Below are 232,500 nucleotides of genomic sequence, written 5' to 3'. Positions count from 1 at the left end.
CTAATGATACAATAGACCTCTTCACTTTAGGCCAATTGTCAAAGTTTTTCAACATTTTAGACCTATTGTATTTCACTTGAGCATAAAATGCTTTGTTTTAGTTCTATTGTGAATAGTGCGTCTTCTCATGCGCAATTTTTCAACAAAGAAACATTTATAGTTTAGGTTGTTTTCGTTCCTTCGACTTTTTAACTGCTTTTTCTTCTCTTTCAGTCTTTTCGTTTCACTTCCTTACTTCCTTAAAAAAAGCTTCTTTCTTTATCTTTGAAAGAAGAGGAAGGATCATTGGAAGCTTTGTTTGAAAACATAAAATTATTGGCAATGTGCCAAATAAATAAGAAAATTAAAGTACCAAACAAGTAAAACGAAAGAAGGTATATATAGAAGAATGAAATGAAAAGAAAGAGCGAAAGAAGAGAAATAAATGATGATGTAAGGAATAAAGAAAACTAAGACAGAAACAAGAATGAAGAATAAAAATAATTAGACGAGAAAGGAAGAAAGGAGGAACGAAAAACAAACGAAATAAACTAACGAGCAAAAACAACCTTTTAAAAAAACACTCCTTGATATGCTGTTGTTTCAGTTTAAGAATTGTCACTCAATCGATCAGGGCATAAACCAAAGCGCGTGCTTTTTGTATCCATTTACAGATTAGTAACGCCTTATTGGGCACTTGCATTAAGTTAGAAAAACATTATCATAGCAGTTTCTTCTTAACGTATCTGAGGCAATATCTTTAGAACAAACTTAGTGAATGCAACTCTTCTAGCTTTTCTATGTGACATCTCTACGAAGGAAGAATGATGTTTATAATTATTTTGTTTTGTTTTTCGTTCCTACTTTCTTCAGTTCTTTTTTCCTTTTTTCCTTTCTCGTCTGATCTAATTATTTTTTATTTGCGAAGTTTTGTTAGAACAGTTATTTACTCGGTGACTTCTTAAATAATCAATTTGGATGTGCATCGTAGAAAAATTAGCAAAAGACGAAATTTGGAGCAATTCCGATGGAGTCTTGAAGAACATTCGGCCAGTTTTGTCATCCAAATGAGCCGTTAAATATGAATAAAAAGTAGATTGATCGCCGTAGCAATGTTCTTGTATGTAAACAATAGATGTCGAAAATTCGCTCCAATAAATAATCCGTAATTTACAGACTTGAATGAAGACAAATTAAATAGCATTTCTAAACCAATTTCTATAAAATATTTGCTTAGTTCACAGTGTAAATAAAGTGTTTTATGTAAAAACTTCAGCCAACAAACCGATTGTATTAAAGCGCCGTGACCCTTGAAGGTCACGATAAGTAGTAACGCATAACGCAATGCTTTTCGTTAGCCAAAAAGAATGATTCCTGAAATAAAGCACTCGGCCTGACTTTTAAATTAAAAACAAAATCCAGGATTCGTTTTTCAGAAGACTTAGCTAATAGCCCGTCGAAGTCGAAGTCGTCTTTCGTAAAATTGAAGTCAACAAAAATAACTCAACAAAATAACAAAGAACTAAACGAAGTAGGTGTTAAAAGGAAAATAAAAGGACGACTTGTCATCTTACCAGCTAAATTGAGTATTTAAAATATGAAATTTAGCGAAATACTTTGAAACCTTCGAATGTCAACAAGTATGAGGACACAGGAAGCCCAATCTCTGGAACGTCAACTAGTATCCACGAGTTCGCCATAGGGCGGTTTGATTTATTCTATATGTCTTTTCTCTTTTTACTTTTTTTAGCTTAAATATTTTTGCATTTCACTCGATCGATCAGGGCATAAACCAAAGCGCGTGCTTTTTTGACCCATTTACAGATTAGTAACGCCTTATTGGGCGCTTGCATTAAGTTAGAAAAACATTATCTTAGCAGTTGCTTCTTAACGTGTCTGAGGCAACACCTTTAGAACAAACTTAGTCAATGCAACTCTTCTAGCTTTTCTATGTAACATCTCTACGAAGGAAGAATGATCTTTATAATTATTTTGTTTTGTTTTTCGTTCCTACTTTCTTCAGTTCTTTTTTCCTTTTTCCCTTTCTCGTCTGATCTAATTACCTTTTCTCTTCTGTAAAAAGAAGGGTGAACGATTAAAAGTCGTTAATCGCCAACAGAAAATTCGATCAAAACTTCTTGTTTAAAATAAGCCTTTTCGAAGTTGAGGAGCGAGGGAAAATATTAAGAGCAAATGTTTTTTCAATAACGAGCAATAATGGTAAAAGGCACCAGAAAAAACTAGACCTTCGTATGAGTTTTTATTCCAATTTTCGTTTTGGGTTAACACTCAAAACCTTTTTTTAACAGTTAGAAAATGATGTACTAGAGTTCTTTCGTATCCTTTGTTTTTCATAGGCTCTGTTTTTCATATGGTAATTTGCATGAAAATTATCGAGTCCACTACTGAATAATGAAATAAGCAGTTTTTCTTGGCAATTTTTATTTCAATATCTAATTAGTATATTTCAATACGTATAATTGATTAAATTCAATTAAATGTAATGAACAGATAGAAACTGGTATCAAGATAAATAGTGTTTTCAGTGTTACACTAGCCACTGTCACTACTGATGTCAAAACCTTTGTCAGCAGCCATAGTCTTTAGGTATTTTCTGTGTGTCCTCGACGCTTTCCCTGCTTCGTCCATCATCTTTGTTGCCTGTTCCATAAGCTCATCTAGTTTTGTCTTTTTTCCCGACTTCCTGAATAAATATTAAAAGCCGGCAAAAGCAAGATCAGAGCAACATTTAGCTTAAATAAAACACATATGCGTACTATACTATACGGGGAGATGGCGCTGGAGATGATATGTCTTGAGCAGAGTATATTGTCTTAGATAATCATGATTTACATGCAACACGAACTAGAAGCTTTTATCCAAAACCAGACATACGGATCAGTGCATCACTGATTCACAGCAAAACATGACAACATGTGACAGTTATTTCCCAGTAAAAATAAGGTGACTTACGTAAATGTTTAGGACAAAGATTACCTCTTCTTTGATGGTTTTGGTTTTGTTAGAGCGGGTTGGGATTGCTTCTTTGGTTCCTAATAACACAACAAAAGCGGCATATTTAAATGCTTTTTACACAGAAACCTAAGCTAGTCTGATAATATACACACCTCATGACCCTCACTGGTATCCTTGGTGGGCTGCGCATTATCACTTTCGCTAGACATGTGAGACATGCCATCAAAACTGTCCACTAAAGGATCAGCCGCTTCTTGGTTCTTTGCATGTTGCATTTGAACTGCCATCTCCTCAGGACTGCAATCTGATGTCGCATATATATTAGTTGTCTCTCTAGTGACAATTTCTGGAGATTTCCTATGGAAAACAAATCTTTATTACTGGGTTGGTAAGAAATATTGTCGATTATCATGCCCTTCGTACTATTTCCTATACATTTATTATTTCATGCAAAAAAGACTTACTTTACTCTTCTGCCCAGGTTAGCAATACGACTACGAATTGGCTTCGTTTTCTTCTCATCTCCTATCCCTGCTTTATATTTAGAGAATACAGCTGGCGGAAGAAATTGCCCATTTCGGTACATGAAATTCAGTATCTCTTTCCAATTATTACCATGTTTTTCCACAGCTTTTCTATATAGATACAGTTCATCTTCTCCAATTGCATCCTTTCGAGCTCTAGTAGTGTTCCTAGTATTAGTTTCTGTTGTGAAAAAAGGTCACCAGTACGGGAAGCGTTTTGAGAAACTCACATGGATAACCCCATTTTTCTCCCATAAAACCTACCTTCCCGGTTGCTTTGCTGAGTTGAGTCCATGAGTCCAAGAGTTGAATCAACGATACAAAATACGAATTTGGAAATTATTTATACGAAATTAGAACACGTGAATTTAGCAAGTCCAGTTGGCAGTATTGATAACTTTCACATTCCATTTGCCATGTGTAAAATCATACACTGTTTAATTATTTCTGCTTGTCATAGAAGACAAAAAAAAAAAAAAAAAAAAAAAAAATCACAAGAAAGCATGTATTTTTTGATTTTCGGATTGGTTATTAAGGACATACAATCACAATCACAACGGAATATGTCACATGCAACAATATGAAGGTAGTGTTCAGTGACCTTCAACATGGACGACCTTCCATTTCCAGAATTTATAAATGTAATTCCTACAGCAATCGGTTTTTTTTTTGATCAGGATTCTTTATCAGTATGTCGAAAATGAATTGCTTATTCCTCAACTGCCCATGCAGCACGATTTAATAATTGGGATAATATCCTTTCTCAATGTGTTATCAATGCAGTCACACATCCCAATACAGTCAGTCATCAGAGCCCTTTTCCCAACAATTCATGGCCTAAGACAAGAAGTATGGCCTCGTTTAGCCGAAGACTCGACTCAATTTTGGACATTGACTGGAGAAACACCCATGAGCTTAGCCAGTATAATCAACCGAGTTGCACGAGATGTGGCAATGTGTATTCGTAATCCTAGGTAGCCAAGGCAAAGAATTAGAGAAACTAGACCACCTGTGCTTAGCTTGAGAGATCGGATTTTAATGCTATTCATTTGGCTTCGTTCATATATGACATTGTCTTCTCTAGGAATCATGTTTGGTGTAAGTGAGGCCACTGTAGCAGAGACTATACACACCGTCTTTTTGATAGTTCTGTCGCATTATGAGAGGCTTTATGTAAGATGGAATAGTCAACAATCTTGGAACAGTCTGCGCAATACCTTTCCTGACTTCCCAAATGTTGTTGGGATAATAGATGCCACTCCCATTTGCATTAATAGGCCACAAGGAAACTTACAGCGAATGTACTATAGGAGAGATCGTGGATTCCATTTCATAAACTGGCAGGTGATAATAGATTGTGATGAGGTTTTCAGGTATGCTCTAGCAGGATTCATGGGACACCTAACAGATTCTGCCAGTTTCCACATGATGCCTCAAATTGGATATAACTGCCCTCTTCGTCTTCCAAGAAACAGCTACATAATGGCTGACAGTGGATACCCAATGGGGTACCCACTTCTTGTACCATTTTCTAGGCGAGGTGGGAGAAGACTCAATGCAGCGATGCAAATATACAACCAGCTACTGTCTTGTTATCGAGTGCGGGTTGAACATAGAATTCATGATCTCAAGATATATCGATGCGTGTCCAGTCGTTTTCGACATAGGCGTTATAGACTGTGTGCAGTTACTAACTTAGTGATGGCCCTTACAAATAGAAGACGACGTCTTATTCATCAACTGAGAAATCTTTAATAGCTCAATTGGGTCGGATTGCCAAACTATCACATATTTGGTTAATCAATAATCAATAAAGATACTTTCCTAGTTTGTACAAATTCGACATGCATACAAATACAATACTAAGTCTGAATTACATAAATGCAAAATTTTGCCCTTTGTATTTCACATGCAAAAAACAAAGGATTCGAAAGAACTCTACTATGATAAAATGCTTGCTTGAAGCGGTATTTTCAATTGTACAAAGGTGTTTTGTTGCATTTGCGCTAGAATGGAGCTTTTTCAGGCTTTTCTATAGAAAATATATGAGAAATAAGCAAATGAAGGCCTAAACCTCATTTTCGATTCAAATTTTTGCTTTGGGTTAACACTTTGATTCCACTTCCATCGGTCATTTCCACTTCCAAACAAGTTAAACTTTCTGAAAAACAAGATTTTAGCCTTGTACAACAGCCTTTCTTCAAGAAAATAGTTTTTGGCGCTCACTGCTTGAATACGAAAAGGATTCTCTCTTAATCTAATTAAGAAATGTTGTCCACCACGATAAAGATCATATCTAGAAAAACGAATTTTTTCGAATACGGTCTTCAGAGTGGAACAATTTGAAAACACCGGCCAGCCGTATTAGCGTGGACGGAGAACATTTCGCATCCGAAATTTTTCGAATACGATGACTTCATGGTTGTCATGGGAACATGGCGGGAAAGCTAAAAATTCGCCGCGGGCTCAATTTCAGCTTTGATGCACATGCTCTGATGTGCAATGAAGCGTTTTTGCCGCCTCTGACCGGACTACTGTGGACGCGAAACATTTTATCCGTTTTCATGTGTGGATGGAAAACCTTTTTTTTCGGTTTCGGTGTGAAAGCTGCGGATTCAAATTCATCCGGCATAGTGTGGACGGGGCCTAAGGGGATCATTGATTGTAAATGGCCTGCTTTTTATCCATATGGTAATTGCCTAATGATACAATAGACCTCTTCACCTTAGGCCAAATGTCAAAGTTTTCAATTATTCCCAAGGGAGCAAAATAACAAAAGACACAGGCTATGGTTAAATAACAAAATAATGGCAATGACGATTTTAACCAAGGTGGCGACTATAACGTCATTATTTATGAAAAACTTCTCTATCATTTTTTTACCAGTTGGTAAATTTATTTAGGACCATACTTCCAGACATCGTGTGCTGAACCGTCGTATGGCATACGAATAATAAAAGAACACTGAATAAAACTATCGAGGAATTACAATTGTTTCGTACTGAATTAACTTTGTTGGGTTTTTAATTCAATTAATTAATACAGTTGGAATTCAAAGATATAAGTAAAATAATATAAGAAAGAGAGAAAGAAAGAAAGAAAGAAAGAAAGGAAGGAAGGAAGGAAGGAAGGAAGGAAGGAAGGAAGGAATAAAGAAAGAAAGAAAGAGATGAATCAATCAATCAATCAATCATTCTCCGGCAGAAATCTCTGGCGTAGCCGTAAATGCTTCGTATGACAACGATTTCTTTTTTATTCGTATTACATACTCTTGATTTAGGTTATTTTAACATCCATAACATGTTCCTGGATAAACAACATTGGATTTACTGGGTTTTTATTATTTGTAACAACAATATACATTCTTAAGGTCAGGTGGGAGACAACCTCCTGTATAGCCCTTTCCATCAGGACAGCTGTCCGTCTCGAACAAAAGTGTTCCTAGATGAAAACGAGGAGAATGACAAAAGCAAGGGATTCCGAGCTTTTCTGTAAAAAAAAAAAAAAAAAAAAAAAAAAAAAAAAGTGAATGATTCAAAATCGTTAATCTCCAAAAGAAAACTTCGATCAAAACTTCTTGTTAACAAGACCCTGTTGGAAGGGTGGACTGGGATACCTGTGGTGAAGGGTGTGGGTACGCAAGGGAGCAAGGCAGATGGGGAGGGGGGTGTCTTTATCCCATTGCCATTCCCGTCCTATTTCCATTGCAAGAAAGAGAGGACTTTGGTGACCATTCATAGGGTATTATTAGGCTTTATCATATCACAGGTATCCCAGTAATGAATAAGTGGACGTTTGGAATTGAGTCCATCAGCAATGCACAGTAGCAAGATATGATTTTTGTCGGCATCTATTTCACATGTTTGTTGTGGCGTCTCGAAGTAATGATAAACTAGACCTTGGTTGGGACGGTTTACTATTATTATATCAGAATCTAAAGGAGAAGTAAAAATAAGTTGCAAAATTTCGAACCACAGCGTTGAATAACTCAATCTGGAACTCCAATTCCAGTTCCGGGATCGGGATTTTGGCCTACGTAGTTGTGCAACCCCGTTTCAAAAGCATGCACATTCGCACGGCTTGCTTTCAATTTGCTTTTAATTTGTATGGGCTCGCATGAGAGCGAGTGAGCTTGAAATCGTAGCTGATCAAATATTAACAGATTTTTTCTGATGAATAATCCGCGCTTCGAAATCATCGCTCTCTTCTTGGCTTGAAATCCTTGTTTACGAAATTGATAAATGAATATTTCTAGTTCGGCTGTCTTGAATAACAGCGATTAACGAAATAGAGCATGCGTAGACATAAACCTGTGACACGTGATCTGCTACCTACGCCCTGGTACATGATAATTGATTGGACTATGGATGCGAGTCCCATAGCAGATGCCCGCAAAGGGCGCTTGGGTAAGTTCCTGAAGACCCCTGGATAACTATTTCGCAACTTTGTCATTTTGCCGAGAAGAAAAAAAAAAGAAAAAAAAAGGAAAAAAAGGAAAAGCATTTTACGACTGTGATGTCACAGGTATCCCAGTAATAAGCCTTACCGAAATCGAGAAAAGGGACTGGGCCCTAATTAATCTAATTAAGAAAGAATTAAGAAATGGTGTCCAACACAAAAAAAGATCATATTAGTAATATTAGTACTATTACCAAGTTTGAGCGTGTTTGGTTGAATACCTATTGCAAGTAGCAAGCTTTAAAAAGTCGTAAAAATACTGAAAGAATGCATGTATGGGGTTTGAGGACAGCTTCTCCTCCAAAAAACCATACGTTCTCCGATTTTGCGATCTTTCTAAAGCCTGCTATTCGATCAGTATTTGACCAAATATTCTCAAACTCGATAAACGTAATAGCTTTCGTGTGAGCTTTCATGTGATGGGGTTTTTCTTAATCTAATAAATATTTCTACACTTGTTCGCATTTGCTTTGCGCAATTCCATAAATGCTAACAGATCCTCTTTAGCTCGAGCGCAATGTCCTCTTTACTTTCTTTCCTTTTTTATGCAAGAATTAGAACAATATACTATAAGCGTTGATAAGTAATTCTACATTACCATCCTGAAGATTTTCTTGACTGGAATCCTCAAGAAGATCTGACTCATGATTCGCCGGCTTTGCATTTGCTATCATCACTGAAGCCAGTACAACAAACATGGCAAGACAAATGAAGCTACCTTGGGGCATTGTGGGAACTTGGTTTCTTCCAGATAGAGTGAAAAAAGAATTAACAACTGATTAATTGTACATCAAGGCAAGGCAAGGCAAGGCAAGGCAAGGCAAGGCAAGTAACAAATATTTTTGCTTACTCTTTCTCTTTCGCTGCTTTCTTGATTCTCTTCTGTTATCTCTGCTTGGTGGCGAGTGCTCAGTTGTGATTGAGATCCATGCCTAGCTAGCGCCTTTTATGTGCTTAACTTTAATTGTATTCACTCAATTAAAGGGATAATTGATTGTAAATGGCCTGCTTTTTATATTCATATTACTGGTAATTTCCAAATGATACAATAGACCTCTTCACCTTAGGCCAATTGTTCATTGCACATCTGAGCATGTGCATCGAAGCTGAAATTGAGCCCGCGGTGAATTTCTAGCTTTCCCGCCATGTTCCCATGACAATCATGACTTTTCGTATTCGAAAAATTTCGGGTACGAAATGTTCTCCATCCACGCTAATACGGCTAGTCGGCGTTTTCAAATTGTTCCGCTTTGGAGACCGTATTCGAAAGCAAATGCATATCTGAATGATCCTATTTTTAATTCTCGTCATCAAAGGGGATTCTAGTAAAGGAGATCTTCATGGTAATATAGATTTCAAATTACTTAACAACGCTTGTACCCTATTATCCTAATTGTTGCATAAGTAAAGAAAGAAAATAACGAGGAAATTCACGCCGAGCTAAAGAGAATCTGTTAGCCTTTATCGGAATTGAGCAAAACAAATGCAAACAAGTGTAGAAATATTAATTTATTTAAGAAAAAAAACACTGCATGAAAGCTCACACGAAAGCTATTAAGTTTATCGAGTTTGAGAATGTTTGGTCAAATACTGACTGATTAGCAGGCTTTAGAAAGATCGCAAAAATGAGAGAACGTATTGTTTTTTGGCGGAGAAGCTGTCCTCAAACCTCATACATTCTCATATTTTTACGACTTTTAAAAGCTTGCTACTCAGTAGATTTTTATCGAAACATGCTCAAACTTGGTAATAGTACTAATATTGATATTACTAATTGGATCTTTTCCCTCCTCAATTTCGGAGAGGCTAATTAAACAAGAAGTTTTGACCGATATTTTATTTTGACGACACACTCCTTTTTACAGAAGAGAAAAGAGCGACTGTGAGCTGCAGTTGTGGAGGTACGACTGGAACATACTGGTTCCATATCGGCAGCTGTCCTTCTAAATATGTGTATAGAGGAAAATGTGGAACCTTTTATGGAGTAGGTTGTTACTATGAATAAATCGTTGTAATACGAATTAAATAATACGATTTAAGAAGAAAATGGATATCAGAATAATAAAAGATAGATAGTTCGCAAGGACAGAGAGAAAGAGAGTTTAGGCTAAGTTTATTTACTAGTGAGTTTGATGCTACAAACGCTGAAGAAGAAAAATGTTTTTTCTTTTAATCATCTTTTTTTTTTTTTCAAAAAGAAAAAAAAAACAAAAAAATCTGAAAACATGCAAAAACCATGAAACAATCGCTTACTAACTTACTTACTTTTGAGGTTGAGAGGCTGAAATGAAAAAATGGAATAAGTAGGGGAGAGAGAAAAGGAAAAATGGAATAAGTAGGAGAGAGAGCGTGGCGTGACGGCACTAATAGCTGCTGCCTAGGAGACTAGTTTGGTGCTTAAATTTTCTTATTTATTTGGCACATTGCCTATGACTTCATGTTTTCAAACAAGGCATCAAATAACCCGTCTTCTTCTTTCACTGATAAAGAAAGCAGTTTTTTTTTAAGGAAGGAAGGAGGTGAAACGAAAAGACTGCAAGAGAAGAAAAAGCAGTCAAAAAATCGAAGGAACGAAAACAAAATTAACCTAAACTGTCAATGTTTGTTTGTTAAAAAACTGCGCACGAGAAAACGCACTATTCACAATAGAACTAAAGCAAAGCATTATATGGTCATGTGATCAGTGACAAGTGGCCTAAAATACTGAAAAACTTTGACATTTGGTCTAAGGTGAAGAGGTCTATTGCATCATTAGGCAATTACCATATGGATAAACAGCAGGCCATTTACAATCAATGATCCCCTTAGGCCCCGTCCACACTATGCCGGATGAATTTGAATCCGCAGCTTTCACACCGAAACCGAGAAAAAAGTTTTCCGTCCACACATGAAAACGGATAAAATGTTTCGCGTCCAAACTAGTCCGATCAGAGGCGGCAAAAACGCTTCATTGCACATCTGAGCATGTGCATCGAAGCTGAAATTGAGCCCGCGGTGAATTTTTAGCTTTCCCGCCATGTTCCCATGACAATCATGACGTCATAGTATTCAAAAAACGTTCGGGTACGAAATGTTTTCCGTCCACACTTATACGGCTAGCCGGCGTTTTCAAATTGTTCTGGAGACCGTATTCGAAAAAATTCGTTTTCGGAGAAGAATTGTTCCGGAGTCGCCCGGACTCGTGTGGACGGTAGGCCTAACCGAATAAATAAAAATTCGCATTCAAATTTATCCGGCATAATGTGGACGGGGCCTTAATTGATTGAATACAATTAAAGCTAAGCACATAAAAAGTGCAAGGCATGGATCTCAATCACAGCTGAGCACTTCTTAACAAGCAGAGATAACAGAAGAGAATCAAGAAAGCAGAGAAAAAGAAAGAGTAAGCAAAAATATTCGTAACTTGCGTGCCTTGCCTTTCCTTGCCTTACCTTTCCTTGCCTTGCCTTTTGATTTGATTTACAATTAATCAGTTCTAATTAGTTAAATCAATTCTATTTTTACTCTATCTTGAAGAAACCAAGTTCCCACAATGGCTCAAGGGAGCTTCCTTTGTCTTGCCATGTTCGTTGTATTGGCTTCAGTGATGGTAGCAAATGCATATCTGAATGATCCTATTTTTAATTCTCGTCTACTTTGTATAATAGGAGAATGCACAATATTTTAATATTAGTATTTAAGGCTCTGCACGGACTGGTTCCTGAATATATTTCTAAGTTATTTACACTACGTAATTGTAGCATTAATTTACGGGGTGATAACATTCTTATAGTACCTAGAGTAAACACCACTAGTTATGGTCTTCATTCCTTGGCTTATCAGGGTAGTAAGTTATGGAATTCTCTTCCAAACAACATGAGATTGTTGCACGAATTAAGTAAATTTAAATCGGAAATTTCCAAAGTCAAATTTGATATTGACTGTTGTACCTTTTGTAGAGGATAATTCTATTTTAATTTTATTTTACATATATACATATATTTATTTCATTGTTTACATCCATATTTTTATATTAGCATCATGTAATTTTAATTTTTAGTTTAGGTTATTCATAACTTGGAGATATTAGCATGTACTTGCTATCTTGTAATTCAAGTATAAATAAAGTTATTGTATTGTATTGTATTGTCATCAAAGGGGATTCTAGTAAAGGAGATCTTCATGGTAATATAGATTTCAAATTACTTAACAACGCTTGTACCCTATTATCGCTAATTATTGCATAAGTAAAGAAAGAAAATAACGAGGAAATTCACGCCGAGCTAAAGAGAATCTGTTAGCCTTTATCGGAATTGAGCAAAGCAAATGCGAACAAGTGTAGAAATATTAATTTATTTAAGAAAAAAAACACTACATGAAAGCTCACACGAAAGCTATTAAGTTTATCGAGTTTGAGAATGTTTGGTCAAATACTGACTGATTAGCAGGCTTAAGAAAGATCGCAAAAATGAGAGAACGTATTGTTTTTTGGCGGAGAAGCTGTCCTCAAACCTCATACATTCTCATATTTTTACGACTTTTAAAAGCTTGCTACTCAGTAGATTTTTATCGAAACATGCTCAAACTTGGTAATAGTACTAATATTGATATTACTAATTGGATCTTTTCCCTCCTCAATTTCGGAGAGGCTAATTAAACAAGAAGTTTTGACCGATATTTTATTTTGACGACACACTCCTTTTTACAGAAGAGAAAAGAGCGACTGTGAGCTGCAGTTGCGGAGGTACGACTGGAACATACTGGTTCCATATCGGCAGCTGTCCTTCTAAATATGTGTATAGAGGAAAATGTGGAACCTTTTATGGAGTAGGTTGTTACTATGAATAAATCGTTGTAATACGAATTAAATAATACGATTTAAGAAGAAAATGGATATCAGAATAATAAAAGATAGATAGTTCGCAAGGACAGAGAGAAAGAGAGTTAAGGCTAAGTTTATTTACTAGTGAGTTTGATGCTACAAACGCTGAAGAATAGAAATGTTTTTACTTTAAAAATTATCCTTTTTTTTCAAAAAGAAAAAAAAAAAAAGGGCTGAAAACATGCAAAAACCATGAAACAATCGCTTACTATCTTACTTACTTTTGGGTTGAGAGGCTGAAATGAAAGAAAAGGAAAAATGGAATAAGTAGGGGAGATAGCGTGGCGTGACGGCACTAATAGCTGCTGCCTAGGAGACTAGTTTGGTGCTTAAATTTTCTTATTTATTTGGCACATTGCCTATAACTTCATGTTTTCAAACAAGGCATCAAATAACCCGTCTTCTTCTTTCACTGATAAAGAAAGCAGTTTTTTTTTAAGGAAGGAAGGAGGTGAAACGAAAAGACTGCAAGAGAAGAAAATGCAGTCAAAAAAGCGAAGGAACGAAAACAAAATTAACCTAAACTGTCAATGTTTGTTTGTTAAAAAATTGCGCACGAGAAAACGCACTATTCACAATAGAACTAAAGCAAAGCATTATATGTTCATGTGATCAGTGACAAGTGGCCTAAAATACTGAAAAACTTTGATATTTGGTCTAAGGTGAAGAGGTCTATTGTATCATTAGGCAATTACCATATGGATAAAAAGCAGGCCATTTACAATCAATGATCCCCTTAGGCCCCGTCCACACTATGCCGGATGAATTTGAATCCGCAGCTTTCACACCGAAACCGAGAAAAAAGTTTTCCGTCCACACATGAAAACGGATAAAATGTTTCGCGTCCAAACTAGTCCGATCAGAGGCGGCAAAAATGCTTCATTGCACATCTGAGCATGTGCATCGAAGCTGAAATTGAGCCCGCGGTGAATTTTTAGCTTTCCCGCCATGTTCCCATGACAATCATGACGTCATAGTATTCAAAAAACATTCGGGTACGAAATGTTTTCCGTCCACACTTATACGGCTAGCCGGCGTTTTCAAATTGTTCTGGAGACCGTATTCGAAAAAATTCGTTTTCGGAGAAGAATTGTTCCGGAGTCGCCCGGACTCGTGTGGACGGTAGGCCTAACCGAATAAATAAAAATTCGCATTCAAATTTATCCGGCATAATGTGGACGGGGCCTTAATTGATTGAATACAATTAAAGCTAAGCACATAAAAAGCGCAAGGCATGGATCTCAATCACAGTTGAGCACTTGCCACCAAGCAGAGATAACAGAAGAGAATCAAGAAAGCAGAGAAAAAGAAAGAGTAAGCAAAAATATTCGTAACTTGCGTGCCTTGCCTTTCCTTGCCTTGCCTTACCTTTCCTTGCCTTGCCTTTTGATTTGATTTACAATTAATCAGTTCTAATCAGTTAAATCAATTCTATTTTTACTCTATCTTGAAGAAACCAAGTTCCCACAATGGCTCAAGGTAGTTTCCTTTGTCTTGCCATGTTTGTTGTACTGGCTTCAGTGATGGTAGCAAATGCATATCTGAATGATCCTATTTTTAATTCTCGTCATCAAAGGGATTCTAGTAAAGGAGATCTTCATGGTAATATAGATCTCAGATTACTTAACAACGCTTGTACCCTATTATCCTAAATATTGCATAAGTAAAGAAAGAAAATAACGAGGACATTACGCCCGAGCTAAAGAGAATCTGTTAGCCTTTATGGAATTGCGCAAAGCAAATGCGAACAAGTGTAGAAATATTACATTTCATTAAGAAAAAACCCATCACATGAAAGCTCACACGAAAGCTATTAAGTTTATCGAGTTTGAGAATGTTTGGTCAAATACTGATCGATTATATTAGCAGGCTTTAGAAAGATCGTAAAATCAGAGAATGCATAGTTTTTGGCGGAGAAGCTGTCCTCAAACCCCATGCATTCTCTTAATTTTACGATATTTAAAAGCTTGCTACTCAAATAGGTAAACTTGGTAATAGTACTAATATTACTAATATCATCCTTTTTGTGTTGGACATCATTTCTTAATTAGATTAACATTTTCCCTGGGGCCCAGTCCCTTCCTCGATTTTGGTTAGGCGTATTACTGGGATACCTATGGCACCACAGCCGTAACATTCCTTTTTATTTTTTTGTTTTTTGTTTTTTTTCTTCTCGGCAAAATGGCAAATTTGCGCAATCGTTACTCAGGGGTCTTCAGGAACTTACCCAAGCGACCTTTGCGGGCATCTGCTATAAAATTCACATTCATAGTGCAATCAATTATCATGTACCAGAGGTCAATCAATGTCACTATGTTGTCAAGTGATTATGAGAGGGCGGAGCTAGTAGATCACGCGTCACAAGTTTATGTCTACGCATGCTCTATTTCGTTAATCGCCGCAATTCAAAACAGCCAAACTAGAAATATTAATTTATCAATTTCGTAAACAAAGATTTCAGGCCGAGAAGATAGCGATTATTTCGAAGACATTATTTCTAAGAATTTTCAATGAACTTCATGGGCAAAAGTTTGTTTTGGTTAACTACTCATGATTCATCTACTCGAAAAGTATTTTCTGCACGAACAAGCGAAGATCGATGGGGAGAACAGAGTTCCAAGAGTCAGAATTACCATAAGCGATAGTAAACCATTTCATTCAGCATGACCTGTTATTCTCTTGAACTTGACAATACAGTCTTATAGGCTATTATTTATTTATATTAACTTTTTTGGCTTAAAGTCTACTCACAAAAGAACATGAGGTACATAGCAATATTTATTTTAAGATTCTATGTGATTTAAGAAGCAAAATAAATAATTTGGTACGCACATTCCAGGGTTTAATATGCTAGCCCAAACGTGACAAAACTTCAAGTTGCATTTTTTCATGATCAAGCAGTACTTTTTATACATCAAGTTGATTTTATTTACACCAAGACCCTTGTGTTCTATGTCTAGTCATTTGTTTCGCTTGTCTAGTCATTTGTTTTTGATATCAAGCGCAATGTTTAAGTTGACAAGCAGCCATCGCAATCAAAAGTCATTTAGGTCTTTGCGATTTGCATACAAAAGGGAACGCTAGAAGCACTCAGGAGAAGATTGATTTCGATCAGCTTGCGATCGATGAACGCGCTAGGCCTGGAAGCTAGTTGCAGGGCGGGAGGAGGGAGGGCGTTGAAACGGGCATGGGCACTACTCTGCCTGTCAACAATGGCGGACCGTTTGTGGTGGAAGTTCGACTGACAAGATGATCTTTCAAAGGTAAATTTAGGCTTGTGTATCTTTGTTTTTAGCCAATAAAACAATTTTATTGGTGTTAGAGAACACCCAAAACATGATAAGAGTTTTCATTACGAAGAATTCGCTAGTTTTTGTACTCAAAGAACCATTTTTCATGGTGTTTACGCTAGATTTTATATAGCAAATGCGGGCGCAGTTGCTAGTCTACATTTGAGATGTCAAAAAACCAATCTTGCTCAAATTTGCTCAGTCTGATTTTTTTCACATAAGTAGAACACTATATGAACATTTAAAAAAAAATATAAACTAGGTTTTGGAAAACATTGTAATAAAGCCAAAAATGCCCTGCGCCCGCCTTCGCAAGCTGATCGAAATCAATCTTCTCCTGAGTGCTTCTAGCGTTCCCTTTTGTATGCAAATCGCAAAGACCTAAATGACTTTTGATTGTGATGGCTGCTTGTCAACTTAAACATTGCGCTTGATATCAAAAACAAATGACTAGACAAGCGAAACAAATGACTAGACATAGAATACAAGGGTCTTGGTGTAATGAAAATCAACTTGATGTATAAAAAGTACTGCTTGATCATGAAAAAATGCAACTTGAAGTTTTGTCACGTTTGGACTAGCATAGTTTAATCAGTCTTTACCGTTCGAAGCGTTATGATCTCCTTCAATTTTTCTTCAAAAATTATAAAATGTAAAGCAATTAAGAGAGAGGTTTTGAGCAAATATTAGCCTGTATTTACGTTTTAAAGGAAGCATTTTGATTTTAAAGCGAGCCGTGCGAATGTGCATGCTTTTGAAACGGGGCTGTACAACAAGCTAATTACGTATGCCAAAATCTGGATCCCGGAACTGGAATTTGGAGTTCCAGATTGAGTTATTCAGGTATCCCAGTCCACCCAGCCAACAGGGTCTTGTTAACAAGAAGTTTTGATCGAAAATTTCTCTTTGTGATGAACGGTTTTTAACCATTCACCTTTTTTTTTTACAGAAGAGAAAAGATCGCCCTGCGAATGTGCTAAAAATGATCGGCAGGGAACATTCTGGTTCATGAAGGTCAGCTGTCCTGATGGATATGGCTATACAGGAGGTTGTATATTCCCAGGGGTATTCGCTAAGCTTGGATATTGTTGTTACAGATAAATAAAAACAGCAGTAAACCCAATGTTATTTATCCAGGACCATGTTATGGATGTTAAAGTAATATAAAGCAAGAGTATGTAATACGAATAAAAAAGAAATCGTTGTCATACGAATAATAAAAGAATACTGAATAAAACTATCGAGGAATTACAATTGTTTCGTACTGAATTAACTTTGGGGGTGGCACATTATTTTAGCAGAAGATTGTTGTTCTAAATATTGTTATTAAACGCATGCCATTTAATCGTTTCTAGTTAAAGTTATTTATTCCATTTTTTGGCTTTCTTTCTTCCTTCCTTCCTTCCTTCCTTCCTTCCTTCCTTCCTTCCTTCCTTCCTTCCTTTCTTCTATGAAATCCATTGGTCCAGTCCCTCCCGCCGTCCTCGGTCACCCCTCAGGCCAGGCACCTCAGCATTACACCTGTTTTTATTGCCATCAAAAAGAACAACTCATCGCGAATCCCAACAAAAGAATGTAAATCTCTCCTCACAAGGGCTTCCACTACAGGAAAGCCCGCGATCCCTACCCCTTAACATGGAATTCGACCACGTTTTAAAGATCGTTGGTGAATTCGGCCCACATCAGAAGCGATTATATTTTTTACTCTGTTTTTCAATCGTTCCTGCTTCAATACAACTTCTATTGCATGTGTTTGTGGCCGCTCAACCATCCTGGATCTGCCTGGATTCTCCTTCGAATAGCACATGTCCGAAGAACAGATCTCACTGCTTAGAGAGGCAATATACTACAAAATTCACATCCATTGTGACTGAGGTATTGGTTAACATAATAAGATTTTAAGATTAAATTTTGCACGCTCGCTGCCCGATCTACTGACATATGACTCTGTAATGACCTAAAATCAAAAAGTTATGTCTGTTATTATTTTACTATCATTATTATATTCACGTCAAGTTGAATACTTTATTCAAATTCTCTAACTGGATTTGTTTAGCGATGATTTATTTTAAAAATACGAAAAGCTAAATTAGCTTTTTATCATAATTATAACTCACAAAACGTGGACTGATTTATTCCGTCTACGTTACAATGATGTAATACTCGAACGGTGAAAGCGTAGCTAAAAGGAACTAATATTGCTATAAATTTTAATCTATTTCGGTTATATTTTCTGCCGATAAAATATTTTTGGTTTTCATAATTTAGATTATGTAAATATATGCAAAAGTAGTTCAAATCAGGTGAATAAAATAATTTGGATGAAAACATGAAAATATTTTCAAAAGAATAGTATATCCTTATTCAACAAATACAAATTAATATTTTCCCTTAAAATTCCATAGATTTATAATCTCCAAACAGATTCTTTCAAACTTTTGTGATATAAACTCAATAAGAATGAATAACTAAAGATCTTCATTTTGATTGGATTCAAATTACTGAATATTGCTGTATATTTTCTGAAAATCAGTCATAATCTTCACGAAACGATTTTTTGCTGCGATTCCCAGTCATACGCGACCAACTTGACCAACTTGAGTTTTATTTGATGTCAATCAAAAGGGTTTCTTGAAAATTTCATAGGATTCCAACTCCAAATTTCAAATGCTTGACTGCATCAGCGCTATCTGTATTGACTTACCTGATCTTGAAGATACTCAAATCATTTTATAAGTCATTACCAATAGCTTTGAAGTGAAGCGTTTGAGATTCAAAGCTGAAAATCTGTGACATTTTATGGGAAAATTTATATCCAGAGAAAGAAATCCACAGCAACAAGAAGCATGAGATAAGGGCACTAAACGGTGTTTGCAGCACGATTACAGGTGTTGTGTGAGGTGTAGTTGGTGGCTTGATTATCATATTAGATACCCTTTTTATTGACCTCCGCAAAACACCATTTTTAGTTTTTGATGAGGTCCTTTTAAGTTTGTCGCATGTGAGAATATTGAGAATCGCAGTAAGAGGTGAATACATGAGCTGTACTGTTCCTTAGAATCATAAATATAAACAATCCATATTTTTGAATCACATTCCATTATATCTGAGAGCTGCAGGCTTATATTTTGTTTTCCACTGCCATCAACAATCAAAAATGATCAGTATACCTTTAATATTTTTGACTGGCGGCAGTGAAACCAAATTGCAATGGGCAAATTGCAACTATAGAGTTTGCAGTGTTTATGAAAATAGCATCAAGCTAGTAGATATATTAATGATATATGCTTTTCTTTCAGTGGGACCTTACTTGTGAAGATGCATTCAAAGCAGACCTTGTTCAGTCTATAGTCATGGGAGGCACACTTGCAGGAGCAATGTTATTTGGTGCCCTTGCAGACAAATATGGGAGACGCAAAATCTGGTACATTACATTATCAGGACTGGTCACTTTTGGATTTGCTAGCTCTTTTTCACTGACTTACAAAATTTATTGTTTATTGAGATTTCTCACTGGAATGTGCGCTGGTGGTGAGATATTGACGGCTTTCGTGCTTGCAACAGAAATTATTGGACCAACTTATAGAGGTTTTGCTGGGACAATGGCTCAGTGTTTTTTTACATCAGGACTTTTGATATTACCAATTGTGGCTTACCTTATAAGAGAATGGAGGACACTGTCGGTAGTGCTTTCTCTTCCAGCTACTGTTTTTGTGCTTTTCTTCAGGTAAGCAAATGTGTGGAAAAATATATTAGCCATGTGGATATGTCAAAGATAAGACGAAGTCCTTCCCATTTATTCCTTCTTTCCTTCATTTATTCCTTCATTGTTTTGTTCTTTCATTCATACCTTCCTTTCCTTCCTTCCTTCCTTCTTTCTTTCATTCATCCATTTAATTTTTGCTTGTTTGTTTGTTTGTGTGTTCCTTTGTTTGATTCAATATGATTCATTCATTCATTCCTTTCTTTCCTCCTTCCTCCATTCATTAAATATTTAGGCATTTATCTATTCATTAATTCATTCATCAAATTATTTCAGTCCTTTTTTAAATCATTCATTTATTCCTTCATTCTTCCTTACATTCAATTGTTTACCATATATGAATCATTCTTCTATGTTCCCTCCCTCCCTCTCCACTCCATTCATCCCCTCCCTCACCAATCAACTATAGAACCTTCCATCCATCTATCCTTCCCAGCCCATCATTCATCCATCCATCCATGCCCATTCACTCACTGTCTCATCCAACAATCCTCACTTCTTTTATTTTTATAGTTTACATTTTTCACATTCACTCACTCACTCACTCCCTCCCTCCCTCCCTCCCTCCCTCCCTCCCTCATATTTTTTTCATTCATTTACCAAAAACTAAAACAGATTATTCTGATTCTCTCTTCTATCCACCTTTGTAAAACCATTTCAATCCCCTGTTTTCCCATAAAAGTATCAAAATATTGAATATTAAAAAATTGACCATTTGAATTTTGTTTTTTGTATATTCTTTTTTGTTTTGTATTAGATATGTACCAGAGTCTGCTCGGTGGCTGATGATAAGAGGAAGAGTATCAGAAGCCGAGGATATCTTACTAGATATTGCATTAAAGAATGGAATAGCAATTCCGAAAAGTCTTATTCAGGTCAACAGACCATTCCACATTGGCACAAGATATGGGTGTCTTGATCTCTTCTGCACGCGGAAGACTTTCAAAACAACTTTTGTTCTGATATTCTTATGGTACGTAATTTATGGAAATATGAGCATACTGCGCTGAATAATGTTGCCATGGAAATATGTCAGTTGCATCATTTATGCAAACACTTTTATGTAAGTAGCTATGGAAGCATGGGATTATGCTAAGTTGCTGTTGTCGGCTGGCTGTGAGGTATATATCACACAACTGCAATAAATAAAGCCTGTTTTGAAGGGAGTGGTATGCCCATGCAATTCTGTCCTGCAAAGGGGTATTATGTATAAAGCTGCTTGACGGTTTGCACCCTCTCAGACTATCAGTGCTCCTTATTACGGGTATTTAAAGCTAAAGCAACACTGAACAGATAGACTTAAGAAGGAGACATGGAGACCCTTAAAGGTTCGAACCGATTGAATCTTGCTATGAAGGTCACAGTACATTAATCAACTGATGAGCAACGCTTGCTCCCAGCTGCTTTATATGATGATTTTTCCCCACTGAGAATACCAATAAATGATTTTTCTTGTTTGGCTTCACCAGGTTTATCAACACTCTAGTATATTATGGTCTATCTCTTAACACTAAACACCTTGGTGGCGATATCTATATGAGCTTCTTCTTGTATAGTGTGATGGAGATACCTGCTTATCTTACATGCTTTTGCTTCATTAACTGGTGAGTAATCTAATGAGAATATAGCACAACAAGTTATTGTTCTTGACTATGAAATAACGTCAATGAAGCTTACAACTGGGTTCTCACAAGTGCGGATCAGTCCTGGGTCTTGATTTCCAGACTCAACATCACATGGGTCTCTGTCTTGATTCAAGTTTGTTTTTCGCTGGGTTCGATCAGTTTTCTTTCTTCCACAAAAAAATACCTAACAACAGCTAACAATATAGCTAAATTCCAATTCAATGAGTCATCACCAACAATTAACTTACAGTCTTTCTGAAGACTACCAAAGGTGGCTGTGCATTGGCGTCAAATCACTGCACACCATGCCACCCAGTTAGCTCCATTGGTAAAAGCGTCAGTCTGTTGTGCGGGAGGTCGTGGTTCAAGCCTCGGCCGGACCAACACTCAGGGTCTTAAAATAACTGAGGAGAAGGTGCTGCCTTTGTAATTATATCTACAAATGGTTAGACCTTCAAGTCTTCTAGGACAAGGACTTAAAACCATAGGCCCCGTCTGTCTTCACTAGATAACCCTGTATAAGGAGGATGTGATTAAGATCCACTGAAGACGCTGGTGAAGACCATCTTCAGTGCCAGTGCTAACCGGCTGCCTTATCAATTGGGTCACAAGGCCTGTTAGGCATCCAGCCGTCCACCCAGGAGTGGTAAATGCATTACTTGACTGAGCATCGCAGAGTTGGTAGTTCTCCCTGGATTTAAGGAATTTTCTCCGGGTTTTCCAGTTTAACTCACGCTGCAAAACCAAACAAGCTAATTTCCAACGATTCGAGTCAGCCATGCCGTGACTTATATCAGCCCAGAGGTTGTTTCAGGGTTCAATCTGTGAGTTAGTCGTTCCCTGACTTAGATCAGCCCAGCTGGTTGTTTCAGGGTTTGATCTGTGAGTTAGCCATGCCCTGACTTTGATCAGCCTAGAGGTTGTTTCAGTGTTCTATCTGTGAGTTAGCCATGCCCTGACTTAGATCAGCCCAGAGGTTGTTTCAGGGTTGAATCTGTAAGTTAGCCATGCCCTAACTTAGATCACCCCAGAGGTTGTTTCAGTGTTCTATCTGTGAGTTAGCCATGCCCTAACTTAGATCAGCCCAGAGGTTGTTTCAGGGTTTGATCTGTGAGAGTTAGCCATACCCTGACTTAGATCAGCCCAGAGGTTGTTTCAGGGTTCATTCTGTGAGTTAGCAATGCCCTGACTTAGATCAGCCCAGAGGTTGTTACTAGGTCCGATTTGTGAGTTGGCCATGCCCTGAATTGACCAAATTGAAGGTTTTCTCAAACACGACAGTATGTCAACATTTATGTTTTTGGTTGCAGGATTGGGCGTCGAAAAAGCGTCTGTTATTATATGCTGTTAGCTGGAGTCGCAAGCATAGGCTGCTTATTTGCACAAACTGGTAGGTGGCTCAAAGAATCCTTCATTTTTCTAACCATTACACGTTTGCCTCAATACAATCGTCTTACATATTATGAAAGAATTCAATTCCCATCAAAGTCATCCTTTTAGTTGTTTTTAATGGGGCACTTGGATGAAAAATGGATAAAAATTGGAAATGACTTTAAACTTAGCTAAACGTATCTATATGGCCCCAATAGTAGCCAAGCAACATATTTTCTTCACAGTAAAATGTGTCGGATAAAATTTATCAATTTTATGCAAGCATATAAATTGGAAGTAAATGACGTCATTTACTCAACCCTATTGTTCTTTTCTCTTTTAACCCCAAATTTCTCAATTGCAAGTGGCTCCCAGGCGAACATTTTCACTAATCTGGTTTACATAATCATAATTGAGTCATATTATCCACAAATACTTCAATTATTCGGAATTTGAAAAATTGGGGCGTTTTCATCCAAGTGCCCCTTTAATGGCATTTGCTAATTTTTTTTTTCTTCTCAGAAAAAACTGGTGTTAGTCAAACACTAACAGTTGTATTTGCGATGATTGGCAAGTTTGGTATCTCTGCTTCGTTTGCTGTTATATATATTTACTCGGCAGAGCTGCTTCCTACAGTCGTCAGGTATCTTTTCTTTTCTTCCACCGCCCATTCTTTATAACTAAAACCCCGTTCACATCAGACCTTTCAACATACTAAGAGTTGTTTAGTTTAACTAGTGGCCTTTCGAACCACGCGCACGGCTAACTAGTCCCGTTTCAAATCTAAACTATATCTCGGGGATGTAGTTTTAGATAAAGGTTCAAACGCTAGGACGAGGTTTTGCATTAGAATTCAAGACAGATCGAGAGCTGCAGGCCCGAGGTCTTGAATTCTAATGCAAAACCGAGCCCTTGCGTTTGAACTGGTTTAAAATATCAACTAAGCCCTTAATTCCATTGTTTCGATGCAAAACACGAAATACTAAATTATAATGAATTCAGAGGTAGATTACTTTTGTTTTGTCTTTTGTAAATAGAGTGCTTACAATATATCCGTGTAATTAAAAACCTATCCCGGGTTTATAATTCAGCTTCGCTCCCAACTGTTGATATCAATTCCGCCCCCAGCTTTAAGAATCTGGGTTTTCCGAAGAATTTAAGAACCTACATCAAACAATGGATTTAAGGTGTGGTTGATTTTCAATCCTGTTTAAAGATGGCGACAAGCAACGAAGGACGTGAGATAGAGAAACAGATAACTAAACAACTGGTTAGTTGGTGTGAACGGAATATAAGAATATAATCCATTATCCCAAAGTTTTCTGTCATGGTTTTGTCGTGGTAATAATATACACCGATTCGAAATATGGTGACCCGTTTGAATAACTATTGTTCTGTACTGTCTAGCGACTGACTAGCCTCGTGTTCTTGTGGAAACATAAAAGCGTTTTCACATGTATGACAGGGCTAGTCCGCAGTCCAGAACGATAGTTATTCAAATTGATGGCCATATTTCGATTCGGTGTAGGAGAAAACATTTTCCCATGAATATTCACCAACGAAAAGGGGTTTTACCGTGTCATTGCAAATGTCAGAACACAGGCTATTTTATTATAATTTCTTTTGTTCTTTCTATTTACTTAGAAATGTTGGGATGGGTGTGTGTTCGGTGTCATCAAGGATCGGAGGAATCTGTGCTCCATTTGTGGTTTATCTGGTAAGTGGCTTCTACTTTTCTTCTAATTGTCCTATTTTTTCTCTTATAGGGTACATAGTAACCACCCCTCATACTCACCACCCCTCCCCATGGTCCGATTCACCTCACTATAACCCCCTGTGTCATTTTTTCTCTTACAATGTACATACTAACCACCCCTTCCCATGTTCCGATTCACCTCACTATAACCCCCTGTGTCATTTTTTCTCTTACAGGGTACATACTCACCACCCCTCCCCATGGTCCGATTCACCTCACCTATAACCCCCTGTGTCATTTTTTTTCTCTTACAGGGTACATACTTACTTACCACCCCTCCCCATGGTCTGATTCATCTCACTATAACCCCCTGTTTCATCTTTTTCTCCTACAGGGTACATACTCACCACCCCTCCCCATGGTCGTATTTGGCATGTGTTCATTCAGCGCAGGCGTACTAAGCCTCATATTACCCGAGACATTAAACAAACCTTTACCAGAAACACTAGACGACAGTGGATACGAAGGCCTTAGAAACAACACCTTTGAACAGCTACAAATGAATCATCTAACTTATATTCGCGAGGAAGAAATATTTAAAGCCAATGAATCGGATTTTGATTACGACGACGAACTTGTCTCAGAGAAAACAACTTTTATCTGATAGAAGAGATTCACGAAATTATAATTGTCGAAACGTCGAGTAAACTTGTCGCCATAAATTTTATAATCAAATGTTTTAAAACGACGAAATGCTTAGAAGAGATATATTTAATAGAGTTTATCTCTGGGGAAGAATAGGCCCTCTAAGAAGATTTCCCCCAAGGACTGGAATACCGGCCTCCATTTTAGCTGATATGTTCAAAGGAGATCAAAGCGAGATCTTTTGACGCCATGTTGGATGATATGAAAAAATCTGGACTTGAACGCCATGTTGGATGATATTTAAAAAATCTGGACTTGGCCGCCATGTTGGATGAGTCAGTTGGATGCTATTTAAAAAATCTGGACTTGGCCGCCATGTTGGATGATATTTAAAAAATCTGGACTTGGCCGCCATGTTGGATGATATTAAAAAAATCTGGACTTGGCCGCCATGTTGGATGATATTTAAAAAATCTGGACTTGGCCGCCATGTTGGATGAGTCAGTTGGATGCTATTTAAAAAATCTGGACTTGGCCGCCATGTTGGATGATATTTAAAAAATCTGGACTTGGCCGCCATGTTGGAAAGTATCTGGACATAGTGGATAATATAGAAAAATCTTTCGTCGATTTGATCGCCATGTTGGATGATATAAAAAGTATTGATAGACCGCCATCTTGGAAAATATTATAAATTTATTGAGAGGGCCGTCATGTTGGATAATATTTATTACGATGATATATTGTTTCCTTAAAACAGTAGAATCGTTACTTGCAAGAATGTAGAATCCAGATTAAAGAGGGAAATTATGCCAGTTTGCTAACACTAAAAACAAATTGAAAACATAAAATAAAATACTAGAAGAATCAATGTTTTACTTCTTACTCTGAAGTAGTTGCTTGACAATAGGCTGTTTGCAGCACGATGGTGTCAAAAAACCTTTTGCAATAGATTGACACATGATTGTTACTGGATGGCAAAAAAATGGACTTCCTTTATTTAAAGATTTTTTGCTGGATTACTAATGTCGTATCCAAAACCTTTTCAAAAATACTTTATTCCCTTATAGATACTGGCACAACTTTTACAATACAAACACTTTGAACTTCAACGGACCTTCACTGGGACGCATGAATATTATACGCAAAATCGTGGCTAACCCTGAGCAACAGAGAAAACTGAAATAGCGCAGCGCACTGATTCTAAAAATAGCTTAAAGATTCGGACAAACATTGCATTCTGTTTAACCGCTACGAGGATTATACGAACCGATTTTATTATTTTTACTTAAAATTACAATAATAACCCATGTAAACTAAGATCAACTGCGATCGGCTGTGAAAAGTATCTGCTGAAAGTAAACTTGTAAGTTTGTTTGTCCGAATTTCGCCTTTGTCTTCGTTTTTATGACGTCACAACTGCGCTGCGCTGAATTAATATGTGCCTATTTCAAAAAACGTCGGTCGGTGACCTGAAATCTGAAATCAGAGACCGAGTAGCACGCTGCAAAATGTAATATATTCAGAGCCGAACCACGTAGTTTCCTATTACATTAGAATATGAAGCATTTCCTTAGAGTCAGGAATGTGATTTTTCGTATCTTAGCCAGAAAACATAAAAACACAAAAATTCGTTTTAGTTTAGATCGCCCATCTTAGATCTCCGCCCGACAACATTTTCTGAAACATGCCGTGTATTTTCTTACCTGATGGTCGTCTCGACTGGTGATACGCCTTAAATGACACAGCTTGACTCGACGTTTTTCCTTTGGTCTCAGCAGACTTTATTCTCTTTCTGTGCACACGACAAAAACAGCACAAGCAACAGCCAGAAAGAAAAATGAGAATAACGATTGCTATCGCAACCACGATGGATAGACGAGCATAGGATGACAGGGATTCCCACCACACGAGAAACGCTGTGAAAAAAAATCAGTAGATTTTATTAACTGCAATTTTCATAAACATGCGAACTCTGCGTCTGCGAGCTGCACACTGAAATTTGTTTTTCCTTGCCTTCAATCAAACATATAAAAGGTACCGACTGATATCGATGAGGTTTGAAATGTGTTTGCTGGAAACCAGTTTTTATGTGCATGGCAAATAAAAATTGCCACACACCGAAAATTGTCCGTGTGGACGAGACGACACATAAATGTGGCAATTATTTTGACGTCATCTGTGTCATCTAGTTCTTTTCTTTATTGACGCCATCTTGCTTTGTACCCTAGCCTTCATTTCATAGGCATCTCCGCTGTCCAAAATTATTACTGACGCAAAATGACAAATATTTGTTGATCGTCTACACGAGCAAACAAAAGTTGCCACGTGGGAATTGTTCGTGTAGACGGGGCTTTAGTCCCTTCACTCTTACATGTTTCTTCCAAAACCTCAATTTATACTCCCGGCCCTAAGATACTAATAACGGGTCTCCATTTCCATGTTTGTATTTTTTTCAATGAAAAATTTGATAAACTTAACTTACAGCATCCTTTTGTAGAGAGAGGGATAACGTGGTCAATGATAGGTGTTTTTGCGATGCTCACCATCTTTGTGCCATAGTAAAGCCATAACTTAAAATAAAATAGTAATTATTCTTAAAAATACACTTGTGAAATAAGTGTGGCTTATATTCATGCGTTCGAATATATATATATATATATATATATATATAAAATGTCAAGAAATTACGCTGGGCTTCAGTTGATAAAAGTCTTTGAATCTCAGGGTCTGATCCAAATGAGAACCAAACACGGAGCACTACGTGTTGTCAACGCTGACGTGACAGAATTCTATTGCTGGGTTTCAATCAGCTGATAAAATTCTTTGAATCTTATTATCTGCTCCAATAGCATGGCTAAACAATGACCACCATGTGCTGTCAGCCAGAAAGAATTCTATTGCTGGGTTTCAATCAGCTGATAAAATTCTTTGAATCTTATTATCTGCTCCAATAGCATGGCTAAACAATGACCACCATGTGCTGTCAGCCAGACAGAGTTCTATCGAAAAATTGACGAACATTTTAGAGTCAGGAAATGACGCCAAGTGATCATAAAACCCAGCAATAGCAAGATTCTTCCACTGATAGGGATTTCATCACAGCATGGGACTGAATTGTTCTAAATAAAGTCTGGAAATTATAAAATTGGTTTGGCAGAACCCTTCTGAAACCTACAGCACGGTGCATTCTGGTGTAGCTTGGGTGCAAACAACATCATAGAACAACACTTATGCCGTTTGGGTAGAGGGTGCTGGCTTCATACCTTTACTCTGATATGTTTGCTATCATCAGCTGAAAGCATTGAATTCAAGAACACTCCAATAGTGAAAGAGCTGTAGTTGTAATGGAATCCTGGAACTGCTGCACTACTGTTTGTAACTTCGTGTTGAGTCCAGTCTAAAACAGCATCGGTTGACTGAAAAAGAATGAGAACTAGTATTATTTATGTTAGGGTTACTGACGTAAAAGCCACTCCAAATTCTCCAATTATTCTCAAGCCCCATTTACACTGGCGATTTTTGCGGCGATATTTGCTGCGATTTTTGTGGCAATTTTCGGAAATATGAAATCTTTTGTCTCATCCTTCAAAAGAGACGTTTGTCTAGGAAAATCTTGGTATCCTGAAAAAAACTTTACAAGTAAATTCTTTACCATTATTTATTATGGACAACTGCAAAAAAATCGCCGCAAAAATCGCTAGTGTAAAAGGGGCTTCAGGAGTTCGCACTGCAATTTTTTTCTCGACAAAATCTTGATTTTCTTCTCTTAATTCAGTCATTCAGAAATCGTTTCATAAAACTGTGTTCTATTTTACTGAGCTATTTCTAAAGTCATTGAAACAAAATTTGAATTTTGCTTTTTAATTGTCTTTTTACATTTGTTTGGCTTCGACTAGACCCTAATTATACCAAAAACCATGAGTAAAATAATGATGCTTTTAAAAATACTGTTTCTATGAACCAGTTCAATTTTGTATATTTAATTAAGCCTTAATAGACATCACACTTATCAGCATATTTGAAGTTTAAACCTTCATAACTTAGAGACGCATCACTCAAATCAAGAAATATTTTACCATTCAACTATTTACTTCGTGTAGAATCAGATTAGTACTGAAATTATTGTCGAAGGGTTCATGAAATGCTAGTCTCATACTCATCTACTTCGTTGATACAAAAGATCGATTATCGCACCATATTCAAGCAAACCTTAAATTCAAAAGACGAAAATATAGCGCTTGAAAAATCCTCTTATTTCGGCTCAATAAGTCATTTCATTTCCGGAAAGACTCTTTCTATTGTTTCCCCCTGGGCCAATCAGAATACTAAAAAAGTCAGCCTCTCGTTCCTCGGTGCTGAACAAGAGGAACGTGGGCCCTGGGTTCGAATTTTTGTCGTTTCAAATTTCATTTTGTCCTCATCTTCCATTTTAACAGAAAGCGAAGCGAATTTACGTGCACATGTAATGTCTTGTCTGTAGATTTATAGTTTTGTAAAACATGATAAAAGTAAACATCTTCTGAAAGCTAAATATACGTAGTTTTCGAAAAACAATTTAAAAGTGTGTGTTTTGGAACACAAAAAAACGTTATTTGGTTTCTCCGAGGTTTTTGAGCGACAAAAATAGTTTGTTTAAGACGTCTTAGCTCTGAAACTTTGGATAATGATAAATCGGCACTCTAAGCGATCTGAAAATGGGGTCTAAGATCTCTCAACGGTTTTCTTCTATTGAAAAGAAATAGCCTATTTTGCAATCGTAACCATTGAAATCTCATGCCAGCATCCGGATATATCGATCGTACGCGTAATTTAAAATCTAAAAATTAAGATATTAAGAAATCTGACTGGAAACCTTAGTATCTCACTAAACCATGGTTTTCTTCTAGGTTTTTTGTTCTTTTCAATTCCAATTTCCCCTTTTCCGGCTCCATCAGCTTTTATGTCGTTTTTGGTGAATGATTCCGTGCAGCTCATCGTTTTTTTGATCGAGCATTCAGTCAGTCCATTACTGAGACCATTAAGAACATCACCAAAAACTCTAGCTACGTGACAAGTGTGGCATTTTGTCTGAACATACACATTGAGCACTTCACGAAATTCTTATATGAGCTATCAACGGCAAGGAACACTGACAAGTATAAATTCCATCGAAGTTTGTTTAATCAGCCTTAAATAATTACTTTATCTTACCGAGCTTTCGACCTACGTGGTCATCTTCAGGGTAACATATGGAACTCGTTACACAACCGTATAAGATAAACCATAGTTAATTGAGGGGAATGGTTAGGAATCCCTTTTGTTTACAGGTCTTTGTTCAATTTTTTCAAGCGTAACTGTGCACGGCAATCATTTGTTTTACCATTGTTTTACCATTGCTGGCAATGGCTGGGTGAACAGACCAAAATCTTTCTTTTGGCTGCTAGTTCAAAATACTTAAAGATTTATTTCTTACAACAATTCCATAAGTTTATGTTTACTTACTTTGCAATTTCGGATGAGCATAAATCCAACAATGTGCACGGTCAAGACCGGTTCAACATTAAAAGCGAACAAAGACCTGATAACAATAGGTTTTCTAACCATTCCCCTCTATTAACTAAGGATAAATTTCGCTATCAAAACAATGAGCGCGCGCCTCAATTATGATCTTACAAAAAGAGCGCGCGGTCAATCAGTCGTCTAGCAAACTTAAATAATTAGTGATGGTAGAATTCTACCACTGTCTCTGTTAAACCAAATGTTCTTTCTCTTTGCTATGTGGCAAGCCTACTCCCACTGCCTTTATTTGTGGGAAAGCATAGGCTCGCTGGAGATAAAAAGACAACAGCTCGAATAACATCAATATCTTTTCAAAGTTGTCGGTTGAATACTTTGTTTCCCTTTTCAATTTTAGTTTCCCTCTTCCGAGTCCATTTGCTTTTAAATCCTTTTTAGTGAATGATTCTGTACTACTTATCAAGTCGGTTCTTTAAGCACATCAAAAAAATCCCTAGATATCTGACAAGTATCACATTTGGTGAGAGTTATCAACTGCAAGGAGCATCCACAAAAATCAATTCCATCAAATTTTCAGGCTTTTCTCACTTGAACGACTCGAAATTAAGGAAAATATCGTTTGTGGCAAAGTTAAGGCTGCTGGCGATAAAAAGAAAATCGCTAACTACACAAGAAGAAGAACAAGTGTTTTGCCATTTAACAACATCACAGTAAGGAAAATATCGCTTGTGGCAAAGTAAAGGCTGCTGGCGATAAAAAGAAAACAGCTGAACTACACAAGAAGAAGAAACAAGAGTCTCGCCATTTAACAACATGAATATCTTTTTAAGCTTGTCATATTTGGATCCAGTGAATACATCTATTACAGATAATGCCACACTTGTCCAGTGTCCCATCAAGATACCACTAGCATCATGGGACTCGTCTTCGTTTGACGCAGCAGCTAAAGTCTCAACTCTCCTGGCCGTTACTGCCAACTTCATCACGATGCCATTCACCATATTTTTCAATGCTCTGATTATTTTCGTTGTTTGGAAGAATCCGTCTCTTCAAATTGAGCGGGTCATAGTTCTGGCTTATTTAGCCTTAGCTGACTTGTTGGTAGGACTGATTTGTCAACCTTTGTTCATAGCCAGAGGAGTATCCCAGCTAAAAAGAAACAACATTAGATGTGATATAAACACTGTTTATATTTTGTCTCACTTTCTTTTTGTGATCACTGCTTCTCTTCAGCTTGCGCTTGTCACATACGAGCGATATATAGCCATTATCCATCCATACCAATACCCAACACTAGTCACAGTCAAGAGACTCACTTATGCAACCATAGTAATCTGGTCTTTAAACATGATTGTATCAATACTGCTTTTTGCCCTTCTGGCTTTTGGCATAAACGTTTGGTATATCCATATTTTGTATATTACCTCAGGCATATTCTTAACCACTGTAATGGTTTACTGGTATGTTCGCATTTTTGTTGTCATAAGAAGGAAGAGAAGAATAGGTCAGCAGCAGCAAAATGTCAACATGAATAATGTACACACCCAATAAAACTACAAAGGAGCCATAACAGCTGCTCTCCTTCTTGGCTGCTTTTTGGTTTCTCTTATTCCATCGTTATGTACGTTTTTGTTGAAACAAGTGCTAGGGTCTGGTTTTTCAAATTCTGTATTTCTTTTCTTGCGTCCTTGGGTTTTGACATTTGTCCAGTTAGCTTCCTTTATTAACCCAATAATTTATGGTCTACGAGTAAGAGAATTAAGAGGAAAGTGTTTCCAAGTGTTAGGATTCGCCATTAACAGTGTCCCTTGGTAGATTATATGATTTCTTTTCTTTTCCTTGAAAGATACGTAGATACAAAACCAGATAGAGTGCACGAACTAAACCCGTGAAACAGATACTAACTTTTAGTACTAAATGGTGATAAATAAACTATAGAAAGCAAAGGATTCTGTATGAAATAGTACTAATTAGTACTAATTAATGTTCACGGATTTAGTGCGTGGATTGCAAGCATTCCCAAGAGAGGCAAAAGACAAAAACATTAACAATGGATGCTAATGAGAAATCGTTTGTTAAATGGCACCAATATGGCCGCGATTACGTAACGTGCAAACGAAGAATATAGTGAGTGCGGTTCATTGCTTCTAGATCTAGGCACTTATGTGAAACTAACTGTCGCTTTTTCTTATTTTTCTTGCTGTTTACACTTGTACAAATCGATCTATTTTATGTTTCGCTAGAATACGATTAGGAACGCATTTCGCTCGAAGACTCGCGTCTCGGTAAATATTCACCGATATTCACTTCGCCTTCGGCGAATAATTGTTAAGTATTACGAACAATGAGTTTTTAAAAATAAGTTGTTGAAAATGTAATAATAAGATTTAAATAAATATATATATATATATGTAACAATGTAAAAAAAAGTATTCTATCATCAGCACAACTTATCAGTTGAAATTGCACAAATTTCGCCCTCAGCTGCCTGCATTATACCTACGAATGCTGCGTGCCTCAGTAATTATCTATTAAATATTACTTGTAAATAATGAAAAAAGCCACAGTAAATAAAAAAAAAAGTTAGATGTATTCATTGCTATTGTCACCTAATTTAATGTTCAATTCGAAAAGACAAATAAAAATGAAATTAAAAAAGAAATAAAAAAATAATAAAAAAAAAGGAAAGACGGCGATGCTTTTAAAATGCCGTATACCCGAAAACAAGATTCGCGATTCGATTGGTCAATCGTTTTCCCTGAAATCCCCTGGACGACACTACACAGGAAAATATCTTTTGTAGGAAAGAAACTGCTAAGGATAAAAAGGAAACCTAAGGCCCCGTCCACACGTATCCGGAAATTTTCGAAAACGGTCTCCAGAGTGGAAATTTTCGAATACGCTCCGAATAGGGATACGTGTGAGCGGTCGTATCCGCAAATCTTCGAGTACGATGAAGTAAACACGATTTTACGTATGCTCAATATGAAAAACTATCCGTCAAAGGGACTAGACACTAGCGTGCATCAGGGCGGATCATGTGGTCATACTTGTGGACAGTGAAAACCATTCGAATACGCTGCGTAAGGACGCGAACATTTTCGTTTCCGCAAAAATAAATTTGCGGATACAAACATTTCCAAATACGTGTGGACGGGGCCTAACTACACAAGGAAAAAAAAAAAAAAACGATTTGTGTTCATTCAAGCAATTTAAAAAAAAAGTTTCTTAAATTAATTAATAATTCATTTGAGACAAAAATACAAGTTTTGGTACTTTTGACTTGAAGCTCATTAAGTCAAATCAAAATTCATGTGGGGTGAATAAATTATAACTGTGAGTGACGTTAAAGCCACTCTTTTACCTTGACAACGGTAGTTATAGCAACAGGATCCCTACAGCGCTGGATTATTATAGAAACCGTAGCTTGAGAAGTAGAAATGTTAGTACTGCATGACACGTGTGTGCAGTTATTGGATATGCCACAGTTACTCGGCATTTTCTTCTCTTTGCAATTCTCTTCTTCAAACAGGTCTTGTAACAAATCATCTATTGGCTTGGTAGCTGGAATAATAATGAGATTAAAGAAGGTGATTCGTTAACAATAAATAACGAGTACGAAGATGAAGAAAAGGAGAAAGAACAGGACACCATTCGAAGCCGAAGGAGAAGAACGACAACAGCAACAAGAAATACTAAAAAGACAACAAGAAAAACAACGAAGAAAAAGGACTAGAGTAAAGAAAAGAAGAAGTACCATCTATTCTTATTGATATTCACTGTTTTGTTACGACCGATAAATCATTTCAAGTTGTCTCATTTGATTCAACTTTGAGCAAGGAGCCATAAGGGGCCACACGGGAAGTTAATTCTAGCCTTTCCGAGGTTGAGGAAAAGACTAGGTGGAGTTTAAATTGCAGTGCATTGTGGGATTGTTGTAGTGGGCATATTTCCAAGATGACTTTATTTTGGTCCACTCAAACCGTCCCACTATGTACTGCAATGCTACTCGACCCAGCTTTTTCCTCGACCCTGGAATTGCAAATATCGGCTACTGTTCTAGTACCCAGAGCTCCTCAACTGCATTCATTCGGGAAGGAATGAAACCTATAGGGGCTCAAAACTGTCTTTAACTTAACTCTCATTATGTCATTATGTCATATGATTGGCAGAACCAAAAAACCAAACTTTTGGAGCTCTTCTGAAGATGCATCGATTGCTTTGTAAAGGCCGGTTTAGACGGTACGATTTTTGCCGACAACTATCGCATACAACACGCTCGCGTCTGTCTTAGGCGAGTTGTAGGCTTGATTTACACGCTACGACTCGAGTTGTAGAAATGCGCGAGCGCCGTTGTATACGATAGTTGTAGGCGAATATCGTACAGTCTAAACCGACCTTAATATTTCACTTAATTTGATCTCTAGACAGTATTTGCTGAAACCTCTTTTACTTCTTAACTATGTGCTACAAACTATATCTTGGGTGTCTACAGGAAATAATTAAATAGTTGGCAAAGTTTATCCATAACGCTGTTTTGAAGTATTTCATTACTCTTTGTAAGATTTCACTTAATTTAAATTCTAGACCGAGTATTTGCTGAAATATTTGCTACTACCTAGCTATATGCTAAAAACCATACCTTGGGTGTCTACAGAAAAGAATAAGTAGTTGACGAAGCTTATCCATAACGCTGTTTTGAGGCATTTCATTGCTTAAAACTCCAGCAAAACTTGTTAATCGGCTGACTAAAGCCTTGGTTTAAGCTTTGAGAATTGATTTGCAAGTCTAATATTTTGTTAATAACAGCAATTTTCACGTTTTCGCTAGCTAATGTGCAACAAATTTTCACATGATTTCTTTTATCAAATTCAGAATAGCCCGATTATGTGTTTTGTTTATTTACCAAAGCAGAAGACTAGCGTGCATCTCGAAGTCATGTGGGTAGTAAAGAACTTTTTTTCATGATTTGTACAAACAAACCGCGGGCAAACGCAAGTACAAGCAAGGGAATTTTTTTAGGAAGAAATCTGATTAAAGTGCTTGCGTTGAGCTAATTGTTTAACAACTTGCATTTGTGCTCTTATCGTTAGTTTAAAATTAGAGGTTTAAATACAACGTCTAAAACAGGCTCTCTTCTTTAGGTTTAAGGAGCAAATCCTTAAGCTTAAAGAAGAGAGACCTTCTATTGTGAATCAACACAGTGTCGTTTACTATTACAAATGTGATCTGTGTGATGCGGATTATGTGGGCTACACAACGAGACATTTACACGAGAGGGTAGAGGAACACAAGGTGCTATGTCATCTATTGGAAAACACGCCCGAGAACATGGTCTCTTGAGAGACAGCCAATTCAGTTTTGAATAAGTGCAAAGACAGATTTGACTGTCTCATTAATGAGATGTTGCTGATCAAACAACTCAAACCTTGTTTGAATGTACGATCAGATTCCATACGTGCCAAACGTTTTGTCTGATTTTATCTATTTTTATATTTATTGTTATTATTTCTATATACATTCTACTTTTCTAGTTGCAGGACGACAACGTGGGCGACAACGTGGGCGACAACGTGGGCGAAATTGAAGTGCTTCAAACTTCTACTGTATTATTATTTCGTGTTTACCTAGTATTTTACTCAATAAGAATCCCCGTCTTAGAGTGAAATAACGTCTTTTGGGAGCGCTTTACTTCATAACGAAAATCAGTAGAGATAAGCTTATGGCGTAGCCGTTCTCTTAAGTACGTAAAAATAGGACATTTCACGTCTTCCTTTCTGCATAAGACGGCAATGATGCACAGTATTTCGTACATTCCAAAGAGTATCTATTGGATAGCGCAATTAGTGCTATTGTATGTTTGCCGTCGTCGTCGTCGTTGCCGTCCTGCAACTTAAGGGCCCTAATGACGTTGTGCAACTCGAAACGTCGTCACATTTTAAACATGTTTTTATCGTTCAATTTTATTTAAAAAATGTTTAAATAAGAAGTTACTTATCATAAACACACTTTGTTTTGAAAAGTTCGCTTGAGCTGATAATTATTAAAGAATCCAAAACGTTTTAAAATTTTGCAAACATTGTTGACTCAGGAGTTTCGAGTTGCACACCGGAATACTTTTTTTAAGTCGAAGTGAAGTATATTTTTTTATTTTGTCCGGTCCGGTATCCTAAAAAATCGTGCGTTCTGATTGGCTGTTTGAGTGGGCGGTATTTCGTAAGTATCTGCCCTGCGCTCGCGGTCCGGTATCCTTTGCCGCTAAACAACAAAACAATTACAAAAACAAGTAATATCTATATCTATATCTATATGGAAAAAAATAAATAAGTTATTTACCGTCCTATAGTTGGTCCGGATGGGGAAAAACTGTGCCCTCGGCCTTGATAACGTATATTCAAGACCTCGGGCACAGTTTTTTCCTATTCGTACCTCCTGGCCGGTAAATGACATATATGTTATAGTAACTCACATCAAAATGCAGGCAAAAAAACATTAGTTGCATTTAATAGGTGTCAGCTTTCTTTGCTTTTCAATCTAGTAATTGCGCGTGCATGTTTACTTCTGAGAACGTTGACATAAATTATGTTAAAGTTTATAATAGAACCTTGTAGCAAGTTCTTAAAGCCATTTCAGTGCTGTTTAGTTGGGCTAGTGCACGTTCGAAAGACATATTCCCTCGAATTTCTACAAAGTTTTAATGAACTCATTAATAATAAATGAGGAAAACACAATACAAAACTTTTATCTCGAAAATCTTAGTGAAACAAAAAAGAACTAACCTAGACGTTTGCTAAAGGGGCACTTGGATGAAAACGCCCCGTTTTTTGAAATAATTCAAATATTTGAGGATAATATGATTCAATTACTATTATGAAAGCTATATTAACGAAAGATTTGCTTTGGAACCACTTGCAGTAAGGAAACTTTGGTTTAAAACCTAAAAGAACAATAGGGTTGAGTAAATGACTTCATTTACTCATAACTTCGATGCTGAAAAAACATTTATATCTACAACGTTTGACTATGAAGAAAATATGTGTCTTGGCTACTATTAGGGCCATATGAATAAGTTTAACCAAGATCCAAGTCGTTTCTAATTTTCATCCAAGTGCATGCCTCTTTAGTGGCCGTGTTGTATACGATATATTATATATCGTATACGACACGGCCACTCATACAGGATAACGCTCACAACATCACTACATGACTGAAAAACGTCTTGTGTTATGCATTTTTAAAATTACGACATGCCTTAACATTGAAATGGCTTCCCATAAGAATGGTTATCATACGAGTGGGAAGCGTACGGTACTGTCTTACAGCACGTGCAAGGTACGACATGGCGTAACATTTCTGCGTACAATAAAGCAGTTTTCCTATGACTGTGAAAAGCTCACGGCACGAACACGGCAAGGTATACGCCAGACAAATCACATTGCAGGAGAATCTCTTCTGTATCTAATCAATTGCCCGAAACACGGCACAATCAAGTTACGGACAAAGTGACGCTAAGGTCAAGGCATTGTCAAACTAATCACACTGCGCCAGAAAAAAAATCCGCTAATTAAAATCCTAGAAACATAACGGTCATAGCAAGGCATGCTTACGGCACTGAACTTTTCACAGTCATACGAAAACTGCTCTAGATTCCACCACGCGTAACCTCGCATTCAAGTAGTTGTAATAAATTTATGCTGATTAAACAAAGGTTTTTTTATTCTCATGAGGATAAATATGGCCGCCGTGTGATTAAGTCCCATAACTAATTATCTTGCAATTTTCAATGGTATGTTTAATTATACTTTATATTTCATTTAACTATATTTTCATGAGAAACGGGACTTCGTCTTGGTGTACACTTGTACAACCAAAATATTATAGTTTCAATCATTTATGGCATGCTGCAGAAGTTCGTCACGTGGCTCATGGTCGACATTCGTGAAATTGTAACTTCCCATCTTAAAAGGCAATAGTAGGATTCGACAGCACTTAAGGCATCCTTTGCAGCAATGACCACAGCTGCAGTTATCTTCATTAGCAGCCCTACAGCATTTCTCTATTAATGCCTGCCAAATGACCTTGAGAACAGCAACTACAAAAAGAGATTTATGTGATCATGATATCAGCGTGACACACACCAAGCAACTAAAAATATACCTATCAGTTCAACATGACAATGCAAATGGCAGTTGTATTTATTTAGTATACGATGATCTCTTCGACACACACCAACCTTAGATTTAATGACAAAGCTATACTCGCCATTTAGCCAATATGCCATGACTGACTTACCTACTTTATCAATACAATGATCTACGATAAGATATCTATACTCACCTGTCACTATACTAATAACAACAACATTGATGATGATCATCATGATAGACACGCCCACTTTATCAATACGATGATCTACACTAAGATATCTATACTCACCTGTCACTATACCAATAACAACAACATTGATGATGATCACGATAGACACGCCCACTTTATCAATACGATGATCTACGATAAGATATCCATACTCACCTGTCACTATACTAATAACAACAACATTGATGATGATCACGATAGACACGCCCACTTTATCAATACGATGATCTACACTAAGATATCCATACTCACCTGTCACTATACCAATGACAGCAACATTGATAATGATCATCATGATAGACACGAACAGGTTGTCGTTATGCTTGTTGATAACTGGTGACATTTTGTCATTGTCTGATGCCTTGAGCATCACACCAATTCCAAGGTTTAAAAATATCGCCATCAGAGCCACCGACTGCAGAATATTCTCAAACTTGTTAGTGATGGGACGTTTATAGGCATAAAGAATAGCAAATACAGCAGATATGATGGCGCCAAGTTCAATCTGTGTGCGGCTGTGTTCACCAATCAGCGTCAGACCGGAAATGAGAATCAGCTTCCTGATCATCTCCAAACCTTCCCAGTACCAACAATTCGAATCATAGTTCTCGCTGAATAAACGAAGACCAGATTTGAATGGGGATTCTGTTGGAGGAGGTACGGGTGTGTTTGAGGACTCGGCCACTGCTGGCAAATCGATTTCTTCGTTGTTTTCGTTAGCCACCCCTGACGACGGCTTGTGAATATATTTCCACACGAGAAACAGAATTACCACAGGAAACCCAATCGGATAAATAAGGAAAGCTATGGCAATACGTGAGAAAATGTTGTGTTCGGGAGAACCACACTGGACAGAGAGGTCGCTTCTGAGATAAGAAACACAATACGCGTGCTCTTCTTCGAAGCACAGCTGTACACAGTTTACGGAAAGAACTTGAATAATACTTGTACAGGTCTTTGGATACGTAGCAAACAGAAAGACACAGATGTTACGAATGCATGAACTCTTGGTTTTGGCCACCGAATGGTCGATATAAGCCGGCTCATCGATTGGATTTTGTTGGTCGATTGGATTTTGTTGGTCGATTTGATTTCGTTTCTTTCTCTTGAGTATTGCAATTCTTATCATAAGATAGATAAGAAAGAAGGTGACAACGATGATGTTCAAAGCAACAACAATGACAAACTGCTGCAGTACGTTAAAGGATAACCGAGAAGTAATACAGCTGAGAGGAGCTATCTGTAGGATGTTTAGTTGTATGAAGTGAAGAATCTTCTGCATCCAAACAACCGAGGATGGCCAGGCTATGTTAGAGAAAGCAGAATATACTCCTGCCATTACCTGGAAAGCGAAATTTGAATGATATAAACAATCTGAAATCATGGGGACTTTTAGTATATTTATGGAATTGAACCTTTAGTCTTATAAAGGAACTATTTACACACATTTCCTAAACTTGTTTCGCAATTTGTTTTTTCAAATTGCGCTGTAGGTTACACGCTCCATGCTCCATGCAATTTCTGTCGCATGTTGTTAATTTTTTATTGTTCTGCAAATCCTTGGAATATAATGATACCACTTCTCAAGATTACTGTTAGTTTTGGCAACTTCCATTTCCATTCCCTGTGCACCCACCCCTGCAAGATCCTCCCTGGTTACGCCTCTGACAAAAGTCCTTCAAGGGAAAATATCAGCCTCTTCTGAGGATGGTTGAGCCACTTTTTGAAGATATTTCTCAATAGACCCTTTTCGAGTTCCAAATTACCGCTGTGTTTCTTGATTACAGACTCATTTACTCAGGCTAGCCTCGAATCAGTGTCTAATTACTCGCAAATACCAACGGTCAGGAAAGTATGCTCAACTTCAACAATACAAACACTTTGAAACTTGACGGACCTTGACTGGAAAACGTGAATATTTTCCACAAAATCCGAGGCTTAGCCTGAGTAAATGAGTCTGTAATCAAGAAACACAGCAGTAATTTGGAACTCGAAAAGGGTCTATTGTGGAATACTTTAGCCCGTCTACGGGACAAATGTAACCCTTTGGGGGAATTGAAAGCTCAGTATTATAGAGAGTAAACCAGCTAGCGTCTAATGAGGAGACGGTTCCATGATATAGTTCTTTTCGTTGTGTCCTCTATTGGTAAGATAATTTCATTTTCTTCGACTAGAAGTTCATGGAAACTTAAATGAAGTTATTCATTCCAAACGAAAATTCATAAAGAGATTGAAAAGTGTATCACTATAACGCAGCTCCGTAATATTCAGTTATGCAAAATAGGATACCATATTAGGAATTTTAAGCTTGATTCAAGATGGCGGCGTCTCAGAGGATCCTCCGCGTTTCAACCCCCTCATGATTCCCTGTTCCTGTAAAGGTGGCTAGATTGAAATGATAACTTCTACTTGCCTGATAAAAGCCAACGACAATCTTAAAACAAGATAATATCTTGTCTGCAATGGTTCGATTTTTTTCCTTCTTTAGCCTCTTTCTGTCTCCCCATAAAAGAGCGAGAAGGACGCCAACAAAAAGGACGATCACTATAGCAACCTGAAACCCTGCCCACAATCTGGATGGACAGCGGATACATCTGTAATTTAAATAATACTTCAAAAGTTAGAAACGGTTACGAAATGGAGCCAGTGAGGAAACATTAACTTGAGCAAATGGTCATTTTTCAATTGCAACATCATATTCCCTAAGGATCGATCCAAGATCAGAAAGCCCTGAAAATGATAAATATATGTAAATGAAAAAACTACTGAATGTTTGATGACACCTACACACAAAGAAACCATCAATCTAACAAACCTGTTCATCTTGTTGTAATAGTCTTGTTCACAAAGTGCGCACAGCGGACCTTGGTAACCATTTTGGCAACTAGAGTTCAGGCCTCCTAAACAGGAGTCACGTGGACACTTGTGGGGACTAGGTAGAGTTCCTTCGTATTTCCATGTTCCTTCTGCAAACTCAGGGCTCTCAACCATGAGATTTGCGATAAACTTGCGGTAGTTTATTTCAAAAGTGCTATTTTCCCATCTCCAGAAAAAACCTGTCGACAGACTAGCGTAGTCATTTTTGCATTTATAGCCCTTACTTGGGCAGGGTAAACACCTTCCAAACCGGTCAAACCTGTAGAAGTTTGGTAAGCACTTGCAAGCTCTGTATCCAGCCTTCTCGCTTGTTTGTGTCCCTGAATCGGAAACAAAGAGCATGCATTGGTGAAACGTTTCTTGCTTTTGTACCAGGTCTGACTGATGTACAATTAAAACGTTTCGGATGGTTTAGCGTGGTATATTCTATTATTTACCACGGTATGGCATCAACAGTTGGTCAAAAGGTTATGCACTCACGAGGCGTAGATAAGCAAATAACTAGTTTTGGCAAACCGTTAAAGTCATATAATGGTAAATAAGAGGTAAATAAGTTTGAAAAAAAAAGTTTCAAGTGCGCGCTCCGTGAGTGACCTATTCGTAATTTGACATAATTTATTGGCGTGTCTTCTTATTTACTACGGCTCTCGACCAATCAGAAAACGAGAAAATGTGGTAAAACTACATATACACTGTGGTGTTTACCTTGTGGACAGGCTCTCGACCAATCAGAAAACGAGAAAATGTGGTAAAACTACATATACACTTTGGTGTTTACCTTGGACAGGCTCTCGACCAACCAGAAAACGAGAAAATGTGGTAAAACTACATATACGCTGTGGTGTTTACCTTGTGGACAGACTCTCGACCAATGAGAAAACGAGAAAATGTGGTAAACCTACATATACACACTGGTATTTACCTTGTGGACAGGCCTGACACGATAGTGGTGTAGTTGCCGGTGTGTTGTTTGGGTGTACGAAAGTTCCCATAGTGCATTCCTTACATTTTGTTTCTCCAATCTCGTCTTGATAGAATCCACCTAAATAATGAGAAATGATTGTGAACGCCACAAACAACGAAACTGCTGGTATACAATGGATCACTAACATAAGATCTGACTGGATGCTTCAAATTAAGCAATTTGTATAGGAAATCGAACGATCTTTTGGTACAATTCGGAATTTATTTATACGAGTGATATTTTGAAAGTTTTCAAAATTGGACGAGGTTTTAGGCTTTAGGTTTTCTCTTGAAAAGTGGGTAGGGGGGCTCGACGGGCCTCCTAGGGTCAAAAATGAGACCTCGCGTACCTTTTAGGGTCTCTGGCTGACTCCCGGCTGACTCCGTACCTTTTAGGGTCAGATTTGTTCGTTTTGAAAAATATCAAACGTCATACGAGAATATAATGGTTGGAAACGTTGTCATTTAAATGTGCTCGTACCTTTTAGGGTCTGAAATCAGCATCTCAGTTAATTTATGCGAACCTTTTAGGGTCATTTTCAAAACCGTCCGTCGCGCCCCCCTACCCACTTTTCAAGAGAGTCCCCCCCGGGTTTGCTTCCGGCACCCCATATACATAATTCAAGATGGTCGCAGTCAGTAAAAGGATCTATAGCAAACGTGTAGCATTTGTAACTGACATACTTAAAATTGTCTCGGAGTAACTTACCAGCTGAGCATGTTATACATCCCCTGTGATCACTGACATCGCTATTACCGAACGTGCCAGCCTTGCAAAAACTACAATAATAATTGCTTTCTGAATGCAATGTGCACGTGAACCCTGATGTTGAGAGGGTTTGGGCGATCGAGTTAGGCAATCGTTTAATCACTCCTAACGAATGTGGAGTACATGCGCTGTTAAGAAAATAATAGTATATACATATTTTTGGCTCAGGTTCACTGAAGGAAAGCAGGGCTTCTAAAGAATAGTCCCCTTCACAGTTCCCTGCGCCATATTGAAAGGTAGCTGTTCCTTTGCATCGAAGCCAAATGAACGATAAGTTTGCAATGATAGAGACCTTTATTTAACACCTTGAACAATTGTTCACATATCATTGCAAGCTCACCGTTCGTCTTGCTTCGAAACAAAGGCACGGCTACCTTTTAAGATGATAAAAGGAACTGTGAAATGATATGTATAAAGTGATCAAAGATCGAGACTTAGTGTAGATTGGAGCTAGCCTGAAGAGTAGTCATTCTTCTGAAAGTAATTCACTTGAATTTTAAGTTATGTTTTGCGAGTGAATCAGATATATACCAAAATTATTATCTAATATCAAATGACTCACATTTTCCCATTTTGTATTCGTGGAAGATCTGCAAGGTCTTTGCAATCGAGATTTCTAAAGCAAGAAAACATCAGTGTATATGCAATTGAGAACTTTCAGTAACCAAAATAAACTGAAAGTGGGTCGTCATAAATTACGAAATACTCAAAAAATAGATATTCTACGATTGGGTTTCTATTGATTGTAAATCGGTGTTGATAGCAAAATTTTTTGCGCATGATATCTTTTGTTTGAATCAGTGTATTATACGGCTACTTAATCCTGTCAAACGTTAAAGATGAGCAAAGAAATAACACGCAGAATAAGCAGACCCAGTATAACTTCTACGCAGATGTTCTTGCTTAGTTTCACACAACATTTTCCCTTCGTGGGGAAGAAAACGTTGCGTGACAGACACTAAGAACGACTGCGTAGTAGACTATATAACCAGTTGCCATTGATTACATTCCTACGAGATTGTTTTGCTCACAGAAATGCTCGCGCATGCCACTAATGATTAGCGCTAGCTAATATTTTATATAGCCATTGACTTTTACTGTCCATTTAGTTGCATTTTTCTCTGAAACTTTCCGTATTTGTTATTAACTCACCAATAACTCACCATTAAAGTCTACCAAAACCAAAGTAAGCGCGCTCAGGAAATGCATAGGATATTTAGCCGTTTTTCCCCCAGGGCGGTGTAGAAGGGAAAGGGTTTGTACGCAGTCTTTCTATATAAAATTTATCGAGTTCCTCACTCGTTTTGCCTTCAAGAATGCGCGCGCTTCGCGTTTATAAAATTGTAAGACGCAGCAATGCAGCACGTCTATAATATCAATGAATGCCACTTGATAGCTAACCTGACTTACATCGTTATTTCATTTCCAAGATCCTTTACGTAGTCATCGTTGATATGATTGATGAAGTTTGAGAATAAGTATCTGGAAAAATAAGGTGTAGGATTCAACAACAACAACAACCTCAACAACAATCACAGAAGCAAGCCCTGCCTCTGCCTACTATAGCAAAGACGATGCATTGTTTTAGTCTATTCCCTTCCATGCCTCTGCTCACTATAGCAAAGACGATGCAGTGTTTTAGTCTATTCCCTTCCCTGCCTCTGCCTACTATAACAAAGACGATGAAGTGTTTTAGTCTATTCCTTTCCCTGCCTCTGCCTACTATAGCAAAGACGATGCAGTGTTTTAGTCTATTCTATTCCATTCCCTGCCTCAACTCACTATAGCAGCAGCAGTAAGGGGGATTCGCGGTCACTGTTCGGAATACGCCGGGGATTATCTGCCCCCACGTAACGGCGGCCCCCTCGGGAATTATCTGAGCCAACTCTACGGACTTTTAGGCAAATATCCGATTTGTCCACCTTACCCGTACCAAACCCGTAGGCAGTAAGGGGGACTCGCGATCACCATTCGGAATCGCCCGGGAATTACCCGTGTTTATACACTAGCGTCCCCCGCGGGAATTACCCGTATTCTGTTATATGTTGCGCGAATGTTAAGATATTTGTCTTATATATGCATGAATGTTAGAAGAGTGTATGGATTGTCAGTGCCTCGACAACCATGTTTCGACTACCTTTTCTACTGGTAGGCACAAAGTAGTATTTTTTTGTGTCCTCTGCGCTGGTAGCAAGCACCAGAAATGTCCATAGGGAAGTAGGTGGAGGCGAAATGCCTCTCCATGGTAGCAGGGGCCCCAAGAAATGCTATTTCAAAGAGTGTCTCAGAATGTTAACAATAAGGTTAAATCTTTGTGAGTGTATGGATTGTCAGTGGACAACCATGTTTCGACTACCTTTTTTTGTGTTCCAAAAGATGGGAGAGGAACGATCCGTTCCCCTATCGACGCCGTGGTAGTTGTGCCAAAGTCGCTACGTAGCCCGGTAGGCGAACTTCCCGTATTGTCTTTTGCGCTCGGTAGAGACCTTCCAAGATTTCCAAAAGTATTTGTATTGTCCGCTGTTTTCCCAGCATGTATGCAGCTATACCCGTAGCTATGTACAAATACATGCTATATCTGTGGACAAACAGGTATCTACCATATGGATCCATAGTGTTTGTCCATGGATCCATAGGTGTCTAGACACAAAAAACATGTGTCCACAGATATATATGGCCACGCCAAAGATACTATCCGAAGAGGAGATCGCAGACCTTTTGGAAGACCGAAAGAATGGTATGGGGCTGCAGAAGGTAGCTAGGAAATACGGTATAGGAATACCCAAAATACGCAGGATAGAAAAAGAAAATGGCGTAGAGGTTGCAATACCCGAAAAGCCACCAACCACGGATCTGCAGAAACATTTCCTGGAAGTGCAGGATTCTTTTGCTATTGTCCTCGACAACCTACGGAAAGCAAAGGAAGAATTGCTGCTGCGAATAGGCGATCTGGAGAAACAGCTGCCAACCAGCAATTTGGAAAGCCTATCCAGCGAGGCAGAGGATTTGTCCGAAGAAGTAGAGGAGATATCCACGAAAATAGACTGGCAGATAGCTGGGAATGTGCTATTCACCGTCTTGGGTATTGGAGCGCTTGTCTGGGCCGCCAGACAAGAACCCAAAGTTGTATACAAATATATTCCAGAGCCTATACGACCAAAGTCTAAGATTCCGGAGATGGAGTAGTGCAAAGAGTTCCAAATTCCTATCTTTGCAAAGAGTCCAAAAAGATCTAGGTTCTTATTTTTATTTATTATTATTAGATTATGCAAGCGCCCTTAAAAGGGGTCTTTATTTTTATTTATTATTATTCATTATCCTTAATAATAATAAATAAAAATAAGAATGGGATTCGAGACTCTTTGCACAAACCCTACTTTACTATTTTAAGCCGCCTACTAATCATTACGGGCTTTCCTTGCCGCCTCATTGCCGGCATGCCAAGCTTCGAAGCGATCTAAGTACTCCTTAAAACCGCCTTGGCCTTCATACAAACACTGCCAAATATGTTGACCGCTCCTTTGACAGCCGCAGCGATCGCAGGGCGCCTCCCAATATTCCCTATCTTCCCACCTTACGCCTTCTACGAGGTCAAACTCCGCAAAGCGCTGGTCGATTTCCTTCTTCCGGCGCGTTAACTTCCTTTGGGTTTCCTTTGGGCAACATCGTGCGGCAACGTCGCCGTGCTCCTCGCAAGCCACGCTCAGCAGGTCGTAATTGCCGCGGCACCGATGTCGATGCCATTCGTCGTTCTTGTCCTCCTCACAGCGCTCACAGATGTTCTTTAGGCAAACGCGGTTATCCACGTGGTAATCCAACATTTGCGCGCTGCTAAAGAGTCGATTACACTCCTTACAACGCCTTTCGCGTGCCTTCTTAGCGCACACCTTTTTTTCAACGTGGTATCTTAACATTTGCTTGCTGCTGAACTCCTTGTTGCAGTGCACGCACTCCATATATAATAAGGATTTAATAACCCTTATATGGGATACCGCATAAAGTCCTTAATGGACTCTTTTGCCCCGGATACTATTTCAAAGAGTGTCTCAGAATGTTGACGTTTAGGTTAAATCTTTGTTAAGGATGCCTGGAAACTATTTCAAAGAGTGTCTCAGAATGTTGACGTTTAGGTTAAATCTTTGTTAAGACGTGCCCTTCAAAGGGGTTCTTATTTTTATTTATTATTATTAAATATCCTTAATTATTCTTAATAATAATAAATAAAAATAAGAATGGGATTTGAGACTCTTTGCACAAACCCTACTTTACTATTTTAAGCCGCCTACTAACCATTACGGGCTTTCCATATATACTTAACAAAGATTTAACCTTATTGTTAACATTCTGAAACACTTTTTTGAATAGCACATCCTTAACAAAGATTTAACCTTATTGTTAACATTCTGAGACACTCTTTGAAATAGTTTCCAGGCATCCTTAACAAAGATTTAACCTTATTGTTAACATTCTACAGGGGATATCGCATAAGTCCTGCACGCTTTCTTTTGCCCAGCCGGCCATCGTCAAGAGCGCGCTGTTAACATTCTACGGGGGTATCGCATGAAGTCGTTCGGTTACGTACAGGGAGTTAGGCTGTGAATTAAGAGGGGAGGCGATTCACCTCTACCTTAAGTTCGCTAAGCTTTACCTTGTATTTATCGCGAACATGCGCCTTAATAGCATCCTTTGGTAGCTTAGAACTAAATCCCGGGTTCGGATATAAACACGGCATGCGGCTGTGCGTTAGCAGGGGCGCCCTGTCTTAGGGCCCTTCCTAACTCATCCAAGCCGCTCTTCTTTCGAAAGGGGTTCCTATCCTGCAACCTCCTTTGGAAGGGGTCTCTGTTATTCTTGTTGTTTTGTTATTGTTAATCCCTAACAAACAGCAAGAAAAATAAAGTCGTATTTTCGAACTCTTTGCACAAACCAAGACATCTATCGACATCCCTAGAAATATGGATCTACATCTTTTGGAATATGGATCGACATCCCTAGAAATATGGATCGACATCTTTTGGGACATAGATCGACATCTTTTGGAACATCTTTTGGAATATGGATCGACGAGGCTGCAAGGAAAGCCCGTAGAAGTTAAAAAGGACCTAAGATAGTAAGATAGGGTTTGTGCAAAGAGTCTCAAATCCCATTCTTATTTTTATTTATTATTATTAAGAATAATTAAGGATATTTAATAATAATAAATAAAAATAAGAACCCCTTTGAAGGGCACGTCTTAACAAAGATTTAACCTAAACGTCAACATTCTGAGACACTCTTTGAAATAGTTTCCAGGCATCCTTAACAAAGATTTAACCTAAACGTCAACATTCTGAGACACTCTTTGAAATAGTATCCGGGGCAAAAGAGTCCATTAAGGACTTTATGCGGTATCCCATATAAGGGTTATTAAATCCTTATTATATATGGAGTGCGTGCACTGCAACAAGGAGTTCAGCAGCAAGCAAATGTTAAGATACCACGTTGAAAAAAAGGTGTGCGCTAAGAAGGCACGCGAAAGGCGTTGTAAGGAGTGTAATCGACTCTTTAGCAGCGCGCAAATGTTGGATTACCACGTGGATAACCGCGTTTGCCTAAAGAACATCTGTGAGCGCTGTGAGGAGGACAAGAACGACGAATGGCATCGACATCGGTGCCGCGGCAATTACGACCTGCTGAGCGTGGCTTGCGAGGAGCACGGCGACGTTGCCGCACGATGTTGCCCAAAGGAAACCCAAAGGAAGTTAACGCGCCGGAAGAAGGAAATCGACCAGCGCTTTGCGGAGTTTGACCTCGTAGAAGGCGTAAGGTGGGAAGATAGGGAATATTGGGAGGCGCCCTGCGATCGCTGCGGCTGTCAAAGGAGCGGTCAACATATTTGGCAGTGTTTGTATGAAGGCCAAGGCGGTTTTAAGGAGTACTTAGATCGCTTCGAAGCTTGGCATGCCGGCAATGAGGCGGCAAGGAAAGCCCGTAATGATTAGTAGGCGGCTTAAAATAGTAAAGTAGGGTTTGTGCAAAGAGTCTCGAATCCCATTCTTATTTTTATTTATTATTATTAAGGATAATGAATAATAATAAATAAAAATAAAGACCCCTTTTAAGGGCGCTTGCATAATCTAATAATAATAAATAAAAATAAGAACCTAGATCTTTTTGGACTCTTTGCAAAGATAGGAATTTGGAACTCTTTGCACTACTCCATCTCCGGAATCTTAGACTTTGGTCGTATAGGCTCTGGAATATATTTGTATACAACTTTGGGTTCTTGTCTGGCGGCCCAGACAAGCGCTCCAATACCCAAGACGGTGAATAGCACATTCCCAGCTATCTGCCAGTCTATTTTCGTGGATATCTCCTCTACTTCTTCGGACAAATCCTCTGCCTCGCTGGATAGGCTTTCCAAATTGCTGGTTGGCAGCTGTTTCTCCAGATCGCCTATTCGCAGCAGCAATTCTTCCTTTGCTTTCCGTAGGTTGTCGAGGACAATAGCAAAAGAATCCTGCACTTCCAGGAAATGTTTCTGCAGATCCGTGGTTGGTGGCTTTTCGGGTATTGCAACCTCTACGCCATTTTCTTTTTCTATCCTGCGTATTTTGGGTATTCCTATACCGTATTTCCTAGCTACCTTCTGCAGCCCCATACCATTCTTTCGGTCTTCCAAAAGGTCTGCGATCTCCTCTTCGGATAGTATCTTTGGCGTGGCCATATATATCTGTGGACACATGTTTTTTGTGTCTAGACACCTATGGATCCATGGACAAACACTATGGATCCATATGGTAGATACCTGTTTGTCCACAGATATAGCATGTATTTGTACATAGCTACGGGTATAGCTGCATACATGCTGGGAAAACAGCGGACAATACAAATACTTTTGGAAATCTTGGAAGGTCTCTACCGAGCGCAAAAGACAATACGGGAAGTTCGCCTACCGGGCTACGTAGCGACTTTGGCACAACTACCACGGCGTCGATAGGGGAACGGATCGTTCCTCTCCCATCTTTTGGAACACAAAAAAAGGTAGTCGAAACATGGTTGTCCACTGACAATCCATACACTCACAAAGATTTAACCTTATTGTTAACATTCTGAGACACTCTTTGAAATAGCATTTCTTGGGGCCCCTGCTACCATGGAGAGGCATTTCGCCTCCACCTACTTCCCTATGGACATTTCTGGTGCTTGCTACCAGCGCAGAGGACACAAAAAAATACTACTTTGTGCCTACCAGTAGAAAAGGTAGTCGAAACATGGTTGTCGAGGCACTGACAATCCATACACTCTTCTAACATTCATGCATATATAAGACAAATATCTTAACATTCGCGCAACATATAACAGAACACGGGTAATTCCCGCGGGGGACGCTAGTGTATAAACACGGGTAATTCCCGGGCGATTCCGAATGGTGATCGCGAGTCCCCCTTACTGCCTACGGGTTTGGTACGGGTAAGGTGGACAAATCGGATATTTGCCTAAAAGTCCGTAGAGTTGGCTCAGATAATTCCCGAGGGGGCCGCCGTTACGTGGGGGCAGATAATCCCCGGCGTATTCCGAACAGTGACCGCGAATCCCCCTTACTGCTGTTATAGCAAAGACGATGCAGTGTTTTACAGTCAAACAAGCTTACGCGTTGACCCCCAGATTCGATTAATGAAATCATTATTCAATTATTCCTTTTATACGTACGAAACGGAATATTGCAATATTCAAATGAAAATTCAGTTCGATATTCGACTCGTGATGAAGAAGATAAATCATCTAAATTACAGATACCTTCGAGCAGAAGTCGCTCTCTTATTTTCATAAACATAGACACTAGGTTTTGTAATTTCCATGTCTCAATTACTTGGAGGATATTATCAGTAATTTTGTAGGGAACGCTCCCGCCTTGAGCGAAATGGAGACACAGTTCCATGTCGTCGATAATGTTGAAGTTTTTTCTGTACTCCCCAACTAGAACTTTTCAGTTGTCGCGAAATTGCTTTATTGGACAATCCGGTATTGCCGAGATGAACAATTTCCTGTCGAATAACATCAGGTAAAGGCTTGCCCGGCACATAAACACGGCCAAGAATATTTCTGGCCGCCATGTTTTCTTGGCCTTCCGGCTGTGTTAGCACTGGTTAACCAATCAAAATGTATATATTGAATTTGAAGTTGATTGGAATTTTCATATCTTCGTTTTCGACTTTGTAAATTTCAACTGAATAATGAAATCAAATTTCGAAAACTCAATTCATTAAGGTGGCTGCCTACTTTTGAACGTTCGATTTGAGCCCACGATGTGCGCGCGGTCAAAAACCGCTGAAAAATCTACAAGATTTTATTGAAGGACCATACGCGTTTTGAGCTTCAACAGGGCAAAACCCTCAAATTTTGCACCGGACTCTCTATTTTTTAATAGTTCATTCGAAAAAACTTCTAAAAATCTATGTTATATCAACATTTTAGAAAAAGTTTAAGTCAGCAACACATGAAAAAATTGATTTTTGTAGTGATTTTTTTTCGACTTTATGAGATTTTTTAAGAGCGCCGATACTACAAATTATGGCAAATCGATGTGTCTCTTTGTCTTTTTGTCGAAAATATCCATGAATAATTATAGAATGATTGACTAGCCTTCATTCATGCAATCATATAGTCTGCATATAACTATTATCTTATGAATCTTAATTTTTTTCTAATAACTTCCGGTGGCGCAATTTTTACTCCAAAAGCTCGAGCGTAGGCTTCCATTAAATGCTGATTATCTCTAAAACAAGCTCAGGACACCCTATTTTTCCTTTCAGATTTCGAATCAGTATTAAATTTCAATTCGGAAAATCGAAGTTTAAAAAAAAGCTTAAATCAATTTCCAAAAGTAGGCATTCACCTTAATCGACTCTAGGGGTCGACGCGTGAGCTTGTTTGACTGTAGTCTATTCACTTACATCGAAGTTTTGGTTTTTTTCATCCCTTTGAATGGCCGTCCTGTTAAATTGATGAATTTATTCTTATTTAAGAATCTGTAAAAAAGACATGTGTACATGTGATTGCAGGGTCAAATAAATGCGTTTTAAAAAATTCCTTCTCGGGAACTGGGTGCAGCGAATCACAGCGCCGTGTGAAAGACGTCAGTAAGGATTAGGCATGACGTGAGTTCATTAATATTACAAAACTTTAGCATCAAGTTTACCACTAACCGCTAGGGATAAGGTACAGAAACATCCCTGCAAACACGGAGAAAATAGCATCCCTATTTTAAATGCTTATGTCAACATGTGACGTAATTTACATGCGATTCTATTTGACTCCTCAGTTTCTATCCTCGGGGGACTAGCGTGAGTTCTTAGTCGTATAATGGTCGGATTTTGATCGGTTCTTGTTCGGTTATCTTGTCTTCATTTTTTGTACTTTAATCGACTTATACAACCGAGTGTACAAGCAAACGAGCTGAGACATGAGTGAACCAACCAACTGAAATAGATTTTGTGCTACAAGCACTCTTAGTACGACGTTCTTGATAGGCACCGCAAATCTCAAACTGCAGTTGTTGCTGGAAGAGCCGCCATATTGAATTTGATTCATGCCGATAGAGCAGGGGGGAATTTTGCGAACGCTGGCCAAAGAAATCGCGGGCTCCCACATAAAAGCGTCAGTTTGTTTACTTTTCGAAGGATTTGTAGTGAAAGGTGATTTTATTCAGATATTTTCCGTAGGAAACTTGTAGGAAATGGAGGATTTTCGCTGAAATTAAATCTGTGGCATTAGTTCTACCCTATGAAAGGTACAAAAGGACTTTTATCTCGCTGAATTTTTTTTTTTTAAACTTTGATCAAGTCACTGGTGGCTTTGATGGAACCCTTGCAGCACATGGTCTTGGCTCAAACAACTTCTAAAAAAAGAAATCAAAACTTTTTTGAAGGATTTCTTGAATTACATACTGATTAAGTACATCTAGCCTACCAAATGTCTTATGAATACGACGATGTTTGGATGTCCCAACGCTTATCAATGCATTTTACCTGGTCATGGAGACTAAGTTTGGCTAAGCCTTGAAAAACTCGAAGTTTGGTCACTTAAAAAGAAGGAGAAAGGTTAGTAACTGCATTGCTTTTGCAAATGATACTTTGATGTTCTTCAATGAATACATTTTGTTTGACATGTTTAAACAAATGTGTGGAAAAATTCATCAGAAAGATTCTAATCTTCGATTTTTTGACTCAATAACGAATTTTTTTGAAAGCAGTGTAGCTCAAAATCTAACCGATCCCTCCAATAAAATTCTTTCATTTTACTTTTCTTTACGTATTCAACCACTCATTTAACATGATTATAACATCAGAAAAATTCGGCCGGGCATGAAAATATTTTTTAAATTTACGTATGCACAAAAACTTCCGATTTACGAGAGGTTAAGAGTTACGGCGGCAGAACCTATAATTCTTGGTGCCCAGTTTTAATTATATATTAAAATTATCCTTTGAGGTCCTGTCCTTCGACCTCCATAAAACAGCTCTTTTTAAAGTTAATTTGTGAAGCTCCTTTTTTTCACGAAACATTTGTTAACTGTGATTTAGAACTTTGAGAAAGAAGCATAAACTTGTCGATCTTTTTTGCTCGAAATCTAGCCGAACCCTCCAAAATAAAATTCACGTCAATAGAGCCTTTATACACTGGAGAACCAAAATATTTTGAAATAAACTTTCTAAAAATTCGGGAAACCACATTTTTAGCTGATTGAAAACGCGTGACGAGAAACAATCTATAGCTGTCGTACGTAAACCCGAAACAACTATTTACGTATTCCAGGTAAGGAAAAATACTTCTGGTAGAATTTATGTTTTCTTCACAATGACGTTTACTGACAATGCATTTTTTCTCTGATAATTTTCTTGTACATGAAACAGCAAATAGCAGGAAAAAGGAAATAATTGTGGTTTTCGTAAGTGAATAAGGCGCCATCTTTGTTTACAAATTTAAAGTTTCCCGCTTACCAGAGGAAGCCCGCGCGCGATGAAAAACAAAAAGCGTACGCATGCGCAGACAAAATTCCCCCCTGCTTGCCGATAGTCTAAGTGCTAAGAATAATAGCGAGTATTCACATAACAATAGACATCCCATCATGCATTGATATACATATATTAGCGTGAACACTCCCTTTTGTCTCACTCTCATCTACAACGCCGAACAACTGGTTCTGACCTCCCCACCTCCCCCCCCCCCCCCCCCCCCTATATGACGCGTTGTAAAACGTTTCCCCTGGCACACGCGAGTATATTGCTGGCCACTCCTGTGAACAGCTACCCATTTTCTCGCATTTCCATATCTAAATATGTTATGCTAGCGTGTATTGTTAGCATGTGAATATATTACTACCTTGCCCCCGCGATCTGGTCATCTAGAACATTATAACTATTCACTTTTACTGGGTTTCAATCCTGGTGATCAATACTTACAGATAGTCAGGAGAGAGATTTGAAAATACTCCATCGGGTAAATGACGAATGTTGTTATTGAATAAGTACCTAAAGAAATAAAAATAAATTGAGTAAGAAAGATTAATAATACGAACGAACGAACGAACGAACGAACGAACGAACGAACGAACGAACGAACGAACGAACGAACGAACGAACGAACGAACGAACGAACGAACGAACGAACGAACGCGAAACTCTTCCGAAAACTGCGAATCAGTGAAACATTTGTCGTTCTATCTAAAACCCTGTTTTGATGCTTATATTTGATTAGTTATCTAGAACTTCTTTACAAAATCCTTATTAAGGCTTTAATATTTGTAATACACCGTTCTCATAAAATGGCTGAAAAGGGCAGGAAAACGAGGTCACCCAGTCATTAGTTCACAATATGTATCATAAAAGTACATTAGAATGAGTTTACAAGAGAAAAGTATAGAAATGTAACTCTTGTTTTGACCTGTATTCCAGCTATCCACCTTTATTCTGAATGAACAGCCTTGCTCAGCCTTGCAAGATGATTAGGTGACCTCGTTTTTGTGCGCTCGTAAGCCTTTATGAGAAGGGTGTATAGGAGGTGGCCTGAACAAAGGCAATAATAAATATAACGGTATGCAAGATAAGATGCGAAGATCACCGGATAGGGTAATGCAAATGCAATGGAATTGATGGCTTTTCGTTGACAAAAAGAGAGCCCTTTTGATCTGATTTGAAGAGTAGAAACCCCTCCCTCCCTCTCTCTCCAAAGTACTAGTCATCAAATTCGTTTACATATTATAATTTTCTAAATATAGGGCTAGTGATTGGGTTATCTTTAGCAGAGAAATTCTAATTTACCGTTTATATTGTTATTAATAAAATTTCTGGTATCCATCCTAACAAGAGCGATAAAATAGTTAAATACTAAGACCAAAAGCATTTACAGCATTTTACCAAATTTTGGATTATTGCTAACAACTTACAATGTCTTGAGGTTTGGTAAACCTGCAAAACTTTCACTGTGAACAAACTCGATTTCGTTGTCGTACAAATATCTAAACAAAAGAAGAAAAAACAAAGTTATACTTGCTATGGATAATGTACAGAAAATGAATGAGTGAAAATTGGAGAGCCTAACATTTCATCTAACAAGGGAGGGAGGGAGAGAGAGAGAGAGAGAGAGAGAGAGAGAGAGAGAGAGAGGCTGGTGACAAACATCTTCAGTGCCAGTGACACTTCAGGGCCCACAACAATTGGCGCAAGCTGTTGTGTTGTCTTTGCTCTCACGGGAAAAATCAAAATGGCGAAAAGAAGACGAGGAGGAGAAAGTATGTGTAATAATAGATATTCACTTACAAATTATTTGTGATCTGAGGTGTTTTTGGATTTTCGAGAAATCGAGGGGGGATTTCCTTGATTTTGTTGCTTGAAAGATCCCTTAAATAAAGGGGGGAAAAACATGTTTAAAGATTTGATTTTTAAAAGTATCCATGAGTCGACAAATTGTGCTAACCATATTTCCCACTACATGCTATTTATGACTAGTTCTTTAAATACTCAATCATGATTGGCTTATTTTTATAAAAGTTTGTTTGGTTGGCCTTTACTGTACTTTGGGTTCCAGAGAGATTTTTTTCGTGGATTTACTGTTTTTAAGCATGCTACTCCTATTTTCAAAATTACGCGACCGGCGCTGCTCACTACTGGTCTCGTTTTCTGTTTTGTCTGTTGTCAATCAAATACGGGAACGGCTTGCTCTTGCGAAATCCTTTCGTTGTAAATTCTGAAACGAAGCAATCTTGTCTTTCGTTCTGTTATATTCAAGCGGTTGAAACTTTAAGATCATTTTGGGCTTTTTTGCATGAAAATAAATTGTCCGAAGTTTGATTGACGGCACCTAAACCACAAGAAATACCTTTCAAGTGCTAACTACACAGGTCGCGTAAATTTAAAAATAGATTCGCCGCAAAGATTCGCTGATTCCGTGAAAAAAGCCCTTTGGGAGCCAGCGTACCTTTACTGTAACTCTTAAATCAATTACATTCCTATAGTTTTGTATAGAATTCGTACATCAGGTATAGTATTGTTTTTGTATATTGTTAAAACTTACAAAGTACGGATACTAATGTGTCTGCCTAAATCCTCAGGAATCACTGAAATTTGGTTGTTGCTGAGCAACCTAAATACATATACAAATCTATAAATTAAAACGATGAAATATAAAACACAAATGATATTAATCTTCTCAATCTTATTAACTATTTATGAATTTTTACACCAATGGTATGCATGCATTTAGGGTCACGTGTATATCCTGCTCGTACACACCTAATCCAAAACTCCAACCGTTTGCAGTGCGTGCATGAGCGCTAAGTATGGTTTTAATTTATTGAGGGGTTCACTGTGTCCCTGGCTTAGTGCCTGGGACGACAGGGCTGAAAAACATATGCGCACATGTCAAATTGTCCACAAAAGGAACGAAAACAAAAAAATGGCGCCTTAAAAACTTGGTTTGAGAAGAGCCAGTGGTCGCAATATACCTTCTCATTGAACCTTATTATCCAAACCTCAGTTAAAAAAACTGCAACCTCTGATCGCCAGGTAGCCACTTTGTTTTGATGGTCACGTGATCAAAATGTCCAGATATCTAAGAGAATTCGATCACGTGGTCCAAGCTAACACCAGGGTCTTCTCTGCGACGATGGCCATATTTGAATTGGAGTCGGCCGAGAGGACCCTGGGAACAAAGTTAGGTAAGCCTGACCGCTGACCGTTTTTTAACTCTGTTGGACGGTGACAAAAACCCACCTGCCTACTCCCCTGTGTAATGCACATATAAACTCGTTAAGTATCAGTCATGTTCAGAAAAACCTAGACATGGATTTGAACTTACAGGTTTTCTATTTGTTTGATTCCAGACTGCGTCAGCAAAGAGGTATCTACGATGTCATTTTTACGCAAAGTCCTATAAAGCACAATTAGTATTGTATGATGTCATGTTACGATTTTATGCATGTGTGCAATTCGCTTTTGAGTTAAGCTTAATTAATGAAACTTATATCGTTGGCGTGGGATCCCTGTGGTTTTAGACATTTTGGGCTACCTTTGTCAAGGGCCAGGTTTCTCAGCAAGATTCAAGACGAGTGACAATAGACCCTTTTTGAGTTCCAAATTACCGCTGTGTTTCTTGATCACAGACTCATTTGCTCAGGGTTAGCTTCGATTTTGTGAAGAATATTCATGTCTTCCAGTCAAGGTCCGTCAATTTTCAAAGTGTTTGTATTGTTGAAGTTGTGCATTCTTTACTTTACCGTTGGTATTTGTGAATATTTAGACACTGATTTGAGGCTAAGCCTGAGTAAATGAGTCTGTAATCAAAAAACACAGCGGTAGTTTGGAACTCGAAACTGGACTATTTTAAGTGTTCTTCGATAGAATATCTGCACTTTTGATTCATATTCTCGACATTTAAAGCTTTTTTTTAAAAAAAAACCAACAACAACAAAAATAAAAAACACCAAAAAGAGATCTTTGTTTACTTCCAAATAAGGTAAGCTTTGGCCAAATTTTGATAATAAGTCGATAGCCACACAAAGGACAATTTTATTTTGGAGAAAGTTTCATATATAATTTTTATAGCAGTACATCAAACTTACTGGTTTTTTTTGTGTGTGTGTACACTTTTAACTGAAATTTAACTCCTTTTTTTAAGTCTAGATCACTGTTTTCTGTTCACTAGGCGCTAAGCGATAGAAAAAACTCATAATCGAATTTCCGTGATCAAAGTCTTAAATTCTGAGATATTCTCGCTAAATAGTTGAGCTTGTGGGACATAGCAACGGTAACTAAGGTGAGTCGGAACCGCGAATTGATGGTATTCACAGCCGCCATGTTGGATGAATTACACGAAAGATTCGTCGGTCATTAGTAGCTTTTGCTATATCATCCAACATGGCTGCCGTGTTATTTTATTATTTTCGGAACGATTGAAAATAAGCAATTGATAGAACTATCTTGCATATATTTCTTCGCTACTGTTACTGTACTAAGCTCGTGCACTATAAATAGACACCAGAGTAAAACGTTTGCGCGTTTTCTAAAGATATAGAGGAAGTGCAAGTTACGTCATTGCCGCCATCTTAGTTGACGATGGCAATGCATTCCTCATAAGTTTCTCTTGTTAGATCAACCAAGATGGCGGCTGTTTCATTGTTATTCATATCTCAAGGGATTTTGAGTCACGTGGTTGCACACACTCTATAGAAGGGTTTAAGTGAAGAAGTATGTGTTCCTTTTCTCTGAGTATACAAAAAAAAAAAATTGCGAGAATACTTTTCTGAGACCAAGGTACTGTATTAATAAAAGATAATTTGAAAGAATTAGCCTGAAGTTCAGTTTCTAGTATTGACTCTAAATTTTGGCATTTTGGAAAGTCCATTTATCAGGCATGGTTGAAAGTCTTGCATACGCGGTTAGAGCATGCGCAGACGTTTTTTTCTTGTGTCCTGCATGTTATAATTTCTTTCTACTCCCAAATCAATGAATTCTGGAAATCCTGTTAGGTTAGGGAAGGAGGATAACTGATTCCCATCTAGACCTCTATAAAACAGTGAAAAATAAATCAGTAAATCCCTTGGGATTAAAAATGTTCGTGGTGGATTTGGCGGAACCACATAAGCGTTGCTTAAATTTTATAAAACTAGTTGAGTGTAGGGACCCGTCCGGCTTTCCCTCCCAGTCGCATGCCACGCCTCGTTTGGCCATAGGGGTCAGTTTTTAAAACACTTCAATTGAACGAGGGAAATGCAACCATTAGCCGAGCCGAACCAGGAACCTTCCGTAGACCGGTTATAGGGGGTTGAATTAGATTGCCCTTCTGGTCCAGCAAATCAGTAGATGGCCCTCCTGAACAGGTTAATGGTGGACACACGACCAGACCATAAATTTAGTCGAGCACAGGGTCGCCACACGACCAAACTACCTAAACACGGTCCAACACTACCAGACCATGAATTTAACTAAAGGTCGACACACGACCAGACCAACAAAGCATGTAATGCATTACGTGTTATACATAACCCTTAAAAATCTAACTAAGAATCTACTAGAGTGCAAGCAATTAATCCGTGAAACACTAATTACTAAATAGTACAAAATAGTGGTAGTTGAACAATAGAAAACGATAGAATTTGCATGAAATTGTGCTATTTAATATTGCTAAACATTGGAAAAAATTGCCCATACATTTGGAATATTTGCTCTTTTCGGTCTTTTTCCTCTCTTTCCAAAGCAAAAGGTTGTTCTTAAAAGTAAAATTATATCGGCACAAGTAAACTGCTTGACAAAACATCCTAAATGACCCGTAAATCTTCTGTTCTTTCGCTAACTAGTAGTTAGCATGTTTTCGAGGCTACGAAACCTAAGAAACCTTAAAGTGCACATGAACCCTTCGACAATACTTTCAGTACTGATTCTACACGAAGTAAATAGTTGAATGGTAAAATATTTCTTGATTTGAGTGATGCGTTTCTAAGTTATGAAGGTTTATACTTCCAATATGCTAATGAGTGTGACGTCTATTAAGGCTTAATCAAATATACAAAATCGAACTGGTTCATAGAAACAGTATTTAAAAAGCATCATTATTTTACTCATGGTTTACATGAAAGCTATTTACAATTTTTATTTTCAAAATGGCCAGCATTTAGTATTACTAGTTACAACAAAAACACTCAAATACCTTACCTGACGTCATCATCATTAACATATTGGAAGTATAAACCTTCATAACTTAAAGACGCATCACTCAAATCAAGAAATATTTTACCAATCAACTATTTACTTTATGCAGAATCAGTACTGAAAGTATTGTCGAAGGGTTCATGTGCACTTTAAGAGGCGAATGTATAGGCCAACAGATAGTATGAGCTTATAAAATCAGCAAAAATACGGTTCTAAATTTCAACAAATTCCTATGAATTATATACCAAAATGTTCAGGAAAGCCAGGGGTTTTCAAATCCACTTCTGTTTTTTTTTTTGACAGTTCCTGTTTCATATCAAGGAGAGACGATTTTCTATACTGCATAAGACTTTCGTACTTGTTAGTATCGTGTAACGTTCGTAATCAGATGACGTAAAACGACGCTTAAACGTTTAATTATCGATCTGCTAACATCTTAGTGAGCGAGTGAGTGAGCGAGTGACACACTTTCATATTCAGACCCCTCACAATAACTCGTTTCTACTCTTCGCGTATCCACGAGTTAAAAATGCCCACATTCTTAATAAAAATCCCACTTGAAAAATAATCCAACATTTCCCTTTTCTGCGATTCTCAATCCTCATTTGCTACAAATCATCACGTGGTGATATATCACTTGAGCTGTCTTGGCTCTATAAGAACAGTTTTTCAATCAGCTGCTTCAGGGAAAAATCCAAGAAAGGAAATTGGAAATTAGATTACAGACATTAATCAATAAATCATTTTATTTGCAGTTTTTTTTTTCTTTTTTCTTCTTCTTTGTTTTTGTTTTTGTTTGTTTTTGTTTTGTTTTTGTTTCTGTTTTTGTTTTTTTTATTTCACATGATTTTTTTTGTTTCTTTTTGGTTTCTTTTGCCTTACTTTGAGATTGTTATAGTATTTTTTTATTAGATTAGATTAGATTAGATATTAAATTTGTAATAATTCATTCTGAAAAGCCAAATTGGGATGAATCAATAATTGTATTGTATGTTGTATTTTATATATAGGTTATCAATCGGCTAAGCATCTGATACGGCTGTGTATTTTCACGTGTCACGGAGTATTTTGGCGAGCCTTTAGGCGAGTCGATAAGGTGTTTTATGATGCAATTCGGCAAAGAAATGCTCAAACTCTCTCTAAACTCTATCGTACCCAGCGCGAGCAGATGAGAAGTGCTGATACGGCCTCATATCAGGCATGGTCTTTTTTCATATCACGCACATTCTTTGCATAATTAAATGATAATGTGTCATAAAGCATCCAGACTTAAAGCGTGATTGCGCTGATTTACAAATATATATCAAAAATCTGAGCACCGCCATTCAACTCAAAAAGTACGGTGGTTTTCTTCAATAGAATTCAATCTAAACCATATAATACAGTCCGTGAATAGTTGAATTAACTGAATCCACTTCTGCTATTTACCTAGATAGTCATTATTTTGTGAAAAGATCCAAAAACCGTGTTTTTGAGACATAATTCGTATGCGCTCACATGAGGGGGCGTGAGCTTGAAATCGTAGCTGACGAAATGTTAACAGATTTTTTCTGATGTCTAGTAATATGTAATATAACTTACAGTTTAGCAAGACCACTAACGCCTTCAAAAGCCCCGTCTTCGATGTCAGAAGTCCAATTGTTAAGTTCCCTTAAAAATATCAGAAATGAAGCATTATTACTCTACTTGCGTTTGTGTTTAAGGGTTTCTCGGTGACAGTTTCCACTCAGAAAGTCCAAAAAGGGAAGTTGAAATTTTTACACAACTGCGTCTGAGTGCAGCGCAAACTACACACAAACAAATAGCTATTCCAAAACCTGTTGTCGGTTCGAGATCTGAAATGGACAATCTAAAAGGAATTTTTGTGCGTTTTCTGGCTAAAATACGAAAAATTCACATTTCTAAATCACAGGTAATATTAATTTGAATAGACATTTAATTTTTTCGGCTGTTAATATTGACCTAATTTACCATTTTCGACCACTTGTCATTCCCTTGAGCATCATTTCTTCAGATCTCCAACCGACAGCGTATTTTGAAATAGGTGTTATAAACCCCATAATGTCCCATGCAAAATACTTCCACACTTACAGCCAAAGTGATGTTTCATTTTTTGGACAACTGATTCCCCGAAATGCTCCTCTTTTCAAGGTCCTTATATTGTTTCCAGTTATCGTCCTGATGAGGACAGAATACCCATTAATCTTACATGGAGGAGATAATTAGGGGTGAAGCTTCTAGTGTCAATTGCAACTTTTTACTTATATTTGTCCTTTCATTCTTTTATATTTTCTTTTTTTTTTTCTTTCTTTCACATTTCATTTCCTTTCATATGTATTTCGATTCGTTCCAGTCGTTTTTGCTTCGTCGGTAAAAACGAAACTCAATATAACGCGCTATCATTGGCGTAATTACACCCTTTTTCAAAATTACGCGATTCTTCTTTTTGATTATGATTTGATGATGGCTTGTAATTAATATATCTCCCTTTCTATGTAGATAATATGATAAGGCACTTTACATCGAGTTAAGAATTCCAGATTGTTTTTTTTAATGCAACTTAAAAACACGAGAGGTTGTTAGTATGAGGTGTAGGCAGTGAGGGTGGTAACTACCACGGTTTCTTTACGTCCTCAGTGGTTTTTTAAAAATCCCTCCGATATTGGTTAATTATGATGAAGTATGGAAAAACGGGACCGCCATTTAAAGTGATCATCCGAGCCACTTAAAAGTCTAACCATTTGCAGGTGTAATTCAGTTTAAAAGCAGCACTTTCTCCTCAGTTATTTTAAGACACTGAGCGTTAGTCCGGCCGGGACTCGAACTAGGACCTGATGTTCAACCAACTTTGCCAACCGGGTGACGGGAAAACTGTTCAGAAAGTTTCTGTTGTTTTGTTCACCAATATGGCTGCCTTGTCACGTGAGTGAAAACGCTCTAGAGATTGTACTTGTATGATGAAAAGATTTTAGCTTAATTTGGCTGGTGTGAATACAATCTACACTAAAAATGCTGCTGATGACAGTACCAATAAGTTATAGCTTAAATACCAGTTTTAGCTTCTTGTCTATTATCTTTAATGATAAGTAATGATTGATACAACACTTACAACCATCTCAAATTGGTGAGTCCTGAAAACATATTTTCTCCAACATCTTCCAGCAAGCAGTTCGCCAAAGTTCTGTTGAATATCATAGCATTACTAGTTACGTTAGTAAATTTAAGATTAGATCAGCTCAGTTTAACTCACTTTTATAACTCATGAGAAATACTTAATAAGGTGCTGACACACGGTGCAACATCGCGCGCAACAAATTTCATCATGTGAACATGGCTACAACATTACCTGCAACATTTAACAATTTCCAGCCAATCAGCTTGCACCAAACTTATAACTGCTGACCAAATATCTTAACATAGCAGGCCGACTCAAGCGATGTTGCGTGATTTTGTTGCAATGTCTGTCACACCGATTCAAATTTGTTGCTTGCAATGTTGCGTGTAATGTTGCACCGTGTGTCAACATGCAACATGCAACATGCAACATGCAAAATGCAACATGAATCATTTCCTTTTTAGATCAGTATGATTCTATATCTTTTAGATAACTATCAAAGCCTAATATTATCGCAGTACTTACAATTGATTCACATTTTTAATGCTAGAAAATGTGCCAGAGACAAGTTTTCCTCCCAGTGGGTTCCATGACAAATCACTGCAATGAATAACTTTCACTTAATATATGCATATAATAAGCACATAAGGTTTATTTCACTACACTCCTACTAGACCTTAAAATAGTGGTGGCAAGATCAGATGTTTAAGATAGTAAATGTTGTTCACATGCTATTTAATTGAGCTTGGTCTTCTATCCAAGAACTCCTCGTCAATTAAAGCACCGAGACCTAAGTAAACCGGTAGATTGTCAAATAATAGGTTTGACATTAAGATTATACAAGTGACTTCCGAAAAGCCTTTACTTTTTGTTTCATTGAAACAGGAATAACTTACAGGACTCGTAGTCTGGTAAGACCATCGAACATTCCAAAAATAGTAGATGCGTTCAGGTTATTATTGTTTAGGAACCTGAAAACAAACAAACAAACAAACAAACAAACAAACAAACAAACAAACAAACAAACAAACAAACAAACAAACAAACAAACAAACAAACAAACAAACAAACAAACAAACAAACAAACAAACAAACAAACAAACGAATTTGCTCATCGTTAATCATGGGGCGAAAATTTAGAGTTCTTTATTTTATTCGTTCTTTTTGACTTTTTGACCAATCGGGGACAGGCACTATTTAAAAGCCTAGGAAAGACAGGAAAGTCAGAGGAGCTGGCGGGAAGAGGGTATCACATGGATCACAAATCAAAAATGATCAAAAATGATCATGAAGTAGCAAAAACCAGTATGGGAAGGGGAAAAAGTTATGGGAAGGGGAAGTAATGGGTGTCATAACAAAAGATAATATCTCTTTAGGAGCCGGAACGGTAAGCTTTTTCAATCCACTGCCAAACCCTGTCCCACCCCCTCGCCGGCGGTTTATAATATAACACTTTAAGAGAGACTAAAATTATCTTACAAGTTGATCACACTTTTTGGAAGATAAAACTTGTTTGATATTTTGTTGATCTTGAGGTTTCTGAAAAAGGAAGGAATCTCCATTGGCACCCTCTAACAACTCTACAAACAGGTAGTAATATCTAAAAATCGTATTACAGCTATTTCAACAAAGGTTGAATACTCTGTGGAATAGTCCATTTCAAGGCCGAAGTGCATTGTGGGTTATGAAAGACATTGTTTTAAGTAGTAATAATGATAAATATTTATTCTATTTTTAGTGTATTCCATCTGAAACAATATACTAACTACAAGTAGAGAGTTAATTGCTGTATATTTACTTTTTATTTCAAATTAACGAGACCCACAATGCCCTTTGGTCTTGGAATGCACTATTCAGTATGCAGCATTCAGTATTCAACCTTTTCTGAAATAGTTGTTAAAGAGGAAAAAAGAATAAGTGCTGTTTTGCGTGCGTGTGAAATATACCGTGAAAAGTACACTATAGATTTATGTAATAATATTGCTACTTACAGAGTAATGAGGTTCTTGAAGGATAGAAAAAAGTCCTGGGGAATTTCTTTGATGGTACCGTTGCAAAATGTTCTGCAATTGAAGTTCAATTATGACACTTGTTTCTTATGTTTTAGCTGCAAATATTTAAAAGAAATTTAAATTTTAAATTTTTTTATCTTTTCACGGTGTATTATTTACCATAATTTTTATCACTTATGGTAAGAAGGAGTTGTAGTCCCTCTCGTTCCCAGATCCTCCTCGGTTGTCGTTCCTCGGTTGCCGTTCCTCCTCGTCAGAGACTCTGGGAAACCCTACAAATTCTCGCAATTTGATTGGCTTTTAAAAAGAACAATAGATCTACTTTTTGATTGGATAATTGAAGACAAATAGAAGTTTTTGTTCGCCATTTGTAGATTTCACAAAGCCAAAGGCTTGTCCATGCCTGTCTTGGCTTGTCTTGGAAAGACTTCAAGCATGTGCCGTGTGGACGTGGTTGCAATATTCCTTGCTTCCGTTTGTAGGGTTTCCCAGAGCCTCTGACGTGGAACAACGACAACCGAGGAGGATCTGGGAACAAGAATGAAGTGTAGTATTCTCGTGCCCGGTTCCCCCTTATACAAAAATCGTAGGATCTGGATGACCCTGAAAAATCAGTAGTTAACTGACAATAGACCCTTTTCAAATTCCAATTACCACTGTGTTTCCTGATTACAGACTCATTTGCACAGGGTTAGCCTCGAGTTTGTGCAGAATATTCACGTGTTCCAGTCAAGGTCCATCGAGTTTCAAAGTGTTCGTATTGTTGAAGTTGTGTATTCTTTAGTACTTTACCATTGGTATTTGCGAGTAATTAGACACTGATACGAGGCTTACCCTGTGCAAATGAGTCTGTTATGAAGAAACACAGCAGTAATTTGGAATTCGCAACTGATCTATTGATCATTAAGACCTTCATATATGGTTTGCCCTCTCAAGGGTGTGAGAATGCTAAATAACTGGCTTACATATATATTGCGCTCTCTGGTACTTTCTCTGGCACGGTGTTGAGCCCAACACACATGACCTTGAGGTAGGGTCCAGTCCACTCACAGGAACAGTTTCCCACGGTTGGTTGAGGGCATGGGTGAGAGCCATTCGTATGCTTCATCGAACGTATCGATTGTTTTGCATCAAACGAGTCCAAACACGCAAATTGCAGAAGAAGAACAAATAACATGTGCTGGACCGTAGTCATCTTGAAAAATAACAAAATTAAAATAGTTTTCAATAAGAAATCTTTAATCGTCAAAATGGGAAGTTTTGAAAAAAGGAAAAGAAAAAAGAAAAAGAAGGAAAGAAAAAAGAAGTAAAGAAAGATATATTTCAAAAGTGTATATCAAGTGAAAAATTACATTTTCGACGCAATTTGGGCTCTCTCAAAAACAAACGAGTGCAATTTTTTTCTAAATTGAACGAGAAACTATATTATTACCTATTTATAGTATACATGAAAAATTTCCAACCAAATTAGAAAGCAAAAAGACGTGTTGGAAAAAAATGCACGAAACGAAGAACCAGTCATTTCTTTTGCGATGTTTTTTGTCAAAAATCGGTTTACAAAACAATAATTAATTTTCAAAAAAATTATATCAGGAAAAAAAAACCCAGAATAACAAAGATTGCTTTTGATCTTTAAAGAGTTAAAACATGTTTAGAGAAATCCTTTTTCATTTTTAAAACTTTAAATGTTTTGACATTTTTTGAGAAAACAAATCAAATATCCTCTTTTTCCAATTCCTAAACACTCAAAGGAATGTTGAATAAGCTGCTTTCTTTGTACAGAAGTATTATTTACTTCTTTACGGACAAAGTAGGCGAAAGCTTTTTCTTAAGTTTCGAAACCAAGTATCAACATCTCGCTTCAACTTTCGTGCCGGTAAAGTGACATTTCAATATCAAACAATTGTTGTCGTTCGCGGCCTTCCTGTGGTGACAAACCACGCTGCCCTCCCCTGGTATTTCATTTGAACTACAGTGCTGTCAGCCAATCAGAATTGAGTCAATTTTTCAGGTATATTATTAGCAATGCAAATTGTGAAGTGAACTGAAAAAGAATGTACGAAACCATATATTTCAGTATAAAGGCGATTTTCGAATGAAAAAAAACAACAACAACAAAAAACAAAAGCAAAAAAGGAAAAAGAAAAAAAGAAAAAAAGAACAGCAGTACTTTCCACAGCAGCATTTTTGTATAATAAATTAATTTCATTTGCATATTGATATTTCAAATGTTTATATCTTTGAAAAGAGAAGTCCACATACAAAAATACTGCAACCATACTACTACACCATTCACATATGTAATGATTTTGAAAAAAAAATTCTCAATATATACACTTTAAAAGAAAGAAAAGCTAGGGACCTCATCCAAATTTGTCAGCTAGCTATACGGAGGTAAACGGGCTACAAAACCAAATATTTGTTAAAAAGTAAAATTGGACAAAGCGACAAAAGCACTTCAGTATATAAAAACAATGCATTTATAATAAAACAAGTCAAAATTGGACAAGCTTACCACTCGTATGCTTTTGATGTATTTTGTTTGGGCAGGCTTTAAATCGAATATCAAAACTATTGCATGTATAGGCTTGCAAATAAGTAGTTTCAATTTGTAGGTGGTTGGATGAATAATGTTGACTTGCGTGTGGACTTTCTATTGTACACGTTCACTGCTGCTAAAGTTTTACTGATTTCTTTTCGAGTTCGCCTTTGCTCAGTCTTTGCCAAAATTGTACTTGTCTATACACACACTTGCAAGAACGTTATACGTACAAAAATAGAACATTAATCATTTAGTAAGATAGGAATTATATTAAAAAACAACAAAAGAAGATCACTGAAGCTAAACTTTTTCTTTTGTCTTTTAATGTATTCCTTTCTCACTAAATTACAAATGTTCTATTCTTGTATGACAACCTTCTTGCAAGTAGGTTTTCATCGCAGTTATTATACCCGTGAAACAAATCAAATTAGTTAGAACTTAACACCGCCAAAATATCGGCTAAATGCAAACTTAGTAAACATTTGTAAAATAAGCATAAATTAGTCATGAGTGACTTACTACGCAATCACACTCAGAATAAAACTTGATATGTTTTCGTTGTGAGATAATACGTTTTCATGTTTTGGATTTTGTTGCACGAGCATAATGACTGTGCTGTAATTTGCTGTAGTAAGGAATGTAGAGAGTTTTCACGTGTTGTCACAGCGGTCATTATGGGGTGCCAAAACAATACATTTTCTTCCCTCCGGGAATTTACCTCTATCAAGTTTTGGTTGAGTGGATGAATATTTTAACCCACAGCCAGGGTTGACTGGAGTTTTTAGGATTGAACCTAAAATTTCGGTTTTATTGATTAATTGAAAGGTTTGAACCAACATCTATCGAATGCATTTCTTTTTCGCAGGATAAATGTTTCTTAAAAACTTCCGTGGTGTGATGTAATATATGTATTTTTAGAAACACTTGAAGTCAATTTAAGGAAGCCTTCATAAGGGATAACACTGAATTATTTTTTTAGATTTCCAAAGCAAGCAAAGAGGTAAGTAATTTTAACCTATTGATTACTGGGAGCATTAATCATGGTCATTTTCAGCTTTGTTGTTTGGTGACTGCTGCCACTGTAGATTGGATCGTTCGATCGCCAAAAGAACACAACAGTGCTGAAAAACTCACAACAGTTTACTCATGAAAGGTATTAGTCTCGACTCTCGGAGCTAATAAGTGGTTGCTAATTTTTTTGCAAGTCATAATCATGACGATTCTAGGTTTAAATTACACAATCTTTATATAACGACTTTTGAAATAAAAAACTTTCCATATATCCTACTTCTACAGATTAGAATATTCTTCTAGGAAATCGAACAATCTCGAGTACAATTCGGAATTATAGGTGTGAGAGGGAGAGGATGTTTTGAAAGTTATTAAAATTGAGAACTTTCAAAACATCACGAGTATCTATAAATTCTGAATTGTACCAAAACATTGTGCGATTTTTTGTTTATAATACACTCGAGATCGGCAATCAATGTTTACCTGAATTAGCAAATCACGGATTAAGTATACCATCGCTCTTACTAGGGAATTAAAGTTATTCTATAATAGCGCAGCGCAACCGTGACGTCATAAAAACGAAGACAAAGGCAACAAGCCTATACCGCTTCGAAAGCGATGATGTTTCGGCCCGTTATCTATTTATTGTGTGGCATTGCTGAAAAGAATTTTGGTCTTGGCAGACGAGCGATCTCGCGGTACGCTTTCACGTTGCAAAGTGTTACGCAAATTTCGACGGAAACATTTGTTTTAAAATTCTCTTGGACGAAACACATCGTAATTAAGTTTTTTTGAGATTTTAGTGGTTCTTGCTTTGAAACATCGTAGTGTTTTGGGGAAAAACATATATGTACATATAACGTCTCGCCGAACGAACGAGAGACCCGACAATAGATATAAACAATGACTGAGTATCGCAGAGAGCAGAGTACTTGGTGTAAAATATTTTGGCACATGAGCATTACTGTACGCGCTATGTTGAATGTAGGATACTTTTTAAACCTTCATTCTGCTCTTTGACATTTATGGTAAATGTATTTAGCTCTTATGTCATAGCTTAAAGACAATGCGAAAGTCTCAATTCAAACGAAAAGATACAAGGCTTGTCTTTGACCTGTGCGCCGTCACCAATCTAATCAAAATTTACATCTTTTGGTGCCTCAAACATTTACATCTTTTGGTGCTTCAAAAATATTACCGAATCCAAGAAATAATACTTTAAATCAGAGTATTAATAAATGAAAACTGATGATTTCAGACTTCTATCTTTAAAGTTGTAAAGTACGCACTGTTTGTTTGTGGGACCTAGTTTAAATAATAGCTGATACCAAAAACATGTCCTCAGATGCGCACGAAGCTACAACATATCGGAAGCTTGCTTCACAAAATGTATATGCATCAACTGTTAGTTACATAGATAAACTCACAAGTTTTCTCATCTTATGCTCACAGGCAGCTGAGACTGGCAAGTTGCCTTGATTTGCCGCACAATCACAAAAGCTTTTGGATAACTTTTCAATAACTTACTTGGCGACTTGGACCTAGATACTAACTTAGGAATAAAATACGCATTGTCGTAGGGTTAATCAATAATATATTTTTTTCCAAAAAATTTGCGTCATGCGAAAAGGTATAATATAGTCTACACAGAGAAGATTCACCGCAACTCTTTGAAATACTCCGCATGGTGAAATGTTTTACATTTTCCCATTGCTTATGATGGAAACGGCATATGATTGGATTAGGTCCAAAACTCTGACAGCTAAATGACACGCACGGAGACTATTATGGGCCGGCAAACCAAGCGTAGTGACTGTTTCGGCCTGAGGGCCGAAACAAAAATCGGACAAACAAACTTACAAGTTTACTTTCAGAAGATAATTTTCACAGCCGAATATTCTACTGGCACCTGTTTAGCTGAATGTAACCTCGTCTCGTTCTGTAAATGACGTAATTATTAAAGTAAGATTATTTTCTGCTCACCTTAACCAGTTTCCAAGTCTGTTTTTTGGTCTTGATTTGTCCTAAATCTCCAGATTTTCAACTTCAATGAAAGACATCCGAGGTAAATTTCACCAAGCTTGATATTGTATTGGATTATCTGTAGTTATCTTTCGTTTGTTTTTAAGTTAAAGAGATTCAAAGCCTAATATATATATTTTTAGGCACTGCCTAAAAGCGGAGCTCCCGATACAAAAGTTACAGGTAGCCCAATTTGAACGAATCAGAAAGGTAAAAATTAGCCTGCGTCACATCCAGAATTTTATTCGTAAATACGGTATAATTCTCCTCTCTCCGGTAGACCGCGTAATCGATGCGTTGATATGAGCGAAGCGCTGATTGGCTGATTCAAACTAGCCTGCATATTTCGAATTCCTTCCGTCTCGAGTGAGTCCTCTATCCTTTTACGATGGCCAAAAAGGTCGAAAATCCTGCCTTTTCTGATAGAAAGAATTTGTCTTGAGCGTGAAATTCTGCTGAGGTATAGCTTAGGATCTCTTCGATCGTGCTGTGGTATTTTTTGTGTGAGATTTTTCTTGGATTTGAATTCTGATGGGATAGATCGAGCGGTGGTGGAATTTTGTTGCCTGCCTTCCCCTTCCTTCTCCTCTCTCTCACACACAAACATAGCTCACGCTAAACGCCAAAAACCGGCCCTAAAACGCATCGGACGAAGTAATGACACTCAAATTTCATGAGGCGAATGACTAAACTTTATTTTGACGGCATTTAATTCTTAGGAAGATTTTAGAAGATGTATTTTTGAGAAGCTGAAATCACTCGATAATTCAAAGTTATATTAACGGGGGAACTTCATAAGAGACCACAGGGAGCCCACACATCCGAAACCACAGATACTTCGGATGGTAAGCCTGTGCTTTAAAAAACGTAAGATAACTACAGACAATCCAACACAATATCAGGTTTAGTAAAATTTACCTTGGATGTCTTTCATTGAAATCGAAATTTCGAAGTTTTCCTAACTTTTTATGGACAAATGAACACGGCCTATAAAGACAGATAGGAAAACTGCTTAAGAAAAGGTGAGCAAAACAAAAGCTCAGTACTTTTACTACTTTCACATGACTATGTTAGGTTATCCATATTAAGAGTTTAGGTATTTATAAGAACCTATTTTTACCGCAATGAAATTAGGAAAATAAATAATTTGGTAGGAAATTGGCTGGAGATCATAACAGTCACCAAATGTGTCATCAGCTAAAAAATTGTTTTCTGATCCTAATTCTTCATTAAAATATTTTTATTCCTTGACTACCTTTCGATAAGCTTGAAAACTTAAGCTGTAAATACTAGATTTTGAGATTCGATTTAAATTCGTTAATGTAATCAACCATTAGCATTAGTCATTGATTTGTCAATTCGTAGAGAAAAATACTTGTCCAAAAAAAAAATATATATATATATATATATACGATTGTTTGATTATAAACACACACCTGAATTCTTGAAGAACGCTTTTTGATCTTTGATTTTTGTAATTTGTTTTGTAATTTGTATAACTTGTCCTATAGCGATTTTTATAGAGCATTTGTGAGAAGTTTTGCTTTAACATCAAGCGGGATTCCTGTGTTGTGTACACGGACGCCCGGACGGAAGTAACTCGATGGTTTACCATTTTTTTCTTAAGTATGGTGCTCCGCGCGGGAGCTCCGCTAAAACTATCGGCTTTGGAAAATTTTGTAGAAAAATCTTCCAAGAACAGAACTAGCCCCTGGGTGTGGTGATGAGTTGTGTACAAAATTCCTAAGCATGGGAGAGTATACTCGCGCAAAAAAAAAAGCAATAAACAATAAAACAAAAACAACAACAACAACCACCAAAAAAAAAAAAAAAAACCAAAAATAAAACAACAACAACAAAAAAACAACAACAACAACAACAAAAAAAAAACAAAAAAAAAAAAAAAAAAAAAAAAAAAACTAACAAACAACTAACAAACAAACTAAACAATGTAGTGCATTTCGACTTTTCGAATTTTTTGACATGGTTTTTATTATGGGAGAAATTATCTTCATCTCGAATAAAAACATATTTTTCCCCCGATCTTATTTCTACGTTTCAGTTTCATTCAAATTGTTCTCCCTGTGACTTCCGCATCGGAATCTCCGCTTTTAGGCAGTGCCTAAATATATACATATTATCATATGACCCGTATCTGCCCGGACGCGCGCTCTTAGTAAAACCTTCGGGAAAATGTCGTGAGCAGGGCCGTAAGGGGTCGTACAGATCCCTACGGCCATGCTCAAAATCTGCGACCGTTTTGATATAATTTGCAACTTTTAAAATATCTTTTTTACTTAGGGTCATATGATAATATCTTATTGACTGAGTTAGGTCGGGCCGTACGGGAAATTATCATATGACCCGTACGGCCCTGCTCGCGCGCTCTAATAAAACCATTGGAAAAAGTCACGTGATGGGGGCCGGACGGGTTGACGTAAGCGGGCCGGAAAAACCCGTCCGGCCCTGCTGTAATCCGCGCGCTCTCTTTTTTTTAATTATTTTATTTTCGTGAGGGTCATATGATAAAATGCTTATTGACTGAGTTTGGTCGGGCCGTACGGGAAAATATTTGGCTCTCGGTCATTTGTACGGACCTCGCTGCGCTCGGTCCGTACGGCATCACCTCGAGCCAAATATTTTCCCGTACGGCCCTCCCACTCAGTCAATAAGTACATAATATTTGGCTCTCGGTCATTTGTACGGGCCTCGCTGCGCGCGGTCCGTACGACATCACCTCGAGCCAAATATTTTTCCATACGGGCCGACCTAACTCAGTCAATAAGTACGTATTAAATATCTTTATATTTCCTGATTTTGACTTGAATATTCACATAAACAAGAACTCACACACAATCGATATTGCTATCCTCATTTGAAATCGAAAAACATGAAAAGAAAAAAGAATAAAAAAAGAGATGGGTTTGCAATAAATACATCTTGATTTTGACTTAAATATCACATAAACCAGAACGCAAGCATGAAGTAGAAAGTAAATTACTAAATAAATGGTTTAAACAAATATAATATAAACAAATATTTCAAATGGCTTAGTGAAATAATAAAACATTTTAAGCCATTTGAAATATTTTTTAATTTTAAACCATTCGAAACAGTTTTATATTTAAAACCATTTTAAATACTTCCAACCACTGAGGGCTATTATACTTTTGTTTTAATCACTTTTTACCAGCTAGAATGAATTCTCTCATCAAAGGAATATGGCTTACATGTACAGCCGCAGCGTTACTTCTCGAGATGAATGTTGCATGGAGTCAAGGAGATGCAGGGTGGTATAATATTCCAAATCCACTCATAGAAAATGTCCACTTTAAAAACCAGTCTTCGGCTATCTGCGGGGGTATGTTGCTTAACAGCGTTTTTCATAATTCTGCGACCTACCCACTTCCGCTTTTGGCATTGCAGAGCATTTTAGGGCCGCTTTAGCGGACAAAATATTAGTTTTGCAGCAACACGGGACCACACCCATATTACAGCTTGGGCTACCTGTGGTTTAGATGAAAGAACTAGAATAAAATCCCTTTGCTTTTGAGAATTAAATTTTTTCTTGTGCAAAACTACTGTGTTCGTCCTGCCATCTAACATGGCTTCCGTTACGTGATGGTTCAAAACCTCTATAGATACAATCTTTGTATTATGTCCCCCACAACCGCACCAAAATGCACTGCAATGCCAACTTGACCCAGGTTTTTACTCAACTTCGGAATGTCATGGAATTTTTTTCTAGAAAACAAACTCTCTCCCCTCCTATATATGGAAAATATATTTTATCTCAATTGTGATTACAATACTGGAAATATATTTTTCTCTCTTGCTTGATCTGTTGGTTCACTTGTTATGGTCGCTCCACTGTTTTTTCCGCGCGATACCATGCAACTTCAAATCGCAAATACGCAAACGCAAACAATCCAATGCGATTTTTTTTAGGGGTTTCAAAGAAAATGATATAGATGCAATACTTTCTCACTTCTGATTGGTTGAGAGCAGTGCTGTTTCCCTGAAACACCAGTGCAAAAATGTGAAACAACAGTGCAAATATGTGCAACACATTTTAGTAATTGGTCGAAAAGACAAAATAAATTCTAACTAGCCAATCAGATCACAGCAGTTGTCATAGCAACAGAACAGCCTTCCCTCTCTGGAAGTTCTCAGAAAATTCAAGATGGCGGATTTTCATCTTAAAAATGGATTCAAAAATGCTAAAAAGTCAAGCTTCATCAATTGAAAACCAGCAAAAAAGATTAAGAATGGCAAAAGGAGGACTCGCTGCTTGTCATTTGTGAATTAAGAAGAAAAGAAAACATTAGTTGGGCCACTTTACAGTTGTTCAAGGTCACTTGACGCGAAAGTTGAAGCGAAGACGTTGAAACTTGATGTTGAAACTTCAAAATCTTTCGCTACATACTTATATATAATACTTCTGTACAAATAAAGCAGCTCATTCAACTTTCTTAGGAATTGAAAAAAAAAAAAAAGGATTTGATGATTTATGTAAGTTTTGCAGAATTTCTTCGCAATATGCTTACTTGTTTTCTCAAAAATTGTCAAATATTTGAAGTCTTGAAGATGAAAAAAATGATTTCTAAAAAAACATGTTTTTACTTTTTAAAGATCAAAAGTAATCTTTATTATTCATATTTCTTTCCTGTTTTGTAAATAAAATATTGTTTTGTAAACCAATTTTTGACAAAAACAAACGAGTTCTTCGCTTCGTACATTTTTTTCAACACGTCTTTCTCTATCTAATTTTGGTTCGAAATTTTTGTATCTATATTATTAACAAGAAATCGCATGGTATTCTCACCCTATCGAGCTCGTGCAATTTTGCTCAAAGTACATAAAATTTGAAGAAAATCTGTATGAGCATTTTCGAGAAATTTCATATTAAAGTCTTAAGTAGTGTTTAAAAAAACGACTAGGAGTGTTTTATCAGCTACAAAACCACGAGTCGTAGCCGAGTGCTTTTATACCTGATAAAACACGATCTACGAGTTTTTTGAACTGCTTATAACACTCCTGAACAATTTATAAGATTTTGGTTCAACTGGAGCAACCATGAAGAGGACTTTATCGGGTATAAAGGTCCATATGCACGTGACGTGTATGGTGGCTCCAATTGGACCATAAGCTTATTAATTATTAATGAGTGTTTTAAAGTAAAAAAGATTTGCAAAAACAAAACATGTTAGTAACTTGGTGGAAAACTCAGCATTTTCTCAGTTTTGAGTTCCTAATTTTATCTAAAGAAGTTGGTAAATCACTTTGGAATATTGGGTAAAAATTGTATAATATTATTTCAAAATATTAGGTCGACTTAACTTAGCTATGAGCCGTATTTTTGGACTATTGTGTTATGTTACATCGGCTCGTAATTTCAAATCTACTCGATGATTTTTTAAAAACAATTTATCAACACTGACTACAATATCTAGGCAACAAGATGTCAAAATTTCATTTTCATTGAATCATTTTAAAGCTTTCAAACTTTAATCTGCATCGAGAACTGTACAGGACGGCGATTCTCTTTAGCCCTTGTTTATTTGATCTTACATCGCTATTGTCCTCTTTTATCGCATTTATCCTCCAATATCTCAAAAGTAATTTAAAAACCTAGGTCACAAAATGGAGAAAATAGGCCGCAATGAAGTAAACGCGCCAACGCTTAACAGCAATCTTATATTAATTCCGATTTCAGTAAAAACATGCTCATTCGAAAATTTCATGTTTTTCTTGAAACCCCTAAAACATATTTTTAGCATTGGATTGTTTGCGTCCGCGTATTTGCGATTTGAAGTTGCATGGTATCGCGCGGATAAAACCCATTGGAGCCACCTTAAAGGGGCATTTGGATGAAAACGCCCCAAGTCCGAATAATTTAAGTGTTTGTAGTTAATTTGACTCGATTATGTTTATGTAAACCAGATTAGTGAAAATTTTCGTCTGGCAGCCACTTGCAGTTAAGACATTTTGGGTTAAAAAAGAAAAGAACAATAGGGTTGAGTAAATGACGTCATTAACTCACATTTCATATGCTAAATAAAACTGATGATTTTTATCCAACACATTTTACTGTGAAGAAAGTATGTTGCTTGGCTACTATTTGTTACTTGAACTAACTTTAAAGTCATTTCCAATTTTTATCCATTTTCATCCAAGTGCCCCTTTAATTGGTCTTCAACTACTTCCGCAATTAGCTCAACAACTATTCCCACATTATTGACCCGCGCTTAATATAGATTTATTGACTTTCTATTTGTAGGAGAGTCATTTTTGGAGATACTCAATATCACATTAACTCCACGAAAGGTGGACGATTGTTCCCAGATAGTGACCATGGAAGTGGCAATGATACTTTGTAAGTTGAAACTATTCACAGTCATTGTGAATATTATGATGAATACCCTAGGGAATTGTAATATGCAAATAGAGTATACATCAAGGGAAGCGTGGTCCCTCTCTGCTACTTCATTCAAATTGACGGGAAGATAGAGTACAGACGTCTTTCATTGGATTAGCGATCCTGCTTGCTCGCCCATTTCTTGGAAGGTCAAGAACAGGTTCCTCTTTGGTTACCGACAGGAGATGTAAGGCAGGCAGTTCTTCCTGTTGCTGATCCGGGGAGAGAAGTCCTAATGTTGGTCAAAATGCCAGGGCAGAACGCTCCACAACTTGCTCAAGAGGTTAACGATAGTAATCTTATTCATATTCATCTTGTGACCAAGTTCTGGTCTAGTTAGATTCTTGTTGAAAGGCCATCTTGTTATTTCATTCTTTTGAGTTAAAAAGTTTTTTCCGTATTGTTTAGTTTTATTAGTTTGCACTCTTAAAGTTCTGTGGTTCGCTGAGCGTTTAAATGAAGTGTTTTCATGCTCTGCGGATTGTTTAGCGTTTCAATTAAGTGTAAAATGAGCGTTTCAAAGAAATGTTCTAAAGTTCTGTAGTTTTATGGGCGTTTCATTGAAATGCATTAAATAATCGGCGTGGTAAAACTGACCGGCGGAGGGGCATTACAATAGTCATTGTCCCGTAGCCAGACGGAATGCACGAGCCGAGAATGGCAACCACCAGCTAAGAAAGGAAGGAAGGTTTAATCTAACTCTTTTATTTTAATGATGTGGATTCAATGCCAATTGCTAAATCAGTTGATTATGTTTTTATTTCGTATGTGATTACGGGATAAATGATTTTGTTTGATCATGGATATCGTCTTTCCTATTAGCATTAATTTATCTTTTAGTGTAGAAGACTCCTTTTGGCTACCCTATTCTACCCTATGAACTGTATTGTTATTAATTAGGTATGAGGCATCCACTCTGGCCTGGAACAATACCCAGGGAACCCAGAGTGTTAAGTTTTTATCCCGCTTGCTCGCGAAGGAGGCGGGTGGGTCGCCGTCTGTACTCTTCCCGTTAATTTGAATGAAGTGGCACCAGAGGGAGTACGCTTCCATTTATATATACTCTATTTGCATATTACAATTCCCTAGGGTGTTCATCATAATATTCACAATGACTGAATACTTTATACTCGAAACATTCATCGCGCAAGCCTACTCCCCCTGGACGGAAACCCCTCCCACAATTATCCACAAACACTTTTTCCTAACTTGAATAGTATACTATTCTTGGCTTTCATAAGTGACATCATCGAAAAACTAAAATCACTGTATTCACTGTTTTCACTGTTTGTCAAATATTTTGTTCATACTGTTTTTAAATTAGTACATGAAAGGTAACTTTATTGAGGATTTTCACAGCAACCATGTTGGATTCGTCATTTAATAGTTTCTTTTTGTTATATCATCCAACATGGCCGCCAAGTCTTTTCTTATTTCATTCTCTTGGAAATTTAGGCCCCGTCCACACGTATCCGTATTTTTTGCGGATACGAAAATATTCGCGTCAACACGCAGCGTATTCGAATGGTTTTCCAATCGTTTTCACTGTCCACACGTATCCGGAAATTTTTTGATCCGCCCTGATGCACGCTAGTGCCTAGTCCCTTTGATGGATAGTTCCTCTTATTGGGCATGCGCAAAATCGTGTTTACGTCAGCGTTTTCGAAAATTTGCGGATACGACCGTCCACACGTATTCGTATTCGGAGCGTATTCGAAAATTTCCACTCTGCGGACCGTTTTCGAAAATTCCCGGATACGGATACAAAAATTTCCGGATACGTGTGGACGGGGCCTTAAATTTACTACTACCAAGCTATATTTCCACAGGTTAAGTAAAATCGTGCTCAATGGATTTGTCTATAATAGAAAAACTATTTATCTCAAAGCTTTTGCTGATATGTTTAGAATATAGTGCATTAAAGCAAAAAAATTCTGTATTTTCAAACTCATACGTTGAAAATGATCCGTCTTGTTTGGAGATAACGATCTTTAGTGGCTGTGGTAAATCTCGCATACGATTAACAAAACTATAAACATTCCATACATATTTTAGGTGTTTCGATCGATTTTCGATTTAGCGATTTCGTTATTTTGACCGTAATATAACTACCATTTCTTCTGCAGCAGAAGATCTTTTGATCTTTGGATGTTTTTTAAGTGGAGAGTTGGATGGAGTCCATATAGGCCAAACAAGCATTAGCGATGCATGCCATCTGTTTGGCTTTCGATGTCCCTTGCTAAAAGGAAGTAAGTATTAAATTTCAGACTCTGAAAGACTGATTTTTATTATAATAATATGATCGTCCAAAACTCTCGATTGGGTTTGGTCTGCTACTTGATTTTTCTTTTAAAACCACTTTGAAAAAAAAAAAAAAAAAGGGGGAAAAGAAAGAAAGAAAAGAACCAATCAGCGCGCGAGAAATTTATTGTAAAAAATATTTTTGATGGTCTAATAGTATACATAAAAAAATTTACTTAATTCTGTTTGGCTGACAGCATTGTAGTTCAAATGAAATAAGAGTGGAAACATCTGTTATACCTACAGTGTAACACTCTGTAATACCAAGGCAGATTTTCAGGATTATGATTGGCTAAAGATAACAATAGAAATTGAATTAGCCAATCAGATTAAAGCAGTTGACATAGCAACAGAACAGCCTTCCTCCTCTGGAAGTTCTCAGAAAATTCAAGCCGGATAGCGCATTTATCTTAAAAATGGATTCAAAATGCTAAGAAAGTCAAGCTCCATCAGTTTAAAACCAGCAGGAAAGGTTGAGAATTGCAAAAAGAGGACTCGATGCTCGTTATTTGGAAATTAAGAAGGAAAGAAAACATCAGTTGGGCCATTTTACAGCTGTTAAAGTCACTTGATTGGCACGAAAGTTGAAGCGAGAGATGTTGATACTTCAGTGTTGAAACTTAAACAAGAGCTTTCGCCTACTTTGTCCGTAAAGAGGTAAATAATACTTCTGTACAAAGAAAGCAACTTATTCAACTTTCCTTTGAGTGTTTAGGAATTGAAAAAAAAATTGATGATTTACGAAGTTTTGCAGAATTTATTCGCGATATGTTACTTTTTGTTTTCTCAAATATTTGAAGTGTTAAAGATGAAAAATGATTTCCAAGCACGTTTTAACTTTTTAAAGATCAAAAGTAATCTTTGTTATTCTTACTACTTTCCTCAGTGTTTTGTAAATAAAATATTGTTTTGTAAACCGATTTTTGACAATAAATAAAATAATCGCAAAACAAACGAGTTATTCGGTCGTGATTTTTTTAAAACACGTCTTTTTGCTATCTAATTGGTTGAAAATATTTCATGTATACTATTAATAGTTATTAGTAAAAATACGCAGGTGATTATGAAAATCTCGCCCGCTGATTGGTCAAGAAAATCACACTATCACACGATAATCAATTCGAGCGAAAATCTAAAATGGCAGTAAGCCGCTTTGTTGCTGTTACCGGGAAAAAAATGCCTTTTATCTTCTTTTTTTTATAGAAAGAATCACCTGTGTATTTATACTAAAACAATCATTTGCCTCAGGCTCGGTGATTATTAGGGAATATTGATCTCGCCGCTCGAAGACTCGCGTCTCGGTAAATATTCCTCGATAATCACATAATTGTTAGATAATATAGTTTCTCTTACAAATTTCTCGCGCGTTGATTGGTTATTTTTTATCATCAATAAGAGGACAGAAAGATAAAGCTGACGTCAACACTACTTTGACAATGTGATGACGCAATATATCGTCAATAAGAGGACAGACACGAATTATACGAATTTTTGAGTATTTGGACGCTTTAATGCATGTATCATACATGTATTTTACCAACAAAAGCAAAACTTTCGTTATCATCGAATGGATAAATCACTTAATCCCCTATCTGCTCTTGAGATTTTACCCCTCGCTGAATGTTGCTAAAATTGCACGATTTTGTACATCATCTGGTATGAATCAATCACGAGAGAGACATGTCATTTTCTAGCCAATTATATTAAGGAATCCATTTGAGTGTTGAGCTCGCCACTTCTTGCGGAAAAAAACAGCCATGGCTCAAAAACAATTTTCTGAAGAACGATCATGAGGAGCTTAGCTTAGTTCAGGAAAGCGGCACCCCGTTGTGTTGGTACAAATTATGTCCCTACTAAAACAAAGAACTATGAAACCTGAGTATTTGAGTTGGTTAGATGTCTATTTATTTAATCCAAGATGGCGTCATAAGTAGCAACACCTTGGTGGAGTGATACTGAACCACAGATTAGATAAGATTACAATAGAAAAGTTTCCTAAATTTTGTTTACGAAATATAACTAATAAACAAAATAACGATGTATAACAATTATAAATAGTATAATAATACCTTATGATCTTATACTGTAAACTACTAAAATGAGTCTGTTCTTGCTTCAAATATCATGAAATAGAAACTAATCAAACAGAACCGAACCGATACTATCAAAATTCGATAGCAAACCTAAATTTTCAGTAAACTTCAAATTTTTCCCTAAACAGTCAAATACACCATTAGACAGTTCTTTTCGCTCACATACAGCCTCATGTCAGTCTTTAGCGTGTGACTTATTCTTAGGCAGAATGGCAGACCGCCCCAGTTTATCGCCGAGTTCGAATTCAGGCAAAACATTGCCCCAGAACACAACAAACAAACAGGCAGAATGGCAGACCGCCCCAGCTTATTCGCCGAGTAGAGGCAAAACATTGCCCCAGAACACAACCAACAAACAGGCAGAATGGCAGACCGCCCCAGCTTATTCGCCGAGTAGAGGCAAAACATTGCCCCAGAACACAACAAACAAACAGGCAGAATGGCAGACCGCCCCAGCTTATTCGCCGAGTAGAGGCAAAACATTGCCCCAGAACACAACAAACAAACAGGCAGAATGGCAGACCGCCCCAGCTTATTCGCCGAGTAGAGGCAAAACATTGCCCCAGAACACAACAAACAAACAGGCAGAATGGCAGACCGCCCCAACTTATTCGCCGAGTTCAGGCAAACCATTGCCCCAGAACACAACCAACAAACAGGCAGAATGGCAGACCGCCCAAACTTATTCGCCGAATAGAGGCAAAAACTTTCCCCAGAGCACAGTTTTTTCGCAATTTGCGCATATCTTCATATATCCATGTGAAATTATTAAGTCGCCATTTTCCCGCCACTGACTACTTATCTTTATAACTTCGATGACTCAAAAGGGAAATCTCTCGAAAAATGCACTTTTCGTAAAACGAGAGACTTTATCGCCACAAAGATTACTCGATAAAGCGTACCACCTCTTTCTGGAATTGTATCGCTGGAGAGAACATCCTCCATGGCCGAAGTCTACTCGGAGCTTCCCTGTCGATTACTTCTAGGATTTGCCGCCAATACCATCGTCATCAAGAGTAAATAATTAAGGATAAAATTTCAACAGCTAGGGTCTGCCAAATTTCAATGACTGATTATTTTCAGAGGAAAAAGGAAAGTGTTCTAAGCCGGTACTTTGTACTACACCTCCGTTAACCACAAAACATACTGTCATAATAGATTAGTGTGACGTCATGGAGTCTCGCTGTGCAATCCTGAACTAAGCTAAGCTCCTCATGTTACCGTAAAAAGTCGTTAAAAAAACATTTGTTCTGAAATCAAACTTGCAATTACAAATCGCACTCCGCTACGCGGTCGTGCGATTACAAAATCACACGAGTTTGATTTCAGTCCAAATTGCACTCCACTCAGTTCAATTACCATTATTAATTGTTTGGTTGTAATTTTGAAGAGCTATATAAAATGAAGGAGCCAGTAAACAACCCCTGCGTTATGAATCAGGTGAGATATCTTGTATGATTCAATCTCGTAGCCAGAGCCTGCGTTTCTTCTGGCCTGCGGCGAAGAACGAGGGCTCTGGCATAATCCATTTCTTGGGAACAGGATTTCTTGGACTTCCGGTAAGAGTGCAAGCGTTCAAAGACTTGCCAAAAATTAAAAACATATGATCCCGATTTCTAATTTTTATTTTGGTGGTAAATAAACACAGGACTCTGTTTTAAAGCATGTTTTTCATTGATTATGTTTTACTTCCGGAAAATTGCGCATGCGCCAAAAATGGATTATGCCAGAGCCCTCGTTCTTCGCCGCAGGCCAGAAGAAACGCAGGCTCTGGCTACGAGATTGAATTCAATATTATTAAAAGGAGACTTTGGAAAGAACGGACTGACATTATCTATGGCTTTATTTATTTATTTGATTCAATATTTTTTTAACGTGAACATCTAATTTAACAATTTTAAAAACAGGCTAGTTTAAACAGAGTCCTGTACAAAATAAATATAATTACAAAGTAAATGAACACTACCTGAATTACAAGTCACATTATGATACAGTACAATAATAAATCAAAACACGACAATCCTTATGGTTATTTCTAGAGTTTAAAATTGCGCTTGGCCTTTGCCTTAAACTCTCCGAGATTGGAAGAGTTTCTTATATCTAACGGAAGTGGGTTGAAAGTGCGCGCTGTCATTTTTTCTTAATGCTTCAGGTGCCTTGCAACACCAAGAAAGAGCTAATACTGCTCGTTCAATGCCCAGTCAGCGCGTGCGTGTATTTCTAAACAACATTCATGCAGTTTATTACCTTCAATAGATCTCCTCGGCTCTGACGTAATGTTTTCCCATTTCAGATCACATGTCATTCCCTAGAGTATCATTTCTTTGTTTAACAGTTGCACATGAGAAGACACATAAATATGGATACAGCTCAAATTAAGAATCTTATTCTCAAGGGAATGACACGTGGTCTGAAATGGGAAAACATTACCCAACAATACCACTCTTCCCCTCCCCCACCACAAATGATGTTTTTTGATATCCTGTTATTATTGGCTTTAGGGTGAATACGTGCTGAAGTTGGTTTGCAAAAATCAAAATGACGACACCATATTCTGCGGAAAGTGGACGTTCACATGGGTGTGAAAGTCTTTATGACAAGAAAGAAGAACAAAGTTATATCGTTATTAAAGCAATGATGTTTCCGCTATTTTGTCATGCGCTTATTTTTTCACGCGTTTATTACGCGTACTTCGTCACAAACTACGTCATTATGACGTCATAGTGATGTAATTTGTGACGAAATGCGTGTAATAGAACACACATCCAAAACTCGAAAAACTACGATTTTGCTTTTATGGAATTTTATCTTTTCTTCATTGCGACGGCTTTTACTGTTTTCGCGCTTAAATAGCCCTAAAGTTTAACCATATATGGTCATGTGGCGGGAATTTTGAATTTCTTTAATTAGCTGTTACTTTACGTCATTTAATCTGATTTAGATGGGGCCTTCACCAGAAATCATAAAACTTAATAAAAAGTTTTTTTAGCTACCAGTTCTTTCGAAATTTTTTAAGCCGATGCCAAATTTGCACATAATTTATGACGTCACAATAGCTGTCACATTACATGAAACAGATCAGTCAATAGCTTATTAATCATATTACTTTCTTGCCAAGTTTTGTTAAAATGTATGCGTTCTACTTTTGTCAATGGCCTAAAACATTAAGTTTTGAGTGATGCGGGATCAAAAGCCATAGCAACGCGACCATCGTGAGAAATTGCCCTGAAATTGTTTGATTGTTCTTTCAGATAGAAAAATGATTCAACTCTTCGACATTTCTCGTTTCACTCGCTTAATTTTAACTTAGCATTTAATTCGCCTTTCTCGGAATTGAGGAGAGACTGGAATGAACAAGTGTAGAAATATTAATCTAATAAAAAAGCAAACCTCACCCCATGAAAGCTCTAGACACTCCAATAAACTGATTTAATTTATCTTATTTACAGCAATTGTTTGTTTGTCACGCTTTAAAATTAACGGAGGTGCTCTTTAAAGCGAATAAAGCTGTTTTAATACTTTAAAGTGTGACGTAATTCAAACAAAAAACGACTTCTGGGTCAAAATTAAAAATGACTTCTAGAGACATTTTTCTGTGTTTTTTTATGTCTTCATCGCAGGATTTTTCGTTCATACATCTAACTGTTGAAGATAGAAGAGAATAAATGTCTTTGGGGGGTAACCAATCGAAAAACTGCCCCAAATTGAAAGGTTTCTTAATTTGAATTTATACTATACCTGCTTTTATCTGTAAAATACTGATTATCAGTTTATTCCAAGTTATTTTTGCGTGTACAGATCATGATAAAACGTTTAAATTTAGGAAAAAATGTTTAAAATTTACTTTAAACGTCGTCGAGCTTCTATCTTTTTATGTTTTTTACCTCTTCATTTTAACTTTGGATACTAAACAAGGAATTGTCAACATTGTCTGATCATCCTTCAGCAAATTAAGTGGAGATTAAGAGAGAGAGAGAGAGAGAGAGAGAGAGAGAGAGAGAGAGAGAGAGAGAGAGAGAGAGAGAGAGAGAGCCGCCAGTCAAGAACATAAAATGATTGACGGCAGCGAAAAACCACATTTCAGCGTGCAGCTTGTAACTCAGTAAGCAACTCTAGTCACATAAAACGAGTCTTGTGAATGGAATGTCACGACAATAGCGATCTTCATAGTCTATATTAAAAAATTACCGTCGAAACAGGAAGTGCAAGCAAGCAGTTTCTTGGAAAAATCCCCTAGCACGAGGTAAGAGTTATATAGTATGATAATAAAGAAAGCTTAAAGTTTACTTTCCGTGGTTCTTGAAATCATTGAAACATCGACTTCAAAGTAGAACGCGATGAAGAAAAAATATGCTATTTTGATCTTATTCTTCGCAATAACATTTATATTACAAACTAACTTGGTTGACACCGAATACGGTAAGTCAGTTCAGTTATATAACGGAAGTTGGTGAGGTTTTGTATAGTCATGAGAATGAAATGACGGTTGGTGATTTACATATATGTAGGGCTCTTTCTATATATACACGAGGGGTGATTACAGTCATGAGAAAGATGGTTTGAATGAGGTGTAGATAGGCTCTGATGGGGGTCATCACATCCAGGGTTTCTTTACCTCATCAATATAGTTCTTTTACCTCCCTCTGATATTGGTTAGCAATGATGAAGTGTTAAGAGATGGGACGGCAATTGAAAGTGGTAATCCGAGCCACTATAGAAAATATAACTATTTATCTATATATTTACCCATTCTGCTTAAAAATTAAACTATGATTTCAATTGAATGCTTTTGAAGATAATGAGAGACAGCGCTGAAATCCTTCTGGTATTGAGAATTTAAAACAATGTTTTTGCTGACAGGGTTTCGTTTCAATACTGAATGTACTTTGAAATGTTATTATATCTTTTAAATGCAAAAAGAAGATGCCATATGACTTTACCATCTAGAATAATCATTAATTATGCTTTAGATTTGGGATCTAAAATAATGAATCAATTTAAGATACTATTATGTTTTCTTGAGGGCATGTGACTTTTAAGAAGAGTCACCGGATGGAATCACGCATACTAGCGCGTGACTTGTAAACAAATACTCGCGACATCTTTTGTGATAAAGGATATCAAAGGCACTCGCGATCAGCTATTGCAAATTTAGTAAACTTAATCTATTTAACAAAAAGAAAACGAAAACAAAAACAAAACAAAAACGATTTTAAATAATTCTTAATAGACCCCTTGCAGTGCGTTGGAATGAAACTCAATATGAAAGACATAACGATTAGTTTCCAATTGTCGGGAAATTGAAATTCTTTTGTTTTATAATTGTCCTCCAAATTAAACTTCTTTTGAGTGTCACCATTCCCAGTCAAATGGTGTTTTCTTTTTGCTTTTTTCTTTTCATTTAGCGAACTGTCAAAATCAACAGTTTTCATTCATCGATGACAAGTGCATAGTCACTAGAGCAGACGGTACCGAGATCGTCTGCCAAAAAGAAATTCTCAACACAAGCCTTAGAATAACTATCAAAGTCAAGAAGTGTGATGCTCCTATCGCTCTTGATGTCAGTATTGAGGCTTCAGGATATGAAGGGTTTGAACAGTTCACCTCAAGCCAGATGTCACGTGACATACGTCACTTGGGGGACCAGAACACCAAACTGAGGCTGAGAGTATCGTTAGACAATACTACAACGAGAATTGGACTCAAGGCAAGTCACCGTGTTACACTGTAACATTTGCTGATTGTGAAGTATCAACGTTAGTAACTACGAACGAACGAACGAAAGAACGAACGAACGAACGAACGAACGAACGAACGGACGGACGGACGGACGGACGGACGGACGGACGGAGGAACGAACGATTGATTATTACCGATATTCAACAGATTAATATGATCACTGGATATGTACGACATGGGGCATTCAACATCAGCTCATCAACTCCTCTTGTTTACGGCGGCTTGAAGCGCACTGTAAATGAATGCGCTCCTTCGATCAAAAGAGGAAATGGTAAGATCGATAAAAAGTTTATTCGGTCCTTCTCAGTGGTGCTCTAGGGAGGTTAGGGTGGAGTCAGGGGGAAGAGGGTGGAGTTGGACAATAGTCCCTTTCCCTAAAAACCTAAAATGCATGTTTTCTTTTTATACTTTTTTAGGATTTTTAAGAATTACTATCTAATGAAATTCCTATAAGAATTCTTACCGATAGCGTTATCTTCACATGAGAATACATCGCTTTTTAGTAATATAGACATTATATAGATATTTCATCTATGAATACATTCCGAGGTTTAGTAAAAGACTGGTACGAGATAGATTTGCAGTGCATTGTGGGGCTATTTTAGTCCCACAATACGCTGCAATGCCAACTCGACCCAGCTTTTTCTCGACCTTGGAATAGTTAATACTAAAATAAAAACATGGCGGCCATGTTGGATCAATAACAAAGGGACATGTCAAATCCTTTGCTAAATTCATCCAACATGGCGGCTATCGAAAACAGAAATACTCCAGGTTCGAGTTCTCTGTTGCTCAGGGTTAGCCTCGAATGTGTGCAGAATATTCACGTATTCCAGTGAAGGTCCGTGGAATTTCAAAGTGTTTGTATTGTTGAAGTTGTGCATTCTTTACTTTACCGTTGGTATTTGTGAATATTAGTATACTGAAATAAGGCTAACCCTAAGTAAATGAGTCTGTAATAGTCCAGTTTCGAGTTTCAAATTACCGCTGTGTTTCTTCAGTTACAGACTCATTTACTCAGGCGTAGCCTCGAATCAGTGTCTAATTACTCGCACATACCAACGGTAAAGTAAAGAATGCACAACTTCAACAATACAAACACTTTGAAACTTGACGGACCTTGACTGGAACACGTGAATATTCTTCACAAAATCGAGGCTAACCCTGAGTAAATGAGTCTGTAATCAAGAAACACAGCGGTAATTTGGAACTCAAAAAGGGTCTATCAATTACGAGTTATATCATATATATTATATTTTTCAGATATTCTTAGCGGCGGAGAGATAGCAGGGGTAGTTGTAGGATGTATGATTGGATTTGTCCTGTTGTGCGTCCTATGCTTCTGGCTTGTTTCGTTCTCTATCTCAGGAATTTTTTGTAATGAACTTGATGGCGGTGTTTAAGGCCTTAAAAAATGGTCCAATCTGTTAATCGAGTCAAACTAGATTTTCTTGATTTTGGTGTTGGGTAATTATAACTTTCCTTAGTACAACTAAACTATGGATTAAACGCTACTCAATTTTGGTCAGCGGTACGCCGAAATGATTGAATTTGATTGGCTGAAAACATTAAGCCATTACCAGCAATGTTACAGGTCGTGAAACTAGGTATAGTTGGAGGCACATTCTATTTCATGTCATCACAAGCCTACAGCAAACTTAACTTCAGGTAAAAGAGCCTTTATGATAGCTCTTACCTGATAGGAATAAGATTGCAACATCGTTAATTAGCCTCAAGAATCTTTTAATATATATTTTTTCAAATTAGTATCATTTTAACTATCATATTTATGACATTTATGACATTATGACTATGTTTTTTATCAATATTATTAGTTTATGTAAATAGGATGTAGTTTCAATATTTTAGATTTTATATTGTAAATTTTTTGTAGTACACAAGGCCCCTCTGGATACCAGCCAAGTTGCGGATTGGGCTAAAGTTTTCCTAACTTTAAATAAAGTTTACCTAACTTTAAATAAAGTTTACCTTAATTACTTTACCGGCGGGTCTTTAGTCAATTAAAGGTAATATGAAGACACGTCTACGACACGAGTGAAAAACGTCTGCGCATGCTCTGAATCCGTATGCAAATTAGTCAAAACATAAGTAAACTTGACTTTCAAACATGCCTGATAAATTGGACTTCACAAAATGCCAAAACTAAGTGTCCATGCTTGAAACTTAAGGCTAATTCTTTCATATTGTGTTTGTTAATACAGTAACTTGGTCTGACAAAAGTATACTCTCGAACTTTTTTGTATACTTGGAGGAAACAAACATTTATCTTCTCACTCAAATTCTTCAAAATTCTTTAGAAAATGTGTTGTAGTGCACGCATGCCCAAACGTTTTTCTCTAGTGTCCACGTCTACACTATATAAAAATGGAAAGCTTTGACTCTAGTCGATCAATTATAAGTCGATAATATAGATATTAGATAGACAGGTATATATGATATAAATGGTTACTTTTCTGCTTAGATTAGACGCTGACAGGCATCCCAGCCACTTTTTAGACAAATTTGATAGGAAATGTAGGCTGTGCAAGTTCTAAATATAGGAAAATATAGGATTTTTTCCCAAAAATATATGCACTTTATAGGAGCTAAGATAGCTTTTCGGTGGCGTAACCAGGGATCGGGAGGGTGCACAGGCAATGATTTGCAGAACTAAAAAGCCATAAAAAAATAAATAAATAAAAAAAAAAAAAAAAAAAAAAAAAAAAGACAGAACCAAAAAATAAAAAAAAAGGGCCATTTTATTTCCTTCGCCAAATTAACAGTGTAAAATATAAATGAATCACTCAGCAGTTGTCCTATTTATAGGAAATATAGGAGGTTTTCTTTAAATATAGGCTCTTTATAGGATTCAATACAAATTATAGGAAATATAGGATATATAGGAGGCCTGGGATGCCTGCGCTGTGCATATATAAATTTGTATGACTATGTACCCGACGACCTTCCTGCAATTAGGTGTATATAGGATTGGCGTTTTTTTTCTATTTTGTATATTTATCTACGGTTTATGTTTTATTGTAGTTTAATACTTAAAGTGCATATGACACGAAAACAATTTAATGTTAAAAATGTGTATTTTATTGGCATTAATAAGAATATCACGGTTAAATTTGTTTCAAAAACGTATTTCTCTAGGAATTCAAGAATATTTAGCACGAGTTGTGACGTCATTTTGTTTACAAGTCTCCAGATATAGTTGCAAATACACGAAATATGTTTGAATGTAGAATCTTAATTTCAGGTAGTACACTTTTCAGTTTCCCAACATTTGGAGAGTACTACGTAAGCTATCAAATGAAGTTGAATAAAATATGCCTTTTGTTGTTATTTTATACGATTTACAATTTATATTTTGTGCATTACTACTGAATCTAGAGTACGTGTCAACAAAATGACGTCACAAATTGGGCTTAATTTTCTCACATATCTCAAGAAATAAGCTTTTGAAACACATTTTATTACGATATATTTATTACGACTAACAAACTATACATTTTAAACGATGAAATGTTTTCGTGTCATATACACTTTAAGGCGAGTTTAATCACTTTTTCGTGTTACCCTCTTTATATAAAGTCTTTACTTACTTACTATCGTATCAGAACGAAACCACTTAACCCGTGCGGAAAAAGATATTAGACCAAGGCTCGTTCACACTAGGTCCATCTTAGATCGATCCGAGATCTATCCGAACACAGTTTTCGAGAGCGTTCACACTATAAACGACCATAAAAACGTACAAAAGAAAAAAAAGAAAGAAAAAAAAAAATTAGCCAACCAAAACCGGGAGCCAAAATATCTAATAAATTATATTATATATTAAATATTTAAAAATATCGAAGTAAAAATCCCAAAATCATGTTTCCATAGCAGATGAACCATGACATAATCAACTTTGCTACGGCGCAGGTTCCTTTTGGTTTTACTAAACGCATCCCACATGGAAAGGAATGAGTATGCGGTCAAAGCCATCAGCGTCACAATCAAGATTTTTAAGTTTCCTTGTCATAGCAAGAGGTTAATCATCTACGGTCTAGGGGCCGACTAACCTCTCCCTTAGGCTTCGGCCGAGCTTCCTGATCAGTCTGTAAATCTTCGGATAGCGGTGTCGGGGCGGAATTCTCCGGCGTAGCCGTAAATGCTTCGCGCTGCCATACGACGGTTCAGCACTCGATGTCTGGAAGTATGGTCCTTTTTTATAAATCAATAAGTAAAAGTCCCAAAATTATGCTACAATGTTTCAAGTATTATGTTTATATATGCACAATAGATGTCTATTGACTGTCTATAGTGGAAGAGTCCCTCACAGTTAATGGAATGGAATGGTTGGGAAACTCCATAGAATAAAGCTATGGTTTTGCGTTTGAGGTTGAACCGTACCATCACGTGATACTAAGGGTGCACAATGGACCAAAGCAAGTATGGCTAAAAATACTCATTTCCTTATTATTTTCATGTATGAACAACTTGAAAGTGAAAACTTTCATACGATGACGAAAAACCATGTGGATAGATATTTCCGCTCAGATATAGTTAAATTACTAGATGATAAAAAAGAAAGCATTAAAAAGGGCAATTTCCTTTTCGATAAACAATATATAATATCGTATGGGATTAATTAACAAATAACTATTTTAGAATGATTTTTTTAGGAAAAAAATTCTATATTCCCTTCTCTGTGCACGGTCAACGTCATATAACGATGGATAAAGTCGAACAAAGACCTAGAATAGTAGGTTTCCTAACTATTCTGCTCCATTAAATATGGGTCCATTGACACGCATGTCTACATACAGTCAATCCAAAAAATGTTGTCGTCGACCAACTCAAGCCTACGCGACTGGACCGAAAGGAACTCTGGGTAGTAATTATTGAACCCGAGTTGACTCCATAATTTTATCTGACTAGTTATGCCTGGTTTACAGCACGAACCTTCGTAGGCGAGCGGGAAGTGTTGAAGGAGACGTTTTTTTAATGCCTTCATATTTTCGGAATTGTGAACTGAATCATAACTACTTTGTTTTTCTTTCCCTAAACCCAAAGACATGCATTTGATGGATTGTTTCTCGCCATTATTATCTTATTACTAGCGGGAACGATTAATTCAGAACGAATATTTAACCGCTTCAGTGGTTTTTACCCATATTCCTTTCGTTCCAGTCGCGTAGGCTTGAGCCGGACGACGACAATGTTTTTTGAATTGACTGTATACAAAATGCTTTAGACACTCACACTATTCAAAGAAACCAATATCTTATACAGTGTTCAATACACCTCTTCGGCTCTGACGTATTGTTTTCCCATTTCAGACCACATGTCATTCCTTAGAGTATCATATCTTTGTTTAAGGTTTGCGCTTGGTTGCACATGAGAAGCCCCATGAATATAGATACAGTTCTAACAAAGAATCTTATTCTCAAGGGAATGACACGTTGTCTGAAATGGGAAAGCATTACCCCAAGCCGAAGAGATCTATCAATTTCTTGATCAAGTTTTTAAGACCAGATCGGATATCATTCATTCTCCACACATAGAACAGTGGATTAATCACCGAATGAAATCCCGTTAAACTCTGCGCGACATGAACCGCGAAAACCTTGTTCTCCAAGTCAACTATCACGTTAACCGCAGCAACAACAACGACTGGAACGTAAGAAACAAGAGTCATCACCAAAACTATCAACATGTTATTCAAAGAGCGTCTATACTTAATAATATTGAAATCCGAAGTCCTTTGGTTTTCGGTACAGCCATTCGAGACTTTAGAAAGCTTCTTTAAAATCACATACGATCCCAAGTAGCAGAACGTAATCGTAGTTAGGATGGTAACTGCTGTTACTACACCAATATGTAACAAGATGTCGAAACTTCCAAACTGAAGTACTGTAAAAATGACCAAAACTATTCCTAACCATAACGAGAGGACTACCATTTTGACTCGTTTTGCGGTTACCATTGTCTTATATGCTGTCTTGGTGGCTACAGCAAGGTAGCGATCGATACTTATGACTGTTAGAGTAAACAAAGATATCGTTTCCAGAGAATAAGTGATACGAATGTTTACCAGATATATTATACAGAAGACAGACGTTGATTTTTTTAAAGCGGCGATACAATAAACAATGTACAATGGATGAGCAATTGCACCAATTAAGACATCATTGACAGTCAAACTTGCGAGCAAAATCCTTGAAGGAGAGCGTCGAAGAGATGGCGTCTTGATAATCGTTAAAGAGACGAGAAAATTGAAGATGGTTATCAAAATAGATGTAATAACGTAGAGGGTTATTAGAGGTATCTCAAAGTAGAGCTCAAATTCGTCCATTTTGATATCTTTTTCATAGCACTGGTTCAGTTGCGACATTATATGCGCAAACCAACGTCCTTCGCCCTTGTACAGCCTTTATTTTATTTTTGAAAGTATTACCGACAAAAGGTAACCGCTTAAACCACCGCTTCCAAAAAGGTTTAACAAATTCACCGTCTGTGGGCAACGTTTAAAGGGCTTCTAGATGGTACTAACACGATCTGAAACTTCAGCACTCAAAGGGCTTCCAAAGAAATATTTCTTGAATTCGACAGCACTCAAAGGGATTAAATGCGTGAAGCATGCACCAGCGCATCATAAAGATTTTTTGAATCCGGTAGCACTCGAAGGGCTTCTAAATAATCTACCGTAGGAAAACGTTTTGAATCCGACAGCTTTAACTATAATATAACACTTTATTGGATCAGAACAGCACTCAAATGGCTTCTCGATGCTGAGCAAGATTTTTTAAAAAGATACAGCATGCGAAGGGCTTCTCGATGGTGTGACCAAAATTTGATTCAGCACGCAAACCGCTTTTCAATGGTATGGCAAAAATTTCGTAAAGATTCGACACTCAAAAATATCGATGGTATGACCAGGATATTATTAAGTCTGATTCAGCACACTCAAAGGGCTTCTTGATGGAATGACCAAGACCTTATAAAGACTGATTCAGCACTGAAAGAGCTTTTCGATGGTATGGCAAAGATTTCGTAAAGATTCAGCACTCAAAGGGTTTTTCGATGTTATGACCAGGATATTATTAAGTTTGATTCAACACACTCAAAGGGCTTTTCCGGAACGATGTTATAAAAATATTGCATCAGGATTCAGTACTCATATGGCTTCTCGGTTGTAAAACCAATATTCTGTAAAGTTTCAGTAATCAAAGGTCGTGCTTCTCGATAATATGTGACCAAGCTAATAGTTCAGTATTCAAAGATTCAGCACTAAGGGCTTCCAGATGGTTCGGTCCAGTATTCTTCGAGTCTTCGAGAACAAAATATTTCATTCAGCACTCAAAGGGCTTCCTAATGAAGTGGTCGTCAAGTGCTACTCATCAAGACTGAACAAGAGCTTTTAAATCAGCATTCGAATGGCTTCCACTGACATTGCAAGCACATGATTTAATTTCGTTCAGCTCTGAAAGGGCTTTTATTTAACTATTCTACACTCTGAGGCCAGTTGATGTTTGCTGGATCTTATGCAAATAAAACCAATTTTTCATCGCTACTCGCTATTTCAAAATCTATTGCCTGTTACACTGTAATTGGATAATCGATGACAAATATCGACTTTTTTTCTTTCTTTTTTTTTGTTTTTGTTTTGTTTTTTGTTTTTGTTTTTTTGAGTATTTTTTTTAATGTATGGGGTATCAACTCATGTAAATAATCATATTTTTTGCTATTAAAAAAATGAACAACTAAAAAAATCGACTCAATCCAGCTGATAACGTCACTGCAAAACCTGGTGTTATGAAGCCTGTGAAAAATGAACATCAAAAAATAAAAGGAATGTCCGTCATTGTAATAAAAATAAAAAGCTCGTTTGTTATTGTGCTATTGTTATTGATTAAACCTCTTATTAGAAACGTTTTGTTTTTTTTCATTTGGTGGAAAAACATATTTTTTCAAGGGGAAAAGTGACACCTCAGTTGAACAAATTTTCTCGATTCTTATTGGCTAACATTTTCTCTCGATCAGATCTGCTGGAAACGTTGTGTCGTTTAGAAATATAATTTGCAGCAATAACCTGTTCGGCTTTTTTTGACCTATTTTTGAATTGATACCATTATCATTCGGCGAAAAAAGAAAAAAAATCACTGTCAAAATTAACAGAACTAAAGATTTTGCCATCCAGTGATTGATTATTGCTTACTATCAATCACGTGACTTTTTGGAGCTGACTGGGGGGCAAACAAGCGGTTGACTGAGGGGCAACTAGCGGATGTTAAGTCAAAGCATGTCAAAATAAGTCTTCAAACTATTGTATTTGACTATTTCTACGACATGAAACCAGAAAACAAGAGATCAAAACAACCTCCAAGATTCTAAAAGCCATTAAAAACACAGCTATTACCGGAAGTGACGTCTATTGATAGCAACCTATTAGTATACTCTTGTCAGTGGTATCTTTGTTACTCATACAATGAGAATGGGAGATATGGCGGTCAAGCTTAGCAGCTAAAGAGTGAAAACTGCGCTTGAAATAAAAGGGAGGAGTGGGAGGGGAAACGAGAAAACCTGCCAAGCACGATCGCAGAGTATGAGTAGAAGAACCACAGTACATCTCATCAGCTGGCTGACACTTTCCGGTAGTTATCTCGAAGAGTGATGTCAAGGAGGAGTGATCTCATTTATATTCGTACAGAGATACCGCTGACAATACTTAAAGGATTTTAAATAAACTTTATAAATTATGCATCCCATCTATCAAATCCAATTCCTATGGCGGACGCGCTTTCTCGACATCTGCGCCAAATTTGTAGTATTCAATTCCTGAGCACTTTAAAAGAGCAGAAACAGTAGAAACTTTTAAAGCTAAACCTAAGAGATTTTTATTTCAAAAAAATTAATTTTAGTTGATCATATATATATGCGTTGCTAGGCGCATTGAGGTTAGAAATATGCGTTTAGGCGCATTGAGGTTAGAAATGCGCCCGCTATAAGCACTATTTGTTATTATTATTATTATTATTAGCAGTAGCAGTAGCAGTAGCAGTAGCAGTAGCAGTAGCAGTAGCAGTAGCAGTAGCAGTAGCAGTAGCAGTAGCAGTAGCAGTAGCAGTAGCAGTAGCAGTAGCAGTAGCAATAGTAGTAGTAGTAGTAGTAGTAGTAGTAGTAGTAGTAGTAGTAGTAGTAGTAGTAGTAGTAGTAGTAGTAGTAGTAGTAGTAGTAGTAGTAGTAGTATATGTAATAGGACTCCATGCTGTCCAATTAAGAAATAATTGGACGAGGAAAATTCCGAGGACTGACAAAATTGGATGAGTATGCTTGTACGTATGCTTGCGTCTCGGTAAATATTCCCCGATATTCACTTCGCCTTCGGAGAATAATTGCTAATTATAGAGAAAAAAATGCATCACGAAATGGAACAATATAGATCTTATTAGAAATTTTAGGGTGAAATACAGGTGGATTTATTTTTTTCGAGTATTTTAGTTATGTTAATTATCATCCTAAAATTGCCCACTTTTTCTGCCTTTGTCGATCACTACTAGTTTTCTCAGATATAACTAGCTAAAAACTAGTGTGAGCTGCGTCGGTGTTTCTAATGAAACAGTAATGATGAAAAGGTAAATTATACACCGTGAAAAGATGAAAAAACTTACTGACGTATCGGACGCTAGTCCTTCGTCGGAGTAAAAGACCGACGAAGGACTAGCGTCCGATACGTCAGTAAGTTTTTTCATCTTTTCACGGTGTATAATTTACCTTTTCATCATTACTAGTTTTCTCATTGATTTAAAAATTTCATTCAGCTGGCTGATAGTAAGCATAGACATAGACATAGATTCATTTTTGGTACCTGAATGTATCAGATTCGTATCACCTTTTTTTAATCTTATACAAGTATTGAAGCTATTAAAGGTACAAGAAGAAACTTAACGAACTACGACTTTGACCTGAAAGACAGCTCTCCTATCACAAAATGTGTCCATTACCCTTTGACCTAACGAATTTCAAAGCCTAATTTCTTTAACCTCACAATGAACTATTAGAAACAAAAGATTTTGATATGGGTAAAATATGATCAAAGTTTAAGGCCCCGTCCACACGTATCCGGAAATTTTTGTATTCGCAAATTATTTTTTGCGGATACGAAAATGTTTGCGTCCACACGCAGCGTATTCGAATCGTTTTCACCGTCCACACGTATCCGTTTTCGTAAAATTTGCGGATACGAACACAAAAATTTGCGGACACGTGTGGACGCAACCCGTATCCGTAAAAAAAATAAATTTCGGGTACAAAAATTTGCGGATACATGTGTACGGGGCCCAAAGCCTAGGCAACGCCACAACAGCTAAATACTATTTTGATTTATCATTATAATAGATCGAGTCGACAATGAAAACTATTGCTTGTTTTGGCAAAACTCGACAGCTTTGCTAAGCGGGTGCGACATTACTGCTTGTCTTGGACGTCTATTAGCTACTAAAAATCACGGTGCCATGTTTCTGGGTGCTTATGGCCCCGGATACACGGGACAACCTTGTACGTTGTACGCAGCTACAAAATTTCATCAGTCAAAGTCCACACTTCAAACGTTCATGAACAACGGCGCGAACTGCTTCTACACAACTAGTAGAGACTTCAAGAAAAACGTTTGCGCATGCTTGCATTTCAGTTCGTTTTCCAAAAATGGAAGAGCGTTTTAATAGCGTGAAAGTAAGTGTTAATTTTCTCTGAACTTATCACTCATTAATAATTCATGAGGAAAACACAACAGAAATCGCGACCGTGAAGAGTGTTGTAAATCTGATACAAAACTGTGTTCATTTGCATAAACTTTAAGTTGGATTTTCTTGGCCAAATTCACTTTAATTTTGAAAATTTTAGTGAAACACAAAGGAACTAACCTAGACGTTTGATAAGTCATATACAGTATTTGTGTCCATGTTGTATCAGATATACAATCAATCGGCTACGCCTCGTGGTTGTATACAGTCAATTCAAAAAACGTTGTCGTCGACCGGCTCAAGCCTACGCGACTGGACCGAAAGAAATATGGGTAAAATGCACTGAAGCGGTTAAACATTCGTTCTGAATTAATTGTTCCCGCTAGTAGTAAAGATAATAATGGCGAGAAACAATTCAATCCGTCAAATGCATGTCTTCGGGTTTAGAGAAAGAAAAATAAAGTAGTTATGATTCAGTTCACAATTCCGAAAATATGAGGGCATTAAAAAAAACGTCTTCTTCAACACTTCCCGCACGCCTACGAAGGTTCGTGCTGTAAACCAGGCATAACTAGTCAGATAAAATTATGGAGTCAACTCGGCTTCAATGATTACTACCCAGAGTTCCTTTCGGTCCAGTCGCGTAGGCTTGAGTTGGTCGACGACAACGTTTTTTGAATTGACTGTATCTGATACAACACGGCCACTCATACTGTATATATTACACATACAAAACACATCGCGAGTATACTTCATGAGGGACCAACGTACTGTATGAGACAATCTGATTTGAAAATTAGCCCTTAAGTTTCAACAACTGAATCTAGGTTTTGGCATCAGTCGATGAGTCAGGCAAGTTTGAAAATCAAATTTGCATACTTTTACAATGACATAAACACCTTTTGGCATTTTGAAGACTGCGAGCATGCGCAGACGTTTTTCATTCGTGTCTACGATGCGTTGATTGACAGCTTTGTAGCAGGATCAAAATCTTCAAAGCGAGACATCCCTTGGAGAAATTTCGCCATCAACGCTGTGCGCATCATTTGCATTGTGTGTCAGGGTCTAAAGGTTACTATTTTAAGGGGTTACTAACAAAAAATAAATGCAATACAGCATCAGATCTCATTGACAAAAGGCTGCATTGGGACGTTGGTGTTGGTGGACGTAACAGTAGCAGCAGTCGGAGGAATCACTACGACAGAACCGCTAGACTTGGTTCTGCAACAACGACAGCAGCAGCAGCAACAGCATGTACCTAAGGTACCCAGGACAACCAATCCACCGCAAACCACCAGGAACTTTAGGAACGTGGATAGGGATTCCCACCAGCGTACGATCCCTGTGGAGGGAGGGTAAGAATTAATGGTGTACCACAACTGTTGAGAAGATGGCACTTGATTGAGCGAGAAATAAAAAGCAAGCAAGTATAAAAGCTGACAAGCGAGAAAGCGAGGAAACGAGAGAGCAAGGAAGTGAGGAAGCGAGAGAGCAAGGAAGCGAGAGAGCGAGGAAGCGAGAGAGCGAGGAAGGAAGGCAGGCAGGCAGGCAAGCAAGGAATTAAGTAAACAAACAAACTGATGCAAACAACCAAGTAAACTACAACGAAAACAAAAGAATAATCATTCCCGGTAAGCGATCAAGTTTTTTCTTACCACATTCCCAGGTCGATATGGGCAGGTCGCTTTCAGCTAGAGTTAAACTAGTAAGCGTCTCGAAACTTTCGAGAAGTTGCACTCCAGACAAGAGAATAATCTATCGATAAAAGGGGGAAATATTTTGAGAAGAGTTAACAATTGGGCTTTGTCGGTGAATAATGCATATAATATGTTATAGGTAAGTTGAACACCCTGGAATAAAAGGCAACTAGTGAGTAAACTAGTCTGAGCTGCGTCAATGTATGATACATATAAACGAGGGGTTATAGGTAAGCTGAACACCGTGGAATAAAAAGAGAACTAGCGAGTAAACTAGTTTAAGCTGCGTCGGTGCATAATGCAGAGAATGTGATGGGTTATAGTTAAGCTGAACACCGTGGAATAAAAAGAGAACTAGCGAGTAAACTAGTTTAAGCTGCGTCGGTGTATAATGCATATAATATGATGGGTTATAGGTAAGCTGAACACCGTGGAATAAAAAGAGAACTAGCGAGTAAACGAGTCTGAGCTGCGTCGGTGTATAATGCATATAATATGATGGGTTATAGGTAAGCTGAACACCGTGGAAGAGAACTAGCAAGTAAACTAGAGTGCAAACAATATAACCGTGAAACTTTAGTAATACTAAATAGCACAATTTCATGCAAATTCCATTGTTTTCTATTGTTTAATTAGCACTTTTTTTTAACTAACACTATTTAAAAAAAAAGAAAAACTAGCGAGTAAACATGCTAGAGCCGCGTCGGTGTATATTACCTTCAGCTTCAGGTTTGATCCAGTGTCTTGCAGTTGCACTTTCACATAGATCCCTGCCGATCCCAAGTTTCCAGGGGCGCTAAACGATAAACCAGGAACTGCAATCCTCTGGTCGGACTTGAAGTTCTGAGTCCATGAAACGCCAAGTGCTTCCACAGTTATATCAACAGTTGGCGGATCATCGCACTTGTTGATCTTGATTGTCAAGGTTAGATCTTTATTACCAAGGCTTTGATCTTCGCACTTGATTTCGCTGCAGTCAAAGGCGCTTACGTAGCATCCATCACCCAAGGCACGTGCTATATCAGGACATTCATCATTGTACGAGTCTATATAAGAAGCAGCCAATAATATGAGAAGATATTAGCAGTACAATGATTATGATTGGCATATGTATGCCATGAAATACAGTAAAAACCCGCGTATAAGAACCTAGGCTTTTTCAAGTTAGGGCCTAAACAGGTTCTTATATAAATGGTATTTAGTGTTAAATTAGGTTAACTAGGTTCTTAATTAGGTTCTTAACGTTTGTTCAAGAAATAAAATAAAGTTTCATCTTAAGTTGGATTTTTTTACAGTAACCATGTACAGTTATAGTGTTTATAGCATTATTGTGTACAGACTGTGTTATAAATATATTTTTGAAAAGATTGATTCTATTTCTTTCTTCTTTTTTAAAAATAAGAACCTGTTTTAGGATTTTAGCCTAAAATGGTTCTTATGTGAAGGGTGCTTAAAAATGAAATTTTAGCCTAACAGGTTCTTAAATTTTAGGTTCTTATACGCGGGTTTTTACTGTAACCGAACAACGTTTCAAACTAGTTGTTCTAGTTTGAATTCTTTTACGAGTCAATGTCTGTAACGGTCGAGAATCCTCGGACAGTTGAAAAAATCTAAATTGCTCATACTTTACCTAAATACCCTTTGTGGTGAGACATTTTCGAAAATACAATTTTAAGTCCTGGGCGCCTTTAATTTTTTGAGAAATCACTAAAAGTTGATTTTGGGATTCAGAAGTGCTTGGGCACCCTGTGTTGATCGGCGATCGTACAGCTTCGTGATATATTTGTACTGAGGGTTAATCGCAATTTACTATAATTTTCTTTACTTCAAAAAAAGGAGCTTTTGGTGGACGTCAATCAAGGCGTTTCCATGACATTTTATAGGCACGTGCCCTTATAGCTTTGTGCTTTCCGACAATCAATGGAAACGCCTTGTGATCGATGTCCACCAAAACCGTCTTTTTCGCTACAGAAACAATCGCTAGAGGGCGCGTGTGATTGAGAATGGCTGTAAATGAAGCATTTGGATTTTTAAAGCGAGCTATAAAATTCCCTTGCAAGTATGTTTATGATAACGATAGGTCATGATTCGAACTAGTTAATTGCCAATCAGAGTTCGCGTAAGAATTGAACCGGGCAAGGGTCCAATCAGATACCGCTTCTTAATTCGTGTCACGGGGAACAAGGATTCTGGTTTATGGCGCTGTTTTCCGCTTTCAAATCGTAAAATTAAGAGAGAACGTATGATCTTTGGCGGGGACGCTTTCCTCAAACCCCATACATTCTCTCTTATTTTTGCAGCTTTTAAAAACTTGTCACACCCATAGAAATTGATGGAAGAGCCGGAAGCTAAAAAACGAGAAAAAATGTGTGACATTTCCGTCTTGGTCAAAGAAACAGAAGCATAAACAGTCCAGTATTTATTCGAAATTTCAGTAATGCATCAACATCAAGCCTTATATCCACTCACTTGATAATGTTTATTCGCTTGAATTGTGATTCTGGAAATTTCGATATTTCTTATAATATATAAATAAAAGTCACGGGGCTTATAATATCGCGACAGGCGACAACACGTACATTATTTAACAAATATGTATAAAAAAATAGCATTTGAACGAAGACCAGCGATAGATATACTGAAAGTGTGAATTTAAGATTTTATAACTTCAATTTGAAAGTTAGAAATAGCGAAACTTGGCTAAAAATATTATTTTTATAAGAAAAATGTAAAAAAAGTCGATTGGAGCAGCCCATCATTGCCTCCCATTTATCTCAGAACTAGTCGGGTTAAAAATCTTATGTACAGTAAACTATTAAATTAGAGTGGTGCATATTATTCGAAACATTAAAAAAACATTTTGAACAGATTCTATTAATTTGCAAACACGAGTAATATTTAAGAAAAGATGCAAATTTTTCGTGTCTATATGTTATTATAAACATTTTGAATCGTCTGTTTTATTTTATAAAATATTAGAATCTTTCTATCAATTAAACTCAATCTTTGAATAAGATAACAGCAGTAAAGTTATGTTTTTTGCAGTGAATTCGCAGCCAAGACCACGTTGTATTTCACCAACAAAACATTATCTAAGTGTGGGCTGTCTGAACTGAGAAAGGCTTTATATAAACAATTAAAAGACAAGCTTCCCTTACAAATATATAAAGATATAACTAGCTAAAAACTAGTGTGAGCTGCGTCGGTGTTTCTAATGAAACAGTAATGATGAAAAGGTAAATTATACACCGTGAAAAGATGAAAAAACTTACTGACGTTTCGGACGCTAGTCCTTCGTCGGAGTAAAAGACTCCGACGAAGGACTAGCGTCCGAAACGTCAGTAAGTTTTTTCATCTTTTCACGGTGTATAATTTACCTTTTCATCATTACTGTTACAAATATATACTTCGTTTTGAAAAATGTTTCTTATCGAATGGACGACTCAACAGCAAAGATTATTATCGATAAATACAATTATAAATTATAAAATTCACAAGGAGTGAGAGAGAAAGCAGCTATGCGTTCAAGACAAAGCCGGCACCATCCACGCGACACAACATGATTAATGATCCGATTCTTGCTGAATTGATCGATTTTTTGGATAAAAACTGTCATTAGTTTACTTACCTGATTCGGCGTCTGCGAGAGTTAATGTGGCTCCTAGCAGTAAGACGAAAAAAACGATCCCAATTGCCATGTTTGTGGACTAAAAACCTCCCCTAAAAAACTGCACAAGCCCTCGAATTCTCAGAAATGATACGATGAATATTAATGAGGGATGACGTCATCCAGTAAACCGGAAACGCTTCGTTTATATACGACGTTTTCAATCCTAAAAGAAGTCCTAGGGCTATTGCATGCTACTTTTCAACTTTTCCTAAAAGGATCAATAGACAAGACTTGGCAGCAATGGAGGATATTCTCGACCATTTTTTATTTATTGGGGCCCTGAATTTTTCAATTAATCTGGAAGGGCCTCCCGAAAAAATTGAATGCTATCAGGTTGGGTTCTCGAAATGTTTTTGTATCACAGGTATTTTCTCCTCCACCCCCACCCCCCTGACTTAAATAATGAACGGTCCCTTATGTGAACAAGAAGTTAAAGATGAAAAGCACTTTCTTTTGAAATATCCCTCCTCATCAAACAAACGAAAAGAACTACGACAAAAATTTAACTAAAACAAACAATTTAACTCTTATGTGAAAACGATAAAAATTCCATTTTCTTGTCAACCTGAATAAAATAATCCAAAAACTTGTATCATAATACATATACGAATGTCAAGAAGCCAGAAGGGCTGGTTGCCACTGACAAAATAGATACAGTCAATTCAAAAAATGTTGTCGTCGACCAACTCAAGCCTACGCGACTGGACGGAAAGGAACTCTGGGTAGTAATCATTGAAGCCGAGTTGACTCCATAATTTTATCTGACTAGTTATGCCTGGTTTACAGCACGAACCTTCGTAGGCGAGCGGGAAGTGTTGAAGGATACGTTTTTTTAATGCCTTCATATTTTCGGAATTGTGAACTGAATCATAACTACTTTGTTTTTCTTTCCCAAACCCAAAGACATGCATTTGATGGATTGTTTCTCGCCATTATTATCTTATTACAAGCGGGAACGATTAATTCAGAACGAATATTTAACCGCTTCAGTGGTTTTTACCCATATTTCTTTCGGTCCAGTCGCGTAGGCTTGAGCCGGTCGACGACAATGTTTTTTGAATTGACTGTATATAGAAAGCTTGAATTACGACAAACTATCTAAAATACATCAATGTATTTTGATGAAATTAAGATAATTAGCACTGATTGTTCACCGAAGGCGAAGTGAATATCGGGGAATATTTACCGAGACGCGAGTCTTCAAGCGGCGAATTATTGTTTTAGCATATACCAACTTGTGTACAGAGTAACTTATTTTTATGTTATACAATAATTCAATAAAAGCAAACAAGCAGAAACTTTTAGTTTGCGTGACAATTAATTCACGCAAAACTTTTAGCAAAACTTTTAGGCCATACTTCGTTGCCTTTTTAGTATTGATAGGAATGGCATTTACTTTCATTTTTTCAATTTCCTCATCAGAAAATTGTAGCAAAACGATTGCCGGCAGATGCCATTTTGTTGCCGACTCAATATTCCGAGATTCAGAGGTCAATATCGTACAATATTCACCTCCAATTAACCAATGAGCGTGCGCGTTCTTAGGAAATACACAAGTTGGTATATGCTAATATATTTTATATTTTCTGAATATTTGGAAAAAACACCTATGGGCCTTTAGTATGCAGTGCCAAATAAATTATTGTTGTTGTTGTTGTTGTTGTTGTTGTTGTACATACGGGTATGAGTCGCTGGATAGGGTATGGTTTTTGGCCTTGTTGTTTTACACAGGGTATACATTTTAACGGATATATATCGTAAATTTTATGTTTTTGTGTGTACGTCTTGGATAGGGTACTATTTCATACAAACCGTAGTTTGGCAACAAAGCGCCTCATTATTTGGTCCTGATAAAAAGTTGATCAGATCCTTGACGGCTTTGTTATGAAACTCCTATAACACTGGGTAAGATGTGTGTCTTATATAGGGTATGCAATTTCTTGTATGTATCGAATAGGGTATGAATTTTTCACTCTGAATTGTCTTCAATAGGGTCAGGGTTTTATACCTCTGCTGGCGGCACACCCCTAGACAAAACAGGGTCGAAGTACTTCCCTCCCCCTCGGGTTAAAATCCACCGGATGACGTAACGTGAAAACGAAGGATATAGGGAAAAAATAGAAGGAAGAAAAAGAAGAAGAACCGATCAAACTACGGTCCACCCATGGCAAATATTCACAAATATATATCATATTACCCTTTAATCGTTCCACCTGTTTATTCAATAAAGTTAAAATAATAAAATAACATTGAAAATAATAACAATTGACGAGTTCGTGCCGAAGAAAAACCCAAGGTGAAAACGCTGTTTAGAAACTAAAGTCGAAAAAGTTCTATTTTTGGGCATGCAGTCTTACTTACCCGAACAGAAACAACCTCTGGGCTGATCAAAGTCAGAGCACGTTGGGCTAATTCACAGATAGAACCCTGAAACAACCTTTGGGTTGATGTAAGTCAGGGCACTCACTGTAATATAAGGCAAGAAGAAGAAAAACAATACGGAAACCAGGGTTGGAAATCATAATAGTCACATAATCACATATGTTTAATTGACATTTTGCATAGCAATAGTGGTAGTGTTAGCAGGTGCAAACATCGTAGCTGTCGGGGCTGGCGCTACAACTGCTCCTCTTCGAGTGTTTGGCTTCCTACAGCAGCAACAGTAGCAGGACACGATCAGTAGAATCACGAAACATATGACTCCAGCAATCAACAGGTACTGGAAGGTGGTACCGATGGACTTCCACCACCGTACAATACCTGACACAGAAAAAATACAGTTTTAAAGGTCCTATTACACTGTGCAATTTTCTCAGCAATGTGTCTCGCAATGCTTGAAAATGTAACCACACTCATTGGTACGTCAATACTACTCACCACACTCACAGATACGTCAATACTACTCACCACACTCATAGATATAGAGGATATTACATGGGCGCGCGGAGATACGAATTTTATCTTCGAGTGTTCAATTGAAATCTGACGAGTGAGCGCAGCGAACGAGTGAGATATCTAAATTTAACACGAGAAGATAAAATTCGTATCTCCAAGCGGCCATGTAATGTTCTGTTTATTATATAGATATCGATGAAACTTAAATAAAACAAAAGCTCAAAAATTCTTTATTAAAATACGTTACTATGTCAACAGCGATATCTTCACGTGTGAAAGATATGGTATCTTCCACTGGTGAAAGATATCAAGTTTTCGACACTAGAGAAAACCTGGTATTTCATCGATATCTGTATAATAAACGTCAATACTACTCACCACACTCATAGATATGTCAATACTACTCACCACACTCATAGATACGTCAATACTACTCACAACACTCATAGATACGTCAATACTACTCACCACACTCATAGATACGTCAATACTACTCACCACACTCAGAGGTTCCTATGGGCAAGTCACTGTTAGCAATGGTGTCGGTGGTAAACTTCTGGAAGTTTCCCAAAAATTCGATTCCAGTTAGGATTATGATCTGAAATGCAACCAAATGAGTATGAGTGTGAGTGTGAGTGGGAGCGTGAGCGTGAGCGTGAGCGTGAGTATGAGAAGTTGACGTAGCAGCAGCAGCAGCAGCAGCAGCAGCAGCGGCAGCAGCAGTAGAAGTAGTATAGAACAGGAGCATTTGATTATCATAAATGTTAAGCACCTTGAGCTGCAAGTTTGACCCAGTGTCTTCCACATCAACTTGAAGGTAGACCCCAGCAGAGATAAGCGAGCCAAGAGGCTTGATAGACAAACCTGGTACCGCAACCTTTTGGCTTGACTGGAAAGTCTTTCGCCAAGAAAATCCATGATGGTAATGTCAACAGTGACTGGCTCTTCGCATTTATTAATCTTCATAGTCAATGATAGCTCTTTGTCGCCCAAACTATTCTCTTGGCATTTTATCTCTGTACAGTCATCGTTGATGGAGCAACCTTTGCCCAAGGCTCGAGCAAAATCTGGGCAGTTGTTGTTGTACAGCGCTGCGAAAAACATGGCATTTATAATTGATTTTTAAATTCAGTGCCGTAAAATTTCTCCCTATTTATAAGTAAATGTAACTTAACAATAATAGAAAAAAATAAAATAAAATAAATAAGTAAATAAATAAAAGATATTAGTTTTCTAATAAATTTAAGGAAAATAAAGAATGTTTTGGTGACTGACGCAATCTTCAGATTCAAAAATACGATCTATCCATAAGTTGAATCTAGGCTACGTCCATAGTGATGCGTTTTCAAAACGCATACTTTCGATGCGGTTTGGCCTTGCGTTCATACTACAACGATCGAAAAATGCATACATTTGAAAACGCTCTACAGAGTGGAGACATTTGAAAACGGAGAGGCCTAGTGGTGTGGACAAGGAGGCTTTTGAAAACGCTGACGTCATTCACATGCACTTGTATTTCTGTCTTTCGCATGCGCTGATGCATCCATCATAGTACGACATTTCCGATCATATCTGCGTTTTTTTATGGTTTTAGTGTAGACGTGGCCTAAATGTCTTGAAAAACACTGACCATATATAGTTCTAAACAAAATTTTTTAGCAAAGCGAATTTTGGACAGATTTATTCTCGCTCGCTTCGCAAAACTAGGTCGTCAAACTAACTGAATTTTTCATATGTTGTCAAGTTGATTATCCTAGATTCTAACAGTGTATTTTATCCTAAGAATTTTTAAGTGTTGAGCCTATTATGGCCGAATATCAAACAGTACTACTTTTAGTTTTTGGCTTTTTTCTTTAAAATTGTCCAAAATTCGCTCTGAATTAGTCGTTAAGTAATACACTGTTACGTTTATCGTTATTTCCCCTATATTCATTATTCGTTTTGGTCTGAAGAAATACTTGGAAACGCTTTCAAAAAAGACAACTTTTGAGTCTGATTTTTGGAAAAATGACTCTTAGTTTGTTCTGCATTCATTTAATATTCAAAATTATTTCATTCTTTACAGAGAGGACAATGAATCGAGCTAAAACACTTGGAGGTCTTTTGCAACAACTTTTGTCCAATACATACTTTAAAATCTTTGAATTTTTTTTGATCACTCGCTGCATTACAAATCAATGCTCCATTACTGGGGGGTTGAAAAAGTAGAAAAAAAGTATCGAAGTGTTAACGATTCGAGTGTCCACACTGTCCAGACAATCAATTGAGACACTAGTTATACTGTTATGCAGAAATTTTGATGAACAAAATGCAAGTTTATGACTTCAGTGAATATAAAGACTAATGAAAACCGAATAAATGAATAACAGGCTTGAAAAAGTTCTGGATTACTAATCTCTATCATAAGATGCAAAGAGTTTTTTCTGAGGTAGTAATATAACCCGTTAGATTAAAATGTAATAGAAAAAAACACTCACAGAGGTCTGCAATAGCCAATGTTGGAAGCAAAGCAAAAAGAACAGCAAAAGGAGCAGAAAGGCCCATCGTTGATTTTAAGTTTGAACTAGTATAAAGCATAAGTCTATATAGACCCCCTTGTTCATCACCAGCTGTGATGCGAGCTAATTCTTGGAAACTCTGGAAAAAAATTCTGAGAAAAGCTTTGTTTGTTCTGGTTCACCACAGGTAGCCCAAGCTTGGTTTCTGTGGTGTTCTGTTATAAGGAAATGTATGGAGATTCATCACAAATTTCAATAAAATCATTGAAACGTGAAATAAGGCCTCGAAATTTTACCCGATCATTGAGAAATAGCACTTCTTTGGCTCTGCGTGGTTATTTTTTGAATTTAGCCCGTTTTAAGATTTTTTCCCCCACCAGTAAGAAATAAGAGAAGAGGGCCTCGAGTTTCCAACCTTCTCTTATTTCTTACTGGTGGGGAAAACATCTTAAAACTGGCTAAATTCAAAAAATAACCACGCAGAGCCAAAGAAATGCTACTTCTCAATGATCGGGTGAAATTTCGAGGCTTTATTTCACGTTTCAATGATTTTATTGAAATTTGTGATGAATCTCCATACATTTCTTTATAACAGGACACCACAGAAACCAAGCTTGGGCTACCTGTGGGTTCACGGGATTAAAAGGCATCGGTCAAATAATTAGAGGAGTTCGTAAAAAATTGCACATATTTGCATAAACTAGTACGTTCGGTAGACCTCGGTAGACCGTAGACTTTAGACCTACTAAACTTTTTCACGGATATATGGTTTGCACTATAGTATTTTCAGTTAGTGTTTGACTTCATTTGAAATTATTTCATTTCATTATCAAAAACTTGGAAATAAATATTTTTATTTTACTTCTGTTGCTGGACGAAGCCTAATTTTTAACAAACAAAAAAGCAAAGAAGTGCTATAGTATACTATATTTCAAATTATTTACAATCCATGAACAAAGTATTGCAAGGTTTGAATCAGCTTTAAATCTAGTTATCTAGCTAGTTAATCGCTAACCGGTTGGCTCAGTTGGACTTTCCTGTCTCTCCACACTCATCATTACTAACCAACATCGAAGAGACGTAAAAGAACCACTGAGGACGTAAAGAAACCCTGGCAGTGACCACTCTCAGTGTCTACACTTCATACTAACCATCTCTCATGCTTGTAAATTGCATAAAAGCAATCTGTCATTCATAACTCAATGTAAATAGAGGGTATTACATGGTCGCGCGGAGATACGAAATTTACCTTCGAGTGTTGAAAAGATCTCTCACGAGTGAGAGATTTTGTACACGAGAAGATAAATTTCGTATCTCCAAGCGCCCATGTAATATTCTGTTTATTATATAATTATCAATAAAATCAACTTAACAAGCTTTTTATGATTATAAAAAGTTTTTATTTATAAACTAATAGCTTAAATACACACGGTAACGTTATTTTCACGTGAAAATATCAGTTTTTCGAGGAGAAATATGGGTATTTTATGGATAATCATATGATAAACAATTATTATAAACCTCTTTGGGCATACTGTTTTCCAAATTCATACCAAATGTTTATTCACTATAGAATAAAAATCTTTGTTTGAGTTGTATTCATATTCATGTCCTCTTGTGCACGACCGAAGCGGAATGACTAACATGTCTGAAATGGGAAAACATTACACCTAGGCATAAGACGTCTATATGTTGATTGATTGGCTTGGAAATAAATGGTTACCAACAGGGTTCGTACAGGATCCACTGAGAGGATTTCCAAAACTTTCCAAAGCCCTTTGACTAAAATTTCCAAAACCACACACACAGCACAAAAATAAAGCCAAATTCATGGATCTGAAGCATAAATGACATCGCTCCAAGGGCGGATCCAGGGGGGGGGGGGGGGCAAAGGGTGGCTGAAACCCCCCCCCCCCCTTCAGCAGAAAAAAAACGATGCTTTTCTATATTGTTCTCCGTTGTGTTGATGGAAGAAACTCAATTAGCCCCCCCTAAAATTTTGGCTGGATCCGCCCTTGCGCTCTGGTGACCAAAATGCCAGCAGGTTCTGCAACAGGCAATGACTCACGCACACCACACGTACACTACTGCTGACAAAAAAACTTCATTGTTTACAACGAAAACAATTCTTACCAAGGTATAAGCTAGACAAGCTACACAAAATTCATAACTTTTCCATAGCCCAGTAGACCAAAAATCCATTTTCTAGAACTTTCAAAGTCCTGGAAAAATTCCATTATCAAAAACTTTCCAAGACTTTCCAAAACCCGTACAAGCCCTGCACCAAGTTACATCTATTACGAATTGTACCATTTTATTAAAATTTTTGTTTTTGTTTGTTTGTTTGTTTGTTTTGCTTATAATGGTGTATGGCATGCACTCAAATATTAGTTTAGAAAAGGTGTTGAGATATATAGTCCATATGGTAATCACTTTTCAAATTTACAGATTGCATATTTTGTTTCCATGGTAACACAGTTGACCTTGTTTTAATATACTTAAGGAGAAGATAAGAAATTTGAAAGAATGTTAAGTTTCCGAGCAAAATTTTCTGAACTTCTCTTTCCTTTTCTTTGATTCTTCCATATTTCTTTGTCGTCTTTCTTTTGACTAAGAAAAATAAAACAAAATAGGTAAAGTCCTAATAGAGGTTTCACACAATCACATGTTGATGACAGCAAGGGCGGATCCAGGGGGGGCAAAGGGCGGCTGAAGCCCCCCTTCAGCAGAAAAAAACGAAGGTTTTTTATATTGTTTTCCAATGTGCTGATGGAAGAAACTCAATTAGCCCCCCCTCCTAAAATTTTGGCTGGATCCGCCCTTGGACAGCAATGTTGGGAGCATGGGTGGCGTAGCTGTAAGAGTGCTTGCCCCTCATCAATGCAACCTGGGTTTGAGTCTCACCAGGCTCAGTGTTTTATGTGAGTAAAGTTGTTTGTTTGATTCTCTCCTTTGCTTCAAGGGTTTTCCTTCAGGTTCACTGGTTTTCCTCCCTCCACAAAATTCAACTCCTAAATTCCAATTCAATCATGGAATGAGGGCCACAGGTTTGTTAAAAAAGAAAATAAATCACTTTATTTAAGTGTCTAGTCATTCTAGTGCTTTTGCACTAATTGGGGACACTTTTCACTCACACGCACTACCACTACATTCAATATTCTATGCACACAACGCTCAACTCACATGTTGATTTTTACGGAGGGAGGAAACCGAAGAACCCGGAGAAAACCCTTGTAGCATAGGAGAGAACAATAGCTACTGCCTATCAAGTGCTACCCTCATAATAACAAGGACACTTTTTTCATGTTGGATGGTATGCACCATCTAATCAATCATTTTAAATGAGAAATAATTCAATTCTCTAGAGTAAAGGGATTCTATTGTTCTGCTATCCAACATGGCTGTCAGCGATGTTTAGATTGATTTTTATTATGGAATAAAAAAGAAAATAGTCACTAAGCAATACAAACATAAATAACAGGTGTATAGTGTCAAAACGACTGTTTTGAATGACTTCCAACTTCATACCTCTGCTTTTAGACAACGCTGTAGGTTGCGTTCAATGTCATTGCATTTTCCCAGGAACTTTCCAAACCTGTGCTATTGTATTTAAATAAGCAGAAAATATAATTATTTACTTTAGTTTACAAAAAACAGAAACAGAATCTTCACTTGCGTCCCATTTTTGCTATTACTGAAGTGAAATTCAAAGCTCTAAAATATAAAACTATAGGAATAGATGACTTGTACTAACAGGTCATGTGACCCCATCCCCCTTTAAACGAGCAAATGAGTCAAAATGAACTCCAGAAATAAAGAGTGCCTCAAATTTCGAAAGAGGGCAAAGTTTCAGCTCATAATGTTGACTATAGGAGAGATGACATTAAATATAAAATCAAATATTTTACAAGGATTTGTATGGGGAAAGTGTTGGCTGGTAAGCTTTTGCCGTCCAGCACATTTTTCGATAAAAATCTTTATAAAACATTCAATCTTATATCTAATGCCACTTCTTCTGTTTAGCTTATTATGAGCTGAAACTCCACCTCCCTACTAATGCCGAGATGCTCATTTCATTTCTGTTTTTTACTTTGACAAAACTGCTTGTCTTAAGAGAGGAAGGGTCACATGACCTGTTAGTGCAAGTCGTCTATTATAACCTAATAATATACTTAAACTAATTAGTTTAATACCAAGAGAATCAAGAGTATCGGGTCTTCTTCACCCTGATTCTCAACCCCCTGGTTTACAATCATTCTCAAGAGAATGAAATAACAAAAGACATGTGATATAACAAAAGAGACAAATGACGAATCTTTTGTTAAATTCATTCAACATGATGGCTGTGAAAACCATCGATTATTTTACCCTATAAAAAGATACAACATTGCTTATTTTCACTCCTAAGAGATACAGTGAACATGACCAATGCTTTTACCTTGATCCTCTCCCCCGCCCTTCCCCCACCACCACCCTTCCCATATTGCACTCATCGAGCAGAGTTTGTTGAGTTTCACGGGCTCGGCTTTGCATTAGAATTCAAGAATAAAACAATCAGCAAAATAACAATACATAGTTCAAATCAATTAAATAAAGTAAGGAATAAAAGACAAGCCACCAAAAAAATAAAAAAATAAAAAAATAAAAAAATTAAAAAAAAAAGAATATTAAATTGTTATGGACAGCAAGCTTGTTGCATAATGTTGATCGTTTTTCAAAGATGTTTTACACAATTACCTCATCGTGGCACTTGTTTAACATTTCAATAAGTTCCAGACATTTATTATGAAGATGTGGTGCTAGTAGGGGATGCATGTTTATCCAGGAGAGCAAGCTTCAGACCAGATATTGTTGTTCAAATCCACTCTAACTCGTCCGCCATCTTTGTTTGGTTCGAATGACTTCAGCTCGAGATGGGCTTCCTGTGGTAGATAATGCAAGCACAGGAAGCCCAATTATTTTGGGTGGATTTTCTTTTAAAAATCTTTGTATTTTATTTTTCTAATAAAGAATTTCTATCTACGGACGGCTAGAAGTTTTTGGTCTAACTTCACTTCCTATTCAAGCTAGAAAGTATCTGGTAGCCACTGTGGATCCTTCCTTCTGCAGCTAGGGAGGTCTTCGTTGAAACTACATAAATATATTTATTTATGACGGCCCAATAAGTTATTGGCTGGGTAATGTGCATGACGATTAAAGGAAAAACCCCAAAGACAAGAATATATTAAAGATTTTCGAATATTAAAAAAAAATATATAAATAAATAAAAATAAAAAATTACACCTTAACAACATGAAAAAGGCAATTTCCTTAATCACCTGTAATTCATTCGTTTCTTTTCTTGTTTTCCCTCTTTGTTGACCTGTTTTGTTTGTTTTCTTTTTTCTTTCTTCTTTCTTTCTTTCTACCTTTTTTCTTGTCCCCCCCCCCCCCCCCCCCCCCTTTTTAACTCGTGGATACGCGATGCGTAGAAACGAGTTATTGTGAGGGGTCTGAATATGCAAATGTGTCACTCACTCATTCGTTTATATCTTCTTTCTTGTTTCTTGTTTTATTTTACGTCAGTTGTAATTATCGGACTAAACCGGCTGAAATAACTCTGACCCCATTCAAATCCTTCAAGAGCTTAGGTGCTTTGAAATTTAGGATAGTGATGAATTCAATTTTGTGGAGGGAGGAAAAACAGAAAATCGATCCTGCGGAAAAAGATAACTCGAAAGAATTAAGGCGGAGAATATTCGTAATTTGAAGTTGCGCTTTCCTCTTTTCTTTAATTCTTTCTTTTTTTCTGCATCAAGTATCAGATAAAAAGAATGCACTATATTTCTAATCCGTGGGCGTTTCTTTCATACCCTTTTTGTTTGAATTTTTAAGAAGTAAAATGAAAAACAAGACCCTTTTTCCTAAATTCATGAGATCAGATATCCCTTAAGGGACTATGCAATAATTATCGGGAGGGGTGGGGGGTTCTAAAATTAAAAGGGGGGGGGGGGGGGGTCAAAAGATTAATTGGAGTGTAGGGTGGAGGGGGGGGGGGGGGGTTAGAAGCTAATTGCTTGAATATGAAGAGGGGAGGTTAAGAGTTTGCTGTTTCCCGTTTTATTTTTATTTCATCGGCAACTTTTATGTACTATATACAAAAATCGACGTCTTATTTTTTTTTAAGAAAAGGAATTTAATGCCTTTTTATGTTCGTTTACATAATATATACAGCATAAGTGGCCGTGTTGTATACAATATATCAACTCGAGGCGTAGCCGTAGCCGTAGGAAGGGGGGGGGGGGGGGGGGGGGGGGGAGGGTCACGCTAAACATAATCACGGAAAGTCAAAATGTAGCAGTCCACTCTAAACAGTGGAGACGTGAAAAACATTAAAGCTGGCCTAATCCAAAATCTAAGTACACAGAGGTACTATGTTTTAAATGTCAGCTAACATTTTACATCATTTTTGAGTAATACTATGAGGTTTTTAAGCATGACAATGCAATTTCTTATGATATGACAACACAGAAACCTAGCTAGGGCCATCTGTGACGCAATAAGTGAGCAAGTGTTTTTCTCATGTAAACTGAAGGCATGATTTGTTCGCCTGTAAGGAAGAGCCTATCGTTCTAGGATCATTAGCGTCCCATGCGAACAGGGCCTCAGATAAAGCAATAAGGAGTAATGCACTGGCCTTTTGAACAACATTGCGCACGACAGTATCCAAACATCCATATCTGTTAGTCGACTGGTATTGCAAATATTATGCGCCGAACATAAACACCTTACACTCGTTTCGCTGAGTCCACGAACGCCAAGATATTTCTTTTGCAGTTCTTCACTGATACGCTTGTGTGACCACTTAAACTTGATATCAAAATCCTTAATTTCTGCAGGATCAATAAACCTCTCCATTTTGTTCAGGGAGTCTGCCAAGCAAACTTCCGCCCGTCATAAAAAAAACAAAACAACAAAAAACCTGCTACGTTTAGACTTTCCCGTATGAGTGTAGCGTCAACCCCCTGAAATGTTCGTAAGCATGCTTTTTAAATGGGGACTGTAAGACTATGAAAAATGAAAATAAAAAAGCATTACAGTCTATTTCTTTTTTACGTCGATTTTTATATACAGTCAATTCGAAAAATGTTGTCGTCGACCAACTCAAGCCTACGCGACTGGACCGAAAGGAACTCTGGGTAGTAATCATTGAAGCCGAGTTGACTCCATAATTTTATCTGACTAGTTATGCCTGGTTTACAGCACGAATCTTCGTAGGCGAGCGGGAAGCGTCGAAGAAGACGTTTTTTTGATGCCTTCATATTTTCGGAATTGTGAACTGAATCACAACTACTTTGTTTTTCTTTCCTTAAACCTGAAGACATGCATTTGATGGATTGTTTCTCGCCATTATTATCTTATTACTAGCGGGAACAATTGGTTCAGAACGAATATTTAACCGCTTCAGTGGTTTTTACTCATATTTCTTTCGGTCCAGTCGCGTAGTCTTGAGCCGGTCAACGACAACGTTTCTTTTGAATTGACTGTATGGTACCTAAAAGTTGCCGGTAACATAAAAAAAAAACAACAAAAAACGAAAAACCGCAAACTCTAGTAGTATCGTAAATTTTTGTTAACGATATATCTTCTCTTTATCAAAGTTGAAAATATTTTTAAAAAATAAAGAAAAAAACAAATAATATAAATCAGAAAACTCATGAATTGTAAATTTCTATTTAAATGATATCTGATCTCGTGAATTTAGAAAAGAGGGTCTTGTTTTCCAATCTAATTTTTTTAAAAATTCAAACGAAAATGGTATGAACGAAACGCCCACGGATTATTTCTATATTAGCCAAGAGTTAAGAGTTAAGATCTAGTGAAAAATAAATAAAAATAGAAAAGTTTTTCTGTCACTAGATCAGTCTAAAATGGGTGTCATTTCAACAGAATTTGCTCAAATTGTACTAACTTCATACCCGAGAGTATTTGAATACTAATAGCTATATATTCTGTTTCCGAAGAAATTAATATTCACACCTATTGTTAAAACGACAACACAGGCTGCACGAGGTTTTTCAAGATATTTTCTATCACTTTTTTAACACTAGTGTTGAGAAACGTAAAATTAATTTTACATAAAAATTTTATAGGAGTAATAGGGATTAAAAATTCCGAAGTAAAATGCACAAATAATTCATTTAAAAATATATGTGGATAAAAGTATTATGGGACGACCGCTCTCGGTACGAGCTACGCGCGGGATCTTTATTCCACTTTCTCCGACTCTCTTCTTCTTCTCTCTTCTGACTTAAACTAATTACATGAGCTCTATCTATAATAACTTCATGACAGGTGTCACTCCACAATCAATGTGATATTATTGCTGAGTCTTGATTGGCTAAAGGAAATAGTAAATTCCTAAGTGTGATATTTTATTAAAGAGTAATACGAGTAAACATCTTACAATCAAACATAACTTAAACTAAAGCTAATATTTGAATATATGGCAAATGTGTAGAAAAGACTGTGAGGAATATTTCTATCATAAGATTTAAAAGAATAGTGCTAAAATAACTAATCAAAGGAGTAAAGAGTGTTTAGGGTGTAATCAGAGGTGTACACGCTAATGGGAGGAGCTAAGAGGTTTACTTGTGAATTCAATGCATACCATTATCTAAACTTGTGCGTGATGGTAGCCTTACTTAAATCTTATATCGATATTTTTAATAACTAATTGATCGTTCTTTATCTTGTTTTCATACGATAAGAAATAGTAATTAGAAAACTGATGTCTAGCTTAGTCTGTAAAAACATTTATTTTCTCTCTCATGACAAAAGCACTTTCAAACAGCCATCTATTCATTAAAAAAAAATAAAAATACAAAAATAAAAAGAATAAATAAATAAATAAAAAATAAATAAATAAATACAATATAAATAAATAAATAAATAAAAAAATCAAGCAAAATATAAAAAAATCTTTAAAGATTCCTTTGTAGAAGATGTCACATGCTAAGGAAGAGTTTACTGAGTTTGACGTAAATGTGTTGCCTAAGATACGTTAAGAAGCAACTGCTATGTAATTTTTGCGCTTTGGTTAAAAACAAGAGCATAACCAAGAGTGAATGCGTAAAGATATAAGTTTGGATCGTTTATTTATTTCGTTTTGTTTTTCGTTCGTCCTTTCGACTTCCTTTGTTCCTTTCTCGTCTCATTATTCTTATTTTTCATTCTTGTTTCTGTCTTAGTTTTCTTTATTCCTTACATCAGCCTGTCTTTCTCTTCTTTTGCATTTCCTTTTCATTTAACTTTAGTTCAATATATCTAAATTTCTTATTTATTTCGAACATTTTATGCTCAAAGGAATGACAAGTGGTCTTAAATGTGGAAAAAATAAAATAAAATAAAATAAAATAATAAATAAATAAAAAACAAAATTTCGCCTGAGGTTAAGTGTTTTATTGTATCATTGTATCATTAGACAATTACCAATAATATGGATAAAAAGCGCGCCATTTAGCAATTTTCGCCATTTTGTTTTTAGAGATCAAAACAATAAACGGAAAGACCACACGCGCGCGCGCAAGCTGATGACGCACGGGAGTGGGGAAGGCGAAATTTAAATAGCATCCGGTTACTAAAAATAGCCCAACAGGGAATTTAGATGGCGCGCGCGTTATAATTCTTCCTTCGTAGAAGATGTTACATAGAAAAGCTAGAATAGTTGCATTGACTGAGTTTGTTGTAAAGGTGTGTTGCCTCAGACACGTTAAGAATCAACTGCTATGATAATGTTTTCCTAACTTAATGCAAGTGCCCAATAAGGCGTTACTAATCTGTAAATGGATAAAAAAGCACGCGCTTGGGTTTATGCCTTGATCGATCGAGTGAAATGCAATTCTTAAACTGAAACAACAGCATATCAAGGAGTGTTTTTTTAAAAGGTTGTTTTTGCTCGTTTGTTTATTACTCGGGCTTCCGCAGGAACCCGAGTCTAAAAATGCAGGCCGTTCTTTTTCGTCGTATTTGGTCGCCAAAATGGGGGTCATGGTCCCAGGCGTTCCTAGCTGAGTCGCTGGGAACTGGGGATGAGAATCATAACCGCATGCTAATCAATGCTAATCTAAACCCTGCTTTCTTCGTTATAAAGTTGTTGCGTGAAGAAGCCTTTGGAAAGTGCTATGCCTTATATGATCATCCCACATACAAACGCACTCGCCATTCGTGGTAGGCCCACACTAAAAGATGTAGAGCTTTTTCGGAACGGGTCGGTTCACGAATCTTAGCTTGTAAGCTTATATTACTAGCCAACATGTAAGCTTAAATTACTAGCCAACATGTAAGCTTACTAGCCAAATTCACACTAGTTCTCACGAGGTAACAAATGAGCTATATTCGAGCACAAACCTCGAAAAGACTGCCAAAACTATGACTAGTGACTCAACAGAAAACTATGACGCTGAAATGATTATCTCAGATGTTGAAATAACAGAAAATCTCCTTGAGCAGAACCTCGAAGGTGAAGCAAACAACAACAAGCAAATCGCCATATTGGATAAAGAATATAGTAAGCGAAGCAACTTGAAAAGTAAACATTTAAGTTTAACTTTCTTGTTAAATATCCTGACTTATTTGTTTGTTTTTGCTGTATTCAATAGTCGTAAAATACGATTTGATTTTGCACAAATAACCATTTGTGTTTATATCGTACAAGCGATTGTGAACATTGGTTTGTATTACGTATGGAATTGCACATGCTTTAATAGTAGAAGACGTGGTAAATACTCTTGGTGTCTGTAACATACTAAAAAAAGTTACCCATTCTACAAATGTACATGAACATAATGATGTTTTAGTGTCAATAAAGGTACAAGAATTCAGATCTCGTTATGCAAAGTATGTATTTCATAATTGTCATGTTGAATGTGATAGTCATGGCTCTAGACGCGATCATGAACCGAGCAGAGTACCAGTGAACAGATTAAAACGTGTCTTTCAGAAAAAACAGAAAACTAAGGAGTTATGTATGCAGAAATTTCAGTAAAAACACTGCCTAAGTCATCGAAAGTTCATTGTCTTATTAAAAATATTTCAACGAAAAAGAGAAGTATACAGTACAAACCAGGTATCAGATTTGTACAAAAAATGAGAAGGAAACCAATATTCAGAACAGGAAAACTTAACTCTTCAATGAGATATGTTTACAATTCCAGTACAGATAAATATAGGGATAAATATCTCAAATACGGGTGGTTTTCGTGTAATTTCCCATATAGTGAGTATAAGGGTTTAGGTCATAAAAGCAACTGTGCAAATTACAAGTTTTTTAATGATATAGAGAAAAACCCAGGTCCTGTCACCCACCATGTTGATGCTAGTAAAACAGTAAGTGCAGCATATCGTCAAGGGGATGTTGTTATATTTGGAGAAAATGCCGGGCAACAATGTGTTGCCACGAGTTTATGTGCTTTAATTCATCACCAAATGAAAGGGATAACCAACTCTGATGACTTAAAACAAATCATGCATATTGGGGATCAATTGTATAGCAGTTTGTCACAACTTGCACAACAATCGTTTTTACTGCTAACAGAATTACCAGCAGTGCTTACAGTATTAGAGGAAAATTACCAGCTAGTATACAGCGAAAGTTACACTGGTGATGTTCATGGTGAGTCTACCATTGAAGGATATCAATATTGCATGGGCATGAAAAGAGCTTTTGAATCATTGCTAAATGAACAATACAGCTAATTTATTCTAACAGTTAGTTGTATTGCTGTCGGTATTATTTACTGTACTGATAATGGTTATTTTAAAGTGTTTGACTCTCATGCTAGAGATGTTTATGGTAAGAGTCAACCTCCAGGGACATGTATTATTAGATATATCATCTATAGAGAATTTAGTGGAATACTTAGGTTTATATGGATTCTGATTAAAAAAGCAGTTATCTCTCACGCTCTAATAGTAATTGGTTGACAGAATGCTGCAATTTTCGTAACACAAACGTACCGTGACTTCACACGCAAGAAGAAGCCCTAGTACACGATCATGGATCGTCTAGTTTTGTTTTGTTTTTCGTTCCTTTTTCTCGTGTAATTATTTCTATTTTTCATTCTTGTTTCTGTCTTAGTTTTCTTCATTCCTTACATCAGCTTTTCTTTCTCTTCTTTCGCTCTTTCTTTTCATTCTATTCTTTATATATCTTCTTTCGTTTTATTTGTTTGTTACTTCAATTTTTTTATTTATTTGGCACATTGCCAATAATTTCATGTTTTCAAACAAAGCTTCCAATAATCCTTCTTATTTTTTCACTGATAAAGAAAGAAGTTTTTTTAAGGAAGGAAAGAAGTGAAACGAAAAGAAAAGAGAAGAAAAAGCAGTCAAAAAAGCGAAGGCAAAAAAAAAAAAAAAAAAAAAATTATCCGAAACTGTCAATGTTTGTTTGTTGAAAAAATGCGCATGAGAAAACGCACATTTCACAATAGAACTAAAACAAGGCATTTTATGCTCATGTCAATGACAAGTGGTCTAAAGCACTTTGGTTTAAAGCGAAGAGGTCTATTGTCTCATTAGGAAATTACCAGTATTATGATTAAAAAGCCAAGCACATAAAAGACGCTAAGCATGGATCAATCTCAATCACAACAACTGAGCACTCGCCAGAGATAACAGAAGAGAATCAAGAAAGCAGCGAAAGAGAAAGAGTAAGAAAAAATATTCGTTACTTGCCTTGCCTTGCCTTGCCTTGCCTTGCCTTGCCTTGCCTTGCCTTGCCTTGCCTTGCCTTGCCTTGCCCTTGCCTTGCCTTGCCTTGCCTTATTTTTACTTTATCTTGAAGAAACCAAGTTCCCACAATGGCCCAAGGTAGCTTTCTTTGTCTTGCCATGTTTGTTGTACTGGCTTCAGTGATGATAGCAAATGCAAAGCTGGCAAAGCATGAGTCAGATCTTCATGAGGATTCCAGTCAAGAAAATCTTCAGCATGGTAATGTAGATTTTGAGTTACTTATCAACGCTCATAGTATATTGTTCTAATTTTTGTATAAAAAAGGAAAGAAAGTAACAAGGACAAGAGAAAAGGAAGGAAGGAAGGAAGGAAGGAAGGAAGGAAGGAAGGAAGGAAGGAAGGAAGGAAGGAAGGAAGGAAGCTTTGGGCTTGGCCTCCCTTTTTGCATAAGAGCTCTTCTTTTCCTGCTACGTTTCTTTCTTTTGATGAGAAAAAAACATTTCGACGCTGGAATTGTGGTCGCCATTAAGAGTGTGTCCGCTGACCAATCTACTGCGGTACAAAAATGGTTTGTTTTAAGATCGACCTAAAGTAAACAAGTTCCATTCCAAGTTTTGACCGACATTCTCTTTTGTTAATTAACGAATTTTGATCGTTCACCTTTCTTTTTACAGAAAAGAGAGGATCTCCCTGCTTATGCGCTGCAAGTCAGCATGGAACATTCTGGTTCTGGAGGTTCAGCTGTCCTGATGGATATGGCTATAGAGGAGGTTGTAGCTTCTTCATGGGATATTGTTGTTACAAATAATAAAAACACAGTAAACCCAATGTTGTTTATCCAGGAGCATGTTATGGATGTTAAAATAACCTAAATCAAGAGTATGTTAAACGAATTAGAAGAAATCGTTGTAATACGAATTAAATAATACGATTTAAGAACAAAATGGATATCAAAATAATAAAACTATCGAGGAATAACAATTGTTTTGTACTGAGTTAATTGTGTTGCATTTTTAAATAAATTATTTTTTGTTTAATATAGTTGGAATTTAAAAAAATCGGTGGTTCGCGAGAACATGTTCATTTACTAGTGAGTTTGATGCTACAAACGCTGAAGAAATAGAAATATATTTACTTTAAAAGAATGATCCTTTTTTTTAAAAAAAGAAAAATATATTAAGTGCTTAAAATATGCAAAAACCATGAAACAATCGCTTTCGTTTTACTAAAATATACATTTCTTACAACTAATATAACAAAGTAAAAAAGTACAATTTAGGATTTTAAAATATAATATGCTGGTTTTTGTGGTACAGAGGCCTAAAAGAAAGAAAGAGAAAATTGGAATAAACAGCAGGAAATAATGAAGAAAATACCAGCATAAATTATCGATTGAATGTAGGAATAATAATTTTATAAGGATTTTTAAGAAAAAAATGTGTTAGAGGGCAAGATGATGTGGTAATGTTGACACAACTGCTCTACGTAAAATGGTAGGGTCGGGTCCCTTGTTAGTGAATATGGTCAATTCCAAGAACCATAAATGGACAAGCAGCCAGACCATTTTTACGCGCATTTAAAGTACGTCTGATACAATACTATTGCAATCATTTACCTTAATTGTCACTCTCCTCGTCGTTTTCTCTGAACTCTACGTTTGCTCTCTTACGACCAGCTAGAAATGAAAGAAAGTAAAAGAGAATGGTGAATATCCTGTATACCTCGCTTAAGGTAATGCGATCGTGCGTGATCGATTCAAGGGAGAGACCGAACAATACAGTAGAGTAGAGTAGAGTAGAGTAGAGTAGAGTAGAGTAGAGTAGAGTAGAGTAGAGTAGAGTAGAGTAGAGTAGAGTAGAGTAGAGTAGAGTAGAGTAGAGTAGAGTAGAGTAGAGTAGAGTAGAGTAGAGTAGAGTAGAGTAGAGTAGAGTAGAGTAGAATAGAGTAGAGTAGAGTAGAGTAGAGTACAGTTTATTTAAGGAGAGGGTGACACAATTAACCCAGAGAGTTATCTAACACGTGGCCCGAACGAACTCTACTCACACATAGTACTGCTACATTTGTTTTATTATGTCATAACAAGACGCACTTTTGCCTAATATGAGGTTCACGTGACATATATATTAACCAATGATTGCATGGGGAACGTTATGTGCTTGATCGTGAAGAGCAAAATCATATTGCTTACTCTTTTTATACGCGTTCCATATTCTGACGGTTTTGTCCCAAGATGCTGAAATGTACTATAACAAGTCATACAGAAAATATGCGTTAACCCTTTTATTCTTCATCGCTATCTTTCATTCGCCTATCGATGTCGTCATCACCATCATTATATCATCGACAGGGCAGAAAAACGGTTTTTGGCCTTTCGCCATAAGGACAGCTTTACGTATTTAAGCTCAATATTTTGTAAACACGTTCTTTTGGAGCCAAATAGCAAAATATCAAATGCGACCAAAATTTATTGAATGCGTATTTGAGATATAAAGCCGTGTACTTTGGGAGAGGTGATATTTTGATCAGCAGAAAAACTGACATTTTCGTGGATACTAAGTAGATTTACTCTAATTCGACCAAATCTCGTCACAAGTTTCAATCAACAGTGACACAAATGAAACGCTTAAAAATTTGGAGTATTAAACTCAGTTAAATAAGAAAATCGTGAAAGTAGCGGGCTTTTCGTTTTTCTGGCTTGTCTATATCATCGTTATGAACGTCATCACCAACACCATCATCATTACCATCACCACCATCATCATCATATCATCATAAATATCATCACTATAATGACCTTCATCATTAAGGTCATCGTAATTACCACCATCATCGTCACGACAATCAGTATTTACTATTATTATTATCACCATCATCAACGATATTATCATCATTATCATAGTCGTTACCATCACTCATCGCCATCACAATCATGAGCACCACGTTTAAAAGAATATAAAAATTATGATCATCAGTTTCCAACACCACCTGACCCCTACCCCCACCGCCACTACCCCCACCGCCACTACCCCCACCGCCACTACCCCCACCACCACTACCCCCACCACCACTACCACCACCACCACCACTACCACCACCACCACCACCACTACCACTCCCACTCCCACCCCCACATCCACCACTACCACCATTATCACCAGACCACCACCACCACCACTAACACCACACCACCACCACCATCACAACCACCACCACCATCACCATCACCACCACCACCACCACCACTACTACCACTACCTCCACTACTACCACTACCAGCACCAGCACCACCAGCACCACCACTACCACCATTATCACCACCACCACTAACACCACACCACCACTACCACTACCACCACCACAACCAACACCACCACCACCACCAGCAACACACCGCCACCACGACTAACACCAACCGAGAAGTAAGTACCTGAGATCTTTCTGGAATATGAATGAGACAGCGAACACTATCGGTATGGCCGACGTTCTTCTGTACGATCTTACGAGCCTCTGGATCATACACTCTGTAATGAAATAAAACTAAAGTATGTCATTAACTGATTTATGTATACCAGGTGGTTTAAAACAACCAGTTATCTGGTCAATATTAACCTGATTACTTCCTGGACACCAGCTACTATACAGCCATTGACCTGGTCAATGCAAAGTGCCGACACGGCACCTAGAGCACTGAGTACAAGGTCACATGACATGCCATCAGCACTCTAAAATAAAACAATCCAAAAAATCGTAAGAAAAAGGAAGAAGAGGGGAAAAAAGAGAGACATTAAAAAGAATGAGAATAAAAAAAAAAAAGAAAGAGAGCAAAGAAGGAGAGGACAGGAGAGGAGAGAGGAGAGAGGAGAGATGAAGGCTAGACAAACTCTCTTTGACAAACACCTAATCTTACCCAAACACGAATTGTACCATCTTCGGATCCAGTGACCCATTTGCTCGAAATTGAGCTCCATTTGACCTAAAAACAGTAATAATAATAATAATAATAATAATAATAATAGTATTAATAATAATAATAATAATAATAATGATAATAATAATAATAACAGAATTAGGTTGAAGAAAAACAGGAAGAACTGAATAAATGAATCTAACTTTAAATCTGTAAGGGGTAGGCTTACTAGGTGCCCTTGTTTTTTTGTTTTTGTTTTCTTTGCGACTATATCTGTACACAAATACGTTGCTTAGCATACATGTCAACAGACAATACACATTCATGGCTGCGATTGATTTGACTTTTAGCTTTGGAGATTTTTGAGGGACAAAATCCATGAATGATTTTACTTCCAGAGGTGGTGGGTATAGCGGTTATCACCACCCTTCTTAATCGGCTCCAGACAAAAATCGTTTTCGAATGCGTCGAATACTCCAGTTTCGAGATCTCTGTTGCTCTGATGCAGATTCATTTAATCAGAGTTAGCCTCATTTGAGTGTCTAAATATTCACAAATTAAAAACGGTAAAGTAAAGAAATGAACACTTTGAAATTCCAAGGATCTTCAGTGGAACACGTGAAAATATATAGGGCAACCCAGAGGAAAAAAGAGTGTACTGTATTGATCTTATAGTCTTTGATTGCGAACCAGATATTTGTACCTGTGTTACTTCAGCCTCGTGTCCTTGAAGTATAGCTGATAATAACATTTCATTCCCTTTGTTAGAAAACTGACGGATATAGACGAGCTTGTCTGACGATGCGTAAGCAAACTCGTTCCTGAAAATGAAAATGAATGGATAATAAATAAATGAAATAACTTTGCAGTACTGACGAAGACGAAGACGAAGACAAGCAATACTCAAGGCTACTAACCTCTCAACACTGTAAGTCAAATCCATAATAATGCCATCAGATGCTAACTCCTCGCTTTCAGTAGACTTCAGTTCTGCCTTACGGAACACATCATGCAGCCTATGGCAAGAAAGAAGGATTATTGCGAGTTAGCCATCAAAGTTATTTAGATCAGCACAGAGTTGTTTCAGGGTTTGAACTGTGAGTTAGTCATGTCCCGACTTAGATCAGCCCAGAGGTTGTTTCAGGGTTTGATCTGTGAGTTAGCCGTGCCCTGACTTAGATCAGCCCAGAGGTTGTCTCAGGGTTTTATCTGTGAGTTAGCCGTGCCCTGACTTAGATCAGCCAAGAGGTCGTTTCAGGGTTCAATTGAATTGAAAGAACAACATCAGCATCAGTAATTAATCACCTTGCTTTTTCGAGGTCCCACAGAAGAATTCTCCTGTCCCAACCAGCGCTTATCTGGACAGTAAAAAAGTCTTATTGTTAGAAAAAACAAAACTTTCTGTAAATAAAAAAAAAAGTTATACAACAGTTTTAAGTTGCTTAACATGGGATATCCACGAGGCAATCGTGTATTCACGTTTATTATATAGACATGAGTGTTTGACTGGGAAATACGCTACTGGTATTTCTCATACGAACTACATCTGGGACATTATTAACATATTTTCCATATTCTCTTGTTTGCAATAAGTTTTTTTTGTGAATGTGTCTATATAATGAAAAGAAAGATGCGCTTACTCGTGAACTCTTTTCACCACTCGATAAACTTCATATTTTCGCACCCCCGTGTAATATCTTTAATATATTCCAGAGCCTTCAGGAGAGAAGGTGTACAAGAGATTACGAGTGACAAGTGGGATATACAGTTTTTGCGACATCACGTGACGGCAGCCATGTTAGATGACAGGAACAATACAATGCTTTTACATGAGAAAGAAATCAATTTTCAAGGTCGTTCTGCTATTCTAACCACAGGCAGCCCAAGCTGCATTATGGGCGTGGCCAGATGATGATGCAAAACCTCTATTCCATGAGGCAAGGCACGCATACGGCACCGACTTTTTCACAGTCATAAGAAAACTGCTCTATGCTTACCAAGTACGTGGTACCAAACCCGGCCTCCTTGCCCACCACAGCAAGCCCGGTGACATAACTGGTGTGTTCTGTGAAGACGTGTTTGCAGATAAAGCCGGCTACGCGATTAGTGACGGAGTCTTTGTCATCTTCTTTTTTTGGATTCTATGAAAATAAATAAAGCACGGAATTTCGCAGTGCCATCTTGAGCAATCATTCTCGTTCCCAGACATTACTTATTAGCCAAACAGTAGGTTCTATGAAAACCTAATGACCGGAAGCCAGAATATTGCGACAAGGTCGTCAGAGCGCATGCCCTATCTCAGGATCGCTGACTTTAATATGCCGGCTCAACCTTTCTAAAGGCTTGTTTACGTCTTTTATTTGCAAAAGTTTATATATTCGACAAATTGAAATAAAGTCTTAGACTTCGATTCAAGTTTCGAAGATATATAACCGTTCTTGTCGATTTGTCTTGCTTGTTTCTTTTGACCAATCAGAGTTCTTTGCTATGTTATTTTCAACACCCAATGAAATTCGATAGAATTTCAGGGTTTCCAACAGCCTAAGATTTTTGATATGAGGAGTATCTGGGTACGAGAATCTGGGTACGGATAAATTATACACCGTGTGAAAAGATTAAAAAAACTGACGTTTCGGACGCTAGTCCTTCGTCATTTACACCGACGAAGGACTAGCGTCCGAAACGTCAGTAGGTTTTTTCATCTTTTCACGGTGTCATAATTTACCTTTTTATCATTACTGTTTCATTAAAAACACCGACGCAGCTCACACTAGTTTTTAGCTAGTTATCTCTTCCGTTAAGTATGTCAACAAAGGTGTTAATCCCCACTCCTCGCAAAAAACAAACAAACAAACAAACAAAAACAAAAAAACGCATGCAACAAAGCTGTTTACTCCCCCTTCTTCAGAATGGGATAGTCATTTATCGGCAGGTGTTCCGAATTACACGTAACTCGATCTTACCTCATCCTCCGTTTGCTTGCCTAACGCCTTGTCCCCCAGTAATATAGCGTACTTAAAGATGAGGCTCTCATCTGCAGGGCGCATGTTCTGGAGGACTGCAACAGCTTTTTCATCAAAACCCCAGACGTCTGGGAAAAACAAATCAATGGACAAAGAAGAAATGTTCAGTAAGTCAGACAGACAGCCAGTGAGTCACTCATTTATTCATTCGTCCGTGCGTCCGTCCGTCCGTCCACAGCTCCATTCATCCATTAGTCCGTCCGTCCGTCCGTGCCTCCATTCATCCATCCATCCATCGATTCATCCATCCATCCAACCAACCAACCAACCAACCAACCAACCAACCAACCAACCAACCAACCAACCAACCAACCAACCAACCAACCAACCAACCAACCAACCAACCAACCAACCAACCAACCAACCAACCAACCAACCAACCAACCAACCATCCATCCATCCATCCATCCATCCATCCATCCATCCATCCATCCATCCATCCATCCATCCATCCTTCCGTCCGTGCGTCCGTCCGTCTGTCCATCCATCCATCCATACGTCCGTTCGTCCGTCCTTTCCTCCATCTATTATTCCTCCATCCATCCATCCATCCTTCCGTCCGTGCGTCCGTCTGTCCATCCATCCATCCATACGTCCGTTCGTCCGTCCTTTCCTCCATCTATTATTCATCCATCCATCCATCCATCCATCCTTCCGTCCGTGCGTCCGTCCGTCTGTCCATCCATCCATCCATACGTCCGTCCTTTCCTCCCTCCATTCATTCATCTATTCATTATTCATTCAGTCCTATCTACTTACAAATATTATGATCCTCGGATGCAACTACCAGTAGGTCAAGATTCTCGACGAAAACAGATCGTAACAAAGCTATATTACTGGTGTGATCTGCGGTGCTGGAAATCTAAACGTAAAAATAACAAATTGTCTAACAATAGCACAGGTAACCCATGTTGGGTAGCATAGGTGGTCCATGCTGCTAATGCGTCGACCTCTCACCAATAGAGGCTTTGCACAATCACGTGATGGCAGCCATGACAGGAGGCAGGAACAATTGAATCTGGTCTAATCTGATTTACACGAGAAAGAATTCCGTTTCCCAGGGGAAAAAGACTCTATTGCTTATGCCTTCTGTCATGGCTGTCATCACGTGAGGGTGCAAAACCTCTATTCTAGGTGTGTGTTTGGAAGCCCATTGTTCGCCTCTCAGCCAAGCTAGTATGCGAGCTATACGGGAGTATTTCTGGATTTCCTGATTTCGCAAAAACCAACATGTAAGATGAGCGTCGCGGGCATAGAATATTGAATGCAGTGGTGGGTAGTGTGTGTGAATGAAAAAGAATCACTAACTAGTGCGAAAGCGTTGAAATAACTAGATACTTTATTTATTAAAAATATAAAATTAGAGGGGAAAAAAAGTGCCTACACCACCTAACTTAATATTTTCAGTATTGATTCTACATAAAGTGAGTATTTGAATGGTAAAAGAATTTCATATGATTCGAGTGATACATCTTGAAGATATCAAAGTTTATATTTCCAATATGCTAAAGTAGTATAGGGAATGGGGGTTCCAGCGCAATCTCAACACGGGCAAGACCCGTGTCAAAAATCCACCTACGGACAATCCCCACTCCAAGTGTGGTTGGGGGCAACAGCGCAAATATGTTAGTCTATATATGGAGTGCGAAGAATGTAAGAGAACTTTTAAGAAAGAAGCGGATTTGAAAAAGCATTTGAAAATGAAGACGAAGTGTATGAGCAGTTATGATTGTGGATGTGGTAAGAAGTTTGAGACTAAGGTTAAATTGTTTTGGCATTGTCAGGACTGTGAGTACGACTACGACGACTTAAAAAGTGCTTGGTATTAGGTATAAAATATTTCCTATTATATAGATGGAATCCCAAAGCAACTTCAGCACGGTGTCAATACCCGGTAACGGTGAGATTGACGTTAGACAGTTTTGGCGTCAGTCAGAAAGGAAGGTTAAGAGGACTCTCCGAAAAGGTATAGAAGAATTAGGAGCCCTGAAAGCGAGCATAATGGTAGAAGTAAGTTTGTCAAAAGACGAGGTAATGACGACAGCAATGTTGCGATCAAAGTCGTTAGTGATATTAGAATCCACGAATCTGGATAGGTCACTCAGTGAAGCCTTAGAAGCAATAATGGAGTCGCTGTCTAACTACACGAAAGAAGGATCGGGTTGGACAGTAGAGGAGGTTGAAGGAATAGAGATAAGTATAGCCAGGTACGTACCCATACGAGGGGGGAGTTACGTACCGCTACCAACGTGGGTAGAAAGGAAGAAGGCTATTGTAAACGTGAAGAATGAAGACAATCGATGCTTTATGTGGGCAATCAGGTCTGCACTGTATCCAGCAGAGAAGGATCCCTGTAGGACAAGTAAGTATCCCACAGATGATTTAGAGTGGGATGGTGTGGAATTTCCCATGCAGTTGATAGACATCCCCATATTTGAGGAAATAAACGATCTAGCAATTAACGTTTACGGAGTCAGAGAGCAGACGATAGTACCGTTAGTTCTGTCAAAAAGTAAAGGAGAGCGCGTACATTTATTCTACCACGGCGGACACTACTCATGGGTTAAACACATTAGCAGACTATTCTACAGACATACTAAGCACAAAGGCAAAAAGTACTTCTGTGACTGCTGCTTGCTGTCATTTACATCCTTAAATACCCTAAAGAAACACGATGAGATCTGCCGCGGAGTCGAAGAAGTGGCGCAACGGATCCAGATGCCCACCAACAAAGAGCTTTCATACGCAGACCATCAAAAGCAGATGCAAGTGCCTTACGTGATATATGCAGACTTCGAAGCGTTGATAACTAAGGAAGAGCAGAAACGTGGCGCCACGAATAAGGTGGGATTACACGAGATTCTGCTCCTTTGGTTACATAGTAGTCAGATCAGATGGTAAGGCCAACCCTCCTGTGATTTACCGAGGTAAGAACGCAGCTAATGAGTTTCTAGAAGCATTGCGAGAAGAGGAGGAAGAGATAAGAGAACAATTAAGATGTCCAAAGAAGATGGAATTTACCAAAGAGAACCAGGAGGCTTTTAACAAGGCAAAAAAATGCTACATTTGCCAACATACGCTTCTTCAGTTTGGAAGACGAGCCAAGAAAGCGTGGGATGAAGATGGAAAGTATCTAGGAGAAGCTCATTTTAAATGCGGGAAGTATGCTAAGAAAGGTGAGAAGCCGGGAAAGCCCTCCACGCACTGCATTCACTGTCACAAAGCATTTGTTGAGGATTTCTATGTGGATAAGGTTAGGGATCACTGCCACATCACGGGTAAATACAGAGGAGCGGCTCATTGGAAATGCAATATAAACTTCAAAGTAAATCCAGACATGGAGATTCCGGTGTTCTTTCACAACCTCCGCGGTTACGACTCCCATTTGCTACTACAAGGAACAGACGGCTCCGACGTCAAATGCATACCCAACAACAAAGAGCGCTACATGTCCGTAACTGTGGGTAAGCTAAAGTTCTTAGATTCGCAGCAGTTTATGGCGGACTCCTTAGCAAACCTCGTAAAGTATAACACCAACTTTCCCATTTCCAGTCAATACGGCGCGGAAAGGAAAGGAGTCTACCCATACGAATACATGGATTCCTGGGATCGATTCAAAGAACCCCTACCACCCAAAGATCGCTTCTACAGCACCCTAAACGAGTCTGGTATAAAGGATGAGGAGTACCAGCATGCGTTGGACGTGTGGGAAAAGTACTCCTGTGAGAACATGGGTGACTACCACGACATCTACCTAAGGTCTGACGTAGTGCTGCTTGCAGATGTTTTCCAAAGCTTCAGAAAGATGGCTATGGAATATTACGGATTGGATCCCGCTAATTTCTACACGGCTCCTGGGCTCAGCTGGAGTGCTTTGTTAAAGAAAACAAATGCGCAGTTGGATCTCCTAACGGAGTACGACATGTATCGGTTTATGGAAGACGGTATTCGTGGCGGCGTATGCGGACCCAGCCGACGTTACGCCCGCGCAAACAACCCCTTAGTAGAGCACGACCCAGAGAAACCAACCACATACATTTACTACCTGGATGCGAATAACCTTTATGGTTGGGCAATGTCACAGTACCTACCTGTGAGAGACTTCGAATGGGATCCAGTGAAGCCGATAGACTTCTACATGCAGGTAGGAAAGGAGGAAGACAAGGGTTACGTCTTAGAAGTGGATCTGGAGTACCCAGAGCGCCTGCACGACGAACACAATGAGTTCCCCTTAGCACCAGAAGCGATAGAGATACCATTTAAGCAGCTAAGTCCGCTGCAAAAGCAAATGTGCCCTGGTTACAAACCGTACAGGAAACTAACTATGAACCTGATGGATAAGAAGAAGTATGTGGTACATTACCGCAACCTGCAGTTCTACGTGCGACACGGAATGCGCGTAGAGAAGATCCACAGAGTCCTAAAATTCACGCAGGAACCCTGGATGCGCCCCTACATTGACTTTAACACGCAAAAGCGTACCGCAGCGAAAAATGACTTCGAGAAAAATCTCTTCAAACTGATGAACAACAGCGTGTTCGGAAAGACAATGGAGAACATCCGCAAGCGCGTAAGCGTAAAAATAGTCAGCACCAAAGAGGAAGCAGAAGCATACGTGTCACAGCCAGGCTTCGTTAGATACGTAGAAATGCTGAACTTCTACGTGATTCACATGAAAAGGGCAAACCTCTTACTAAACAAGCCCGTTTACACAGGCTTTACGGTGCTGGATCTATCGAAGCTGCTTATGTACGAGTTCTACTACGATAAGCTTAAGCCAAAGTACGGAGACCGCTGTCGCCTCCTGTACACAGACACCGACTCCCTAATTCTAGAAGTGCAAACGGAAGACGTTTACAAAGACTGCCTCCCCGACATAGACGAGTACGACACCAGCGGTTACCCGAAGGAGCACTTCCTTTACTCTGCGAAGAATAAGAAGGTAATTGGGAAGATGAAAGACGAAATGTTAGGAAAACCCATAGTAGAGTACGTGGGTCTGAAACCAAAGATGTACAGCGTGCTAAAGTTAGACGGCGTAGAAAAGAAAGCTAAAGGCGTAAAAAAGTATGTGGTTAAGAAGGACATTACGCACGAGTCCTACCTCAACGTATTACGAACACGCAAGGAACAGCGGCATAAGATGAACAGCCTGCGCAGCTATGGTCATCAGATACATAACGTCACGCAGGAGAAGGTGTCACTGTCTGCATTTGACGGTAAGCGATGGATGTGTGATGACGGAGTGCATACGATAGCATTCGGACATCACACGATAAGCAGTTCTTCTTTGACGAACCCACGTGTGGGGCCATCGTGAAGATAATACAAGATGGGCTGACCCTTCTTAGCTATTACGCTTCGGATCTGGTAAGTTTCCAAAGACCAATTAGGATCCGTAGCTCTTTTGGATCCTCCTTCTAATTCACCCGGTCCGTAGAGATATCGTACCGCGACATTACCTAATCTCTTCTCCTGGGGGAAGACCGCCCTCGAACTTCTGACGTAGGACTTGTGTTCCACGTGTTTCTTTTTTATGGCATCTCTGGGTTTTATTCCCGTAGCCCTGGCCGCCTCGTTGTTCAAAGCCGCGACGACCTGGGGGAGCCTCTGAGTCCATTCCCTGTTGCGTTTGGATGGATCTTCCAGCTCTTTCCAATACTGGTACCCAAAGAGACGCTCGGCCAAGGTTTTATTAAATCTTTCGACGATGCTCTGACCTCTGTGGTACTCTGCTTTAGCTCTCCTAATCTTAGTGTCGTGGTCTTTCAGGGTCTTAGTAACCACGCCCATGAACTCTGTCCCCGCATCCACTTGCAGCAGCTTAGGCCATTTCAAGACGCGCTTATAAATCCTACCTAGGGCTTCTGCGACTTCCCCAGAATCCTTGCTGGTTATGGGTTCGGCGTCCTTGTATCTGCTTGCGATATCAACTACGGTCAAAGCGTATTTATAGGTCTTTCTTCTCACCTTATCGTGCGGCAAGAAAAGCAAATCCGCCTGATGAACTTCATTGGGGGTATTTACGGTGAAGCTGGGCCTGGGAATGTACTTAGGCACGGGAAGATAAACCTGCCAGAGGGTTTGTTTTTTCAACCAGTTCTTAGCCGTTTCGTCTGATACCCTGGCCGCGGTCGCGAGTTTCTTGATAGCTGACGCTCCTCTCCAATAGCCTTCCGGCCCATAGTAAATCCTTTTAAGTTTGTCCTCTACGCGACCCATTATATGAATTCCAAAACAAGATTGATCTTACGTCCGTTAAAATCCACCGTCTTTCCGTCCACTTTAATGGTAATGTTTATGCTTTCTACCAAATTAGATAAGTCATAGCTCAAAGAAATGGGAGTGTATTCTACTGGGTCAAATGGATTACCTTTGGGCAGAAACTTGGACATAAGAGAAGACTTTTCTCCATTGTTGTAACTATGGACCAAGTCGCAATAGACTTCATAAGAGGATGCGACTTTCCATTTCACATCATATGTACTGCCGCTATTTATCGTGGTACTAGTAAGGCCCAGGAGTTCTACCAATGAACTGTCCTTTAGATTGGCGCCCCCATTATTTTTCTTGAATTTCATTTCATGGGGTAATCCTGTGGTAAGAGTATATCCATGCTTTGCTAGCTCCTTAGCCAGTGTTATGGGGGTGTAATGGGAATCTGGTATTTTTGGTTTGGTGCCGGAAGTTCCGATGACAAAGCCATTAATTAAATTATACCAAGAATTGTACAAAGAGCAACTAACCAACCGAACCCTACAGGCTTTGATGGGAGGATTCAAATAAGTAGTAAAGTTATTCTTGTCGCTTTCCAAAAAGACGATCATTATATTAGATACGCCAAAGCCACGCCTCCGGCCAGCCCTGCGACTCCTACAAAGACCAATTCATTGTCTTTTCGTTTCTTAGAAGGCTGGTAGTAATTCTTGAACTGAGGCTTTTTCATTCTAAAGTCGGGGTGTGCTTGCGCATAAAGTTTGAAGGCGTAGTCTGTGTTTTCGAAGTTCTTATCCGCCTGCATTTTGTCTTGGTAGTTCTTGTCCAACCAATCCCTGTAAGCTTGTCTTTTTTCATTCCAAGCTGCAACGTCCCTTTGATATTTCTCCAGCGCTAAGTCGTGTCTCTTTCTTTCGGCGGCACCACTTTTGTCGCCTCTAACTAATCTATCCAAATATTGACCACCATAATTAGCCCCTGTAAATGCTAAAGCTGCAATGACTCCACCTGCGACTAAGCTAACCATTATACATTAGGCAGGTACTTTTCTTTCCGTAGGTAATCCTTTACCATGATAGCCCCGCCTACGGCAGCGGTCATCTTAGCAAAATTAGCGAAGCTCTTGCTTGGGTCTTCAGTAAAGTCTTCTTTGAGCACTTTCTTACCTACCCAACCAATACCCGCAACAATAGAAGTAATGATAGCTGCCTCTTCAACAGTTTTCAACAACGCGGTCGACATTATATTACAAAGCGAGAAGGAAAATCTAGGTCGCCGCGGGTGATAAATCTACTCCATTTCAGGGATCTTACTTTTTCTAACAGCCGGTTCCACAGGTGCGTGATATGTTGGCAGCACATGCACGGCCTCCCACTTTACTTTTGGCTTCGTTGCCCGCCATTGTAAGTAGAGGCTGCCTGCTGCTATAGCAACTCCTAACGCGCCAATGACGTACCCAGGATTAATAAAGGATTCCTCTTCTTTTTCTTCCGCCTTTTCTTCTTTTTTGGCTTTGTTCTTTTTATTCATCTCCGCGAGCTTCTTACCGGCAGCGACTCTGCCTGGAGATTTAACCTTGGTAATCTTGGTATCTTCTACGGGTGGTTGTTCTTCGGTGCCACTCATCTTATATTAAGGGACTTGAAGGACTTGACAACGACTTGACAACGACTTGACAATGACTTGACAACGACTTGACTAAGTACTTGAGGTGACTTGACTAAGTACTTACGAATGACTTAACTAGGTACTTGAGGCGACTTGATCAGGTACCTCAGTAAGTGCTGCCTGGAAGACCTTTTCGACTTCTCTATCCTTCTTGAAGTCCTTCCAAGATGTTCCGAAGGAACCTAGTACCTCCTTCAAGTCGACATGCTGAGCTACGTGAAGTGCCGCAGAGGCGACTGCCATTAACTTACCGCACTTCAAAGACAACCAGCCGCAGGTTATCTTAAGTTCTTGGGATATGACATAGTCATCTCTTATGTCCTTCCGCAGCTGCTCCACGTCGTCTATAGGCAGCGCAAGTCCAAGCAATTTAGTGGCAAGTCGGATAGCGGAGTCTGCTACGGCGTCCGTGGTCTTACTTGCGAGGGCAGCCTCGTACCTCTTATGGAACTTTTTGACTTCCTCTTCCGACAGCTTATTAACCTGCTCATGGGTAAGTTCCTTGCCTATCATTTCTTTGCACTTCCCAGATGACACAAGGATGTTAAGTTGTTCCTTGAGGTTACTTTCATCTAACTGTGTGGGGACTTCATCTATGAGCTGCTCAATGTCCATATATGTTAACGTCATACGGAAACCTCAAAGAGAAGATCATTTTGGAATGTTGGTGCGTTTTTAAATGCCGCATGTATTCGTGCAGCTGTTCCTTGGATATCTCACCGCCGTAGTCGCTTAAAATGGTTTCCAGGTCAGACTTACTGGGTGTATAAAATACTACGAGAGAGCCTATGTTTTCCCTAAAGGGTTTAGAGACACTGGTAAGCTGCTGGGAAAGCAACCAAACGCTAATATTGTCGTGTCTGCCGCTGAAAGCGAGCTTCACTAATTCGGAGGTGCGCTTTTTTACGTCGTCCCCGCAGGCAATGTCATCCAGTATGAGTAAAGTCTGTGTATCTTTAGGGAATTGCTTATGCCAGAACTTCAAATGGCTGGATAACTCGTTAGGGTCTAAAATATCTACAAAGAAGTCGTCATCTTTCACTCCTATACCCGTCCAGGTGCGGTTATTCACGTAGGTGGGACAAAGCAGCACTATGTAGTCAAAGCGGTATCTAAAGGGTCCTAATAGCTGCTCTACCACGAACTGGGTCTTTCCGCAGCCGGTGGGTCCTACTATCAGAGCATTGCAGGGAATATGATTCGGATCCATTATATATACAATGGACCCAGTGGACGCAGTAAGAAGGATTGCCGCCGACGCAAAGGATAAAAGAGACACCATAGAAATGCAAAGGGAAGAGATAGACCGGTTAAAAGAGCGCGTACAGGAATTGTACGATGAAATGTGTGGTCTGAAGCGTGCAGAACGGTTTGGCGCGCTTTTGACAATGGCGGGCTGGGCTAAGGAGTCCATTAAGGACTTCATTCGATATCCCCCATAGATATATGGACTGCATTACGTGCGAACTACCTGCTGACTGCATCATCGTTACCCCTCCGACGCCTCGTAAGAAATACAGCTGCTGTCACTGTAATAAGGTATTCTCTGAAGAAGACTTCGTTGGACATTGGTGTCCCGCGGATACTAAAGCACAAAGGACTTTAGACGACGTTCGAGAAGAGTAAGAGGTCGCAAAGAAGATCTTACTAAGCCCCAGCAAGAGGAATTAGCATAGGTCTTTCTTTTTTATTGTTATTTTGTTAAATGCTGCAAAGAGGTCTCAAGTAAGGGTCTATTTTTTATTGTTATTTTGTTAAGCCCCCCATTAAAAGATGAGGTATCATTCTTTCTCATCGTTGAAACCAGCAAAAAGATAATCATGTTAACCATTCTTCGATCGTGATGATTTAACAAAATAACAATAAAAAATAGACCCTTACTTGAGACCTCTTTGCAGCATTTAACAAAATAACAATAAAAAATAGACCCTTACTTGAGACCTCTTTGCAGCATTTAACAAAATAACAATAAAAAATAAGGTGTATATAATGGAGTGCATGCGATGTAATAAATCTTTCAGCAGTAAGCAGCGACTGCAATACCATCTTTCCAAGAAAGTCTGTCAGAAGACGATCAGCACTGTTTGCGGCGACTGCGGTAAGGAATTGTCCACCATACAGGCCCTACGATATCACCGCGAGCATAGAGTCTGCCTTAAAGGTCATTGCCGCCGATGCGATGAACCTCTCTTTGAAGAGAACTGGCATAAATACCGCTGCCGACGTTACCACCTCGAAGAAGTCGTCTGTGAAACCCACGGCGATTTAGCAGAGCGATGTTGCCCCCTTGAAACCAGCCGGGCTTTAGTGCAGCGTAAGAAAGAAATAGACCAAGATTTTGTCTGCTTTGACGACTATGAAGGCGTAAGATGGGAGAACCGAGAACACTGGGACGGCATCTGTGACAAATGTGGCTGTCAACGTAGCGAACAACATATTTGGTGTTGCCTGTACGAAGGTCCCAAGCCTTTAGACCATTACCTTGCAATACGAAAAGAATGGTCTAATATATGATGTTACCTTACGTCGCAGCGTTCGCAGGAGGAGCCTTGATTACGATATCGATTGATTTCATGTCGGAAAAAATGAGGTCCGACGTAGCAGACCAATACCTAGAAGCCCATGAGGATGACTAATCACACAATGGATTAGCCTCCGCCTTTCTTTCAACGTCGAACTTCCATCGGCCGTTGACTTTACCATAGCTACGTATGTGAGTGTACTCTTCGCCTTGCAGTACGTACCGTACGCAGTCAGGAGCCCATAAACTGTACTCTTGGCTGCCGTCTAAGAGGACCAACCTTAAACGGTTAATGTCCTCGAAGACGACGTAATTTTTTATTTTGTATGAAATGCCTTGTATTAATTCGCGCCAGTAAGTTTGTTCAACTATCATTATATTTATGAAATATCTTTCGGTGCGTTTGTAGCGTCTCCTGTGACTTGAAAGCCTTAACGCAGCCAGGACAAGGTATGCGAATGCCGTCGACGTAACGGTCGATTTCCCTGCAGATCAGATCGTAATCGTTGCAAACCATCGTAAGATAACCATTCATTTCATATTGCGTCAATACCGCTTTTTGTTTGTCGGACAATACGCCGTTACCCTTTGGCGTCTTCAGTTCCAGGCATAACCCATTGTATTTTTTATGGGAGTTAAGAATTAGGATGTCGGGTTGACCTGCCTGGTAGCCCTTTTGCCAGCACTTTATCCTTTTACTGGTGGTATCTTGCAATTCCCCGAGTCCAGGTGCTAATATCAGCGTAGGGTGAAACCGGCGTATCTTATCGATGACCTTCTTATGTAAGTCGAACTCATCCTCGATCTTGAAGGTCAACTTATTTGGACCATCCAACGAGTATTTCCCCTTCTTCCTTAACGTAGGTAGAACGTCTTCGAAGACCCAATCTTGGAACGACTCTGCCGTTGGCAGTTTGGAGCTGAATATCAATTGATACAAACCAGACTCCGTCACATACAGGGATTGCGGGTGCGAACCAGAAGGGAGGCGATTCACCTCCAACTCGTTAAGTCTCTTCTTATGCTTGTCCCGCACGTGGGCTTTAATAGCATCTTTGGTGTCTGCATAACCTAATGCCTTTGCTACCTCCTTTGCTTTAAAGTACAGCTCATCGCCTTGCACTATGCATTGCAGTTTAGTTTCGTTGTTTTCGAATACGCGGAGCATCGTATATATACCATATTTTTTACGAAAAACGAATTAAGGTAATTTGTTTGATTTGCAGCCAGTACGTCTTTTTCATTTCGACTGCTCCTTTGGTAAAATACAGCTTAACGTAATGGTCTCCGGGAAATTCTATGGTTGCCCATTGTTCTTGTTCAAAGGGAAAAAAGTGCTGCATATGTCGCTTTATGTCGCGCAGCCACACCTTAACATGACAAAAATCGAAATCCGTCGTGGGTTGACTTACCGCTGTGGTTTGACTTTGACTAAGGATGTTCGTTACTGGTGTCGTTAGCACGGAAATGTGTGGTATGGACACCGTAACAATAGTTGTTTCTAGCTTGTTTACGTGGGGATTGGAAACTTCCATTATACTTTAGTAGGCAACGCTCTTTAGCTGATTCATTTCTACGCTCAACTGGGCGTCAGACACCACGAAGATGTATGCGTTGATCTTGTCTGAGTCGCCTGCGCTAGCGTTTAAGTCACGCTTGATTTCCAGGGTAATACCGTCCTGGGTATTTACCAGACGCAATCCCTGCCCATGTAAATCCTCGTCGTTGGTGGTTCGCATGTCAATCCACAGTGCATACTTATTGGTAAAGAACTCACCGGGTGCAACTTGATCCCCAAACTTTCTTTTTATTTCCCTGTAGATGTCTGAGGGCTTCATTCCCTGCGAATACACCTTATTTGGAACTCCATTGATGCTAATCCCGACGTTGGTGATGCCGGGGTTATGAAAGGCTTCAGAGTCGCGCTTACCGGCTTCATAAGGCTTAATAAATACCAACATCAGCCCCGTAAGACTACGACGTGGTAAATTAATGCTCTGAGTAATTACCGCGTCTGTCTTATCCAGGAAACTAAAGGTTTTGTACATTACCGCGTGGTCGTACAAGAAAGCCTTTCCAGCACTGTATTCCATGCCAGCGCTACGTGCTAGATCTTCGGAGTGTATGGTTTCATACTGCAATTCCAGGTTGGTAATGGCGTATGGATGAATACTTCCCGACAACGCAGTGCTTAACCCGCCAATGATGTTAGTCATGTTGGCTAAGGTCACTTCAAACTGCAACTCACTCAACTGTCTAGGATAATAAACCCCGTGGCTGGTAATAGCCTCAAAGTCCAATGGTATTACGTATTTAGTACCATAGGCTGTCTTAATGGCCTTTGCATCTGCCACTGCGGTTTCTCCGCTGCTGTCAGTAGGTTGTGTCTTGGTGGGGGTCCTAATCTTACGTAAGATTGTGCTACCAATACCCTGCTCTATCTTTTGTGCCCTTTCGAATGCAGTCAACCACAGATCTTTGTAAGTGGTGTAAAGGTCATAGTTGTTTAAGTCTAAGAGGGATTCCCCGGCAAACTTTACGCGCATCTTAGAAACAATGTTGCGACCAAGGTTGTTAACGATAATCCTTTCATCTGCGACGGTAGGTTGCACCGTCAAATCAAACCTTAAAGCTAAGGTGCTAGGAACTAAGACTAGGTTATCTGTTAGTCGAGGCACACCTACGTACAGCGTTTCTCCAGGTCTAGCGCTGCTGGGGGTAAAGGTGACTCGGTGAAAGGTGCGTTCTGCTTTCAGTCCGCCAACCTGCTTAGGTAATATGTTGGGGTTTAACTTTGAGCTTATCATATATAATGGAAGTAAAAGGAACAGACCCCGACTTCGATCCCACCACTGAGGAAGGTCAGGCTGACATTAACGACGAAGAATACGACGAATGGACTAAAGGCGCGGAAACCGACCCCCTAATCTACAACATGGCTCTAGAAAACACGTACGGTAGTAGGTGGAAAAGCTTCAAGGCAGCCTTGAATCGCATGTGGCAATCAAAAAACCACGGCAGCCCCGTCCCTGAGTACTTGGAGCTTCAAAACATAGAGCAGCCTCAGGCCGCAGCGCGGGAAACCGTAGAGTGGACAACGCAAGAGCTAACGCAGCGCTATGTCCACTTTGACGCCGACGACGTAAGGCTCACGGAAAAAGGAAACAAAGTCCTCATAAGCGTCCAAGACTTGAGATTTCCTGACAAAGACCGCTGGACGAAACCGCAACCCCTTTTCGACGACAATGGTGAAGTTAGGGGTGACGTGGCAAGATTAAAAGGCTTCCAGCGTGCCACTAGAAGCATGTTAGAAAGGTTGGCAGCCTTGAATGAAAGGGTCGCACTAGAAAAACACGCCGAGGAACTACAAGAAACGTTGAAGGAAAAGGAAGCAAATTACGAAAGACAAATACGGCGGCTAACCGATGCTCACAAGAAAGAAATCGAGGGCAAGAACGAAGTCATACTGCAACTCAGGCGAGAAGCTGAAACGGCTTTAGACGAAAGAGACCGAGCCCGACACGCCTTCAATCTTGCTCTAAAAGACCTAGACATGAGCAAGGAAGAAGCTAAAAACTTACGTATCACCATAGCAGGCTCTTTAGAGGAACGGCGACAGTTGGTTGCCGAAAATAACACTAAAGAAGAGCAAATCCGGCAAATGAGACAGACCATCGAAGACCTGAAGGGGCAAATAGAGCGGCAGCAGGAAATAATTAATGACCAAACTCGTCCCGAAGAGGAAAGGGAGGCAGCACAAAGGGAATTAGAAGCCCTTCAGGAAAGAGTCGCGGAATTACAGGCGCAAAAGGACAACCTGGAAAAGGAGCTGGGGCTTACCACCAAGGAAAAGGTAAAAAGAGCTCTGGTGAAGTATGGTATTCCGCTGGCATTTGCGGTTGCTATTTCGAGCGTAGTAGGAGTCATCCTATCCACGCTTAAGGCTACGGGCGCGGGCGTAAAGAAATTAGGCAGTGGGCTGACGGACTTGGGAAAAAAGATGGCAGCCGGTCTTCCTGGGCTGCTGGGTAGCGTTCTTGGCCTGGCGCTTAGGGCCGGCGGCGAACTGTTAAAGTTCGTGGGGAATAACATTTGGATCTTGGTCGTAGCTATTGGAGTGGTACTCCTGAAGAAGATGAAGGGTTAATCTTATCCTTGTATGTTATGTCGGGCTTATCGTCGTCGGGCGCCCGAGGCGTCCTCGACTGGGGATAAGTAAAGATAGTATTCGCGCCGCCTTGATAATGCGGAACTAGCGGCAGCACGCTCATGGTGCTAATGGGCTTATGATTCCAAGTGGCATCCGTCGAAGGGGCATCAGTCGGGGCGGCATTTATCCGAACGCGACCCAGCTTCCCGGCATCGGCGCCCGACGTAATCTTATCACTGGGGCGAATCTGTAACTTCGCATATTGACAATTAGCTATCATGTGAAAAGTTACGGGCGTCAAATCTTCTGGGGTACTTCCGTTGGCCTCAAATGAGAAATGAACTGGGTTCCTATTGTTGTCTTTTTTTCTGTAAGGCTGTACTGGTCGGTTACTCTCATCAACGATCCTAAACCCAACATTACACGACCACCCCGTCGAAGTACTAATAGTACACATGATTAATCCCAGGCCTCCAACCTTTACCCACAGCCCGGTATCAAACCATTTATCATTCACGTAGTCCTTCTCCTCCAAGTAATGAAGGAACCAATCTTCCTTCGCATGTGGATTCATATACTTCAGCAAACATAGTTTGCTTCTAGAGACTAAGCACCGTAAGAGTGCTGATGCTCTTGTGATTATAAACGTAATCTCTTTGATCCTCTATGCTATTTACCGTGACCTTTCCCGTATCGTCTACGCGTATTTGCAGCTTTACCTTCCCGTGGCAATCGGCAACCATGTGTAAAGTCCAAACGGAATGATTTTCAAGGCTGCTGGGGTTGGGCTCTACGGAAAAATGCGCAGGCACCCTGTTGTTTGTCTTACTTCTCATAGGCTGCAGTACGCCATTGTCATCGCAGAACCTAAAGCCCACGTTGGCATGGCTGCTCGTGCCAATGCAAATACTACAAAGGATCAATTTCTTTCCTGAGTAATTCAAATTCACGGACATGCCCGTGACATCAACCCAAGATGCTTGGGTGTATTTTTTCTCGCCTGTGTAAGTCGTATAAACACAATCTACTCCAGTTACGTAGGGGTTATTCATCGCCATATATAATAGCTCAGACCAATGCTTGCAGCTGCTAAGCCGGCTTTTAGTAAGTCATGGTCATATTCCTCACGTATCGCAGGCAGGACCTTCTTCGATGGTTTCTTAACTACGGGTAGCTTCATTTCGTGTGACTTTTTTGGCTTCTCTACGAAGTGAGGAATGTTCCTAAGAGTGTCAGAGTTCACGTCGTTCACCCCAAACTTCATATCCTTAGTAGCTCGTTGAAGTTTGTTGTTGTATCCTACTACAGAACCAGTATTTATAGATAAATTACTAGGCATTAACCAACAACCCGGGGCTACTGCATAGTCCAACCTCGCCTTAGAATTTTGTATGGCTAGTTGGTAACGCTGTACGCCCTTGCTAATGTCACCCTCCAAGATTGAACTTTCGAATAGAATCAAAGCTTCGGCTCGCGTTTCTTCTGCGGCGCCAGTATTTCCGATTATGCTGGATCGGGTGTTTACCTGAGCTCCAAGGATAGAATACACGTAAGCTTCTATGCTGCGGTTTAAACGGGCAAGGCCGGCTCTAGTTAGTCCTTTACCTTCTGGGGGTATAAAGTTAAGATATTGCTTCGTTTGCTCGTCGTTGGTAATCTTAATAATCAGTGGATTAGCCCCTGCATACTTACCGCCCTCGTCTTTGAACAAAGGTCCGTCTCTAACTTCCTTAGTGGTCTTAGCGTTTGGTTCAAAGAAGGTGCTACTGTCGTGAGTTTCTTTGTGATACCCAGTGTTCCATCGTAGATTCAACGCATGAACTTCCTTATCACTTAGCACATGCCCACCAATCCCCCAATAAGCCCAAATATGTCCCAAACCATTGTTAGCACCGGTAGTGCATCTAAAATCCTTCCCTACAACACCGAACTCCTTACAAAGCCTGTTATAGGCTGGAACGTCGTATTTGTTATCTCTAGGATAAAACGCAGCATCTCCCGGTAATGCAGTAACGCCCATCTCATGTAGTATTCTCCTAACCGTGAAGTGAAAATGAAACATAAATATTGAATTCTTCATCAAGCTTGCGCTTACACCACAGCCGCTAGTGGCACACCAAACTGCAAAGTTTAGTTGCTGCGGCCAATAACGCATGTTAGGACCACTTAACCATTCATGAGATTCCTTAGCGGTGGTATGAACAATGGGTACGTTTTTGAAGATATCTCGCACCTTTAACGGAAAGGAATGCTTGTTAGAGATCCGCATGTTCAGCGTTAGGTCCAAGCTTGGGTGTTTATCAAATGAAACTGCGGGTATCGGATAAGTACTGGTACCCAGCAATAATTCCTTTGACCAACCTTGCACGGGCTTTGGATGTGTTGGTGTGGGTTTAACATAACCAGAATTCTTCAGTTGATTGTCTATCTGATCGACCAGCGTAGGTTTCAAATCCTCGTTGCTGTACATCCTAGAGCCGTTATAGTAAATACCATCGGGTCTTCTTTCGAACTTACTGGGGTCTGCATGTGGAAACATCTTCCTAAATGCTCTCCAATTCCAGTAATCCCGGTTGTCGTGATGTGGCTGCTCCTCAATATCATTCCCAAAAGCGTCGTACATTAGTATATATAATGGATGTTATACCATCAGCACCTAAGTTGTACCCAGATGTTCCCTATACTACACCTAATGAACTAAACGCCGAAAACTTTCGTCTGAATAAAGCGAACTTAATCTTAGCTTACTTGGAAGGGCAGGCAAAACACTACGAAAAAGTCCGAAAAAAGTATGCTAGAGCCCGAAGCATATTACATAAAATCGCGATAACTTCCGGCTCCATGTCCGTGGCGTTAACAGGCACCGGCGTTGCCACCTCACTTACCGGGCCTGGAATAGTCGTTGGCGTTCCTTTGGCCAGCGTTGGAGCCGTCTGCGGCATTGTTTCCGCTGTTACGACAGGCATTATGAAACAGTTGTCAAGCAAAATATCAAAACACGACACGACAATAGCTCTGTCAAGGGCTAAAGTAAATACGATCACTGACCTTGTCTCAAAGGCTTTGCGTGACAGAAAGATAGACGACGTAGAATTCTCGCTTATCTTAGCCGAAGAGGAAAAGTACGAGAAATTAAAGTCGGACATGAGGAATAAAAAAACAGTCGTAAAAGATCTTTCCGAGGAATCTCGCAAAAAGATCTACCAGGAGGCAAAAGAAGAGCTTCAAAGAAAGCTTGCTCAGTAAACATCTGCTTTGAAAAGAGCGTGACGGGATTTCGTTTACATATCGAACGACAGTCTGGAAATTACGCGTAATCTTATGCCATAAGATTTATACCATAATACACGGCATGACCTTATTTAGTAAATTATTACTCGTAATATAAATTATTTAGCGAATTATTACGCGTAATATAAATTATTTGCATGACCTTATTTGGCGAATTATTACGCGTAATTTCTCATCTTATGTCATAAGATTCACTATCTTCTTGGAATCCATCCTAAGAGGGGGTGGTTGGGGTCAATTTCGTGAAATATTTCGTAGATTACGTCAGGGTAATAAGGAATATCCTTATCCAGCCGACAAAACATCCACTCGGCTTTTGTCATATCAGAAACCTCGGGAATAGACTTACCGGTAATTTCAGACAAAAGATAGGGAATAGCTTTGTAATATTTCCCTAGTTTTAATTTTTTCAGCGTTTTCCGTAGACTTTGTGGGGTTGGCTCTTCTAAGTGGTCTATGATTTTCTTCTTTACTTGCTCGTCAAGATATACCGGTCGATAACCTTGGATATGACTCATCCAGTCCCTGAAGTATTTTATTCTTTTGTATGGCGTCTTCTTACGACCTCCGTTGGAATAATATTGCTCTTTGGTAGCACAAGGCACGGCATTACGAATATTCTTACCGCACTCGTAACACTGTGCTGACGTGTCGTCTTCTATTTGCATTTTCTTACCACAACAAATATACTTATTTGGTTTAGTAGACACAAACTTGGGTTTCAAGCACTTTACACAGAAATCATAAACAAACTCTTTACATTCTTCGCACTCCATATATAGACTAACATATTTGCGCTGTTGCCCCCAACCACACTTGGAGTGGGGATTGTCCGTAGGTGGATTTTTGACACGGGTCTTGCCCGTGTTGAGATTGCGCTGGAACCCCCATTCCCTATACTACTTGCTAATAAGTGTGATGTCATTATAGGCAAGATTAAATATACAAAACTTTTCTAGGGCAGCAAAATATTCTGTATATAACATCATTGTCTTACTCATGGTTTATAGAAAACTACTAACAATTTTTTTTTTTCATAGTAATCAATGTTGCAATTTAAAAACGATGAGAAGCAAACTCAAATTCCTATAATGACATCACTCTCGTTAACATATTGGAAGTATAAACCTTGAAATCTTCAAGATGCATCACTCAAATCATATGAAAATCTTTTACCACTCAAATATCCACTCCCTGTAAAATCAATACTGAAAATATTTAGTGAGGAGGTGTAGGCACTTTAATTAAAAAACAAATTAATTCGATTTAAAATTTGCTATTTCAAGAAGAACAAGTGTAACTTAGTACTCCGAGTGATCAGTCTCTGGAGTTGGGTACCCTGTGTCCTCACCTTGTTAATGTTATTGGAAAACGATGGCTTGTTCTTATAATTTGAGTTTATATCCCTGATATACGATTTGCCCGATCCTTTGATTGAATCAAATTTCTCTGCGATCTGAGCTGCTAGTCTTGCCTTGGCTTCGCTGTGGAGTAGTAGCTCCTTACTAGACGAAGAAAGATACAGAAAACAGAAGAAAAAATAAACTCTAGGGTGATCAACGATCATTTATTTATTTATTTGTTTATTCATGGACTCAGTCAGCCACCCCCCCCATCCCGACTTGTAGGAAGGTTGAAAGTTAGCGTTTGGAAAAAGAAAGAACCAACGTGGGTCTCAGTTGATAAAATGTATTCAGAAAATATATTGTATTCTATTGTCGTTCTATCTATTTCATTAGGTGTGTTTCATCGTATTTTTGTGAATACATAACATATATTACTTGCTACTTAGCTGATCCCTTGCAAGAGCACAGCACAACACGTGCAGAGCATGGGAAACATGGCGCGATACCTTACTTACCTGTACATGAAGTTATTTGATTGTAATCGCTCCCATTTTGCTACATTACCATCATCACCACCACTGAAGATCAAGATAGGGACTTTACGTGCTGAAGAAAGGAAATAAACTGAATGAGTCAATCGTTTAATCATTCATTCATTCCTTTCATTTTCTTCTCATTTTTTCTTTTTCTTTCTTTCTATCATCCTTCCTTCCCTTTGTTCGTGCGTTCGAACATTCGTTCGTTCGATCATACAAGTACTTACTTCCTACCTTTCTTCCTTCCTTCCTTCCCTCCCTCCCTCCTTCATTCGTTAGTTTGTTCGTTTGTTCGTTCAATCAATCAATTATACAAGTACTTACTGTATACTAGTGTGTCCACGGGACACTTGTTCTTGAGCGTGGTTAAACAACCAGATGAGTTGTACTTCCAGAAAATCAAGTTACGCCTACTATTTGTTCCTGATAAAAGAGGGGAAAAATCAGTTTTTTATTTGTCTGTCCTCTTATTGACGATAAGTTGCGTCATCGATTTTAGTAATCAAAACAACCAATGGAAAGAGCTCGTGCTCGCTGACGTCAGCTTATTCATCTGTCTCTTATTAAAAAAATAGCCAATCAACGCGTGAGAAATGAGATCTGAGTATGATCAACGAACAACGTTTGTACCCAAGCTAGAGCAGAAAGCGCCGCATGTTCAATCTCTTAAAAAAAACCCGAGTAAATGTTACAGCATGTCAATGAATACCTACCAATCACGTGACCCAGATCTGGTAAATAATGGAGAGAGACCAGTGGATACCTGGGGAAATTGAATTATTCTAACGTTTATATCGGACCTCTCTCCAAACTAGGCCTTTGATTTCAATTCCTGACCACTCGGCCTTACAAGTATTAGTTTAATAGTTGGTTACTTCTACTGATTCGCTGGTTTTTCTCCGATTTCTCTAGTTTTACATACTCTCTCCACAAATCCTAACACGCTAAATTTCAATTTATTTTCAAAGTTAACCGTGCACTGACTTAGATCAGCCCAGAGGTTGTTTTATGTTTCAATATGTGAGTTAGCCATGCCCTGACTTAGATCAGCCCAGAGGTTGTTTCAGGGTTCGATCTGTGAGTTAGCCATGCCCTGACTTAGATCAGCCCAGAGGTTATTTCAGGGTTGTATCTGTGAGTTAGCCATGCCCTGACTTAGATCAGCCCAGAGGTTGTTTTATGTTTCAATATGTGAGTTAGCCATGCCCTGACTTAGATCAGCCCAGAGGTTGTTTCAGGGTTCGATCTGTGAGTTAGCCATGCCCTGACTTAGATCAGCCCAGAGGTTATTTCAGGGTTGTATCTGTGAGTTAGCCATGCCCTGACTTAGATCAGCCAAGAGGTTGTTTCCCGGCTCAATCTGGTTACCTTTGCCCTGACTTTGACAACATTTTTAAGGTGAAGGTATTGGTATTTGTGAATTCGCAAAATAAACCAATAACAAAAAAATTGAATTTGACTTCCTGTTTCTAACTAACTTTCTCTTTAAAAAAAGTCATCTTTTGACTCCAGCCTTGATTTCTTAGATTTCTTGAAAATATTTTCTCACGTGCACTGCTTCTAGTGTGAATTTCAAGTGTTTCGCATTTTGTAACTTACCCATTGCTTTCCTCGTTTTGAAATGTACCAATAAAATCTGACACCTAAGAAGGGAGTATTCTAATTATTAATATCAATCCATTATCCGTCTCGCCCTTTCTCCCTCCTCCCTCCCATCAGGTTCAATTCCTGATCTCCAGACGTAAGTAGAGTTTGTTTAGTGTTTCCTCCAACTAAATTTATTTTGTCCCTCCATGAAACTCAACATGCAAGCTGTGTATAGGTTGTTTCAGGGTATCTAAAATAGCGATATTAGTTTGGTTTACGATAGCCCTTATAAAGGAAAGGTAACCTACATTATCACCAGACTTAGGGTCGTACATAGCAGCCTCTGCTGACCCCCCTGCGATCCAGATAGTCTTGATGGGACGAACATAACAGACATCAGTCACGGCAGAACTGGCAAGAAAAATAATGCATTAATTATAATCATAGCATTGAATTGGATGAAGGTGATGATGATGATGATGGAGGTGGTGGTGGTGATGATGATGGTATCAGTGATGCTAAAATGATGCAATGACAATATTGATGATGGTTATTGTGTATTTATGATAGTGATGGTGATGATGGTGCTGAAGATGACAGTTGTGAAGATTATGATGGTGATGGTGATGATGCTGATGATGATTAATGATTGATAATGGTGGGGGTAATGATGTTGATGATTTCAACAACATTTATGACTACATGTATAAGACGATGGTGATTACATAATGATGCTGATGATAATGTTTATTATGGTGTATATATTTAAGATGACAAAGATTATAATTATATTTCAAACTGAGACCCTTGGAAGTGCTATTTCCAGTGTTTTGACGGGAATTTACAACACATTCATTGCATTGGATATTGATATTTAAACAGCAAACTGAAGTAATTCAAAATATGTTGGCAAAAATATTGGGGTAGCTATAGCCCCCCAGCCCACCCCCCTCTGTGGTCCTTGATAATGCTAATTAATTGAATATAATGATTACCTAAAGCCATCATATTTATGCATAACCTGACCATCTTATTGTGGTAGCTATAGCCCCCCAGCCCACCCCCCTCTGTGGTCCTTGATAACGCTAATTAATTGAATATAATGATTACCTAAACCCATCAAATTTATGCATAACCTGACCATCTTGTGACCAAACTTTAACACTCTTGTCAAAACTGCCTGTTAAAATCCTTGAAGGTAATCAAACAAGAAACAAATCAGCAAATGATGCATTGAATTCCACGTTTTCATTCAAATCTTAAATTCTAATCTGATATACAATGTATCATTACAATGTATAATTATACAGCTTCTCATTAATCCCATATAGGTAACTGTCCAATTATTTTCTTAATTGGTCAGGTCTTGCTGATATGGGATTAATTAGGCAGCTATATAATTAATAGGTAATGGGATTTCATGCTCCCCAATCAAGAAATAATTATTTTGTAAATTCAAAAGACACAATGTATGTTGATCCAAGAACATGCACATGTTCAAGAAAAATTGTTTCAAGCCTCCTTAAAGTGTTGAAAAGATTTCATGTATCAGACCCCTTGCAGTATGTCAGGATTCAGCTTGATTTGGAGGACATTTTACAATACTCAGGTTGCCAATTCTGATGAGACTGAAAGTCTTTTGTTTTGTCCCCCAAACTGACCTGCTTTGACGTCACATGCAAGGGGTCAATAAAGTATAAGAAACCTACAGACCAGACATGCATACAGATAATGCCTTAAAGTGTCGTAATAAGGTATATGAAACCTACCATGTGTTATTATCATTGTCACGGGCTAAACACATACAGATAATACCTTAAAGTGTCGTAACAAGGTATATGAAACCTACCATGTGTTATTATCATTGTCACGGGCTAAACACATACAGATGATGCCTTAAAGTGTCGTAATAAGGTATATGAAACCTACCATGTGTTATTATCATTGTCACGGGCCAGACACATACAGATAATGCCTGCTTCATGAGCCTTGCTAATCCTAGAAAATACAATAATACTGCCTATTATTATGATCGAGCTTTATGCAAAACAGTGCATTATGGGTAATCAGGGCATTGAAGCATGATAGTGAGTCAATGTAAAGGTCAAAGTCTAGTAGCACAACATCCACAATTGTGTCTTGTTTTTGATTGAAAATTAAGCTATAAAAATAAAAAAAAATTGCCATTCCTCAACGACAAAACTGAACAATGTACAGTCAACAGTACGTTGTTCAGAAAGGAATTTAGTAAAAACCAATTAAACGGCCTCAAATCGCACTGAAACTTTGCTAGAAGACTTAACAAGGTACAAGCGATGATTGCAGCACGTTGTAAACCAAATAGTTGAGTGAAAATTTTTATATCGTAACTTATAATTAAGTTAATCTTCATAACTCCCATACATTCCCTTATTTAAATATTTGTATATGATACATAGCAACCTTGTTTGAGTTGCCTGTGACCATACCTTGAGACAACTGATAAGCTGCTCTTGGTGTGGTATGAGAAGGAAGCATCATAGATAACAAGCATTTGGTCATATCTGAATAATTATTTAAAAAAACAAAAATAAGTTATACATAGTAAAAAAAAAAAGGAAAATATGGCTTATTTGAATTGCAATCAAAAACCTAACTTACCCGGCACTGTATACCCTTGATTCATGACAGACCACACATTTGACGATATCTGTATGTACGCTGGACACAAAACCTTGATACACATGGTAGAGTTATAATATTATAGGTTGATATACATGTAATATTGGGTGGAAACATGGGTAAATAGGGATGATAATAGGTGTGGACGGAGGATGGATGGGTTGGTTGGTTTGGATGGATAGATGGATGGATGAAATTGATAATTGGGTGGATGGATGGATGGATGGAAGGACAGACGGACAGACGGACAGACGGACAGACGGATGGACGGACAGATGGATGGAATTAATGGAATTCAACATTTTTGTTCCCTCTACCTTTAGGATCAAAGACATAACCAGCTTCTCTTCCTGGGGAAAATCAAACAACCTTTTTAGTAATAGTTAAAGATTGGTTGTTGCAAAAAAAAAAGAATAGAATAGAATAAAATTGAATAAAATCAAATGGAATAGAATAGAATAGAATAGAATAGAATAGAGTAGAGTAGAGTAGAGTAGAGTAGAGTAGAGTAGAGTAGAGTAGAGTAGAGTAGAGTAGAGTAGAGTAGAGTAGAGTAGATTAGAGTAGAGTAGAGTAGAGTAGAGTAGAGTAGAGTAGAGTAGAGTAGAGTAGAGTAGAGTAGAGTAGAGTAGAGTAGAGTAGAGTAGAGTAGAGTAGAGTAGAGTAGAGTAGAGTAGAGTAGAATAGAATAGAATAGAATAGAATAAATTGTTCATAATCTGAGATAAGTAATGAATATCGTACCTGGATCTTTCATAGTAAATATTTGCACTGTTGAGCCAACTGCAGCAACCAGCTGATTACGACGGGTATTCCAAGCCATGCAGTACACTGGAGAGCCTATCTAAATAGTATATCAAACTGTCATTGGAAATTACAAATCTGTTTGTAACGTCAAGCCAAATTCATATAACACACATTCAGAGGACCAGAGAAATCTGCTTTAAAAGGGTGTGAGTTGGTAATTAAATTATCAAATAAAAAAATAAAAAAATAAATGAATGATCTAGAAAAAATGCTTTGAAAAATGAACTACATTTTTTTAAAATATGATCTCATATTGCCAAAACACCAAATTATCAAATGTTGAGGAGCATAATTATCCATAAGATTAAAATTGGTGGTGTGGGTGGAGGGAAGTCTTGAGAGTCTAAAATGTAGTAGAAACTAGCAAACAGAAAGAAGGTTACCCTCCCCCGCCCCCTGGCTCTTCATTTTCACCCTGCAAGGGTTCTTGACTAATAAATTAAAACCTACTGGTATCCTGTCATGTACGGCTCCTCCTGAACCCCAAGCAATGATTATCCCATCGTTACTTGCAGAGAACAACAGCTTTGCATCTCCCCTTAAAATGTTTAGAAAAAAATATACATAATATTGTAAAAATACATAGATTTAAAAAGAAAGACAAACATTGATATATAGTCTTCTTAGGCTCAGGTCAAAAATCAAATTCACATGAGCTGAAGCTCATGGACTGCTTCTATGATACTGTAAAAACAAAAATGGTGGGAAATATAATAAAATACCTATAGTTTCATTTGTTTGTCTTTTTTTATTGGTAAAGGTGATTGATGGGCTGTCTTAATCTATCTTTGTTGTATTCTCTTGTGTTGAGCTCAGTAAAAATATCAATCAAAGTCAATACTGTAACAATTTTTTTTGCCCTCTGGATATAAGATGGCCATCCACAATATCATCGAAGTAGTCCATTGAAACAATTTATAACAAGGTGATCTTCTTAGATGTCATTAGGTTCAGTTTGTGTGAAGTTCGATGTTTGACTTAAGCCTTTAGTTAGTGTCCGCCTTTCATTGCTGTGGCCATGACCAATAGATTCCCAAGACTTGTTGGTACTCCCTTGCGCTTCAAGGGTTTGTTCTACAGGTTCTCTAATTTTCTTCCCTTGATAAAAAATCCTCTAATAAAATTCTAATAATAAAATCACCCTTGATTCAAAGGAGGGACCTAATGATCTCCACTCAAATGAGATAAAATAAACAAGTCCAGGAATCAAACATGATACCCAAGAAGTGTGAGGCCAGTTTACTACAACTATGAAAATGCTTCATGTGAATCATGGGTGGCGTAGGGCTAGGTTCAAGTCCCGAACAAGCTCAGTATTGTATGTATTAGTATAGAGCTGTTTGTTGGTTCTCTCCTATGCTTCAAGGGTTTTCTGGGTTCTCCAGTTTTTCTCCCTCTGCAAAATCCAACTTCTAAATTCTAATTTGATCCTAGAAGATATTCACTATAGGGCTAACTTCAATATCTTCTTTTGCACTCACTGATGGGATAAATTAGTGTTAATGCTACCTATTAATAATTATTGTCATTGGGAAATGCAAGAAATTTAAACTATGAAATATCAGGTCAAAGTCATAAAAATTAAATCACATTCAATGTATAATGTTATTATATTATCATATGTATTAGACTAACCAGAACAAAAAGCTTGTCACCCATCCCTCGTGTTCATGTACAGTTCGTAACAGCTTGCCTGGCTCATTAGCCGAATAGTCCCAAACTTTAATAACACCATCTATTATTTAAATACATAAATATATAACAAAATGGTTAATTCATATTGTGCTTGCTTGGCATAGCTATAATGCCTATGGCACTGGAATAATTAACTAGGGAAGTGGTTAACTGAACAACTGATATTAACCTAATCCACTTGGGCTTAATGTTTTGCCAATTTTAGGCCATGTGTCACTCTCTTGAGAATGTTACGATTCTTTGTTTGAGTTGTATCTATATTCACTTGTGTCCTCATGTGCAACCGTTAAACAACGAAATATACTCCTAAGGAATGACACATGCTCTGAAATGGGAAAACAGTGGATTAGGTCTATTGAATTGGAATTTAATGTATTTTTTGGTACAAGTTACATCAGTAGTGGATTGTCACTACAAATCTTTTTGTGTATTAAGTATTTAGGCTTCAGCTTTAGACTTATTAATTAAAGATTAATTAAGGTATTTGTGTTGTCAGAGAGTTTAAGCTTGAAACCTCCAAAAAGATAAGAAGAAGGAATACCCTTTATTACCACAAACAAGAACAACTCTTTCTAAATTAAACAATAAACTGAACACTAAAATCTCATAACAAAATTACCTTCAAAGCCAATCAAGATTTCATGTTTCATGGGATTGTAAGTCACCGCTGTAATAGCTTTGTTATGTGTGTCTTTTATCATCGATAACTTTTCCATAGCCATCTTAAAAATACCCGAGCGGGACCCTCTAGGCCTCGCAATGCTCCTGCTAATCCTTATTAACTCTAAGGCATTGTTTAGACTACGAGAAAAAAGCAAAAAGACAACAACATTTTGGATCTTTCAACTTCGCGCCATCCGCCATGTTGAATTTGATGGTTACTATGGTGACGTAAGATTGGGATACAGGGAGCCCAGTCTTTGTTTTTATTTCAGCCCCACAATCACAAAACTATTCTTAAAAGCACTTGTTATTTTTACAACAAATTTTTTTTTACTGATTTTGGGCTTCATATTAACTATACGTACAACTATAAAAATTAAAATTAAAGGTAATAACTTATTAATAGCACTATTGGGATTGGCTAAGTAGAAACCAACTTACTTTAAATATTTCAAAAAGTCGAAGTTTATGTTAATAGGTAGTACTAAAAAGCTCCTAAGTAACGTTAATGGAATTGATATATCTTTTAATGGTCAATCATTAGATGCAGTCGAGTCCTTCAATTACTTAGGTATTGTAATCAATAAGAATCTGTCATGGGATGATCATATTGAGTATATTAAGAATAAGATTAATAAGAAGTTAGGCCTTTTAAGGCGAATCAAGAATTTTTTTACCTCTAAATGCTAGTATAACCTTTTTCAACAGTTTTGTATTGCCTCTTTTTGAATATGCTGACATAGTGTGGGGGGATAGAGGAAATATAACGCTTATGTCCGAGCTGCAGGTGCTTCATAATAATGCAGCACGAATTGTGTTAGATTTGCCTTATCGAGCTTCTGCTAGAGAAGCTTTAGAAAAACTTAGTTGGAAGAAACTTGCACAAAGAAGGGCCGAGCATCGTGCTATTTTTATGTACAAATGTCATAACAATTTATTAGAGCATGATTTTGAGTTTCATTTGAACAGGGACTTTCATAGTTACAACACAAGAAATAAGAATAATATTCGTGCCTCTCGAGCACAAACTAGGTGGGGCCAATGGACAACTATTAACTTTGCCGCCTCAGTCTGGAACAGTATTAGTTTAACAATACGCAATGCAGTAAATTTAAAACTTTTTAAGAATCGAATTTCTAAAATTGTTTTAACTAATTAACTTATATAACGTTTTTAAATGGGGAGGGTTTTTATTTAATTTTTAATATCAATTGTATTTTAGTAAATTAGTAAATTCCTAGAGTCTAAATATTTTCTTTATTTTCTTTATATAATATATTTATAATTAGTACATTTTATTTAGTTTATTTAAGGACCCTTCTGTAAATCACCGTAAGGTGAAGTTGGTATCCTTATTAAAGATTATTATCATAAAAATGTTTCAAATTATTCCCAACTGCAGCTGCGATGATACCGATCAAGTTAAGTTAACCAACAAATCTTTCTCTTTTTTATTGCTCTTTTTTATCATTTAAATGAAATGTTTTTAAAATAATAGTCAACTCCATCCGAATCGCCATCGAATGTGTATTCGCCTTCTCTAACACTGGTCTGGTCTTCATCTTCCTTGTCAAAATCAAAGGATACCAATGCTTGAACAGGATCATGATCAAAAACCTGTTTTCGTTCTTCTTCACTTTCGCTGGTCTGGTCTTCACTTCTGCTAGTCTGGTCTTCACTTCTGCTAGTCTGGTCTTCACTTCTGCTAGTCTGGTCTTCACTTTCGCTAGTCTGGTCTTCACTTCTGCTAGTCTGGTCTTCACTTCTGCTAGTCTGGTCTTCACTTCTGCTAGTCTGGTCTTCACTTCTGCTAGTCTGGTCTTCACTTCTGCTAGTCTGGTCTTCACTTCTGCTAGTCTGGTCTTCACTTCTGCTAGTCTGGTCTTCACTTCTGCTAGTCTGGTCTTCACTTCTGCTAGTCTGGTCTTCACTTCTGCTAGTCTGGTCTTCACTTCTGCTAGTCTGGTCTTCACTTCTGCTAGTCTGGTCTTCATTTTCAATGGTCTGGTCTTCACTTTCGCTGGTCTGGTCTTCATTTTCAATGGTCTGGTCTTCTGTTTTCGTGTACATATAGTCACCAAAAGCACTTACACCTGGGAGGTTTACATCACGCGTTACCACAAAGAAGTCGATGACTCTATCCCGGTTTTGAAGGTCGTATTGATAAACTTCGAGACCTTGTTCTTCCATAGAATCCGATACGCTGTCAAGAGTGATGTTAAAATCTCCACCAAGTACCACTGGAAGTTTGGTTTTGGAATTTATTTCTTTTATTACCAGTAAAAGGTCCTCAAATTTTTCCTTCTTTTCCTGTTCTGAAAGGCCGGTGTATTCTCCGTGCCAAGATATCGCCACGAAGCTCGTGCCTGTTTTGGTTTCTGTGAGCTTAGAGAAGCTTGCTCGCTCTTTAAATGTCACGAAATCCAGATGAGATTTATCGTTGAAAGCGTCTTGGAATAACTCCCGCAATTTTGCAGAGCCTTTGTCTTTCAATACATCCTTACGATAAAGAACAGTAGCATCAAATTGCTCATGGGAAACAGCTTCATATCTTTCCCTAATCTTTGGAACGTGGTTCCTTATGTAGCGTTTACGCCATGGATTTTCTTGGAAATAAATAAAAGAAGGCAGATGATCGCTGAAAAACTTGTTAATCATTCTCTTTTTCTGCTTTCTTGTACCATCACCACCAATATTAAATGTAACCACGGATAAGGCCATTTTCTATGCCAGGATATTCTTAAAACCTTAAATACTAAGGGCAATTATTCTTCTTCCTTGAATTCGAAGAAAAAATAAGCCAGTGACATCCAGCTGTGTGTCAGTGTTTGTCACTTTCTTTCGATTCCCAATCGTTTTCCATGCATTGCTTGGGCTTCTTGTGGAAAAAGATTACGACTCAGCCCAATTCCGATAAAAATAATATTCGGGAAAGCGATTACTCTTTATTTAAAATATCGTATTCAAACTAAGAAAGTATATACGTATACTAATTACGATTTTAAGACGGCAATACCACAAAATATTGACGGCTAGTTGGAAGAAAATATATTCCGTATTGTGGCGGAGTCGCGTAGCGACGGATCCCAATACGAGAATATATTTTCTCCCAACGCCGTCAATATTTTGTGGTATTGCCGTCTTAAAATCGTAATTAGTTTTGTATCGCGATTCCTGTAATTTTTTTGTTTTTTTTTCTTTTCTTTTTGCATGAAAATATGCAGTTTTCTTCATGAAACAATAAATTCTCCCAACGTGAAAATTCCTGTTTCTATGACAATAATCGATCACGCAAGCACTTTTTCACTGTAGTCGTTTAGAACATTAATTTTTTTTTAATTTAAAAAACGTACCAAGAAAATTTGAAATAGATGTAAAATGTATATGTTTCCGAAATCAACTTGGACTGAGGACGACTTGGAGCTTCCAAATATTCAAATATCATCTCAAATTACTACTCCTTCCGGATTAAAGCCTTAAAATACCCCATATCAAAGTCATCAAATGTCACAGCTCGTAACTCAGCTGCCTCTGCTTCTGTCAACTATGAATTAATGGGCGACAAAAATCGAAAGTCTAGTATTGTTGTTCTTGAGAATGATGAAATTGCTGGCATATGATTCCTCTGGCAGTATTCACAGCTCTAAGAGTTCCTCCACGGTAGTAGAAACTTGTAGTCATCTCAACGAGAAGAAGGACGAGCACGTGCTCCCTGCCAACCTGTTGAATAATTCAACGTTATGAAATAACTGTTATGAATGTCGCGTTCTGATTGGTTTGGAGCGCGTGCTTTATGAGAGCACATTGCACGCGCGCGCACTTTTCGTTGCGTCATTCCTATCTATTATTGTAATTTGTATTTTAAAAAAGAAATAAAAAACTTGCTTGCTGTGCTGTGTGCAGTCATAAAGCACTTGGGGATCGGCAGAACACTCGAGAAGTGTCCGCTACGCGTCGTGATTCCCCTAACATTTCTCTCGTGTTCTGCCAACCCTCGCGTGCTTTATGACTGCACACACAGTTTTATTTCTTCTTAAACAACTGTCAAATTCAGATAACTGTTAACAAAGAATGACTTTGTAAATCATGGTAAAAAGGGTAATTTTATGGATGTAAGTTAAAGGTTTATAACTATGAATATTTGAAGCTCATTTGCTCAGTACAATCGTAAACCGGGCTTCTTGTGGAAAAAGATTACGACTCAGCCCAATTCAGATAAAAATAATATTCGGGAAAGCGATCACTCTTTATTTAAAATATTGTATTCAAACTAAGAAAGTATACAATATATCAACTACTCTACCTATACAATTAAAAATATTAATAAAATATTAATAGCGATTGTAAAAAATTTCCAATTTCGGTTGAATTTGACGCGTAAACAACAGGAAGTAAAATTTTCTAGTTCACTTTAGTCTAAGATGACTTGATGACAAGCCATGATATAGCCGATGAGACGAACATTTTTTCATTGTCCCTGTTAATTATTGTTGGTCTTGGTAATGTGCGAGTCCGATAGTTGCGAGTTGCGAGTTGCGAGTTGCGGGTTGCGAGTTGCGAGTTGCGAGTTGCGGGTTGCGAGTTGCGAGTTGTTGAAAAAGTTTTACTTTCACGATAACTTCACACTTGTAATGATGATAAGAAGATATCTTGTACATAATTATCGTAAAGTCTTGAAAAAAAAAGATGGTGCCAGTACGAGAAAATGCGGATACTAGTGTTGCTTTGATTTAGAAGTAAAACTAGTCCGATAATTAGATATTTTCGAATAATGTTTTATAGCGCAATGATTTTCGTCTTCTTCAAGCCTATACCTCGTTCTCCATTGTAAAAGAAAATCCTAACGAAAATCAAAAATCTAATTCACGTGAGCCGAAGCTCATGGACTGCTTCGATGATACTGCGGCCATCATGACAATGGGGGAAAAAAAAACAACAAAAAACAAAAAACATAAAACAAAGATGATGGAAAATATGATAAAATACATAGAGTTTCATTTGTTTGTCTTTATATGTGATCATGAGTAAAGTAGCTTGTTGGTACTCCCTTGCGCTTCAAGGGTTTGTTCTACAGGTTCTCTAATTTTCTTCCCTTGATAAAAAATCCTCTAATAAAATTCTAAAATTACCCTTGATTCAAGGGAGAGACCTAATGATCTCCCCTCAAATGAAATAAAATAAACAAGTCCAGGAATCAAACATGATACCCAAGAAGTGCGAGGCCAGTTTACTACAACTATGTAAATGCTTCATGGGAAGCATGGGTGGCATAGGGGTGAGAGCACTCGCCTCTCACCAATGCAACCCAGGTGTGAGTCCCAAACAAGCTAGGTGTTGTATGTGAGTTGAGTAGTTTTGGTTCTCTCCTGTGCTTTGAGGGTTTTCCAGGTTCTCTGGCTTTCCTCCCTCTGCAAAAATCAATTACTAAATTCTAATTCGATCCTAAAGGAGATATTCACCACAGGGCTGACCTCAATATCTCCTTTAACACTCACTGATGCAAATAAATTAGTGTTAATGATTCCTATTAATTGTCATTGGGAAATGCAAGAAATTTAAACTATGAAATATCAGGTCAAAGTCATAAAAATTAAATCACATTCAATGTATAATGTTATTATATTATCATATGTATTAGACTAACCAGAACAAAAAGCTTGTCACCCATCCCTCGTGTTCATGTACAGTTCGTAACAGCTTGCCTGGCTCATTAGCCGAATAGTCCCAAACTTTAATAACACCATCTATTATTTAAATACATAAATATATAACAAAATGGTTAATTCATATTGTGCTTGCTTGGCATAGCTATAATGCCTATGGCACTGGAATAATTAACTAGGGAAGTGGTTAACTGAACAACTGATATTAACCTAATCCACTTGGGCTTAATGTTTTGCCAATTTTAGGCCATGTGTCACTCTCTTGAGAATGTTACGATTCTTTGTTTGAGTTGTATCTATATTCACTTGTGTCCTCATGTGCAACCGTTAAACAACGAAATATACTCCTAAGGAATGACACATGCTCTGAAATGGGAAAACAGTGGATTAGGTCTATTGAATTGGAATTTAATGTATTTTTTGGTACAAGTTACATCAGTAGTGGATTGTCACTACAAATCTTTTTGTGTATTAAGTATTTAGGCTTCAGCTTTAGACTTATTAATTAAAGATTAATTAAGGTATTTGTGTTGTCAGAGAGTTTAAGCTTGAAACCTCCAAAAAGATAAGAAGAAGGAATACCCTTTATTACCACAAACAAGAACAACTCTTTCTAAATTAAACAATAAACTGAACACTAAAATCTCATAACAAAATTACCTTCAAAGCCAATCAAGATTTCATGTTTCATGGGATTGTAAGTCACCGCTGTGATAGCTTTGTTATGTGTGTCTTTTATCATCGATAACTTTTCCATAGCCATCTTAAAAATACCCAAGCAGGACCCTCTAGGACTTGCAATGCTCCTGCTAATCCTTATTAATTCTTAGGCATTGTTTAGACTACGAGAAGAAAGCAAAAAGACAACAAAATTTTGGATCTTTCAACTTCGCGCCATCCGCCATGTTGAATTTGATGGTTACTATGGTGACGTAAGGTTGGGATACAGGGAGCCCAATCTTTGTTTTTATTTCTGCCCGACAATCACAAAATTATTCTTAAAAGCACTTGTTATTTTTACATCCTTTTTAAAACAATTATTAATGGATATAAGCAAGAGAATATTCTCTTGATACTAGATATCATTGCTACTGCCTGATGGAGTTATTAAATATTTTTACTTGCCTATTTCTTTCTTCTATTTTTTATTTTATTTTATTTTTTCTTTTATTACTCTCTTTCTTCCCTTCTTTCTTTCTTTCTTTTGGTTCTTCCATTCATCGTTTCACTCATTCATTTTTCCTTTCCTCTTTTATTAGCACCCTTTTAATTCCTTTCCCATACTTTCCCACTTATTTTCTTTATCTTCTATATTTCTATTAAACTGTATTAAATTCTATTAAATCAATCAATCAATCAATCAATGCTAATTCACAATAATGTATAATTTATTTTTTTCCCCTTTAAATACTGTATTTTGGGCTTCTAATTTATTATACCATTATGAAAATTAAATTTAAAATTTATAGCTTATTAATAGCACTATTAAAAAGGTTCAAATTATTCCCAATTGTAGTTGCGATGATACCGATCAAGTTAAGTTAACCAACAAATCTTTCTCTCTTTTTTTATTGCTCACTTTTTATCATTTAAATAAAACGTTTTTGAAATAATAGGCAACTCCATCCAATTCGTCATCGAATGTGCATTCGCCTTCTCTAACACTGGTCTGGTCTTCATCTTCATTGTCAAAATCAAAAGATACCAATGCTTGAACAGGATCATGATCAAAAACCTGTTTTCGTTTCTCGACTTCACCACCTACAACATACTTCTGCTTATTTGATCCTATGAATCCCGAAAGCGAAAAATCAAATAATTGTTGCCGAAGTTGTACCTTTATATTTATGTACATATAGTCACCAAAAGCTCTTACGTCTGAGAGATTTACATCACGAGTTACCACAAAGAAGTCGATGACAGTTGTCCGGTTTTGAGGGTCGTATTCATACACTTCGAGACCTTGTTCTTCAATAGAATCCGATACGCTGTCAAGAGTGATGTTAAAATCTCCACCAAGTACCACTGGCAGTTTGGTTTTGTAATTTATTTCATTTATTACCAGTAAAAGTTCCTCAAATTTCTCCTTTTTTTTCTTTTCTTTATATTCGCCGTGCCAAGATATCGCCACGAAGCTCGTTCCTGTTTTGATTTCAGTAAGGTTAGAGAAGCTTGCTCGCTCTTTAAATGTCACGAAATCCAGATGAGATTTATCGTTGAAAGCGTCTCGGAATGACTCCCACAATTCTGCAGAGCCTTTGTCTTTCAATACATCCTTACGATAAAGGACGGTAGCGTCAAAATGCTCATGGGAAACAGCTTCATATCTTTCCCTAATCTTTGGAACGTGGTTCTTTATGTAGCGTTTACGCCATGGATTTTCTTGGAAATAAATAAAAGAAGGCAGATGATCGCTTAAAAATGTGTTAATAATATTCTTTTTCTGGTATCTTGTGCCATCTCCACCACCAATATTAAATGTAACCACGGATAATGCCATATTTTCTATGCCAGGATATTCTTAAAACCTTAAATACTAAGAACAATCAATATTCTTCCTTGAATTCCAAGAAAAAATAAGCCAGTGACATCCAGCTGTGTGCCAGTGTTTGTCACGATTTGACCCGATGCAGGTGGACCCAATGTGTAGGCTGAGTGAAAATAGAACACAATTTCTTTCTTTACGAACTCTCTATCTTTTTCTTTCGATTCCCAATTGTTTTCCATTCATTGATTGGGCTTCTTGTGGAAAAACGTTACGTCGACTCAGCCCAATTCCGATAAAAATAATATACTGTAGTCTGAGATGATAAGATAATAAGTCAAAATAAGCCATGATATAGCCGATGAGACGAACATGTTTTCATTGTCCCTGTTGGTCCTCCTAGGGTTTAGTTATAATGTTTGATTAAAAAGTTGGCAAAGACCATACACATCGCTGGTCTGGTCTTCATTTTCGCTAGTCTGGTCTTCATTTTCGATAGTCTGGTCTTCATTTTCGATAGTCTGGTCTTCACTTCCGCTAGTCTGGTCTTCATTTCCCTCGTCTAAATCTAAGAGTGAAAACTTTGCTTCAGCAGGATCATGATCAAAAACCTCTTTTGGCTGCTTCCCCCTATCAACTGTGACATCTTCGTACATATAGTTACCAAAAGCTCTTACGTCTGAGAGATTTACATCACGCGTTACCACAAAGAAGTCGATGACGATTTCCCGGTTTTGAAGGTCGTATTCATACACTTCGAGACCTTGTTCTTCAATAGAACCCGATACGCTGTCGAGAGTGATGTTAAAATCTCCACCAAGAACCACGGGCAGATGGGTTTCGGAATTTATTTCTTTTATTACTAGTAAAAGGTCCTCAAATTTGTTCTTTTTTTGAAGGTCTGAAATGCGATTGTGTTCTCCGTGCCAAGATATCGCCACGAAGCTCATTCCTGTTTTGATTTCAGAAAGGTTAGAGAAGCTTGCTCGCTCTTTAAATGTCACGAAATCCAGATGAGATTTATCGTTGAAAGCGTCTTGGAATAAATCCCACAATTTTGCATAGCCTTTGTCTTTCAATACATCCTTACGATAAAGAACAGTAGCATCAAAATGCTCATGGGAAACAGCTTCATATCTTTCCCTAATCTTTGGAACGTGGTTCTTTATGTAGCGTTTACGCCATGGATTTTCTTGGAAATAAATAAAAGAAGGCAGATGATCGCTTAAAAATGTGTTAATAATTTTCTTTTTCTGGTATCTTGTGCCATCTCCACCACCAATATTAAATGTTACCACGGATAAGGCCATATTTTCTATGCCAGGATATTCTTAAAACCTTAAATACTAAGAACAATCAATATTCTTCCTTGAATTCGAAGAAAAAATAAGCCAGTGACATCCAGCTGTGTGTCAGTGTTTGTCACTTTCTTTCGATTCCCAATCGTTTTCCATGCATTGCTTGGGCTTCTTGTGGAAAAAGATTACGACTCAGCCCAATTCCGATAAAAATAATATTCGGGAAAGCGATTACTCTTTATTTAAAATATCGTATTCAAACTAAGAAAGTATATACGTATACTAATTACGATTTTGAGACGGCAATACCACAAAATATTGACGGCTAGTTGGAAGAAAATATATTCCGTATTGTGGCGGAGTCGCGTAGCGACGGAGCCCAATACGAGAATATATTTTCTCCCAACGCCGTCAATATTTTGTGGTATTGCCGTCTTAAAATCGTAATTAGTTTTGTATCGCGATTCCTGTAATTTTTTTTTTTTTTTTTTTTTCTCTTTTCTTTTTGCATGAAAATATGCAGTTTTCTTGATGAAACAATAAATTCTCCCAACGTGAAAATTCCTGTTTCTATGACAATAATCGATCACGCAAGCACTTTTTCACTGTAGTCGTTTAGAACATTAATTTTTTTTTTTCTTTCAAAAACGTACCAAGAAAATTTGAAATAGATGTAAAATGTATATGTTTCCGAAATCAACTTGGACTGAGGACGACTTGGAGCTTCCAAATATTCAAATATCATCTCAAATTACTACTCCTTCCGGATTAAAGCCTTAAAATACCCCATATCAAAGTCATCAAATGTCACAGCTCGTAACTCAGCTGCCTCTGCTTCTGTCAACTATGAATTAATGGGCGACAAAAATCGAAAGTCTAGTATTGTTGTTCTTGAGAATGATGAAATTGCTGGCATATGATTCCTCTGGCAGTATTCACAGCTCTAAGAGTTCCTCCACGGTAGTAGAAACTTGTAGTCATCTCAACGAGAAGAAGGACGAGCACGTGCTCCCTGCCAACCTGTTGAATAATTCAACGTTATGAAATAACTGTTATGAATGTCGCGTTCTGATTGGTTTGGAGCGCGTGCTTTATGAGAGCACATTGCACGCGCGCGCACTTTTCGTTGCGTCATTCCTATCTATTATTGTAATTTGTATTTTAAAAAAGAAATAAAAAACTTGCTTGCTGTGCTGTGTGCAGTCATAAAGCACTTGGGGATCGGCAGAACACTCGAGAAGTGTCCGCTACGCGTCGTGATTCCCCTAACATTTCTCTCGTGTTCTGCCAACCCTCGCGTGCTTTATGACTGCACACACAGTTTTATTTCTTCTTAAACAACTGTCAAATTCAGATAACTGTTAACAAAGAATGACTTTGTAAATCATGGTAAAAAGGGTAATTTTATGGATGTAAGTTAAAGGTTTATAACTATGAATATTTGAAGCTCATTTGCTCAGTACAATCGTAAACCGGGCTTCTTGTGGAAAAAGATTACGACTCAGCCCAATTCAGATAAAAATAATATTCGGGAAAGCGATCACTCTTTATTTAAAATATTGTATTCAAACTAAGAAAGTATACAATATATCAACTACTCTACCTATACAATTAAAAATATTAATAAAATATTAATAGCGATTGTAAAAAATTTCCAATTTCGGTTGAATTTGACGCGTAAACAACAGGAAGTAAAATTTTCTAGTTCACTTTAGTCTAAGATGACTTGATGACAAGCCATGATATAGCCGATGAGACGAACATTTTTTCATTGTCCCTGTTAATTATTGTTGGTCTTGGTAATGTGCGAGTCCGATAGTTGCGAGTTGCGAGTTGCGAGTTGCGGGTTGCGAGTTGCGAGTTGCGAGTTGCGGGTTGCGAGTTGCGAGTTGTTGAAAAAGTTTTACTTTCACGATAACTTCACACTTGTAATGATGATAAGAAGATATCTTGTACATAATTATCGTAAAGTCTTGAAAAAAAAAGATGGTGCCAGTACGAGAAAATGCGGATACTAGTGTTGCTTTGATTTAGAAGTAAAACTAGTCCGATAATTAGATATTTTCGAATAATGTTTTATAGCGCAATGATTTTCGTCTTCTTCAAGCCTATTACTCGTTCTCCATTGTAAAAGAAAATCCTAACGAAAATCAAAAATCTAATTCACGTGAGCCGAAGTCCATGGACTGCTTCGATGATACTGCGGCCATCATGACAATGGGCGGGGAAAAAAAACAACAAAAAACAAAAAACATAAAACAAAGATGATGGAAAATATGATAAAATACATAGAGTTTCATTTGTTTGTCTTTTTTAATAGTAAAGGTGATTGATGGGCTGTCTTAATCTATCTTTGTTGTATTCTCTTGTGTTGAGCTCAGTTAATATCAATCAAAGTCAATACTGTAACTTTTTTTTTTTTGCCCTCTGGATGCCCCATAATGCATTGCAATATAAGATGGCCACAATATCGTCGAAGTAGTCCATTGAAACAATTTATAACAAGGCAGTCTTCTTTGACGTCATTACGTTCGACTTATGTGAAGTTCAACGTTTGACTTAAGTCTTTAGTTAGTGTCTGCCTTCCATTGCTGTAATAATGACCAATAGATTCCCAAGACTCGTCATCATATGTGATCATGAGTAAAGTAGCTTGTTGGTACTCCCTTGCGCTTCAAGGGTTTGTTCTACAGGTTCTCTAATTTTCTTCCCTTGATAAAAAATCCTCTAATAAAATTCTAAAATTACCCTTGATTCAAGGGAGAGACCTAATGATCTCCCCTCAAATGAAATAAAATAAACAAGTCCAGGAATCAAACATGATACCCAAGAAGTGCGAGGCCAGTTTACTACAACTATGTAAATGCTTCATGGGAAGCATGGGTGGCATAGGGGTGAGAGCACTCGCCTCTCACCAATGCAACCCAGGTGTGAGTCCCAAACAAGCTAGGTGTTGTATGTGAGTTGAGTAGTTTTGGTTCTCTCCTGTGCTTTGAGGGTTTTCCAGGTTCTCTGGCTTTCCTCCCTCTGCAAAAATCAATTACTAAATTCTAATTCGATCCTAAAGGAGATATTCACCACAGGGCTGACCTCAATATCTCCTTTAACACTCACTGATGCAAATAAATTAGTGTTAATGATTCCTATTAATTGTCATTGGGAAATGCAAGAAATTTAAACTATGAAATATCAGGTCAAAGTCATAAAAATTAAATAATATTCAATGTATAATATTATTATATTATTATTTATATTAGACTAACCAGAACAAAAAGCTTGTCACCCATCCCTCATGTTCATGTACAGTTCGTAACAGTTTGCCTGGCTCATTAGTCGAATAGTCCCAAACTTTAATAACACCATCTATTATCAAAAACAAATAGATAAATAAAATGGCGAAGCAGGTGTGTGCATTATGGGGGCACGAATATGCACATGTGCATACAATTTCTTTATTATTTCTATCCAAAATAACAGTATAATATTGTAATTTTTAAGAAAGAATTGCTTGCTGCATGTCCTGTGTGCAGCTACAAAGCATTTGCAGTTTGCGAGAATGCTTGAGAAGATCACTGTTGTCATGTATCTTCTAAAACAGTTCCTCTAGTGCTCTGCCCATGGTTGTAGTAAGATATCCGCCATGAGGTTTGGGGGGGGGGGGGGGGGGGGTGAGATCATGATGGAGGGGGAGGGGGGAAAGGAGGCAGTGTACCATTTTCCAACCAACACATGCATACACAATTCATGTTTAGAGCTTTCCACCATATCAACAGTTTTAGTAAAACTTTAAGGGGGTACTCGCCATGTCACTGGTTTCACCAACCCCTGCATACTGTATAACTATATCTGCACAAAGAAGACAGATATGCTCCGATTATCAATGCAAAAAATGAATAGGGGAGGGGAGGGTGAGTAGCCTGATAAGTTTTTATGCACGCCTATACATGGACAATTGTGTATGCAAGGTCAGCAGAGTGAGGTTGAAGTCTAAATCATGGGGTCCCCAATTTTGATAAAACGGATTTATTTTTCTTTTATGATTAATTCATTAAATCCACTAAATCAAGTATTTAGGCCCCAGTTAACCTGACTTATTATATTATTAATTTAAGGCTTTATAAGATCTTTGTTTTTTCGGAGAGTTAAGCTTGAAATCCTCAAAAAAGATAAGAAGAAGGAATATTCTTCATTACCACAAACAAGAACAACTCTTTCTATATTAAATATCAAAAAATTAACACAATAATTTTATAACAAAATTACCTTCAAAGCCAATCAAGATTTCATGTTTCATGGGATTGTAAGTCACCGCTGTGATAGCTTTGTTATGTGTGTCTTTTATCATCGATAACTTTTCCATAGCCATCTTAAAAATACCCAAGCAGGACCCTCTAGGACTTGCAATGCTCCTGCTAATCCTTATTAATTCTTAGGCATTGTTTAGACTACGAGAAGAAAGCAAAAAGACAACAAAATTTTGGATCTTTCAACTTCGCGCCATCCGCCATGTTGAATTTGATGGTTACTATGGTGACGTAAGGTTGGGATACAGGGAGCCCAATCTTTGTTTTTATTTCTGCCCGACAATCACAAAATTATTCTTAAAAGCACTTGTTATTTTTACATCCTTTTTAAAACAATTATTAATGGATATAAGCAAGAGAATATTCTCTTGATACTAGATATCATTGCTACTGCCTGATGGAGTTATTAAATATTTTTACTTGCCTATTTCTTTCTTCTATTTTTTATTTTATTTTATTTTTTCTTTTATTACTCTCTTTCTTCCCTTCTTTCTTTCTTTCTTTTGGTTCTTCCATTCATCGTTTCACTCATTCATTTTTCCTTTCCTCTTTTATTAGCACCCTTTCAATTCCTTTCCCATACTTTCCCACTTATTTTCTTTATCTTCTATATTTCTATTAAACTGTATTAAATTCTATTAAATCAATCAATCAATCAATCAATGCTAATTCACAATAATGTATAATTTATTTTTTTCCCCTTTAAATACTGTATTTTGGGCTTCTAATTAACCCATACAACTATAAAAATTAAAATTAAAATCAATCAATCAATGTTTATTCACAATAATAATTTAATTTTTTTTAAATACTGATTTTGGGCTTCTAATTTATTATACCATTATGAAAATTAAATTTAAAATTTATAGCTTATCAATAGCACTATTAAAAAGGTTCAAATTATTCCCAATTGTAGTTGCGATGATACCGATCAAGTTAAGTTAACCAACAAATCTTTCTCTTTTTTTAATGCTCATTTTTTATCATTTAAATGAAACGTTTTTTAAACAATAGGCAACTCCATCCAATTCGTCATCGAATGTGCATTCGCCTTCTCTAACACTGGTCTGGTCTTCATCTTCATTGTCAAAATCAAAAGATACCAATGCTTGAACAGGATCATGATCAAAAACCTGTTTTCGTTTCTCGACTTCACCACCTACAACATACTTCTGCTTATTTGATCCTATGAATCCCGAAAGCGGAAAATCAAATAATTGTTGCCGAAGTTGTACCTTTATATTTATGTACATATAGTCACCAAAAGCTCTTACGTCTGAGAGATTTACATCACGAGTTGCCACAAAGAAGTCGATGACAGTTGTCCGGTTTTGAGGGTCGTATTCATACACTTCGAGACCTTGTTCTTCAATAGAATCCGATACGCTGTCAAGAGTGATGTTAAAATCTCCACCAAGTACCACTGGCAGTTTGGTTTTGGAATTTATTTCATTTATTACTAGTAAAAGTTCCTCAAATTTCTCCTTTTTTTTCTTTTCTTTATATTCGCCGTGCCAAGATATCGCCACGAAGCTCATTCCTGTTTTGATTTCAGTAAGGTTAGAGAAGCTTGCTCGCTCTTTAAATGTCACAAAATCCAGATGAGATTTATCGTTGAAAGCGTCTCGGAATAACTCCCACAATTCTGCAGAGCCTTTGTCTTTCAATACATCCTTACGATAAAGAACAGTAGCATCAAAATGCTCATGGGAAACAGCTTCATATCTTTCCCTAATCTTTGGAACGTGGTTCTTTATGTAGCGTTTACGCCATGGATTTTCTTGGAAATAAATAAAAGAAGGCAGATGATCGCTTAAAAATGTGTTAATAATTTTCTTTTTCTGGTATCTTGTGCCATCTCCACCACCAATATTAAATGTAACCACGGATAATGCCATACTTTCTATGCCAGGATATTCTTAAAACCTTAAATACTAAGAACAATCAATATTCTTCCTTGAATTCCAAGAAAAAATAAGCCAGTGACATCCAGCTGTGTGCCAGTGTTTGTCACGAATTGACCCGATGCAGGTGGACCCGATGTGTAGGCTGAGTGAAAATAGAACACGATTTCTTTCTTTACGAACTCTTTCGATTCCCAATCGTTTTCCATTCATTGCTTGGGCTTCTTGTGGAAAAACATTACGTCGACTCAGCCCAATTCCGATAAAAATAATATACTGTAGTCTGAGATGATAAGATAATAAGTCATAATAAGCCATGATATAGCCGATGAGACGAACATGTTTTCATTGTCCCTGTAGCTCCTGCTAGGGTTTAGTTATAATATTTGATTAAAAAGTTGGCAAAGACCATACACATCACTGACTGAGAGTGAAATCTTTGCTTCAACAGGAACATGATCAAAAACCTTTATTCGCTGCACCTCTCCACCAACTGTGACATCTTTGTACATATAGTTACCAAAAGCTCTTACATCTGAGAGTTTTACATCACGCGTTACCACGAAGAAGTCGATGACGGTTTTCCGGTTTTGAGGGTCGTATTCATACACTTCGAGACCTTGTTCTTCAATAGAATCCGATACGCTGTCAAGAGTGATGTTAAAATCTCCACCAAGAACCACTGGCAGATTAGTGGTTTTGGAATTTATTTCTTTTATTACTAGTAAAAGATCCTTAAATTTCTCCTTCTTTTCCTGTTCTGAAATGCAATTGTGTTCTCCGTGCCAAGATATCGCCACGAAGCTCGTTCCTGTTTTGATTTCAGTAAGGTTAGAGAAACTTGCTCGCTCTTTAAGTGTCACGAAATCCAGATTATTGACTTTGCGTTTGAACGCAACTTGGAATGGCTTCATTAATTCTTTAGACCCTTCGTCTTTTATTACATCCGTACGATAAAGGAGAGTAGCATTAACATGTTTCTCAGGCCGGGAAACAGCCGGGAAACAGCCGGGGAAACAGCTTTATATCTTTCCCCAATCTTTGGAACGTGGTCCTTTATGTAGTTTTTGCGCCATGGATTTTCTTGGAAATAAATGAGAGAAGGCAGATGATCGCTGAAAAACCTTTTAATTATTGTCTTTTTATCGTCCCTTGTACAATCTCCACCACCAATATTAAATGTTACCACGGATAAGGCCATTTTCTATGCCAGGATATTCTTAAAACCTTAAATACTAAGGGCAATTATTATTCTTCCTTCAATTCTAAGAAAAAATAAGCCAGTGACATCAGCTGTGTGCCAGTGTTTGTCATTTTCTTTCTTTCTTTCGATTCCTAATCGTTTTCCATGCATTGCTTGGGCTTCTTGTGGAAAAAGATTACGACTCAGCCCAATTCCGATAAAAATAATATTCGGGAAAGCGATTACTCTTCATTTAAAATATTGTATTCAAACTAAGAAAGTATATATACTAATTACGATTTTGAGACGGCAATACCACAAAATATTGACGGCTAGTTGTGAGAAAATATATTCCGTATTGTGGCGGAGTCGCAACGCTGTCAATATTTTGTGGTATTGCCGTCTCAAAATCGTAATTAGTTTTGTATCGCGATTCCTGTAATTTTTTTGTTTTTTTTTTCTTTTCTTTTTGCATGAAAATATGCAGTTTTCTTGATGAAACAATAAATTCTTCCAACGTGAAAATTCCTGTTTCTATGACAATAATCGATCACGCCAGCACTTTTTCACTGCAGTCGTTTAGAACAGAAATTTTTTTTTCTTTCAAAAACGTACCAAGAAAATTTGAAATAGATGTAAAATGTATATGTTTCCGAAATCAACTTGGACTGAGGACGACTTGGAGCTTCCAAATATTCAAATATCATCTCAAATTACTACTCCTTCCGGTTCAAAGCCTTAAAATACCCCATATCAAAGTCATCAAATGTCACATCTCGTAACTCAGCTGCCTCTGCTTCTGTCAACTATGAATTAATGGGCGACAAAAATCGAAAATCTAGTATTGTTGTTCTTGAGGATGATGAAATTGCTGGCATATGATTCCTCTGGCAGTATTCGCAGCTCTAAGAGTTCCTCCACGGTAGTAGAAACTTGTAGTCATCTCAGCGACAAAAAGGACGAGCACGTGCTCCCTGCCAACCTGTTGAATAATTCAACGTTATAAAATAACTGTTATGAATGTCGCGTTCTGATTGGTTTGGAGCGCGTGCTTTATGAGAGCACATTGCACGCGTGCGCACTTTCCGTTGCGTCATTCCTATCTATTATTGTAATTTGTATTCTAAAAAAGAAATAAAAAACTTGCTTGCTGTGCTGTGTGCAGTCATAAAGCACTTGGGGATTGGCAGAACACTCGAGAAGTGTCCAGAAGCACTCCGCTACGCGTCGTGATTCCCCTAACGCTTCTCTCGTGTTCTGCCAACCACCGCGTGCTTTATGACTGCACACAGCACAGCAATCAAGTTTTTTATTTCTTCTTAAACAACTGTCAAATTCAGATAACTGTTAACAAAGAATGACTTTGTAAATCATGGTAAAAAGGGTAATTTTGTGGATGCAAGTTAAAGTTTTATAACTATGAATATTTGAAGCTCATTTGCTCAGTACAATCCTAAACCGTTTTTGAAATTCACTCGCTTTTGAAAGCACAACATCACTGCTGCTTCGATAAATATTTTGAAACGCACATTTTTTTTATTAAGAAAAACATTTTGTTAGCTTCCCTCCTTTTTTCCTGTGACAAACTTGAATTTTCATGAGTTTGATTAAGAACGCACAAATTGTAAACGAATTTGATTTCAACTTTGCCAATAAAATAATGTTTACTCAACACCAGCTTGTTTCTTATTGGCTGACAAGAACATTGAGCTGTCAAAACACGCGCGTAATAGCCAATCAAAACACTTAATTTGAGACGTCAATACCACAAATTATTATATGACCTTGAATCTTAGAGCCTGGACACTAGCAAATCGAGCAATCAGATTGGATAGATCACATCGCGGACTGCTCTAGATTCTCCGGTATTAACCGGTCGATCGCATATTAATCTTAAAACATTTTGTCCTTTTCAATGAAAAGTGGTCATATAATAAAACTCTTATCAACCGAGCTTGGTCGGTCTGTACGGGATAATCTTGGCCTCGGTCAAGATTATCCCGTACAGACCTCCCGCGCGGTTATTAAGATCTAAATATTGTCGTCTCAAAAGTATAAGAAACTATTTAGTGAGTCGCGATACTACAACATATCAACTACTCTACCTATACAATTAAAAATAATAATGAAATATTAATAGCGATTATAAAAAGTTTCCATATTTGGTTTTATATGACGCGTAAACAACAGGAAGTAAAATTTTCTAGTTCACTGTAGTCTAAAGGCCTGAGTTACAGGGCATCGATATTAGGCATGACACTCCTAAGTTTCGGTACGCGGGCCGATTATTAGTACCTGGCCTGTACCATTTGTTTGAGTACTCCTAAAAATGGAGTACCCTTTGTGCAACTGTCAGGGGTATTTCTCGTATTTCACTTTGGAGGGAGTTTTATTTTCGAGATCATGGCGCGGAAAGATCAAAGTCAAAGTCTTTTAGTTGTTTTTGTAGACTTTGTAGTATTTGCCGCCATTTTTGTGCAATTGGGCTCAATGCGCATGCTCGAAATGTGTTGTGGTACGCTAGTCTCGGCCCGCCTAAAAACAATTCCGCGCGTGCCAGAAAGTTTAAGGCACGGGTGCCGAACATTTTTGTGTTTCCACGACAAGAATTCGGCGTGCCGTGCCTAAAAAAGTCGGCCCGCGTACCGAAATTTAGAAATATCAATGCCGTGTAAATAGAGGTTACTTGATGATAAGCCATGATAAGCCAGATATAGGCGATGAGACGAACATTTTTTCATTGTCCCTGTTAATTATAATGTTTCATTCAAAGTTTGGGAAAGACCACACACATCGCTAGTCTGGTCTTCATGTCACTCGTCTAAATCTAAGAGTGTAATCTTTGCTTCAACAGGATCATGATCAAAAACCTCTATTCGCTGCTCCTCTCCATCAACTGTGTAAATGCCGACACGGACGAATAATACGACGACTTTATCGCGCGTGAACGGGCTTACGAGTAATTGAGGAGATTTCGGGAATAATTTTACGGACAGCACTTGACGACGAATTGAAGTTTATTACAATCCAAGAACTTGTCGTAAACTAGAGTTAAATGATACAAAGGGCATAACTTAATTACTAAACTAGAAACCTGCATAACATTCCAATCATACCATTACGGAAATACATGCTTAACAAAGAATGATAAAGACAATCACAATAAACATAGAAAACTAACATAATATTCTAGCGTAGATGAATTACATTGAGAATAAAATACTATAAATGTAGCATAAACTTATAGGCCCTTAGGCGTAAAGTGATAACATATAATACACACCCATAGGTATAGTGGGCTTCCAATCATGTATTTTAAACTATAACTTATTATAATGAGAAACAAAGCGTACTTACATAACAGTCCCGCTTGCCGAGGTTAAGATATAGGTTATTGCTCCAACAAAGATAACTAAAAAACTACTCTAAACTCTTTGATCACGAATAGATGTGTTCTCGTCGACTTCATACACTAATACTAACGCTAAGTGGAATTGAGACGTGTTGTAACTAAGTGAAACGTTAAGGATATGACGTAACTAATAATAGATACAAAAATAAAGTGTTCGTGGGCGGGGCTGATAAGCCTTCCTTTACAAACTGTGACATCTTTGTACATATAGTTACCAAAAGCTCTTACATCTGAGACTTCTACATCACACGCGTTGCCACAAAGAAGTCGATGACAGTATTTCGGTTTTGAGGGCGGTATTCATAGACTTCAAGTTTTTGTTCTTCAATAGAATCCGATACGCTGTAAAGAGTGATGTTAAAATCTCCACCAAGAACCACTGGCAGATTGGTTTCGGAGTTTATTTTATTTATTACTAGTAAAAGGTCCTCAAATGTTTCCCTTTTTTCCTGTTCTGAAAGGCCGGTGTGTTCTCCGTGCCAAGATATCGCCACGAAGCTCGCTCCTGTTCTGATTTCTGTAAGCACAGAGAAGCTTGCTCGCTCTTTAAATGTCACCAAATCCACATGAGAATTGCCGTTGAACTCATCTCGGAATGACTCCATTAATTCTTCAGACCCTTCGTCTTCTATTACATCCCTACGATAAAGAACAGTGGCATCAAGATGCTTATGGGAAACAGCTTCATATCTTTCCTCAATCTTTGGAAAGTGGTCCTTTAAGTTGTCAAAACGCCATGGATTTTCTTGCAAATAAATGACAGAAGGCAGATGATCGCTTAAAAATGTGTTAATCATTCTCTTTTTATCGTCCCTTGTACCATCTCCACCACCAATATTAAATGTTACCACGGATAATGCCATATTTTCTATGCAAGGAGATTTCGAAGGACGATTACTTGCCTTGAGTTTTAGCTCAAGACAAATGGCCAGTGTTTTCTGGGGTTCCAGTTATTTGTCAGCACGGGGCAAATGGTAGTGCTGAAATAACGCTTTGTTTATATTCACTTTTAGTTTGCTGACAAATGGCCAGTGTTTTCGTTCCAGTTTAGTTTTTTTTTTTGCCTAAATTCATTTCATTGCTGTGGTCGTGGCCATTAGATTCCAAAGACTTGCCATCATATCTATGTAGAGTAGCTTGTTGATTCTCCCTTGTGCTTCAAGGGTTTGTTCTCCAGGTTCTCTAGTTTTAATTTCTTCTCTTGATACAAGGGAGAGACCTAATGATCTCCCCTCAAATGAGATAAAATAAACAAGTCCAGGAATCAAACTCAATACCCAAGAAGTGCAAGCCAGTTTACCACCACTATGTTTGATTCCTATTAATTTTCATTGGGAAATGCAAGAAATTTAAATAATGAAATATCAAAAGCGCAGAGCACTGATTCTAAAAATAGCTTAAAGATTCGGACAAACATTGCATTCTGTTTAACCGCTACGAGGATTATGCGAACCGATTTTATTATTTTTACTTAAAGTTACAATAATAACCCATGTAAACTAAGATCAACTGTGATCGGCTGTGAAAATTATCTGCTGAAAGTAAACTTGTAAGTTTGTTTGTCCGAATTTTGCCTTTGTCTTCGTTTTTATGACATCACTGTTGCGCTGCGCTAGTGAAGTCAAAGTCAAAAAATATTCAATCATATTCAATGTATAATATTATTAATATATGTATTAGACTAACCAGAACAAAAAGCTTGTCACCCATCCCTCGTGTTCATGTACAGTTCGTAACAGCTTGCCTGGCTCATTAGTCGAATAGTCCCAAACTTTAATAACACCATCTATTATTTAAATACATAAATATATAACAAAATGGTTAATTCATATTGTGCTTGCTTGGCATAGCTATAATGCCTATGGCACTGGAATAATTAACTAGGGAAGTGGTTAACTGAACAACTGATATTAACCTAATCCACTTGGGCTTAATGTTTTGCCAATTTTAGGCCATGTGTCACTCTCTTGAGAATGTTACGATTCTTTGTTTGAGTTGTATCTATATTCACTTGTGTCCTCATGTGCAACCGTTAAACAACGAAATATACTCCTAAGGAATGACACATGCTCTGAAATGGGAAAACAGTGGATTAGGTCTATTGAATTGGAATTTAATGTATTTTTTGGTACAAGTTACATCAGTAGTGGATTGTCACTACAAATCTTTTTGTGTATTAAGTATTTAGGCTTCAGCTTTAGACTTATTAATTAAAGATTAATTAAGGTATTTGTGTTGTCAGAGAGTTTAAGCTTGAAACCTCCAAAAAGATAAGAAGAAGGAATACCCTTTATTACCACAAACAAGAACAACTCTTTCTAAATTAAACAATAAACTGAACACTAAAATCTCATAACAAAATTACCTTCAAAGCCAATTAAGATTTCATGTTTCATGGGATTGTAAGTCACCGCTGTAATAGCTTTGTTATGTGTGTCTTTTATCATCGATAACTTTTCCATAGCCATCTTAAAAATACCCAAGCAGGACCCTCTAGGCCTTGCAATGCTCGTGGTAATCCTTATTAATTCTTAGGCATTGTTTAGATTACGAGAAAAAAGCAAAAAGACAACAAAATTTTGGATCTTTCAACTTCGCGCCATCCGCCATGTTGAATTTGATGGTTACTATGGTGACGTAAGGTTGGGATACAGGGAGCCCAATCTTTGTTTTTATTTCTGCCCGACAATCACAAAATTATTCTTAAAAGCACTTGTTATATCCTTTTTAAAACAATTATTAATGGATATAAGCAAGAGAATATTCTCTTGATACTAGATATCATTGCTACTGCCTGATGGAGTTATTAAATATTTTTACTTGCCTATTTCTTTCTTCTATTTTTTATTTTATTTTATTTTTTCTTTTATTGCTCTCTTTCTTCCCTTCTTTCTTTCTTTCTTTTGGTTCTTCCATTCATCGTTTCACTCATTCATTTTTCCTTTCCTCTTTTATTAGCACCCTTTCAATTCCTTTCCCATACTTTCCCACTTATTTTCTTTATCTTCTATATTTCTATTAAACTGTATTAAATTCTATTAAATCAATCAATCAATCAATCAATGCTAATTCACAATAATGTATAATTTATTTTTTTCCCCTTTAAATACTGTATTTTGGGCTTCTAATTAACCCATACAACTATAAAGATTAAAATTAAAATTAAAATCAATCAATCAATGTTTATTCACAATAATAATTTAATTTTTTTTAAATACTGATTTTGGGCTTCTAATTTATTATAACATTATGAAAATTAAAATTAAATTTATAGCTTATTAATAGCACTATTAAAAAGGTTCAAATTATTCCCAGTTGTAGTTGCGATGATACCGATCAAGTTAAGTTAAACAACAAATCTTTCTCTTTTTTTATTGCTCTTTTTTATCATTTAAATAAAATGTTTTTAAAATAATAGGCAACTCCATCCAAATCGCCATCGAATGTGCATTCGCCTTCTCTAACACTGGTCTGGTCTTCATCTTCCTTGTCAAAATCAAAGGATACCAATGCTTGAACAGGATCATGATCAAAAACCTGTTTTCTTTTCTCGGCTTCACCACCTACAACATACTTCTGCTTATTTGATCCTATGAATCCCGAAAGGGGAAAATCAAATAATTGTTGGCGAAGTTGTACCTTTATATTTATGTACATATAGTCACCAAAAGCTCTTACGTCTGAGAGGTTTACATCACGCGTTACCACAAAGAAGTCGATTATAGTTTTCCGGTTTTGAAGGTCGTATTCATAAACTTCGAGACCTTGTTCTTCAATAGAATCCGATACGCTGTCAAGAGTGATGTTAAAATCTCCACCAAGTACCACTGGCAGTTTGGTTTTGGAATTTATTTCATTTATTACTAGTAAAAGGTCCTCAAATTTCTCCTCCTTTTTCTTTTCTTTATATTCGCCGTGCCAAGATATCGCCACGAAGCTCGTTCCTGTTTTGATTTCAGCAAGGTAAGAGAAGCTTGCTCGCTCTTTAAATGTCTCGAAATCCAGATGAGATTTATAGTTGAAAGCGTCTCGGAATAACTTCAACAATTTTGCAGAGCCTTTGTCTTTCAATACATCCTTACGATAAAGGACGGTAGCGTCAAAATGCTCATGGGAAACAGCTTCATATCTTTGCTTTATCTTTTGAATGTGCTTCTTTATGTTGTCTGAACGCCATAGATTTTCTTGCAAAAAAATGACAGAAGACGGATGATCGCTTAAAAAATTGTTAATAATTTCCTTTTTCTCGTCCACTATTCCATCTCCACCATCTCCACCACCAATATTAAATGTTACCACGGATAAGGCCATTTTCTATGCCAGGATATTCTTAAAACCTTAAATACTATGGGCAATTAGTATTCCTCCTTGAATTCCAAGAAAAAATAAGCCAGTGACATCCAGCTGTGACACGGTGTTTGTCATTTTCTTTCTTTCTTTCGATTCCCAATTGTTTTCCATGCATTGCTTGGACTTCTTGTGGAAAAAGATTACGACTCAGCCCAATTCCGATAAAAATAATATTCAGAAAAGCGATTACTCTTTATTTAAAATATGTATTCAGACTAAGAAAGTATACAATATATCAACTACTCTACCTATCAATAAAAAATAATCTAAAATATTAATAGCGACTATAAAAGAGTTTCCATATTTGGTTGAATTTGACGCGTAAACAACAGGAAGTAAAATTTTCTAGTTCACTGTAGGCCCGTTTACATGGCATCGATATTAGGCACAAAACTCCTACGGTTGAGCAAGCGGGCCGATTATTTGTACCTGCCCAAGAGGAGGTTCCACTAGTATCCCAGAATGCATTGTGTTTGATACTATATTATTACTTTTTCGTGACGTCATCACTTTGGTTTGACCGGCTTAGAGTGCACAACAAGATGGATGTGTTCAGACTCGGCAAATTCTTTTCAAGATATTTCATTAATGTATGTTCATTGTGTTCCAAAAGATGATTTTTCTGTTTGTTTACCCGGCCTTGAAGGAGTACGAGTCGTTTTTATACTCGTTAACGTCAGTTTTTTGGAGAAATTGAGGAAGAGACGTGTCGCTCTTGTTCCAACAACAATGAGTGACAACTCTTCGATGGATTACTTGATCAAAAACGTCCGTAGCCCAGCTCTTATTCGCCTTACTTCAAAATCTATTATAGGAGTAAGTAAGGTTTATTAAATATTTTTGTTTTGTATGAAATGGGCAAAAAATATCACACCTTTTACGAGTCGCGTTTGCGATAAATTCTCGTAAATATACTTCAATTGTGACTGTCCAAAAGACTATAAATCATGGGTCACTTTTGGTCATTTTAAGATTTTGCTTTTCCTAAATATCTGAATAACACATATTTGTTGCTTAAACGTAAAATACTCAAATATGTGAAAAGCAGCATTTACTTGATGTACCATATAAGATCCAATATGACATCAGATATGACACCGCGTGACAAAGTGAACTCGAGCGATATAACTCTTACAATTGGCGCAAATCCAAACAAATATGTATGTAGATTAAGAGTATTTTTAATAAACAATACAAGTTCATGAGTTTTTACCTCGTACAGGTCACGTAACGACTGATAGGGAAAGTGAAAGTCGCACACCGCTACACACGAGTAGAAAGCGACGCCATATTGGAAAACGAAACTCGCAAAGTAACTTGGGATACTAGTGTATCCTCCTCTGTACCTGTCCTTTATTCATTTGAGTACTCCTAAAAATGGAGTGCCCTTTGTACAACTGTCAGGGGTATTTCTCGTATTTCACTTTAGACTGAGTTTTATTTTTAAGATTATGGAGCGGACAGATCAAATTCAAAGTCTCTTAGTTGTTTTAGTATACTTCGTAGTGTTTGCCGCCTTTTTTGTGCAATTGGGCAGTAGCGTAGGCTTGAGCCGGCCGACGACAACGTTTTTTGAATTGACTGAATTAAATCAATGGAAAGACTCATATCAAGATAATTAATTCCTATTTTCTATCTTAGTATTTTGTTATTTTATTTGAAGATGTTCTTGCAATTATAGAAATCTTTCAAATTTATCGTGGATGCGAGGCTAGAATGAAAACACAAAAGAGATGAAACGTTTATGTACTTTTATGAGTCTTTCAGGTTTAACAACGCTTTCAAGCATTCCATGCATTCCTTCGTGCAGTATGAACTTCATGCATAATTAGCATAACTTCCCATAATGCGTTGTGCAAGCCTTCAGGTCTTAACAAGCATGCTGTCACTCGCTGTCACTCGAACGGAGTTTGTGATCTTCATGCCACCTGCAATAATGATTTCTAGGGATTTCGTCTCCTACCTTGGACTTTTGGCTTTCCTGGTTCAATTGAATCTCGGTAAGTATAATATTGACACTGTTTTAATTACTCTTTTTGCGAGTTCAACGATAAAACTTAAACTTATTGAACAAGATTCTGTCAAAAATATTCTGAATTTTCTGAGTATTCTGAATTTACTAAGATTGAATTTACCTCTCAACCAAATAGATATATAATTTTTGTCGATGTTTTCAATCCACAATCGTTTTGTGTATGGATAAAGTCTATTTAGAAGCATAATATTTCGCTTTTGCTAAGTTAAATTATAATTCGATCTCTGAGTTAGCCGTTCCCTGACTTAGATAAGCTAAGAGGTTTTTTCGGGATTCGATCTGTGAGTTAGTCGGACTCCCTCTGACTTTGATCCGCCCAGAGGTTATTAATTCAAGGTTTGATCTGTGCCCAGATTTCGTAGATTGAGTTAGCCGTGCTCTTTTTTAGATCAGCTAAGAAGGGTTGTTTCATGGTTCAATATGTGTTACAATGCGAATCGAAAAACCGTAGGCACCTAGAAATATTTCAAGAATGTTTAATAGCCAATCAGAATCGTTATTGTAATCTTTCCGTTATCTTGTAGTTAGAAAGTCAAGCCTGATGATTGGCCAAAGAAGAATAGAACATTCTAGATGTCCACGGTTTTTCGATTCGCACTGTAATGAGTTAGCCGAGCCCTGGATTAGCATAGTTAATAGTCCAGAAGTTGTGCATGGTTTTTTTCAGGTTTTGATAAAATTCACTATATATTTTATATCTGAAACGCGCTATCGTCAAAAATTGACTTCTAGTATTACCATAAGTAACTCTTCTATTTAAGAAAATTATAAGAGAAGTCACTGGAGCTGTGAAAATAGGAATTACACTAATACGCATTCCATTGTTTTCTTTTGTATCTATTTATGACTATTGCACACTGCATTGAAAAGTATTTTCCATTAATACCTTCTCTCAACTTGCATTGTCATATTCATGTCATAAACTCATTATTCAATTCGCAAAGATTTTGATCAATTTAAATGTTCTCCACAGCCATCGGCTTTAATTGCACCTTTGATTCGGACACATGCGGATTTGTTCAGAGTACCAATGATCAGTTTGATTGGACAAGACAATCTGGAAGTACAAACAATCCAGTTTCTGGACCAAACAGTGACCACACTTCCGGAACAGGTAAGTCCACCACGTGATAAAGTATAACACGCGCTCTGATTGGTTTAATAGCATAAGTTGTATGTCTACCACGCGACAAATTATAACACGCGCACTGATTGGTTTAACTGCATGACATACCAGTGACCACACTGCCGGAAGTGGTATGTATAGTACGTGATAAATTATTACACGCGATCTGATTGGTTGATTTAGTATTACACTTCGGTAACTAACTCGTAACCTCGCAAAGTACAGCAGTGGCGCAGCTCAACGTGGTCGAACTGAAAGGACGTGAAGGCGCCTCTGGCAGACGCTATACAGACGCTGTACAGTCAGCTCTAACCAGTTTAAATTAGTTAGGGTTAGTTTGAGAGGAGGGTCGACCGAAAAACCCTCGAAGTCAGACAAGGAACCAACTAATTCCGAAAGATATTAACCCCACACCTCAGAGGTGAGAGGCGAGCTTTCATAACCACCTTTTCCTGACCACCCACAAAGGGTTTCCAGTGACATGATTTGAACTCGTTTCTTGATTGTTTGAAAAGTCTCTTAAAATGTCTCAAGGGACGCTATTTTTCTGCATTTTTCCTACTTTATATACGCGGACAAAATTTTTGGTCTGTAATTTTTATCACAGTTGTTCATAATTCTGAATAAGATATTTATTTCCCAAGCAGTGTTCATGTTTCGGGAAAAAAAGCTTTTCTAAAAATTAAAAATATTTTTCATCAACAGGGCATTACATGTATATTGATGTTTCGGGAAGAACACTAGGCGACAAGGCAGTTTTGGAGAAAACTATTTCTGCCAATGAAAGGAACTGTTTGGAGTTTTACTATCACATGCATGCATCACATGGGACAATGGGAGATCTCAATGTCTATGTTGATGGCGTTAGAAGGTTTCATCTCTCTGGGAGTCAAGAGAAAAAAGCTTGGATGAGGGGAAAAGTGAACTTTAACTCCACGGGAACACATATTGTAAGTAGCATTAGCTGTCTGTCTGTCTGTCTGTCTGTCTGTCTGTCTGTCTGTCTGTCTGTCTGTCTGTCTGTCTGTCTGTCTGTCTGTCTGTCTGTCTGTCTGTCTGTCTGTCTGTCTGTCTGTCTGTCTGACTGCTACTATTACTACCCCATATCAGATTTTTTTCTCTTATTCACGACAGACATATAATTGCTTAACATTTCTTTAGGTTGCAATCGAAGCTACGAAAGCAGACGAGTTTTCAAGCGTGATAGCCATTGACGACTTTAACCTCTACACTTGTTGTGAGTTTTATAAGCTATTATTTTTATTTTTATTTAATTGATATGTTTCAGGGCTGGCGTAGCAGTTACATGAAACTCACTACTATTTATTTCAAGGATTTTCTTTCTGAAGCCAAACCAGCTGATCCGAAATAGTGACGTAGAAATGACGTCACTGCAAAACACTGAGGTGTCATGAAACCTGGGAAAAATAACCAGCCAATAAAACAAAAACAAAAACAAAAAATCTCGTCCACCATTGTAATAAAAATATAAAGCTCATAAGTAATTATGGTACTGTCATCATAACCTAATTAGCATCGTTTTTTTTTTCATTTGGTGGCCTGGAAGTGAATATTTTGAGAGAAAGTGACACTTCAGTTTTTCCTCGATTCTGATTGGTTAACATTTTCTCACATATCTGCTGGAAGAGGTCCAATTTTATTTATTTCAGATAAGCCAGAAAACGTTACTCTCATCCTCGAGACTAACAAACCAGGCAACACATTCCTGTTTGGAGAGAGGTTGTCATTCATTTGCGAATCATCAGCAGAGCCAACACCCTGCACAATGAGTTTTACATTCCCAGGTGTGAAAGACAGTACGCCAGTTGAAAGCAAAAACTGTTCCGCGAGATTTGAGATGCTGATTCAAAAATGTGGGCCCGCTATGCTTTTGTGTCAAGCGGTCAACGATGAAGGAGCAGGCTTGGCTAGTCAGATGCTGACGATCCAAGGTAATAACTCGTGTAGTAGAGTGCAATACACAACTTTCATAATTCAGAGAAAGTGAGGTCTTTGTTACCAGAATGGGAGGGAAGAATAGTGTGCGCATGCGTCATATGTGAGTAGAGTTCCCCGTTGGTTCTCCATTGGTTTTTCTCTTCTCTCTGAACAAAAAAAAAAAAATTTCTAAATTCCAGTGGCTATATCGGATCTCAAGGTATTATGGGACGCCCAGTGGGCATATAAAGCTTTGTGAGAGTAATGACGTTGATTGATAATAGCAGCTTACGTAAGAGAATGCCACAAAAGATATAATTTAGACGGCGCATTGTTCTCCTTTACCCATAAAAGAAAGACAGACACACGAAACCATAGTTATTGATCATAAAATTTGGCAACTGAACGACAACAACCCATACTGTTGGACAATTAATTGATGGAGGCCAGACTAGGCGTATTGATGATGATGATGGAGGTGGTGGCGATGGTCATAATGATGATATGATGATGATTATAAGATGCTTGATAATGATGATAATTTTGATGATCATGATGGTAGTGGTGATGATGAAAATTATGGGGATGATAAAAATCATGCTGATGATGATGATTATGATGGTAATCATGATGATGATAGAGATGATGATGTCGATGCTGATCAAGATAAAGGTAATGATAGTGATGGTGATGATGATGGTAATGATAATGATGGTGATGATGGAGGTGGTGGTGATGGTGATGATTGTGGTAATGATAATGATGGTAATGATGGAGGTGGTGGTGATGGTGATGATGATGATAATGATAACGAAGGTGATTGTGGTGATGATTATGATAATTTCTTTTAGATCCTGTCACTCTGGGTATCAATTCACAGCCGTCTTATTTGGAAGGGGCAAAAGTTTCAATTTTTTGTACCGCAAAAACGAACACAAAAGACGGATGTCCTCCACCCCCACCACTGACCTGGACAAAGATAGGAAATAGTGTTTCCATCAGCAAAAGCGATGTTGGCTTCGTTGTTCTGGAATTTGCAAGCATTACTATAGAAAATGCAGGTGTTTATCAGTGCACTGCTGAAAAAGCATCCGCTGGAAGTCCCCTTTTGAAGACTGTTAACGTCAATGTGTTTCGTAAGTTAGCTAGTCAAGGACTCGTACACCATGTTTGTCATCATGAAAATTTCAAAAAACGCTGTTGGTCGGAGATTTGAAATCTGAGGCCAAAATGAATTGCGTTTAGCTTTGTAAGCTAGGAAATGTTTTTGTGATTTCAATTTGAAGTTTGCAAGAAGGTATTCATCTAAATATGGAATTTTTGGGAACTTTATGGAACGTTGAGCGATCACCTGCGCTAGCTAAGTGTATTTTAAATTTTTAACGAGAAATCACGCACTCAGTCCCCCACAATTCCACTCGGTCTCAGATTTCACATCTACAGCCAACAACGTTTTTATCAAAGCCACCATTAGAAAACACGTTCTATCAAATAGATATAAACGATAAATGCTGATGAGGACGATAACAATGTGGTAAGAAAAATAATAATGAATATGGTTATGGGAAATCCCCCGAGATCGAACTGCAACTTGTTTATATAAGAGTGCAAACCATATATCCGTACAATAGTACTAGATAATCAATACAAAATAGCACCAATGAAACAGTTGAAAACAATACGAATGCATGCGTTTAGTGCTATTTCGTTGTTGTTCACAAATAAACGGTTTGCACTCTACCTAGAAAAGTACGTCGTGCTAAAGGTCTATAATAATAATATATTTTAACTATCACGTGTAGAATTCTTCCACTTGTTTTTACACCGCACTTATTATCCCTACATTCGAAATCAAAATAATAAAACACAATAAAAAAATTAAAATAGAAAATCTAATATATTGTTATTATTGATTTTCTTCTCTTTCAGACTTACCAAAGAACGTACAACTTCTGACCAACAAGTCTGATAACGTTTTCGTTGAAGGAGATTCCATTAACGTGACCTGTAACGCAATCTCCAACCCCAAACCCTGTACAATAAAGATATACTTGCAATTTAAAGAAATCTTCAACTCTAGTTCTGATTGTTCAGCTAGTTACGTGGCATCGAATATCGTTGGATGTGGAAAGCAGACCTTCATGTGCGAGGTGTCTAACATTGTTGGCAAGGCGCAAACTGTTTCCAAGGAAATATTTATACAAGGTATGTTTATAAAGAATAAACCTCATTTATCGACTAGCCATTCCGAGGTTTTTGGGGAAAAATATTGTGGAGTTTGCATTGCAGTGTATGGCTTAATGCCTAACAGGTTTTGCAGCCCAAACAATCAATAAGTATGTTGAGAAATCCAGCAATATTATTTTACTTCAAAATCTACTTTTGAGCTAAAGACCTCTCAAAATTTGTATAATCGCATCTCGTATGAATAGACTTTAGAGCAACCAGTGAAACGCGTTATCTTCTCTTTGAAATCAACGGCCATCGTCGTTAAGTTGGATCCCAATGGTTATCACCAGCGAACACACGAAACTCCACCACTCTTGAATTAATATTAGGGATCAATTAGGGATTATAAGGGATCAATTAGGGATCAATTAGGAAATAATTGGGATCAATTGAGTATCAATTAGGGATCAATTAGGGATCAATGTTTGAATTTGTATTTAGATCAGTTTTGTTTATTTCTTTATCCAGCATTTCGCATTATTTACACATGTAAAATGTTTAAAATAAATAAATAAATATTAATTATCAATCATTAATTTATATTCACTCGTGAATTGTTTAGAACTTAGAGTGGTTTTCATAAACCGTGAAATACACTTTAGCGCTTTAAGCACTACCTCACGCGTTGTATCTTCTCCGGGAATTGTCAGGGGAATTCTATTTAAATTCAAATTTCGAGTAATCAGCTAGTAGCCGTACCCTACGATAGTATGAATTAAACTATAATAAATATTTATGTACACATGCTGATGATACATCGTTTAAATATGACTAAAAAATGAGACAACCCAACCAAATTCGCTTCGTGGTCTAGGGTTTAGGGTTAGGGTTGTAGTAGTTCTTTGGTACCGAAGTTACCGAATTCGATTCTTATTGTCTTCACTTAATCTTTTCTCTAAGTGAGGAGAACTGTACAGGGGAGAAAGCGTTGCGTGACGACACTGAAAGCGGCTGTGGGGGAGAGTAAAGAACACTCTGATTCACTCTGCTTCTCGGGTTAATGAAAACCACTCTATTGGTTAGCGTACTTTAAAGTCAACAAAAAAAAAAAAAAATTATTATATATTAGAATTTTTATTAGAATTATTAAGCTCCGAAAGCTACCAAGAGCTGTTGTCAACATGTAAAACTCTTCGCGAATAACAAAATGATTCTTGTGACATTAATACATTTTCCCCCTAGTGCCACCACACCACTTGGCTACAACTCCAGTTGGACAATCGAGTAATGAACGATTAGAGGGTGACCCGTTTACCTTGACTTGTTCTGCATCCGGCTGTCCAACTCCTATCTTGACCTGGATGAAAACCGGAGACCAAGAAGCACTTGCACGCGGGAATCAAAGCACGTTGATATACTCTTTCGGTAGCTTGAGCAGAGAGAACACTGGATATTATAACTGTACGGCTGACAACGGTGTACTGAGACCAGTGACTACAGCAGTGTATCTTAACGTCTTGTGTGAGTATTGTTGGATAAATAGGAATGCAAAAGAAATCGTCTAATTCTATGGAAGGGCACGGCAAACTCACAGATTGAACCCTGAAACAACCTCTGGGCCGATCAAAGTCAGGGCATGGCTAACTCACAGATTGAACCCTGAAACAACCTCTGAGCTGGTCTAAGTCAGGGCACGGCTGACGTTAGATCGAATAAGAATTTAGAGTGTTGGGTCTTGTGGAGGGACGGATTATTAACAACGGAGGAAAAAACATTTGAATCAATGTAGATGCCGGAACCTTTTCCTCGCATATGATGGTGAGTCGAGGATTTGAACCTGAGAGGCCGAACGTGAGATTTGTTTTTAATTTGAGTTCTTTTTCCTTGTCTAGATAAACCCAGCAATACGAAAATCACCACCAACAGATCAAGCAACGTATTTGTACAAGGAGAATCATTGGCCTTGTCGTGTCAGTCGCAAGCGAACCCTCAGCGCTGCTCGGTCACCCTGAAGCGAGGCGTCCAGACACTGAGTCAGCAAACTAGGGCGGATTGTTCGTTAAGTCACGTGATAACAAATATACAAGGCTGCAATGAGGTTCTTTTTGCTTGCTCGGCAAGTAACACCGCGGGGAATAGTGGCGATATTAAATCCAGCATTATTGTGCAAGGTAAACTCGTCAATACGATCTGAAATATTGACTAGGAAATGACGTTACTGCAAAAGTGACTTGTCATGAAAATTGACCATTGCAAAATAAAAACATGTCCGCTTTTGGAATAAAAATGAAAACAATGGATCAATGGATCATTGTTATCAAACGCGTATCAGCAACGTTATTGGTTTTATTTGGAAATGTGACATCTCAGTTTTGCAAATTTTCTTGATTCCCATTGGCTAACACTTTTTTTCAGACAGGTTTGGCGGAGGTCAGTGTTTGACCACTAATTGTTGGAACAGATAATAAAATACCTTTTCTATTTCTTATCTTAAGTGCCTGCAGTAATCACTATAACTCCAGCAGGAGGTAATGTAGTCAGGAGTGAAAGTTTTCCATTAGTTCTAGCCTGTAACGCCAAAGGCTGTCCAACTCCTAATGTCACGTGGTCTAAGATAGGAACTGAGGTTTCTCTCGCTAAAGGCAATGGCGTCGTTCGATACACTATTGGTAGCTTACGTAAAAGTGATTCAGGGACCTATCGATGTGAAGCAGACAACGGAATCGTTGGACGATCTGTCTTTAGTACAATCGCTGTCAATGTCACCTGTAAGTACAACACTTAAACCTTTATTATACGAACACTGAAGAGCGAGCAAAATGCCCGTAACAGATATCCGTACCAGGTGTCCGTATAATACAGATAGTGCAGTGTCGTATGCGTACCTTGCCCTGACCGTGATGGTTTCTAGAATCTTGATCGGCTGATTTATTTCTCGCGCAATGTGATTGGTATGACAGTGCTGTGACACCACTTTTCGAACAGTGTGATTGGTCTGGCGAATCCCTTGCCGTGTCACGACCGTGTTCGTGCCGTGAGGTTTTCATATTCAAAGGAAAACTGCTCTATGACTTCAGTACCATCGTTGTCAATATCACCTGTGAGTACAACACTTAAACCTATATAATACGGACAATAAAGAGATCGGACCAAGTGTCCGAATCAGACAGGTGTTCGTATAATACAGATATGTCTTCAGTACCATCGGTTGTCAATGCCGCCTATGACACTTTAACCTCTATTACACGACCACTGAAGAGACCGGTCGCCGTCACCGTTTACTGCAGTTTGCGACTTTCTCCTAACTCAAAAATGTCAGCAGCTTTTAGTAGAATTAATTTTTCCTCCTCGCTGATCGAAAACATAAAAGATGCCGAATGATTATGTTTTGGATTCAGGAAAAAAGAAAAAATTATTTTGTTTTCAACCAATTTTTCGCGTCCTTAAAATCTGCGCATAGAAGTGCGCGCATTCCTTTTTTTTATACTTTTTATGTGTTTTCATTCATTAAAAAAAATATTAAATTCAATGTTCTTTTTACTTTCTTGGATGCAGATAAGCCAGAGAATACCATACTCACCACGAATAAACCCGGCAACGTAATCCTGCTTGGTGAATTGCTCGAACTCACCTGCAGCTCCACAGCCAATCCAAATCAATGCTCAGTAGTGTTTCTGAAGGGAAATGTGACATTGGCTACGATAAACAGCCACACTTGCACCGCTAAATACGTCTTGCGGAATAAAAACGGTTGCAATTTGGAAACATTTTCCTGCTTTGCGTCCAACTCCATTGGAAGAGGGTCATTGGTGCATACAAATGTAACTGCACAAGGTACGTACCTCATAATAGCGACTTTAAGATTTGCAAAATCTACGACGGCGACGTCAACCGGAAGTGTAAATAATTTCTCTCTGGGGTCCTGTTCATTGGAGAATTCATTCAAAACATTGTCAGTAAAGTCAACTCATCCACAGGGAAGACAGGCTTTGAAGACGCGAAACCCCAAAGTGAAATTATAAGTCCCTAATAATGTACTAATGTACAACTCTTAAGAACTGGTTTTGTTTCTTTTTTTTTCTATCCCAGCACCTGTCACAATGAGCATTTCTCCAGTCAACAACACTCTTGTTATGAAAGAAGGAACATCCCTTGATTTAACTTGTAAGGCAACAGGATGCCCAACGCCAAAGATCGTCTGGAAAAATTCCCGTCATGCTAAGTCTTACATGGAAGTCACTGGACATTATCTGGCGCATAACTTTACCAGTGTTGACAAGCAACATATAGGACATCATATTTGTATTGTGGACAATGGCATTGTTGGTAGTCCAATCAATAGATCAATTTTCGTTAACATTACTTGTAAGTAATTGAAAGTCGATTTTGGTTTTCATTGTTCATTGTCAACACTCATTCGGAAGTCGATTTTGGTTTTCATTGTAAACACTCAGTTTCCGGATTTTATAATGACGTCACGATTTGTTTACATCGGCTAAAATGATAGAAATTTTGGGCTAAATTTAAGCTTAATTCTCTTCTTTCGAGATATTTAGCGTAACATTTAGTTGTTCTTGCCCTCACCAGCTCATTAACCTAATTTCATTGTGATTTAAGACGTGCTGTTGTCATTCCGCCCGCCTCCAGCAATCATGGTCCCTAGCGTTAAAACGACAGTTTTTGATGTGATGTCATTATGAAATCTGGCAATTGCAAACTTATATTGTCTGGTCAAAAAAATACAACATACAACAACAATGCTTTTTGCAACTAAGTTTATAAAAAGAAAGCCACGATCATAATGTTACCAAAACTATAGCGGCTTTGCACCATCACGTGACGGCAGCCATGACAGGAGGCAGGAACAATTGAATCTGGTCTCATCTGATTTACATCCTGTCATGGCTGGCATCACTTGATGGTGCAAAGACTCTGTAGACCCCATGAGGAATTGTTTTGGGAACAAAACAATTGTACATTAGGAAAAACCGCTTTTGTTCCCCAAAACAATTCCTTTGAGGACTCAGCGCAAGGGGTCTATACTTTATCTTGTATACACAATTTTTGATTTTCTTATTAGATGGGCCATTTATAAAAACATTGCCTACACAACCAAAAGTCACACTGTACGAAAATGAGCAAGTTGATTTTACCTGCGAAGTGGATTCAAATCCTCCTGCAGTAACTATCTGGACTAAAGACACAGACAACAGCATAATAGCACGAGGAGAACGGCTTAAAATATCGCCTGAACAGAGTGTTGCGGGAAACTACACATGTACAGCTACTAATGGATATGGTTTGACTAAGAGGGCAACGTTCACTCTTATAGTTAAAGGTATCTTGATTATTATTATTATTAGTTAATATTATTGTGTTGGATTTTGAAGTCTTTGGGCGTCATCATGTTGCGACAATCCTGGACAAAAGTCATTGGGACACTTGAAAAGTCAGCGCTAAATTTTTAAATATTGTCTTAATATCCATAATTTCTCAAGTTTACACGCCATTTCACCAATGAAGCTCCCTCCTCCCCCAACTCAATGTTGGTCAAACCACACATCATCCCAAACGCCCCGTTTGCCCCAACATTGATTTGGGGGAGGGGGGGGATGTATTGTGAAAAACAATGATACTGGTCTACATAGTAAAAATACTTTTGCAATAGGCTTACATACAAAAATACCTTTTTCACAGTTACTAAAAATAGACCCCTCGAGTCCCGAGCGGAATTGTTTTGGGAGACAAAACAATAGGCCATCTTTTCTAATGCAAAAAAAAAAAAAAAAAAAAGAGGAAAACCACTTTGGCATATATATTTACATTAATGAAAAGGTGTAATGCTTATTTACTGTTTGTGGTGTTTTGGTATCTTATTAGCTTGCCAGAACAATAAATGCAAGTCCAATACCTCATGCATCAGTCAAGGTACCACATACTACTGCAACTGTCCCAAGGGACTCACTGGAAGACTATGCGACGAACTAGGTGAGGAAATAGACTGCAAATATCTGATGTTTGATTTTGCCTCCCGTCCTGATTTAGTAGCGGACGGACATCTCAAATAATAAGGATTTTTTTTTCCTTCTTCCACAAAAATCAAATTCTAAATTCAAGTTAAATGTGTTGGTTGCCTTACATTAACAAGTGGGTTGCAAAACGTGAAGGATTTTACGTTCACTATAAAGTGGTAAATTGCATTAATATTTCTTTAGAGTATTAGATCTTTTAATGAATAAATTGGCCAGTTAGCGGATGGGAATCAAGCTATAGCTTGTGAGCAGATAAGAGTTATTTGGTGAATATATAAAAAATATGTGCATGAGCTAGCACGCGTGAGCAAGCCACAGAAAGTATATGAACGAAGGGAGTGAATGAGGCAATAAATCCAAATCCTAATCTCTTAATTTTATTCCCATTTTTAGATCCATTCAAATCCAAATTCACCATAACACTCTACATAGTTAATATCGATTGGATCGAAGACTATAAAGACACAGGAAGCCCAGCGTACACACAGGTCGAAGACAAAATTTGTTCGGAGGTAAGTCTATTAAGAGCTTTTTGGAGACACTGGTGAAAAACGCACTGCGCATGCGTTGAAAAAAAAATGGCGAACAATATCAGTTTATCACATCTAAAGGTATGCCTTATTTTAACCGACAAGGCTATTTCTTAAATATTCGTTTTGAAATTTTACAAATATTTTTCAGATTTCTTTACATACAATCCGACCATGTGATTATCTGCAAATTAGCCATGCTGCATGGATGTCGACGTCGGGCCGCTAGTGGCGACATTTTCAAAGATAATTTTTGCTTTTGGATAAACAAAAAATTTTTTTTGTATAAATCAGCTGTGTATCACAATCGAAATTATCTTGCTATTGCGAAAAGGAAAACCTTAAGTTTTCAGTATTTTTCTTAAGTTTTGCGATTTTGTAAAACAATTAAAATACTGGCATCAAAAATATGAGTTGCCCTTAGTTACGTACGCCATCTCCGAGCGTGCGCAGTGCGTTTTTCACCAGTGTCCTTTTTGGATGTTTTTTTTTTTTGTCTATCGGAAAGTTTAGGTCACGTTATAATGACGAAAAACTCGGGGTATGGTTAGAATCTTTTCATTTATTGATGGGGAAAGTTGTTAACCGGTGAATTCGCATTTTACCACTGTGAGAGGGGTACTCTTTCCCTTTTTAGTTTAGGGATGTGCCGCTGAGCCCACTAAACCCTGAACCTGTTCCAGAGTAAAATCGCTGAAATTTATACCCTGTTCCAGAGCAAGATCGCTGAAAATCATACCCTGTTCCGGTATTGCGAAAATGGATACCCTGTCCCAGAGCGAGCGTGATTTTATATACCCTGATCCAGAGTAGAATCGCTGAAAACCATACCCTGTTTGGCGGCATGTACCAGTATAGCAAATATAGGGGGGTACAGGGGAAATTGCTTCGTGTAATCGCGTATTTTAGCCTCTATTTAGGGGCAACTCCCAGCATCATGACATAAATCTAGGTTATTATGGTTGTTTTTATTTTAGAAGTTGACCCAAACCAAATTTTGTTTCTTGTTCTTTAGATGCAACGCCTCTTCAGTGATGAACTTTCCAAATGCGAACTCATAAGTCTACGGTAATGAAATATGCTGTTTGTAGATCAGGATCGGGTCGGATTTCACAATGTTTTAATTTTCAATTGTACGTATTTCTAGTAAGGGAAGTGTTATTTCTGAAACCCGACTGACTTTAAAACAAGACAAGTATAGCAGTGAAGTCCTTGGCGTCGTCAAAGCAGAAACAGTCAACGATACTTTGGGACCCTTGATTCTCGACCAATCAGCACTGATCACAAGAGTTGAGCCTTACAGTAAGTTTAATAGACAATAGGGGCTTTGCTTCGTCACCTGATGGCAGCCATGACAGGAGGCACATCAAAAACTGAATTCTTCCTCATGTAAATCAGATTAGAACAGAATCAATTGTTCCTGCCTCCTTTCATGGCTGACATCACGTGATGGCATAAAGCCTCTATGAGTGGTTTTGCACTACCACGTCACGGCAGCCATGTTAGATGGCATAAAAAACACGATCGTTTTACATAATAAAAATAATTCAATTCACAAGGGCAAAGGGATTTTATTGTTCTGCCATCTAACCACATGCAGGGCAAGCTGTATTATGGGAACGGGCAGGTGATGTTGTAAAATCTCTTTGTATTTTTGAGGTAGTTTCACGTGACTTGTAACCCCTTGAGCTATAAAGGGTCACCTGACCTGTTAGTGCAAGTCGCCCACTAGCAAAGTTTCCTTGTTAGCAGCCCCTAATCACAGGCTATCTACCCGAGATATGACTGCTTACATTCTCGTTGCAGGTTCATTTTGCGGTGAACAGCCATGCAAATTCGACGGCACGTGCTACGAACAAGGAGACGGATACAGATGTGATTGTAAACTATTTCGGTTTGGAACACAGTGCGAAAAAGGTAAAGAAGTGGTAGATAATTCTCAGGGTTAGTCTGTATTTTTCCTCCGTTACACACCGAATCGAAAGATGGCGACAGATTTGAATTACTAAGCATCACCATTATTATCATCATCGTCATCAGCATCGTCATTAGCATGTCATTAGCATCATCATCAGCAACGTTATCATTATCATCGCCATCATGACCAGCAGCAGCAGCATCGTCGACATAATCATATCAGCATCGTCATCCGCATCGTCATTAACATCGTCCCTAACATCATCAGCAACGTTATCATTATGATCGTCATCATGATCAGCATAACAGCAGCATCGTCATTGTCATGGGCATTGTCATTAGCAATGTCATTAGAATCATCATCATCTTCAGAAGCAGCAGTACAGGGCCGTAGCCACCAATTTGGTTCAGTTTTCGAGAGCTTTCGCGATTTTTTTACATTTTTTATATTTTCCTTATATTTTTTTCATGAAAGCCGGCCCGGTTGAAAGCGGTCCAAGCGTACCGGTGGCTAAGGTCCTGCATTATCATAATCTCCAATGTCAGCATTACCAGTGGCTACCATATTCATCATCATCATCATCATCATCATCATCGTCATCAATGAAATTAAAAATCAAATCTTAAATCAAGATATTGCTCATTATTTTTTTCAAGTAATAATACCCTTAGAGTTACAAAATAGCTTAGACCTGCATGTCGTCCGTCGCTATCATACACCTTATTGGCTAATATCACCCTACAATATTAATGTTTATTTCTTCTTCCCTCAGGCATTGGGTTTATTCCTGGGGTGGCCGTCATCGTTATTGGAAGTATTCTCTTAGTAGTCATTATTTGTTTAATCGCTTATTGCTGGAGACGAGCCAAGAGAGGCACCTTTGCTAAAGGTATTTGTTTGCAGAATAAATGCACAAAAACTATCGCCACCGAAACCATAACCCGTTCCAAAGCTCAGACAATAACTGGACCGAAATTTAAAACCATTTTGTAAACTGATAAATATATTTTTTTCCTTGTTCATAGAATCTGAGGAAGTACATGTCAAAACGTAAGTAACTGATAAAGAAAAGTAATATAAAGATGTTGGTTAAAAATAATGCAACATTGGATTCATGTAATCCCCTTTTGACACTCCACATTCCTAACTCTCTACACTCCTCCACACTCCACACTCCACACTCCACACTCCACACTCCACACTCCACACTCCACACTCCACACTCCACACTCCACACTCCACACTCCACACTCCACACTCCACACAAATATGTTTATTCTCCCAAATAAGGAAATTTTGATAGTTTTAATTATTCAAAGTGCCTGAATAATTAGCCATTTTGAAACCGTTCTATACTCTTTTGGTTGGATTTTACTTGACGTCATTTCCTGTCTCGTGCGGAATCATGTTCATTAGCTGAACCACAAGTTTTCAATAGAATTTTTTCTGTGGACAGCACATGATGGCAAGTGTTTGACCACTATTTGGGTGCAGATAATGAGATTGAAAGACTTTTTTCGATTGAAACCCAGCAATCTACTTTTAAGCTTCTAGGTGTAATCTTCTATCTCAGACTGTGCCATTTTCTTAACACTGCTTTATTCTTTAACAGTTGCACATTAAAAAACATATGAATAAAAATACAACTTGATGAACATCTTATTCCCAAAGCAATGACACGTGATCAGTAAGCTATTTAAGAGAGCTTTTGTTTGTACTTTCCTCGTAGACCTCTTAAAAAGGAAACAAAATCGCCACCTGAGGATCACGACATGTCTGTCAACAACGTTTATGTCAGCGTTGCACAAGACGACAAAGATGACAAAGAAACCGTAACTAAGCAACCACTACCGGAAGATCCCTATGACGAAGCGACGAAGCTTTGACTTGCTCAACGAGCAAAATCTTTGAGAAAGAATAGAGCCTTAAAATGTCGGTTCGTTTGCTTGAATAGATGTAAAACAAATACTTTTTGTGTGAAAATTAAAAATTGAAATGTGGCATGCGTTTGAGATTCATACAATGTATATAGTCCATCGTGCAAATTTATAGAAACAACTCTGCAAAAACTGTAGATAGTTGATAGTGATAATAGTAAGAGGAAGAGCTAAGGATACTTATATTTGAAACTATCGAGAAAAGAGAAGGACAGAAGGAAATAACATAACGATATATGCTAAAAATAAATAATTTTGGTTAATAAATAAATCAAAGGTAACCCATGGTAAGCTTGTGAAGCGTTTTTGAGTACCAATCAACTAAGATGATAACAAATGACACTTGGTGACTCATTTCATTGTGGGTACTGTGACCCGAGTAGGCGATACTCGGAGTTATGTTTTGCAAACAAACAAACTGTTGTCTTTATCAATTAAATTCTTCGCTTCTGATTGGCTACAATCCTTTCTTTTCCGACTTCTGGTTACGAAAGTTTTCTACGAGATTATTTTGGGCCTAGTCTAATCGATCCAATATTTTCGGATTCTTCTTCCAACGTGATGATAATACGACAATCTCATATCTCAAGGTCCAATAAAAAGAGCGTAAAGTAAACTAAGAATACTCAGAATATGCTGCTGATTACATCTAATCATTATGAAGTGATCGAAAATCCAAAATGGCTTCCTCTGCAAAGGCAACGTTCGTGGATTTTTCCAGTGACGTCAATTGGCGAATACAATGGATTCCATGGTTACGTTAATTACCCAAGACGATTGGCTGAGAAGCGTTATCCGCCGAAAAGTGCAAACTCTAGCCACCTCGATAGCTCTTTGCGAGCTAAAAAGGATTAAAATAAAAAAATTAGCAAATAGCATTCCGAAGAAAGCAGATGAACTATATTTTTATTTCACGTCCTTAAAAATACAACCAATCAAATAACAGAAAAGTCGTACATCCGGTGGTATTGACTCCTTGACGTCATGTTCAATTTGGAGTAAAAAGCAAAATCATTTCGACCTCATGAGAACTGGAAACCTAAAAACCGATAAACGAACTGAAACTGTTTTTCTCGCTAAGCATTGTTATCGAACGCTCTTTAATGTCTGAATATACAAATATACTTTTATATAAATGAGTCATTTCCTTTAGCATGCAGGGTCTGGTAATCAGAGCTTTCGTTTCTTAGACCAAGTGGCTGGTACATGTTCGTCTCGTTGTCATTACGCGGGACTCTTGTACGAACAGGTTCGTACACTGGTCTCTTGGTGTCTTGTGCAGTGTCAATAGGCGACAGTTCCTGGTAATGACTTGGTTTACTAGACTCACAAGGTAAAGGTGTCTCGTAAACAATGGACTTGGCAGGGTTTTGATTACGACGAGGTGATTGTTGCAATTTGACAGCTTCGTATTCAGGGGCCGATGTTGTTTTTGGACTAAATCCCGATTTCATGCCAGACGATGATGACGTGTTCACGCTCAATTCCATTGCGTTCTAAAAATAACATAATTGCAAGATTAAAAGCAGTCAAATGAAAAAAAGTCATATTCCTAAACCTATTTTTCTTGATAATTTCTCAATCGAGACATTGAAGGCCTCTTTTGAATTCTATGATCCCCTCTTTAATTTTCAATTGCATGAACATGTACGTACGTCGTATGTTTGATCAACCTCTTCTTGCTTATTTGTTTTCCTTTTTCAATAACATGAGATAGAAAAAGAAAAAGAAAAGAAAAAATTAGAAAACAAAAAGAAAAAAGTGGTAACGCCTAACATATTCAAAAGAGGGAAAATCATTGCAATTAAAAAAATGTTAGCAGCAGGAAAACAGTGAAACGATATGATATTATTTGGAAATAGAAAACCCACAAAATAAAGAGCAAATACTTACGTTTCCTTAAAGCTGTTTCTTCCGTGTTCTATTAACAAATAATATCATGATTATGTCATGAGTTTAAAGCAGTTATATCATTGTATTAGTTCATTGGTGTGTTGTTATTAGTATCAGAAAAGTAGCTGGAGATAAGAGGGGTTATTCATGAACATATATTTAAATTTCTTAAGGTCGTGAATCGTAGCTTTACACATACCATTGGGTTTAATCCTCTTCCATATGTATAGAAACTGCAGCACGTTAAGAACCAGCGAAACTACAAGTATCGCAGCTATGACACTCACACCGATCAGAACTTTAAATAAAAAGATATAATAAACTAATATATATATATATATATATATGTATATACACCGGATCGCTAAAACTTTCATATCAATATTTCTACGTAGAAAAGTTGTCGTTCCGCTCGAGCCGTTTCTTTTACCATATAAGGAATGTACTTACCATATTTATTATAGCTCTTTATTTATTAAGAAAACAAACGTCCTTAATTATAAATTGACTAACCAAACTAATTATACATGTAAAAATTATGCTAAAATGATTAATAATACAATATATAAAAATTATTAAATACTTATCTAAAAAGACATCTATTCAAGAAAACGTTCTTAAAACGCTCAGTTTTTACTGACGGGAGAATAAAACCATGTATTCTATCTCTTAAGACCCTGGTTCTCTTAGGTGGGAGCAAGTGAAATAAAGGGTGATTAGGCCGAGTTACTTTATCCCATAATCTTAAATCCGATTTTTCAATCATGTCTTTCACTGGAACCGTATTCTTAATATAACTAAATTTAAGAGCCCTATTCTGCAAAGCATTTATTTTGTGTAAATATTTAGAGTAACTGGCACAGCCCCAAACTGAAATGGCATAAGTAAATAGAGACATAATGATAGATTGAAAAAGGTGATGAAGGCATTCCAGACTATAACCATATTTCTTACAGATCCTTAGTATATACATTCTCTTCCCCGCTTTTTTTAGTAAATTATCAAATTGGGTGTCCCAGTTGGTGGGGTTACTATGGAAATAGACACCTAATAGTTTAATATGTTTTACTTGCTCAATACCCTGTATGGAATTGGGAATAGGTGCCACAGTCTTACCCTTGACAACAAGTTCCTTAGTCTTAGATAAATTAATCTTCATTAAATTATCCTGAGCCCACTTCTTAATGGAGTCTACCTCTTGGGTAGCACAATCATTATTACCAATCCTAAATGTACTTAAAGTTACGTCGTCTGCATATTTAACCAAAATGGACTTAGAGTTATTGATTGGTTTGATGTCATTTACCATAACAGAAAAAAGCACGGGACCCAAAATTGTTCCTTGAGGAACACCCCTATTTATAGATACAAAAGGAGTAAAAATACCATCACTAATAACTGTCTGTTGTCTATGAGTAAGAAAATCCACTACCCAGTTAAATATATATGGGTTAATAGGCAATTGTTTAAATTTATTCAGTAAGATAAAGTGATTCACTGAATCAAAGGCTTTCGAGAAATCAAAGGCTAAATCCCTTACACTATCAGCCATCCCATCCAACCATTTCATCCACATATGTTGGCACTGCAATAGTGCCAATGTGGTATTACAACCCTGTTTATAGGCAAACTGATCCTGACCTATTTCTATCTCTATGATTGGTTTAATCTCTAAGTTATAAATTATACGTTCAAAGAGTCTGATTATAATGTCAGTCACAGATATTGGACGCAGTTGATCGATAGTCTGAAGCGGAGATTCTTTAGGTATAGGAGTTATGTTAGCAACTTTCCATGGCAGTGGAACTGATTGAGCTTCAATAGATAGGTTGAATAAGTGAGTGATAACTGGAGCTAATTCTAGTGCAAATTCTTTCCAGAACCAGTGCTGAATACCATCTGGACCTGAGGCTGTTTTTTTAACATGTGATAGGAACTTGAATGTAGTAGATTCATCAACAACAGGCATTCTTGTATGTTCTGTAATTTCCATTCGAATAGGAGTTTTATATTTAGTATCTGTATTAATTTCTTGAAAAAAGTTATTGATATCTTCCAGACAGAAGATTGAACTGAGTGGGACATCCTTTGCCCCTCTACCAGTGATAGTGTTTACTGTCTTCCACCACTGCTTAGTAGTGGATCCATGCTTCTCATTTTTGCTTTTGACGGAGTTGATCTGATTTTCAAATATGAGTTCACTTATCCTTGGCTGAAGTGAATTTGCTTCAGCAATCATACCTTTCTGGCTAAACCTTTGTCTTTTCTTTAACAGATACTTTACAAGAGGTGTGATAAATACAGGATCATTAGATGACATCTTGACCTTTTTCATGGGAAAACAGATTTCAATCACAGGGCATACCACAGAATAAAAATGAGAAACTGCATCATTTAAGTCTCTTCCAAGTAGCTCACTCCTCCAGTCAATTCCTTTCAATTCCTGTCAATTCCTTTGGAAATTGGAATATAATTTTCTTCTCTAAATAGGCGAATGTCTTGCTCAAAACTGCTCAAACTTACAGTAAATCGAGTGAAAACATCACTAACTAGTCAGCCATCTTGGTTTTGGCCGAAAAAGGACTGGAAATGTGTAGGGGAGGGGAGCGTGGTTTGTCACCACAGGAAGCCCGCGAACGATATATATATATCAATTTCATTTATGGGTTGCAAGTATTCCAAAGAGAGTTAAAAGATAAAAGACAAAAGCATGGCGGCCATTGTGGTGCCGTTAACAATGGATGCTAATGAGAAATCTTGTGTTAAATGGTACCAATATGGCCGCGATGACGTTACGTGCCAACATAGAATCATAGAGCCAAATCCAGTTTCAAATTCTTCAAAACATTTTGCTCACAATAATAATAGTAACCATTTAAATTTTAACCATTGCTTACATTTTGAGTGTTTTCCACTTGTGTCCTCAATACTGGTCTTAGCGTTACCTAATATTAAACAAAACGAATGATTCTTAAGTAAGGCCCATTATAACAAAGTCATATTTTACATATTTACAGCATATTACTTCGCGTAGGTGGGGGCTTTTCGGAATTCCGTGCTTCCGTGAGGTTCTCTCCACGCGTACCACCACTACATTCTATATTTACAACATACAACACTCAACTCACATGTTGATTTTTGTGAAGGGAGGAAACCAGAGAAACCCTCGTGGCAAGGGAGAGAACAACACATAAAGCCCACTGGAGTCACATATGATCCAGTCTGAGCCGGCGGAGCTCAGAGAGAGGCAAGCGGTAAACCACAACGCCACCCATGCCACCCCTTCAATCATGCAGTCCATTTCGAACGTTGAATGGGGTAACTTAAATTACGATTATCTCCACGTACCACGTGTGTTCGTTTCACATGTTGGTTTAATCTGAGGTATGGATATTGTCTTCGCCATCACATCATCTTTCATACTTTCTCCGTATTTATTCCATGCAGTCACTAGAAACGTATAGTTCTTTCCGTAATCAACACTTTTTCTTAATGTATACTCCAGAACTGATAAATCAAGGATATCCTTTGCTTTTGTACAATTAAATTCATCATCCTCTTTCATGTAGATGGTAAACTTGATTAGATCTCCTCCATTATCATTAGGTTTTGTCCATGTCAATCTGATAAATAATTCTGCTGTATCGTTGATGCTAATTGTTAATTGAGGAACACCTGGTTTACCTAGAGAAAAAAGGCATTTAACGGAACGGATCTTAGGTTTGTATACCTGATTGATAGGGCAGTTTGTATAATCCATATCCCTTTTTTTGCTGAAAGGATCAAGAGCAAGAGAGAAGGAACTAAGAGAAGGAATCCCCCCTATATAGCCTTGTAACTATCATGTGCTCAGTTTGATGCTATTTTTAAACCATTTGTTTTTCTGCACGCGCATTTACTGCGCGCGCTCTACGCTGTTTGATTACGTTTTTGGGGTTTTTCCGTTATTTCGACTCTGCCCTGAATATGAATGTGCACGTCGAAAGCTTGACAAAATGAAAGTAGTAATTTGCTCGAATTTCTGGAGTATTTTTACATTTATTTTCCAAAGCTTTCGACTTACATCGTCATCTTGAGGGCAGATTTGAACATTTAACATAAGAAAAGCACAAGAAAACGTTAGCAAACAGCGCAGAGCGCGCGCGTACTACTAATAGATTCTAAAATAGCATCAAAGTGTGCACATGATGGGGCACGGGGATCCCTTCTCTTAAATCTTATTCTCCTGTCAACAGTCATAATCAATCATAATCGAGGTAAATTTTATGGTTTATATTTTATTTGGAATAAATCGGGTACCTGCTTCCTATGTTGAGAAAAAAAATCTTGATTCGCTACACATCCAATAACTTCAGCTGGCATACTGTATTTAAAAAAATATGGTAACAAATCATGTGCAAGGTAACTTTTTTGTTACCTTGTTTCTTGGTAGTGATGACCTTCATCAGTTGTTGACCATACCCAGCAATGTTCCGAGCATACACTTTGACCGTGTACTGGGTGTTTGCTTTGAGTCCTGTTATAACAGCTTGGGTATTCACAGTGAAAACTGGTGGCTTGGTACTTACTTCAACCTTGTAACCAATGACAGGTCTTCCACCATCATTACCAGGTTTGTTCCATGTAATTTTCATGGATAATGCTTCTACCTCGATAACATTTATGGTAACAAGACCTGGGGGAACTGTATTAAATCAGTGATATGTTGTTAGCTACAACTTTTACAAGAAAACCAGAACTCTTGGAAAATGTGAAGTTCAATTTATGGCCAATCTTGGAAAATCGATTTGACTGGAATGTACACTGTACGTTTGAATCAACTTCTACTTACACAGCTGAATGACATTGATGAATTGTTCATCACTTCCAAGGATGTTTGTTGCTCGACACTTGTACTGTCCATAGTCCCCTTGGTCAGCAGTTGTCAGTACTGTTACCTCACTACCCCCGGGTACAATGTTGACACCTGTAGTGATCTGTTGATTTGTTGGTTTGTACCATGATATCCATGGTGCAGGTAAACCAGTTGCTAAACATCTGAGTCGAATACTTTTACCATTCCATGCCTTGAATAGAAGACTAGACTTTGATGCATCAATATCAGGTGGATCTAACAAGAAAGAAATGTGTATTTCGGCTTTCGTTTTGAAATAGAAGAAAAACAAATATGCAACTGTTATCAATAGTTTTGGTAGGATTGCTAAAAATCACACTTATTCATTTGTCTCACAATTGAGAGTAAATTGTAGAAGGATTCCCAACATTTTGACTGCTGGTCTTCATCAGGCGATGGTGCATGTATACTGGATGGTGTGTTTGTATGCTAGTTGTGATTGGTTGTTTGGTTGTTGAGTCTTCACACATATTCTTTCTATTTTTATATATATTGCCGGTATTTATGCTTTAGGGATTTCTACGCCACTGTCACTATTGACTTTATTAGGAATGAGACGACCTACAACGGGCTAAGATAACAACAGGAGCAGACGACCAAGATTGTTTTCCCCTTATATCAAACATTTCAACTAAAATCATGAGCTTTTTTGATTTTTTTGTCGTCTACAGCCTTTTCCATGAAACTTTTAATACTTTTATCTTTTTCGACAAAACAACTGCCAATCATCAAATTGAAAAACCAAAGAGACGCACAAAAACAAATTAACAAACAGACAGACATACGGACGCAGTAGTCACAATGTTCGACAAACAGAATGTAGACTGACTGCTGTGACTACTCACACTGCACAGTAACTTGTATACTGGTCATTGCATCTCTCCCTATCCCGTTACTAGCTGTACACGTGTATGTCCCTGCATGTGATTTGCTGACTGACGGGATGCTGTAGACATTCCCAGTGTGGACAGATCCTGTTGGGGTCTTCCATTTGATGGTTGGTAGTGGGTTTCCATCTGCTTCGCACTTGATACTCAGGGAGTCGCTCTCATTCACGGTTTGGTTAAGTAACTTTTCCAACATGATCAAGGGCTGGTCTATCATAATTAGAACATATGTTACAATCATATAACCCAAATAGAAAGAGGATGCGACGACAACAGAATGGAGGTCGGATGTCACTTGTGAAAAGTACGAAGCAATGCCATACTAGAGGTGAGTGGTTTTTAAAAAGTGCTTTTAACAGTGATTAACGTCTTTTTGATGAAATCAACATATTTCATTTTTAATAATGCATTAATGAACTCCTCCTAGCATCCTTTAAGAGGAGTCGATCAATACATACAAAAATAAATCTAAAATCATTCAAATGTCTCGAGAGGATATATGCACTGAGGACTTCCAATGAACAGATATCCAGCATAGGTATACTTACATTTAACTATAACAGTTGCATTTGCATTGTTAGTGTGTTCTCTGCTGTCGTAGGCGTTCTTTGCTGTACATATGTACTGCCCAGCATCTGTTTTGATAGCATCAGGTATTCTAAGTGTTCCCCCACCTACTGTGTGACCAGCTTTGATGACACCGTCAGCCTTCTTCCATGATATGGATGGTGGTGGATAACCATCTGCTGTACAGCTGAGTACGATCTCATCACCTTCTACAACTGTGATAATTGGAGGAGTAATGGTGGTTCGGGGAGGATCTACAATTACGTTACATTTACGTAAATTTTTGATTGGCGCATATCAATAAAACGATAACGACAATAAACAAACCAAGAGCGGTGAAATAATAGCCCTGCTCATACTTACAATAAACAGACACAACAGTCTGTGCAGTGACTGGATTCTCATTAGGGTTGTTACTGGCCTGACACTCGTACGTCCCATTCTGATCTCTTCTTATATTTGGTATCCTCAGTGTTGCACTTCCTGTTCCTGTAATCTTGGTCACGTGACCTACTATCTGCACCCACGTAATGTTAGGTATTGGTGGACCAACAGCAGTGCAAGGCACACTCAAATCTTGACCTTCTGCTATGTTCTGTGTCAGTGGTGGCTGTGGCTGGAACTGGGGAGTTACTTTTAAACAAAGCGTCATAGAAAACGTCACGCTTATGTAAGCAAGTTGAATAGTCAATAGTCTGCACAAACAAGTGACCGTAACCCATTTAAGACAACCAGTTCTTCAAAATGAACATAAAATATGAAGAGAGATCCTCCATAGTAAATAGGCAAATCAATTTTCACTTAAAAATTTGAAACTTTTTCTAAAAGAAGGAAAAAATATGTTGATTATGATAAAAGAAAAGTCAATATTTTCCTCAAAAGTAATTTTTATCTTAAATGAATATTTGTAAGGGGTCTGAAAACCCAGGATGGATTTCTACAAAAGAGACAGAATCTTCGATCCTTCCCTTGTAATGCTGCCCAAACACACTCCTTCTCATCTTGCCTTAAGGATAAAAGATTGCTGAAGGTGCTGACCTGTCACAGTCAGGCCCATTTTGTATATCGTGTAAACACTTCCTTCCAAGATGCTAACAGCATATTCCTTGGCATCACTGATACTAAGGTTGGTTATTTGGAACCAAGCACGACCAGCAGGCAAGTCTCCCACGTAATAAACTCTTCCTTTATAACTCGATGCAGCTGGGGTATCCAAGGCAGCGCTATAGACAGCAACGTTGGCCCATTTGTTGACATATATGAACTGTGGTTTTATCCCTTGGTTATCTACTGGATCCACCAATCCCCATCTCACTTCCACTATATTACCACTTGTTCTGTTCCACATAAAGACAAAATCTTGACCAACATTTCGTATGATAGAGTTTATGGCGCCATGTGCTATAACAAAAACCGAGAACGATAATGATGGCATGGCTGGTGGAAAAGCTTCAAATGAATGTACAAGATGTGTCAAAGATCATTGGTAATCAGACTGAATATTTATGTTTGACTAAATTAATGCTGTGTAATGCATATTACCAAGAGAAAATGAACTAAGAGAAGGAATCCCGCCTATATAGCCTTGTAACCATCATGTGCACAGTTTGATGCTATTTTTAAACCATTTGTTTTTCTGCACGCGCATTTATTGCGCGCGCTCTACGCTGTTTGCTTACGTTTGGGGTTTTTTCCGCTATTTCGACTCTGCCCTGAATATGAATGTGCACGTTGAAAGCTTGGCAAATACAACAGGAATTTAAAGTAGTAATTTGTTTAAATTTCTGGAGTATCTTTACATTTATTTTCCAAAGCTTTTGACCTACATCGTCATCTTGAGGGCAGATTGAACATTTGAACATAAGAAAAGCACAAGAAAACGTTAGCAAACAGCGTAGAGCGCGCGCGCGTACTATGCGCGTGCAGAAAATCAAACGATCAAATGATATCATTGGATGATATTTTTAGTATAGATTCTAAATATAGCATCAAAGTGTGCACATGATGGGGCACGAGGATTCCTTCTCTTAGTTCATATTCTCTTGATATTACTCTATTTTCGAGTTCTCTGTAGCTCAGTGTTAGTCTCGATTTTGTGCAACATATTCATTTCTTTCACGGAAGGTCCTTGGAATTTTAAAGGATTTGTATTGTTTGAGTTGTGCATTCTTTACTTTACCTCATTGGTATTGATGGTTTTAACGGCGGCCATGCTGGAAGAACTTAACAAAAAAATTGTCAATGAATTCTTTTGTTATATCCTCCAATATGGCCGCCGTGTCTTTTATTATTTCATTTTCTTGCGAATGGTTGAAAACTAAAATAGACATATTTAGGCAGATGTGTCTGCAATCAAGGAACCCACAGCACTGAGTAATTTAGAAGTCAAAAATGGTCTATTACGCACTATGTGCACACTCTGTTGAATCAGTCAAATGTAAAAATGTATAAGTGAAGGATAACGTGATCTCTTCAATACCGCAAATACAGATGTAAGGCAAATGCTCATTATTGGCGTTTAGAAAACTTTTATGGTACATTTTATGGCAAAGGTTTGAGTGCGCTCGCTAGTTTATCCGCTAAATTTATCTACTTTCATCCTGACTATATGGAAGTCTACTGATTGATCATTGTGGTCTATCAAACATATTTTGTTCATCATTACTTATGCCGCTTATACAGTCAGTTGGTCACTGAGTGGTACCGATGTTAAACCACAAAGCACCAGCTAACTAACCGACAATACATTGATCACACTGATTGATCTTAACATAGCCCTATATGTTAGTCAACTTAATGGTTCTATTGTACACCATGACCGCACTATGCCAGTTGACTCACATATTGAACTATTGGTTCCATGATGAAATTCAAACCAAAAAATATCCTTCTCATCCGGACTCAAACTACAAGTTAAATAGAACGTGGACATAACATATCCTTTTGTTAAACAGTCACACTTCAGATTTGCAAGTAAATTCATTATAAAATAATAAAAGCTAAAATAATTTTTCAAATATTTCAAGAGTTTATAAAACTGACTAAAGGCTAAAGGTAGTAGAATCTTAATGTTTAAATTGAGCATTATAATTAGAAGGTATGTTGTGATTTAAAGGAAATCCATCGCATTGATAAAAAGAATAAACATTGACTAACCTTCAGGCGGAAGTAAAATAAGTACACTGAAAACAAAGGAAATATAAGTGTACATGATTGGTAATTGAAAAGCTCCCATCTTGTAAGCTCGTTGTAAGCTCTCTGGAAAACGATAAAATGCCCTGTAAAAAAGCGAGCGATAATGTTTACGTTCTGAGATAGAAGTTATATATGCTGATCATTACTTGGCTGTAGATGACCTTTAATGTTTGATCACTTTATGTAGATTATATCTGGTAACGCAAACATGAGAGTTAACACAGGTAGCCCAAAATATGTTTATTATCGAAGCTTTTCCTCAGCTTTTCCTTTTGCTCTTGACTTGATTTTATTGGTTTTCTTTCTTAATTGTTTCTTCTTTTTTTCTTTCCCTTCCTTTTCCTCATTTTTCTTTTTCTTTTAAAAAATCTGGTAAAAACTAGGTAAAAACTGGGTAAACTTGAAAAGTGAAATCTTCCTTTACAGCAAATAGTTATTTCACTTCTTAAAGGAGCACTAATGCTGAAGACTGCCTTTAAAATATAAGAAAAAGCTGTTAATGATTGTTTGAAAAATATCTGATCTTCAGAAAAACAAAAAAGTAATCTCCTGAAGTTTTCTTAGTTAACTGAGTTCACAGACAAACAACGACACAGCCAACATCGACGCGGTTACGTTATCTGAGCCACATAAATATATTTATATATTTAGCGAAAGCTATTAATTTTATTTTTTATGAGGTATTCTTACTTCATACATTAGTTTTTTCTAATCCACAATGACTATTACGGTTAATCAAACAGTATACATCTTTCACTATTCCAAATGACTCAAGGCTAACACTCTTGAACACTTTCGTTTATAAATGATAATACCATTTCGCGTTAACCTGAATATTCTTGAACTCATAATATTGTCATATGGCCGACTCGCTGCTATTAGTCTGCAGGGATTGATAGGTAGAGTCTTGGTTTACAATATTCAGGGGTTCGTATTGATGTTGTTCATTATCTTTACGCTGCAGATTGGGTTTCGATGATCTTGTACCAAGGGGCTCGTACACGGGTCCTTGGGCACCTTGAATAGACGTGTTTGGCATCAGATTAAGTCCTGAGAAATACCAGAAAAAATGGGTTGATCTACAAGGGGCTGCGAATCACCGCTCCTTTACTACGCAACCAAATGCCGTGTTTATATCCGAACCTGGTTTGTACGAACTGATATTTAGCTCCAAACTACCCAAAGCTGTGGAGTTTCGTGATTGGGTCTTTGAGGAAGTCCTACCCGCGCTAAGGAAAACGGGTAAATATGCAATAGAAAGGCGGTTTGGCGGCCCAAACAAGTTAGTATTCAAGATCGAAAATGAAGCCGACCTACACGCGAAGGTCGTCGACTACACACGTAGGTTTTACCCCGATTTCATCATAGCGCCGGGTCTTGGCGAACTTCAAGATTCAGACAGCAAGCGAATAACCTGCTGGCGAAAAGGCTACCAAGCCGGTCAACCCGACCTTTTAATCCTAAATGCGCATAAGAAATACCGCGGGTTGTGTATTGAGTTGAAAACCCCAAAAGGAAACGGCGTCTTATCCGCGAAGCAATCTAAGAAAATCTCACAGCTTGACGTAAATGGTTACCTAACGATGGTTAGCAACGATTACGACATTATCTGCCGTGCCCTGATGGATTACGCGGATGGCATTCGTATTCCCTCTAAGGGCTGTGTAAAGCGGTTTAAGTCCTACGCCACTTTGAAAACGCACCTAAAGATATTCCATAGGTATAATGAAGCTCAGCTTGACTCACTGGCGTGATCTTGTCCACGGTAAAGCATACGAAATAAAACATTACGTCGTCTTCGAAGACATCGACCGTTTACGGTTAGTCCTCAAAGACTTAGAAGGCAAGGAATATTCCCTTTGGGCGCCGGATTGCGTGCGGTACGTAATTCAGGGCGAGGAATTCACCCACTTACACAGCTATGGTAAGGTAAATGGCCGATGGAAGTTTGACATTGAAAGAAGAGTTACTCCATCTCCTCTTTGTAGTTAAGCGCCCGCTGCGCTTTAGGATCCGCGGAGCACCAATGCCCCACAAAGGATCCTTCGGAGAATACCCTGTCGCAATGAAGGCAGGTGTATTTTTTACGCGGTTTGGGTATCGGTGGCGTAATGCAGTCGGCAGGTAGTTCGCAAGTAATACAGTCCATATATTGAAAGGGCGATTAGGAATCCTCCTAAGAAGGCGGCTGCGTAGGCTAGCATATACCTTTAAAAGGGGTCCTTATATTTATTAATGTTTCTTCTTTTCTTATTGAGTTCTGCATACCTTCTACAAAAGGGGTCCTTATATTTATTAATGTTTCTTCTTTTATTCTTAATAAACAATCAAAGAATATTAATAAATATAAGAGTGTGTTTTGAGACTCTTTGCGCAAACTAAGGACGCCTTTTCCTTACCTCCATGTTTTGAGCATGCCAATCATCAAAGCGATCCAAGTACTCCTTAAAACCGCGGGGATGATGCTGCGGGCACAAGCACTGCCAGATATGATCATCTCCTTTCCTTAAGCCGCCACACGCGTCACAGGGCGCACTCCAATACTCTGCGTTCTCCCAGCGCGTACCTTCGGCGCGGTCGAACTCCGTAAAGCGTTGGTCTATTTCTTTCTTACGAAGAGTTAACTTCCTTATGGTTTCCGCTGGGCAACATCTCGCAGCGATATCACCATGCTCCTCGCATACGACATCCAAATCATAATTACCACGACATCTATGTTGATGCCATGCGTCCGTGAGATCTTCATCGCAGCGCGCACATACATCCTTTAAACACACCCTATTTTCTTGGTGGTATTGCAACATTTGGGGCGTGCTAAAGAGCCGATTACAATCAGCACAGCGTCTTTCCTTAGACTTCAAACACACCCTTCCTTCCACGTGATATCGCAGCGCCTGTTTACTGCTAAACTGCCGGCTGCAAGTGCCACAGGTGGTGACGTTATCCACCTCTTTAAAACATACCTTCTTTTTTTGGTGATACTGCAAAGCCTGTTTGCTACTGAACTCCCTGTCGCAATCCTTACACTTCATTATATAATAAGAATTTATTAACCCTTATAAGGGATACTTAATAAAGTCCTGCACGCTTTCCTTCGCCCAACCGGCCATCGTCAAAAGCGCACCAAACCTTTCCGCACGCTTCAGGCCGCACATTTCATCGTACAATTCCTGCACGCGCTCCTTTAACCGATCGATCTCCTCCCTTTGCATTTCTATGGTGTCTCTTTTATCTTTTGCGTCGGTGGCAATCCTTCTTACTGCGTCCACTGGGTCCATCGTATATATAATGGATCCGAACCATATTCCCTGCAATGCTCTGATAGTAGGACCCACCGGCTGCGGCAAAACGCAGTTCATCGTGGAGCAGCTATTAGGACCCTTTAGATACCGCTTCGACTATATAGTGCTGCTTTGCCCCACCTACGTGAATAACCGCACCTGGGAAGGCATAGGAGTGAAAGATGACGACTTCTTCGTAGATATCTTAGATCCTAACGAGTTATCCAGCCATCTTAAGTTTTGGCACAAACAATTCCCCAAGAATACGCAAACCCTCCTTATACTGGATGACATTGCCTGTGGGGACGACGTAAAAACGCGCACCTCCGAGCTCGTTAAACTCGCTTTCAGCGGCAGACACGACAATATTAGCGTTTGGTTGCTTTCCCAGCAGCTTACCAGTGTCTCTAAGCCCTTCAGGGAAAACATAGGCTCTCTCGTAGTATTTTATACTCCAAGTAAGTCTGACCTGGAAACCATCTTAAGCGACTACGGCGGTGAGATATCCAAGGAACAGTTACACGAATACATGCGGCACCTAAAGACGCACCAACATTCCAAGATGATCTTCTCTTTGAGGTTTCCGTATTCCATAAAGATATATGGACATTGAGCAGCTCTTAGATGAAGTCCCCGCGCAGTTAGACGAAAGTAACCTTAAGGAACAACTTAACATCCTTGTGTCTTCGGGGAAGTGTAAAGAAATGATAGGTAAGGAACTTACCCATGAGCAAGTTAATAAGTTGTCGGAAGAGGAAGTCAAGAAGTTCCATAAGAGGTATGAGGCTGCCCTTGCAAGTAAGACCACGGACGCCGTAGCAGACTCCGCTATCCGACTTGCCACTAAATTGCTTGGACTTGCACTGCCCATAGACGACGTGGAGCAACTGCGGAAGGACATAAGCGAGGACTATGTTATCGCCCAAGAACTTAAGATAACCTGTGGGTGGTTGTCTTTGAAGTGCGGTAAGTTAATGGCAGTCGCCTCTGCGGCACTTCACGTAGCTCAGCACGTCGACTTGAAGGAGGTACTGGTGTCTTGGAAGGATTTCAAGAAGGACAGAGAAGTCGAAAAGGTCTTCCAGGCGGCACTTGCTGAGGTACCTGATCAAGTCGCCTCAAGTACTTAGTCAAGTCATTCGTAAGTACTTAGTCAAGTCATTCGTAAGTACTTAGTCAAGTCATTCGTAAGTACTTAGTCAAGTCATTCGTAAGTACTTAGTCAGGTCATTATTAAGTCGTTCTCAAGTCGTAACCAAGTTACTTGTCAAGTCCTTCAAGTCCCTTAATATAAGATGAGTGGCACCGAAGAACAACCAGAAAAGGCTCCCGTAGAAGATACCAAGATTACCAAGGCTAAATCTCCAGGCAGAGTCGCTGCCGGAAAGAAGCTCGCGGAGATGAACAGGAAGAACAAAGCCAAAAAAGAAGAAAAGGTGGAGGAAAAAGAAGAGGAATCCTTCATTAATTCTGGGTACGTCATTGGCGCGTTAGGAGTTGCTATAGCAGCAGGCAGCCTTTACTTACAATGGCGGGCTACGAAGCCAAAAGTAGGACCACCAACATATCACGCGCCCGTGCACGCACCTGTGGAGCCGGCTGTTAGAAAAAGTAAGATCCCTGAAATGGAGTAATAACCTTCTCGCTCTGTAATATAATGTCAACCGCGTTATTGAAAACTGTTGAAGAAGCAGCTATTATTACTTCCATCGTTGCGGGTATTGGTTGGGTAGGTAAGAAAGTGCTCAAAGAAGACTTTACTGAAGACCCAAGCAAGAGCTTCGCTAATTTTGCTAAGATGACCGCTGCCGTAGGCGGGGCTATCATGGTAAAGAATTACCTACGGAAGGAAAAGTACCTGCCAACGACATAACTCGTGAAAATCCCTGTGATTTTCTAATATATAATGGCTAGCGTGGTCGCAGGTGGAGTTATTGCAGCTTTAGCATTCACTGGAGCTAATTATGGTGGTCAGTATTTGGATAGATTAGTTAGAGGCGATCGCAGCGGAGATTTGGCCGCCGAAAGGAAGAGACACGACTTAGCGCTGGAGAAATATCAGCGGGACATGGCAGCTTGGAATGAAAAAAGACAAGCTTACAGGGATTGGTTGGATAAGAACTACCAAGACAAGATGCAGGCGGATAAGAACTTCGAAAATACAGACTACGCCTTTAAGCTCTATGCGCAAGCACACCCCGCGGCATTAACGGGGTTAAGAAAGCCTCAGTTTAAGAATTACTATCAGCCTTCTAAGAAACAAAAAGATAGTGAGTTGGTCTTCGTAGGAGTCGCAGGGCTGGCAGGAGGCGTAGCTTTGGCGTATCTGCTCTAACGAAGGAAACTGTGTTTCCTGAAATATATGATCGTCTTTTTGGAAAGCGATAAAAATAACTTTACCACTTATCTGAATCCCCCCATTAAAGCCCATAAAGTTCGGTTGGTTAGTTGTTCTTTGTACAATTCTTGGTATAATTTAGTCAATGCTTTGATCACTGAGCATAAAGGCGGCGGCAACTATCAAGGCGTATTGCTGCCCGATGGACATTACACACCAATCACCCTTGCTAAGGAATTAGCAAAACACGGTTATACGCTCACCACAGGATTGCCGCACGAAATGACCTTCAAACATAATATGCCAAACTATTCAGTAACTTTTGGAAAGTCTGACCCATTGGGATCTTTATTATGTGCCTCGGGCAAGACAATTACCGACACAGCCATACCTGTGAAATGGAAAGTCGCATCCTCTTACGAAGTCTATTGCGACTTGGTTCATAGTTACAACAATGGAGAAAAGTCTTCTCTTATGTCCAAATTCCTACCTAAGGGTAATCCATTTGACCTGGTAGAATACACCCCCATTTCTTTGAGCTATGATTTGTCTCATTTGGTAGAAAGCATAAACATCACCATTAAGGTGGACGGAAAGACGGTGGATTTCAACGGACGTAAGATCAATCTCGTCCTGGAATTCATATAATGGGCCGCGTAGAGGACAAACTCAAAAGGATTTACTATGGGCCTGAAGGCTATTGGAGAGGAGCATCAGCTATCAAGAAACTCGCGACCGCGGCCAGGGTATCAGATGAAACGGCTAAGAACTGGCTAAGAAAACAAACCCTCTGGCAGGTTTATCTTCCCGTGCCCAAGTACATTCCCAGGCCCAGCTTCACCGTAAATGCCCCCAACGAGGTTCATCAGGCAGATTTGCTTTTCTTGCCGCACGACAAGGTGAGAAAAAAGACCTATAGGTACGCTTTGACCGTAGTTGATATCGCAAGCAGATACAAGGACGCCGAACCCATAACCAGCAAGGATTCTGGGGAAGTCGCAGAAGCCCTAGGTAGGATTTATAAGCGCGTCTTGAAATGGCCTAAGCTGCTGCAAGTGGATGCGGGGACAGAGTTCATGGGCGTGGTTACTAAGACCCTGAAAGACCACAGCACTAAGATTAGGAGAGCCGAAGCAGAGTACCACAGGGGTCAGAGCATCGTCGAAAGATTCAATAAGACCCTGGCCGAGCGTCTCTTTGGGTACCAGTATTGGAAAGAGCTGGAAGATCCCTCCAAACGCAACAGGGAATGGACTCAGCGGCTCCCCCAGGTCATCGCGGCTTTGAACAACGAGGCGGCCAGGGCTACGGGAATGAAACCCAAGGATGCCATAAAAAAGAAACACGTGGAGCACAAGTCCTACGTCAGAAGTTCGAGGGCGGTCGGACTAAAGGAAAAAAAGCTCCCCCGCGACATAGTGGTCAGATACCTCTATCAGCCGGGGGAACTCGAAGGTGGCAGCAAGAGAGCCACGGATCCTAACTGGTCTTTGGAAACCTATGAGATTTCAAAGTCCGTCACCAAGGAAGGGCAACCCGTGTTGTATTACCTAAATGGCCCGAGTCGTGGATTTGTCATGGAAGAGCTGCTCATAGTCCCCAAAGACTCAGAGTAGTGCTGCTCCACGCGCCCGATTACACTCTAGGCATGTCAGTCTTACGTTGCCTCTGCAATGGCCGCGCTTGTTGTTGATACGATCCACGGAGAACTGTTGATTGTCATTCGGGTCAAACCTCCATAGTAGAGGTATGTTACATTTGGCACACCTTGCCCCTTTCTTATAGACGTCGTCCACGCATAGGTCGAATTTGACCCCCGCATAGCGGGGATCCGTACTCTTTTCTTCGTCGTGCCGCTGGTAGCGAAGGAGTTTCTTGGCAATGTTCTCTTTGGCTACGTCCTCTGGCGTCTTATCGTAACGCAGTTGCGGCCCCCAGGCTCTTTTTAACTGTTTGGCATATTCTACGCGGCTTACGGCGGTGTAGATAAGGTTGCTCCAACACAGCCGCTGGTCTATGATCCATAAGGTTTCTTTTATGGTAAGCCCTTGCGCGCTGTGGACTGTCATGCAATCACCCAAGCGCCAGTCTGGATGGGAGGTTATTTTTTCGACCTTTCCCATAGGCACCCAGGCTTTATCGTGCGTTACTGCATTTCGCAGTTGGATGTCGGTACCAGGTACCCAGACGTCTCTTTTTTGCATGCGGGTGTCGTGGGGTTTGTAGCAAACAGGTACGGGATGCGTAGGGAAGCGCTCTCGGTGTATATTTAGCAAATCTTTTTGTATGCGAGACTGTGCTGCGCGTTTGCTGCTCAGCACCAGATCCTTAGGGTGCCAGGCGTATAGAAAGTCCTCGTATTTCTTCGCTCGTACGCGTTTGCGCAGTGTTTTGCATTGCTCGGCGTCACTGAGGCCCCTCAATTCCGCTTTCAGGTTTCTTATTTGATCCTTACTGCGGTAGTCGGTGTTAATTTCCTCCGCATGGTCTACGAAATCTTTCAGCCATTCGTGGGGCATCTCTCCGGCTATTGGAGGAGGCTGGCAGGGATCTCCGGCGAATATTACTTGACACTTTCCACGGAGGAATTCTACGAATTCTTTGAGGATTTCCAAAGGAACGGTGCAAATCTCATCCCAAAGTATCACCGGAGGTATGTCGTGGATGGCTTCTGGTACCCACTTTTGGCCATTCCAACGAAAGAAGCTGTGGTAGGTCTGCGCGTCGTGGCCCATTTCGCAGAGTTCTCTTTCCAAACGATGCGTTGGCGTTAGCACCTTTAAGGCCGGAAAGAGTTCTAACACACGCGTAGTCTTACCGCTGCCTCCCGTACCGTAAAGGTAAGAGAAGCGTTGGTAGGAAATGGGGTCCTTTACGGTTGGCATGGGCCTCATTGTGGGCATTACGACGCCCCAAGTATTTTCTCCGTGATATTCTACGCGTTCTCTCCAGGCTTTTATTTCTTCGTCTTTGACGCGCCATTGGCCACTTTCTGCTAATTCATCGTCGGTGTAGAATTCTTGCATCTTTTCTAAGACGTGCGGTTTCACGTATAGGGAATCCGTGGCTACGCGCGGGATGTCCTCTTTGTCGAACCGCAGCAGCATCGCGAGAAGGTTAATATGCGCATATGCTAACATACTCGCACGCAGGTGGTAATATTGCGGTCGATGGTCTTGGTAGTAACACAATGCATTCCATTTCTGTTCTTTCTGACCTTCTATGAAGTAGTCCCATTTCTCCACAGACACCATTGTTCCTTGTTCATGGGCGCGCTTAATAAGGAAGCTTAGCTCACCTTCGTCTGTTATCAGGCGTCGCTGCATATGTTTTTCTCCTTCTTTAGCGCCCTGTGTGAATTTACCTATAACAATTCGCGCTGTGGGGTTGTGCTCTGGGAGCCATTGTGTAAAGGCGCTATGACAAAGTATGGCTTCATGCGCCGCGTAGGTAAGCAGCTTACGCTCTTCGAAGAACTTTAACAGCGGTATGGGTATCCATTCCTTCTCCTGCAAGTGCTTTCCATACCACGCGTAGATTATTGGATGCAAGTTCTTTGCGAATTTCCAACTGGTCAATCTAACGAATCCTGTAGCTGGCGCATCGTACTTACCATCTAAAGCCACGCGGAAGAACTGGGAGTCCGGATGTCCGTAACGGTCGTAATATTCCTTGCAATCGCCGAGGCCTTTGAAACTGGCAGGATAGCAATGTTTCATATCCAGCGACACGTATTCGTCTTCGTCGTACTCCATGTTCCATAGGCCTCCGTGGCCGTGTTCTACGCATGCTTTGGCTACGTCTTTGAACTCTGCCGGCGTGGGTTTCCAGCCGTTTCTTTTCTTGGCAGCCAGAAAGTCCAAACTACGGGAGCTAAGCACTTCGTCTGAGAAGTCTTCTCCTAAGGTCTCGCACGCGCTTTGGATGCGCTGGTGTTCAACTTCGGGGCGGTAAAGAGTACCGTCTTGCGTCATAAACTGACTTCCTTCTGAATCCATTAGCCAAACGGAGTTCTCGTGGATTAAATCTGCAAGTGGCGACTCCTTGTAGACCTTGGTTTCTTTTTTTCGTGGGAATCTAAGTTCTCGCCACGCATGCCCGTTGTGTTGGTAAATTACGATAGGCGCACCAAGGCCGCCGTACTTATGCGTCCCGGAGTAAATGAAGCCGTCGGTAATATCTTTCACATGGATTCGCCTCTCCAGCGCCGTTTCTAACTTCTTGATGTTGTCTATCGACCCTCCGGTCCTATTAGTATCTTTTTCCCATTTCCTGATGGCTTCTCTTCTCTTTAAAGTCAGTTTACCGCCCCGAGAGGAGTCTTCAAAGAACTCTCTTACTAACTTCCCTACGCAGTTACCGGGATGTCGCATCGGTTTCAACTTCTTAACGTCTGGCGTCTTTATCTCGTACGCACCGTAAATGACTACGGTAACCGGGTAAGCAACCTCGTAGAACAGCATGTCTATTCCTACCAATGCTCCCGGGCGTGTGTTTTCGTTTAAGACAAACAGGTCCTTCTTACCAGACGCCCTGATAGGATTGCGCCCCTTTTCTATCATCCACTCGCCGTCTAAATACTTTATGAACGTTAGCTCTAACCGGTAGTTACCTTCGGGTATTAAGTTAATTATTCTTTCAGCCCTTTCTTCTGTCATCGTCTCGTCCGTATCTCCCTCCATAAATGTTGTGAAGGCAAAGTCAGCATCCAGGCGATCCAACACCTGAGTTCTCAGTCGGCGCACAGTTTTGTTACGAATGCTCGTGATGGTGTCCATCTATATCTAAGGAATATTTTAACCTCCGTTTGCGGTTCGACAACTAGCAGCAGTAAGGACTTATCGCGCGGCTTATTCCCGCTGCCGGCGCCTTCCTTAAACCGCCTGTAAAACCCGTAAATCTTTGACATTGACCGCGAGTCCCCCTTACTGCTGCTTATGGTACTTATTTTCAATATTTCTGTACATATATAAGGCCGTTGAATGATTATTGTGACCTGAGTATTCTCAAGCCCATTACCCGAATTACCATCTGAGGATCAATGTCTATGTCAGCGTTAAACAAGAAGACAAAGATGACAAAGAAATCGTAACTAAGCAACCACTACCGGAAGATCTCTATGACGAAGCGACGAAGCTCTGACTTACTCAACGAGCAAAGTCACTGAGAAAGAATAGAGCCTTAAAATGTCGGTTCGTTTGCCTGAATAGATGTAAAAAATACTTGTTTTTGTGTGAAAATTAAAAAGTGATTGCAGAAATGTGGCATATGTTTGAGATGCAAACGAAGAACTCTGCAAAAGCTAGAAAATAGTAATATGAGATAAAATAAAACATGTACGCTGAGCTAAAGGAGCAGAGAAAGTAAGGATAAATGTTACGTTCAATCTTAATTATTCTTCGTTTGCACGTTACGTCATCGCGGTCATGTTGGTACCATTTAACAAAAGATTTCTCATTAGCATCCATTGTTAACGGTACCACAATGGCCGCCATGTTTTTGTCTTTTAACTGCAGCCCATCAATTGTTTATTCTATGTCATTAAAGTGCCTATCACCCTTCTGACAATATTTACAGTATTGATTCTACATGGGGTAAGATGTTGAATAGCACTAAAAATTGTATAGTTTAAGTGCAGCTTCTTGAAGTTTTAAAGGTTTTTCCATGCCATATGTTAATGCTGTGACGTTTGAGGAGTAATCATTTAATATACAAAACCTTACTGGCACAGATAACTTAAATTTAAAAAATCCGTCATTGTTTTCCCCATTGCTCTTATAGAAATGATTGCAAGTTCGTTTTCACATAGAAGCCGATATTTGAATTACAAGGAACAACAAATAAGCATAAATGCCTTCATAGCTCTTCCATCATTTGAAAACAACAAGACTACAAAATATTATCGGCTGCATGTCAAATGTGCGCTTGGCTTGTCCAAATGTCGATCCCATGATGTAATGTTGTGACGTCATCTGTGGAAAACGCTATAGAGGTTTTGCACCATCACGTGTCCACGTCCATCATTCAGCTTGGACTGCCTGTCGTTAGTATTATATTGTTCCTGTCATCTAATATGACTGCCGTCACGTGATGGTGCAAAACTTCTATTACAGCGGCCATGACTATCACGAATCTTTATACAGTCATTGAAGTGTGTACATCGATGTCATGTGCAGTGAGGTTTGACGCTGACCTTCATGAGGCTCTAAGTCTTCATCTAAACTTTGGTGCAACATAAGACTCTGATAAAGTCATCCTCATTAATATTCTTTATTGAGCTTTATTGAAAGACACATGTCTTATCATATAATGATACAGGGGAATTGAAAAAGGGGACTGTCGGGGCCGGTGGAGGAAGTAAAAGTTCGATTAGGTGCTTATGTATTATAATTAATGCTTCAATACTGCAATACAGTAGTATGTCTATATAATAGACTGGTCATTCCTGTTGTTTCCTAGCTGATGCATATTATTATAGGTCTTCAGGTCTTGGTAATCTGTAGGGTTTTGCCTGACACCAAGTGGCTGGTACGTAGTGTCTGGTACGTTCTTGGCAAGCTGAGCATCAGGTTGTTTGAACTGTGGACGGTGAAGGGATTCGTAAGTTGGACCTTGACCTTGATGCGATGAACCAGCTGCATCAGAATGCGCGAGTGCTTGATAATGACTCGGCGCTTTTGTGGAGGGGCTGCTGTAGCCATCTACTCTGGACATTTCTATTGGATGATTATCACAATGCATTCTTATGGGCTCGTATTCTGCAAGTGGGGAGGTCTGTTGAAAATTTTGAGATACCGAAATGTGTGAAGCTTTGTTTTCTTCCATTTCTAGGGTGTTCTGTGAAAAAAAAAAAAAATTTTTTGCGAATTCATTCAGTGAGAAGAAACAGTCCGACCTGTTATAATTATACTGTGCCATTTTCTCAGCAGCGCAGCTTGTCTCGCATGCTTAAAAATGTAGTTACAAGTCGCCGAGGTAAGGTGTTACATTACTACTCGATCTTAGCAACTTGCAACATTTGTGGCTCTTTGGAAAGAAATCAGAAATGTTCGCATGCGCTCTTGAAAAATATGCTTTAAAATTGCGAGAAAAAGTTGTTGGAGCGATGATACACTTTGCAATAGCGTTGGCAATTGCTGCAATCCGTTGCGAAAAGTAGGCTGAATTCTACTTCTTGTAACGCTACGCGAAACAATACAACTTCGAGACAACCCTTTTACATTGTGCAATTCTGCAGCAACTTGCATAACGAGACAAGGCTAACGCCGTTGCGAGTTGCTGGAAAATTGCAAAGTGCAACAGGGCCTTTAGCATCGATTATTGTTGAGTGATGACAAAGCACCAATATTTGGTTTGTCTGGAACTAATGATTTGCACTTGAAGTACGCTTTTTAGTATTAGAATCAATTCAATGGATTCTTTTATGATTAGCATTGATGGTTGAAAAAGGTAAACTATGATGATTATCAACAAACACTTACGTCATAAACTGGATCTTCAACTGATTTGTTTCTGGTGACTCTTGAAATTTAAAAATTAATGAAGAAAAATGAAAGGATCAATTATTCGTTTAAACATGACGTCATAGCCGCCATTTATGTTGAGTTTAACCAAACAATTGTCAATTATTTATTTTTGTATCATCCAACATGGCCGCCGTGTCTTTTGTTGTTTCACTCTTATGGGGATGATTGAAAACCAGCAATAGAACATTTTGTAATGGACAAAATTCCCTTGGGCGAAATGTTTTGCCAACTTAATGTCACTTGTCATTCCCTTGAGAACTGATAAGATTCTTTGTTTGTGTTGTATTCATATTCATTTGTCATCTCATGTGCAACCATTAAACAAAGAAATGATATTCTAGGGAATGATACGTGGTCTGTGATGGGAAAACGTTATATTCACCATTTTCCATACATCGGTTCACTGGTCAAACACAAAGCGCTCAAGCGAGGCGCCAAGGTACTTTCAAAGGATTATTCGAATTTGAACCTTGCAACCTCGACTGAATGTATGCTTTGTGTTTGACCAGTGAACCGATGTATGGAAAATGGAGAATCAGAGGCATATTACTGACATAGATAACAATGTAGTTAAATTCAACTAATCACCTTTTTGTATTGGTATTTTCGGTTTGCTCTTTTCAAGAGACATTATATGCAAAGGAAACGAAAAAAGAGTGTTAGAATTTCTGTCTAAGTTATTGTTAAATGATACGATCTAACTGCATTTTCATGTTTAATAATTTCGTTTGATAGAGCAACTAACAAATAAACAGAGATTGCTATACTTATATAAGCAAGGATAATCATAAAAGAAGAAAAAGATCTAGAATATACCTGTCCTTTTAATGTTCCTCCATATGTAAAGAAGCAAGAGGACGATAACTACCAAAGACACCGCTAGGAAAGATGCACAGACAGCTAATGCAGTGGAGCCTTGAGTAAAAAAGAAAAATGCTTTACATGAATTAATAATCTATTAGCATAAAACGTATACAACGTTGTCACCCGGCAAAGAAAAAAAAATTAGGGTAAGGCAAAGAGGATCCAAAAATAATAAGGGTGCTAGATACAAAACAAAGAAAATCTTAAACAATACATCAAAAATTGTCAATTCTTTTTTGTCTTGAGTGTAAAGAAATCGTCCCTTTAATGAATTTGTTTTAGGAAAAATAATTTTACTTACTGCATTTTTCTTGCTCGTCTGATTTATTCATCGATTGCCCGCCTGTTAATTAATTTAAAATAAATATCATAAATAAACGTATTAACACATGGATTTTTTTAAAATATCCTTGTAGTACTTTTTTAAATTCATACATTTAAACTGCTAATTATTAGTAAAAATGACGATTTGTTTACACATCGAGTTATAATTGATAACTAGTGTTATGATGTTAATGAATGCAATTATTTAACAATTATTCACCGAAGGCGAAGTGATTATCGGGGAATATTTACCCAGACGCGAGTCTTTGAGCGACGAGGTAAATATTCTCCGATATTCACTGAGGCTGAGGCAAATAATTGTTAAATACACAGGTGATTCTTTGCAAAAACAGAAAAAAAGAAAAAAATTTTTTCCCGGTAACAGCAACAAAGCGGCTGGCCGCCATTTTGGATTATCGCTAGCCTGCGTGGTCAGGCTCTTCGCTCGCTTTCGAAAAGCGAGCGAAGAGCCAGAACACGCAGGCTAGATTATCGCTGGAGGTGATTATCGTGTGATAGTGTGGGTTTCTCGATCAATCAGCGCGCGAGATTTTCAATAATCACCTGTGTATTTATACTAAATCAAATTATCACAAAGCATTAAGTACTACACTTTGTATTTACCAATGTTTCGTTTAACTCATTAGCAATTAGTGCTCAAGCCCAAATGGGCTATTGACTCATAGGCCATGAGCGCAAGAGGACTAGTTGTTTTAGCCGGCACTTTTCGCTAAGAGTAGAATATAACTTATAGAATAGTAGTAGCTCATCCAATCGGAACGCAGCATTGATGATAGACCGCTATTAGTTGGACTAATTTCTTGTAGTAGCTTGTTGTATGCTGTAAGAAGCATCTTTCCCAGTCTTTCGATTTCTAAGTTCAATGTACGTGTTCTCATTATTTCAATTAATCAAATATAAAAAAAAGAAAAATCCACCCTATGTCAATACCTCACTTACCAATACCTGTAGTAGTTGCCTGGGTTGCTGTGGTAACCGGGTTCGGCAAAAAATACGCTTCCTGACCCTTTTCATCTCCTTTTTCACTTTCTCCAAACTCGTTCGATGCCGTGACAATAAACCAGTATGTCTGACCAGGCTCCAGATCCTTCACGTGTATGACATACGCCAAGTTGGACAAGTCACGTACGACATGTATACTTGTCCAGGGTTTTTGTACACCCTGTTTCTGGTAGATGGTATAACTCTTGATTTCACCGCCATTTTCATCAGGTTTTGTCCAATACAATGTTATAGTAGCTTTACTCTTGCTAAGATGAAGACTGGGCAAAGGTGGTGGACCTAATGATGAAAGCACAAAATACCTGACTTTCTACGTAAGGATTATATAATAAACGCAAGTGTTCTGTCGGATACAGAGTCCCGTGCAACAGACCCCTTGCATGTGACATGAAAGCATCTCAATCTGGGGGACTAATACAAAAGAATTCCAATCTTCTGAGAATTAGAACCTATTTTTTTCTTCCTCAGATTGAGCTGCATTCCAAAGTGCTGCAAGGGGTCTATAGATAGAGAGCCATAATGACGGAGCCCGAGAGGGATCCCATAGGACACTAGCGTTCATTAGCTTAGAATATGATCACACCCACGAGACCGATTATGAATAAATTTGTTTGTCACTTTGATCGCTCCTCACGCGGGAAATATGAACTTTGAATAGCAGTAATGATACGACATATTTTGTAAGCTTTGGAATAATAGAAATTAAAATAAGATTTACATAGTCAGTTGTCAAACATGACTGAAGAGACGCAAGGGCGTAAGGTTTCTCTCAAGTTCAGTATAACTTCAGGACTTGAATTGTAAGTGCACTATTCAATAATGTAAAAAGTCTGATACAATTTTAACATAGATATATATTTATTTCGAATTATAGTTTGACTATAGATGTAAGAGCGAAGGTGAAAAACAACCAGTTCAAGAATGAAGTAAGTGAGTATGTCCATTTGTCTTCTTATTGAATGCCATATGGACATTGCCGGTAAGAAACCTTAGCTTAAGTAATACGTCAAAGAATGTGAATTACTGTTTGAATGCAAAAGGAAAACCGTGGTCCAGAATCAACTTAAAGAATTTACAGAAATGCCGTCAAAAGTTTACATTTCGACCCTTACGTATAAACGAGACAATGCAATGGACGACCCTTCTCAAAAGTATCGGCCGTGTCTTTTTCTTGGTGGAATTTGTGGCATTTCTGCGATACACTTGAGTTAATTATGTTAATTTATGTATTGTATGTGTGACATGCGCAGCAGACTTTGGCGCCGGCCATCTTGGATTATATTCTTGGTTTGCAATCAATCCCAAGAGAGCACAATAACAAAAGGGATGCCCGCCATGTTGGAAGATATAACAAAATAATTCATTGCAAAATATTTTGTCAAATTCTTTCAACATGGCGGCTATGACGTCTATTGCAAACGAAGAATATGTGCTTTTCCAAAAAGGAGACTTGTCTTGCTTGATTTCCTACTTAATACACTAATTTCTTTTATATTTCCTGCTAGTCTCTCATTTAAGACACTTTTTAGAATTGATCGGGATCAATTCATTCCTCGCATGAGTTATCTGAGAACGTGTGAAAGCATCCATGTGCATTGAATTTTTTGGGCCAAATATCGTAAAAAATGAAATCGCTACCCTTGAAAAGTATCTGTTTGTTTCTGTTGATTTGCAAAGCACCAAAACCCAAGCAAATAAGCTTACTGGCTGTCTAAATATACTTTGGAAGTAATGAATGCTAAATGCCCGATACATGGCATGAACACGGCGGGGACACGGTAACGCCAAGGTCACGGCATGGACAGACCGATCACATTGCGCGCGATAAAAATCCCCAAATCAAAATTCTAGAAAACATCGCGGTCACGTCAAGGCTCGTATACGACACTGATTTTTCACAAACTGCTCTAGTACAAAATAGCACCAATGAAACAATTGAAAACAAAAGAAATAGATGTTTTTAGTGCTATTAAGTTTTTGTGGTATTTAAAGGATATACGGTTTACACTCTATTATGAAAGCAATTTATGACGTATTACAAAATCCTATAGATGTCAGTCAGTTCTACTGTTCAGTGTGTGAACTAGACGCAAGAACTGTCTAAGGGATAAGGTCGAAGTGTATGAGTTAAATAATGCCTCCAAACTCTTGTAATCTTGGTCAAGAAATTGTGTAACTTAATTGTATTTATTCTTACCTCTTTTCTTTGTGGTAAAGCTGACGATCGATGCATTTCCATAACCAACCACATTCCTTGCGTAGACTCTGACTTCATACCTTGTATTCTTAGTCAGACCAGTCAACTCGTGCTCAGTGTTTGATGTGTTCTGTTCTTGTGGTGGGTTTGTGTTGATTTGCACTTTGTAATCAACAACAGGACTTCCACCATCATAACCAGGTTTGGTCCACCTTACAGTCACTGATGATGCTCGGATATCCTGGTCTAGTATCGTGACATTAGGGACACCTGGTGGGACTGAAGGGTATTTACTGTGCATTAATACGATGGGAAGGTTCACTATCTTTAATAAGCCATTTGAAGGAAATAATCACATGACTGTTTCTGGATGGCGAAAAAATTTGGACTTCCTTTATTTAAATAACTTTTGCTGGATTACTAATGTCGTATCTAAAACCTTTTCAAATATATATTTTTTCCTTATAAAATACTTTCGATTTCAAGATACGAGGCATTTTACGGCTTGTTTGCCATCCAGCAGAGTCTTTCCCAAAGGAACTTAAGGGCCGAATTGATTCGTTATCAAAGTGATATCAAGCTTCAGCGGAAAAAAATCGCAACAAAACTAAACTCAATTAGCCTCTCCCCCCCCCCCCCTCCCCCTAAAATTTTGGCTGGATCCGCCCTTGGATATATCAATACATCGGTCGAAATAAAGGGATCTGAGCCGTACTAATATTATAACGAATTCATTTAAATACAGCGTACTTACACAACTGAGTCACAATGATAACATGTTCAACACTGCCAGCGACGTTTCTTGCTTTACATTTATACGATCCATAGTCTGCCCCATCTTTCGTTGTTATCACTACTTGACTACTTTTAGCAATAGATGTGACACTAGTTGTTATTTGCTGACCACTGGGCTTGTACCACGTGATATCTGGTGTGGGTAGTCCATCATTGACAATACACTTGAGGGTCACCTGCCTGCCATCCCAGGAAGTATCACTATCACTGCTAGACAGCCCTTTTGAAATCGTCGGCTTATCTAAGAAAATACATAAAGAATAAATTGAGAATTGAAAATACAAAATTGTAAAAGCGACACATTTTTATTTCTGACAAGCTATCAATTCCGTTGTGGAATTTAATATAGAACTGACGTGAAGAATATTTGTTAATGCGACCGTTAATGGACAGAGTTAACCAAATTAATACAAATTAATGCATTGCTGTGCATCGGAGTACGAATTACAGAATCATTTTATTGATGTGCTCAGTCCTGTTGCCGTAAACAACATTTTTGGTTAGCTCTTTACGTGAACACTTTAATAGAGCAACGATATCCGTCATTCTTGAATGCTTTTTTACAAGAATGATGCAGTGTCTATTTCATAAGACTAAAAATAAATATATATATAAAGTGAGGAATATTCAGTTTCAGGAGTTTTGCAACTTTTGCACTTTACAAAATTCTAGAAATTATGATATCATCTTTTTTCTCATTATTCCATATACTCACAGTAGACTGTTACACTTGTCCTTGTAATGGTTGCATCCTCATTTGGGTTGTTCTTAGCCTGGCACTCATATACTCCAGCATGGTATCGTTTTATGTTATCTATATACAGTACAGCACTTCCTGATCCTTGGCTCTTGACAACAACACGACCATCTGTGATATTCACCCACGTGATGTTCGGTATTGGTGGACCAATAGCTGTGCAGTTTATTTTTAAATTCTGTCCCTCGATAATTTGGTATGTGTCGTTTGGGTGGCTTGGTAAGAATGTAGGACGTACTGAAACATAGAAGATGAAATATAGAAGTATTAAATTTATAAAAGAAGTTTGTTCATTTTTATATTTCGTTCTTGCTTGTTATACTTGCTTATAACCTATATTTAAATTGATAATAAAAATAGATATTTTTGACCTGATTTACTGATAGCAAATTATAGTCACGTGAGCCGTTATTTTCTTGCAATGAACTTTAATTTGAAACGGTATGATGATCATAATCAAGCTGACTCGTAAAGGCATAATAATAATAGAAGATCACGTGACCTTCTGCTAGTAAGTTTCCCACTTTATTATATCTGTAGCAAATGTGATGAGTTACAGTCGTACGAGATCCTTTAAGGGCGATATAATGCCTATTGAAAATGTGTCTTGAAAATACTATAATCTATTGGTTGCCGTGAATAAACTATACGGCCTTAACCCTACATATTTCCAAATAGACATTAGTAAAAAAGAGCGATAAGCATACCTCATGTGACTATCAATATTGTATAACATGTCCGGCTAAGTACTGTTTAATAAACGAGCAGGAGTGTTTTATCGGGTATAAAACACGAGGCGTAGCCGAGTGGTTTTAGACCCGATAAGACACGATCTGCGAGTTTATTAAACGGCTTAAAATACTCCAGATGTATGTTCTCATACTGTACCGAATTCTTTACGAAATGAACCAAGTTTGATAGAGAAAATCCAAGTTAAAGTTTATGCAAATGAAGACGAATCTATATCAGATATAAAACCTCCTTCATGGTCATGATTTCTATTGTGTTTTCTTCATGAATTATTAATGAGTTTTTAAATATATATATTAGAATGATCTTCATTTACCCGTGAAATAAAGTGTACAAATTAGAGTGTGATAATCACTAAAATAAAATAGAAAACAGTGTAAGTAATGTATGTAAAGCGCGTTTCACGGGTTAATGAAACCACTCTATAAACCATCCTCGTTGAACAGTATTGTGAGACACTATTATGATTGCTCTAGATAGCAATTTCGTATATAGTTAACGTATTAACATACTTGATAAGTCAATTTCTTTTTAATTCTGTCACTGATATTTGAATGCCGAATTAGCGACCAATACAGTAGATCCACTTTTCCCTCCAGACTCAGTGAACACAATTTTTTTGATTGGATTTCCTGTGTCCACAGGGATCCCAATCAAAACACTCGTCTTTACTGAGTCTGGAGGGGACTTGGTTTTTGTTTACTTTAACCTTTAAAGCTGATCCAGGCTTAAGGCAAAAAGACAGAACCTGAGGAACTAAATGTTTTGCTCAATTTGTGCAAGAGGTTTAAAACTGAAAAAAATATACCTGTCACGAAGAGTTCCGCTTGGTGTTCAATAGGGTTTCCTGCTTTTAGCTGCAGCCTACATTTATATATCCCGTTATCAGCAGTAGTCACATCAGTAATGACCAGAGTAGCAGTGGACTCTCTGCTTACTCGAACAGGGTTAAGTAATCTTGCTGGACATGTGTTATTGTTGATGACAAAACTCCAGTTGTTGGTGTATTTGTCATCACTACCGGTTCTCCATTCATTACCTCCCTTCTTATAAGACCATACAGGTGAGTTCGATTGGAACTCTAGTCTTCTATCATCCACATGGTAGTCCCACAAAAACCTGGCTGTTCCTCCACTAGATACGTACAGCACACTGGGAGGGAAATGAGTGAAGCGAGCTGTTGTGTCTACAAAACAGCAACTTTTATTTAATATTGTTACTTGATTATGAAAATGAACTAAAATGTGTCCCTTAGATTTGAATCATTCGAAAGAAATTTGTTTTTCGTTTAAATTATATTGTCTCGATATAATATGCCCTCCGGGCCGAACTTAACATCAGTGGACACAACTTTAGTCGATTACCAGTGTAGTGACATTGCAGTGTGACTGCCTTGAACTTTTTGAACGACAATGTTTACAATGTTATCGTATCAGAATCGAACCGTGTTCATTGATTAACTCGATTTATTCTAATAATCATCAAAACTTTGATTGAACACCTTCAAATATTGATCGCTGTTCTTTCAGTTTAGAAATTAGGAATCACTGAAGAATGTATAAAATCAACATAAATAAGTAATTTACAATTTAGTATAGACTTACCTACGTGAGGAAGTAAATACAATCCACCGATGAAACCAAGAATGTAATAAGAAATGATAGGCACTTGACCAACACTCATCATGAGAAAGAATTTGACATTCGGAAATCTAGCACTTTAAAAATATAATGGACTGTTTTATATGAAAATCAGAACAGATGGTGATCAGTATCAGCAAGTCTTGCTGCTTAAGCAAAATTTAATTATGCACATGAACACGTTTGTCGTGGTTGACCTTTTGTACTTCGTTCCACCGCTTGTCTGTTTTAGTGGGTAACGCAAGGGCACTAGAAGAACTAAACTAGGATTGGATTTTTATAGTATTTGCAGATTAATTAAATCAAAATATTGTTATACTTGTTTATTTATTTCGTCCGTTGAGTTCCTTTACTGCAAAATTGTTGTTTGTTAACTCTAAAATAAACTTATTCTAGTAATTTAAACGGCCATTCCATACTTGACTCTGTAAGTACCAACAAAAACGGGTTCATTATAAAATGGCTGATAAATATTAGCTTATGGAAACTGTTGCGACGTATAATATTTTGCCACGGGCTTCCTGTGGAAGTGCTGTTTGGTAGGGCCCGGGGGGAAGTCGAAGTGAGGAATAGAGAGGGTACTGGAGTTGACTGTTATTAATGGCAGGAGATCGAGACTGAAGGTTATGTTTTGAGTTTGGTAGAAGTTAGATTTATATCTTTATGCCTATAATGTTTCATCCACAGCGAATCGTGTATTCGTGTGTAAACTAGCAAAATGACCCTCAACTACGTTTGAATTTTGAACTTTGAAAAAACGCACGCAAATCGACATCGACGTTTCCCGAGGTAGATCCTTCGAAAAAGCCTACAGAAAACTTTCGGATCAAAGATGTATGTTATATGCGATATTGATCTTAATGATGTTCAACTTATGCACTCAAAAAGTTGTTTAT

General features: G+C 38.0%; 15 protein-coding genes, 1 long non-coding RNA gene and 1 pseudogene across 32 annotated transcripts; 6 read left to right on the top strand and 11 right to left on the bottom strand.

Annotated features, from left to right (window-relative positions):
* The first annotated feature begins 13,771 nt into the window (after positions 1-13,771).
* LOC116299909 (kappa-actitoxin-Avd4a-like) lies at positions 13,772-17,325 on the top strand. The gene is made up of 3 exons (XM_089026077.1): positions 13,772-14,112; positions 14,252-14,400; positions 17,038-17,325. Exons 2-3 carry the CDS (start codon positions 14,268-14,270, stop codon positions 17,187-17,189), a joined length of 285 nt encoding a protein of 94 aa, XP_088882203.1. The 5' UTR covers positions 13,772-14,112; positions 14,252-14,267; the 3' UTR covers positions 17,190-17,325.
* Positions 17,326-17,631: 306 nt separating this feature from the next.
* Positions 17,632-26,059, top strand: LOC116299912 (solute carrier family 22 member 15-like). Its single transcript, XM_031708629.2, has 8 exons — positions 17,632-17,963; positions 19,388-19,815; positions 20,609-20,824; positions 21,321-21,455; positions 22,787-22,866; positions 23,370-23,490; positions 24,492-24,564; positions 24,938-26,059. The coding sequence occupies exons 1-8, from the start codon at positions 17,724-17,726 to the stop codon at positions 25,205-25,207; spliced, it is 1,563 nt and encodes a 520-aa protein (XP_031564489.2). The 5' UTR covers positions 17,632-17,723; the 3' UTR covers positions 25,208-26,059.
* Positions 25,878-27,756, bottom strand: LOC148913626 (uncharacterized). Its single transcript, XM_089034286.1, has 3 exons — positions 27,674-27,756; positions 26,895-27,107; positions 25,878-26,014 (listed from the first exon to the last, which is right to left on the bottom strand). Exons 1-3 carry the CDS (start codon positions 27,735-27,737, stop codon positions 25,983-25,985), a joined length of 309 nt encoding a protein of 102 aa, XP_088890412.1. The 5' UTR covers positions 27,738-27,756; the 3' UTR covers positions 25,878-25,982.
* Positions 27,757-37,174: 9,418 nt separating this feature from the next.
* On the bottom strand, positions 37,175-68,724 carry LOC116299903 (uncharacterized). Of its 4 annotated transcripts, none has more exons than XM_089034256.1 (23): positions 68,501-68,724; positions 66,951-67,180; positions 65,965-66,036; positions 65,453-65,512; positions 64,870-64,944; positions 64,499-64,573; positions 63,968-64,039; positions 62,950-63,036; positions 62,440-62,508; positions 58,010-58,081; positions 57,227-57,295; positions 56,473-56,553; positions 56,100-56,171; positions 55,117-55,185; positions 52,609-52,683; positions 45,083-45,154; positions 44,235-44,288; positions 43,613-43,800; positions 42,863-42,982; positions 41,879-42,260; positions 41,477-41,657; positions 39,316-40,405; positions 37,175-38,779 (listed from the first exon to the last, which is right to left on the bottom strand). In XM_089034256.1, exons 2-23 carry the CDS (start codon positions 67,178-67,180, stop codon positions 38,571-38,573), a joined length of 3,474 nt encoding a protein of 1,157 aa, XP_088890382.1. In that variant the 5' UTR covers positions 68,501-68,724; the 3' UTR covers positions 37,175-38,570. The 4 variants fall into 4 exon arrangements, with proteins under 4 accessions (XP_088890382.1, XP_088890392.1, XP_088890387.1 ...); XM_089034266.1 differs by having other exon boundaries at positions 43,613-43,683; XM_089034261.1 differs by lacking the exon at positions 62,950-63,036.
* A 565-nt stretch (positions 68,725-69,289) lies between these two features.
* Positions 69,290-85,960, top strand: LOC116307779 (uncharacterized). Of its 4 annotated transcripts, XM_031718086.2 has the most exons (7): positions 69,334-69,352; positions 69,446-69,527; positions 74,754-74,921; positions 77,841-77,936; positions 80,105-80,227; positions 83,763-83,812; positions 84,874-85,960. In XM_031718086.2, the coding sequence occupies exons 3-7, from the start codon at positions 74,759-74,761 to the stop codon at positions 84,955-84,957; spliced, it is 516 nt and encodes a 171-aa protein (XP_031573946.1). In that variant the 5' UTR covers positions 69,334-69,352; positions 69,446-69,527; positions 74,754-74,758; the 3' UTR covers positions 84,958-85,960. The 4 variants fall into 4 exon arrangements, with proteins under 4 accessions (XP_031573947.1, XP_031573945.1, XP_031573946.1 ...); XM_031718087.2 differs by having other exon boundaries at positions 69,290-69,527; positions 74,758-74,921; XM_031718085.2 differs by having other exon boundaries at positions 69,290-69,527.
* A 670-nt stretch (positions 85,961-86,630) lies between these two features.
* LOC116307773 (uncharacterized) lies at positions 86,631-90,810 on the top strand. Its single transcript, XM_031718078.2, has 4 exons — positions 86,631-86,791; positions 87,778-88,079; positions 88,259-88,382; positions 89,375-90,810. Exons 1-4 carry the CDS (start codon positions 86,710-86,712, stop codon positions 89,512-89,514), a joined length of 648 nt encoding a protein of 215 aa, XP_031573938.1. The 5' UTR covers positions 86,631-86,709; the 3' UTR covers positions 89,515-90,810.
* Positions 90,811-97,956: 7,146 nt separating this feature from the next.
* Positions 97,957-104,303, bottom strand: LOC116307781 (uncharacterized). The gene is made up of 4 exons (XM_031718088.2): positions 104,170-104,303; positions 101,259-101,587; positions 100,500-100,599; positions 97,957-100,186 (listed from the first exon to the last, which is right to left on the bottom strand). Exons 1-4 carry the CDS (start codon positions 104,237-104,239, stop codon positions 99,963-99,965), a joined length of 723 nt encoding a protein of 240 aa, XP_031573948.1. The 5' UTR covers positions 104,240-104,303; the 3' UTR covers positions 97,957-99,962.
* A 2,126-nt stretch (positions 104,304-106,429) lies between these two features.
* Positions 106,430-109,728, bottom strand: LOC116307782 (uncharacterized; annotated as a pseudogene). Its single transcript, XR_016119051.1, has 4 exons — positions 109,584-109,728; positions 107,879-108,197; positions 107,605-107,704; positions 106,430-106,971 (listed from the first exon to the last, which is right to left on the bottom strand). The product of XR_016119051.1 is annotated as an uncharacterized LOC116307782 (transcript).
* Positions 109,729-111,494: 1,766 nt separating this feature from the next.
* LOC116307772 (COX assembly mitochondrial protein 2 homolog) lies at positions 111,495-114,520 on the bottom strand. Its single transcript, XM_031718077.2, has 3 exons — positions 114,342-114,520; positions 113,133-113,204; positions 111,495-112,214 (listed from the first exon to the last, which is right to left on the bottom strand). The coding sequence occupies exons 1-3, from the start codon at positions 114,417-114,419 to the stop codon at positions 112,134-112,136; spliced, it is 231 nt and encodes a 76-aa protein (XP_031573937.1). The 5' UTR covers positions 114,420-114,520; the 3' UTR covers positions 111,495-112,133.
* Positions 114,521-122,154: 7,634 nt separating this feature from the next.
* On the top strand, positions 122,155-123,299 carry LOC148913625 (U-actitoxin-Bgr3c-like). Its single transcript, XM_089034222.1, has 3 exons — positions 122,155-122,296; positions 122,431-122,576; positions 122,993-123,299. The coding sequence occupies exons 2-3, from the start codon at positions 122,447-122,449 to the stop codon at positions 123,124-123,126; spliced, it is 264 nt and encodes an 87-aa protein (XP_088890348.1). The 5' UTR covers positions 122,155-122,296; positions 122,431-122,446; the 3' UTR covers positions 123,127-123,299.
* A 224-nt stretch (positions 123,300-123,523) lies between these two features.
* On the bottom strand, positions 123,524-156,607 carry LOC116304102 (uncharacterized). Its single transcript, XM_089034215.1, has 27 exons — positions 156,346-156,607; positions 155,667-155,766; positions 154,482-154,569; positions 153,969-154,068; positions 153,542-153,574; positions 153,204-153,276; positions 153,032-153,106; positions 152,493-152,561; positions 151,674-151,754; positions 150,872-150,974; positions 150,576-150,619; positions 149,690-149,739; positions 149,301-149,399; positions 148,956-149,046; positions 148,446-148,599; positions 130,008-130,110; positions 129,189-129,316; positions 128,223-128,366; positions 127,531-127,583; positions 127,143-127,241; positions 126,929-127,046; positions 126,226-126,291; positions 125,928-126,040; positions 125,746-125,839; positions 124,507-124,561; positions 123,934-123,993; positions 123,524-123,638 (listed from the first exon to the last, which is right to left on the bottom strand). The coding sequence occupies exons 1-26, from the start codon at positions 156,446-156,448 to the stop codon at positions 123,935-123,937; spliced, it is 2,295 nt and encodes a 764-aa protein (XP_088890341.1). The 5' UTR covers positions 156,449-156,607; the 3' UTR covers positions 123,524-123,638; position 123,934.
* A 1,020-nt stretch (positions 156,608-157,627) lies between these two features.
* Positions 157,628-159,306, bottom strand: LOC116304128 (uncharacterized). Its single transcript, XM_089034200.1, has one exon. It carries the CDS (start codon positions 159,108-159,110, stop codon positions 157,857-157,859), a length of 1,254 nt encoding a protein of 417 aa, XP_088890326.1. The 5' UTR covers positions 159,111-159,306; the 3' UTR covers positions 157,628-157,856.
* A 162-nt stretch (positions 159,307-159,468) lies between these two features.
* On the bottom strand, positions 159,469-162,837 carry LOC116304151 (uncharacterized). Its single transcript, XR_016120459.1, has 3 exons — positions 162,713-162,837; positions 162,034-162,133; positions 159,469-160,109 (listed from the first exon to the last, which is right to left on the bottom strand). It is a non-coding gene; the product is annotated as an uncharacterized LOC116304151 (long non-coding RNA).
* Positions 162,838-170,310: 7,473 nt separating this feature from the next.
* LOC116304141 (uncharacterized) lies at positions 170,311-179,517 on the bottom strand. 4 transcript variants are annotated; one of them, XM_089034192.1, is made up of 4 exons: positions 179,004-179,517; positions 178,325-178,424; positions 176,584-177,277; positions 170,311-174,208 (listed from the first exon to the last, which is right to left on the bottom strand). In XM_089034192.1, exons 1-3 carry the CDS (start codon positions 179,104-179,106, stop codon positions 176,878-176,880), a joined length of 603 nt encoding a protein of 200 aa, XP_088890318.1. In that variant the 5' UTR covers positions 179,107-179,517; the 3' UTR covers positions 170,311-174,208; positions 176,584-176,877. The 4 variants fall into 4 exon arrangements, with proteins under 4 accessions (XP_088890318.1, XP_088890304.1, XP_088890298.1 ...); XM_089034178.1 differs by lacking the exons at positions 176,584-177,277; positions 179,004-179,517 and having other exon boundaries at positions 178,325-178,410; XM_089034172.1 differs by lacking the exons at positions 178,325-178,424; positions 179,004-179,517 and having other exon boundaries at positions 176,584-176,844.
* Positions 179,518-182,463: 2,946 nt separating this feature from the next.
* On the top strand, positions 182,464-198,952 carry LOC116304112 (hemicentin-1). 2 transcript variants are annotated; one of them, XM_031713775.2, is made up of 21 exons: positions 182,464-182,988; positions 183,997-184,137; positions 184,855-185,099; positions 185,311-185,386; positions 185,820-186,101; positions 186,939-187,223; positions 188,017-188,292; positions 189,499-189,777; positions 190,149-190,427; positions 190,752-191,024; positions 191,812-192,090; positions 192,346-192,621; positions 193,337-193,594; positions 194,137-194,244; positions 194,682-194,800; positions 195,834-195,886; positions 195,966-196,120; positions 196,625-196,735; positions 197,509-197,625; positions 197,762-197,786; positions 198,466-198,952. In XM_031713775.2, the coding sequence occupies exons 1-21, from the start codon at positions 182,835-182,837 to the stop codon at positions 198,620-198,622; spliced, it is 3,948 nt and encodes a 1,315-aa protein (XP_031569635.1). In that variant the 5' UTR covers positions 182,464-182,834; the 3' UTR covers positions 198,623-198,952. The 2 variants fall into 2 exon arrangements, with proteins under 2 accessions (XP_031569635.1, XP_088890293.1); XM_089034167.1 differs by lacking the exons at positions 191,812-192,090; positions 192,346-192,621.
* A 607-nt stretch (positions 198,953-199,559) lies between these two features.
* On the bottom strand, positions 199,560-211,756 carry LOC116304161 (neural cell adhesion molecule 1). Of its 5 annotated transcripts, none has more exons than XM_031713836.2 (13): positions 210,071-211,756; positions 207,953-208,315; positions 207,278-207,547; positions 206,896-207,168; positions 206,306-206,557; positions 205,398-205,676; positions 204,984-205,250; positions 203,915-204,250; positions 203,464-203,511; positions 200,766-200,864; positions 200,567-200,594; positions 200,329-200,368; positions 199,560-200,169 (listed from the first exon to the last, which is right to left on the bottom strand). In XM_031713836.2, exons 1-13 carry the CDS (start codon positions 210,147-210,149, stop codon positions 199,801-199,803), a joined length of 2,703 nt encoding a protein of 900 aa, XP_031569696.1. In that variant the 5' UTR covers positions 210,150-211,756; the 3' UTR covers positions 199,560-199,800. The 5 variants fall into 5 exon arrangements, 4 of the variants coding, with proteins under 4 accessions (XP_031569696.1, XP_031569708.1, XP_088890263.1 ...); XM_031713848.2 differs by having other exon boundaries at positions 206,896-207,129; XM_089034137.1 differs by lacking the exon at positions 200,329-200,368 and having other exon boundaries at positions 200,023-200,169.
* A 10,226-nt stretch (positions 211,757-221,982) lies between these two features.
* LOC148913624 (neural cell adhesion molecule 2-like) lies at positions 221,983-231,706 on the bottom strand. 2 transcript variants are annotated; one of them, XM_089034149.1, is made up of 11 exons: positions 231,569-231,706; positions 230,773-231,150; positions 229,173-229,451; positions 228,417-228,698; positions 227,663-227,941; positions 225,403-225,744; positions 224,420-224,461; positions 224,071-224,169; positions 223,843-223,870; positions 223,210-223,249; positions 221,983-222,565 (listed from the first exon to the last, which is right to left on the bottom strand). In XM_089034149.1, exons 1-11 carry the CDS (start codon positions 231,648-231,650, stop codon positions 222,152-222,154), a joined length of 2,265 nt encoding a protein of 754 aa, XP_088890275.1. In that variant the 5' UTR covers positions 231,651-231,706; the 3' UTR covers positions 221,983-222,151. The 2 variants fall into 2 exon arrangements, with proteins under 2 accessions (XP_088890275.1, XP_088890281.1); XM_089034155.1 differs by having other exon boundaries at positions 225,409-225,744.
* Between the last annotated feature and the right edge of the window lie 794 nt (positions 231,707-232,500).

This window comes from Actinia tenebrosa, unplaced genomic scaffold (genome assembly GCF_029948245.1).
Source record: "Actinia tenebrosa isolate PJP-AT-01 unplaced genomic scaffold, QUT_ActTen_1.0 PGA_scaffold0__85_contigs__length_37466705, whole genome shotgun sequence".
Classification (NCBI taxonomy): domain Eukaryota; kingdom Metazoa; phylum Cnidaria; class Anthozoa; order Actiniaria; family Actiniidae; genus Actinia; species Actinia tenebrosa.
The sequence above is the reverse complement of the archived record's forward strand: the minus strand, read 5'-3'. Positions and strand labels throughout refer to the sequence as shown.

What these genes read in the sequence shown, in the direction of transcription:
- LOC116299909 (XM_089026077.1), top strand. Translation starts at nt 14,268, where the DNA reads ATGGCTCAAGGTAGTTTCCTTTGTCTTGCCATGTTTGTTGTACTGGCT. An exon ending in TAGTAAAGGAGATCTTCATG is followed by an intron (nt 14,401 to 17,037) that starts GTAATATAGATC and finishes TTTTTTTTACAG; the next exon opens with AAGAGAAAAGATCGCCCTGC.
- LOC116299912 (XM_031708629.2), top strand. Translation starts at nt 17,724, where the DNA reads ATGGAATTCGACCACGTTTTAAAGATCGTTGGTGAATTCGGCCCACAT. An exon ending in CTGCTTATTTGCACAAACTG is followed by an intron (nt 22,867 to 23,369) that starts GTAGGTGGCTCA and finishes TTTTCTTCTCAG; the next exon opens with AAAAAACTGGTGTTAGTCAA. An exon ending in CTCCATTTGTGGTTTATCTG is followed by an intron (nt 24,565 to 24,937) that starts GTAAGTGGCTTC and finishes TTTCTCCTACAG; the next exon opens with GGTACATACTCACCACCCCT.
- LOC148913626 (XM_089034286.1), bottom strand. Translation starts at nt 27,737, where the DNA reads ATGGTGAGCATCGCAAAAACACCTATCATTGACCACGTTATCCCTCTC. An exon ending in TCTCTCTACAAAAGGATGCT is followed by an intron (nt 27,108 to 27,673) that starts GTAAGTTAAGTT and finishes TTTTTTTCACAG; the next exon opens with CGTTTCTCGTGTGGTGGGAA. An exon ending in CCAGTCGAGACGACCATCAG is followed by an intron (nt 26,015 to 26,894) that starts GTAAGAAAATAC and finishes ATTTGTTTTTAG; the next exon opens with TGTTAGCAAACTGGCATAAT.
- LOC116299903 (XM_089034256.1), bottom strand. Translation starts at nt 67,180, where the DNA reads ATGACTACGGTCCAGCACATGTTATTTGTTCTTCTTCTGCAATTTGCG. An exon ending in CCTCAGATCACAAATAATTT is followed by an intron (nt 56,172 to 56,472) that starts GTAAGTGAATAT and finishes TCTTTTGTTTAG; the next exon opens with ATATTTGTACGACAACGAAA. An exon ending in AATCTCTCTCCTGACTATCT is followed by an intron (nt 52,684 to 55,116) that starts GTAAGTATTGAT and finishes TCTTTTTTACAG; the next exon opens with ATTCTTAAATAAGAATAAAT.
- LOC116307779 (XM_031718084.2), top strand. An exon ending in GGAAGTGGCAATGATACTTT is followed by an intron (nt 77,937 to 80,104) that starts GTAAGTTGAAAC and finishes TTTCTTCTGCAG; the next exon opens with CAGAAGATCTTTTGATCTTT. An exon ending in ATGTCCCTTGCTAAAAGGAA is followed by an intron (nt 80,228 to 83,762) that starts GTAAGTATTAAA and finishes GTAATTTTGAAG; the next exon opens with AGCTATATAAAATGAAGGAG.
- LOC116307773 (XM_031718078.2), top strand. Translation starts at nt 86,710, where the DNA reads ATGAAGAAAAAATATGCTATTTTGATCTTATTCTTCGCAATAACATTT. An exon ending in CAACGAGAATTGGACTCAAG is followed by an intron (nt 88,080 to 88,258) that starts GCAAGTCACCGT and finishes GATATTCAACAG; the next exon opens with ATTAATATGATCACTGGATA. An exon ending in TTCGATCAAAAGAGGAAATG is followed by an intron (nt 88,383 to 89,374) that starts GTAAGATCGATA and finishes TATATTTTTCAG; the next exon opens with ATATTCTTAGCGGCGGAGAG.
- LOC116307781 (XM_031718088.2), bottom strand. Translation starts at nt 104,239, where the DNA reads ATGGCAATTGGGATCGTTTTTTTCGTCTTACTGCTAGGAGCCACATTA. An exon ending in TCTCGCAGACGCCGAATCAG is followed by an intron (nt 101,588 to 104,169) that starts GTAAGTAAACTA and finishes CTTCTTATATAG; the next exon opens with ACTCGTACAATGATGAATGT. An exon ending in GATCAAACCTGAAGCTGAAG is followed by an intron (nt 100,600 to 101,258) that starts GTAATATACACC and finishes TTTTATCGATAG; the next exon opens with ATTATTCTCTTGTCTGGAGT.
- LOC116307772 (XM_031718077.2), bottom strand. Translation starts at nt 114,419, where the DNA reads ATGCATCCCCTACTAGCACCACATCTTCATAATAAATGTCTGGAACTT. An exon ending in TAAACAAGTGCCACGATGAG is followed by an intron (nt 113,205 to 114,341) that starts GTAATTGTGTAA and finishes TAAATACAATAG; the next exon opens with CACAGGTTTGGAAAGTTCCT. An exon ending in AGCGTTGTCTAAAAGCAGAG is followed by an intron (nt 112,215 to 113,132) that starts GTATGAAGTTGG and finishes TATTTTTCTTAG; the next exon opens with TCAAAAGAAAGACGACAAAG.
- LOC148913625 (XM_089034222.1), top strand. Translation starts at nt 122,447, where the DNA reads ATGGCCCAAGGTAGCTTTCTTTGTCTTGCCATGTTTGTTGTACTGGCT. An exon ending in TCAAGAAAATCTTCAGCATG is followed by an intron (nt 122,577 to 122,992) that starts GTAATGTAGATT and finishes TTCTTTTTACAG; the next exon opens with AAAAGAGAGGATCTCCCTGC.
- LOC116304102 (XM_089034215.1), bottom strand. Translation starts at nt 156,448, where the DNA reads ATGGCTATGGAAAAGTTATCGATGATAAAAGACACACATAACAAAGCT. An exon ending in GTGACAAGCTTTTTGTTCTG is followed by an intron (nt 154,570 to 155,666) that starts GTTAGTCTAATA and finishes AAACATTTTAAG; the next exon opens with GGGAGATGCAAAGCTGTTGT. An exon ending in AGCTTATCAGTTGTCTCAAG is followed by an intron (nt 152,562 to 153,031) that starts GTATGGTCACAG and finishes TGTATTTTCTAG; the next exon opens with GATTAGCAAGGCTCATGAAG.
- LOC116304128 (XM_089034200.1), bottom strand. Translation starts at nt 159,110, where the DNA reads ATGGCCTTATCCGTGGTTACATTTAATATTGGTGGTGATGGTACAAGA.
- LOC116304141 (XM_089034178.1), bottom strand. Translation starts at nt 172,037, where the DNA reads ATGGCATTATCCGTGGTTACATTTAATATTGGTGGTGGAGATGGCACA.
- LOC116304112 (XM_031713775.2), top strand. Translation starts at nt 182,835, where the DNA reads ATGCGTTGTGCAAGCCTTCAGGTCTTAACAAGCATGCTGTCACTCGCT. An exon ending in CAAGGAAATATTTATACAAG is followed by an intron (nt 188,293 to 189,498) that starts GTATGTTTATAA and finishes TTTTCCCCCTAG; the next exon opens with TGCCACCACACCACTTGGCT. An exon ending in TGGAACACAGTGCGAAAAAG is followed by an intron (nt 196,736 to 197,508) that starts GTAAAGAAGTGG and finishes TTCTTCCCTCAG; the next exon opens with GCATTGGGTTTATTCCTGGG.
- LOC116304161 (XM_031713836.2), bottom strand. Translation starts at nt 210,149, where the DNA reads ATGGGAGCTTTTCAATTACCAATCATGTACACTTATATTTCCTTTGTT. An exon ending in AAGTGGAAAACACTCAAAAT is followed by an intron (nt 200,865 to 203,463) that starts GTAAGCAATGGT and finishes TTTTATTTAAAG; the next exon opens with TTCTGATCGGTGTGAGTGTC. An exon ending in AGGTTGATCAAACATACGAC is followed by an intron (nt 200,170 to 200,328) that starts GTACGTACATGT and finishes TGTTATTTTTAG; the next exon opens with AACGCAATGGAATTGAGCGT.
- LOC148913624 (XM_089034149.1), bottom strand. Translation starts at nt 231,650, where the DNA reads ATGATGAGTGTTGGTCAAGTGCCTATCATTTCTTATTACATTCTTGGT. An exon ending in GTATTTACTTCCTCACGTAG is followed by an intron (nt 231,151 to 231,568) that starts GTAAGTCTATAC and finishes GCTGTTTTGTAG; the next exon opens with ACACAACAGCTCGCTTCACT. An exon ending in AGACGAGCAAGAAAAATGCA is followed by an intron (nt 224,170 to 224,419) that starts GTAAGTAAAATT and finishes TTTTTACTCAAG; the next exon opens with GCTCCACTGCATTAGCTGTC.